Genomic DNA, 249947 nt, shown 5'->3' on the forward strand with positions numbered 1-249947 from the left:
GTATTCATCTGGTTCCATTGGTATTTGACAGTCAGGGCATTGGTCAGTTTGACCTGTTCGGTCAGTTTGACCTGTTCTTATATTGTATATGTCATTTTGCCATTTTTTATATTCCTCAGTATCTAAATAATTTTTATGCATTTCCAAAAAAACTTCAGCTAATCCCGCAGCTTGCATGTCATCCAATCCATAAATTCCTTGAAGGTCTTTAACAAAATTATCTGTACTCATTATATATACAAGCAATATCATGTCTTCAATAGAAAAAAAATTATCTAAAATTTATTACAGTCCTAAAGGATACTGGAGAGGCATATCTGCAATTGAAAAATTAGCCTCATCTGCAAAGGTCTCTGAAGAAGTAGCAAAAAATTGGCTAAAAAAACAAGCAATATGGCAGATTTATTTACCTGCTCCAAAATATATTCCTAGGCCAAAATTTAATATAACTATTCCCAACCAAGCGCATCAAGCAGACTTGTTATTTTTACCTCATGATCGCTGTGATCGCTTGCCAAGAGGGCGTAAATTATTTAAGTATGCACTAACTGTAGTGGATGTCGCTTCTCGTTATAAGGCTGCGGAACCCCTGACCTCAAAAGATTCTGGTGAAGTTGCAAAAGCGTTTTCAAATATATATAAGCGTGGACCTTTAACATGGCCTGAATTATTACAAGTTGATCCATGTCGTGAATTTATGGAAGAAGTTAGCAAATTAATGAAATCTAAACATGTTGCAATAAGAAGAGGTGAAACAGGTTTACATAGAGCACAGGGAATTGTTGAAAGGTTTAATCGCACACTGGCTGATAAATTATTTGGACATCAGTATGCTCAAGAAATTTTAATGGATACAAGAAGCGAAATAAATGTGCGATCCACAGAGTGGGTCGCTCGCCTGCCAGATGTAATCAAAGCATTAAATAATGAGACAACTAGATTAACAGGCAAAAAGCCATTAGAAGCCATAAAAAATAAAACTGTTGCAGTAAAATCTTCTGCACCAACAAAAGAAACAAATGAAGTACGTTTACCATCTACTGTAGGTGTACGGTATTTATATCAACCTGGTGAACGTGCGGGCGGTGAGCGCAGAAGAAGTACGGACCCTATATGGAGTTTAAATGTGTATCGGATAGAACGGAGTGTTATAAAGCCCGAAGAACCTATTCTGTATTATCTTAGTGAAGGGGCTCCGAAAAGAGGGTTTGTTCACGAGGAATTACTAGTTGTTCCTCCAGACACAGAACTACCTCCCAAAGGCTAATGATTCCATCATCAGCAATCCATCGTTTTGTATCCAAAGGAGAAAGTGAAATTTTATTTAAATGAACTCAATATATTTGGTGATTTTCACTTCTTAACATGTTCATTCCGTGTCGGAAGATTGTTTGATTAAGCAGCGCTTCTTTGTACTTTTCATGAATTATATCTTTTTTTACAACACATTTTTTAACGCCTTTTGCCTTCCGTATGTTTCCATCATCTTTTACGATAGAATACATCTTAGGTCTTAATCCAACATATTCAGTAATTGGTTTACCTGCACATTCGTCTTTCATTTTTCCAAGCACTTTTTTTTATTTTCAGTGATATGTAAATAATGATCTTGAGGATAGTCAGTCGTTAAGTGTCATTAAGATTCATTGTGTTGTGCCATATCTTTGTACACATCTTCGGTTTGTATGTGCATTAACAATGAATCGTATCGGTGTAAAGTAAATTGACTCTATTGCCATATTGTTTTTTTTATTTCATTGTAGTAGAAATCATACATTAATAATTTGCTCAAGTCAAGAATAGACATGCCTACGTATACAGGTCGATTGAGATACAATTTACTTTTATACATGTGCAGTGCTGCTAAATTATTGTCAAATATTTTTTGTCTTGCAAACGATGGTTGTGCAATTAATTTTCTTAGCTTTGTTTCCTCAGATGAGCGCACTAGTTTAACATCAACACTCGTTTGCGTAAGTTTTCCGTTGTTTTGCCAAACACAGAGTTGTTCATTAATTTATACAAATCTTTTTCAAAATCATTTTTCGCTTGTTTTCTTAGTTCAGTGTTCATTCGGATGTAAGGTTCCATCCATGGTTTTTGGTCAAATTGCAACACTCTATGTACATACTTTAATTTCATTCCTAACGATAAGTATACTTGTAAGTTTCTGTAGTGTACGATGTATTTTGTTTTGTTTCTTAGATTAGGCACAAGTTTTTTAATCTTTGTTAATTTTTGATTGCCTAACAAATTTTTCTGATAAGGAGATAGCCATTCATCTTGAACTTCTAAACTTTCTGGGGCCAGCGGATAATCATTATGCATGTCGTGTATTTCAGGCGAATATTCCAAATCAACTTCTAAGATATATCCTTTATCAGAATCTGGAGAATGATTTATTATCTCTTGAACTTGTGCCCAGTTTTGAAGTTGCACCCATTCAAACTTTCCTATGGACTCATTGCCCACCCATAAAGATTATTTCCATCCAAGTACATTATATGACTTGGTTTTTCATTAGGATTAAAATCCGGAGTAAGGATATTATTTGCCCTTGCACCACGCTTTGAAACCATACTAGTTCCTCCTCTTAAACCTTTTTCAATAAACAAATGCATGTCATAGTCTGTTAGTAATTCTAGTTGAATTTCAGTTTTCTTGAGTAATGCATCCCAGCTTAAACCTGGAGATGTGAAATAATGTGCAGGATCTAACTCGTATTGTCTGAGACATGTTGTTCTGAAATTCTCAAACACGTCAGCTAGAAGAAACACATCTGTCCTAAGATAAAGATCAAGGTAGTCGGCTAGCGTCTGACATCTAAAAGTACGCCATACATTCTGAGCATGCTCATAGTTATTTGCAGAAACACTTTCATCTGTCAGTGAACTGTAAAAATCATCAATAGCTGGCAGTTGTGTTTCTTGAAAGCGCTCCCAACTATCCATGTATTCATAAGGGTAAATTCCTTTTTTAAGAAGCAGTGCGCGTTTTGTTTGATTAGGTTCAAATTTAGTTGTAATGTGAAAGTCTTTTGGTTTGTTTGCTTTGACTAATTTATCAAGTGCTGCAAGGAGAAACTGGGCACTATCAATAAGCGTAGCTGACGTAATGAAAAAGAAATATAACGCTCTAAATTTTGAGGAATAATTTTAATGTTGCCATTCACTTTGCTTATGGCTTGCATGATTAAATGGGCGTCATATCATTCAAGATTGTGAAACACAACTGGAATAACAGTTGTTTCTGGTTTTAATCCTAATTTTAAATTACACACGTAATGTGCTGCACCTCGGAACTTGCCTGTCAGATGACAGTGATCTCGTACTTTATCCAAGTAAGGCTTGTTGGTTTTTTATTTTGTTTTATTGTCATACGGTTTTTGCAAATATAACAATGAGTTGAATTATTAAAAGTATTCCAGTCTTCTTCAGTCATGTTTGTAGTAAGTTGGGTTTTAAAAAATTCCTTTATTTCATTTTCTGTTTGCCCAAGACATTGCAAAAATATTTCAGCTGCATTAGGTCCTCTGTATGAAATTGGTTCCTACGTTTGTCCATCAGATCGTACAACGATGTAAGTGAAACCGCATGCTTCATGTATCTGTGTTTTTCGAGTGCTGCTTTTGTCAGGATTTAATGCAAGGCCTTCAATTTTATTAATAATAGATTCAAAGTCAGCATAGATTAGAAATGGTGCTTTCATTTGCTTGTGCCAGTTTTCAAATTTTAATATTGATTTTTCAGGTTTTGGCATTTCAATTCGAAGAGCCCTCTCTCCATTTCACTGACATTCGGGTTTATGATCTTCTAAAAGATCTGCACGTGTATAACCATGAAGACATCGTTCACAAAAGTATTTTCGATGCGAGTCTTTTGTTTGATCACTTAAAAGACGATAAAAGTCTTTTATCCAAGTGTAGTGTGTACGAACTCCATGCTTTTTCATTTTGCTCAATAATCATCAAATTAATACGGGGAATATGAGAAGGTTGTTTGCTTAACTGATGTACTATTACACATCCTTTACAACCAAAAACATTAATTGCAAGATTATTCATTTTTTCTACAAGATGTATTTGGCTAATAGGTGTTGGGGCGTCAATACCTGTAAAGTTTAAGCTGTCTTCAGTAGGGTATTTTCCAGGCCGGTCAGAATGATCTTGTGCAGGAAATAACGCACTACAAAGAGACCAGCGTAAACAGTTATCGTCTTTGTTCTTTACATTAATAATTGCATGTTTATTTTTTAAGGCTGGTGGTAAATCAATGTATGAACCACCCCGAAGAGGTTGGTAATTTGCAATATTGATCCACAAATTTTCAACACGCACAATAACCCAATTTGAACCATTTTTAACCCACTCTCAATTTTTTCTAAAATAGAAGCAAAAACATTATCCATGTTTATTTCATTTTCATTTATGATAGGAATTTGCTCATGATAAAATGTTGGGGTATCATATATTATTTCGCCGTAATTATATTTAGACATCATCTATAATAAATTACTGAGTTTGGCGAATTGGTAAGGCTAAAAACTTCTACGTTTTACATTATTTCGGAAAACGGATTTTTGCGTTGCGTAGAGTAAAGTTGTCCGCACCCCAATAAAACGTCCAATTTTGTTTTTGTTTACGTTAAGGGTGTCAAATTATGTTAATTAGTTTCAAAGGCAGGGCAAAGGCAGTGGCAGCGCACCTGCATGCTAAAATTTTTCACCCCAACACAATACACTAATGTTGACATAGCCTGCATGAATTAGGCCTTCTATCCTGTCATCGGTGTGAGGATATTATGCCTGTAGTCTCAACTATTACATGACACAGTAGAAGCAACTATTACATGACACAGTAGAAACTCAATTAACATCTATTGTTTATTCAACTAATTGGTCAACATTAGCATGTATTCTGTGTTTTTATGGAGAACCTATAGTTAAAGTGAAATTTTGAAGGACAAATTAATCAGGGTTGCCAAACCACACCATGAATGTTATCAGCATAATGTATGATCAGGTATGATCATAACTTTATATGAAATAGAGTGTAAGGAAATGTGAATAAAATTGTTTCAGCTGCACAGTGGTGTAGCCAGGACTTTTTCAGAGAGAGGGGGGAGGCAAGGCAAATTTCATGGGGGGGGTTGTCATAAATGGGCTAAAGAGTACGACAAATTTATCCAAAATGGGCTAACAAATAAAAAGTACAACAAATGCATAGAAATCTAAAATCAGCCAGCATGCCACAGGGGGCCAAGAGGGATGTGAATAAAATTGTGTTCATCTACTCAGTGTTGTAGCCAGGACTTTAGCAGGAGGCGGGGGCAGCAAGGTACATTTCAAGGTGGGGACAAACTTGGATGAAAATGATAAAAAATGAGCTAAAAGGTACAACAAATTTGTCCAAAATGGGCTAAAAAGTACTGTAGAAACAAATGCATAAAAATCTTAAATATCAGAGCGACCAGCATCCCACAGGGGCAAGACATGATCTAATTGCAATTTCAAGCCATTGATTTATATGGAAAAGATACTAAATATTAAACTATTAAGTTCTAAATGATCATCTCCTCTCATACCATTAATCACATTAAATAAAACATTTACATGTACACAAAATGTACAAAATTTACCAACCGCGAAAGACCCTGACCGCGAAAGACGGGTGACCGCTAGTTATTCTAAAGCCTAACTGAAATTTTAACGAACCTAAGGTTTTAACTTCATGTAATAATATATTTTGAATTTGTGGTTTAACATTTTGCAAAAATGTAAGTGGATCTTTTTCAGATGGTATTGATCAGAACATTCATTTCATATCCTTTTAAGAAATTTCCAATTGTAAAAGAAGTTTGCTTAAATTCTAAAGTCTTGGTAGTCATGGCTCTTTTGATTGGTTTTAAAGAAGTAGAAAGACTTTCAGGAACAGCTTGATCTAAGATATAATTTTGCATCATCTCATTTCTTAAATCAGCCATTGCTGGAGGGTGATATAAAGTAGGCTGTTCTGGTGGTTTAAGATTTAAAGCGCGCATGAATCCAACACCATGGTTTTGCAAACTAGATTTGGAATAAAAATTACTAGAATTTTTAACTTTGCTAAGCGGAAACCATTCATTGTTGTACTGAACAAATAATCTACCAGAATCGTCTAATGCAAATGTTTGGCTTATGTTTTCAGTAATGTTATGAAAGCTCATAAACTTTTAAACCTGAATATTAACAGCATCTTCCATATATTATATCTTATTTTTTTAAATCTTTAATTGCTTAAAAAAATGTTTGTATTAATATAAATATGATAATTACATTTTGGCTTTACGCGGCATATTTGCTAGATACGCCAGAAAGAAAATTACGCATAGAGATCCGTCGCATGGTTTGGGCTTTGAAAAAATATAATGCTATAAAATATATAGATGGATATAAATCAAAATGCAAATAATTTTTTAACTGATGTAATACAAACCATTCTAAAAAAATGGAAAGCAATGCCACTTGACATACAAAACAAAATAAGAACTGAGTTAATGTCTACTTTTATATCTTTTGTTAGAAAAGGCAAACAGCATGATAAAAAAATTATAGGCATTCATTTGTCTTAGTAATTTAAAAAAAAACATATTAAAGAAACAAATTTAATATAAAAACAATGACACAAACTGTACAAAATATTTTTCCTATTAACATAGACTGTAAGAATTTGCGTGTTGTTCGCCAAAAGGAAAACAACAAAATTATGTTTGAATTATTGAGAACAGGAAATACATATTTAATCAAACAGCTTTGTAATAACAGTGAGCTTAACCGCGTGCTAGAAGATCTTGAAATTAGTTTAAAAGACTTGCTAAATAAATGTTGTAATGATTATTTATTTGCAAAATTACTTGCCAGTAAAATTAGTAAAATGTCATCACGTCAAGCTACAAAAGATGAATTTTTTGTCTTAAACAAATGTAATGAGGTTGTAAGCCAGATAGGAATTCATGTTAAGAATTTAACAACTACGGAATATAGGCCTACAAAAGACGGACGAATACTTAACAAAACAGAATATAAAAATTCTGGTTTGAAAAAAAATGAGTGCCTTAAATCCTTTGATGCAAAAATATCAGGCCTTAGGCACTTGAAACTTGATTCTGAGTTTAGCGTCCACCGCCCGCGTTATGAATTTTGTGCCGCGTTTGAGATGTAAAATCTGAAAATAATTCATTATTTTGCAAATCAGAAAGAAAATTTGTTCTGCAAAATTTTTAAACCCCTTCAACAACTATAGAAAGCTTTGAGAACTATTAGATGAATCCATCTAAATATTAATTAGCATTAAAAATATACAGGTTTTTGACCCTTGCTCTATCCAATTATTTCAATTATACCTTTGGGATACCAGGATAGACTGGAAGAAATTTCAACCTAGCCAAAATGTTTTTACCAGATGGACATTGTTGATGTTGTAAATAATTTAACTAGGAAAGACCTAGTTTTGACAAATTGGTGCCAAAAATTTATCTCATACAATGTTCTGCATGATTGTTATTTTTGTATGATTTGACCCCCCCCCCCCATTTCCCCCATCCTCAAATGTATACGGAGAGGTTAGTACAAATTGGAGTGAAGAAGACTGGCATGGTATACTTTGGAATACATTTAGTTTGTTTTAAAACTTGAAAAACAAAAAGTAACATAATTATACTTTTATAAATGTTTATGTGTGTTTGTGACATTATATTGCGACTGGCGATACACAATAGAATGAACAAAAGCACATAAACATTGGTAAAAGGCCTCTGATAATGAAACCTTTGAAAATAATGAATAATGAAATAGTTGCCTCATTATGAGCTGAAAAAAATGGAACGCTAAACTCAACATCAAGTTTCAATAGCCTTATTGACGGTTGCGGTTGGCTGTTTGCCAAGGTTGCTTTTGGGAAAGGAGGTCATCAGGACAACGTATTTATTCGCTACTTGCACGGTTCCGCCATGTATGCTGCCAGTTCGAGGCTCTCCCCGCACATAGTGCATAATGGCGGAACCGTGCAAGTAGCGAATGGAGGCACATGAATTTGCAGAATGGGTGCAACATTATGGGGAGAAACATCCCTTATACGTTCTTCTTATTGACACAGATTTAACTCTTCAGTTTACTGAATTAAAAAATAAATTTCAAAAAGAAACTAATATTCTTGTTTATAATCATGTAGAATTTCAACTATATTGTTTTGACTTTTACAGAAACAACCCTGGCCCCTTAGCTAAAATGCAAAATCATATCTTAAACTGGCCTACCCCACAAGGTCTTCACAATCCTTTTTTTTTTATCCCGTTTTAGGTTTAAGAACAATATTGAGGAAAGTAAAAACAGAAACGTCCAAAAAGACATTTTAAGAAATATTGAAAGTTTTTTTTGGATCGAATCTCGAATTTAACCTTGTATTGAAAATGAGTATTTTTTTTACGTTATAGATACCTATAAAATAGAAAGTAGGGGGCGGGCTTCTGTAATATGTATACTACTAAACTAGTACGTTCTGGCTTGGACCTAAAGGCGGCTCCACAGAATCTTCAAAACACTGCCCCCTACCTTTGACCCGCTTGATGAATTCCGACAAACTTGAAACTTATTTTTACACCATGAATGCTGAAACACTTGTTCTACATCTCTACCCAATCTTAGCTAGTTACGAGGGGCGGTCAAAAAGTTCGTAGAACAAGGTATGCTACTTTGTCGCCCGGTAATTAATTTGGTCTCATTTGAAAGCTTGTTCTTTCAAAACATTATTACAAAAATATTCGATTTTTGCATCACTGTATATGGTTTGGACACCCTGCAGAAGACGCCTACTTCCTTGAATTTACGTGTACTACCAGAAGTGAACACAGGGTCATCATGTAATTTGCTCCCGACGGAGGTGAAAACTCTAATGAAATTTAACAATGCACAGTTGCTGTAAATGGTAATGAAGTCCCTGATATTCAACAGCAACGAAATGGTCTTTCGAGTTCGAAGATGGAATGAGTTTTCTTGAAGATCATTCAAGGTCCAAAAGACTTGCTGACGTCGCCACTAATGATATACATGCTGGTACAGTGGTATTGATAATGAATAAAGAACCAAACAAGAATGATGAGATAGCCACAAGATATAATAACTCTGATGAAAGTGTTTTCAATATAAATCCATTAACATTTGGGTATTCCAGGGTGTTTTCTAAATGGGGGTCCCAGAATCTTCATGCAAAAAATATATACCAGTTGACATAATCAGGTACACACCCCTATACACTTAGAATAATGATCGAGACAAGTTTCATCTGTATTTGGGAAAAGGTGATAAGACATACATTAATCATTGGAATTATGTGTCCAGTGGTAGCACCTGGATCTCCCACCCCTAAGAAGGGTCACTGTAGGTCAAGGTCTTCATCGCTGTTTTCTGAGATTCAGGGAGAGTCCTCATGACAGATCATTTGTCAAATGAAAGTACAACCATAGGCATATATCATACAATTTTGATAGCAAAATTGAGGCAAGCCATCAAGTACAGAAGGTTGGTGTTAGGAATGTGACTGTTCTCGGATTGAGTCATGTACACTATTCTCAGTTTGTCAAGCTGCCATTCACGGCAGAGGGGTCTGATAACTAAAACAACCAGATTGTGGTCTAGGCATGGTCTTCAGTTAGCGAAACCTATTTCAGAATTTTAAGTCCTACCTTCATAGTATCAGGTTTGCTGGTGATCAATGCTGGTGAGCCTTCACTGAAGAGTGGCTCATGGAGAAATCGGAAGACTTCCATTTTTGTTGACATAGAAGGTTTCAAGAAAAATTGAGACGGGTGCATTAAGGTATGCAGTAACCATGTTCAAGTTAAGATTTGGTACAGGTAAATATCAAGCGCTTAAGCATTCATGGTGTAAGTTTTAAGGGTGTCACAATTCAGCAACCGGGTCATTGGTAGGGGCAGTATTTTCAAGATTATATTCTGCGGAGCCACCTTTAGGTCCAAGCCACCACTTAATTAAAAGTTTTAATGGCCTGTTATTGTTTTCAAAGGAGAGACACTTGCTTTAATTATTAATCAATAATATGAAGTTTGAACATTTTCTGATATCTGTTTTAGGGGTATGAGGGGGTCTGAAAATCAAGCAAATTCAATTTTGACAAAACAAAACGAAGTTTTGAGAGACCCGTAACTTCTTTAGAAGATAAGATATGGCAAGATTCTGGTTCTCTGGGTAAAAATCGCCCTATAAACGTGGAGCCCAGGAGATTTATTCAGCTCAGAAGACACAAAAGGTTTGATGGCCTGGTTATGTTAGTATAGGGCCAAGATCCAATATTCCATATTGCTGCCGGGTCATAGCCTGTACGGGTAGCCAGGGGGTCACAAAATAGGATTTATTCAGCTCATAATTGATTTGATTTGATTTATTGATAATCCAGGCAACATGCATACAAAAGCAGAAAAAAGCCAAAAAAATAAATACAGATAGTCAACGGGGTCCCTGGCGGATTCCCTAATAGCGAACTAAATCACTTTAAAGTGGGTCTCCGATAACACCGTTGATGAAAAAGAAAACTATTTTATAAAAATAAAACGATTTAAAAAAAACCCACACACAACATACTACTGATAAAGGTACATTTGCGCGAAAAAGAAAACAAACTGAAAACAATTTCACTGGAGACATCATTTGGTAAGGTTGACCATATTAAACCTAGGGAAAGCGACTAAGAGGGAATTATGGAAAGCGTCAGTTCGGCTGCGATGGAAATGCCGGAAATCTATGTTGACTGCTTGTCTGGAGGAAAGAGTATTAAAGTCATAATGTACAATCTTAAAATATGAATTTGGATAATTTTTTCAAACCTGATTTTTGGCATATTTGTAATGTTTACACATGTCACAACTTGCACCTAAATGGAATCAGCCAAATTTGTTGTGTTTGGAGGTAAACAGAGCAAAGTTCGACATAAAGTCATAATTCAAAAAATTATGACTTTATGTCCTCCTATAGAACTGCGTGTTAAACGGCCAAAATAACAAGCAGTGTTTACCTCGTTATTTCAGCTCAAAATGGACAGAAACCATTCCCGATAATTATTACTAGTACTATTTCAGCATTTTGAGTATATAATGACAAATTTAAAATTTGAAGGAAATCGTACATTAAACCTTTAAGCTTTATATAGTCAGACTCAGTCCAGTTAATATTGTATTTATTCCACAGACATCCAACAGCAAACATAATGCGAAGATAATCAAAACGAGACATATGGACAAAACTTGTTGGATATCACTCCCAAGAGCATACTTTGCATGCCTATAGCAATGACAGGAATTTTGTCCTGTACAGGGGCCCAGACAGTAGCCCCAAAGGGGCCAACCAATATGGTGTTATTCAGCTCCAATAAAACAGCCATAGGTATCGCTTGTCTTTTGGAATAGGGCTCGTAATTGGTAAAAGTAATTTCTTGGTTATTTATATTGCACTAACACATAATTGACCCAAAAACAGTGTTCGCAGGTTTTTGCCGCAGGTGGGAAAACCGCGGTTTTAACCTCTTGGCAAAAACTGTTTTTGCCGGCAAAAATGGAAAGAACTAAAGAAGTGATTTAAAGTTCAGTTTTTTCATCTCAAAACAGTTCTTGATCCATGTTCTCACAAATCGATCCATCTGAATACCACAATATAAAGATTCATTACTACATCCAGTAATATACATCTGAACAAGCTTGTCACCAGTGGAACCCGCAATAACGAGTGAAAAATGGATGAAATATATAGATTAATGGGTATTTTTCCAGCTTTTGGCGGCCATTACGTCACAGTTGGACCCTTCGCCCAAGTTCAATTTTTGTAAACTTTTGATATGTTATTTATTAGACCTTATACTGCAAGAAAATACCAAAAAACCTTCTGTTGCAATTTTTGGGGGGTTAGGGTAGCTGTGTCATATTTTGATCCTACTATTAGAATTCCACATCCACCCGGGTATTGATTCCCATACATGTACCTAACATCTGATATCAGTGGCTTTCTTCTCCGCGATTATGTATACCTGCGCCTTAACTAGAGGCATTTTTCATATTAGCCCCCCCCTACTATAATGGGACATCGGGCTCTTTGAGGCTACTGTCTGGGACCCCGTACAGGAAAGAGTTGTTACCATTGGTATTTTTGTAAAGCCCAATATGCAATAGTTCCAATTCAAAAACATTTATCTGAATGACCTTTTTTTATTATTTTTTTAATGCTAGAGTGAACAATTAGACACGTCCATCCCAGGAAAAAACTAACACTTCTCCTTACCAGAATCATACTTGGCATATATATGTTGCTTGGGTTAAAAGGATCAAAAAAGCCCACGGACCACCTCGATTTTTTCCGGAATCCAAGATGGCGGCCAAAATCCCAAAATTCCACTAAAATCCTTTTATAACTCATGTTTACAGTCTCAGAATGTTATGGAACTATTTTATTTTACCTTCAAATTATATGCAGATATCGTTTAACAAATGTGCACAACAAAAAATTGGTAATACATTAAACCGATTAACCATGTGACCCAAAATGACCAAACTCCATGACTACGATTGAAAAAAATGATGAAATGACACAATGATTCCATGTGTCATTATGGTCATAGTATACAACTTCTAAAACTTCAAAAGTGCTTGTATGTTCATTGAAGCATGATGATCAAAATAGATCATAGGCATGATAGGGGCCACAGCGAAATTGTACTTGAGTTCAAAATGGCGGCCAAATTCGCAAACGGGTCAATCCATGATAATTTAATACTTACGCATTGTACACCCAACCTCTATGATGCTGTTCTACAATTGGTCGTGGGTACCGTTTGTGCTCCTCAAGGTGATATTACTCAACCGTCCCATAATAATAGATATGATCTCGCTAGAGTAGTAATGAAAGCGTCTCCTTTGGTGGTATTCGTCATAGAACTGATGATGTAACAGGATTAACTACCATAGCAATAGATGAATACAATTTTTGAATATATCGCCCTGCTCTACAACGTTCACGCGAACCGAAGGTTCTCGCAAAAGCCCTTTGCGAGAACCTAAACAGGTTCCCGCAATTGATTGCGAATTTGAACCCCTGTAAATGCCTTATATTTCGATCGCTCAACAGCCTCCATGACCTTGCTGATGATGCAGCGCGCTGAGAGCAGAGAGATGGGCGGTACATAGATGGATCAGACTTCGAATCTCTTGTAAATTGGGATGACAGATGCAGCCTTTCATTTGCTTGGGAAAACTCCCTTGGAGAAGCAAACAAAGCTCAAACAGCAGGCTGAGTGGTCTTGCAAGTTCTGCGCTGCATTCCTTCATGGCACTTGCAAGGATTTCAGGACCAGTAGCTTTAACTGGTTGCAGATTCCTGAGAAGCTTCCTAAAATCTTTGACCTTGAAAGCTATCTTTTCAATTGAGTATATTGCTGAATGCTGAACTTCAGGAGCAGATTCTTCTGTGCTGGGAAGCTGACATTTCGCTGTAAAGGTCTGGCAACATTTTTCAGCTTTATCTTTTGATGTAGTGTAGACTTAACGCCCATTCTGCAGCACTGGTATATCGACTCTGGTGAACTTACCGGACAGAGTGTTAATATTTATGGGACATCGGGCATTTTGAGGCTACTGTCTGGGCCCCCGTACAGGAAAAAGTTGCTGTCATTGGTATTTTTGTAAACCTTAATGTGCAATAGATTCAATTCAAAAAGATCCACCCATGTGTCTCTTTAGCTGAATAACCAGTTATGGGACATCGGGCCCTTTGAGGCTACTGTCTCGGCCCCCGTACAGGCAAAAGCTGTCATTGATATTTCTGTGCACCCCAATGTGTAATAGTTTCAAAAAATATTCACCCATGTATTTTTTCATCTGAATAACACCATATGGATGGCCCCTTTGGGGCTACTATCTGGGCCCCCGTATAGGCCAAAATTGCTGTCATTGCTATAGGCATGAAAAGTATCCTCGTGTGCGTGATATCCTATAAGTTTGAACCATGTTTCTCATGACCTGAATAAATGTATTTTGGCCCCTTATTTTATGACCCCCAGGCTGCCGTACAGGCTGTGACCCGGCAGCAATATGGAATATTGAATCTTGGTCCTATACTAACATAACCAGGCCATCAAACATTTTGTGTCGTAGCCATTTTCAGATTTATATCTTTTTTCTAAAGTCACAATATGAGTGTCCCAAAATGCGCCTAATTCCACAAATTTATGGTCAAATTTCTAAAAGCCATATTTCAAAAACCGCTTGGAATTCAACATTAATTTTTACCATGTGTTCATTATGCCCATAGAGATATGCTAAAAACGATTTTCAGCAAAATTTGAGGGGGTGACCAGCCAACCCATTTGTTGATTTGGCATGGAGTGACTCAAATGTACAACTCTCTTATGTATGGTGTACGCAAACCTAACTGATGTTTTTAAAGCAAAGCCATCAAGAGCCCAAGCCACTATCTCTCAGAAATGTTGCCCAAAGACATATTTTAAACATACCTGAATTTGATGGTGGGGCAAAATGTCTGACTTTTTTTGGCGGGGGAGGGTCAAAATGTACAAAAAATGTACAATTGTGATTTTGCATGGGTAATATCAGCTTAAAGTATTCTAATGGGCTCAAAAAGAGATAAGAGGAATGTACCAAGTACCAAGTACCAAGGGCTCTGACTGACAACAAAAATGGACCATAAAATTATGAAACCGGTACCAGGGCAGTATATAAATAGTAGACGTGGATTCTACAGGCCCGTAACCAAGGGGTGGGGGTGAGGGGGGGACGGACGCCCCCCCCCCCTTAAAAAAAATCACCAGAGGCCAAAAAGTCCCCTTCTTTGACCCAAAAAGTCCCATTTGCGAGCGCATCGAGCAAAAAAATTTAGATTTTTTATGCCTTTTTTGGTCAAAAAGATGTAAATTTTGAGAAAAAGTCCACCTTTTCCAAATTCGTCGCAGTCCATTTTTTCAAAATCTCCCATCAGTCCACTTTTTCAAAATCAGCCCCCCGCCCATAAATAAATCCGGGTTACGGGTCTGTGATTCTACCAAGTATCTGTGGTAGATATTGGTCGTAGGTACCAAGGCTAAGTCAGTCAGCCCTCTTGCAAAACACAAATCTTTTCATGTTTAGTAAACGGACCTTCGGTAGCCGCGGGGTAGTGCAACCAGGTACTTTTTGTATGGAAATTATTGGTTTACTTTATTACAGATGGATGATTTGACGATCACGGATAGAGATTTCTTGAATTTACTTTTAACATCGATGCGACATGTAGAACAAGATGAAACCTTATACCCAAGCGCAGGATTTTTGGAAGATTTCCGAGATATCATTACCCATCTTGAAACGTTATTGGAGCACCTTAATGCTTGGGTAAGAAATAGTATTTAGAAATGTTATTTATTGTTGATCTCAAATATATTTTTCCACACCAAGAAAGGAAACAAAAATGATTATGATTTGAACCTGGGACCTCATTGTGTGGATTTTTTGACACAGGATTCGTGTGAAAAAGAATAAAAAGATGCGTTTCAAGGTCACACGCATAGTTTAACATTTCTCTAAAAATGGAATCATATAATGTTTTCAACGTCTCTATCGTACTAATTTATGTTTTTAGTTTATTTGTTTTTCTTTCTGCAGATTGAATTAAATGGCATCGAAGGAACTAATCGCCTTACCATGGAAACAGAGTTGGCATGGCCCACTGTACATGTACAAGAATTTGAAAGAACATTACTCGCACTTTATATTTTACAAGAAATGAACCGATTTTTACCATATTTTAGACAGGATTTTGTTCGGTTATTTTACGACATTCCTCACCCATTATCATTATGAGTTGAGACCGCGTATCAATATAGGTAGTTGATATATTATCTCAAAAATAGACTTGATATCCATCTATTTATTAATAGGCCTATTAATATTATAAAGTACAGTATGGTTTTTATTAAATTTCCAACTTGTTTTTCGGTGCCTATTAACGTGCTTGTTTTGTTTGTTTGTTGTTGTTTTTTGTAGTTGTTGTTGTTGTTTTGGTGGGTTTTTTTTTATTTATTTATTTTGATCTGTTTGGCTGTTGTAATGTTTTCTTATCCATGTATTGTTTGCAGATATTATACAAATATTAAGTTTCTATGAGTGTGATGTTCGAATATAATCATAAGGTTAAAGATGGATATTCAGGCTCGTGGAATAGAACATTCCCAGTGGGCACAATCGGGAAAAACTACGTTGTATGGACGTTGTAATAAGATCAGACGTCGGGCTACCAAATTCCAACGTTAACGCAAGTACTAATCTAGGACGTCAGTACACCTATTAGTGATGACGTTGCACAAACGTTGAGGTATTGTCGGCCGTAAGACGGTCGTTGTACGACTTCAATACAATGTTGAGGCAACTGACAATAAATATGTTGCATTAACGTCACCTGTTCACTACCCTGCGACAGTTGTCGTATGACCAGAATACAACGTTGTGGCAACACTACGTTGACGACATCGGTACAACCGACGATAAAGACATTACATTAACGTCACCTATTGACTGTCATGTGACAGTTGTCGTACGGCTTCAATATAACGTTGAGGCAACAATTCATTGACGACATCGGTACACCGATGATTGAAGACGTCGCAACAACGTTTGCCTTACGATGGTTGTCGTATGACCTCAATACTAACGTTGAAGCAACACTTTATTGACGACATCGGTACAATCGCGATAAAGACGTTGTATTAAGGTCACATAATGACTGCCGTGCAACTGTTGTTGTACGATCTCAATATAACGTTGAGGCAACACTTCATTGACGACATCGGTACACCGATGATTGAAGACGTCGCAATACGTCTGCCATACGATGGTTGTCGTATGACCTCAATACTAACGTTAAAGTAACACTTCATTGACGACATCGGTACGACCGACGATAAATATGTTGGATTTGTCTTATTATTGTTTTCCGTATGACGATTGTCGTACGATCTCAACATATCACTTATTGACGCATTAGCGTTAGTGTCAAGTCATGTGAATTGAAATTAAATGTGTAATTTTTTTTAATGTTCTTGTCGGCCGGTCACATCCCTCACATGCATCGCTTAATCTAGACATTTGCCAACCTTAAAGTGATAGTCAGTATGCCAACGTTGAGCAAACATAGCCAGCCAGTCTTAAAATGACGGTTGTTACGCCGAGGTTGGGGCAATGTTGTCGCACAAACCCTAATATGACGTTCAGAATGCCGTCAACGGACCAACGTTGGTAAACAGCAGGCCTACTGTTGTCCAAGTCATGGGAATGGTCAAGTTGGTCCAAAATTGTCTATTTACTAGGCGTATTAAAGTGTGACATTAAATAAAGACTATAAAACCCACTAGACAAACTAATACTAATACTAACAATAATAATAATAATAATAATAATAATAATAATAATAATAATAATAATAATAATAATAATAATAATAATAATAATAATAACACTACTACTACTACTACTACTACTACTACTACTACTACTACTACTACTACTACTACTACTACTACTACTACTACTACTACTACTAGGCCTACTACTACTACTACTACTACTACTACTACTACTACTACTTGGGCTATTGCATTTGAAATCCATACACCCCCTATCTATTAAAAAAAATATAGAGTACATGACCTTAATCTCCCACACTACGGTGTAGATTTCTAATGGAGTGTCTCATTCGACATTAAGGTAACCCCATTTTGAAATTCAGACTCCCTGTGTGGAAGATTATTAGGTCATGTCTTCCATATAGGGGGTGTATGGAATTCAAGTGTAATAGCCCATTGATTTTAGAATCATTGGAACCAAAGGTACCCAACAAAATGCTAGGAACCCTCACTGGATAAAATCCATACCAGGTCAAAGGTCTTATTGTTAAGTGGCGTAGCGAGGGGGCAAGAGGGACACGTGCCCTGGGCGCCGAATTGCCAAATTCAGCATCTGCGCCCACTCAAAGCGTCAAAATTTTCGCGCGCTTCACGCACCTTTCAGCACAAATAGTCATTTGAAAGATCAATTTAATTAAAACCGAAATTCAGTTTCATTATACCCTAAATTTATTACTGGTATTTCTGCAAATTTTCATGCGCGACGCGCTCCGCACGCAAGTTGTTTCAAGAAGGGGAGGGGGAATCATGTATCCTCGGCCAGGACGCCATAACCCCTAGCTATGCCACTGTATTTCTTTACTTTAAAACACACACAGGAAAAGATGCAACATCACATTCTTTCCACGTTTATATTTGATTTTTCATTTTCATTTATTTTTCTCTCTTTCTCAAAATCAATATGAATTGTTAAGCACCCAAAAAAATTAGGTCTTTTTGGGAAAAAATCCATATCTTCAATATGAAAGGTCAAATTTTTCAATTGATCGTCGGCTTTTCCTCCCAGCTACATACACTTTAAGAATATATCATTAGATTTATAAAATTTACTTCGAGGACTGTTATATATCAAAAATTTGAAAAATATCAAATTTTTATAATTTGTCATGAAATTTGTATTATATCGTGATTTTCAAAAAATGAAAATTAGAAAGTCAGAAAACATGCTTCGTATTCAGAATGCAATTCGATACGTCTGAGGTGCTCTCATGTTCCATAAAAATACTGTCAAAACGCTCATTCCAGATCCCTTAATTGCTTTTAAAATAATGCCAGAAAATGAGAACAATCAAATAGCTACATATTGATACCAAAATGGAATTCATTTTCATCAATAAAACCTGTGTTTTGGTGATTTGTATGTCCCCTACCCATTAATATTGTCATATTTAATGCTGTTTTTTTTGTTAGCATGGTTAGACATGGATATTTTGTTAGCATGGTTAGACATGGAATATTAACATTTTTCTCATATTTTATGTTTAACTACCTGACAACTAATGGTTTAATTGCTTTTAAAATAATGCCAGAAAATGAGAACAATCAGATAGCTACATATTTATACCAAAACGGAATTCATTTGCATCAGTAAAACTTGTGTTTTGGTGATTTGTATGTCCCCTACCATATTTTACGCTGTTAGACATGGAATATTAAAATTTTTCTCATATTTTATGTTTAACTACCTGACAACTAATGGTTTAAATTGCTTTTAAAATAATGCCAGAAAATGAAAACAATCAAATAGCTACATATTGATACCAAAATGGAATTCATTTTCATCAGTAAAACTTGTGTTTTGGTGATTTGTATGTCCCCTACCCCTTAATAATTATTGTCATATTTTACGCTGTTAGACATTGAATATTAACATTTTCATACATTTTATGTCTATCTACCTGACAACTAATGGCTTAATTGCTTTTAAAATAATACTAGAAAGTTAGAACTATCAATTCTCGCTATTCGCAATAAGGGCGCCGCCAGCGGTTTGCGATGTAATCGTGATGTATCATGGGAAAAGGTCGACATCCAAGTCCGCGCAATACGAATATTACCATGCTATTACATAGGAACACGTAACAATATTTTTTAGTTTGTCAAAATAAAGGTGTTACACGCGAATCGATACTCAATAATACTTAATAATGTGATTTGAAATGTGCACAATTATTTTTTCTCTATCGATTTGCGTGTAATACCGTTATATTGACAAACTAAAAAATATTGTCACGTGTTCCTATGTAATAGCATGGTAATATTCGTATTGCGTTGACTTGGATGTCGACCTTTTCCCATGATACATCACGATTACATCGCAAACCGCTGGCGGCGCCCTTATTGCGAATAGCGAGAATTAGCTACATATTGATATCAAAATGAATTCATTTTCATCAGTAAAACTTGAGTTTTGGTGATTTGTATGCCCCCTACCCTTAATATTGTCATATTTTACGCTGTAAAATATGGTTAGACATGGAATATTAACATTTTTCTCATATTTTATGTTTAACTACCTGACAACTAATGTTTTAATTGCTTTTAAAATAATGCCAGAAAATGAGAACAATCAAATAGCTACATATTGATACCAAAACGGAATTCATTTGCATCAGTAAAACTTGTGTTTTGGTGATTTGTATGTCCCCTACCCCTTAATATTGTCATATTTTACGCTGTTAGACAGGGAATATTAACATTTTTCTCATATTTTATGTTTAACTACCTGACAACTAATGGTTTAATTGCTTTTAAAATAATGCCAGAAAATGAGGACAATCAAATAGCTACATATTGATACCAAAATGGAATTCATTTTCATCAGTAAAACTTGTGTTTTGGTGATTTGTATGTCCCCTTACCCCTTAATATTGTCATATTTTACGCTGTTAGACATTGAATATTAATATTTTCATACATTTTATGTCTATCTACCTGACAACTAATGGTTTAATTGCTTTTAAAATAATGTCAGAAAATGAGAACAATCAAATAGCTACATATTGATACCAAAATGGAATTCATTTGCATCAGTAAAACTCATGTTTTGGTGATTTGTATGTCCCCTACCCCTTAATATTGTCATATTTTACGCTGTTACACATTGGAAAATTAACATTTTTATCACATTTTAATATATTTAACTACCTGACAACTAATGGTTTAATTGCTTTTAAAATAATGCCAGAAAATGAGAACAATCAAATAGCTACATATTGATACCAAAATGGAATTCATTTTCATCAGTAAAACTTGTGTTTTGGTGATTTGTATGTCCCCTACCCCTTAATATTGTCATATTTTACGCTGTTAGACATTGAATATTAACATTTTCATACATTTTATGTCTATCTACCTGACAACTAATGGCTTAATTGCTTTTAAAATAATAATAGAAAGTTAGAACTATCAATTAGCTACATATTGATATCAAAATGAATTCATTTTCATCAGTAAAACTTGAGTTTTGGTGATTTGTATGCCCCCTACCCTTAATATTGTCATATTTTACGCTGTAAAATATGGTTAGACATGGAATATTAAAATTTTTCTCATATTTTATGTTTAACTACCTGACAACTAATGGTTTAATTGCTTTTAAAATAATGCCAGAAAATGAGAACAATCAAATAGCTACATATTGATACCAAAACGGAATTCATTTGCATCAGTAAAACTTGTGTTTAGGTGATTTGTATGTCCCCTACCCCTTAATATTGTCATATTTTACGCTGTTAGACAGGGAATATTAACATTTTTCTCATATTTTATGTTTAACTACCTGACAACTAATGGTTTAATTGCTTTTAAAATAATGCCAGAAAATGAGGACAATCAAATAGCTACATATTGATACCAAAATGGAATTCATTTTCATCAGTAAAACTTGTGTTTTGGTGATTTGTATGTCCCCTTACCCTTAATATTGTCATATTTTACGCTGTTAGACATTGAATATTAACATTTTCATACATTTTATGTCTATCTACCTGACAACTAATGGTTTAATTGCTTTTAAAATAATGCCAGAAAATGAGAACAATCAAATAGCTACATATTGATACCAAAACGGAATTCATTTGCATCAGTAAAACTTGTGTTTAGGTGATTTGTATGTCCCCTACCCTTAATATTGTCATATTTTACGCTGTTAGACAGGGAATATTAACATTTTTCTCATATTTTATGTTTAACTACCTGACAACTAATGGTTTAATTGCTTTTAAAATAATGCCAGAAAATGAGGACAATCAAATAGCTACATATTGATACCAAAATGGAATTCATTTTCATCAGTAAAACTTGTGTTTTGGTGATTTGTATGTCCCTTACCCCTTAATATTGTCATATTTTACGCTGTTAGACATTGAATATTAACATTTTCATACATTTTATGTCTATCTACCTGACAACTAATGGTTTAATTGCTTTTAAAATAATGTCAGAAAATGAGAACAATCAAATAGCTACATATTGATACCAAAATGGAATTCATTTGCATCAGTAAAACTTATGTTTTGGTGATTTGTATGTCCCCTACCCTTAATATTGTCATATTTTACGCTGTTACACATTGGAAAATTAACATTTTATCACATTTTAATATATTTAACTACCTGACAACTAATGGTTTAATTGCTTTTAAAATAATGCCAGAAAATGAGAACAATCAAATAGCTACATATTGATACCAAAATGGAATTCATTTTCATCAGTAAAACTTGTGTTTTGGTGATTTGTATGTCCCCTACCCTTAATATTGTCATATTTTACGCTGTTAGACATTGAATATTAACATTTTCATACATTTTATGTCTATCTACCTGACAACTAATGGCTTAATTGCTTTTAAAATAATAATAGAAAGTTAGAACTATCAATTAGCTACATATTAATATCAAAATGAATTCATTTTCATCAGTAAAACTTGAGTTTTGGTGATTTGTATGCCCCCTACCCCTTAATATTGTCATATTTTACGCTGTTAGACATGGAATATTAACATGTTCGTACATTTTATGTCTATCTACCTGACAACTAATGGTTTAATTGCTTTTAAAATAATACTAGAAAGTTAGAACTATCAATTAACTACATATTGTTACCAAAATGAATTAATTTTCATCGGTAAAACTTGAGTTTGGGTGATTTGAATGTCCCCTACACCTTAATATTGTCATATTTTACGGTGCTACACATGAAAAATTGACATTTTTTAACATTTTATGTCTATCCAGCAAAACAATTAATGGTTATTTTGCTTTAAAAGATTACAACAACCAAATAGCTATATATTGATGCCAAAATGAATAGATTATAATGAATAAATGTCGAGTTGGTTTGTACGTCCCCTAACCTTTAATATTGTCATATTTTACGCTGTTACACATTGGAAAATTAACATTTTTATCACATTTTATGTCTATCTTATGGTTTTTCTGTTAAAAATAATACTGGAAAGTTAGAACAATCAATTACCTACATGTTGATATCAAAATGAATTCATTATTATGAGTAAAGGTTGAGTTATGGTGGTTTTTATTTCCCCTACCTCTTAATAATACCTTATTTGACATGGTTATACATGGAAAAGTAACCTTTTCTCACAAATTATGTCTATCTACCTGACAATTAATGTTTGCTTTTCTTTAAAATAATACTAAAATGTTTGAACAATCAATTAGCTACATATTAATTCCAAAATGAATTCATTATCATGAGTTGAAGTTGAGTTATGATGGTTTATATTTCCCCTACCCCTTAATATCGTTACACACGCTGCTACATGTGGAAAAGTAACTATTTTTTACATTTTCAGTCTATTTTCCTGACAAACAGCGGTTGATCTCACCCCGCACATATAAATATTCAAAATATTACATGAATGGTAACTTACCAAACAAATTTTGTTAATAGAACTTATATAGTTCAGCCGAGTGACATATTAAGACAAGTAAAACACCCCAACCCCGAACCCTATACACACCCCACCCCCCCCCCACCCCCCCCCCCACCCCCAACCCACACAACACAAACCAACATGCAAGCAAACATGCACATACATATATATTTGAACCAGAACATCAAAGTTTGCCTAGATATGCTTGATATTAAAAACAAAATAAAAAAATGGAAACAAATTGGCACAATAGTAAAATTTGAAGCCAGTGTCACAAAATCACACGCATTGTTGTGAAAAATCTGATTTTTCACTAGTGTGTGGACTGGCCACTTCCAATCATGATCTAATGAAACCTAGGTTTGCTTTCAAATAATACTAGGAAGTCATAACAATCAATTAGCTACATATTCATACCAAAATAAATTCATTATTATGAGTAAAAGTTGAGTTATGGGAATTTATATCTCCCCTACCCCTTAATTTTGTCCTATTTTTTGTGATTTTATGTGATTATACGTCCATATATAAAATGACCTGTATAAAAATGTGATACCACAATTTGAGACCACTACCTACCTAGCAGTGATCTAGAGGGTCCATACTAACTACCTATGGTGTCAAACCTTGTATGTAGTGGGGGATGAACGAATTCCTTATTTCGGGCTCCTGTGAGATCTTGCTCCTGGACTTGGTTGTTCTAGTTCTTTACAGCTCAGCAGGAAATTACATTTTGTTTCCTCCTCTGACTTTCACAAGAGGCAGGTACCTTCAATGTAATTTTGCACGGTTGCTTTGTAGAACATAGGTGTCAGTAAGTAGTATATCTGGCCCTCTCAACTTCTCTTGGGTTAGTTGGTGGGGATGACCATACTTAATATGGTCGTCCTATCTGGAGATTAGACGTAATGAGAAGCTTTAAGGATTTGATTAAAAGGTTTGATTTTTGCATCATTGGTCAGCTCCTCATTCCAGTAAATTTTGATTGCCTTGGGATTTTTCCTCAAAGCCTTATGGAAGGAACATTTTATTTATTTATTTATTTATTTATTTATTTATTTATTTATTTATTTATTTGGCTTCATACACTGGTTACAATAACAAATAACAAAATTAGATAAGAAATGGATAAATATATTGCGCAAAGTAAAAGTATAAAAGACATATATATATACATGTGAATAAAACGCACCACGGATCCAGCACATGTAGGAGAGATACCAGTGTAGAGGATTGGGATGAACAGGTGCATATCACCTCTAAGACCATCCCACCTCAAGATCAAAAATTTAATTAAGACACCCTACAAATAGCACAGCTGCATACGGAGACCCACGTACAAATGTCAGCCGGCCGAAAATTTAACTCAAATTGAGAATGCAAAAAATTAACCACATTGCTTTTAAAAACAGAAAAAGATGAAGAGGACCTAACACTAAGGGGAAGCTGATTCCAAATTGGCACAATGCGGTTAAAAAAACTGGACTTAAAAGCTTCCGTTTTGCAGAAGGGGATCCTAAGGCGCAAGGTGTCACATGTTGATCTTGTGTTGGGACGGTCTTGCCCAATCTCTGACTTGACATACTTGTAGACATCCAGATCGTAATTGTCAGACAAGGACTTGTAAAATAAACAAATATCAAGTTGCTCTCTACGAAGCGTGAGGGGTAACATACCCAGATGGCACAACCGCTCCCGATAATCCAGATCAGGATAGTGCATGATGAACTTGGTAGCTCGCCTTTGAACACTTTCGAGAGACTGAATATTGTGTCTGGATGTACCACTCCAAAGGCAGCTACCAAATTCAAGATCACTCCTGATCAATGAATTATACAGGGCTTTGGTGATTTTTTCAGGTGCCTTAAAACCAACTGTGCGCATGATGAGACCCATTTTTTTTTTTTTTTTTACCAATCTGTTAATATGGTCGTTCCAATCAAGTTTGGATGTGACATCAACACCAAGGTCTCTGACAGATTTGATTGCACTAAGTTTTGTGTTATTCATAAAATAATCAAAATTCACTAACAAACGTTTCCTTGAAACAGTAATGACTTGGCATTTTGAGGGATGAAAATTTAATTCCCAAGTATTACTCCATTGAACAAGATGATGAAGATCTTCCTGAAGCAATTTGCAATCATTGACATTTTTTACATTAATGTAACATTTTGCGTCATCCGCAAAGAGTGCAACTTTTGCATGATGGACAATGCTAGGCAGGTTGTTGATATATAAAACAAAAAGCAAAGGGCCAAGGATGGACCCCTGTGGCACACCAGAAATAACAGGCAGCCAGTCAGAATAAACCCAATCAACAACGACCCTCTGCCGTCTGCCAGTTAAGTAAGCCCTAAGCCAATGCGAAAGATCTGAGTGGATACCAAATGAGCCAAGTTTATGAATAAGAAGCTCATGAGATACACTGTCAAAGGCTTTTGAAAAATCAAGATATCTCATATCAACCTGCCCAGCATTGTCCAGGATGGAATTAACTTCATGGAAAACTTTAACTAACTGTGTAGTGGCTGAGCGTCCTTTCATGAACCCATGTTGGAGAGGGTAGATTTGGTTTTTAATAACAGGAAAAATCATATTAAAAATAGCACGCTCCATGATCTTGCCACATATACAAAGTAGTGAAACAGGCCTGTAGTTGCTGGCAAGCTGCTTATCAGATTTCTTAAAAACAGGGACTACATTCGCGTCCAACCACTGGTTAGGTAATTTACCTTCAGTTAGAGAGACATTAAAAATATAGCACAAAGGAGCAGCAATTTGACAGCAACATTCTTTTTAAAACCTTAGGTGAAATACCATCAGGGCCAAGGGCCTTATTTACATTGAGATTTTTGAGAATTTTAATGACATCATCAACCTGAATGATTTGGTTACCAAGATTAGCATGTTGGAAATGAGAAATAGTGGGTAGTGATGGAGAAACCTTTGGTTGGGTAAAACAGAGAAGAAGTAATTATTGAAGAGGGTGGCTTTCTCTAAAGAAGTGGAAGCAGACATGTCATTGTAACTGATAAACTGGGGTAATGATTTCGTCCTAGTTTTAGATCGAAAAAAGGACCAGAACCGCTTCGGGTTATCAGAAAGTGTCGAACCAAACCCGGCAATATATTCATCATATTTGAATGAAATCAAATTTTTCAAGCGGTTCCTTAGTTTGCGAAACTTAGCCCAATGGTTTACCGAGTCGCTCTTTTTTGCCCGCTTCCATGCTGTATACTTCTTCTTCTGCAAATGCCGAACCTCTGAATCTATCCAACCAGGTGTTGAACTGTCTCTAATTTTAATCTTGGGTATATTCCTGTCAAGGATAGAAACAAAGATGTTAGTGAATGAAATCCAAGCATCATTTACATCAACAGCATTAAATACACAAGAAAAATCAGCACAACTCAGCTCAGTTCTAATTTGACTAAAGTTGGCTTTTTTGTACCGGCCAGCCACAGCTGGCCGGTACTTATTAATTGGCTCAAGTTTGTTGTTGTTTCTAACTTTCTATTAGATAGTGTATGAACAAAACAGAAAATATTGTCAAAAAATTATCAAGTTGTCAAGGCAAATAGAAGTACCAAAATTGGTGTGTGAAGACAACAGAAGTTTTGTGTTGATTTTGCATTACTAAGGTTAAATCAGTATATATTTTAGGAACTTTCTTTCTAAATTAAAAATTTGGCAAATTCGCTGGTCCTCTTACCATGCACGTTGACCTTATTAGAGTATAAAGCACAGGGGACAATATAATACTCAGTATAAGTTCCAATATCTGTGTGTCAGTCTGTGATCATAGTGCTTTTCAAGCAGGTCAAGGTTATCTAGCAGCGATCTTGCTATAAGTTAATGAAACTGTTTTGATGTCATTACACATCTATTCCAGAAAACTTACACATGAAAATTAATTGGTAATTGGTGGGAGAGAATAATTGGCAGGACAATTGGTTCTCACATTTTAATAGGAGTTTCACAGGATAATAATTAGATGTTATGATAGAAGAGGGTGTAATGTTATGCCCTTAATCAAAAGTCTGCTATCAAAACCTATTTGCACACATGATAAACAATTACCTTCTTTTGGATAAGTTGATTAACTTCATATATTTTGGTCTATAGTAATGATGATATAAATCAGAAAAATGGAGCTTTAATGCAGATGTAACGAATTATATTCCTATACGTATATCACTAGTCTTTAACCATGCTAACAAAATTAATAAAATAGCTTCGGGTTTCAGTATGTGTAGGCCTATAATATATTTGTTGTTTATATATATATATTCCAAAAATAATTATTCTTGATATAGTGTTTAATATTCTGTGTGTTTAAATTTTCAAAACTAGATTGTTATGAATTAATCTATACTAAAAGATGCGATGTTGTTTGCTTTGACAAGTTTCATTTGTGCAATCACAATTATACTATATAGACAGTTTTGACGTAAGTGAGAGAAGAATACATAAGCTATTGGGCAAAATTGCTAATGAATTAGCTTCCGAAATTCTTAAGGATGTAGAAGGGATCACATCAAACGATCACATTTGGTACCAAATGATCACAGTTGGTGCTAAATGTTATTAAATGTTTGGAATTTATTTCATCTTATTTCAAATTTATGTAACAACGTAAAGACTGATTTTGAGAGAATAGCAACAAATGGAATTTGGCTCAAAATACAACCATAATCTTTACACTTAAAAATTATTTTTACTGAATATTTATGTTTTAAAAACGAAATCTAATGTTACTCATTGTAATTCATCCTTTTGCCGGTACATCCCTTTTTAAAGGGATTTTTATTAAAATTATAAACATGTCTAGGAACTTGTTTGATACGTTCAACCTTGGTAGCAATACAGAATTGTAAAAGTTTGTGATCTGTTTGAAAAAATTCACTAGAAATTGATATATCAGAAAACATATCAGGAACATTTGTAAATATCAGATCAAGAATATTGTCACAATTTTCACGAGATGGAATAAAATTGAGTTGTGAGAGAAAATATGAATTCACGGAGTCAAGAAATTGACTCTCAGCATCAGATATATTCAAATTGTTTCTACAGCCATCTATCTTTGGCAAATTAAAATCACCAAAGACATGAACAATCAGAAACACGAGATAAAGTAAAATGGAATCTGTTTGCAAAAAGATCAAGTTTGTAGTCCTGTGAGCGATAACATAAAATCAAGGCCATCTTCTTTGATCTGTTAGGTCTTAATTCAACAACAATTATTTCAGCATCAGATGGCTCAAGATCAATCCTCCGAAGAGACATGACAGATTTGTTTACACTACAGATTACACCACCACCACGACATTTCTTTTTGTCAGGTATTCTATCCTTACGATACAGTATGTAGTCTGGGTGGGAAACCTCAGCGTCAAGAATATTATCATTCAGCCATGATTCTGTGACGAGGACAATATCAAAAATCTTTTTACACAGAATAAAACCATAATCTCTTAATTTATTGCACTTTTTGTTGACAGTCTTAAGGGCTGGGGTATGAACGTTTGGACAGTATTTATTTTGGGACATTTTTTAGCACATCAGACATATCGAATTGCATTCTGAATACGAAGAATGTCATTCTGATATCAAATAATTTTGATTTTTGAAATTCGCAATTTAATACACATTTTATGGCAAATCATTAAAAATGATATTTTTGATATTTAACAGTACTTGAAGTAAACTTTATAAATCTGATGTTTTATACTTAAAGTGTATGTAGGTGGGATGAAAAGCCGACGATCAATTGAAAATTTTGACCTTTCGTATTGAAGATATGGATTTTTTCCCAAAACACCAAAAAAAAATTAGGTCTTTTTGGGAAAAAATCCATATCTTCAATATGAAAGGTCAAAATTTTCAATTGACCGTCGGCTTTTTCCTCCTGCTACATACACTTTAAGAATATATCATTAGATTTATATAATTTACTTCGAGGACTGTTATATATCAAAAATTTGAAAAATATCAAATTTTTATAATTTGTCATAAAATTTGTATTATATTGTGATTTTCAAAAATGAAAATTATTTGATATCAGAAAGAGATGCTTCGTATTCAGAATGCAATTCGATAGGTCTGAGGTGCTCTCATGTCCCACAAAAAATACTGTCGAAACGCAATAAACGCTCATTTTAGATCCCTTAACACTCCTTGTGTTTATATACAGAGTTTTCAGTTCATTGTTTGAATCTGGACCAGGGTTTAGTTCAATATCACCACTGATTATGATCAAATTGATCCGAAAGGTTGCACAAGAATTTGATAAGAGTCTGAAAAGTCTGATAAGAGCGTTTGTAACCGGAAAAACCTCATGAACTGCAAGAAAATCATCAACATCACCACAATGAATGTGAGAACCATCCGAGAGAACAGATGTAGAGAAGAGCTAGTGTCAAACTTGATAGAATATAAGTGTAACCCTGTTAAATTTCTGTTAAATATTGCCCTCTAAAGTTTAAAATTTTCTTAACCTTTGCTGCCCTCGTGTGTGGCAACAAAGTTAGGATCTCCTGGTCACTCTGGCACTACCTGGCAAGCAGGTCACACACAACCCCAACTCAGCAGAACTTCAATTTATCTATTCATTTAAAACAAGTATAAACCCATGAGATGCAAAACTTAAAGGAAACTATGACAACTGTTAACTGTAAATTGGCTGAATCACCAAGGAACGTGAAACTGGCTCTTTTAGATACCGGCAACTCCAAGACGATGTGACAGTGTTATATTTAACCTTCCGTTATGTTATCCTGCTAATACTGTGAATCTGTGTGGATTGTGGAGTCTAATGGATCATCTTCCCAAGCGCTGTTCTTGGCATGCAGCAATGAAGCTGTTTCCTACTGATGGATCCCTACAGGCGTGGATACAGAGCAGATTTGAGACAGCATTGCACTGGATGATATTATTCTGGACATTTGCTAGTTCTGAATTCAGTAGCGCGGTTACCTTCAACGGCAAGGCTAACGTATTGTTTGACTTTTCATTCGCGAATCGCGGCTTAGTAATTCTAACGGACTTTATCCAAGCAGGGTTCTTGGTATCTCCGATTACGGAATCGGAAAGTCCCATGTTAAAGAGCGTCTCTTGTTTGATCATTCAAGTGATACATGTGTCAGATGACGATTTTATGCCCATTGATTATACTGTTTGATTAAATTACTTGATTTAGTCCCGTTAATTAATAATTATGTATTTTTGTTTGTTTTTAGGTTTAAATAAACAAGTTCAAGTATGCAAATATAACCATTCGTCAAGTTGTGTATTGTTTTATTAAGTTTTATGGTTTTTTTCACAGGCAAACCTGGGTTACACTAAGAACTTTGTCTACTACAGGCCTGATCCTGTTGAGAATCATTTTGTTGAATATCTTGGCTACAACTGAGCCTAAGCTTATCCCTCGATAGTTCCCTACTTGACTAAGATCTCCTGACTTAGCTTAGGAATTGGTACTATGTTGAGGATAGACCACTGGTCAGGCTTGCTTCCTTTAATCAGTGCATTGATGCAAAACTCCAACACTATGCCATCCAGATCACATCTTTTAAGTACCTCTGGTGTAATTCATCCTCTCCACAACTCTTCCTAGATCCTTGGCCACCGGTACAATATCCTCATCTTCTCCATCTATTTCTGGATTGCTACCTAGGAGATTTTTAAAGTGGGTGAACAAGTTGTTAATCCTTTCATTCTGTATGTCTCCCTTCAGCTGATTTTTCACTGATGATTTCCTTCCAGTTATTTCATTAATTAGCTTCCAACTTTGTCCATGCTTGCAGTTGTCATGCGCTTCCTCAACTGCTCTTAGCCTTTTACTTAGATCTTCTTCCGTAGCAGTATTATATGCTTCCTCTAAGTTTGTCTTGGCTTCCTTATATCTGTGTCCGTTTTTCTCAGTTGCATCCAATTGGTACGCATCATAGGTTTCTCTGGTGTCATCTCTTGCTCTCACCACTCTGATATCACTTGAAAGCCTCACCTTCCTATTCTTCTTTTCAATTGGAATAACCTTTTCTGCTGCTTCCCTGTTGGCTTTTATGAATCTTTCATATCTCTCAGTAGCTATTTCCTCCACTTCCTCCAAGAAATCTGTTGTGTACTTCAACAGCATATAGCTCCTGAAGCTTGGAGCCTGAGCAGAGTGTTTTCCAGTCATGGTTCTTCTCTCTAGGTCTTGTTCTTTCTCAGACTGATCCTTGATGTCACAATAATTCTATGATCTGATCCTACACTTGAGAAGGTATTGTATGCTTCTGCATTAGGCAGTAGGCAACAGTAGGCTGTTTCTCCACTTTTTGCGAAGCAGGATATAATCCAGTTGGTACTTGTTTCCTGCTGGGCTGCAGAAAGTTCACAGCTTTCCTTTCCTCTTCCTAAAATAAGTGTTAGCACAAATCAGGTTCTTTTCAATTTCAATTGCCAGATCAACCAATAACATCCCATTCCTATTAGTTATATCATGATAGGTGAACTTTGCATCCTCTGGTCCAATTCTGCCATTGAAATCTCCTATAACCATCATGACATTGATTGATTGAATCTATAGCTCTCCTCAAGTTGTCATAGTCATCTTCTATTTTGTCTTCGTCTTCCACATTGGTGGGACAGTAAGTAACAATAACAGTAGTTGCAGGGTTTCCTTGAAAGTTGGCAACCAATATTCTTTCTGTATGTGGTACCACACCAGCCAGTGAAGCCTTTGTATTTGCGCTTAGCACTCTTCCTACTCCGCCTATAGATGCACCTGCTATATTCCTGGTAGCTGATGTTGTGATAAGAGTCTGTCCCTGGATGTTTTCAAATTTGACGGGTTCTTTATGTACTATGCGGTGCTCCTGGATCCCCAGGATGTCGATGTTATGTAACCCTGTTAAATTATCTGTTAAATATTGCCCTCTAAAGTTTAAAATTTTATTAACCTTTGCTGCCCTCGTGTGTGGCAACAAAGTTAGGATCTCCTGGTCACTCTGGCACTACCTGGCAAGCAGGTCACACACATCCCCAACTCAGCAGAACTTCAATTTATCTATTCATTTAAAACAAGTATAAACCAATACAATAATCTTGGGAGAATAGTTAAAAACTACTCTTAACATGAGCACTATATCACATAATGACATAATCCAAACAGTTCATACAAAAACAGCTTAAGTTCAACATTAACCACTATGGTTAGTACACAAATTACTCGGCCTTAATCATGTATATAATATTAAAACCATAACGAGTGATGTATAATTTCAAAGTTAATAATTAATATCTGAATGTTTGTGGCAAGTTCATTTAAAGTAGTTTGAATCAAAAGGCCTATTTGATGTTACATGCAGAAATATTTAACATAATATACATGGCACTTCTTTCTCAATCTCATATTAAATGACAGTAATATAAATCCCTACATAGAGTTGTACAGGGAAGGCTAATATGCAAATCTTATTCCTTAAGTAAAATAACATCTTTACAACTATCTGCAGCCAATGTTTTGATAAAAATCCTCCTCAATAAAAGGAGAGGTATTTAGGCTTTGTGCCTCTGACAATAGAATGTCCTTGTGCATATATGAGGAAGTTTTGGGTGCATGCTAAATAACTTTTGGGTGATAATTTACAACAACACTTGTCACTTCAATGGTTTTGTTGAATTATGTTTGAATAAGTTTCAAAAGAAATTCTCTTGACACACCTAGTTTGGGTGCTAAAATACACCTAATAACATGACCAAGCACTTTACTATACTTTATATAGTGTTGTTGTGTTGAGCACACCCAAATTGGCACATTCCTTAACTTATAGAAAACTCATGTTTATCATGCATTATTTGATATTGACCAGGATATTGTTTTATTACTAATATTGTATCTTTTGCTTACATTACATAAAAGTTCACTTGAGGTCAGGTCAAGTGCAAGATCATCTTGAAAAATCCTTGGTTACTATGACAATTATAATAAATACAGGTGTTCAAGTAATCAAGTTGGTGAATTGAGCTCACTTTGATATTTTAAAGGCCTTCTTGTAAAGTTAATGTAATCTAAAACAACTTTAACTTTACTGAGATTGAATTTCCAAAACAACAAATACATAAAATCATTAATTCAACGTAATGAACGCTGTGCAAATGTGATTTGAGACATTTGGTATAATCAATAATTAGCTTACCAATGCCAAGAAATATCATAACTAACGAATCAGAATATATTTCAAGGGGTGATTGAAATATTATTTAGACAAAAATTTAAACCATGACATGATCATTATGAATAATAAAAGCACTAGAAAAATAAACAGTGAAACCAGTCTTACCTATAAAGAGCCAATAGATGGTGTGATCCAAGGGAGTGTCACAGATGGAGAAACAAATAGTAGGATGATCTTAAAATCACAGTCTAAGTTGACGAATACATGGAAATATCTGCATAATATATCTGCATACGAATATCCAATTTATCAAGTCCAACGTGGGCAATGATCTTAAATGATACGAATATCCAAGTTATCAAGTCCAGTGTGGGTAAATAAAAGAAGATGACTGTCCATGAGGGTTTTGGTTTGGTCCTCTTTCTATGATGGTATGTGGCACAGTGCTGGCTAGTGGTGTAGGTGGGTGTGACCTGGACCTGGTCACTTTGGAGAACTTTTTGTTATAGAGGGCAGTATTTCATGGGGTTACATTCTCCCCTCTCTAAATGCGACCGTCCTCGGTCGAGGTCTTATCTTTTGTTTACTCCAAATATTTTTGTTTTCAGATCATGGAAGAATCCTCGTCTAACTGGTGGGTTGGTATTAGTTTGCACTGAAATGGTGCTAGGCTGGCCTGGTTGGTCATAAGTGAATCGTTGCGGTGGATGAATAGTTCTTTTGGATCTTCTGGATGACTCTGGTTCCTCGGATGGCATATCTGCATCTATATTAGCAGAATCTGGTTCAGCCTGATCAGAACAAGAGGCTGGTTCACCCGGAGTAGAGATTGCTGCTGGCTCATCAACGGTACACGTTTCACCTGGTGCTGGTGGGTCTTCAGGAATTGGCTCTGATACAGATGACTTAGGTAGAAACTCTGCTGCCTCTGCTCGAAGCGGGATATCTGATGTTCCGGGTTGTGGAACAGCCGCTTCACTCGGAACAGAGTCAGTATGAGTTGATGGAGGATGCTTTGGCGTAGGGACTGGTGACGAGGGACAGCTGGGACCACTTGAAGAAATGTCCATAACACTTGGATCTGATGGAACACGATCTTCTGATTCTATTAGAGCAGGTGATACAGTACTGTTTTCGGTTGGTACTGGGATCCAAGCAAGATGCAAGGGATCACTCTCAGATTCATCTTCAGAAGATGACGTGGATGAGGCAGGTTGTTGTCTCTTCGTTTGTCTGGTCTTCCTTCTTTGAGGTAGTGGTGGTGGAGCGTCGGTGCTCTGGTCGTCTCCTGCATATCCCATAGGTAGAGGAAGCAAGTGATTCCTATGCAGGACTTTCACTGGACCATTCCCCTTCTGGGGCCTGACCTTATACACTGGCATATCAGGTCCTCTATCCTCTTCCACCAGGTATACCTGAGATTCCCATTTGTCAGCCAGTTTGTGAGGCCCTTTAAACCCAAGGTTTCTGATTAGCACCTTGTCTCCTACGTTAAGTCTATTTCCACGGATCTTTCGATCATGGCGTTGTTTGTTGAACCCGGCTCTCTTCGCTGATTCTTCCTCCGCCAATTTATAGGCTACATCAAGGCAGTGGCGAAGATCCTCAACATACTTGACATGATCTTTAGGCGTACGCTGGTCAGGAGTAACTCCAAAACGGAAGTCGATTGGAAGACGGGCTTCACGACCAAACATCAGGTAGTATGGTGAATATCCAGTGGAGTCGTGCTTGGTGCAGTTGTAAGCATGTACCAATGCACTCACATACTTACTCCACTGTTCCTTCCGTTCTGTCTCCAACGTTCCGAGCATGCTCAGCAGCGTTCGATTGAACCGCTCTGGTTGAGGATCACCCTGAGGATGGTATGGCGTTGTTCTCGTCTTCTTGATGCCTAGAAGACGGGTCAGTTCTTTGATGACCTTACCCTCAAACTCTCTGCCTTGATCGGAGTGCAATCTTTGAGGAAGCCCATAATGCACAAAGTATTTTTCCCAAAGTACTTTCGCTACTGTTTTAGCTGTCTGATCTTTTGTTGGGAAGGCCTGAGCATAGCGGGTGAAATGATCAGTGACCACAAGAATGTGCTTGGTGTTGCTCTTATCAGGCTCCAGACTCAAAAAGTCCATACAGACTAACTCCAGTGGGCTGCTTGTTGTGATGTTCACCAATGGCGCTGAATCGGGATAGGATTTCCGTCTAATACATGGACCACAGTTCTTGATATAGGTGTCTATATCATTGGCCATCCTGGGCCAGTAGAACCTCTGTCTGGCTGCGGTCACAGTCCGTTCTATGCCTAAATGTCCTAGGTTATTGTGTAAGGAGTGTATAGCAGTACTCCGGTGACTTTTCGGAAGGATCAGCTGATGACTCTTTTCTCCCTTCTACCCTGTGGTACTCCTATATAGAATTCCATCTCGAATACTGATTCTCCCGATTTCCCTGAAGAGAGACTTCAACTCTGGATTGCCACTGGTGACATCGTAAGCTGGACGGGTGTCATTGTGGATGTGATGCAGCAAGATCTTGAGGTTGGGATCCTCAGACTGCTGTTTGGCCCATTCTATCTGCGTTGAGGCTATATTATGAGGCTGGTCGTAACTTTCTGGTATTGCAGAAGCACCCATTGCAATACTGCAGATCAAGGGTTCTTCTGACTCAATCTGAGTCTTCGGTTCTTGGACATATGTTACTGAATGGCTCTGACATATGGCATGTATGGCTTCCCTCGAACAGACGTTGTCCTTCTCATCTACATTGCCCTTTAGTCGATGTTCAAGCAGTTGAATCTTCTGCAACTGATCTGCTCTATCATCAGTACTGGGGTCTGAAGTGTGTGGTCTCCTGGAGAGAGCATCGGCGTTGGCATTTGTCCTTCCTGGTCGGTAATGGATGGTGAAGTTAAAATTCGCTAATGCAGCCAACCATCTGTGTCCCACTGCATCCAGCTTGGCTGAAGTGAGTACATATGTTAAAGGATTATTATCGGTTAAGACTTTGGTATCTTGTGCCATATATAGGTAATCCTTAAACTTGTCTGTGATGGCCCACTTCAGTGCTAAGTACTCTAACTTATGAGCCGGGTATGAGTTGCGCTCACTTCTATTCAACCCTCGACTAGCATATGCCACCGGGCGGAGTTGTTCATCTTGCTCTTGTAGGAGCACCGCTCCTAGTCCATCTCTGCTGGCATCAACATGAACAACAAAAGGCTTATCCATGTCAGCAAATGCCAAAACTGGGGCAGTTATCAGCTTCTCCTTAAGAAGATTAAAGGCTTTGTCACATTCAGATGTCCACTTTTCACCAAAGGGTTCTCGGGGGTTGGTGACTGGTGATTGTGCGCTCTTTGTCTTGGAACCTCGTTTGTGGGTCGTAGAACCAGCAGTAAAAGCATGCAGGGGTGCAGCAATTCTAGAATAGCCTTCAATAAAACGGCGGTAATAACCGGCGAATCCTAAGAAGGAGCGTAGATCTTTGATGTTCTTAGGCTGTGGCCAGGTCTTGATGGTAGCGATCTTTTCTGGGTCTGTTGCCACGCCCTTGTCTGACACAATATGACCAAGGTAGGTGACACTCTGGCAGCATATTTGACACTTCTCAGGGGATATCTTCAACCCAAATGTTGCCAATCTATCAAGCACCTTTGAAAGTCGTTCTTCCATCTGTGGTAAGTCTTTTGCAAAAACTATCAGATCGTCCATGTAGACAAGGACTTCAAGAAGGTTGAGTCCGGTCAAGCATTTCTCCATCAGCCTCTGGAAGGTGGCAGGGGCTCCTTTGATCCCTTGCGGCATCCGCTGGAACTCGTAGAAACCAAGAGGACAAATAAATGCAGTCTTTTCCTTGTCAGACTCTCTCATAGGTATTTGATAGAAACCGGACTTCAAGTCAATCACCGTAAACCATTGGCTTCCAGAGAGGCTGTCGAGGGCTTCTTGGATAATGGGGACTGCATATTGGTCCGGAAGGGATCGATTGTTCAAAGTACGGTAGTCCACACACATTCTTAGCTCTCCGGACTTCTTTCGCACCAGCACAATGGGCGAAGCATATGGTGAATGTGACTCTGTGATGATTCCATTGTCCAAAAGGCTCTGCAAGTGTAGGCGTAAATCCTCGAGGTCAGCTGGAGGTACTCTTCGTGATCTCTCTCGAAAGGGTGTGTCATCTGTAAGATTGATGACATGCTCTGCTTGATTAGTAAGACCAAGATCCCATTCATGAGTTGAGATGACTTCTGAATTCTTCTTGAGGATGTTTAAAAATCTGGACTTCCAGTCTGCACTGATGGGTCCCCACTTGAAGGGAAGATCCTCCAAGTTTATATTCGAGTCCTTGGATGAACTTGGCTTTGAGTTTGGAGGACAGTCGTAGGTATTGGCTGATCCGGCATAGGCATTCTGCTTCAGGTTGGTCACACAGTGAGGGACGAAGACATTGGCAATTATTTGGTTTTGTGTTAATTCCACAGGATCATCAGATACATTAGTAATCTCGAGAGTGCACCTGCATCTATGGTGATCTGGTATATCCATGACTCCTGGAATGACTTCAAGACCCGTGGGCAGTTTGGAGTATGTAGGCGGCTCAATCAACACCTGCTGGGAGGTTCTTGTTGCATTTCGAAAGAATCCAGTGACCTTTCGTGTTCCTCCAGGTTGGATGAATAACTTCTTTCGAGCCCTAAATCGCACAGTGTCCATAAAACCATCACTTCCAATCTTGTCATTCACTTCAATGCTTCGGAATACTTTCTTACAAGAGGCATGGACTGACACAGTCCTCCAGTTAACTCCAGTAGTTTCTTTCAATTTCTGGAAGATTCGCTTGAAAAAGGCTGAATTGGTTCGTAATGTAACAGGAGGTGAGTCAAGGTGGTTGTTGTCAGGTACTATCAGTGCCAAAGTTGGAAGGGACTCTGATACACCACAGAATGTCTCATCTAAGTGTACGTCCATAAGTGTCCATCCCAAATACTTCATTTTGTCAGCTCCGGCGTGCCACAGGGTAAGATCCTTCAGTGAGTTCAGGGGCAAGTCCAACTCCTTGGCGAAAGAGTTGGTTATTAGAGTGACCTGTGACCCACTATCTACTAAGCACGTAGAAGGTCTGCTGTTGATGTGGCAACTTACTACAACAGCCTCTCCTATCAACTCCTGTGGTACATCGGTTCCGGCATGATACGTAACCTTATTAGAATGAGCTTGATGTGGATGTGGGCCTATTGAGCTTGATTTGACGCCGAGTTGCCCAGTTGTCGACGTCTTCTGTAGTTTCCCTGGTCCATGGACCTATTTCGTCTGGGAGGTGCGACGAAGGATATCAACTTCTGCTTCACTAAGTTATCATTGGCAGTGTTGGGGCAGTTCCTTTGCATATGTCCATCCTGACCACATTTAAAACAAAATCTAGGCCTATTTGTAGTGGTTGCAAATTGGGCATACTGTAGATCTTGATTGTGCTCGACTTCTGGAACTGTTGTACTCTTACTAGCAATACTGATTTTGGAAGCTGCCTCCTGCTTAGATTGCATTTCTAAAGCTTGCAGGCGCTGTAGGATTTCCGCACTGACATCTACTTGAAGGACCTGTTTGCTCTGCGCTTCTTTTCCTGTCTTCCGCTGCTCCTTCCGTCTCTTTAGTTCGTTTTCCTGCTTTCTTACCATATCCAACAGATCCATAAATTTGGGAGGATGGTCTGTTCTCTCCCTCAACCGCAGGTTTACCAGAAGGATGTCATCATAAATTAGTCCCTTGATGAATTGGCTTAATCTGATGGTGTCTGCAGCCTCTTCATCAATGGCGCCCTTTTTAAGTGCAGTTCGGATTGTTTTCTGGAGTCTTGTAAGAAAACCATTGCTGCATGCCAAGAACAGCGCTTGGGAAGATGATCCATTAGACTCCACAATCCACACAGATTCACAGTATTAGCAGGATAACATAACGGAAGGTTAAATATAACACTGCCACATCGTCTTGGAGTTGCCGGTATCTAAAAGAGCCTGTTTCACGTTCCTTGGTGATTCAGCCAATTTACAGTTAACAGTTGTCATAGTTTCCTTTAAGTTTTGCATCTCATGGGTTTATACTTGTTTTAAATGAATAGATAAATTGAAGTTCTGCTGAGTTGGGGTTGTGTGTGACCTGCTTGCCAGGTAGTGCCAGAGTGACCAGGAGATCCTAACTTTCACAGAAGATCAGAGAGAGGATAACTGGATGTTATGGATTTGGGAACGGCCATGCAGGACAGAAGGACTGTTGTAGTTCGAGGACACCGCTCATCTTAAGCAAGTAAGCAAGGACTTCTCTGACTTTCATAAACCAGGAGTTACTTATAAGGTTATACTGGACAGGACCATCAATCATCATCATCATCAATCGGCTGCGGAGCAGGCGACTACAAGCTTTCTCCAACTACTGCGATCTTGGGCAAGCCAAACAGTTTTGTTTGGCTGCAGCATCCCTTCAGTATGTCCCAGGAGGTGCAGGACATACTGTAAGTACAGTGTGCGCGGCTTTTTTGATGTCCACAAAAATGACTGTCAAGGGAAGTTTGTACTCCTTGAAGTCTTCCATGATCCTACTCAAAATGCGTATTTACTTGCTGAGCAAAGCTGCGACCTGATCTAAAGCCAGCCTGGTTGCTTCTCAGTAAAGGATCAATGTGAGGTCGGATCCTGTTCAAAAGGATCTTGTTGTACACTTTTGCGGCAATGGACACAAGCGAAATACCACGGTAGTCTGTCATGAGAGAGAGAGGTCGCCTTTCTTTGGTAGAGGAATGATTACATTTGTGACCCATTGGCGTGGCGGTGGCTGGATAGTTGAGAATACTTCCATACAGAATTCAAGAATCATATCAATCATGCTATCCCCTCCTCCCTGAAGTGCTTCAGCAGTTATAGCACAGTCCAATGCTGCTGCCTTGTTGGTCTTCATGGCTGCTATTGCTTCGATTACTTCTTCACGAGTTGGGGGCTCAGTGATGATAAGAAGATTTTCAACAGCTGGTGCAGAAGTTCTGAAGCTGGTTGGGGCTGTTCCATCCCTCTTTTTGACTTTCACCCCTTTCCTTGAGTTCTTCCCAGAAAGCGAGTGTCTTCCATCTGCTTATTGAGGGTAGCAAGCTCGTCAGATTTATAAGAGTTGTTAAGGCTGGTGTTCAAGTTCCTCCATCTTTCTCTAGCTTGACGAGACTTTGAAATGAAGTACCGCTTTTTGGTCTCATCCCTTTCAAGTTTAAGTCTGATGGTTGAATCTGATACCCAACTTAGCAGTCTGCATGGCTCTTGCTTTCCAATAACTTTCTCAGCATGCTGTTTCAAAGGTCTCATACCTATCAGATATGGGTGTGGCGTCATCCGTGCTCAAGACCTGGAATCTGTTTGATAGCTTCTTCCAGTTGAATTTTGTTCTCTTGCAGGGTTTCCTATGCTTGTTCGCAGACTGGCAGCTAGACGGACGCTCACAATATGATGATCGGAGTCCACTTCTACTGAGTTGTATGCTCCACAGTTGCGGAGAGAATTTACCCACTTGCTGTTTATTAGAATGTGATCTAACTGTGCATGGGTTGATCCTGCTGGATGGGTCCAAGTCCAGAGACGGTTCCTGGGTTGGGGGGAATCTCATCTGGGCCGGTCTGAGATTGTACTCCTGGCAAGTGTTGACCAGACGCTCACCATTGTCATTGGTTGAATCAATGACCCGAGGATGGCAAAGATGACTACCTGTCACATGATCAGGCGGTATAAATATCCAGACTTCCGGTTTACATCTCAACTTCTTACACACAAAACAACTGAGGGTGCAGAAAATCCAATAAAAAGGGGTGCGCAAATATACAGTGACTGGAGTGAAGTTTAGATGCTTGCAGAGGTGGGACGTCCGGCTGGCCTGTCCATGTACAGCTGTGCCTTGTGGTCGTTCATGTACTTCCATGCGTTTGTGTTGAATGATTTGGATGATGTTGATTGAGTGATGACACTGGCTGGGAGTAGACTCCACTGCCTTATGGTCCGGGGGTAGAAGCTGTTCTTGTAGAGCTCTGTTCTGGCTGGATAGTTGATGAATTGGTCAGGTCTATGGCTGCGAGTAACTGGTCTGTCTTTGTTCACTGGTTGGAACTTTCCTGGAACTGTGAGTGGTGAATCTCCAGAGTGGTACTTGTGGAGCATTGTGAGGCGTGAAATGGTTCTTCTGTCCTGAAGTGAAGGCTGTACTCCGGTAATTCTCTTCACAAAGCGAGCTGCCTTCCGCTGGACTGCTTCCAATGATTGAAATATGCTTCTGGTAGTGAGGATCCCAGATGGTGCTTGAGTATTCCAGAACTGGTCTAACTATGGAGATGTAGGCTTGTTGTTTGATCTGCTCAGGACACTTGTACAGGTTATGTTGTAAGTTGAGTGATCGCTGAGCTTTGCCTGCGATGAACTTTGTATGTAGTTCCCAGTCCAGATTAGATGTAAGTTCGACACCAAGATTTGAGTGGTTCTCAACTTGTTGAAGGTCAGTTCCCATCATGTTGTAAATTGAATTGATGCTTGAACGCTTTTTGGTGATCCGGAGAAGAGAGCACTTGGCAGGGTTGAATTTCATCTGCCAGTCTCAATTTGTCAAGGTGTCCAAATCCTCTTGCAGGAGTGCAGCATCACTCTCGGAATGTTTCTGGCAATATAACAGGCAATCGTCGACAAATAGTCTGATGGATGATGAGATGTTGTCAACAATGTCGTTAATAAACAAAATGAAGAGGAGTGGACCTAACACGGTGTCTTGAGGGACTTCAGAACACACGGAAGCATTGGACGAACTTCCCCATCAACAACTACGGCCTGGGATCGATTGATCAGCCAGTTTTCAATCCAGGTGTGGATTGTTCCTTGGATACCATACCATCCTAATATGTAAAGAAGTCTCCTATGTGCTACTACATCAAATGCTTTGGAGAAATCAAGTACAGGGGCAGTCGATCTGTTGTTTCTGATCAATACCGCTGGCAAGATCCTCCAAAGTCGCTAGAAGTTGTGTCTCGCAGCTATGTTTCCGGAAGCCATGTTGGAATTCATTCAGGATATGATGGTACTTGAGATAATGTGTTCCAACACCTTACACGCAATACTGTTCAGGGAGACAGGTCTATAATTGGACGGTTGGTTTCTATCTCCTTTCGTGATTGTTGGTAAATAATCTGCTGAGAACTAGCTCCTGTTCTCAGCAGATTATTTACCATAATAGCGTGGTCCTTCAAACTCTTGGTAGGTATCTGGTCTGGCCTAGTAGCTTTCCTAGGATTGAGTTAGGTAAGCAGTTTCTCTACCCCTGCTGTGGAGACTTGGATGTCTGACATTGCTGGAAAGGAGCTGGTGGCTTTTGATGGCAACGAACTAACATCTTCATTGGTGAAGACAGAGCTGCATTGCTTAAGTTTCAGCTTTCTCTTTAGCTGAGTTTACAACCTGCTTCCCAGAGACAAAGGACGATATATCCATTTCATCTCTCTTTCGGGACTTAACATACTTCCACAGTTTCTTGGAACCCTCTTTTTCAAACATGCCATGGATGTAGTTTGTATGTAACTCATCGAGCTGACGTTTGACTTGCTTTTGAAGCATGGTCTAGGCCTACTTTTCATAATTTTCTGTGTTTTGAACTTCTTGTATGTCTTGTACCTCCATTTTCTTCGTTTCATCAAGCGCCGGATACCAGGTGCCATCCAAGGTACATTCCAGCCACCTTTCAGACGTTTGATTTCTGTCCATGATGTCTTTGATTTGAGATTTGAAATGACTCCAATTTGAAGATAGTCAGGGGGACTGTGGTCAGCCATGGGATTTGAGTGATTAAAACATTCACCATATCTAGATACCTTATATAGGTCCCAAAGAGCAAGAAAATCTTAGGTGGACAAATCTGAGGTGTGGCAGTGGGCGGCCATCTTGAGTTTTAAAATGGCCGCCGTTTTGAGATTTATTTTTACTATAACCTGAGTTGCGACTATCCTATGAGGTATTTCCAATACCAACGAGTCCAAACAACATGGTGCCATATTGCTAGGGGATCGATAAGACTGGATTTTCAAAATGGCCGCCGTTGAAACATTTTTTACCATAACTTGAGTTATGAATATTCTATGAGTCTAATTTAAGTGGCAATACTCACATTGTCAACACCAACAAGTCTAAAAAACATGGTGCCAGATTGCTATGGGAACAATGAGATTAACAGTCATCTGTAATTTCAAAATGGAGGCCATTTATAGTTATTTTCAACAATGTTTGGCTTTTTGAATGTCGTATAAAGCTCCTCACCTTTCATGAGAAATGCTCAGATGCTTTTACTTTCACTTTGCAACTTTTAGTCATTTGACAAAGTTACTAGCACTTATACACTTCTCTAGACTAATACTGAACTTGCTTTTTATAATACATGAAGGAGTATAAAGTCTGTTAAAACAGAATTATGGTAACTCAATTCATATACATACATATCATTATGAATTCGGCAGACGGCCGAATCCGGATTCGGCTTTTGGTAAATTCATTTTGGCATGCATTACTTTTGAATTCGAGAACAAGGGATCAATGTGTTATCTATAGAGGGCAGCATATCGATTTTTTAACAGTTATCATCTTTGACCGTACTGACTCACAGTACGGTCTGGCATTCCTGTGAGTCACCGTTAGCTAACCCTGTATGCCGCCCTCTTTTGAATACCTACTATGCTGTTATCATCTGATCTCCGTTAAAAAATTGATATGATACCCTCTATTATGTATAGAATTGATCCCTTGTTCTCAAATTCAAAAGTAATGAATGCGTAAAATGAATTTACCAAAAACCGAATCCAGATTCGGCCGTCTGCCGAATTCATAACAATATTATAGTTCCTTATCACTATGGTCCTCATCATCTGATAGGGACACATTTTTTGTATTCTCATTATGTGCAGTCCATTCCTTCGGCAGTTGCAGCGATTGTTATCATATGGTGACTCGACACATCCATACTTCACCAAATGGATCACTGCAGCTGGAGCAGGAGGCAAAGTTGTCATCGCTGGTAGGAATTTCCCATCAAACATCCCAGCCATATTAATGCTGTAGTCGTTGAAACTCTGGATTTGGAACAGCATTATTGTTCCAAATCATCGTCTGGTAGTGCGATCTCATGATAGCAACAAGTGAAGCTGTAGTTGGCAGCAGACCCTCTGAGTGTGCCTGCATCTTCTTCAAGAGCCACCCCCTAATATCTGCTACATTTGTTGAATTCAATGGCATATATGACTGCATCAGATTGTCTATCTGCTACACTAAACTGTGAAAGTGCATACACTATGTCATCACATGAGTCAAGCTCTTTCAGTGCCTGCTAAAAATTCAGCTTTGCCTTGTCAGCAAATCGAGTGACGTCTGCCCCCGTTAGTGATTGGAATCCAGAAAGACACGCAGCCTTCCCAGCACCCAAGGCATTGTAGATGGGCACAAGCGGACTACCCTACGTTTCTTTGCAACATCTATCACACAAGATGTATCTTTACAGAGAGGTTTGGGTAAATGGCTAGGACGAGGACATCTGTATCTGCTGAATAAATCTTGACAGACATGGCACTATTTGCTGTGACAGACATTAACACAATGAAGAATTAGCTTTGTGTTTGCTTCTTCTTGGGAGCTTGAGAAACCTTTGTGTGGCTTTTGCTAGGTCTCACCAAGACACTTGTCATTTACATCAGTATGTTGGAAGGATTTTGTTAGCTATATAGGTATGTAGTTAATTCACCTTTAGTCTTCGCATGGGCATGCAGACTCTACATGCTTGTCTTGGTGAATGATGTATGGGTAAACTGGTTATTGGTTAGTCGCCCTATCACATGTTGATGTTTTCAGCGATAGCGATCAAACATCAAATGCACTTCTTCATAGTCACCATGCCTTTGCCAGTGCCGGTATTTCAACGCCTGCCTAAACTTCAGCCATACCATCGATGACTGCAACACATTTGGCAGCAGAGGTTTCAGCTTGTGCAGCAGTTCCACCATCTATTAACTCAGACCATTATTATAAACAAACATATTAAACCTCAAATCGTCGGCTGTATTCCATAGTGGCGTATAGTGATTTTTGGTCATTTTTTTGAAAATTGGCACATATGTTTTTAATTATGTTCTCTTTCATTTTTTTTTGTTTTTTCGCTGTTGCTTTGCTAATTAATTAGTAAATAATTAATTAAATGTGGCGTATAGTTACAAAGTGACATTTTTCAGTATTCCATAGTGGCGTATCGACCATACGCCACTTTTTATACACATTTTATAATTATGAAATATCGGCAAAAATGAAAAACATCGTATGTCATAGTGGCGTACCCGCATCGGAGCTCTACGCCACTATGGAATATGAACGACGAAACGTAACGCCATAGGGATTACATGGCGACCGAGGTGGCGTACGGTTAACGTTAGGTTAGGGTATTGCGTTTTGTTCGTTTTCCATAGTGACGTATAGTTTTATTTTCAGTTTGCCAGCAATAGTATGTATTTATTTCTTTTGAAAAATATATAACAATAAAATCTATTTAGTTTACTACAGAAATTTCACATCATTTACAAAATATAATGAATGTCTGATTTACACAACTCGATTTTAAATTGGCATTTCTTCAAACCCGATTTTCTCGAAAAGTTGTTTATTAGCGGCGCCCACTATACGCCACTATGGAATACGGACTGACGAAATGACCTTTGACCTCTGTCTATATGACCTTGGATACCACCAACATATGGTACCCAAATTTGGTTGCATTAGAATTCAAAGTGTTCATATAAGACCAGATTTTAACCAAGTCTTAAATAATGGTATTTTACAAATTGACCTTTGACCCTAGTATATGACCTTGAACACCACCAATAGATGAGGGTTCCCACAGTGCAGCTATGACCCAAGTTTGGTTGCAATAGGGTTTGAACTGTTCATATAAGAACCAAGTCTTAAATAATGTCATTTTACAAATTGACCTAAAATAACCTTTGATCTCAATATATATGACCTTGAACACCACCAATAGATGAGGGTTCCCATAGTGCAGCTATGACCCAAGTATCATAATGGTTGCAATAGGATTTAAACTGTTCATATGACACGAAATTTTAATTTACAAACTTGTTGATATCAAATGACCTTTGACCTCAGTATATGACCTTGAACATCACCAAAAAAAAGTAGTCCAGAGATCCTTGCCATGTCCCACCTATCCTGAAAATCTGAAGTCAATCCGCCCATCCATTCACAAGATACAGCGTCCGTAGGGATGGAAAGATTTGCTTTCATTATCTGTAAAGGACATGTTTTTCAGGTCACACACATGTACATTGTAAAACTTGAGTGGCCCCCCTGGGATTGACAACAAAATAAAACACACTTTTTCAAGTTATTAATTATTGCAAATTTATTAAGTTACATCATGATAATGAACTATTTATACACCTTTTTTGTCAAGTCTGATTCTGGGTAAATTAACATAATATGGTCAACAAATGAAAAAATTAAATACAGGGGAAAGATATTAAATTACAATTTTTTTTCATCGTGATCACCTCACATATTGCCAAATTGCAATACTGCTCAACAAACCATCCGTGCTTGTATCCCTTTGTATTATACAACTATAGAGGGCGATGCAAAGCCATTTGTGACCCGCTCTGACGAAACCCGCCATGAGTCGCACTCAGCCATTTCGAGATCTGGCAAGTCAAAGTTGGGAAAGGGGTAAAAAACCTTGCAGATTTTGTTTTTCAGTTTTTATTATTTTTGATTCCTTAATATGTTTACTTTAACCTACCAGTGACAACAAAATATCTTTTACGTCTAAAGCACCCAAATCTAGCATTTTCTGAGCCAAACCCAAGTCCATAAACATGTCATTTTACAACTTTAAAGCCATTTTTCTTGCATTTTCCTTTCCCTCTTCCCGTTGAAAGACCATAGAATGTCCTAGAAACATAATCTTGGTATTAAATTAAAGCTGACGACCTATACTAAATGATGACATCAAAAACTCAATTTTCAAAATTAGTGACTTATGTCTGGTTTTGTGGGAGTGGGTCACATTTGTTTTACCATGCAAAGCCATTTTTGCCTTAGCTGCTAGCCTGCTACTCACACTAACTTGCAAATTGCATTATAAGTACTTCACATGTTATGTTACATTTGCGGCCATGTCTTTTTATCCTATACTAGCTTTCAGAGAAGAACTGTACTTTCTTGTCGGTGGTGAGCTTAAACAGCGTAAACACAGAAGTGTGGTTCTGATGATTCGATCATTGGTCAATCCTGTAATTATTTCATGTAAGCTAATCCTAACCATAAGCCTATCCCTAATCCGAACTCGGTGTTTACTAAAATGACATGAAGGAATAACCCAATCATCTCACAATCATGACAGACCAGCAATCTCATTGGCTGATTATGCGTAAAAACTCATGATGTGAAAAAAAGCCCCGCGTATGTCGCTCATTAACAGGGTGCGTGTGTCATTCCGAGCAAGAGAGTGCCATTTTTTTCTGAAATCTAGTGTAGTGTGACACTTTTGTATCCTTTTTGATCCATCCCTGCTGATCAGTTGAAAGAGATTTTTATCAGGCAATTTATTAATATACGAGGGTCATTCAAAAAGTTCTACCTGTTGGGACATAACTTTTGTTTTGTTAAAGGTAGCTACTTTAAAATTTGCATACATCTAGTTCGTAATGTCACCTACAGGTGGTGAAAAAATCATGTCAAGACCATTTTCAGATTTTTGTTGGTGACCTGAAAACCACAGTAAGATATGGTTCACCGGAAACGGTCAAAATATGTACAATATTTACAAAGGCGTCTCAAGTACAGTGTGTTTAAGATCCCATAATTATTCCATTTGGTCATGTTATAGTAAAAACTTTATAAAACACAAGAATAATCATAAAATTATATGTACTGGTTAAAAGGTTGTCACAAACTGAAAATTATGGCCATTAATATGCACAAAACTAATAGAACTAATAGCCAATGTAATAAAATTAGTATAGATGACCACAAACTCAGTTTATGAAGCTATTGACTTTAATAAAACATGGTGTAAAATGGTGGCATTATGTCGCTTTCTTTGGAATAAAATACCACAATAGATCACAAAGGGAATTAAATTTACTTTTTTGGCTGAAAAATATCTTATAGTAGCTTTAACTTTTGCTTTTTATCTAAAAGCGCAGCTAGAAAAGTCACGCTGTAGGGATGGACACTATGCTGATTATCATTAACTGAGATGTTACAAGATATCCCTCCAAAAATTGGAATTCTGGGTAACTTCTGTCCATCAAAATTGTACTTTTTCAGTCACAGATGATGTTTTGGACTGTGAGATGTATATTCATTCAAAATTTATATTGTTACTAATATGATTTTTTTTGTATAAAGAGGAAGTTCGTTACATTGGCTGCACGCATGTTTTCAAGTGCAATATCCAAAGATGCGTCACCGCTTCCGTGTACCATATCTTACTGTGTTTTTCAGATCACCTACAAAAATCTGAAAATGGTCTTGACATGATATTTTCACCACCTGTAGGTGACATTACGAACTATATGTATGCACATTTTCAAGTAGCTACCTTTAACAAAACAAAAGTTATGACCCAACAGGTAGAACTTTTTGAATGACCCTCGTAAGTGATTATGTACTTTTTTATAAGGTGATAAGGAAGCAAATCTATGAAGATGAGATGAAGACCATGATTTGAAGACCAACTATCAAAAACTTACTTTTTGAAAGCAATATTGTAAGATTAGGCAAATGAAATATATCATTAGGCAAATGAAATATCACCTAAAAAACTCAATTTGCTCAAAATTCTTGATTCGTCACTCTGCCGAATTCATAACGATATGATGTGATCAAAACCGTTGAAATCTTAAAATATATTTCAAAAACATTTTAACACATTTACTTAACGGGGCATTTTGTGATCCACAGTGTCTCATCTTCCCACTTACTCCAAAACCAAAACAGTTTTTTTAATACCATAAGAAATCTAAGACTATATATAATGTTGACAAAGCCATCATCAAAAATATGTTTTCTGGCAATTGACCAAAATATCAAATTTTGGACAATGTTTGGGGACTGCATGTCCATATGGACACTTGTTGGTACATACAATTGAATGGAGCTTCCTAATTATCAACACACCTATTTTCAGCTGCCACTTTTTTTCATATGGAAAAAAAAGACCTCAGAATGATTTTATTGACTTATCTTTCACTTTTAAGCCAATCCAGCAAATAGTAATTTTTTAACACATTCGCTGGGATTATTGATTACTCTTGCCTCCCCTCCCCACCCCACCCGGCATATCTCACCCACCCTGACCCATAACCCCTCCCCATACTACCCAAAACTAAGAGGAAGAATAGATTATTCTGTAATTACATTTACATATCACATTTATTAGGCAAAAAAAAGGTTTGTCTCAAAGCTTACGAGTGGTTTGAAACAAATGCAATTTTTTTTTTAAAATTATTATTCCGTCTTGGTATTTTAAAGGTATTTTGAGAAAAAAAACCTGATTTTCGCCAAATTTTTCCAGAAAATGTTTTTTAATAAAAAAAATTCTGCATTTCTTTTTTTCAAATCATGCAATTTTACAAATGTGTGCGCGAGCTTTGAGACAAACCTTTTTTTTGGCCTTATTAACTAAGAACTGTAACCAGAGAGTACCAACATAAATAAACCATGCCAACATGTACAAAACATAGACAACATAATACACACACACACAGAATGACTGAATGTCACCCTCTATAGTAACAGCAAAGTTAAGATATACACAGAAGGGAAAGATACATGAGGGCCTCTTCCAAATGCAACATTGAATACTCTCAAAATGCCCAGAATGTATAGCCCAGACTTGTATACAATTATTCTACTAATTACTTGATCTTATTCTTAAGCTGAATTTTGACGTGTCAGACTCATCCATTATCAATGAAAACTGATCAGGCTACCAATTATTTTGATACAGCTTATACATCTCGCTATATCTGAAGCCATTATATTGACCAGAAGTTGCTAGCGCGCCTAGCGTCAAACCGCTACCACTTGCGGTAGTATTTGACTATTGCTACCAGTATTGGGCTATTCTATTTAAAAGATTTTTGAAATATCTGCCAACAAAAAGAGTGTGAATTTCAAATGGAATGAGCACATTATAGCCAGCTCCATTTGAATTTCATACATTCTATCAGAAAGATTCAACCTGAATCTTCCACAGAGGGAGGGTGAATTTCAAAAAGAATATGTTAATGTGCTCATTCCATTTGAAATTTGTACTCCCTCTGTGGAAGATAATTCCAATATCTTCCACAGGGGTAGTGTGGATTTTAAGTGGAATAGCCCATTTGATCCCCAGTGATTGATCACTTGATAACTGAGATTGCTCATTAGTATATGATAACAGGGGTGTGATTCAAAGCTTGTGAAATATCCAAATTGACCCAGGATTGGTTGTAATAGGGTTAGGATTAATAGGGTTAGAATTAAGGGTAGGATTTAGGATCAGAAGGTTTCGGGAAAATCCTGCAGCAATTTTTAGGTTGAATGATTAGATTTGTCCATATGCAATGGTTGGGCAATTAGGCCTATACCTATTAGTAGGTATATATTATAGTAGGGTCTTTCCTGTTCAAGATTTGCCTTGGACCAAAGCTAAGTAAATACAGCCCCAGAGGATTTCATGAAACTGGAAAAAAAATCATTAATTGTGTTTGCATTTACTCCTCTCTTTACACATACTTTAACAGTAATTTTGTTATCCTCTGATCCAAACTCTGAACTATGTCATACCAGATTGGCATTTACAGTCATTTCAATGCATGTCCATAGAGGAAACTTGCCCTGTAAATAATTTGGTGCGAAATAATTATGCATCATACACCTCATGCGATCGTCAAGATTGGTTTTCTTCTCCAATTGGTTTATCTTCCATTAATGACTTGAGTTGTTGTCGTGCACTCTCTAGAAATAAATCCAAACTGGCTAGGGAACGATGGCGTACTGCAGCATCCATCTAAAAACAACAAAAATGGAAAATATGACACAACATCCCATGGGCGAGTAACACAAAACATACAAACAAAGTTAAAAACCTGATGTTTCGAAAAGACAAAACTTTTCTTTTTCAAGGAGTAAAATTAGAGACCTACTCTCAATATAGTGGAGATCAGCTCTCATCACAAAAAGAAAAAGATAAAGATGCATTGACTGAAACATTGATCAAGCAGCAGAAAATAAAATAAATCTAAATAACAGTGGAGGCTTGAGTGGGTTAGGACAGGTGTGAAAAACCATAACAGCAAGCAAAGTATGGAGAGCCAAATGAGAAAAAATACCTCACAAAGAGGGGGAAATCTGAAAACAACAACATAATTATTATTAGATTGAAATTGATGAGGAGTTGTCAGATTTTTTTAATTAACCAGGAATCAGCATTAAAATTTCACTGTAGTGTTCACATTATGTGAACTTTTATGTATATAGTCTGTATATCTACCTCGAGTCACCGGCACTAGCTTTGAAGTCCAGCGTGTGCTGCGTTGACCTAACATGGCTTCTTGCATGTACATATGCGGCACATTGATCGCGAGCATAAAAGTATGTACACGCACCAAATAACGCTAAGCTAACGCAGAACACGCTGAAGTGTCAGTGACTCAAGGTAGATATATTGACTATAGTAGTAATTGATCGATCTTCTTTTAGTGTGTGTTTACATCAGCAACATACATAATTCTTTTGTAAATTTGCTGTAGCATCAATATTCCTGGATTGTGCATGCACTGTTTGCCGAAAAGAATAGCCTTTGTTGACATTTTTAGCATGTACACAATGTAAACACGAAGTGAGGTCCTGATTGGCTAATTCAATCGTCCCCACAATCATAACAGCAGACAGGTATTATGATTGGCTGATTACACATCAAAGGTTTGTTCTGCATTCATGAAGGGTCAAAAGGGAATACAAAGCTTCGCCTTTGTCACTCATAAACAAAAAAAAGTGATTTATAGTGCGCTACGCACAGGCACAACGCCTAGACGTTGATCCACAAGCCTCAGTACACTTTACAGGTTGACCACTACGGCCCCACATCATTCCATAAACCATTTAACAACAACTCAGGGACTTTTTTACTCACCCTTTTCTGTTCTTTAATGTATTCTTGCATTTCTTCTTTCGTTTTCTCTACAGATTGCTTAATCACTTCCTGTTGGTGCTTTCTCTCCTCCAGTAATGCTGTTTGAATTGCATCCTGCATTTCAGTGAAGAAAAACATTTAAGAAACTATAATTAGACAATAAAATAGTGGTAAAATATAAGTATATGTTCATCCAACAGTTGTAAACAGAAAGGTCCGGAATTAAATCTAATTCTGGAACTTACTTTTGTAAACTTGCTACGTTGCTTCTATCATACCAGTCCAGTAGGTCAGTTACCTGATGGAATTGGTACTTTGCAGATGCAACATAGCGACGTTGATTCCAAACTTTCTCAATAAATAGTGTTATTGTGATATATAGTCCACATATATGTCAACATAGCAAATGCATGGATAAGTGCAAGGTTGGATCTACATTTATAGCACTTTACAGGCACATTTTTTTGGTGGGGGTGGGTTGGAGAGGGGCAAAATCCAGAAGATTGTCCGATGTTTGACTTTTTAATATTTCACTGGGTTAGAGTAGAAGAGGATAATACCTCCATGCCCCTGAACCACCACTGGCAGGGTATATTAATACTGGTATCATATAGCAAAATGCTACACATTTTCAACAAAATACTGTACAAGTAGAGATTGTATAGCAGTAATTAGAGTATGCTCAGTTTATGGGATTGTCATCAGAGAACATTTACAACAAATTTGCTATAATGAAGTCAATTAATGAAATCTGTTCATGAATTTGTCAAAGCAAGTTCAGCAACTAAGACACAAAGTGACCTTTGTGCACAACACAGGGGCTGGAGGCATGATCCCACTTTGTCAATTGGAAAAAGCATTAAGTCAGTGGAATTTTAGAGTTTAAAACTTTGAAGATATTGAGAACCCCCTCATCCGATCTTTAATTAAGGGACGGCATCAAAACTCAACCCCCTATTGCCCGCTGGTTTTGCCTGGTTGGAGCCAGTTTCTATTGTTCTAAACAATGGAAAATGGTTCAACCACCTTAAACTGCCGGTCAAACAGCAGTCAAGTTTTGAAGCCACCCCTAAGCACATCTCAATTTGCACTATCAAAAATGAGCTACATGTATTCCAGTTGAAATCCATATACCACCTTAATCTTCCACACAGTGAGTATAATGAATTTCAAATGGGAGATTAAGGTCATGTCTTCCATAGTAGGTGTATGGATTTCAACAGGAATATCCCAATGTGCCAAGTGTAATACGACATACAATTTATTTCAGCAAAAGGAATAGGGGATATGCTATGACGTCACTTGTGACAGCGTCATCCTCGGTTAAATAAAACTCTCTCCTCCAAGAGGCCTCCAGGGGGAATTTTGTATCACACTTAAACAGGTGGCAAGTATGAATGTTTGTGGAATCGAACTAGAGACCTGACCCACTGTCATCTTAGAACTTGTCCTCTAAAATGGCTGCCATTTCAATTGTGTAATATACTATTTCAGTTGGTTTATTGCATAGGGTCTATACAACTTTCGATGTGTGTACAAAATACAACTTTTTAAAATAAAAACATTCTACTGCTCCACATACTCCCACTTTCAAACAACATTGTACCTCAACTTTACCCAAAGGATGCAATTTAGCAACAGAAGTTACAAAAGTTATTTTGAGGGCTAGCCCACACACACATATATATCAAATCCTGACACCAGTGAAGTTTGTTAAATATAAAATTACCAGTAATTTGACCATTTCTAATCTTGATCACTTTGTCAATTAACCAGATTAATCATGATATACCAAGCATAAAACCAATTACAATGTGAAATATTATTCAGCTAAATATAATCTGTTCTACCACAGGTCCCATGTGACTCTAGTTGCTTTAATAGGGCAATGATGTTGTACCGCCTAATAGAATATTTATATTTGAAGCATAAAACTCCAATTACAATGTGAAATATTATCCAGCTAAGTGTAATCTGTCTCAATTCTACCACGGGTTCCGAGCCAGCGTCAGGGGGGACGGACTCCATTTTCATAACGAAGAAGCATGTTTAGGGCAAAAAGAGGTGTTTTTGAAAATTGAACTGGTTTTAAAACAAAACATCATTACAATTATAATTTTATATCACATCAATTTGGACACCAATTCTTATTTTGATGGCTCCAATTTTTGATGGCTATCTCACAGTTTTGTGATATATTTGTAACTAGAACAATCAAACACCATCAAGTAGAAATAAATCAAGGCATACATACTGTCACCAAATTTGACTTTGGACATGCAGTTCTATACATTTTAGCTGGAGTGTGTGGAAAAAGAGGCCTCAGAATGAGGCTGTCTTGCTAAGACCTTCATGGACAATATTGCAACTCGAATTGGAAAAGTGCCCTTGCATAGTGTGATTTTTTAACACCAACAAATTACATTGTCAATATCAGGGAGTGTCCCCCTGCCTGAAGTTCCAGCTATCATGATCATCAATCATACAACTGACACTGGTCTCTTCCAATTGAAAATCACACCCCTTGATTTTGTAATTCCAACCAAATGCAATAGCTTAAGTTTTCATCACAAGACAGACAGTGGAAATGTGTTTTTGGAAGATTTCTCCATATAGGAGCCAACTTATAATTATGTCAAATCCAACTAACTTATGTCAAATCCAACTGGATCTCAACATTCTCCACAAAGTTTTCAGCTTTTTTTTAAAAGACAGGCAAAAATGTCAGTCCACTTGGGTTGCTTAGTTCAACTGCAATTGAGATAGCACATTCATCTTTCACAGGGGGGTGGATTTCAGATGGAATGTCTCATTTTAAGTGTGGGTGTAGTTTTCAGAAATCCAGGGTATGATTTGCGTACAACTGGTAGTGGTGACGGTGGTGCCATATAGCATCCAGTATCAGATGCCCTATAAATACCAGCGCTTGCAAGCGGTGTGATCAATCGCAGCTCTCTCTCTTCTTGAACACAAACCACCTGTTTTGTGTTTGTTGCATCAATTGGTTCAACTCAGCAGAGTCGTTTACAAGTTTAAAATAATAGTTTGGGAATGAAAGTATACGCATCTGCATCAGCCTATTCTATAAGGTTTATGTGATTGGTGACTTTGTTTCAGCAGATACCTGCATCTACAAGCGTTTGTGCGGAGCCATCTCAAGATATCCAGTGAGTCATCTTTTTCTTGTAGGATCCTGAAGCTATTTATCAGTCACCCAACTTGGTAAGTCCATTACTATTTATATGACTTCAGTGATCCTTGCACAAGTGTAAATTTTTTTTACTGATTTTTAGAAATAGTTTAAATGTAAAGGATATGTCTATACACTTATCTTTGTGTATTGACAAAAAGTTCCAAACACCAGTGTTAAGAAAAAGTCAAGCTCTATAGCATAATCAGTGATTTGCTCATCCGGAGGATCGTAAAAATCATCAAAATTCAGATTTTGGCACCTTTGTTAGTGTCATATAGATGTGCTAACATAGCCTGCTAGTGGTTAGCCTGAAAGTTCTGTATTATTATAAAAGACAAAATAAGACATTTTACATGAATCTGTACAATTTCTCTACTTAAGTAGAGAAATTAGCAACATGCATTTGAATGGGGCTTCAACTTTGTAAATCCTGCTGTTTTCCTTTTTTTACCTATGACAATTTTAATGAATTAACCTTCACTTTTAGGCAATTTGTAAACAACTTTAATTTTTTTACACTTTTGCTGGGATCAATGAATAAGCCTTAAAGTATGTGCTCTGAAATTGACTATTGCAAATATTATCCTGAATTACTTTAAAGTCATTTTCAGTCTTATAACATGTTACAAAATATATATTGTCTAACTGTACCACCAAACAACCGACAATTGTGATGCGAAGTGAAACCCTTCACATGGCAACATTTTACTTTTGAGTTTTGTAGATAAAAAACATGGACAATTAGAACTCTGTTTAGAACTGTTTTCATTTTGTACCTGTGACTTCAACATCAAAAGTTATGATCAAAGGATTGAAAAAAATAATTAAAAGTTTTAGCCTTTATCTTTATAAAACAAAACAGGATAATGTGACAATTATATACATTGTATAGGCCAATTTGATTACAATATAAGTTGTCTATTACATAAAATATAATAACTTGCTCTGAAAGTGAAAATGGCTATTGTCAGTGTCTACTGCTACTGTAGTGCCATACCGTGCCAAATTCAATAGCTCCCTCGTACGATAAGAAAAGAAACACAAGTAATAAGATTATATTACAAACATACTTTTATTTATTCTTCATTTTTATGTCCGATTTTGTCTTATCAGATTGACGTTCACGTTTGAAATTTTTCAGCTTCAGATGCATGTATCTATGCTTGTTCTAAAAATGCAAATATCTGAATTTTGATGAATTTTAGGGTGTTGTAGTTCTGCAATACTGGTAATCCCTTGATGTAATTTAATAGAAAATATATTGGTTCATGCGTCGATCCCGAATATTCCTGTAACTTTGGATTTTGATTTTATGTTATTACAAACAGAAATTGAGTATATTGAGTCAGGCACAGCTTATTCAATGCTGAGTTGTCAACCAGAATAGTTTACACATTGTACCACCCATGGTTCTCTGTAGACATTTTTATTTTTGTTTGTTCACTAGCACTAGGTTTGTTTGTTTGTTTGTTTGCTTGCTAGGTTGGTCTGTAAGGGACACACATATTTTTGCTGGCACTTGTATCAAATTTAAATCAATGGTTTTTGATAAACAATTATTATAGCATTCCTTAAACCGTAGAAAACAAAAGATGGATTTATCCAAGTTGTATTTCAATGTCAAATTTCCACAGCATTAATTGAATATATTGTTTCATTGTGTTACATGTTTATATATGATGTGCCGACTTCTTAAGCTGGACATGGTGTTGTTTCTTTCCTTCCTTCCTTTCTTTCGTTCTTTCATTTCTTTCTCTCATTGTTTCCATATCTGTTTGCTTGTTTCTTTGTCCATTTGTTTATTTCTTTCATCTTTATTTTTTTCTAAATCTTTCTTTTAATATTTCTTTCCTTCTTTATTTCTAATATTTCTGTTCTTTCTTCTATTCTTTAGTTTTAGTTTTTTATATATTTGCTCATTCTGTTAGTCCGTCTGTTTGCTGGTTTTCCTTTTTTTCTTTCACCTTTACTTTTTTCTAATCTTGTTTGTATTAATTTCCTTCCTTCTTTCCTTTCTTTTTCATATTACTGTTCTTCATTCCTTCTTTTCAATTTCTTTTTAATATTTTCTTTCTTTCCTTCTTTCTTTATTTCTTTCCGTCTTCTGTTTGCTTGTTTCTTTCTTTTTGTCCACATGTTTGCTTGTTTTTTCCTTTCTTTCTTCAACATTTGTGTTTTTTCTAGTCTTTCTTTTCAGTATTTACTTCCTTCTTTCTTTTTAATATTTCCATTCTTCCTTCCTTCCTTCTAGTCATGTTCTTTTTAATATTTTCTTTCTTTCTTCCCTCCTTCTGTTAGCTGGCTTTTATTTCTTTCTTTGTCCATTGGTTTATTTCTATCACATTTTTTTAATATTTCCATTCTTCCTTCCTTCTAGTCATGTTCTTTTTAATATTTTCTTTCTTTCTTCCCTCCTTCTGTTTGGCTTTTATTTCTTTCTTTGTCCATTGGTTTATTTCTATCACATTTTTTTAATATTTCCATTCTTCCTTCCTTCTAGTCATGTTCTTTTTAATATTTTCTTTTTTCTTCCCTCCTTCTGTTAGCTGGCTTTTATTTCTTTCTTTGTCCATTGGTTTATTTCTATCACATTTTTTTAATATTTCCATTCTTCCTTCCTTCTAGTCATGTTCTTTTTAATATTTTCTTTCTTTCTTCCCTCCTTCTGTTAGCTGGCTTTTATTTCTTTCTTTGTCCATTGGTTTATTTCTATCACATTTTTTTCTAATCTTTATTTCTAATAATTCCTTCTTTCTATTAAATATTTTTGTTCTTCCTTCCTTTTATTTTTCATATTTCTTTCTTTCTTTCTTTCTTTCTTTCTTTAACCCCTTTCTTTCCCTGGTTGTTTCTTTCTCTGTTAATTTCATTCTTTTCTTCTCTTGATTGTTTCTTGCCTTCTTTCTCTGGATGTTTCTTTCTCTGTTAATTTCATTCTTTTCTTCTCTTGATTGTTTCTTCTTGCCTTCTTTCTCTGGTTGTTTCTTTACTGGTATGTTTGTTGTTTCATTCTTTATCTTCCTCTGTTTTGTTGATGTGATATAATAGACAAAACATCAATAATTAGTTCTCACATCATATGAAGTTATCCTTTGCAATGGCATGTTTCTAACTTGTTCCCAGGCAAATTAAGAAGTCTGCAATAACCAAATTGAGCCTTTTATTTTATTTATATGTAATCATATTCAACTGTTAAACAAAAACCAGGGTTTACTCACATAGCAAAAGAGCTGGCACAGGCAATATTGTATTTGTTTGAGTATGTGCTTTCTTTCTTCTGATTTTTTCTTTCTTTCTTTCTTCCTTTCTTTCTTTCTTACTTAGTCTTTCTCTCTTTCTTTCTTAGTCTTTCTCTCTTTCTTTCTATTTGCCTTTCCTTTCTTTCTTCCTTCCTTTTAATTTATCTTATTTTCTTTCTTTCCTTTTTCCTTCCTTCCTTTCCTCCCTTCTTTCTTCATTTCTTTCCTTTTGTTCCTTTCTTCTTCCCATCATTTCTTTATTTCCTTTTTCTTATTTCTTTCTCTTCCTTTCTCTTCAATTCTATCTTTCACCCTTTCTACCATCTTTGTTTCTGTCTCTTTCTGTCAAACTTTATTCTGTTCTCTTTTCTTTTTTACTTTTCTTCCCTTTTTCGCTTCTTTCCATCCTTCATTTCTCATTTCTTTCATCCTGTCTTTCTTTCCTTTCTTACTTTTCTCTTCTCTTTCTTTCATTCTTGCTTTCTTTCTTATTTCTTTTCTATCAATCTTTTTCTTTACTTTTTCTTTCTCCCTTCCTTTCCTTTCTCTCTCTTTTGTTTCTTCATCCCTTTCTTCTTTCATGTTTCTTCCTTTCTTTCTTCCTTCTTTCCCCTGCCTTTCATACTTTCCTTTTTCCTTTAGTATCATCCTTCCTTTACTTTTCCCTTTCTTCATTCTTTCATTTTGTTATTGCCTTCTTTTTTGTCTTTTCCTTTCCTTGTCTGTTTGCTTCTTTTGTTTGCCTATCCCCATTTGAGTTTCTTTCTTTATCTTTCTAATATTTCTTTCTTTTTCTTTTCCTTTCCTTTCTTATTTCTTTTCCTTTTCTTTCTTTTTTCTCATTCATCCTCCTCTCCTCTCTTACTTACTTTCTTTCTTTCCATCTTATTTTCTTTCTTTCTTTCTTTCTTTCCTTCTTTACTCTCCTTTTTTCTCTTCATTCTTTCTATTTGTCTTTCACTTCTTTCTTCCTTTCATTTTCCTTCCTTTCCTTCTTTATTTCTTTTGCTTTCTTTCATTTATTTATGTCCTTCCTTTTAATCTATATTTCTTAATCATTCTTCCTTTCTTTCTTTCCTCTCTTCCACTTTCTGTTGTTTTGTTATTTCACTTTCTACACTTTGGTCCTGAGTTTCATGCCGAGTTTCATGTCCATCCTTTTTTCTACCAATTTCCTACCGATGCAAAATGAGCATACCCTTGTGGTACTAGCGTGACATTGAGAATTTGTCACCAAACTTGTAACCAATCAGATTTAAGAGAGGTAGGAGTTAAGTAATCATGATTTTTGGACTGGAATTATGTCTAGTGAAACAACCATCACAACCATTTTTTTCTTCTTTGTTCCTTCTTATAGGAAAGGAGTTGAGGTCATCCTAACACACACATTATTGCAGTTTGACTATCTGACGATTATTGGTGAGTAAATTATTGCTTATAGATTCTTACCAATGCAAAATGAGCATGTCCTCATGGTACTAGCGTGGCAATGAGAATGTGTCACCAAACTTGTAGCCGATCAGATTTAAGATTAAGACTTTGGTGAAACCTTGAAGACTATCTGAAGATTATTGGTGAGTAAATTATTTTGTAAAGATTCTTGGTTGTATTTAGTTTTGTCATTTTGTACGTTTTGGTCCTGAGTTTCATGTCCATCCTTTTTCTCCCAATTTCCTACCAATGCAAAATGAGCACGCCCTCGTGGTACTAGTGTGTCAATGAGAATGTGTCACCAAACTTGTAGCCAATAAGATTTAAGAGAAGGTGGAAATTTAACCAATCATGATTCAGGGACTGGAATTATGGCTAGTGAAACAACCATCACAAACAATTTTTTTCTTTCTTTTTTCCTTCTTATAGGAAAGGAGTTGAGGTCATCCTAACACACACATTATTGCAATTTGACTTTGGTGAAACCTGCTATCTGAAGATTAAATTATAGGTAAATTATTGTGTAATGATTCTTAGTTGAATTTAATTTTGTCTTGTTATTTTGTACGCTTTGGTCCTGAGTTTCATATCCATCCTTTTTTCTACCAATTTTGTACCAATGCAAAATGGGCATACCTTGCAGTACTAGTGTGGCATTGAGACTGAAACTTGTAGCCAATCAGATTTAAGAGACATAGAAATTTAATCAATCATGATTCAGGGACTGGAATTATGTCTAGTGAAACAACCATAACAAACAATTTTTTCTTTCTTTTTTCCCCTCTTATAGGAAAGAAACTCAGATCATCCTAACACCCACATTATTGCAGTTTGACTATCTGAAGATTACTGGTGAGTACATTATTGTGTAAAGATTCTTGGTTGTATTTTTTATTTTGTTTTGTTATTTTGTACGCTTTGGTCCGGAGTTTCATATCCATCCTTTTTCTCCCAATTTCCTACCAATGGAGAATGTGTCACCAAACTTGCAGCCAATAAGCTTTTAAAAGAGACAGAGAAATTTAACCAATCATGATTCTGGGACTGGAATTATTTCTAGTGAAACAACCATCACAAACAATTTTTTCCTTTCTTTTTTCCCCTCTTATAGGAAAGAAGTTGAGATTATCCTAACACCCACATTATTGCAGTTTGACTATATAACGATTATTTGTGAGTATATTATTGCATAAAGATTCTTGGTTGTAACTTGTATTTTACTTTTGTTTTGTTATTTTGTACGCTTTGGTCCCGAGTTTCATGTCCATCCTTTTTCTTCCAATTTCCTTCCAAATGCAAAATGAGCATGCCCTCGTGGTACTAGCATGGCAATGAGAATGTGTCACCAAACTTGTAGCCAATCAGATTTAAGAGAAGGTGAAATTTAACCAATCATGATTCAGGGACTGGAATTATATGTCGAGTGAAACAATCATCACAAAAAAAATTGTTCTTTCTTTTTTCCTTCTTATAGGAAAGGAGTTGAGGTCATCCTAACAAACACTTTATTGCAGTTTGACTTTGGTGAAACCTTGAAGACTATCTGAAGATTATTGGTAAGCACATTATTGTGTAATGATTCTTGGTTGTATTTTAATTTTTTTTATTAAATTTTGTATGCTTTGGTTTCATGTCCATCCTTTTTTCTTCCAATTTCCTACCAAATGCAAAATGAGCATGCCCTCGTGGTACTAGCGTGGCAATGAGAATGTGTCACCAAACTTGTAGCCAATGAGATTTAAGAGAGGGTGGAATTTAACCAATCATGATTCGGGACTGGAATTATCAACTGAAACAACCATCACAAACAAATTGCCTTTTTCTCTCTTATAGGAAAGAAAATCAAATCATCCCAACACACACATAATTGCAGTTTGACTTTGGTGAAACCTTGAAGATTATCTGAAGATTATTGGTGAGTACATTATTGTGTAATGATTCTTGGTTGAATTTAAATTTTTTTGTTATTTTGTACGCTTTGGTCCTGAGTTTCATGTCCATCCTTTTTTCTACCAATTTCCTACCAATGCAAAATGAGCATACCCTCGTGGTACTAGCGTGGCACTGAGAATGTATCACCAAACTTGCAGCCAATCAGATTTAAGAGAAGGTGGAATTTAACCAATCATGATTCTGGGACTGGAATTATGTCTAGTGAAACAACCATCACAAACAATTTTTTTCATTCTTTTTTTCCTTCTCATAGGAAAAGAGTTGAGATCATCCTAACACCCACATTATTGCAGTTTGACTATCTGACGATTATTGGTGAGTAAATTATTGCTTATAGATTCTTACCAATGCAAAATGAGCATGTCCTCATGGTACTAGCGTGGCAATGAGAATGTGTCACCAAACTTGTAGCCGATCAGATTTAAGAGAAAGAGAAATATAACCAATCATGATTCTGGGACTGGAATTATTTCTAGTGAAACAAGCATCACAAATAAATTTTTCTTTCTTTTTTCCCCTCTTATAGGAAAGAAGTTGAGATCATCCTAACACCCAAAGGATTGCAGTTTGACTATCTGAAGATTATTGGTGAGTAAATTATTGTGTAAAGATTCTTGGTTGTAACTTGTATTTTAATTTTGTTTTGTTATTTTGTACGCTTTGGTCCCGAGTTTCATGTCCATCCTTTTTCTCCCAATTTCCTACCGATGCAAAATGAGCATGCCCTCATGGTACTAGCGTGGCAATGAGAATGTGTCACCAAACTTGTAGCCAATCAGATTTAAGAGAAGGTGGAATTTAACCAATCATGATTCAGGGACTGGAATTATGTCTAGTGAAACAACCATCACAAATAAATTTCCTTTTTCCCTCTTAGGATCGCAGTTGAGGTCATCCTAACACTCACATGATTGCAGTTTGACTTCGGTGAAACCTTGAAGACTATCTGAAGATTATTAGTGAGTACAATTATGTAATGACCCTGGCTTGTATTTAATTTTGTTTTGATATCTTATTTTGTGTGATTTCGACCCATGTCCACCCTGTAGCATCCATGCTAGACATTTTTGCAGCGATTTCCCACCAGTGGAAAATAATTTGGCTCTCTTGAGACAGCAGATCAAAGGCAGTGTTAGATGCTGCTGTCTCAAGAAAGCCAAATGGACTATAATTATGACATGGAGAATGCATCACCAAACATTTGCTAAATCAGATTTACTCATGAATCACGGACAGGAATTATGTGGCAAATCAGTTTATGCTCCAATAAATATCTAGTATGATTTTAATCTAGTAACACCATCCATAAAGTGTGGACATCCGCAGTTCCTGTGTTTTGACTATTAAACATAGCCACAGCCACGGCCCATACTAGTACTGAATTAGCAAGTGTGTAGCGTGAGGCCAGCCCATAGGACTTGAACTAGAGTAAAGCCATCACAAACTTTTTTTCCTTATTAATTTTCAAAATCTAGATATAAATATCTCGCAAACATTGTTTTATTTTTGGAATTTTGACCAACTTCTCTAAAAATGGATAAAATTTAGGTAAAAATCACATTTTTTTTATTGATTTTAATTCTTTCTCAGATAGAATATTAAGAAAACAACCGACAGGTAGTAATTCATTTATTAATGTGACTCAGACTGGTAGTAATTAACTTATTAAGGCATCTCTAGCTTGTGTTAATCTATAGATTCATCCAAAAAGTTTACTACTTGAGAAATAACATTTCCTGTTTGCTTTTGTTTTCATTTACAGCTTGGTGGAGTCACCATTTTCAGGATTACAGACCACTACATCTGACATCAAGCACTGAAGCTAGCCCCAAACAAGTCCATGTACTGTTGTACGTAGTGTAGCATAACTTATAGAATAAGAACAAATATAACCATTTTGATTTTGTACTTTTTTCCAGCTTATAAAACAATTTCTACATTTTGTGTAAACAATAGTATAAAAAGTAACTAAATAATTGAAAAAACAGAGAATTTATAGGAAAATTGGAATCGATTGCAAATATTTGCTGTGGTAAAGTCACAACAAATACATTTTGTAAAACACATTTGTTGTAAATTCTCACATTACTAAATCACACTGCTGCTTCTCTTCATTCTGCAAACTCAATTTTACTCACTGTCTATCAAATCATCAAAAACTATGTTTCACAAACGAGTATTTTTTGTTATTGTTTTCATGATTTGTTGCAAACATGTCTATTGTGAAGAACCCTTTTATGAGTATGATGAAGTCAAAAGCTCTAGTATAACCAGCACCATACAAATGGAATATGTTACCGTAACTAGTTTAGTTCCTGTGACAGAAATAGAATATGAATCATCAAAATCTGATGCATCTTCTCCAAAACCAAACCCAACAAGTCTGCCTTCATCATATGCCACTGGCTATGGTGATTCTGTTTCCAATATCATTGGAAATGATAAAGGCATCCTGACCCAATCTACCACAATGAAGGCGGACATGTTGGACACTACTGTACAATCAGGCATTTCTGGTTTAGTTCCTGTAACTGATGCTACTCATGTAACAGAAATTGATCAATCATCAAAATCTGATGGTCATGATGCATCATCTTCAAAACAAATCCCAACAAGTCTGCCTTCATCATATGCTACTGGCTATGGTGATTCTGTTTCCAATATCATTGGAAATGATAAAGGTATTCTGACCCAATCTACCACAATGAAGGCTGACGTGTTGGAGACTACTGCACAAGCAGGTGTTTCTAGTTTTTCTCCCACTGCTATGAGTGCCATTGATGCATGTGATGTTAACCAGACATTAGTAGTTTCTCGCACTCCAATCACACTCCAAGCATTTACTGGTCAAAACAAATGTAGTGTGTTTGTTACTTCCGAAAATAGTACAGCTCTTTCTGTCAAATTGTTACATTCTGATGATTTTAAATCTGTATACTCTTATTTCTACATAGAATTAGTAGGAAATCAGACCCAACATTACGCAGACCGATATGTGTTAGTGTCAGATGACACTGTTCCTTGTATGACAGTAATTAGTGGAACCGAGTTCCAATTTCACTTTCTGGACACTGAGATATTACTTGAGATATGTTTTGAAGATGCAGAAATGTCCTCATGTTTTGAAAGATCAGACAGATGTGGTTTGACTTGGTATAAGAATCTTGTAAGACAAAAAGAACAAAACACAGAATATAGAATCAGAATAGATCCTTTATGGTACAGACCAAAAGACTTCATCATCTTCATAGTAACTACAAATGTAATTAAGTGTGAATGCAAGTGTCGCCTGCCATGCACATGTACATTGGGTTATAGAGAATGGCAGTATTCATGCAATACAGACAGCACAATTAAGATGAGTGCAGATTTGATAGTGTACAAGCCATCTTTCGTCGGTCTATCATTTGCTAACACCAGCTTATTCAACATTCAACCCCATGCATTTGCAGGTCTCAACACACTGAAGTATCTAATCTTAGACCACAACAATATGCAAGCACTCCCCGTATCGATGTTTCAGCACTTACCACAGTTAGAAGTGCTTAATTTAAGTTACAATAACTTAACTAACTTGACCTCTGATATGTTTCATTCACTGGCTATGCTACGTTACCTTGATCTGAGTCACAATAATATTTACTTACTACCATTAGATCTGTTTGACTCACTAGATAAGTTGAATTACCTTAGCCTGTGTAGCAATGACTTAACCACAATGCCACATACAATATTTGACTCTATAAACAAAGTAGACGGATCCTTTGACTTGAGTCATAATAACCTGACCTCACTGCCAAGTGGAATACTCACCTCTTTAGTGGAAATAGATGGTACTCTTGACTTCAGCCATAATAACTTGACCACATTGCCCAGTGGGATATTTGACACACTATATAGTACACTTACCCTTAACTTGAGTCACAATACCTTATCCACATTGCCAAGTGGAATATTTGCCTCCCTAGAAATAATATGGAAAACCCTTGACTTGAGTCATAATAATTTGAGCATATTGCCAAGTGGAATATTCCCATCACTGGAGATATTATCTGGAACCCTTGACTTGAGTCATAATAATATGACCACATTACCGCGTGGAATATTGCGCTCTCTGGAGATAATATCCGGAACCCTTGACTTAAGTTATGATAACATAACCACATTGCCAAGTGGAATATTTGCCTCACTAAATGAAATATATGAAACCCTTGACTTGAGTCATAATAAATTGACGACATTACCGGGTGGAATATTTGCATCCCTGTCAGGAATATGGGGCACCCTTGACTTGAGGTATAATACCCTGACCACACTACCAAGTGGAATATTTGCCTCACTAGTAGGAATATCTGGAACCCTTGACTTGAGTCATAATAACTTGGCAACATTGCCAAATGGAATATTTGCCTGCCTACGGAACATATTTGGAACCGGCATTGACTTGAGTTATAACAAATTGACCACATTGCCCGGTGGAATATTTGCCTCCCTATGGAAAATAGATGGAACAATTAACTTTAGTCATAATAACTTGACCACTTTGCCAAGTAACTTATCTGCCACCCTAGAGACGACAATACCTGGAACCCTTGACCCATGTCACAATAACTTGACCACATTGCCAAGTGCAATATTTGACTCACTTACGGAAATATCTGGAACACTTGACCTGAGTCATAATAACATGATCATATTGCCCGACGGAATATTTACCTCCCAAAAGACAATATCTGGAACCCTTGACATAAGTCATAATAACTTGACCAAACTACCAAGTGCAATATTTGACTCACTTACGGAAATATCTGGAACCCTTGACCTGAGTCATAATAACATGAGCATATTGCCCGACGGAATATTTACCTCCCAAAAGACAATATCTGGAACCCTTGACATAAGTCATAATAACTTGACCAAACTACCAAGTGGACTATTTGCCTCACTTACGGAATCTGGAACCCTTGACCTGAGTCATAATAACATGAGCATATTACCCGATGGAATATTTACCTCCCAAAAGACAATACCTGGAACCCTTGACATAAGTCATAATAACTTGACCACACTACCAAGTGGAATATTTGACTCACTGACGGAATCTGGAACCCTTGACTTGAGTCATAATATCATGACCACATTGCCCGTTGAAATATTTGCCTCCTTAGAGACAATACCTGGAGCCCTTGACCTGAGTCATAATAACCTGTCCAAATTGCCAAGTAGAATATTTGGCTCGCTTAAGGAAATATCTGGAACTCTTGACCAGAGTCATAATACGTTGACCACACTACCAAGTGGAATATTTGCCTCCGTATGGATAATAGATGGAACCATTGACTTCAGTCATAATAACCTGACGACATTACCAAGTGGAATATTTGCCTCCTTACAGATAATGTCTGGAACTCTTGACTTGAGTCATAATACCTTGGCCACACTTCCAGGTGGAATATTTGCCTCCCTATGGGAAATATGGGGAACCCTTGACTTGAGTCATAACAAGCTGACTGCATCAATATTCACTTCAATAAGAAACTTTAATCCCGCAGGTGGTAACCTTAACATGAGTCATAATGCTTTGGTGACGTTCTCAGCTACAGGCGACGTAATGCAACACCTAGCAGTCCTTGATCTGAGTCACAATGGCTTAGTCATATTGCCAAGTGATAGGTTTGAGACTTACCGTAAATTGATTTTCCTCAGCCTTAGAAGTAATCAGTTGAAAATCAAGTCATCCCTCATATTCCATTCATTCCCTGCATTACAAGTGCTTGATTTAAGCAAGAATACTATCAATCAATTTCCATCAGATGTATTTCAGGTTACTCCAAATTTGCTAAGTTTAGATCTGTCTGAAAATGGCTTGGAGACTATTGCTTCTAGAGCATTTACAAATCTTAGTGTTTTGATTTATTTGAATGCAAGTAAAAATGTTATTTCAACTCTACCTTCCTTACGATCACAAGTGGAGTTGAAAGCTTTGGATTTTAGTGACAACAGACTTCAAAACTTGTCATTTGAAATCTTCAGTGAACTGGAAAATTTACAATCACTTTTTCTTTCTGATAACCAAATTTTAGAACTACCACCTCATGTATTTTATCATTTACCTGGACTTGTATTTCTAGATATCTCTGATAATGGTATTCAAAAAATTGGTTATAAAGCATTTTCAACTAGTCTTGAAATTATAGACCTCAGAGGAAATAACATGTATAGGATAACTAAAAAATCATTCAATACTTTGAACAGTTCGTCTGTCAAGGTTTTGGTTGACAAATTTGCAACCTGTTGCTTTGTAAATGATGAAGAGAAATGTGTATCTCAAGAACCACGCCCAGAGTATCTAACATGCAATAGAATGTTACCACACAGTTCTATTCGGGTTTCAATATGGCTCATTGGACTATCTGCACTCATCTGCAATGGAATTGCATTTTACCTACGAACACACAAAAGACAAGCAAATAAAGTTCAAACTTTACTCATAACAAATCTATCAATGTCAGACCTCCTGATGGGCATTAACATGCTCATTTTAGTTATTGCTGATTTGTACTATGAGGAGGTCTTTTCATCATATGCCCATATATGGCGACTAGGGTTTGTTTGTAAACTTGCTGGTTTTTTTTCAATATTGGCTAGTGAGGGATCTGTATTTTTTATTACCTTGATAAGCATTGATCGGTTTTTAGCAATAAAATATACATTTGGTAGCTGTCGGTTAACAGTAAAACTGGCTCGAATTTGTGTAGCACTTGCTTGGCTAGCAGCTATATTGATAAGCATCATTTCAATGAGTTTAGCAAGTGAAGATGCTGGGGTATTTAGCATGTCTGAAGTGTGCATTGGCATCCCAATAGTCCGCCGACAAATAACCAATTACAATAATAGTCATATACCACTTAATAAGACAGAGTTTGATGTTAGAATTGAAAGAGTTGAAACCACAGACCTATATAAAGTACAACATGTCAGTCTACATCAACAACCATATCAAGAAAATGTAACGCAAACCATTGCTTATGTTAGCGGAAGCCAAATTTCCCCAATATATTCCATTGTGATATTCATTGGGCTTAACCTTTTTGTTTCATGGTAGTAGCAGCTTGTTATATAGGAATATTTAGAACGGCAAGAAAAACATCACAACAAGCAGCACAAACGCAAAGACGTGACGAAGAAATACGCATGGCTAGAAAAATGTTCGCACTTGTGTTCACTGATTTTTGTTGTTGGGTCCCTTTGTGTATCACTTGCCTCCTTGCACAATGCCAAGTCATCAAGATACCCCCTGATGGGTATGTATGGATAGCAGGGTTCATACTTCCTATTAATTCATCAATAAACCCATTCATATATGTAATTTATTGGGAGATATCAGATTATTGGAAGAAAAGAAAGGAAGCTAGAAATGTAAGAGAACAAAGAGAGTTGCAACGCCGATAAGCCAAGGGACGTTATAAAACATGACTGTGAATCTTAAAATATAGTTACATGAGCAACTGATTCTGTGTATTTCAGTACATGTGACATGGTACACAAAACATGTGTGTGTTTTCTACGCGTTTTCAATTCAAAGTCCTGGGTGGGAGGGGGGGGTGTATGTGTGGGTGTGTTTTCACCAAATATTCCCACCCCCCAAATCGTGTCATGTTGTCAACAGTTGCACTCATCTGCTAGTTGTGTATACATGTAGTGAAATTGCATATGTGACACAGTCTTATTGTGCATGTTTCAGTGCCAGTAACACATGTTTGTTGTGCATGTTTCATCTAGATGCTTAAAGCCACACATTGCAATTCACCATTTCCCAGGAAAATGGTGAGACAGTAACACAAGTAGGTGTAAATTTCACCTTGAGTGCATGGATAGTCTTACAATTAGGGTCTGATTTTCTCCTGTGCCACCCAATAGAGTACCGAAGTGTGACGTCATGAAATTTTCTTTTTTGCATTTCAGCATTTTCATGACCATATTTCAGTAGAACATGATGAAAAACATACAGTCAAATTTTGGGGAATAGGATCATGAGGGCCGAGACTATGGCCCGCATGATCCGATTAGCACATTGAAATCAGTGTAAAATGGCCTGGTTCATAATGGAACCAGGCCATTTCTACTGAAATATGGTCATGAAAATGCTGAAATGCAAAAAAAGTTTTTTGTGACGTCATCACTTCGGTACTCTATACACCCTACATAGGACTACAACTGGTCAGTTTGACTCTCACTTCCAAACCTGTTTTTTCAAGTGATAAGGGCCCATAGTGATGACACATGGGTAGAATAGTTGTGTATACATGTAGTGAAATAGTTACATGTGACACAGGCTTGTTGTGCATGTTTCATCTAGTTACATAAGGACCCATAGTGGGGGACCCAGGGGGTAGAATACACATAGCTGTGTAAACATGTAGTGCATTGCTACATGTGACACAGGTTTGTGCATGTTTCATCTAGAAGCATAAGGAGCCATTGTGTGGACTCAGGAAGAGTAAAGATTTAAGGCTTGTGGCCATTGATGGGGCTCCATTGAGCAATGCAAAAGGAACTATAGAATGATTTTATTTTAACTTTTCCAGATTTCAGGCCCCCAATATATTTAACATGTTTAGGGAACAGCAACAGCAGTGCTAGTAGCAGTATTCATGTTGGATGAGAAATGCCATTTTTAACCTCCATTATGACCTGACTGATCAACAAGATGCATAATTATGGGTACAATTGTTTGTAAATATAATGGTAATCAAATTTTTCATATACATGTAGATTTATAGGCTACACAGACTTAAAAGCTTATGTAGATTATAATAGTAGGGTGGTCACATGAAAATTTCAAACCCACCCCTGGAATTGCTTTTTCTGTCAGGATTGTTCCTGCTGCAAAATGATTTAAAAAAGCTCTTGAATCAACTCAATCGGACAATCCGTTGCGAAGATACAGCCTTTTAAAGATTCACAAAATTGGCCATTTTTACCCCATTTTGAGGAAAATCCTGATTTTGTCATAAATTTGCATATTCACGGAGCGATAATTGTGGGAATAAAGCCAAAGAAGGCACAAGATGTATTGTTTTTGTTTATTTAATGTTCATTTATGCAAATATTAAAAATCCAGGGTCATAATTGCTATATTTGCTTCTTTACAACATTTTTAAAATGGCTGAAATCACAAAAATAACTCTTTTACCAGGACTTTTAAGGTAAATATATGTGATTTTCACCGTTGAGGGCGCTATTATGTGCCAATTTTGACCTTCAAAGGCCTGTATTTCCTAAACTACACAACCAAATTGTCTGATTTTTGCACAGGATTTTGCTCTGAGGGTCTAGATTGTAAAACTGAATATAGCATAATTGTACATCTTTGGGAAAATAGTTTTATTTGATGACAAAAATTATTTTGTGCGTAACTTTTTATGCGTGACCGTACAAAATGCTATATTCACCTTCATTACGAGCAGAATATTTTCTATCTAATTAGGTAGTCGGGTTTGCACAGAAGTTACTTGGAGACAAATTATATGGAATTCAAAATGCCCAAAAGTTTTCCAACTGCTGCAGAATCTGTTACATTTTCACCATACATTTGTGTATGTAGGCAGAGGTACACACAATAGCTAGCATTGTGGCCACCCTAATAATAGAAAATGAATCACTTTATAATTTGTTTACTTGAATATTGTATAGATGAGATGACATGTGTTTACATTTGGTATGCCTTTTGTTCGTCGGAGATAACAACTGCCACACAAAAGACCCTATAGTCTAAATGGAGGAAGTCAGATTTTTTGCATTAACTTCGGTTTCAAAGCAAATAATACCAAACATGTTATCTAACTTGATTACAGGTGCTAAAAGCTACTTAATATCACAAAATTAGAACAACAAAGGATTTGCAAGTTGGTTTTGAAAAGATTTTATGTGGTCCGACATAGATACTACTGTATTATTTTGTCTTGTGTGAAACAACACTGGGTGTAGTGGATATAAACATGTGACATCATAGGTCAACTTTTCTATAAAAATAGTATGTAGTAACAACATAATGCAAGTGTAGTGGTGTAAATATTGGCAAAAAATCACTGCATTTTGATCACTGCATTTTGTCACCCTCCCCCCCCCCCCCGGACATTTTTGGCACTGGACTAAAAGACTAAGTCTTAGATTTGATTGTTGCTCATCGCATTCCACAGCAGATTGCATCAGAATGGTATTTTTTTAATATAAATATATACAAGTCACATTGGTTAGATAAAGACATAATATAGTACTCTGCATTATTGGGATTTACAAGTTTTTTTCTTCACCCAGAGTGGCCAGCGCAAATGTTGGAATAAATCCATGTGCACTTGGCCAGATTTGAACCGGCCCCTTCGGATCGACACTTTAACCACTAAGTCATGAGTACTGTGAACTACATATAGATCACATAACTCTTAGGTTCAATTTTTTTTTATCGCATTCCATAGAGGATTGCATCAGATCACTATTTATCTAGCGATCAGAAGGTTGCGGGTTCAAATCTGGACAAGTGCAAATGTATCTTTTCTTCTTTTTTCAACGTTTATGTGCACCATCCACTCTAAGGGAAGATAAAAACTTGTACAAATGCAAGCATTCTTTAATGCAGAGACAGTAGTGGTAACACTTTTTATTGCAATTGAATAAAAAGAAACTACTTGGCAGTATATTATTAATATATGCTAGAGAGAATTAAAAGAAAAAATATAAACAAAGAAAGAATGTGATGTTGCATCTTTTCTTGGGTTGTGTGTGTTTAAGTAAAAGAATAGGCCTATGGCCCAGAATGGATTTCATCCAGGGATGGTTCTCAGTATTTTTCTGGGTAATTTTGGTTCCTTGGTTCCAAGGATTGTAAATGGGCTATTCCAATTGAATTCCATACACCCCTATGGAAGATATACCTTAATCTTCCACACAGGGAGTGTGAATTTCAAATGGGTTTACCTGAATGGGACACTCCATTTGAAATCTACATCCCCTGTGTGGGAGATTAAGGTCATGTCTTCCACAGGGGGTGTATGGAATAGCTCAAAGGACCCCTTTTATGTGAACAAAAATATCCATAACAAGACCATTTTCAGTGCAATTGTGGTGAAACATATACCCCTAAGGTGACATAAAAAAAAAAAAAAAAAAAAACCCTGTTCTACGGGCCAGACAGAACCAGATTAAAAAGAATTAAAAAAAAAAAATTCCTGTAGACATGAAAGCCGACCCAAATTTCGAAAATGTTTTTTTTTGTATTTCCCCTATTACATATTTTGTTGATTTTTTGGGTCATTTGCGCAAAATAAAACCCTACTTGAAAGGTCTGTCTGCCCGTAGTACAGGGTTTTTTGTCTAAGGGACACACATTAAAGGGGTTGCTTTACAGGTGGTTAGTTAGTTGTTTGTCTGGAAGAGGATAAATTACCTTTCAAAATCTGAGAAATCCTTGAAAAATTTAAAAACAAATTTTTTTTTTTTTTTTTTGCAAACATACTTTTGCATCCAAAAAATCGCTGTTTTCAATTCCATACAATGTACAACTAAAAAAAACTTCTTTTGCTTATTTATTCATTTTTTTTTTTTTTCAAAACAGTTCCCCTGTCCTGGAAGACTAATGGTGCATCCCTAATAAATTAGTTTCTGTGAAAATATACCCCTAATGTGCCAATCGATACCGGGACATAACAATTTGGCCAGTTATTTGCTTCAATCCTACGTAGGATTGAAGCAAATATCTGGTCAAATTGTTGTGTATACTCCATCTACCACACTTTAACCAAAATGATACCTGTAGTGACTAGTGTGAATTTGATACTCTAGCGGGAGGCCCTGGACCATAGCTAGTGCCACATATTTTTCTTGGGTACCCAAACAAAATCCGAGATATCCCCTCCTTGGGGAGGTGGGTTGTCTTGGATGTTGTTTGGATACTCATTCTAGTGAAGGAAAATATTTTCATAGTGGATTTCACTATAATTAAAGAAAGAATTAAAAAGACTAGTTTGCATCTGATGTCACTGTCAATCAAACTCCCTACGACCTTTGATTGGTTAATAGGTCGTAAAAGGAAGGTGCCAATTGGAGAAAAGGAATCACAGAAAATGGCAAAACATGTACTTTACAAGGCAAAAAGCAAATTTTCTAGGCATTGTTGACATGGTGCCCCAAGTTTCCTACTATGAAGACCTAACTTTTGAGACGGTTTGTATATTTGAAGGCGCCCTGTTTTACTGCCGCGTTCAGCAACTCATCATCACAACACTTGTAAACAAACCGTGCCCAAGTTTGATTGACAGATGACATCAGACGAAAACTCAGACATCTTTTTAATTCTGTCTTTGATCATATGTTTTTTGTACGCAACTTTTGTAGCACAACTTGTAGCCCATGTCCTACCACGCCTTGGTGACAAGATCACGCACTGAAAGTTCTAAAAATACAAAAAACAAACACGGTAAAGACACAACTGCACCCAAATTCTTGGAAGAAGTCCGTCACAAAATGTACCCAAAAATTTCTCAGTCATCAGCCCCGAACGTTGACGACTGAGGGCGCCAGTCTAGATGCCCACCCTGTTTTGAACTTTGACCTTACCTTGCTTCTTTGCCTCTCTTCCTTGACGACTGAGGGCGTCATGCTAGATCCCCGCCCCCGTTTTGAACTTTGACCTTACCTTGCTTCTTTGCCTCTCTTCCTCTAGTGCTGTTGTCATGGTTTTTCTATGTTGTTCTCTCTCATCTTCTAATGCTTTAGCACCTTCTAACGTTTGTGCTTCTAGTTGACCTTTACCCTTTGACCTTTCTTCTTCCAATGCTTTCTGAAGAGTTTCATGACATGAGGATTGTGTGTCCTATCACCAGAAAAACAGACAAATACACATACAAAACTATATTTTTGCACAGTTTTTTCAACATAGGGGCGCAGTTCAAACCAGGCTCATAACTCCACTGTGTACCTCCACTTTAAAGACATAGGTCATATAAGATTGACACCGAGGATGCAGTGATTCTTGAAAGAAAGGGAGGACTGAGACACAACTTATCTCGCATGTGACCGGGCCATCAAGAAGATCCCTAGTTGTCTTGAAGTGTTCACATGACCAGCCCAGTGGGTCAGTTGCCTGATGAAGTCTGATAGTATATATAGCAAGTTGTAAAAGTAAGTTCCAGTAAAAGATATAATTAAAAACTTTGTGAGTTAGGAAGAGTATTGTTATTGAGTGGGTACATCCCACAGAGGAGAAAGAAAACAGAGAGTGTACAGAGATTGTTCCATGAAATGCGACAGGCGAGACTGCTACGCAATTACCGCGTATTTTCATGGTCTATCGCGTAATCGCGAAACCACGCAATGCTCTATCGCGTATACGCGATCTATCGCGTAAGGCACGCAGCTCTGGCGTGATTGTTAGACACGGCACGATCGAACATTCGCCCCTCATGAATATGCGAGAACGCACCGCATACAATACATGGGGACTTTGACTGTACGCTCTCTGTTTTCTTTCTCCTCTGTGGTACATCCACAGAGATTACTCCCCATTCCAGAAAAATACAGAACTAATTTTTTGGAATTAAATAAATTATTATCCTGTTTTGCCAAATGAAACATAGCTAAATTCTAATCCTTTAGTTAGTCCTAACTAGCAATAAAAGTTTTAATATTTTTGCAATTTGAGGGAAAATGGTCCAAAAACATGCAATTTTGCATGTTTTCTTTCAATTGTAGTCACAAAATTGTAAGACTTGGCACAAGTCTAAGTATTCAAAATCTTGAGTATAGGCTAAGGGTTAGCTCATAATTTTAATAGTATATGTTATTTTTGCTAATTGATTATGAAAAAGATTGGAAAATGTGTTTTCCAAAAATTAGAATGCATAACTTGAAATTAGTCTTTGTTCAAGTCTTTAGGCCTGATCGTCACAGAATACGAAAAAGGTCGAAAAACACCCTAAAAATGCATGTTTTTGGCCCTTAATTTCCAAAAATTGACCAAATATTAAAATTTGACTTTTATTGCCAGTTAGGACTACCTAAAGGATTAGGATTAAGCTATGATTCATTTGGCAAAACAGAATAATATTTTTTTAATCCAAAAAAATTAGTTCTGTATTTTTCTGGAATGGGGAGTAGACCAGAAAACCTGTCTCCACCATGCTTGTGTGTTCATGAGGGCAAAATAGTGCACCTCTGGCTTATTTTGCTATGTGCCACTAAACGTTTTGATTTAAAGTGTGTGCTTGATAGCACTCTGCATGTAAAGCGTTATGCTGAAAGCTATGAATGCATGTAAAGCGTTATGCTGAACGCTATAAATGCATTTAAAGCGTTATGCTGAACGCTATAAATGCATTTAAAGCGATAGCTGAACGCTATAAATGCATTTAAAGCGTTATGCTGAAAGCTATAAATGCAAGTAAAGCGTTAAGCTGAACGCTATAAATGCATTTAAAGCGTTATGCTGAACGCTATAAATGCAAGTAAAGCGTTAAGCTGAACGTTATAAATGCATTTAAAGCGTTAAGCTGAACGCTATAAATGCATGTAAAGCGTTATGCTGAGCGCTATAAATGCATGTAAAATGTTATGCTGAACGCTATAAATGCATGTAAAGCGTTATGCTGAACGCTATAAATGCATGTAAAGTGCCTGCTTGATAGCGCTCTGCATGTAAAGGGTTATGCTGAAAGCTATAAATGCATTTAAAGCATTATGCTGAATGCTATAAATGCATTTAAAGCGTTATGCTGAAAGCTATAAATGCATGTAAAGCGTTATGCTGAACGCTATAAATGCATTTAAAGCGATATGCTGAACGCTATAAATGCATTTAAAGTATTATGCTGAACGCTATAAATGCATTTAAAGCGTTATGTTGAACGCTATAAATGCATTTAAAGCGTTATGCTGAACGCTATAAATGCATGTAAAGCGTTATGCTGAACGTATGTGAAGCGTTATGCTGAGCGCTATAAATGCATGTAAAGTGTTATGCTGAACGCTATAAATGCATGTAAAGCGTTATGCTGAACGCTATATGCATTTAAAGCGTTATGCTGAACGCTATAAATGCATTTAAAGCGTTATGCTGAACGCTATAAATGTATTTAAAGCGTTATGCTGAACGCTATAAATGCATGTAAAGCGTTATGCTGAACGCTTTAAATGCATGTGAAGCGTTATGCTGAAGCGCTATAAATGCAAGTAAGCGTTATGCTGAGCGCTATAAATGCATGTAAAGTGTTATGCTGAACGCTATAAATGCATGTAAAGCGTTATGCTGAATGCTATAAATGCATGTAAAGTGTTATGCTGAACGCTATAAATGCATGTAAAGCGTTACGCTGAAAGCTATAAATGCATTTAAAGCGTTATGCTGAATGCTATAAATGCATTTAAAGCGTTATGCTGAACGCTATAAATGCATTTGAAGCGTTATGCTGAACGCTATAAATGCATGTAAAGCGTTATGCTGAACGCTTTAAATGCATGTGAAGCGTTATGCTGAACGCTATAAATGCAAGTAAGCGTTATGCTGAGCGCTATAAATGCATGTAAAGTGTTATGCTTAACGCTATAAATGCATGTAAAGCGTTATGCTGAACGCTATAAATGCATGTTAAGCGTCAGGCCCGTAGCCAGGGGGGGTTCGAGGGGTTCGATCGAACCCCCTAAAATTTTCACACAAAAGGAGAACATGAGAAATGTGGGTGAAATTGCCATTTTAGCATAAAATTGTTATTTTTAGGGCTGCAGCGCATTTGTCCCGCTTAATTTTAGGATCAGTATGTATGCGGAAAATAAATGATGACTTAATTAATGCAATAAATATAGCAGAGTAAATTGGCTCTGTGTCTCATCTAGATTTGAAGATTTTATTAAAAAACGATGACCGAGAAAGCTTAGTTCAGAGATGAAGGAAGTGATATAGGCCTAACATATGAAACTAAGAAAATAATTGATATTATTTGTGATGAAATAACGCACCTGATTTGCAACTTTTTCTTGTTGTAACCGCGCTAATTTGCCTATTTGCTATAGTATATTGAACCCATATATTCCTGATAATAATGTAAAAATAATGCACCAAATGCCTTCAATTGGGACTTTATATTTCAAAATTCGTCAAATTATGAGGGGGCACATCCCCTCACCCCCCGCGCCTGATAGGCAACTTTTTCTTGTTTTAAAGCAGCTAATTTGCCTCTGCTATAATATATTGATCCTATATATTCCTGATAATGTAAAAATGGTGCACCAAATGCCTTCATTTCAAGGGGACTACATTTTTCAAAAGTCTCAGGGGGGAATATCCCCCCTCAGACATCCCTGTGCCTGATTTGCAACTTTTTCTTGTTTAACCACGCTTCAATTTCTGAGGGGGCACATCCCCCCTCAGACACCCCCCGCGCCTGATTTGCAACTTTTTCTTGTTTTAACCACACTAATTTGCCTCTTTGCTACAATATATTGAACCCATATATTCCTGATAATAATGTAAAAATGGTGCACCAAATGCCTTCAATTGGGACTTCGTTTTTCAAAATTCTTCAATTTCTGAGGGGCCACATCCCCCTCAGACACCTCCCTGCGCCGCGCACTTGCGCGGCGCCATGGCCGCTATGCGGCCATTACTTCTATCATTTAATAATAATTAGGCCTACCATAAATCTGAAAAACGAACCCCCTAACTCAGAGGGCTGGCTACGGGCCTGAGCGTTATACTGAATGCTATAAATGCATTTAAAGCATTATGCTGAACGCTATAAATGCATTTAAAGCGTTATGCTGAACGCTATAAATGCATGTAAAGCATTATGCTGAACGCTTTAAATGCATGTGAAGCATTATGCTGAACGCTATAAATGCAAGTAAGCGTTATGCTGAGCGCTATAAATGCATGTAAAGTGTTATGCTAAACGCTATAAATGCATGTAAAGCGTTATGCTGAACGCTTTAAATGCATGTGAAGCGTTATGCTGAATGCTATAAATGCAAGTAAGCGTTATGCTGAGCGCTATAAATGCATGTAAAGTGTTATGCTGAACGCTATAAATGCATGTAAAGCGTTATGCTGAATGCTATAAATGCATGTAAAGTGTTATGCTGAACGCTATAAATGCATGTAAAGCGTTACGCTGAAAGCTATAAATGCATGTAAAGTGTTATGCTGAACGCTATAAATGCATGTAAAGCATTATGCTGAACGCTTTAAATGCATGTGAAGCATTATGCTGAACGCTATAAATGCAAGTAAGCGTTATGCTGAGCGCTATAAATGCATGTAAAGTGTTATGCTTAACGCTATAAATGCATGTAAAGCGTTATGCTGAACGCTATAAATGCATGTTAAGCGTTATACTGAATGCTATAAATGCATTTAAAGCGTTATGCTGAACGCTATAAATGCATTTAAAGCGTTATGCTGAATGCTATAAATGCATGTAAAGCATTATGCTGAACGCTTTAAATGCATGTGAAGCATTATGCTGAACGCTATAAATGCAAGTAAGCGTTATGCTGAGCGCTATAAATGCATGTAAAGTGTTAGCCTATGCTAAACGCTATAAATGCATGTAAAGCGTTATGCTGAACGCTATAAATGCATGTAAAGTGTTATGCTGAACGCTATAAATGCATGTAAAGCGTTATGCTGAATGCTATAAATGCATGTAAAGTGTTATGCTGAACGCTATAAATGCATGTAAAGCGTTACGCTGAAAGCTATAAATGCATTTAAAGCGTTATGCTGAATGCTATAAATGCATTTAAAGCGTTATGCTGAACGCTATAAATGCATTTGAAGCGTTATGCTGAACGCTATAAATGCAAGTAAGCGTTATGCTGAGCGCTATAAATGCATGTAAAGTGTTATGCTTAACGCTATAAATGCATGTAAAGCGTTATGCTGAACGCTATAAATGCATGTTAAGCGTTATACTGAATGCTATAAATGCATTTAAAGCGTTATGCTGAACGCTATAAATGCATTTAAAGCGTTATGCTGAACGCTATAAATGCATGTAAAGCATTATGCTGAACGCTTTAAATGCATGTGAAGCATTATGCTGAACGCTATAAATGCAAGTAAGCGTTATGCTGAGCGCTATAAATGCATGTAAAGTGTTATGCTAAACGCTATAAATGCATGTAAAGCGTTATGCTGAACGCTTTAAATGCATGTGAAGCGTTATGCTGAACGCTATAAATGCAAGTAAGCGTTATGCTGAGCGCTATAAATGCATGTAAAGTGTTATGCTGAACGCTATAAATGCATGTAAAGCGTTATGCTGAATGCTATAAATGCATGTAAAGTGTTATGCTGAACGCTATAAATGCATGTAAAGCGTTACGCTGAAAGCTATAAATGCATTTAAAGCGTTATGCTGAATGCTATAAATGCATGTAAAGCATTATGCTGAACGCTTTAAATGCATGTGAAGCATTATGCTGAACGCTATAAATGCAAGTAAGCGTTGTGCTGAGCGCTATAAATGCATGTAAAGTGTTATGCTTAACGCTATAAATGCATGTAAAGCGTTATGCTGAACGCTATAAATGCATGTTAAGCGTTATACTGAATGCTATAAATGCATTTAAAGCGTTATGCTGAACGCTATAAATGCATTTAAAGCGTTATGCTGAACGCTATAAATGCATGTAAAGCATTATGCTGAACGCTTTAAATGCATGTGAAGCATTATGCTGAACGCTATAAATGCATGTAAAGCGTTATGCTGAACGCTATAAATGCATGTAAAGTGTTATGCTGAACGCTATAAATGCCGGAGGTACACTCTGCATTACGCACAGGGCAATTCTGAGTCGGTTCTCCTTAGATCTAACCTCTTTGATTACACCATACTCACCTGTACTGCCTGATCTAATGCTTGTTTGTTTTTATTTCTCTCCTCCAGTAAACATTCTTCTAATGCAGCTTTTTGTGCCACCACCTGTTTGTCTAATGCCTGTTGAATTATTTCACTGCTCTTTTGTCTTTCCTCTTCAAGTACTTGTGTTAGTCTATCATGCTGGGGACAAAAGAAAAAAAAAGAGAAAATAGATTATCATCGAAAAAAACGGGAAAAACAAACAAACAGTCAAACTATCGGAGAGAAGTAATGGACAAAGTGATACAAGAAGGAGCTAAGATAATACATTACATACATGTAGTAAGCTCCAATTTTTCGCATAGCTCATTTTATAGTCTTATTTTCAAACTTTGTTTGGCAGGCAGGCAGGACAACAATGACATTCAAAATCTAAAAGGTCTGGCAGTTCGTGATTAACTGGTCAAAATAATGACAAAGAGAGAATTGACATTTTTTGACATTTCTCTATACCTCAAGAACCGTAAAACCAATGGAATTGTTTTATATCATCTTTGAGATTCTCTTTTTTTTAAGGTGGACGTTCCTCACTGGTAGGCCAACATCTCAAATTATATTTTTTTCCTGCTTCCCTGATGTATCTTATTCAACATCTTTTGCTTTGCTTGTAAGATTCCACATAGTTTTAAGGGCTCGCATAGGGATGTTTTCATATATTTTTTGTGGGACCTGAGAGCACATCAGACATATCAAATTCCATTTTGAAAACGAGGAATGATTAAAAATTGATATTTTTGAAATTTAACAGTCCTGAAAGTTAATTGTAAATCTAATGATATGTACTTAAAAGTGTATGAAGCTGGGATGAAAAAGCTGTCCATCATATGAACATTTTAATCTTTCGTATTTCAACTGTGATAACTGACCTCTTCCTGAAATCAGTATGATCAGCTTGTTTATCACCCTCCTCCTAAGACCCTGTAGTCCATTGTGACAAAGTGGGATAAATGGGGCAAATATCTAATCACTGCACTTTATTTGGATCAAACTCTACCCTTTTCTTCTCATCTTCTCTGTATTAGCTTAATATGTTGGGAAATTACAGAAAAATTCTCAATTTGAAAGTGGCATCTTATCTCTGATTTTTTACAATTTCAAATACTTTTTACATCAGATTGAAGTCACATGATGGCATGTTCACATGGGTGTGAGCATTCATCATGCTATTATCAATTATGATATATTATAATTCTAAGTAAATCCTCCTCCACATCTGTTTTTTCCAGGGTCTATGTGGGCAGCAAGTCCAACTAGAGCTACTGTGGCTCACGAGCCACGAATGTCAGGCGGTGATTGATTCTGATTAGCATCGTTTGACCTTAGACCTCGGGGAAACTCATGCTATACTCCCCAAGTGTCAAGGATCATTTTCTGCAAGTTACAGCTCGATTGGAGCAACTTTAAATTTGACCTGACCTTTGACCTTGGATGACCTTTGCGGTTTTATACTCCTGAGGTATTAGGGATTGTGTTCCCTGATTCACAGGCTGTTTGGAGCAACTTAATATTTGACCTGACCTTTGACCTCGGATGACCTTTGCGGTTTTACACTCCTGAAGTGTCGAGGATCATTTTTCCTGAGTTGCAGCTCAATCGGAGCAACTTAAAATTTGACCTGACCTTTGACCTCCGATGACCTTTATGGATTTATACTCCTTAAGTGTCAGGGATTGTTTTCCCTGAGTTACAGCCCCATCGGATTAACTTTGAATTTGACCTGACTCCCCCCTCCTCCCCTACCCACGCTGCCCTCCCGCACTTCCCCGTGTCTATTACTTGGTCCATATAGCAAATAACCCCCCCAAAAAAAAAAGAAAGAAAATCTTATGTGAGATCCACTGCTCTATCTTCCCAAAACCACACCACTGCCCCTACACTAGACAATCTCTGACATGTTCAGTTTGGTCTAGACTGTGGTTAAGATTTAATATGTTGAGACTTTCAAAATATTTACTATGCTTATCTCTCGTTATCAAAACAGCAGACAAACTGTCTCCCTGCCTAAGTTAACTGCCAAATTGCTGCCTCTAATGATAGCTGCTTCATTACATTTCACACAAATATTTTCACAAAATGACCCCTATCAAGCCTTACATGAACTTTGACCCCAATCTGTGGTACAACTTATTTGAAGCTTGCGCCAGCGGTTCTTGCTGACCATGTTTGGTGGTCATAGCATGTCATTTAAAGGAGCAGTAGCATTTTTAAGATTTTTACAAAATGACCCCTAATAACCCTTACGTGACCTTTGACCCCTATCCGTGTAGAAGTTATATTAAGCTTGGGTCAGTGCTTCTTGTGGCCAAGTTTGGTCAAAATTGGTGCAAGCGTCTGGCACTAGTAGCAATTTTTGGTTTTACTAAAGAAGAAAGAAGATTTGAGAGCTTCACAGTATATCAGGCGGATAAATCCGCCTGACATAATAAAGTGATTAATAACCATTTGTGTGGTGTTCAGTCAGGTGTATCTATAGCTTGGTCATTTTACACCACATTTGTGACATGATATGATCTAATTAGCCACATGTCAAAATGTTTGACAATTTAATTATCTCCCTCTTCATAGCTTGCAAACAAACTTTTTTTGTCAACTATTTGGTTTACCATACTAGCCATGATGGGACCAAGCATTGGTAGGATAAGTGAAAAATATGGATAAGTGAATTATATGTAATTCTGCATTGAATGTCTGAAGTGCTAACATTGAGACAGCAAAACGTTAAGGTCATGCGTGACTCGCCACCCAAAAAAGGGATTTTCCAAATTTGACTCAAATTAATTGATGATATCTCTGCCAAGCAAGATGGTATTGCCTGAATTAGTCTCATTTTATAGCTAATAAAATGCACTTTCAACACTGTAAAAAGAAATTCTTCAGCCTTTCTAATACTGACACTGTGCTTCATAGAATTCAGAATGGGCAGGGTGGCAGAGGTGGGGGATGTGTTACACACAAACTCTATGGGATTGATTTTCTTTGTGTATAATCTGCATAACAGTGCTTCTGTAAAGGCTGCAAATTGGATTTTGACCCTATTTAGCATCTAAAAGACTCATAACCTTACAGCAACAATTCTAATTTTACATACAAAACTACCTGTTTCCATAGTGAATTAGGGGTTCATTCATATATTTTCATGACTAAACGGTTGTTTATGCCCGAGGGCCGCTTGACCCCGTTCATACATACCAGAACATTTTGTGATTCTTATTTCATCAAAATAATAACAAAAAATTACGAGTAACATTATTAAAAAACATGATTTTCCTTGCATTTTCCCTACCCGGCGATATCACATCCGGGACACCGGGCATAAACGCCCGGCTCTCGACCAATCACGCGCGCTGTTATATAGCGTGTATGTATGAACACTGTAGTTTAGTAATATGGATGTCTTCAAAATCTAAATGTTACTGTAAAAGTTTAATTACTTATCCTATCAAAGTCAAAGTATAGACTTTCTGAAGGGAAATTTGATTTTTTTCTGTATGGGTTAGGGGCAAAATGTTTCAGTTCAAAATATGTTGAATTGTAAAAAATTCTAACATACTTTGGGACACCTTGTATTCCGAGATTACCAAACAGCTGTGATTTTGGTTTCTTCCAAAGTCAGTAGGCTCCCCATATCCTCTAACCAAATGAATGTTGTTTACTTCTAGTATATTACTGCAAGTTGGCAAAAAGCAATTCATTAACCCTAACCGCCTAAGGGCTTTTTGGCGAAGGGAAGGGAAAGAAGAAAAGAGAGAAAAGAAGGAAAGAAGTTGTTTGCTCTGGGTGGGATTCGAACCCGAGACCCCTCGCATGCCAGGCACTGGGTCAGCGACACTTTGCCCGCGGGTCTTGGGCTTCGCTGGCCAGCGAAACCGTGCCTATATATCACTTAGGGCGATTGCATCATCACACCACGTGGGATGCATGCACGAACAGCGCATATATCAAGTAGTATTTTGTAGTATACCGTCCTGTTAGGGTTAAGTAACCCATTTTTATCTTAATCTTTTTTATTCCACCCTGTATAACTTGAAGGTCACCCTGTATAATGAGATGAAATGTGTATATTTAAATTGCTAATGCCTTCAGCTTTCCAAAAATGTATACTTTTGCTAGTTTGGGGTTGATAATTGTAGAGATATTCTAATTTGAAACTCGATTGGTGTAAAAATTCATAATATTTGTGATGTAACGCTAAGGGTGGCGAGTTCAAGACACACGGCCTTACTCAAAATGGGGTAATAATGCTAAAATATGGTATTTGAATGCTTTATGCCACATAGTTGTAGCCTTCTAAATGCATGAAATCAACCTCTCAAGGCATTAAAAACATGTTTTTCTATGAGATCACATGTCCAGATATAATTGATAGATCCTTAAGAGAGGTCCGGATAAGGGAGGTTGGACTGTATCTGAAAGTAAAAACTTACATAACCATAGATGGGTCCAGGTTTATGATATCTAACCACAGTATATCTAAAATACCCCAATTTTTAACCCTAAACTATAAAGTTGCCTTTTTTGAAATTGGTCTATGGGAGCAATCAACAGTTTTTGCCCATTATCCCAAAAAGATCAATTTGTCATGGGGTGGCAGCATAGGATCCACAACTTTGAAGTTCCCCCTATTTGAACTAAATAAAAAAAAAATTACGAAATTTACGAGTACTTTCTAATGAATTACTTGCGTCATAATGTAACCTATATGACAATTTCTTGCTAAATTAAATTGCATGTTGGCTATTCAGTTACACAGGTTTTGATATCAAATATTCCTAATTATACTAATTTCCTGCTAAAGTTTTACATTTCAATGTGAAGCTGATATTTTTTGCAGATTATTAAAACAATGCTGAGCTTGATATGGCTTTGTAGGAAGTATATCATCCCACAAAGTAAGAATTAGAGAATAAGGCGCGTGAAAGTTGATTCCGAGTTTCTCGTCACCCGCCCGCATCACTTTTTGGAAACCAAAAACACCCGCGTCAAATTTTCAAAAATGCCAAAATAATTCATTATTTTCAAAGTATCAGTGTTTTCACCAGATTTAGCAATTGGAAACTTATATTTTTGATTGTAAAACATATAAATTCATAACTTGGAAGCAAAACCAGGCTCTTTTCTAACTTTTCTAGTCCCTACCCATATAAAAACATGTTTATAAATAACATGTATGAGTGTGGCTTTAAATCAACACGCATTTTAGGTCAATAATGAAATCTGATGAAAAATGAAAAATGAAAAATGAAAAAGTCACCTCACCAACCTGGAAAAAAAAGGGATGATAAACTCGGAATTGACTTTCATGGGCCTAAAAGATAGGAATTTTTGTTTTTACTATCCTCTACCATGTAATAGACAACAGGCAGGTCCAATATTTTGAATAGTGGATGCCAGGGCAGCCGGTATCCACTACGACAAAAATATTGGACCTGCCTGTCATCTTTCACACGGTAGAGGATAGTAAAAACAAAAATTCCTATCGTTTATTCTCATTCTTAGTCAGTACAATATTTTTTTAAAGTGGAAGCTCCACTTTTGGTTCAAGTTCCTTAGGGAATTAGTGAAGGTTAAAATGTATCCATGTAAATTCTGTTCTGTCTGTCATCAAAGTAACAGGTGTAAGAAAGTTCTTCTGTGGTGAACTGGCCAAGTGGGGCTTGGTGTTTAATAACTAAACCCTGTTTTATTTAGCAAAAATTAAGTTAAAATGAACAAAACTTGTTTACCGTTTTAGTTGCACGTACTGCGCCTCTCGTTCGCGCATCATTATAGAATGCACTACATACGCGCGCTTCCAAAAGCGTCTTCCGCAATGACGCGGTTACTGCTGTCTACCGTGTGATAGATGGCATGCAGAAACCAATGAAATTCAGCGTTAACAAGCTAGCCACAGCTATTGACTTAGAATTGTAAATTGCATTGTTCAGTATCATAATATCTTGCACAGTATTACTGTGCAGTATTAAAATTTTGTGGTATATAAAAGCTTCATATTTATATAATATTATATTTTTACTTTGGAAGCAAACAGATTCACAAACAACAACTTCTAAAGTGAGAAATAAGAGGCAGTATCTGCTATATGGTTTATCATTGAATACCTGAGTGGAAGAAGGGCCCAACTCCATCAAAACTGTTTTTGAGATATCAATAAAAAACCTAATATTTAGAAAAGTTTTATAGACAGAATCTTTTCATCTTCAGGGGACCATTAAGACATGAACATACAGTATTACATACATTCAAAATTATATATGATGATTCCATGGAAACGGTACAGGTCTTAATACAAGCTGGAGTTGGACCCTTCTTCCACTAATATACTGCAAGTGCCAGTTCCGTAAGCAGATGTGTTATAAATAGCTACAGAAATTTGGTAATTATCCATTACCTGCCTCCAAAGTAAACAAAATAAAATAAAATAAAACAAACAAACAAAATAAATTTTGCACCAAGCTAGTTGTCTTGTTTGCTACTGGGCTCAATTTGAGCCTGCCACTATTTTTTACTTGAATTTGATCTTGATACACTTCTGTTGGCTGTGGAATTTGTAACTTCTGGCTATCAAACTTTACATACATACATCATACATCATCATTTTATTTCATTCAAATCAACATACAAAATATATATAAAAGACACAAAAATTTGAATGAGGAGATGCTCAAAAGGCCCAAAGGCCTGAAGCGAGCACCCCCTTACACTACCCTAAGTTACAACATACAAGTACACAAACTTAACAACTAAAAAAAAAAAAAAGAAAGAGGAGAAGAACATGCAAAGAAAGAACCAATATAAATATTTATAACATTTCAATAAATAGACATTCCACAGTTCACACAAGAAATTGATAGTTGGGGTTGGGGAGGTCATTAAATAATGCCTAAATATTAGATGTAATTTTTATTAGACTTTTCTTTATTTGTAACTTAAACTGGTTTACTGATTTTGCCATCTTTATATATTTATCAGTAATATTCCATTTCCTAGGACCGGCAGCTCTTATTGTTTTGTGAGCAAATTCTGTTTTTGTATGACATATATTATAGTCATCGGCATTTCTTGTGTGATACTTATGTCGATTTATCTGCTGCATGAAATAGTTGTCGAATACTACAGGCAGCTGATTTGAAAAATGTTTATACATAAATATGCTTAATTCCATATGATATGTGTCATAAACATTAAGTAATTCATACTTTTTAAAAATAGGAGCAGAGTGACATAAATAATGACTATTTGAAATGATTCTAAGTGCCTTTTTTTTGCAGTACAAAAATCTTCTCTAAGTATTTCTTACATGTATTTCCCCATGCTAAAATAGCATAATTTATATAAGGAAGAATTAATGTGCAATATAGTGAAAATAAAACTTTCTCTGGTACAAAGTGCTTAATTTGGTTTATTACTCCAATACCTCTGGAAATATTCTTTGATATATTATCAATGTGAGTTTTCCATGTCAAATTTTAAATCAATTGTCACGCCTAGGAATTTGGTCTTGTCAACCCGATCTAGTGGAGTATCGTCCAATATGATATCTTTTTTACATTATTTGATATACGTGATGTTTTATGGTTAGTTCAAGTACCATATAATTTGTCTTACTTGCATTTACTGACAGCTTATTAGCCTTAAACCAATTATTGACTTCAAGTAATTCTTTATTAACTAGATCATACTTAGACAAAATGTCTGTATGTGAATAGGTGATGGTGGTATCGTCGGCAAACAATACAAATTCAAGAATCGATGAGGTGTTTGTGATATCGTTTACATACAGAAGAAATAATAATGGGCCCAGGATTGATCCTTGGGGTACTCCACATTGGATATTTTTATATTGAGATTTGCATGAATTATAATATACATACTGTTTTCGATTTGATAAATAATCTTCAAACCATTTTAAGACATTACCTCTAAATCCATAGTATTCCAATTTATATAATAATATGCTATGATCAATAGTATCAAAGGCTTTTGACAAGTCGAGGAATATTCCTAAGGTTGTTTCTTTTTTTTAACTGAATTACTGACTTTGTCAATAAATTCTAAAATTGCCATATATGTAGAATGTTTTGATCTAAATCCAAACTGTTTATCATTTAATATGTTATATTTGTCAATATAATTCATACATCTGTTAAATACAAGTCTTTCAAGTATTTTAGAAAAACATGGCAAAACTGAAACAGGACGATAATTAGAAAAACATTCAGGATTCTCCTTTTTATAGATAGGAATTACTTTTGCTATTTTTAATTCATCTGGAGCGACACCTTCCCTGAGAGAGAGATTACAAATTATTGTTAATGGATCTGAGATTTCTTTAGCAATTCTTTTAACAATGTAGTTACCAAAGTTGTCATGACCAGCACTCTTATTTTGATTGAACTTATGTATGATTTTTATAATTTCTTCACTTACGATTGGTTTCATATACATACTGCTGCTGAATGGGTTTTCTAAATAATCATGATAATTTTTCCCAGTACATTTGATATTGGAGGCTAATTTTGGTCCTATATTGACAAAAAAATCATTAAATTCATTTGAAATCTTCTCAGAATCAAGTATAATATCACCTTGAGTATTTTTAAATTGAGCTTGTACATTTCTATTTTTCTTACGTCCAATTATAGAATTAATTGTTTTCCATGTCTTTTGTAAATTGTGTTTAACTGACTCAAATTTCTTTTGATAATATTCTTTTTTTGATTTTCGTATTAAAGCATTCAACTTATTTCTATATTTTTTGAATGCTGCAAGCCTGTCATCACATGGTTTTTGAATATATCTTTTATATAACTTATTTTTAACATTAATACTTGTGAGAAGACCTTTACTTATCCACGGAGATTTCGGTTCTTTTTTGTTATTACACTTATGTTTCTTTAAAGGTATACATTCATCATATAATTTACTAAAGGTGTGTATAAATTTATTGTAACTATCGTTAACATCTTCGTTATCCAATTCTGCCTTCCAATCTACATTCGAAAGTTTTTGTCTTAAGTTGTTAATATTACTTTCATTGTGATTCCTCTTATAGAAATAGTTTCTCTTTTCAGTTGGCGTTTCTTTTGCTACCTGTTTTTGATCAATATAGTTGGTAAATGATCACTAATATCTGTAACAATTATTTCCGAGTCAATATCGTTATAGTTATTTGTAAGAATATTATCAATAATTGTAGCACTGTGTTCGGTTATTCTGGTTGGTTTGTAAATGGTTGGTAAAAATGAATATGAATAAACAAGATTTAGATATTCATGAGTTTGTTTGTGGCAATCATCCTTTAACAAGTCTATGTTAAAATCTCCCATTAGATAGCATTCCTTTTTTTCGTTCGTTATTTTGTCAAGTATTGGACTAATGTCATTAATAAAATGCTCTATGGCTGTATGGGCACGGTAAAAACGCCAACTAACATATTTCGTGTATCTTTGTTTTCTATTTCTATAAAACAGGATTCAAAGTTTGGATTTGAAATACAAAGATCAGTCCTTAACTTATATTTGATTGAACTGGCGATATACAAACATACACCTCCCTTATTTCTTCCTGTTCTATTTGTGTATTCTATATCATATCCATTTACTTACTTCTGTACAATAGTCTGCGGCTATACCAAATGGGCATGGAATACCCCACAAAGTCGCAAACTGGATCCTAAGCCAAACGCACGCAAGGATACTGCACCGCCCAAAGGACATATAACCTTACCATATGTTCAGGGAGTAACAGAACCCTTGAGCAGAAAAATTCGCAAGTCTGGTGTTGTGGTCCATGTACGCCCCACTAATACCATTCGCAGCATGTTAGTTGCACCAAAGGACAAGCCCAAGAAAGAAGACCGCTCAGGTGCAATCTATAACATCAAGTGTTCTGACTGCCCGTCCAACTATGTTGGCGAAACCGCTCGCCCCCTTCGATCAAGACTCACTGAACACAAAAGGGACACCTCCCCCGTGGGTGCCCATATGCGCCAACAAAGACATAGTTTCACATCTCAAAATGTGAAAATTATAGACTCTGAAAGTAGATGGTTTGAAAGAGGCGTTAAGGAGGCAATTTATATCCAAGCCACAGAACCGGACCTGAACAAGGACCAGGGAAGACACCATCTGCCAAACGTCTATCGGCCGCTCATCAGGTCACGTGATTCGGGTCTACTCCCTGGGTCACGTGACCGGTCAACCAACGTCTCCGATAACAACTGAAGAAGAGCTTCACGGATGTGACTCGAAAAAAAAATTTTGTGAGTAAAAATCTTTGCTTGTGTGAATCAGTTTAAACTTACCTGAAATCATGTACATTTGTTGTTTCTTGTCCCCTGCATTTTGTCTTTGTTTCCCAACATCAAGTTGATATACTTTGCTCCTTCATAATTTTCAGTTTTTTAACTAAATATATCAAATCAATCAACCAATCAACATATCAATCAATCAATTAATCAGTCAATCAGTCAAACAATCAATCAATCAATCAATCAACAGATCAATCAATCAATATAAAATACTCTGGTCTTACTTGCTCTTTAAGTAGTTGCTCACACCGTTGGGCTTCTTTAGTTATTGCTTCTTGTACATGTCGTTCGCTGGCTTCCTGTTGTTGAGCTACAGCACACTTACATAGCTCCTAGAAAGAAAATGTATTGGAACAATTAAGTCAACAATAATTTATTTGAAATGTTGATACATCTACACTTTTTATTAAAATTCCTTTACAATTTTTGCTGATGTTGCACCTACACTGCCTGAATACAGAATTGGGGTCCCAATAAGCCATATGGATCAGGTCTTGTTGAGCAAGTTGCATAGCATCACAGGACCTAGTTTTTTTGTTCACACAATAAAGACAAAGAGACCTTGCTGAGCAATGCAAGGCATTAAAGCCGGAATTAGTTGATCTCCAGTGGGACCAACTGTCACTGGGGCCAATTGTCACTGGGGCCAATTGAACTGCCCCTGATAGGTGACATCAACGTCATCCTAATGTGAATTGTCTGGTGTCAGCTTCCTAAGTCATCTGTTTCACATACATGTATTGTTATGCTATTTACAGAGGTATTTAAAAGGGCATTTCGTGATCCACAGCATCCGCCCCCTACTTTCCTCAAAAAAAGTTGAGATTTTTATACCACTGGAAACCTCTGGTTACATAATGTTTATGTACAGAAGATTTCTTGCAGATTAATTTGTTAAGCAAAAATACCACAAAATTTGAATTATGTTCTGGTGTAACATTATTCAACACAGTGGCCTATGGAGCAATATAAACATGCATAACTCGCAAAAGCAGAATCAGAATCAACTGCAATTTTGGGAATAAGCTCTTTTCATGGATATCTATTGAAAATGTCATAAAAGAGGATGCTAGGATCACGAAATCCTCCTTTAAGTCATTATGCGAAATTAATGATGACATACGACCCGTTCCTACAAATCGTGTACATGTTTTGAGTTAAAGACCTTTTGCATGTTTTAAAGCACACACATATTTATGACAAGGATTATTTAAGGTGGATAATTATGAATTTTCTGGAACTTAAAAATTATGCTTTGAGCATATTTGTAACATAATTATTATAGTGTAGGGCACAGTACACTGATCAAAATATCTCTTGCTTGAAACAAATCTGACGCACAGTTTTCAAAATACATCAATTTGTATTTTGTGTGTACATGAGAGATCATGGAATCGCCCCTTTAGTGCCATTGTTTCTGTGTTACTTAAAGCCTAGCAATCAAAGTGCCATTCTCTTGTATTCAGTACTGGTGCTCTCATGTTGGATGGGTTAATTGACAGATGTAAGCTAACAATTCATTAACAAAAAGCAGTATAACCCTATTTTTAACACCAATCCTATCTCTAGGATTGGTATTAAAAATCCCTTAACCTAACCCATCCTACACCAGTGATGCCATCGCCGCGCCTTAGGCGCACAACTGGGCTACTTGGCGATCACTTGCCGCTACTCAAAAAAGCATGCTGCTACTTGTCTAAAATTGGGCTACTTTTGACAGTCTCAGGCCGCGGCACTAATTTGATTTATTTTCCTTTCAATTTAGCCGATTTATAAAGGTTTTGAGTCTTTGAAGCTCCAAATTGAAATTACAATGGGTTTTGTGACCATTTATTGATCGGTCAGTAACTTCCCAGGAAGTACCGGAAGTTTCAAAGTCAAGTGTTTTTCCACCCAATTGGGTGTTTTGCGTTCTAAATTGGGTAAATCCGCCCAAATCGGCGGTATTAGGCGCTTTTTGGAAGCTTAGAAAATTGGGCTACTTGAGAATCCTTTACCGCGGCCTGGCGAGTCAATGCGCCGCGCCTTGAAGCTGAAAAGTTTTGGCAACACTGTCCTACACCAATACCATAACCTTACAAGTGCTTTGAGGCAAAGTCATAACGGGAAGGGGGTGGGGTTCTTAGCTGAAATGAGGGTAAGGGGATGTGCGGCAGATTCGGGGCACATTTTCACCATTTAGTTTAGACTTGGGGTGCATTTTCAGCCATTTTCATTTTTTGATGGCCCTAAATTTCATAAAAAATATAGTTTATAGGGTATTTTTTTTCCAAATTTTCATCATTTTTTAGCAAACTTTGCAAATTTTTTCAAAAATTTGTATAATTTTGGGTCTGTTTTTTTGTCAAATTTGATTTAAAGTTGGGTAGTTTTACGGCGTCCTAGATGCCAATCCCCACCCAAACCAAAGTTGAGAACCCCCAGGGGTCATACCAAGAGAGGCTGCGGTTTGGAGTAATTTGTATTTCTTTATAACATCATCCACAAACCTTTATTTTGGCTGTGCCAATTCTTACTGGCTATATCCACTGGCTTATACACAAATGCTTAATTATTTCCACTGGTCTTAAATTTACAAGTAAACACTACATGGTTTTTTTACCAGGAGCAGTGGCATAGTGTGGGTCATGGGGGGGCACCGACCATGAGTGTGTGTGGGGGGACACTGGGTCTGATTGGGGGACACAAGCCATTTTTTGGCAATTTTCCTATGGGATTTTCTAAATTTTGCAATTAATTGAGGGGGGGGCACATGCCCCCCTCCCGTGCCCCTATGATGCTACACCACTGACCAGGAGTATTAATTATTGGCATTTGAAATAACGGTAATCCAGGCATCTAAACTAACCAAAGCAACATGTAGTGCCAGATAAACTCCTTTCACAAAAAGTCTGGACACAAGAATTCAGCAAGGGTAAAAAAAATACCCACACATTTCATATTTTGTACTATAGTATTAAGGGCTCATATTGAAATTCCCTTACACAGGAAGGTGTGCACCATCCTGCAGCTTTCCTGTACTAGCCTTCTTTTGTTAAAATCCTGGGCAGGGTGTATCACTGATGCATATAATCCATCCGTTTTATGACCGAGCTTTTCTGAGGCTGGCGCTTAGCGGGGAATCCTGCCTTCTTTCTGTGTGAAAGCGTGGTAGGGTATTTCAATATGAGCCCTAACCAAATGTCAAACAAATTAAAGTACATTATAAGGGCATTTCGTGATCCACAGCATCATCCCCCCACTTTTCTCCAAAAAAGTTGAGATTTTTATATCACTGGCAACCTCTGGCTACATAATGTTTATGTACAAAAAAATTCTTTCAGATATATTCGTTTAGCAAAAATATCGTGAAATTTGAAAAAATTACGTTCTAATACACCAGAACGAAATTGCCACACATTGTCTATGGAGCAGTGTAAAACACATAATCATGTGTAACTCGCAAACGCAAAATAGGAATCAACTGGAATTTTGGGAACAAGCTTTTTTTGTGCATATCTACTGAAAAATGTTATAAAAAGAGGATGCTATGATCAAGAAATACTCCTGTAAGTTGTAACCCACTAGAAGTTGAGTGCAAACCATATTTAATCATAAACTAATACTTTATTATCCAGACTTATTCTGTGTAACAGATTAAATTGGATTAAAACTTTTGTTGAGTTTAAAACTTTAACTCGTATATGCAAAAAGACCAAAGTTGGATCCCTTCAGTTGTTGTAAATGTAAAATCTTGCACAGAAAGAAGTTCAATTTTTTTCAATTAGAGTGAAAAATATGGAAAACTGTTAAAAAACTGTTTGGCGCACAACCAAGTTTATTTTTCATATTGTGAACGCTGGTAATTACTATATAATTAAATGAAACATTATAAGGCTTGAAAACTGTCTTGATTAAAATTGGTTGAGCTACATTACATAGATCACATTATCAATTTTCAGAAACTCAAATCAACCAGAGCTAATCAAATTGAAAATTTGATACGAAAACAACAAACTTGTGTGGCGTGATGCTTTTCTAAATTACCTATAATACCAATCAAATGTTCAACCTGTAAATTAAAGGGAGATGAAGGGAGATTGTTTATAAAAATTGACTGCTTCATAGTTTCAAGAATTGAGAAATGAGCATAACAATGGCTCAGTAGCACAAAGACATATCTCCATTAGCTGTGTATGTTAAACTGATTGCATGTGATATGCAGCGAGTTCAGTTATACATGGCATAGGCGTTGATACGGGGGATGTGGGGGGAATAAATCCCCAATATTTTGCCAGGGGATGGTCCATACAATCATCCCCCAATGTTGATGCCTGAATATGAAATTCTGACCAAATTAACCTAATATTTGCCCATTTTAGGCCCCAAAGTGCAAATTTTTGCACACAATTCCACTTTTGCACCATATTTCGCCAATTTAGCTTCAAAATAGCAAAACTTTTCACGCATATTCATACCATTAACTTATTCTGTCGCCTAAAGGTGCTGGATTTACTATACTTCAAGAATTTTTTCCAACCCCATCCTACCCCAATGTCAAAAAGAAATCTACGCCACTGATACATGGGCATACACTCATGCACTTGTATAGGGAATACACTGTGTAATGTGACTCCTGCATATCAGCTATCAAATGTCTGTGCTGCTGGACCATTAAAGTCAATTTGATCATACCAGATGATTCCATCTGATATTTAAGTGATAAACACAGCACTAATGGAGATATGTCTTTGTGCCTCTAAGTCATCAATAAATAGGTCAATTTGATCATAACAGATTACACCTATCTTACTATAATTCACCAGAATCTGTTTGTTTGTGTGTCTGTTTGTCTGTCCGCCTCTTTTCTCGGAGACTGGGAGTCGCACGTTCCTCAAACTTGGTGGGTGGGTGCAGCTTGGTATGAGGAAGAACGAGTTTGTATTGGTTAGTGGGTCAAAGTCACCCAAGGTCATCCAGGGGTCAAATTAGTAAAAACTGTTTTTCTCGGAGACTGGGGGTTGCACGTTCCTCAAACTTGGTGGGTGGGTGCAGCTTGGTATGAGGAAGAACGAGTTTGTATTGGTTAGTGGGTCAAGGTCACCCAAGGTCATACAGGGTCAAATTAGTAAAAACTGTTTTTCTCGGAGACTGGGGTGCATACGTTCCTCAAACTTGATTGGTGGGTGCGTCTTGACCCGTGACAGAACATGTTTGTATTGGTTAGTGGGTCAAGGTCACCAGAGGTCATCTAGGGGTCAAATTAGTAAAAACTGTCATATGGGCATGAAACTTGGTGGGTAGGTGCATCTTGACCTAAGACAGAACAAGTTTGTATTGATTAGTGGGTCAAGGTCACCCAGGGGTCATCTGAGGTCAAATTAGTAAAAACTGTTTTCCGCCTATTTTCTCGGAGACTAGGGGTGCATACGTTCCTCAAACTTGGTGGGTGGGTGCATCTGGACCTCAGACAGAACAGATCACCCGAGGTCATCCAGGGGTCATCTGAGGTCAAATTAGTAAAAACTATTGTATGGGCATGAAACTTGGTGGGTACAGTCAACTTTTATAGTCAAATTTTTGGAAGGTCATTTTGGGGTCATCCGGGGTCACCCAGGGGTCATCTGAGGTCAAATTAGTAAAAAATGTCGTATCGCATGAAACTTGGTGGGTACAGTCACCTTTTAGAGTCAAATTTTTGGAAGGTCATTTTGGGGTCATCGAAGGTCAAATTACTATAAACTGTCATATGGGCATGAAACGTGGTGGGTACAATCAACATTTAGAGCCAAATTTTGGATGGTCATTTCGAGGTCACAAGGGGTCATCTGGGATCAAATTAGTACAAACTGTCCTATGGGCATAAAACTTGGTGAATACAGTCACCGTCAGCCAGGTAATCGCAACAGCCGAGAACCGCCAAATACGGGTAACCGCCTAGTTCAATACAATTCAAGTGATTTCATCTGATTCAAGTGATTGCATGACATAAACACATCACTAACGAAGATACGTTCTGCCTCTGAGTCATCAATAAATAAGTCAATTTGATCATAATAAATTACACTTAAATCAAGTGATTCCATCAGATTCAAGTGATTGGAGATATATCTTTGTGCCTCTGAGTCATCAATAAATCAGTCAATTTGATCATAACAGATAACACCTAATCAATACAATTCAAGTGATTCCATCAGATTCAAGTGATTGCATGACATAAACACATCACTAACGGAGATATGTCTTTGTGCCTCTGAGTCATCAATAAATAAGTCAATTTGATCATAATAAATTACACTTAAATCAAGTGATTCCATCAGATTCAAGTGATTGCATGACATAAACACAGCACTAATAAAGTTTATTGGCCAATGCACAATAAACAGATTTACCCCCTGCGAAATGGTTTAGGCCAATATTGTGGGCTGGGCTTCAATGCCTAGGTACAGCATTCTCAATGAACCAATTGGCATTAAGGCCTATTGTCTGCGACAGCCAATAGGATTTGCCTGAGCACAGCGATGCGGATCAAATTTCTGAGAAATAATCACATATCGTTCTGTCACGGAAGGAGTAAGAGGTGGTGTTATTCTTGGAAAAAAATTTCCCTCCCACCACACCCAAACAAAATTTTTTCTTAGCTTTTCTTGACCTTAAATTGGTTTCTGAAAGGTGTCCTTGGGTACGCAGCTTATGGGATACTGGTGGTAGGGGAATTATTTAGGACAAACAGTCACGGACCATGGGAAGGCATCAAGCAGGAAAAATTGATATAATGAAATTGTAAGGATACAATAAATGTACACCGCGTGTATAGGTAGGGCTCGGGGAAATTCCTGGAGGGGCCTCGTAACTTACGGGGAGTGAGTGTAGGGAAGGGCTCAGGAAATTCCCGGGAGGGGCTCCGTAACTTACGGGGAGTAAAATTAGGAAAGGGCTCAGGAAATTCCTGGGAGGGGCCCCGGAACTTACGGGGAGTAATTTTAAGAAAGGGTTCAGGAAATTCCTGGGAGTGGCCCCGGAAATAACCCGGGAAGTAATTTCAGGAAAACCAGAAGGTCGGTCTTTTGGCGGAAAAATAACGGACAGGGACAGAAATTCCATCAAAAATGGAATTATTTAAGTACTTGCCCCTATATGTATTTGCTTTTAAAGGGTTTTCAAATTGGAAAATTGATTTAAATAAAATCGTAAGGATACAATAAATTTACACTGTGTGTATAGGTAGGGCTCGGGAAATTCCCGGGAGGGGCCCCATAACTTATGGGGAGTAATTTTAGGAAAGGGCTCGGGAAATTCCCAGGAGGGCCCCGTAACTTACGGGGAGTAATTTTTGGAAAGGGCTTGGGAAATTTGCGGGAGTGGGCCCGTAACTTACGGGTTAATGAATATTATGTAAACTTCTCTTGCGAGAAGTTAGACTTCATTGTATCCAAATTCGGGCCCCGGAACTTACGGGGGAAAGAGATTCAGATTTCCAAGAAAACTTGATTATAAATAAAAGGAGATTACTCCAGACAGATGATTTGCAAAACTTTGAGTATAGTATGTGCTTTATTTTGTATGGGGGTAATGGAGATACGTCTTTGTGCCTCTGAGTCATCAATAAATAAGTCAATTAGATCATAACAGATTACACCTATTCAATACAATTCAAGTGATTCCACCTGATTCAAGTGATTGCATGATATAAACACAGGACTGATGGAGATATGTCTTTGTGCCTCTGAGTCATCAATAAATAAGTCAATTTGACCATAACAGATTATACCTATTCAATACAATTCAATTGCTTCCATCTGATTCAAGTGATTGCATGATATAAAACAGCACTGATGGAGATATGTCTTTGTGCCTCTCAGTCATCAATAAATAAGTCAATTTGATCATAACCGATTACACCTATTCACTACAATTCAAGTGATTCCATCTGAGTCAAGTGATTGCATGACATAAACACAGCACTAACGGAGATATGTCTTTGTGCCTCTGAGTCATCAATAAATAAGTCAATTTGACCATAACAGATTACATTTATTCAATACAATTCAAGTGATTCCATCTGAGTCAAGTGATCGCATGCCATAAACACAGCACTAATGGAGATATGTCTTTATGCCTCTGAGCTATCAATAAATAAGTCAATTTGATCATAACAGATTACACCTATTCAATACAATTCAAGTGATTCCATCTGATTCAAGTGATGAAATAAACACAGCACTGATGGAGATATGTCTTTGTGCCTCTGAGTCATCAATAAATAAGTCAATTTGATCAACACAGATTACATTTATTCAATACAATTGAAGTGATTCCATCAGATTCAAGTGATTGCATGCCATAAACACAGCACTAATGGAGATATGTCTTTGTGCTTCTGAGTCATCAATAAATCAGTCAATTTGATCATAACAGATAACACCTAATCAATACAATTCAAGTGATTCCATCTGAGTCAAGTGATTGCATGAAATAAACACAGCACTGATGAAGATATGCCTTTGTGCCTCTCAGTCATCAATAAATAAGTCAATTTGATCATAACAGATTACACCTATTCAATACAATTCAAGTGATTCCATCTGATTCAAGTGATTGCATGACATAAACACAGCACTAATGGAGATATATCTTTGTGCCTCTGAGTCATCAATAAATCAGTCAATTTGATCATAATAGATAACACCTAATCAATACAATTCAAGTGATTCCATCTGATTCAAGTGATTGCATGACATAAACACATCACTAACGGAGATATGTCTTTGTGCCTCTGAGTCATCAATAAATAAGTCAATTTGATCATGATAGATTACACTTAAATCAAGTGATTCCATCAGATTCAAGTGATTGCATGACATAAACACAGCACTAATGGAGATATGTCTTTGTGCCTCTGAGTCATCAATAAATAAATTTCCAAAATTAGGGTTGGTATTCATTTGTACAGTAAAACAAAAAAAAAACACCTTTTTTCCAGATTAGGGTCGGTCGGTGGAGGACAAGCAAACAATCTTTTATTTTTGGCCTCAAAGGTCTTTCAGCACTTTGTTTTGGTAAATTTCAGGGGTCTTTGGGAACTGTCCAAAAACTGGGGTCTTTCCAGGGGAGCATACCTGTATGGTCATTAGTGTTTAGTTAAGGTGGGAAACTCTCTGAGAAACCAACTATAAAATATGAAAATAGAGAGATGTCTTTCTATCCCTGTGCCTTCAAATAATTCGCTCCTAGCATGGTCATCAAGTTTTGGGTAGAGCCTCAAACTGGCAACATACATGAATGGGAATTGAATCAGTTATACAACAGTTATGTAACTTACAGTAAAGTTACATAATTCTTCCTTTCATGTCTGTTGCCAGTTTGAGGCTCTATACCCAACATGGTGGAACCATGCAAGGGGTGAATAAGTCAAAATAATACAATGGTTTTCTCATCTCGATATCTGACACCACTACTTTATGAAAGTGGGGAAAAAGTTTGAGTCTGATATGTCACAACTTCGATGATTTATTCAGATTATTCCCAGGGTTGAAACATCAAGTTAATAGCTTTACAACACACTGATTACAATTTTGTCAAAATGTCACTCGGATAAAATATTACTTGTCTTAAATTTCAATTAATCAACGCCTACATGAACTGAACGTGATATCTTAGTTATCTTTATCCTGTTAATGGAATATTGACACCCACACTTTCTTCTTTTCTTTTTGTTTGTCTGTTTGTTTGTTCGTGCTTACAATGATTACCCATTGCCATTTATGTGTTATTTTTTGTTTGTATGTTTTGCAAGGGGCTATTCCATTATATATATAGGAGGGAGTATGAGTTTTGAATAGAATAGACAATTGAGTAGCTTCCATTTGAAATACTCACTCCAGTTGTGGGAGATATAGGTAAAGCCTTAATATAGGGAGAGTATGGGTTTCAAAATGATTAACCCTGACCAATTACGATAGATGCAGGACAGCGGTTAAAAACAATACCTTTATTCTCATTCTTAAACACTTCAATTCAAATAAATACATTAATCAAAAGTATACCAAATTTTAATCAAATTAAATCAAGTTGATACACATGTGCGCTAAAGTGTGTGATATCGTGTCATATCACACGACTAAGAACCGATAAGATTGCAGGAGTTTTTAAAGTGTTCAACTATATAGATCTGACCACAGACCCTCTATGGCCTGATACACAATACAATGTACCAGGCACATTTGTTGTATGGCTTTATAATCATGCTACAAAGTGAGTGCTGAACTAGTTTGTTTGTTTGTTTATTTCTTCTAGTGGCAGGTATATGTGGGATAAATGAATCCCAGTGCACCATTCATCATACACCATAGGTTAATGGTTTAATGGTTTCTATGCAGTGTATTATATAAATTGTGCTAAATTACATAGAATCTTGTTATGCCTGTATGCAATTATTTTGTTAGCATCACAATGTTATCAGCAATGGGTTTCATACTGAGCCTCTACCTTTAATCGAGTAATTAAATGGCTTGTATAAAAAATTGGACTCCATTTTCACTTCTTCCGTTATTGTTTGTACTGATATAAACGAGTTTAAAGGGGCATTCCTCCTTCCACCTTTTTTTTCTTTCTTTATCTTTCTCAGTAGTAATCCAAGTTTTCATCTACTTATACATGAATATGTTGTTTTTATTGTTTATTTTGCTTGTTTGTGTATTTGGGGTTTTTATGTTTACAATATTTTCTTTATTTCTCTCTTTTCCACCACTTCTCCTTTGTTCCTTTCTTTCTATATTTCTTTTGTTTTGACACAGATGTTTAAAAACAATCTGATGATTTTAAACAGGGACCAATAGGAAGTAGTGTCAGCAAATCTTCTTTTTTGGAGAGGGAGGGTGACATGGTGATCAAGCCTCAAAATTCATGCACGCCACAAATGCCATGTCCTCTGTTGCCCTTAGAATTGGCCTTGGTGCCCTCAATGTCAAAGCATTCTTCAGTACATATTGGCCTTCGTACCCTTCGCTCACTGGCTTTGAAATGAGTGCCCTTAAAAATTTGAATTTCTTGGCCTGATGGTGATACATTATGCCAAAAAAAATAAAATGTTGTATTGCCCTCAAGTGGGAAAAATGGTAAGTTGGGTCAGATGGTCAATTATCCTTTTTTTCAAACCTTGTTAAATAATGTTTCTTCCATTAGGGACATATGGTCAATTCTGACTACTGGATACTTGTTAGATAATCAATTTAAGACAAGTCTTTCAATAAAATATTAATTTTAAGTGAAAAACATTGATTTTTTGAACATATCTGTAAAAATTAGCATTAAAAAAAATTGCGACCCTGATTTTCAGGATTTAGTGTCGGTCGCTGAGGACAACAGTGAGCACAACTATTTTTTTTGCCTTATAAAGGTTTGGTATATTTCATACTTGCAGCAATGCCAACATTTATATCCTGGAATCACAGAGATTTCCAATATCAATCAGGAAGATTTTCAGAAAATGTGTGCAACTTAATGGTTATAAAAAACAGGGAGATTGTTAAATATGGCTGTCAAAATGCATTTTCAGGGAACCCCTGCATAATCAGAGACTTGGCATCACTGCATGTGAATTGCACTGATTCTAATTCTATTTAGCATTAAAGATAAAGAACTGCTTCAAAATCATACAGAACCCCTAAAATCAACTACACATGTCACTGACATGACTGATGAAAGTTTTAAGCTTACTCACACGATATAGCATGGAAATTTTTGCATTTTTGTCAAAAGCCCAGGCAAGGTACCACAATATATAAATTATGTGTGTCAGGCCTGTTCTTATGAGGGCACTATACACTAACCAGACCAATGTCCTTCTGGTAAAATGTTATATATCCAACAATTACCAACAGATATGTAAATGGTGTAGATAGATTGCTGTTAGGATTGAGGGCGCTATATCATTATGTGGCCCAATATGGAAGGAAATGAGACTGATGGCAGCAATAAGAAAACTGAGGTTTGGGTATCACAGTAAAATTAAAAATTATTATATTAAAAGGACACCTATACATAGTAAATCACATCTGTAGAGTCTACAGGCACAAAGCATTTTAATTGTCTTAAATGTTAACCCTGTGAGCACTACCTGCCGACGTAACATTGCCTCTGATTGGTCGATTACATGATACCTTCAGTTTAATCACCAATCAGCATGGAGCATTGCAAATAATTCACCCCAATTTTTTTGCGTGGTGAAATTATTCTAACAATGTTGCTGATTGGTCGAATTGATAATGAATACTTCTTTTTGGCCAATCGGCACAGGCGACATAGGACACGCAATACAAGACGTACGAGGCTGGTGAAGATACAGGGCTGACAGCCCCATTCAAAAAACACGGTTAGCAATTACAAATGGAAAATTAACATACTTGCAGTGGGGTACTTTGTCGTACCCCGACAGTTTTAGAGTAAGATAATTTTGCTTTGACACCACATAACAAATTTAGAATTGTTTGTGAAGATTTCATAATTATGTGTTAATCCAAGACATCAAAAATGGCGATATCGCTTTCACCACCACCTGAATCGGCAGGTAGTTCCCATGGGGTTATAAGGTTTTTGATATCACAGTAATATCCAAATTATCATTCTAACCTTGTATTCTTCAACAATGACTGCCAAAGCATCATGACCAGCTTTTCTGATCTCTTCTAACTCAGCAGCATGTTTGGTTTGTATTTCATCATATCTTTGCTTCTGTTGAGCAACCTCTAACCTATGACCTTCAACCTCATTTTCCAAGTCTTGTAGCCTTTGCATGAGATCATCCCGATCCTGAAAAAAAAACCACTAGGCATGAAAATACATTTCAATGAAAAAAAGGGAAAAAAGTGTGTAAATATGGTGTTTAGGTTGTCTTTTTAATAGTTGTTTACAATTGGGAAGTGAATGGTAGGGCAGTATTAAGGTTCTTTTTTGTGACAGACTGGTAAAAAGCGTCCCATATTTCACATTGTCTGCATCACATACTGTTGTATCTCAAAAAGTTGCCGTGTGTGATTTTTATTATCATTGTTATATTTCATAGTGTTATTTTATATTTCAGCATCTTTTTTTTCTTTCATGAATAGACATGAGGTTGTAATATTGTGTTAATACCTCAAACTTTGTATATAAAGTTAATTTACAGTGTATCTCATCACAATTAGAAGACATATTAAATAAAATATACATTTGCACATTCATTGAATGACCTTTGAAAATTTGGGTACAAAAACCCATACTCTGAAACTAGAGGTCAAATTTTGCACTATGATTGTTTAATTGAGGATATTGAGCTATGCCATTGGGATGAGGCCATTGTGGTCCATAGCGATATGAGCATGGAGCTGCCCTTTCGTAGTTTTAAACATCAGAGACCCCCTGCAATGCATACACAAACTCTATGGAAGGTTTGCAGATAGCCCTCTGTTACACTAAACAAAATGGCACTTTTGCTCAGGAAGTCTGATTTTGAAATCCACGTAATTTAAATACAAATTTCAATGCAGATAGTCCTTTGTTGCAATATAAGCCCTTGTTATATTGGTTACTTTTGTGCAATCCATTGCTACATGGCAAAATGACCCAAATGGCTTACCATATTCGTCTGGCTAGCCATGATCATTATCAACATGGTGCTAGTCTAATGTTTTCAATATACCACACCCTTAACTTCTTACCTTTTGCAAGCGTAATTTCTCCCTATCTGCAGCTGATAACCTCTCTTCCAAATCAACTATTCTGTTGTTATTATCAGCAATAGGGGGTGCTGTTCTTGCTGGACTTTGTAAATCTGGAAGCACATCATTTCTATCTGGCATTTGTCTGGCTTCATTCTGTGCACCACCATTTGGACTTGCCGCTGTGGCACCCCCAGGTCTGTTAATGTTATTCTGTGGTGGAGCTGCTGCGGCCTGTTAACAAATCAGAATGTTGTGAAAGGAGAGGCCTTTCAAGTTAAAAAAGGATCACTTACAATTGATCATAAGTTCAATCTTAAACTTGAATTTTCTAAGATTGGTCTGTGGCTAAAATTATGTGTTAAGTTATATTTCACAAACCTACACTGACGCTACGATAAAAAAACCTTCAAAAATGATCAATTGTAAGCCTTTTGAAACAGTCTGAGGTTTATATACATGTATATCTTGTTGTGCTTGATCAGTCCAGTCATTCTTGATGTTATAATAAAAGTCGGACAATCAACTCCCCGCAGCCTGGAAGGAAGGTTGATTCACCTGGTGCCTTCATGGGAGAAAAGGAATAGCAGGAAATGGCGAACAAAAATTGGTTTGGGTACTTTTTGAAAGTACTACTTGTCCATGGTTGATATACAACTTGAAATACAAGTGCCCCCCATACATGTGCCGCTAAGGAGTATACCTAGTAAAACCTCAGACTTGGTACCAAGTATTTACCTCAAGAAGAACATCATCATCTAAACTAACATCTAACGCATCTAGGCTGCTCTTCACAGATGCTCCTTCTGCCTGTGCTTGTTGCTGGGCCTGCTGCTGAAGAGATGCTTCTGCTTGTGATGCTAGTTCCGGGGCCCCTCTTCCAGCACCTGGAAATGGATCTGCTAGAGGGTCTAGCTGAGGCAGGTTGTGTTGGTGAGATTGAGGCTGGCTTCTGGCCATTAATAAGTCTGGTTTGTCTGAGGCCGAATTACCAACTGGTGCTGTAATATTATCACACAAAAAACAAAAATCAAGATTTCAGTGCATGAAGGCCAGTGAGGTGGGTTCTCAACTTTGGTTTGGATGGGGAATGGATGTTCGTCTGCGACTCCGAAAAACTACCCAACTTTAAACCAAATTTGATGAAAACCACATCAGAAATTATACCAATTTTGGGGAAAATTAATAAATTTTGCTAAAAAACATTTGCACTTTTTCGAGAAAATTCGGAAAGAACACCTTTTATAACACCAAATTTTCATAAAACTGAGGGCTATTAATAAACCAAAATGGCTTATAGGTACTACACCCTGCCCAATTTTGTGCCTATTTTTGCATTTTCTCAAAAGTTATAGCATTGGGGACAAGTAAGATATGTATATTATAGGGCAAGGACTACAACTACTGCACTGGAAATTTTTATTTCAGCACAGACAACAGTTGTGGAGTTACAGTCAAAAATGAGGGAAACCAATATTTGATCAATAAATCAATAACTACTTGCTTTGAGTTGCTGAATTTTCAGTACAGTAATTGTAGTCCTTGCCCCTATAATATACATATCTTACTTGTCACCAATGTGCTATAATTTTGAGAAAAATGCAAAAATAGGCACAAAATTGGCCAGGGTGTAGTACCCCCTTAAGGCCAGAGTAATGGGAGAGAACATGGACCTTTTCGAGCATCATTATTTCTTAATTGTATGTCCAAAGTATATAATACTATACATTTTTGGAAAGGAAATGAGTCAAGGAAACCCATGGTGACGTCAGATTTTTCAAAAATCTCGAGTTTTTGAAAAAATTACAAAAATTCACTTTTTTACCCCAAAAAAAAAAAAAAAAAAATCCGTTAGTAAAAAAATTTCAGTTAGCTTTTTATGAAGAAGAGACATGAACTTAGGGAAGGTTTTTTTATTTTTTGAAATTTGTCTCTTTTTGAAATATTGAAAAAACATGTGAAGAAAGCAATTTTGTCACTCGATTCAGCTAAAAATTGCACATAATGGTGTATATTTTTGTTTAAAACAAATATTATGAAAAAATGAGAAAACCTTCCCTAGACTTTGATGTACTCTAAACGATAGTGCAAAAAGTGTTTTTTTTGCATATTTTTCGAGTTATCTTGTCACAAAAATCATGCAATATTGTCAAAAGTGAACTATGAGAAATCGACGTTTTAGTAAAAAATGTCAAAATTATGCACAAAATGTCCTTATATTTAAAAACGGCAAGACTTTCACGCTTGTAAAAGCTGTATCTGGTGCATGGTCTAAATAGGCATCTTTTTGCACCAATGAATTTATAATGTCTGCTTTTAGTGTGCCAAAATTCAAAATAATTAAAAAATCTAAGTGGCATTATGACTGCAAATTTTTGTTTTGTTTACACCACATTTGCTGGCGTTAACAACATACCGAATGCGCCTTACCTGCGTTGGACATACGCAAGAGAGTTGCGCCGCATCACGCTTGACATAAATCGCGCTGCAGTAATGACAATATTTCGCATTCAGCGCATTTCTGACTCATTATTTCCCGCCAATTTACTAAGCTGTATTGAGTCATGTGACTTTTTAGAGTTGAAAAGAGTGAAATAAATCAAGCAAAAATATGTGTAAATATTAAAAAGTTGTATTTTATCAGTTTCAAGTGAAAGAATACATCTTTGTGTTGATAAATATCAAGAAATCTCAAATTCAGGCGTGGACGAATGTGTCTTCCATTACTCTGGCCTTAAAATCCACCCGTGCAATCTATCGCAAGTGACGTCATGCCGACCGACAGAATAGACATAAATTAACAATTTCTGCATTCTACTAACATGTACTGTACACATCTAAACACCTGACACCTGGCAGCTATTGCAGATGAGGACTTCTTATCATCTGTAATTATTTAGACACTGTATCAAATAAGCCCAATCGCCATTCTAACTTCCGGTTTTTGAGAGCAGTTTTGGGACACTTTGACCTCTGACATATCGGGAAAATTTACGTAATTGTTATCATTTTCTTATTATTGTCACAATTTTGATCATTAAAAATACCAAATAATTAATTTTAAAACACTTGTATTTTTTATATTTGTTTTAAATATTGTAAAACATTTTAGATTATATTTTGTACGTACAAAAACCCAATATTTCTGAATTTTTTGAAAGGTCAAAGGACAAAGTGTCCTAAAACTGCAAAAACTGTCCTAGTGTCCTACAATGCATTGCAAACTTCCAATGCCGATTGGGCTTATTAGCAAAAACATGCAATATTATATGCATACTGTATCTTTCTAAATAATTAGCACCCCTCCCTTAATAAGTATCCCTGCAGAATTTTTAAGTGACCAATGTCTATTGTCTAAGTGCCCCCTTTTCAATGCAGTTTGCACCTGTACAAGTAAATGCCGTAAAATAACATTCCTCAGATCTCAAATACACTGTATTTTCCAATTTTGTCTATTTCCAAAAATACCCAGAGAAGATATCTCACGCTTCCCACAATTCTCCCATTTCAATTTTCTGTACTGATTTGTTATGTAGTGCAATATGGGTTGATAGCGACAAATGTACCGCAATGAACAGAGCACATCCAGATCTTTCAAAATATGTTTATTTCTTGACTATCGACCCATGTTTAGCCAGTCTAATCTCAAAATGAAAAGAAAGGGATGTACAATTGTAATATGGAGTGTCATTGATGAAAGGAGGTGATGCATTGTGTTGTAAAGGATTCTGGGAAGGGTAAGGGCTCATATTGTAATTCCCTTACACAGGAAGGTGTGCGCCATCCTGCAGCTTTCCTGTGCTAGCCTTCTTTTTGTTAAAATCCTGCGCAGGGTGTATCACTGATGCATATAAATATAATCCATCCGTTTTATGACCGAGCTTTCCTGAGGCGCCGGCTTAGCGAGGGGAATCCTGCCTTCTTTCTGTGTGAAAACGTGGTAGGGTATTTCAATATGAGCCCTGATATATCTTCTCTGTGAAATACCAGCGCTGGACCTTAATGCTGGTTTCATACTATTATGCCGCTTGCAGCTCAGTGGCGTGACACACACGCATTACAGACAAATGGACACAATCAAGGCTTGTTGTCATTGGCTTACATGTATACGTCATACTTCTTGTTGCAGCGGCATGAAAGTCTGACAGGTTACAAACATACTAAGTGTTCTTTATCTTATTGTCTTTTTCGATTATGACACATTTATAATTATTGAAAGAGGCACAAACATCTCCATAATTTCTTAGTCATTTCAGGTTGGTTCATTATTAAAACTTCATTGAGTAAATATTATAAAGCACAAAATGTGGACACATTGGGAATTATGCACTCAATTTACACCCTTGATCAGAGATCCTTCATACTTATTTGCTGATGTAGCATATGTACTGTGTAATGGAAGTGGGCTAATTGAATCGCATCATATGAAATATTGGCACTTTATTCATTGGACAAGCCACATAGCATTGCATGACCCTAGTATAACCTGACCAGTTCTTTTCACAAGACAAACATGTCATCCATGTTGCGTCGTCATGTATGGAAAACTGTACACTATCATGCTATGTACTGACCCAATGATGATTTTTGAATCACTCAACACTCTCATCAAACAAAGTGAAAAATTTGAAAAATCCCATTGGAAATTGCTGACATGCTGGTGCCCACATTTCAAGCTCAATGCTCAAATCAACTGACTGATGCAAGAGACTAAAAACTGACTAGAGATACAGACCATTCACCAACAAGCGAAGTCCCGTGCTTTGTATGCTGAAAATTCTCGCATATTCATGAGGGCCGATTGTTCGATCCTGTACATGTAAGTCTAACAAATCATGGCAGCATTATGTAACTTTGTGTTTACACAATTGAGAAATACGGGTCTTCACATTTATAAAAATATATGTGGTATGTCCGTAGCAGTCTTGTATGTCACACTCCTTGGGACTGGGACTTTGCCAGTTGGTGAACCAGGGTACAAACCTACCAATTGGAAACGAGGCCCATGGGGATGGGCTTGCTTCCAGCCCAGCTGGATGCACATCTGCCAGTTGTTGATTGACAGGTGGTGGTGGCGCTGTCTCAAAGCCACCAAAATCGCCCCAGTCATCGTCATTTTCTTCTTCTGCTGCTGCTCCTCCTCCATTTGCCTAATTGGAACAAATAAACAAATCAATTATATAATACTATTACATACATATCAGATATTTTCTGCAAAACACCTGTTGCCTAATCCTGCACCTGGTCACAGATCTGAGTATGCACGAGATCACCAGACTTTAACAGCAGTAGGATTTAGGACTCAGCTGATATGGCATTTGTCGACCAATCCGATATCCGATATGGATGTTGCAATATTGATATAAAATTGGATCGGTTGAGCCCATATTTATTGGTCGAGCTATGAGTTTTAAAATATTGGACGAGACGTAGTCGAGTCCAATATTTTACAACTCATAGCAACATCCAATTTTATCATTATTATGTTTTGGATCCAATATTATCACAACTTGGATCCATCAAAACATAATAATGGCCAATATCCGATCCGATCCGATATCGGTAAAAATAAAAAATAAATAAATCAGTTATTTAAAAAAAAAAAATTTCAAAGTTTATTCAACGTTTTTGGCAACTTTTCAGAACCACTGGACCTATTCTGAAGTGCTAGGATCAGTCACAGTTAATTTGAAAAAAAAAATATTGAAAAAAATTAAGAAAAAAATACAATTTGTTATTCTTAATATGTTTACCTCTTCATGTATCACATATTATAGATGCATTGTTTTTTCATGCATTTATAATATGTGCTACATGATACATGAAGAGGTACATATTCTTTTTTTTTCTTCCGATGCCGATATCAATATATCAGGCCGATACGATATCTGATCCGATAATCGGTTGAGCCCTACTAGGATTCTTTCATAATAATCACACACAGCCATCTTTCCATCTGTTGTTACAGCAATTTCTGTAGGTCCCCAACGTTTACAAGGTACTTTGATTTGACCTACTTGTTTCCACTGACACATTACACAAGTTATTACTTGGCCAACTCAAGCTGAGTTGGTCTATCAACCAATGTTTCATCTAATTTATTCAACTGATGAATTTGATTTGCTTCAGTAAAACTGTCTAACACACCATCACATTTAGCTACCAGATCATAGTTGGAGCCGGTAGTTGGAGCCTGATCGACTCAACGATTGTCCTTGTGCATTCTCCAGATGTTTCTTTGCATCCTGAAGACTTCTTTTGTCTCTGTCAAGTTCGCTTCTACTCCTTTCCTTTTCTAAATTATTTTACATAAGATATGCAGTGACTTTGACACAGGTCTATTTGAATGAATCAGTTATGGTACATGTTGTACCTGCTGTGTGTTTTTGATCAGGATGTGTTTCCCCATTACATGTAACCTACTGGTACCGTCGGCAGTGTCCGAAATAAGAAAAATATGAGGTTGTCCTGAGGACAACTAAAGCATAAATTCTGCTTGTCCTCAAAACATTTTGGTTGTCCCCAAAATGTGTCATATTTAAGAGGTAAAATATAGTGGTTGTCCAGAGGATAAGTACATATCTCAATATGGTTGTACCCAGTGATTTTTGGACAAGAGGAGAAGAGGATAAGTGCTTATTTCGAACACTGGCCGTACCGTAGTCGTTTTAATGGCTACAGTGTCATGAACAGATTTGCTTGAAAATCATACTGGATGTGTAGACTATGGGTGAGAAAAAGTCACCTGCCAATTTTTTTAATTTTTGCAAAAGAGCATTTTCCCTTTTTTACATAACTTTTTGTGATTGAAAACCCCCATACACTTTTTTACAATGTTTTTGCAAGTACATCAAATCAGCTTAACTTATGGAAACAGATAAATGTGATTTTCTCTCCTTACTACATAAATCTGGTTTTTGATTTAATTTATTGCAAAAATGCTACCTATCTTTTGGATTTGTTGTTCACTTTCGGTTATTCGGGTACACGGTACCAAAGACATGCAGAAATCCTGAATATTAGCACTTTTGCTCCATTTCCATGGCAACAGTGACCCACCAAAAATTTGGGGTTTACCACCAAATTCTGATCTGGGAACAATATTGGGTTTTCTGTAAGTTGTTTCTCGTACATTGTAGATAAAGGATCCATTACCAACTGCTTGGAATGGTCAAATTTTTTTGACACATAGACTTCTACAACCAAAGGGTTGGGATCACATTTTTAACTATCACATATGAATCATCGGAGCTGAGCTGACAAAGGTTGAGTTTCCTCAGAAAGCAGACCATTTTGGGGGGCTGAATTTGGTAATTGGTGTATGTTCTAGTTCCAGTTCTACTAGATTTATGGGTAGACAACTTACGTTGTATTGCGCCCATCTGTCCTCTTGAGGGTTGAGTACAGATATCAGAACCAGGGATGGTCCCCCTTCTATTTTCGAATAGCTCTGACACTTTAACGTGCACAGGGATGAATCCTCCTGAACATGGGACCAACGGCTTTACGTGACTTCCGAATCACGGACGTCGCACATACACTACCTACAATGTAGGCTTGTATTATCCCGTGCATTATCCCTTACGTGACACGCATCATACTACACGTTACACGAACGTGTACACGTATTATCATGACTCATCACACGTGAGTCAGTATTTCATTTTAGCCGAATTTTTATGAGCATAAAGCTCCATACTGACCCTGGGCCCTGTTTCTAAACACGTATCATTGCCATGGGCAGCGACATGCAGCCGATCAGTTATTCAGTTACCGATTGCAATTGTTCCTAGAGGGGTTCAGCAATTGACGATTGTGACGAAAATGATGTGAGTTTACGTCATTATTATCCATTATCCACAGTGGTGCATCTATCAAAAACGGGATCTATTACAATGGCGCTCCCCATTGACATTTTTCTTTAACTATCGGACATTTGGCACTAAATTTAGTGCATGGTTTGTTGGTTACTTGTTTTGTTTGACTTTTATATTCGGTTTGATGTGAATAAATAATGTTTATTTCATATTCTAGTCCAATTTAATTTTCCAAGTTCGTTTTTTTGTTGTAAAAGAAGAGGTTCAAGTTAAGCTTAATAAACGTTCGTGTACACTTATACCGCATGTTCCTTACGTTACACGACCTTTTCGTTCGTCTAACGGTCACTTTTGCTCCATTTCCATGGCAACAGTGACCCACCGAAAATTTGGGGTTTACCACCAAATTCTGATCTGGGAACAATATTGGGTTTTCTGTAAGTTGTTTCTCGTACATTGTAGATAAAGGATCCATTACCAACTGCTTGGAATGGTCAAATTTTTTTGACACATAGACTTCTACAACCAAAGGGTTGGGATCACATTTTTAACTATCACATATGAATCATCGGAGCTGAGCTGACAAAGGTTGAGTTTCCTCAGAAAGCAGACCATTTTGGGGGGCTGAATTTGGTAATTGGTGTATGTTCTAGTTCCAGTTCTACTAGATTTATGGGTAGACAACTTACGTTGTATTGCGCCCATCTGTCCTCTTGAGGGTTGAGTACAGATATCAGAACCAGGGATGGTCCCCCTTCTATTTTCGAATAGCTCTGACACTTTAACGTGCACAGGGATGAATCCTCCTGAACATGGGACCAACGGCTTTACGTGACTTCCGAATCACGGACGTCGCACATACACTACCTACAATGTAGGCTTGTATTATCCCGTGCATTATCCCTTACGTGACACGCATCATACTACACGTTACACGAACGTGTACACGTATTATCATGACTCATCACACGTGAGTCAGTATTTCATTTTTAGCCGGGAATTTTTATGAACGCAAAGCTCCATACGGCCCTGGGCCCTGTTTCTAAACACGTATCATTGCCATGGGCAGCGACATGCAGCCGATCAGTTATTCAGTTACCGATTGCAATTGTTCCTAGAGGGGTTCAGCAATTGACGATTGTGACGAAAATGACGTGAGTTTACGTCATTATTATCCATTATCCACAGTGGTGCATCTATCAAAAACGGGATCTATTACAATGGCGCTCCCCATTGACATTTTTCTTTAACTATCGGACATTTGGCACTAAATTTAGTGCATGGTTTGTTGGTTACTTGTTTTGTTTGACTTTATATTCGGTTTGATGTGAATAAATAATGTTTATTTCATATTCTAGTCCAATTTAATTTTCCAAGTTCGTTTTTTTGTTGTAAAAGAAGAGGTTCAAGTTAGGCTTAATAAACGTTCGTGTACACTTATACCGCATGTTCCTTACGTTACACGACCTTTTCGTTCGTGTAACGGTCATACCGTTACACGTTTACAAGCCTACTACAATGTATATCTGCACGTGCTAAGCAGTGTATGGGGGCGAGAAGAAATACTACAATTAAATCAATTCTGTGATGAAACTGGACTTCCCGACCATATAGGAACATTTTGGGAGGGAAGAGAATTTTCACCTAAGGCAAGCCCAAGGCTCGAACCCTCACCGATCGTATCTCCCGGCCGACAGCGCAACGCATTAACCACTCGGCCATCTCGCCCTCTTACATGTACATGTCACATTTTCGCGCTTTATAAAAAAACGGCCGCGCATTTTGCCGTTTTAAATCGCGCGAAACTCCGGTGCCTATGGTACATGTTGTACCTGCTGTGTGTTTTTGATCAGGATGTGTTTCCCCATTACATGTAACCTACTGGTACCGTAGTCGTTTTAATGGCTACAGTGTCATGCACAGATTTGCTTGAAAATCATACTGGATGTGTAGACTATGGGTGAGAAAAAGTCACCTGCCAATTTTTTAATTTTTGCAAAAGAGCATTTTCCTTTTTACATAACTTTTGTGATTGAAAACCCCATACACTTTTTTACAATGTTTTTGGCATGTTGCAAAGTACATCAAATCAGCTTAATTTATGGAAACAGATAAATGTGATTTTCTCTCCTTACTACATAAATCTGGTTTTTGATTTAATTTATTGCAAAAATGCTACCTATCTTTTGGATTATATGTTGTTCACTCGGTTATTCGGGTACACCGGTACCAAAGACATGCAGAAATCCTGAATATTAGCACTTTTGCTCCATTTCCATGGCAACAGTGACCCACCGAAAATTTGGGGTTTACCACCAAATTCTGATCTGGGAACAATATTGGGTTTTCTGTAAGTTGTTTCTCGTACATTGTAGATAAAGGATCCATTACCAACTGCTTGGAATGGTCAAATTTTTTTGACACATAGACTTCTACAACCAAAGGGTTGGGATCACATTTTTAACTATCACATATAATTATGAATCATCGGAGCTGAGCTGACAAAGGTTGAGTTTCCTCAGAAAGCAGACCATTTTGGGGGGCTGAATTTGGTAATTGGTGTATGTTCTAGTTCCAGTTCTACTAGATTTATGGGTAGACAACTTACGTTGTATTGTGCCCATCTGTCCTCTTGAGGGTTGAGTACAGATATCAGAACCAGGGATGGTCCCCCTTCTATTTTCGAATAGCTCTGACACTTTAACGTGCACAGGGATGAATCCTCCTGAACATGGGACCAAGCGGCTTTACGTGACTTCCGAATCACGGACGTCGCGACATACACTACCTACAATGTAGGCTTGTATTATCCCGTGCATTATCCCTTACGTGACACGCATCATACTACACGTTACACGAACGTGTACACGTATTATCATGACTCATCACACGTGAGTCAGTATTTCATTTTTAGCCGGGAATTTTTATGAACGCAAAGCTCCATACAGCCCTGGGCCCTGTTTATAAACACGTATCATTGCCATGGGCAGCGACATGCAGCCGATCAGTTATTCAGTTACCGATTGCAATTGTTCCTAGAGGGGTTCAGCAATTGACGATTGTGACGAAAATGACGTGAGTTTACGTCATTATTATCCATTATCCACAGTGGTGCATCTATCAAAAACGGGATCTATTACAATGGCGCTCCCCATTGACATTTTTCTTTAACTATCGGACATTTGGCACTAAATTTAGTGCATGGTTTGTTGGTTACTTGTTTTGTTTGACTTTTATGTTTTGTTTGACTTTTATATTCGGTTTGATGTGAATAAATAATGTTTATTTCATATTCTAGTCCAATTTAATTTTCCAAGTTCGTTTTTTTGTTGTAAAAGAAGAGGTTCAAGTTAAGCTTAATAAACGTTCGTGTACACTTATACCGCATGTTCCTTACGTTACACGACCTTTTCGTTCGTGTAACGGTCATACCGTTACATGTTTACAAGCCTACTACAATGTATATCTGCACGTGCTAAGCAGTGTATGGGGGCGAGAAGAAATACTACAATTAAATCAATTCTGTGATGAAACTGGACTTCCCGACCATATAGGAACATTTTGGGAGGGAAGAGAATTTTCACCTAAGGCAAGCCCAAGGCTCGAACCCTCACCGATCGTATCTCCCGGCCGACAGCGCAACGCATTAACCACTCGGCCATCTCGCCCTCTTACATGTACATGTCACATTTTGAATATTGAGTGGAAAGTAGTTGTCCACCACGTCCAACTTTACTGTAGCACAAACATAACAAACTGTTATCATACTGAATTTTTTTTAATGTAACACGACTCTCCACTAAGTTATTAGTTGGACAATAAATATGCCTGGTCGAGCACCCTCACAGACCCGAACGTAGTGAGGGTGCTTGGTATATCCGCCATGTTTCAAATACAATGGATGGCCAGCATAATGGCCCGCAAATTTAAGCTTTATGAGAAGCCTATTATAGTTGCAAAATGAGAACACAGAGCAGCCCTCGAATTAACCCACGGCACCCATGGCATTTTGCCGTGGGTGCCCATCCCCACTGCCGTAATGCCCTCAAAATATGTCCTTTACCCAAGGCAGTCACTTGCCGTGCCCTCTAATGAAGTTGCCGTCGGTGCCCCAGCCCTGCCTCTTCTTTATAAAATCATCTATCTATGTTTGTGTGTGTTTTCTTCACTTTTGAGAAATTGCCTTGGTGCCCTTCCCAAATTTTCAACTGTTGCCATGATGCCCTCTTGAAATATTACAAACTGCCGTGCTGCCTTGCCTTTTCAGTGAAAATCCAAGGCAATTATCAACTTGCCCTAAAAAAAGTTGCCGTGCCCCTTCAGATCCTTAATTCGAGGGATGACACAGAGTGGCTTATCTTTAACCCACATTCTCAATCTCTCATGCCAGAGGTTAAAATAAAACGATCCCCAACTAATTATCAAAAGATCGTAAATCTAATTTCTTGAAACGTGCCGGCGAAACGATTTGTTTACAAGTAACAATCCTTGTTCTGACACCGATACCGTTCATTCGGCTTCATTCGGCAAACCACATGATCATTCAGGTGAACTAGGATTGGACGATCGATTGCGTTAAATTTTATCCAGGTTCATGCCTAATGGCGATACTCGCGTCTTGGAAATATTTTTCAACCACGTTGCAAAATGATCGGAAATACACCATCAAGGCGACTCGATCGGAAGCATCATTGAAACTAAGCAATATTTAGTATTTCTTCTTTTGATTTTTTCGATCAAATTGTAGTTTACAGTTTTGATTAGTTTGATGAGAGTGGATTTAAAAACCAGTCCACTAGTAGACGTTGTAATTGACAGTTTGACAGTTCCGCCGGAGGATAATGTGAATCCATAAGATGTGGCGATCAATTTCACGATTAAAATCTTTCCTTTGGGGCGATTTCCATTTCTTGCTATCATTTAAAGCCTGAAAGCATCAATACTAAAGTTAGGCTATCAGTCGCTTGTGCAGATATATGTTAACATTGGATTCCATTTCTTGTTTATTGTTCACTGTATGTAGGTATGCCAGGCAAACCTTAGTTAAAACATTTGCCAGTCAGCCAAATTCGCTGATAATGTCAATGCATATTTACATAGAAATTTAAAACAACTGGCCGAAGAAGGAAACTACATAAATATGTTTTCTATACTTCACTTGACCCAAATATATGACTTTTTATGGTGATAAGACAATCGCACATGGAATTTTAGAGGGATTTTGATAGAAGTTCCATTAAAAAAAGCTGCTATCATAATGAGACTAAGATCTAGAAACACCCCGAAATGCCGTTTTGGGGAATTTTGCTAGCTGAATCTTTTTGATGAAAGTCAATCTTTGACAAGATGTAACTTTGCTACGGAAAGTGCTATGAAAAAAAGGTTTTCAGTTTTGGCTTTGTTTACTCAAGGGCTTTAATTTGATATATATAAAATGATGCAGTTTGATGGCAAATTTGAATTCACCTAGCATTTTTATTTATTTATTTATATTTATTTATAACATTCGGCGAAACGCCAGGCTAAACCCAATATTGACAAGCAATAAATTGAAGGGATGCCTATACATGAACAGTGTTCGATTTACCTGGATTCGCATCGCAAAATGCGAGTCATTTTTACAAACTGCTACTCAACTACACAGACCAGTAGCAAAAATGCGATCCCAAAAATTGGGGAAAAATGCCTACTTGCGATCGTGAACCACGCTGATATACCATCATTTGCAAGTTGCCATTTGTCGAAGTCAAAAATGTTTCCATAAATTCTATTTACAAGAAAATAATCCACAAAAATATGACCCAAAAGTCTCTAAATCGTGATGTTTACGCCATTAAACTAAATACAGTATCCTCCCTTGTATGCAAATTTTTTTGCATACCAAAACTTCCATGTATTACCAGATAACTAAAAATGTGCATATTAATTTTATGACGTCATAGAAGTTGCACTGTTTATATGGTCAGGACCGCGACACTCCGGCACTTGTTGGAAGACATCTAGTACAGCAGACAGTACATGTACAATGTGATTTTCTCATTTATAATTAGGATTACGTCATTGCCAGAGCTTGTTTATTTGTTCATTAGAATGATTGACAGCGGTGGGCGGACTTATACGCTTTGTACCGCTCACAAAACAAAGCTCTGGCAATGACGTAATCCTAATTATAAATGAGAGAATCACATTGTACATGCACTGTCTGCTCACTCTGCTGTATTAGATGTCTTCAACTGCGGTATAGCATGGTATAGGCAGTTTGTACAGAGTGTCGCTTCTCTATCTATTTTTCTCGGATATGGTGTATAGTTCAGTGGTGAGATGGAAATATCGTGTGTCCTTGGTGACAATCTTCCAAAATTATACAAGATTTTTAGGATTTCATAGATTCCTCACATTATTTTAATGCTTCAGGTAATAAATTAGTGAGTTTCTCTACTAAAAATGTAGGACTTCTCTTGATTACTGAAGGAAAAATTGCGTTTAGAAAGGGCACATGATAATCAGCTTAGGAAGTTTAGGTGCCGAATTTTGAACCACATTCGGTCTGCAACACTGCAGTTGCATAACATTTTTTAAGCATTGAGTACTGGGATTGAGTAATCTGTGAGAAGATAAGAAAATACAAAAAATCGATAAAATATGATGAAAACAAACTGCTACTCAAAATTTTGGAATTGCTACTCAAATCTGAAAGTGAGTAGCAATTTTTGCTACACAAAAAAATAGATGAAAATCGAACACTGTACATGATGAATAACATCAAAAACAAACATAGAGAATAAATAAAAACACAAAAAGGTACCAAAACATGCCAAACAGACAAAAGAAGCAAAAGGAAATAGCTGGGAAAATACACAAAGATACTGGCTAAAAGAGGTGGGATTGGACAGCCAATTTGAAGGCCTGAAGGGATGTGGACTTGATGATGGCTTCCGGGAGGTAATTCCAAAGCGAGGGAGCATATGGATAAAATGATCTCTTAGAAAGAGTCAGGCGGCAAAAAGGGGGATCAACAGCACAGGAATTTAAGTGACGCAGGGTAGGACGAAGATGGGGTCTGAAGGGGTTTGGAGACGAGCACAGACTGTGGAAGATTTTATATAGATGACAAACCTACTGTATGGAAAAGCCTGTTCTGTTGGATCTTGTATTGGTTGTATTTCCCACGCATAGATGCTCCTGTTGATACTCCGCGATAGCGCACCGCGAACGTGATAATGCACGGATGGACACGCCGTAATTAGTATTATGATTTATAAGCTTTAACATGTTAACAAATTGTTACGTGATGCACTCGCTAGGTATGCTAGGTGATTTCAAATTTGCCATCAAACTGCATCATTTTACATATCAAATTAAAGCCCTTGAGTAAAGAAAGCCAAAACTGAAAACATTTTTGTCATAGCTAGACATGATCACATTTTGAACATGTGAGGGCGGGCTTCGTTAAGCTTACTTGTGCACCAAGATCCTGTCTTAACTGTGTAATCCAATAGGAAAATGAAGAAAATTTGGATTTTGACCCTCAAAACTCCAACCTAGCATGATTTTAAAAAAATCTGCATTTGAATAATATTTGATGCTATCAAGTAATGAAAGCTACATTTCATGAAACATTAGCACATTTTTGTAAAATGGCCCATCGTGCTCAAAAATTTAGCCATAAAATACATGTACACATGTGTTAAGACATAGGAAGCCATTGATAATGCTGGGACACACAATTTGGCCCATTTTGGGACATTCAGGCGAGCATACTTTTCCTCATAACATTGCCAATTATAGGCCTTCATACATGATTGACCCCTCATTTTTTAAGTTAAACGATTCTCTTTTTAATGAAAGCAATTTTAGATGAATTTATTAAATTTCAAAATTTTATGAACATGCCTATCATAGCACTTTCCGTTACAAAGTTATATCTTGTCAAAGATTGACTTAAATCATCAAAAAGATTCTGCTAGCAAAATTCCCCAAAACGGCATTTAGGGTGTTTCTAGATCTTAGTCTCATGGCGATAGCAGCTTTTTTTAATGGAACTGCTATCAAAATCCTCTAAAATTCCATATGCGACTTGATTATCAGTCACCATAAAAAATCATATATTTGGGTCAAGTTAGTGCCGTACTATTACGCTGAATTTCGTATTCGGCGAGGAGGACGATTTCGACCTTCTGGTTTGTTTACAAACAGAGAGGTAGACAAAAACCGTTCCGCGTGTCCAAACACTCAAGTATCAGAAGGATGGTCCACAATAGCGTGATTCACGTAACCTGAATAGGGATTAAAAAGCTGTCACGTAGAACCATGTGCTTCTATTGTCCAATTTGCCATCAAGATTTCATATGGAAACAGTTCAGACCCAGTACAAGATCATGTCAGAAATTAATATTTTGTTCTGGGTCTGTATACCTGATCTCATGTACCAATACCTTGTGTATTGGTACATGATTCGGCGGGTATACTTCAGCAATAGCGAATAAGTGGTCGCTTTTTTACTCTTTTCAAAACGTCACATGTACACCAAATACAGCCCCCGAAATGGTCTACTTTTAGCGTGCCTTAACTCCGAAACAGCTTAGTCAAAGTTAAAAATGCGATCCCCAACCCTTTGCTTACCTTGGACGAATTTGCAGTATTTTCCGCTAGCTCCGTGTTGAAAAATGTCCGGTACTTGCCCGGTACAAACATAGAAATGGCCACATTTGCTTCAGTCCTGGTATGAATATTTCTTCCGTAATCCAATGGTTCCAACGTGGGCATCACGATGATAGTCTCCTACACAACCAGATTGTGTCGGCCTGATGCTCGTCGATCCTAAAAGTGAGGACAGCGTGAGCTCTTACCTGCGTAAAAGTCTGTTCGACAAAGGCAATAAGGATGATTGACAGCGCCGTTCATTGGGCGGAGCCATTATATTACGTCATGACAGCTGACAGGTTGCGCTGTTCTCTGACCTTGACTGTTCGTCACGTAGACATAGCGTGACCTGGGTACAGGTACAAAGCTGGGGGGATGCGACTGCGGCCGCCATTTTGACACGCGGTATCTACTCTTCAGAAAAATTACTTTTGGTGACGTTTTATATCAAACAATTTTCGATAACGGATTTCTACTAGGATTTCAATTTTTTATTAATGAAGGTGCATGTAGTTTTGAGGAATAACATGGGATGTTTCGAGTTTTATTTCAACTGGTGGTGTATAGAAGGTGAGTGAATTCGTGAATGAGGCCGGGGATTGAGGTTTCGTTGTCTCAACGATCCGATAGTAGGATACGAAACGTAGGCTAAAAATGTCTAATGACGCCATGTTTACATGAAAACATTAGCTGTTGCGAGGTCAGTGTCGTTGAATTTGTTACCTAAATTCCTTTCAGGATATTCTGATTTCACTTATTTATGATGTGTACGAAAATTCACCATATAAACTCAAAAGTGTGAATGCAAGCTGTTATTGCTGACAATAGAAACATTGTTGCAAAGTCATTAAAAACAGGTATGTATTACAGACGTACTTTGGCCGAAACGAGATACAGGCCAGTTAGGCAGTCTACTGGGTCTGATTATTCGGACTAGGGTCAAGTGAAGTATAGAAAACATATTTATGTAGGTTTCCTTCACCAGCCTTTTCTCGAAAAAAATTCAAATTTCTATGTAAATATGCATTGATTTGTGTTTGGGCCCCGGTATCGGCGAATTTCGCTGACTAGCAAATGTGTTAACTAAGGTTTGCCTGGGATACCTACACTCGCACTTACCCCGCCTGCATTGTTGGCGAAATTTGCCCAATCATCCGCCATACTTCTTCATTTATGAAGTGCACAGATAAATCAAAACGTCGGGTGAAGACTGGTTGCGTTATAAACATGCAATTGTGGAAATTAAGAGTAAAAATACTGATTATATTATAAGCTTACATGATATAGATCGTTCATTTTCTCTTCATGTAGGCAGCCATTTTTATTTGTGTTTCTAGAATTTATTCCAATAATTGCTTGTAAAAATGTTCTTTGAATCAATGTTAAGCTAATTTACAGACTTTAAATAAAGGGGTATTGTGTCAACATTTTTTGTTGAATTAATCTAAACTTGTCTTGAATATTTTACCAATATTTTTGTATTTCAATTTTCAAATCAAACACAGATATTTTCCGTTTTAAAAACTATTCAAACCTTTAGGGCTGACATTACTACCAGAATGTCCATTTCGCGAAATTTCGATGCATGCATGTGTACACATTCAGAATCAGGTAGAGATTGTTTTCCAGGGTTTTCCATCTATAGATCATCTGAGCGTCTGACTGATTATTTGATGTAAGTTCAGAACATAAAAACTTGAACTTGAAAAAGACACAATGTCATCATGATATGTTTTGTAAAATAAATTAACTTTTAAGCCATGTAAGCTTACTAAAACATTGCAAAGTTTTTCAGCGAAGACTGGCACTTGTTTACGTTTTGAGAGCGTGCAGAGCGTAAACAAACACAGAAGTGGGGTTCTGATTTGGTAAATCATTTGTCTGACAATCATAGCAACAGGCCGATTGTGCCTCAAATCGTTGGTCGGCGCAGATGATGGGCGCCTTGTCTTGAAGTGAACACAACAAAGCTTTTAAAGCTCCGCGTATGTCGCTCATTAACAGGGCGTTCGGCTCGCGTCAATCTGAGCAAGGGACTGCCATTCTTCTCTGAAACCCAGTGTAGTCTAACTATTAATAAAGGGCTAAGTTTTAAACAAACTAAGAAGACTAGACTTTCGCTGTTCGTACATGCTTGTTGAGAAAATTAACATTGTCAAGATTAGGACATCCCGGGTCTACTCTAGCTGCTACACGTATGTTTGGCTGAGTAACGGTACATGAACACAGCCTTTTGTGCCTATGTAAATTAATCATTGTGTAAAGCTGAGTTTGTATGTACAATATATGGGTTACTCATCATCAGACTATGGGTTACTCATCATCAGACTGAATCATTGATATTGTCGTTTACCATGTTTACAACAACTGCACAAGTGTACATGTACGTTGAATGACAGGGTGTCAGGACGTCAGATATAGGCCTACAATTACATGTTGCTTTTGAAAAACGGCAAATCATGCGCATGCTCAGCATGCAAATAGGACAGCGATTTAGTACACTGATCATTCAGTTTTCTGTAATTTAAAGGCGATTGAGTATATGCATCTTTTGAAATAACCGACGATTGTGTGTTCTCAAAGTGGGTTTTATTTAGCGACCTGACACACATTTGTATTCACAGGTTCAATCAAGCATTAAAATGCTTTCAACTTTTGTACTGGATCGTTCAAGCATTCTGTTACGCCCTTGACCCTTGTCATGCCAGTTGATTGAAGTTGGTTATTATATTATATGATTGTGCAAGGAAAACTTATATAAAAGTAATCATAAAGAAAGAATGATCTTAATTGGTGCCAAGGTGATAACTTAGTAGTACACCCTCTATATGGATAATTTACAACAACCAGAGGGCAGCAGATATTCTCTATGGATGAGTTACAGCAACCAGAGGGCAGCAGACTCTTACTTTGCATATCAATGAGAAGTAGACTCTAATTTGCATATTCATAAGGAGATATGACGTCATGATACAAAACTCTGGAATAGGAGGACTGACAAAATGGATGTCATCGTGTGATAGGTGACATAATTTACGGGAGACAAATGTCTCCAGATTTGGCAGTGAATGCCATCCTAATGGACATCAAGAGTTTGTCATGTTAACCACAAACTCTCCTGGACTCTCTTCTGTGTGCTTGAATGGTAGGATGACTTTATTATAATGCAGATTTAAGAAGATATTGAATCACAGTTCCAGCGTCAAGAAGCTTAACATGAACAGCAAGTAATGTGGTAACTACAATTCAAGCTTCAATGAGCGCTCCACCGTGATCACTTTAAAGTACTCTGGAACTCTGAATATTCACTAAAACCTTGCACCATCAAAGCTATAAAGATTTATTAAGTAACTAAATCAGTAATTGCATTGTTTTATTGTTTATGTAACAACTTTGATCTGTTACGTTAATACAACGTTTGGTGATATTAAACACCATAGAATATATATATTGGTCACAGATACTTCAATTAATGTGTCGTTTTGGGTGGTTTTGTTTCAATTGATTACAAGTCAGTGAGCCAGGCTTATAACATGGGGGCTCGTCCGGGAGATATTCTCAAATGCAAATTCATCTTGGGAATAGAAAATGAAAATCAAAATTAGTGAAATCAAAAGGTCAATCAGCTGGCATGGTAAATTTTCACCCCACTTGAAAAGTGTTATGAATATTGTAATGCCTATGTAAAGTATATCAAAAGTGTACATGAACTACTTGTTTGATATTGACCCTGTTTGTGAGCAAAAATTTATTGTAGGCCTACAAGTTTAATTGGGCCTATTATATCTTGTGGTTAGTTACAAGTTTACAAGAGATCTACAAATAGTGATTTGTGCAGTGTATGTCAAATTAAAAACTAAACATGGCTTTTAATCCAGAAAGCGTTTCTTGAAGAAGGTACATTTGAAGTGTTTGATACACTAAAGAAGTCTCATCTTCAAGTTTTGGCAGAGCATGTAGGGCTAAAATGAGCTCAAATGAGAAAAAACAGGCTTTCAAAAACAAACTGATAGACCATTTTGTGAAGTCAAAGAAATTTGATGTGGCATATTTGGACAAAAAGGTGGAAATACAAGAATCACAAATGAGTGAAATGGAAATGAAACTTCAGGTCACTTTGAAACAAATGGAGTTGGAACATGAAATAAAAATGAAAGAATTAGAAAACCAAAAGGCTGTTGAAATGAAACATCTAGAGGTACAAATTAAAGAATTGGAAAAGAAAACCAAAACTGAGGCAAAACCAGAATCAAAATTTGATGTAGCCAAGCACCTAAAAATGGTGCCTGAATTTAGGGAGACTGAAGTCGATCAGTTCTTTCAACACTTTGAGAAGACTGCTGGCCTACATCAGTGGCCTAAAGAGGACTGGACGTTGTTGGTCCAACACAAATTTATTGGAAAAGCGCGAGAGATATACGCCAGTCTAAAGGCGGACCAAATTAACAACTATGAAATTGTGAAACAACAAATTCTAAAAGGGTACCAATTTATTCCAGAATATTATAGACAGAAATTCAGATCAGAAAGAAAGTCTGGGGAACAAACCCACGTGGAATTTGCGAGAAAACAAGAACAGTTGTTTGACCAGTGGCTCTCAGCCAAGGATGTTGGAGACAGCTTCGAAAAGTTTAGAGAACTGATTCTGATAGAGCAATTTAAAACCTGCATATATGATAATGTAAAAACGTATCTAGAGGAAAAACAAGTGGCAACTATACAAGAGGCAGCTGTAAAAGCTGACGAGTATCAGATGACTCACAAGTTGTATAAAGTCAAAGAAAAGAGTTCTGGTTACAGTAATTATAGTCACACACAGAGTCACAGTTATACTCAAGCACAAAAGGGGAGTAGTGGTACCAATGCTGGTAATAACAAGAGCACCACTGGGGTTGCTAAAGATGACAAATCAAAGATGAAATGTTTTCATTGTGAAAAAGTTGGGCACAAGAAAAGGGATTGTTGGAGTTTGCATGGCAAACCTTCAAATCAAAGCTCGAAAGGAGTGGGTTGTGTCACAGCTATTTCAGGTCAACGTAAAAGGTGTGGGAGGGGAAGGACCTCCAAAAATAGAGTCAAAACATGACTATAATGAAGTCAGGGAGGAATTTAGACCATTTGTTAGTAATGGCACTGTGTCCCTGGATGCAAACGGTGAGGAAATCTCAGTCAAAATAATGAGAGATACTTGTTCTGGACAAAGTGTGATATTGGAGGGGGCTCTTGATTTTGATGAAAATAGTGCTACTGGAAACCATGTGCTATTACAAGGTATAGGCATGGAGGTACTGAGTGTGCCCCTTCATAGAGTCAATTTGAAGTCAAGTCTGGTGTCAGGGTCAGTCCAGATAGGAGTTCGGAAGGAGCTGCCTATTGAAGGAGTTGATATGCTTCTTGGAAATGACTTGGCTAGTGATAAAGTTCATGCAGAACCAATAGTATCTGATAAACCATGTCTTGAAGACAGTGGGGATTACAATGGTGTAATATTTCCGTCATGTGCAGTCACGCGTGCTATGCATAAAAAGGCAGTTGAGGCTGAAGAGTTGATCAAGTCACAGGGTCCCAGGTTGGACAAAGAGCCAAGTTTAGACAAAGGGTCAAAATTGGATTCAAGTTATAGTGACATTGACACAGAGCCAAATTTGCATGATGTGATTAGCAGGGAAGAGCTGATAAAACAGCAAAATGTGGATCCAGATGTGTTACAAGCTGCGGAAAAAGCAGTCAGTACTGAAGAAATGCAGTGTGAAGCTGTATGTTTCTACAGGAGACATGGGGTGTTGATGAGGAAATATAGACCCCCAGAGTCAAAGGTAGATGAGGACTTTAATGTAGTCCATCAAATAGTTGTACCTAGAGTGTACAGGTCTGAAGTGTTGTCTTTAGGTCATGACAGTCCTATGGCTGGACATCTTGGTGTTAGGAAGACCAAGGATCGTATATTACAGAATTTTTGGTGGCCTTCCTTGAGTAAGGATGTGGCCCTTTATTGTAGGTCTTGTACTAGTACCTGTCAAATTGTGGGGAAGCCAAACCAAAGGGTGCCCCAAGCCCCGTTGCAGCCTATTCCTGCTTTTGTTGAACCATTCAGTCAGGTGATAATAGATTGTGTAGGCCCCTTGCCCAAAACACGTTCAGGTAATCAGTACCTCCTCACCATAATGTGTGCAGCAACAAGGTTTCCAGAAGCCATCCCACTTAGGAATATTAGAGCTCAAACAATAGTCAAGGCACTGGTGAAGTTTTTCACACTTGTTGGATTGCCCCAAACCATTCAGTCAGATCAAGGTAGCAATTTTACATCAGGATTGTTCAAGCAAATTCTCAAAGAATTAGGCATAGAGCAAAATTTAGCAACTGCTTATCATGCGCAGAGTCAGGGAGCTTTGGAACGGTTCCATCAAACATTGAAGAATATGGCCAAATGCTACTGCCTTGAAAATGAAAAGGATTGGGATGAGGGAATTCATTTGCTCTTGTTTGCAGTCAGAGATTCAGTGCAAGAAACTTTGGGATTCACACCATTTGAGCTCGTGTTTGGTCACAGTGTGAGAGGTCCACTGAAGTTGCTCAAAGAGAAGTGGTTGGGTGAAGACATGGATGTCAATTTGCTAGACTATGTGTCGAAGTTTAAAACTAGACTAAAGGGGGCATCAAAAATGGCAAAACAAAACTTGAAACAGGGCCAACAAAGAATGAAGGTTTGGTATGACAAACATGCAAAATCCAGACAATTTGATCCAGGTGACAAGGTGCTTGTGTTATTTCCAGTTCTGGGAAATCCCTTGCAGGCTAGGTTTTCAGGACCTTATGTGGTGAAAACAAGGGAGGGAGATTTGAATTACATTGTGAAAACCCCAGATCGTAGGAAGAAAACACAATTATGTCATGTGAACATGTTAAAGAAGTATGTGAGAGAGAAGAATCTCCAAATTGTAATCCTGTGTGTGTGGCTGTGAATTCTGACACCAGAGAAACTATAAACAGTGAGTCTGAAATTGCACATAATTCAACTGTGCAAAGCTTGCACACAGGTACATGTAGTCAACCACCTGACGTGGAATTGAATGACTATAATGTGAAATTGAAGAATTCAGATGTTTTGGCAAACATTGATGACAAAGTTTCCCATCTGCCACCAGATCATCAAGAGCAAATCAAAGCTTTGATTCAGAGAGATGAGAGTTTATTCCCAGATACACCATCAGTAACTTGTGCTGCTATGCATGATATTGATGTGAGTGACACTCCACCCATCAAGCAACATCCCTATAGGCTCAATCCTCAGAAAATGAAATGTCTCAAACAGGAGATTGATTACATGCTTGAAAATGGGATAATTGAACCGAGCAAAAGTGAGTGGTCATCACCATGCATAATGGTCCCAAAACCTGATGGCTCATTTAGAGTTGTGGCAGACATGAGACAAGTCAACAAGTGTTCCAAAACAGACTCATATCCAATCCCTAGGATAGACGATTGTATAGATAGGGTTGGAAACGCCAAATATGTCAGTAAGTTTGATTTACTCAAGGGATATTGGCAGGTGCCTTTAACAGACAGAGCAAAAGAGATATCTGCCTTTTGCACACCATTTTCGTTGTATCAGTATCGAGTCATGCCATTTGGGTTAAAAATGCGCCTGCCACATTCCAAAGAATGGTCAACAATCTAGTATCAGACATTGACAATTGCGAAGCCTACGTAGATGATTTGATTATTCACACGGAAACATGGCCAGAGCATTTGGCAGCACTCGATATGCTATTCAGAAGGTTATCAGAGGCAAACCTGACCATAAATCTCCTCAAGAGTGAATTTTGTCATGCAACAGTGAAGTATCTAGGTCATGAAGTTGGTATGGGTAAAGTGAGGCCATTGCAGGCAAAGGTAGAAGCCATTGAGAAATATCCCCACCAAAAGGGAAGAAAGACTTGATGCGGTTTCTTGGCATGGTGGGCTACTACAGGAAGTTTTGCTCAAATTTCTCCACCATAGCCAGCCCCTTGACCAATCTTTTCAAGAAAGATACAAGATTCGTGTGGTCTGATGAATGCAACGATGCATTTCAAAAGATTAAGGCAATCATGATCAGTTCACCTGTTTTGCTTGCCCCTGATTTTGACAAACAATTCAAATTGGCTGTGGATGCTAGTGATGTGGGATGTGGTGCTATGCTGTTTCAAGAAGGTCCTGATAGTATTGACCACCCTGTGTGCTATTACTCCAAAAAGTTCAACAAGCACCAGCGAAATTACAGCACTGTAGAAAAGGAGTGCCTTGGGTTGATTCTGGCGGTTCAGCATTTTGAAGTGTACCTTAGCGCCGCTGCATTCCCCATCCTGGTATTCACTGACCACAACCCACTGACCTTCTTACACAAATTAAAGAACAAAAACAGACGCATCATGAGATGGTCCATTTTCCTCCAGGAATTTGACCTCCACATTCAGCATATTGCTGGGAAGGACAATGTCATCCCAGATGCTCTTTCAAGAGCATATTAAGTGTACATACTTTGTGTACCTTCAATAAAAGGACACAGGATTTTCTGATGTTAAAATGTATGTACATCAATATTGAATATAATAGTGCCTGGTTGAATTATGTCACAATGTTAGTTAAAATGTGACTTATGAAAACATTGTGTGGTGAAAAAAGTGTGTTTGAAATATTGTTTTGAAAGTGTAATAATCACCAGTTCAGGAAATGGTGATTCATTTAATTCAAAAAACTTAATTTCCATGAAAATTAAGAAAAGGTTATTTCGACACCACAGAATTTATGTATGGAAATTTTGATCAGTATATTTTTGGTTGAAAATTTTGGGTGTTATGAAAAACTTGTGAAAAATGAGTTGGTTACAATTTAACTAGTTCTTACACTGTAAAACTTGTAGTGTAAATTACTTTGAAGTAACTTTAGATGATTTAAAAATTTCAGTAAAAAGTATGTAAAGAAATCTTTTGAGAAGATTTCTTTCCTTTAAGGGGGGTGGTGTTACGCCCTTGACCCTTGTCATGCCAGTTGATTGAAGTTGGTTATTATATTATATGATTGTGCAAGGAAAACTTATATAAAAGTAATCATAAAGAAAGAATGATCTTAATTGGTGCCAAGGTGATAACTTAGTAGTACACCCTCTATATGGATAATTTACAACAACCAGAGGGCAGCAGATATTCTCTATGGATGAGTTACAGCAACCAGAGGGCAGCAGACTCTTACTTTGCATATCAATGAGAAGTAGACTCTAATTTGCATATTCATAAGGAGATATGACGTCATGATACAAAAAACTCTGGAATAGGAGGACTGACAAAATGGATGTCATCGTGTGATAGGTGACATAATTTACGGGAGACAAATGTCTCCAGATTTGGCAGTGAATGCCATCCTAATGGACATCAAGAGTTTGTCATGTTAACCACAAACTCTCCTGGACTCACTTCTGTGTGCTTGAATGGTAGGATGACTTTATTATAATGCAGATTTAAGAAGATATTGAATCACAGTTCCAGCGTCAAGAAGCTTAACATGAACAGCAAGTAATGTGGTAACTACAATTCAAGCTTCAATGAGCGCTCCACCGTGATCACTTTAAAGTACTCTGGAACTCTGAATATTCACTAAAACCTTGCACCATCAAAGCTATAAAGATTTATTAAGTAACTAAATCAGTAATTGCATTGTTTTATTGTTTATGTAACAACTTTGATCTGTTACGTTAATACAACGTTTGGTGATATTAAACACCATAGAATATATATATTGGTCACAGATACTTCAATTAATGTGTCGTTTTGGGTGGTTTTGTTTCAATTGATTACAAGTCAGTGAGCCAGGCTTATAACAATTCTCAACAAGTTTTTCCATGAAAGTACCTCTGGCCCTAGTAGAAGTAAAAACGGATAATATGGCCAGAGTTCTAGGATTAACTAAGACTAAGTCAGTACAAGTTTATCTTTTGCAAAATTCATTTGACGATTTTATTTTAGCGCAGTTTATTGTGTAAACATGAAGTCAGGTTCTGATCAGTTAGTAACTACAAATTTCGAACGTTTGATGAGTTGTAGAAGGTGCCATAGGGTGTCTTCAGTGTTAATTATTTTCATTATAAATGTCGCAAAATATTAATATTGACAATAATTAACAACCTGTTTGACCTCTCCATATTCATACATTGCTCACCTGTGTTTTCATATCATATTTTACTCGAGAACTCTAGCTTCGAATTTGCACACGATAGTTACGCATTCGATGCTAGAGTACTTTACTATGGTTTTTCGGTCGGACAGCGGTGCAATTTTTGACACCGGAGGTTATTTATTCTGTTAATGTTGAAATTTGGATGAAAGTTATTTCGATGAGTCAACTGTATCTTTTGAGCAAGATTTGCATATTTTGGATAGTCTAAAATTTTGCTGAAGTGTAATTTTAGCAACATTTTTGATGCAATCGTCTGTCGTGATCGGCTGTGTTTACTTCTGAACTTCCATTGCTTTACACAGTGTCATGCTTCAGCGAATCCGACTAGATTTTGAATACAACGGTCTCTAGCCTAGAATGTGAAGCTATCGGTGAGCAAATTCTTGGCTAGAGTTCTCGAGCAAATCATATTTTGTGGTAAAAAATGATTACAAATGTGTAATTTTCAATCATTTTTGGAGCAACAATTTCTTCGAACCGACGGCTAAGTGTGTATGTCAATGCACATTAAACGCATGTAAACACATACACAGCACCTGTTGGAACTCCTGGTCGGAGCCGGGAGTTTCAATTATTGGAACTGGGTTCTGATTGGCTAGTTGAAACATGTCATCATCAACACATCAGCATCTCATTTGCCAATCAATCACGTGACGCAGGTTTAGAGTGTCTTCAGGCTGGCCGGTGGCAACATAGCACTGATTGAATTCAGTGCCATGGGCTTAAAGCACAGATGGAGGGCACACATGCAGCTGATTCAGGGAGATTGTTCCACACACAAATTGTCCTTGGAAAGAATGAATAGTTGTACATGTACATGTAGACATCTATAGTTTCACTGGGCTGGCGATAACACAGGGGATGGTTATGCCAGATGGAGGATGTGATGCACTGGTAACATGGAGGCAGGTGAATTCAACATTTTCAGCTAACTGTAACACAAATTGTCTTAGCTTTCTCAAATTTTTGGGAAATTTTCAAAATTTTGGCTACAGTGAGGCAAAATTGAGCTATTTCCCAAATAAAATTTTGAAAAAGGACCCATCCGTATACCAAAATTGGCCTAGGGAAGAGGTCCTTGATATACCAAAAGCCTGAAAATGCTATTCACGTTTGTGGCATGTCTCTGTTAATGTTATATGGTCATTTGTAGGCCTACTGAGTACCCCAGGACAAAAGACCACCAAGAAATCATCTCATTTTATGTTCTCAAGTTTAACATGTGACATGATCAAGGGGAATGAGTCGCATGTCGACCCTGGTCGAAAAAATGTTTTACATATGTTTCTAAAGAGGACATTTAGAGCTTTCAGAAACTGAAAACCCCATGTTGATATGACCGTTCTTTGTGAAGTTACATCAATTTATCAATCGCTGAAAACAACATAAAACAAAAGAATTTTTACACTTTCTTTGCCAATATCTCAAAATCAATATTAGCAACATCCGACTCATTTCCCTTGATCATGTCACATATATGCATACGACACACACCTACCAGTATTGGAATTTAGCATTTTTTTATGTGTAGCAAAATTTGCTTTCATTACTTTTCTCTTGGTACATTCACATACTTCAGTGTGTACATGTAAGTCTATGTGGCATAAAAATGCTACTCAACTCCAAAATTGTGTAGCAAATTGATAAAATTGTGTAGCATTTCGCTAAGCAATTTCAGCTATTTCCAACGCTGACACCTACCACCCCCTCTAAAAATGTCGAAAGAATTGATGACCTTTGCAGCTTTGCATGGTATCATGTTTATCTTTTGCAGATGGCAAGCACAGGAGGACACGGTTCTGGTGATGATCCAGGTGATAAAAGACCACCAAGAAATCTTCAAGATGTTCTCAAGTATGCGATAGAACACACACCAACCACACAGGATGAGGAGGGAGGCGAGTCAGAAGGGGGTAACCATGGTAATCAGGAATCTGCAGCTGAGGTAAGCCAACAATCCTAGAATTACACCCATTTGCAAGAACCTTTTCGCAGTGCCCAATTTGGCACAGTTTACAACGTAAATATAAAGTCGGGGTGTGATTGGCTAATTGTATCACATCATCACATCAGCACCTGCGTAATATTGCTTAAGGCAGGTGTGACGTAGTTCCTTTTACGCTATCAGTCAGCAGCCGTGCAAAATATCTTTGCAAAAACCTGTAAGAGAGTTTGTCATTGGGCTATTCCAGAAATTAATGGTAACCCATGTCAATTTATACCATTAAAAAATTGGAATCCCATGTCTTCTTTAGGTTTTAAAAAGAACATGATTTTGTGGAAGAATAAGGTCATGTGTTCCTTGGGGATGTATTGTATGGATTTCTGCTGGAAGAACCCATTTAGGATTGACCAATGCATCTTGAACTGCAAGGATGGTGGAATTTAAAGACATTTATGATTTTGGTCAAATTTATATTTTGTTATTTTTTCCCAAATATAATTACCGGTACATAATATTAGTAGTAACAACTGTCAATGAGGTTGTCTGATCATTTTATGCCAAAATAGTGAGGTACTGTAAAAGTAGAAATTTTCGCGAGGTTTTTATTTTTGCGAATTTCTCGAGTGGACATAAAATCGCGAAAATAACCTTTTGCATTAGGTTTCTATTTTTATCAATATCAAAACCGCAAAATTTAATTCTCGCGCAATTGACAAAATCTTCAAAATTGCAAAAATATCTTCTCGCAAAAATATAGACTTTTACAGTAACATGAAAGAAAACCACTTACCCACTTATTGTAATTGTGGATCTCGTTGGGGGAATTGGGAATGAAACCGAGGATCCTCGGTAAATACTCTAGATTTTACTGTCATTAAAACACTTAGGCTTAGTCTTTCACATGGTATTTTAGTACACCATTGAGCATTATAATCATGCAAAAGTAGAAATTCAAAAAGCCACATTATGGCTTTAAGTTATCAAAGGTTTAATTACAAAATGTACATGCATGCATGACCCGATCATTAATGTGACAGATATCTGGACATTCCTCTGAAGAAGACTGATAGCAACAGCAACAGATGACAAATTTGGGAATAAACATTTTGTATTGAGATCAAGTTTAATTTTCTAAAAATATCATCTTCATAGCCAGTTCTACAGATATTTATGTGGCTCAAAATAAGCTAAGGTGTCATAAAAGTGTAACACACAATTATTTTTCCAGCTCTTTTCTTTTGGTCTCCAACCAGGTTTAAATTATAGTATGCACATATATCGTTCATAATACACTAAAAGAAAGATAAGTTATAGACCATTTACTTCACAAATTTAATTTTCTAGCCCTTTACATGCGACGTTATATTTGACAGACACAATTTTGATGATTTTCTGCAATCAAATAAAAATTTATAAAGTATTACATAAGGTATTTTGTGGTTATTTAGGTGTAGGACCTACAGCAACTGATTGTGGAAAAAAATGTGTCCAAATATTACAATAAGGAGGATAAATTGTTATAAATAAAATATGTGTGTCTGTCAAGCCATAACATACATAAGATGTCTGTCAAATGTAACATACAGAATAATAATTTGGCAAAACAGTAGTTCAAGATGGGAAATTGAATAAAGATCACATGCAGTTTATAAATCACATGTTTTAAAACACTTTTATAAACTCTAAACTATCATCATAATGTAAACATCAAGTGATTTTTAATTTTTTTAAACGTTTGCGTATGTTACTTTTGACAGACACACACAAATCTTGCGTACAAACTTGCGTACAAATGTTTGACAGACAACACTTAACAATGGATTGTGTCATCAAAAAGCTTCTCCTCACAAAGTGATAGTGCCACAAAGCTAGGTGGAGCTAAATGCTATGTCATGTAGCATAATTAGCTGTATCACCCTAGTTTAGCAGGAATTACAGCACCGTCTTGCGTATGTTACTATTTGACAGACATTTCAAGAAAAATTTTAAAATTGTTATATGTTCAAAAAGATGGCAGCCACTTACAAATTGATTATAATATGGAGAAATGAAGTTATTTACAATAGATTTACCCTTTAGTTTATGCTTCAAGTCTTTGTTTATAAAAAACTGAGGGACTTCAAAATCAATCAAAAGTTTGACAGACAATAGTAACATACGCAAGGCAAACTTTTAAATCCTTTTTTTGATCTGTTAAGGGCTGGGGTATGAGCGTTTGGACAGTATTTATTTTGGGACATTAGAGCACATCAGACATATCGAATTGCATTCTGAATACTGAAGAATGTCATTCTGATATCAAATAATTTTGATTTTTGAAATTCGCAATTTAATACACATTTTATGGCAAATCATTAAAATTGATATTTTTGATATTTAACAGTACTTGAAGTAAACTTTATAAATCTGATGATTTATACTTAAAGTGCATGTAGGTGGGATGAAAAAGCCCGACGATCAATTGAAAATTTTGACCTTCAGTATTGAAGATATGGATTTTTTCCCCAAAACACCAAAAAAAAATTAGGTCTTTTGGGAAAAAATCCATATCTTCAATATGAAAGGTCAAAATTTTCAATTGACCGTCGGCTTTTCCTCCCTGCTACATACACTTTAAGAATATATCATTAGATTTATATAATTTACTTCAAGGACTGTTTTATATCAAAAATGTGGAAAATATCAAATTTTTATAATTTGTCATAAAATTTGTATTATATTGTGATTTTCAAAAATGAAAATTATTTGATATCAGAAAGACATGCTTCAGATTCAGAATGCAATTCGACAGGTCTGAGGTGCTCTCATGTCCCACAAAAAATACTGTAAACGTTAATAACGCTCATTTTGGATCCCTTAACTTATAATTCATAATGCCTCTTTCTGTTTTTTTGATTGGTTTACTGCACCATTTTGGGAAACAGGTCACATGAATTTCTATAAGGATCCATAAAAAAAATTAAAAGCTGTTGAAAAAGGCGTCTCTTGGCATGTTACAAATAAAAGTGTAAAAATAGCCATTTTTACAGCTATTTTTTTTTCTTTATTATTATTTAGAGTGAAAGGATTTTACTTAAATTGTGTATGCTATGTCTTTACTACCTAAACTTGCCACTAAACTAGCAAATATTCCATTTCTATAATTATTATTTTTAAAAAAAGATGTCAAAATATATGGCTATAATATGACACCTTAGCATATTTTGAGCCATATACATTAAACAGGGTTGTTTGATTTAAATCACACCGATTTATTGATTTAAATCGCGATTTAAATCACTTGATTTAAATCACTGACTTAAATCAACTTTTTCCATTTCTTACCATTTTTGATTAATGTAAGTTAATTTCTTTGTTAAATTGACTTTATTGAATTTATTTCATTCCTAATGTTTCTACAACGTTTGGATACAATTAAAATACCTCTATGAATATTTATTGCTAAAAAATTCATCTTCAAGGTACAGAATTCAACAGGTTTTTTCCCATGATTTTACCAAATTTTTTCGTTGAAATTTTCACATGTAAAAACATGGTTTGATTTTGTTTGTAAATACCTGGTAGGATTGTGCATATATGACTAGCATTCCACTGGTACTCTTTTGACTTTATCATGGGGTATAGCAGTTCTTGAAATATAAAAAAATCCGATTTAAATAAAAAAATCTGATTTTTAAATTCTTTTTTTTTAATAAATCAAAAAAAAAAATCAATAAATCAACAACCCTGACATTAAACTTATTTGCATCTGGACCACCATTAGGCTATTCAGTGTCGGACTTATTTTGAAACATTTGCAATTTTTACCGAAAACTTTATTTAGATGATGTTCTTATATGATGTTAGCATATGTTTACATTGTAAGAATTGCTATACACACTGAAATTTGTGTAGCAGGTTGTCCAAAATAGGGAGCATTTTGCTTCACTACACCAGGTAAATCCAAAGCTGAGACTATTCCAGCTGAAATCTGTACAGTATACCCCCTATGGAGACATTACCTTAATCTCCCACACTGGGGGTGTAGATTTCAAATGAAGGTACCCATTCAGGTAACCCCATTTGAAATTCACACTCTCTGTGTGGGAGATTAAGGTCACATCTTCTTTAGGGGGTGTATGGATTTCAACTGGTCTGCAATAGCCCATTTTAGTACGGCCGGCGTCGACCCGACATGTCAACATCAAAAAAAAAATTCTAAAAAAATAAAAAAAAATTTCAATTTTCAAAAAATATTTTTGGCCAGAAAAGCAAGTTATAGGCCCAAAATTACTTGTTATTCAAGGTTGGAAACCAGAGAAATACTGCTACTAAAAAAAAAAAGCCAATTTTTTTTACAAAGTTGGGTAACGTTGTACATTTTGATTACCTTTGCTTCTATTGAACAGTCAGGGACACATTGAATTAGTATGCATTGCTAGTTGTTCAATAGAAGCAAAAGTAATTAACTTTATCCAACTTTGAAAAAAAAATGGCATTTTTTTTGGAGTAACACTAACAGTATTTCTCTGGTTTCCTACCATGAATAACAAGTCATTTTGGGCCTATAACTTGCTTTTTCTGGCCAAAAATATTTTTTGAAAATTAAAAAAAAATTTTTTTTTTTATTTATTTATTTTTTTTATTGTCGACACACTGTCTACGTTGGTATACAAATTATATCGACATGTCAACATTAAAAAACGGTGCCGACGCCAGCCCTACATTTTAGTAATCCACATTACATGCCAGGTTACTAATATTTTACTTGTAGTTCACCTCATCTGTTGCAAAAGCTGCATTTTAATGGCTGGGTTGAAAATTGCATATATTCAAACATACAAGTTGTATACGCTGACCAAAGTAAATCATTTTACATTTTGTGGTGTGATCAAGCAAAATCAGTCTGAAGTCAGACATATTCAATTTTCGGTGTCTTATAGGATTATAAACAGCATTTACAAAGCTACATTTTGCAGAAAACCCCATAGAATTTGTACAACCTGTTCAAAAGATGTGAGCAGTTTTAGAGTTTCCAAAACAATAGGAAACAAAAGAAAATACTTCCATGTTTGGCTATATTCTCAAAATCATTATTTCTGACTTCCGACTGATTTTGCTTTTTAAAGATCACATCACATATATGACAAATGCAGATCAGCCTTTGCCTAAGACACTTGCTACAGGAGAACATTATTTTTAAAACATTACATTTTCAAATAGAAAGTCAAATTCTTACTTAGAATTTAGGCATTTTCGTATCCTTTCTTTTGATGGAATTTTTTATTTACGTACACCACAAATGTTTGTGGCACATCTATTCAAAGTGCAGGAGCAATTATTTTAATAACCAGAATTCTGTAGAACCCACACAGCCACGGTTGCAATGTTATATCAGATAGCATATTACTATCCAGTATACACCAGCATCAAATGCTGTGGATATTAGCTTTATCATTCTGGAGAGGATTGGTTGATTGATCGGTCGATGATTGATTGCTTGCCCATTTAGCAATTAAACAATGTGGCTAGTGTTTCCTCATCTTTGTCCACGATGTCCATCGGACACCGAACATAGAGAGGCTGAAAGCTTCTGATGACGGGCATCCTATGAATCTTCCCGATTGTAACTCTGGAACAACGGCATATGTCACGCTTATCTATGTTAAGCACCCAACGCAACTCATTGTTGAACTCCGGAACAGTCTCTCTGTTCAGATAACACAGAATCTTTGTTGTGTTGGTCAGAAGAGCTATGAAGTAAGAATTGAAGAATAAAACAATGAATTTGCATTTATCCAAAACAACCTCTATTCATCCCAGGGTTCGCAGGTTTTGCCACAGGTGGAGAAAAACCGTAGTTGGCAAAAACAGTTTTGGCCGGCAAAAATTGCAAAAACTAAACAAGTGACAAATAGTTCATTTTTTTTTCATCTCAAAACAAATGATTGAGTTACAAAAATACTTTCCTGAGTGTATTAAAGGTCCGTAACCCGATCGACAGCATCATCCCCGATTTTTTTCATTGTTGATGAGGTTTTGGTATCACATAATAGATACTATTTTTTCTCATTACGGCCACGCTGCGTTTTGAACTCGCCACCCAAAAATGGTGGTGTTGTTACGCTTTTCCAAATCGAGACTCGTTCAAATTGTTATATCTCTGCTTAAACAAAAGGTATTGAAGTGTGTTTGGTGTCATGTTGTAGCTAAATGTGTGCCCTAAAAGACCTCCAAAGGAGAATTGTTTATCTGCTAAGATAGTGGAGTTAGAGTTGTTTGAGTTCAGAATGACCGAGGTGGGGGATGAGGCGGTGGCGGATGAGGCGGTGGCGGTATGTGCAAAGTCTATGGGAAATAAAGATTTTGTGTGTGCGCGTTGAATCAACTGATCATATCTTTGCATCCATATGGGCTACAGACATGGTTAAGAGCTCTTTTGAAAGATTATTTATTCTGCTAATTGTTTTTAATCATTTTGAACTCTTTATGATTGGTTTAGTCTATGAAATGCAAACTTTTATGTGCAAAACTACCTGTTTTCATATTAAACACTGTAGTAAGCAATGCGGATGTCTTCAAAATCTAAAAGTTGCCCTAAATTTTTAATTACTTATCCTATCATAGTCAAAGTTTACATTTTCTGAGAGGAAATTTGATGAGGAATCTAAATATGGACTTACTTTTTTTTGTATGGGTTAGGCGTAAAATGTTTCAGTTCAAAATATGTTGAATTGTAAAAAAATTTGAACATATTTTGGGACACCCTGTATTCGAGATTACCAAACAGCTGTGATTTTTTTCTTCCAAAATCAGTGGGCTCCCCCTAACCTCTAACCAAATCAATGTTGTTTACTTTCAGTTTATAACTGCAAGTTAGTAATAAGCAATGCATCAAGTGACCCATTTTTTATTTGGATTTTTTTTATTCCACCCTGTATAACTTCAAGGTCACCCTGTACAATGAGTTGAAATGTGTATATTTAAATTGCTTATGCCTTCAGCTTTCCAAAAATGTATACTTTTGCTAATTTAGGGTTGATAGTTGTGGAGATATTCTAATTTGAAACTTGATCGGTGTAAAAATTCATAATATTTGTGATGTAACGCCAAGGGTGGCGAGTTCAAAACACGTGGCCTTACTATCCTGAAATTTGACGCTCCAAGTCGATGTATTTCCGGAGAAATCATGAATCACAGCGGTTTTTACAGGTATACCAGTTTGTAAACAATGGTAAATACTTTGGAATTCTGGGAGGGAATTATGAAGCGAAATATCAGTCACCGCAAGGCGGTAAAGCGCCGTATATAGTTATGAAAACGGCAACGGAAAGCGTGGTGTGCTAAATAGCTCAATTGACTAGCGCGTTTGTTTTTACCGAGAGGTACCGGTTCAAAACCCGGTCTCGGAAGGGTTTTTTTCCTCTCCATTTTACCCAAACTTTTTTTATATTCATTTGAAATGTACATATTGCAAGGGGAAATATATTTTGTTTCCTTTTTTTTTGAAATGTTTACGAAAAAAAACACATTTTCCGTTCAATACGGGCCGGGCATTGTACAGCATGTCAGCATTCGTCATTGCCTGCCCAGAATGCAATTCACGTATACCAAGGTATTGGATTGCAAATTTGGATATTTATTCACATTTACGCTGAAAATGCTCTCGTTTTTTCACAAAGCAGCATAAAGGAGGCGATATTTGATATTATTATGTAATTTTAAAGACAATCCATATCCAAAACCAATAGGGTTACCCCCCTTTAAACAAAGCCCGATTTTGTAATAATAAGTAAAATGTTAAGAAATAAAAGGCATGGGTTTTCGTTGCTAACTATATGCATTTAACTGAAAAGTGGCATATTAAATTCAAAACTTTTTTATTTTAAGGACTTGATGAGACAAAAAAATATGTTGTATGATTCATTGAAAGCTGTGTGTTACAGTTTATGAGCTTTTCTGTGTTCCTTTTTAATATTTGACCAATGACCAACTATGTGAATTTTTGCTAGTTTTTGCCACTTTGCCGTCAAAAATCAATCTTAGATTTGCTGTGTAGTGTGTTTTAGCCCCGGAGGGGGTACTCAAGTTTGATTTTGGTAGGGGTGTGTCGCTGAGAATTTGAAAGTGGACCCATAGATATACCAAATTTTCAATAAATTTGGACCCATAGATATACCAAAATTCTAAATTTATTCCATATTGTCTTAGTTTTTACAAATTTTCCCAAATTGTTTTGGACAATTTCAAAATTTTGGCTAGATTGAGGCAAAATTGGGCTATTTTTCGAGGAAATTTAAAAAATTTTGAAAAAAGGACCCATTTATATACCAAACTTGGCTTAGAAAAAGGGGTCATTGATATACCAAAAGGCTGAAAATGCTACCCATATTTGCGGTACGTCCCCGTATGGTCATTTGTACTAAGTACCCCCTGGGGTTTTAGCATCCTATGACATACCCCAACTTTCCCACTCGTTAAAATATTTACCATTTGCGTCATTGGTAGACGATGCCATTGTGGTGGCGGAATCCATCTCTGTGGTCATCATTTGGTGGTTTGTTAACTCAGAATCTACAGACAATGAAATATTGTAAGAGGTGGGCTATTCCAGTTGTAATCCATACACCCCTTGCTGAAGGAAGACATGGACTAATCCAGACCTGCCAACTTGCATGTTTTTTCCCGTATTTCATATGGGAATTCCTATTCGTGTGTTCTACGCATTTTGACCATTGATTTAAAAAAAATCCCAAATGTTTCAAAACGGCTGCAAGTGTAGAATATAAAACACAAACCCCGATCTCGTAAGCTAGCGCATCCATGATGATTGGTGCATGGGTTTGTAAACAAATGCATTTTAACCAATCAGAACATTGCATACAAAAGCACTAGGTACCCTGCGAGAATCGTCAATGGCCACCATGAGCAGCGAGTACCAGCCCCGGGTGCCAGCAAAGACGATACATGTAGTTTTATGATCAGTTTGTGCATGGAATTTTCAAATATATGGCTTTGACTTCAAATGTCAACTCAAAGTTCCAAAAAAGATCAAAGGAAGCAATCCTTCAAACCAGAGTATTCGGTGAAATGGAAATTCATGCACAATATGTGCAATTTGTAGCGTGGATTTTCAGCATTCCTTGCACTTACAGCGGATCGTATAATTGTACATCAGCTCGTCAACGCTTGATATTTTGGAATATGCGTTTTTTCAATGAAACATACGACTTTTGGGGTTTCAGAAAACAGTTTTGTGATCTCAAAGGTTGGCAGCCGGGGTTGGCAGGTCTGTTAATTTCCCACACAGTGGGTGTAGATTTTAAATGGAGTCACCCATTCAGATAAACCCATTTGAAATTCACACCCCCTGTGTGGGAGATTATGGTCATGTCTGCCAAAGGGGGTGTATTGAATTCAACTGGAATAGCCCATTTTCACACCAGTAGACTATCTCTGCCTTCCCATCATGCCTTGTTTCAGACACCAGCACCAGAGCAGATATCTGGCACTTCCCATAATGCATTTCTCCCATTTCTATTTGATATAGTAGTGCAACATGGGTTGATAGTGACAAAATGTACCTCAATGAACAGAGCATTATCCAGATTTTGGTTGGTTTAATGTGGTCAAAAGAAAGACATTTTATTTTAGGCCTTCATTTTTCAAAATTGCAGGAGCTCTGTTAATCGCTCTCCTGAGTTTACTAAGGTGCTCAACATGGAGCTCAATCGTTTAATATCTGTATTAAAACATAGGGATTCAAGTAGTGAGGTGCTCAGTAAATCATACGCCTGGAATGTTGTTAAGGAGAGCTGTAGGAGCTCTGGTGCAATCGAGCTCCTCAAAAATGAAGGTCTGTTATTACAAGAAAGGATCAAATTTGACTGGGAAAACATGGGAAAAAAGTAAGAAAAGTAACTATTGAACGTAATTGAGAAGCTCCATGCTTAAAACTTGTGGTCCTGAAGTCAGTTCCGTAAAATGAAATCCCTAAAAATAAAAGGATGAAAATTAGAGCTCAACCAATTAAGCAGTGTCGCCGAGAGCCATTACAGGCCTGGTGGTAAAATGAACGCACCCGCACCTTTTATCAGCAATGTCGGTGCAGGACTTCATAAGTGTGTGTGGTAGGTGGGGGTTGGGGACAGCAGTGGTGTAAATTTCTTTGTGACATGAGGGAGGTTGGTGTAAAATCCTTGAACACATGTTGAAGCGGAGCAAAAGTAGCCTGTTTAGCACCAAATCAAATATGAACATTGAACTTGAAGGAGACAAATGAAAATTTACAATTTGTTCGCTAAAATATTAGCCTAAATTTGGTCAGAAACACTCATTTGCATAACATTGGCTGATGACTGCATGGACTAGGCCTACCCCAGGATTTATGCTAGGCAGGTGCTTAATTCCTCGACTAACTTTTTACTGTCTAATTGCTTCCATGAAGAAATGTGCCTGATAGAAGGGTAAAATTTTGAAAAAACTTTACACTGCATGAGTAGCTATAATCAAGATATATTTTCATCATGGTTTCCGGGTGTGGGCGTATCGTGGGGAAATGCTTTTCAAGCCTAATCTCATCGTAACATGGTAAGTGGCAAAATTCATCTCCCCCCTAAAAGAGTGTTCCCAAAATTAAGCTGCACTCCCCTAGTTTCTCGAAGTCTTCATTATATCGAGGATGATCATTGTGGCAAAAGCAGACAGTAACATAAATCCAGGGGAATATTTATTCAAAAGTGCAGGTCAAAGGATACCATCTTGTATCTTGTTAATGCACAACTCTTTTCTTTGTTTTTTACAGGCCTGCTACTCTCTTTTGTTTGCTTTTTATGGGTCGTAAAAGAGCAAAGAAAAGAGACCTTATAATGGACCCGTAAAGGCAAAGAACAGAGAATAGTGGCCGGGCCCTTAATAAGCTTGAAGTAAAGATACCATGGGCCTGTAAATGGAAGAAAAGATACCTTAGTGGGCAAAGGGCATGTAAAAAGCTAAAGTAAGTTTTCTATACTTTTTAATGGGCCCTTGAGGTCCCTTTTCTACGGGCCCATAGTAAAATATGTTTTCTTTACTTTTACGGGGGCCCTGGGTAACTCACCCCTTACCCCACCCCCTTGTCGGCGGCACTGGGCCTAATTATCCAATTAGGCATGTACTCAACCTACTATTCATAATCGCATGAATGCTTTGGTAGTTATCACAATCCAAACCAGTAATATTGAGAGGTAGTAGTGAACTTCCATTCTTGTTTATGGCCTTGACGCCATTGGCCTTATCCACAAATATGAGCTGGTCACCAAGGATCGTGATGTCGTTTATATGTACATGTATACTCGCATTGTATATATCATACTGGGTGTTTGTTTCCAGATCGTATCGTATAATGCGGGCATCCTTAGTAGGGCCCACAAAATTTGCTGCGTAAAGGACTCCTTCTATAATAATAAGAAGAAGAATGACAATAATGATCAGAATAATAATCAGAATAATTTGCATAATATTATAATGATAATTATAATATTTTAAATGGAGCTATGCCAGGCCCGTAGCCAGGATTAATTTGAGGGGTGTATGGGACCTCAAAAAGTGGACCTTTTTTGGACCTAATCCCCCTAACCCTCCTACAAAAACCTCATTATTGGCCCACTTTATGACAAAAAGTGGACCTTTTTAGCACTTTTGGTAAATTTGGGTGGGTGCATCGCACCCCCGCACCCCCCTTGGCTACGGGCCTGAGCTATGCATCCTGCACAAGAACATATACACAGTGGGGCATGATTACTCACTGCAAGAAGTAACAGAATATAATTTATATGAAAGAATAGTTAATCAACCCAAATACAATTACATTAGACTGTTTAACATAAAATTCTGGCCAGCACACACAACCCAACTAAAAAACAAAACAGTAAGAGGTAAATATGTGCCCAGCCCTCGAATTAAGGATCTGAAGGGGCACGGCAACTTTTTTAGGGCAAGTAGAAAATTGCCTTGGATTTTCACTGAAAAGGCAAGGCAGCACGGCAGTTTGTAATATTTGAAGAGGGCATCATGGCAACTGTTGAAAATTTGAGAAGGGCACCAAGGCAATTTCTCAAAAGTGAAGAAAACACACACAAACATAGATAGATGATTTTATAATGAAGGGGCAGGGCTGGGGCACCAACGGCAACTTCATAAGAGGGCATGGCAAGTGACTGCCTTGGGTAAAGGACATTTTTTGAGGGCATTACGGCAGTAGGGGTGGGCACCCACAGCAAAATGCCATGGGTGCCGACTGCCGTGGGTTAATTCGAGGGCTGTATGTGCCAGTGTGGTGTGGGACTCGAACCCACAACTTTCCCTTTACTAGTTTGATGCCCTAATATAAGAGACACTTTTCGGATAAAACTGGGGAGTAGGAATGTAAACGTTACATGGTCATAACTTAAACTTAGCTTACTTTATTTATTATAATGCGCCTTTTCCTTTTTCCTGTGGCTACAAAGCGCAACAACAACAACAACAAAAACAGAACAGCAAACATGATCAAATACAGAAAACAAAGCCAACAATATTATGGAAAAAGATATGTCTTGATGATAAGAGTAGCAGCATAGAGGCCTTGCATGTGACGTATCATCCCGTAAATATGGCGGACTACCGTACTCAAATGCATTCAACAAAAGCATGATTGCAATCTACCGTGACAGTTAAGTCTCACACACATAACCCTGCACTACGATCAAATAGGTTGATGACAACATTTGATTGAATGGACTGCACTCCGCCATAACTACGGTGAAGGACACCGGCTCAAATCCTTTGTTTGGAGCCAATCGATAATTTCATGCAGGGCCTCTATTTCTGATATGAACCAGTAAGGTGTTCCACAAACATGGAGCTGCCAATAAAAAGGCTCTACAATGTAGGTGTCATACCGTGACACAAATGCAAGACTTGTGTAACATAAGGTTGAAAACACGAACTGGTAAAAAAAAATTAAAAAAATAGCTCTGTACAATTAACCAAGCTGAAACTCGCAAACACTTTGGCAGCCCCAATAACTCTTTATTTGTTTCTACTGTAGTCCACAAACATTCCAACTTTCATGCTACACAATTGTAATTAATTCTCCAATGAATCATTGCTTGCTAGACGCGGCCGACTATCTCACTGTGGATGATCATGATGATGCCAACAACACTGTTTATCTCAATCTCAATTCTGTTTCCTTTCATTATCATGGTCAAGTAGCATGTGACTCACCAGTACTATCAGTGCTTACGGAGCGAGCACCGCTTAATCCAGATATGACGGTTTTAACACCACTGCCATTAATTGCTGCCATTTTAACTGCATTACTACCTGCCCAAAAGATAGAGCTGTTAAGAAAATCATACAATCATATATACCTTAAGATCACAAAAAGAAAATTGTTTGATTGGCGTAACATAAAAAAACTTAGGTAGGTCGGGATTTTTTTCTACTTTTAAAGCTGTAAATTGTGTTTGATAAAGGCCTTGGAACTTTTTTTCTTCATTTTTTAAAAATTTAATCAATAAATTAATTAGTTAATTAATATTTTTTTGCAAAAAAATTTGTCAACAAAACACTTTTTGTTGTGGCCTAACCTGGATTCGGCTTTTGGTAAATTCATGTTACACATGCATTATTTTTTAATTAGAGAACAAGGGATCAATACTTTACCTAGATGGAGGGCAGCATATATCAATTTTTCAATGGTTATCATTATCAATTAACCGTACTGCGATGCACCGTTAGCTAACCCTGTATGCCACCCTCTTTTGATTGTTGTTTATTACACTGTTATCATCTTATTTATCTCCGTTAAAAATTGATATGCTGCCCTCTATTATGTAAAGCATTGATCCCTTGTTCTCTAATTCAAAAATAATGCATGAGTAACATGCATTTTCCAAAAGCCAAATCCAGATTCAACTGTCTGCCTAATTCATAATGATGTATGTGGAGACTTAAAAAATCTTTCTCATTTTATAAGCAAATGCACCTTGTTTTTCTCTATTAATCGAGCTGTGCACATTAAGTGTCAAAGCTATTCGAAAAGAGAAGGGGGAACCATTCCCGGTCCTGATATCTGCATTGAAGTGCATTCCAGGATCATGCGGTAAACTTTGCTCTTGCCTTTGAGTTAATACTCAAACATTTGAGGTACAACACATTGGAAGGAAGGGCCAAACACATTTGTGACCGTACCGACGAATGAGCCATAAATACATGTACCTCCCCCGGTCAATTTTGTTTTATTTTGTGTTTAGAAAATATATATCACTAGATTTCGCGGATCTCGGATTGGGCGGATCTCGTGATAGGCCTATCTCTATTTTACCCAACACCCGTTACCCCTGACCTTTTAAACTACTACGATATACATCTCTCAATGATCAAGACCCAACTTGACACAACTTAATCAACTCTGTTTTGTAGCTAGTGTGATGCTTACTTCGGTACCCATAATCTGGAAACCCATCGTTTGCCTCTTCCAAGTCCTGTCCTGCTACCACATTGGAGGACCCCGAAATTGGTATCTGAATGTAGGCTGTTAGTAAGGGGTACTACAATGTACACCCCTGCCCAATTTTGTGCCTATTTTTGCATTTTTCTCAAAAATTATAGTGCATTTTTGGTGACAAGTAAGATATGTATATTATAGGGGCAAGGACTACAACTACTGCACTGGAAATAAATTTCAGCACAGACAACAGTTGTGGAGTTACAGTCAAAAATGAGGGAAAACCAATATTTGATCAATGAATCAATAACTACTTGCCTTGAGGTGCTGAATTTTCAGTGCAGTAGTTGTAGTCCTTGCCCCTATATTATACATATCTTACTTGTCACTAATGCGCTATAATTTTGGAGAAAAATGCAAAATTGGCACAAATTTGGCCAGGGGTGTAGTACCCCCTTAAAGTAGGCACCGGAGTTTCGCGCAATTTAAAACGGCAAAATGCGCGGCCGGTTTTTTATAAAGCGAAAATCTTGTGAAAATTCAAGTCAAAAAGCGAAAATCGTTTTCCACCACTTTTGTATCCATTGATGAACATGTGAAGTCACACGCTATTCGAAGACGAAGTAAATCAAGTATGCCGAATTCTGCACCTATTTCACACGTGCTAGTCCGATGTTTTTCTCTCCATGAAGTTGATACATTATGTGAACAATGCAAATTTTATGTGAAAAGCTACTACTGTACTGTACAATAAACATTTTAATGCATAACTGTACTTTTTGGCGTCCAAATGTTGTTTTTGTCATGAACTGATTCGTATCTCGCGTGCGTTCTGTGACTTATATCCTACCCTTCTTCGCTCAATCAATTATGCATATGATTAATGACGTCACTCATGCATACGATCGATGTAAAGAATTAACTACCACACATGGAACAAATCGGACATTTGCATATCACGGAAGGGCTTCCGGGGAGGATATTGTGCTGGCCTGGACTCACGTAAACAGTAAATATTGGTGAATTTACGTTGAAAAGTAGTGTGTTTGGCAAAATTCTCAAAATTCACGATGGACCACCAAAATCGCGATGGACCCCCAAAATCGTGATTTTTTGCGCTTTTTGCGCGATCGCGCGAAACTCCGGTGCCTACCCTTAAAGTAATGAAATCAATCTGGAGAAATGTGAACGCAATAAGGCCAAATATAACGGATTATAGCATAGGACTTGCCATTATAACTGATTATTTTTATGTTAACCATTCTGGCGGACCCAGAAATAGTCTTGCTCTGCTGAAATAGGCCTACAATGTATGTTTCGTATTGAAATATGTGTTGAATATATAATAGGCCAATTTGTCCAATGAAATGCACCTCCTATTCACACTGTAATGCGTTCCAATGTGCGCACTGCCTCCATCGCGACGCGTCGGTACTCCACGCACACGCCAGTTGATACTCCGCGATAGTGCACCTCGCGCATGCAACAGTGCAAATCGCACCGTGCGCACGCAATAGCGCGTGGACAGACACTCTGTAATTAGTATTAAGATAAGGGCATTTAGTAACACAATATCTCCCTTAAAATGGGAGAGGTGGGTGGGAAATAAATTTTTCGTCCACCCGAATGCTGGTCAACAAATGCAATGACAAAATCTGCGACCTCCGTGACCTGGCCCGCTGAAAGGGCTGGTCTCATTGGCCAAATAACGATGCCAATCGAGCTGCCTTGGAAACTCCCAGGAAAATACCATCTGACAAAGCATGACACTGAAGTGTGTCTGCTTGAGGTCAACTGTTTCACATTAGAAAACTTTACTTCAAACGATATCCAGAAGCCGGGTTATGGTTTGTTGAACTTTGCTCCTTCAACAAAATGGTAGCTTTTTTCGTTTCTACATGTGTCTCTTTTTCCACATTGCCATGTTGCTGGTCATAAATATCAAACAGTCATAATTGGCGGTCATTTCAAATCATCCCCAAGTCAATGAGGTTCAGGATTGTCCTCTCATTGTTAATTGTTGGTTATACATACCTAGACAAAATACAATGCCTTGTAACCCACCACTTGAACAGGATTTAGCCAAAGCAAACAAAGACCGGAGCTATTAAGAATTCTATAGACATCTAAGGTAGAAGCTTATTGTCATCTTCAACAATAGATTATTGATTGGTTTAAAAGTGTTTGACTATCAAAATGAGATACATGTCGCGCCAACTTGAGGTATCGATGAATACGACCTTCATGCACATTTTACACTGTAACTCAGAATACAATTTAGGATATTTACGGCTCATTCGTGCTGCACGGTCACATTTGGTTTGCGGGCTGCATCTGGCCCGCAGGCCACCTGTGGAGAATATTAATAATACATTTTGGATTTATATAGTGCCTCTTTCCAGATCTTAGTAGGACCAGTTCCCTCGGATCGCGATGTGCGCCGACACCGAGGCGTGCAGCGCCGAGACGTGAAGAGGCGCATTAGCGCCGAGGCCCAGTGCATCAGAGAAGTAAGAATATCTTGCTTGTGGATATGGTAGTATAACAGACCTCATAATTGCTGGTGTATTAATGGGTAGTGGCAGAGGCTCTATACTAGAGCTAGATCTTAGAGGACTCAAAGCGCTGTAATTTCGCTGTCATGGTGAATCATCACAATCAGATTGCAGCGCTAACATATTTGTACTTCGATTGTAACATCCACCAATTTTCTATGCAGTTCCCCAATCCCATTGGGTGAAGGAAGCAGGAGGAAACCGGAGATCCCGGAGAAAACTGGCGAGAGCCAAGTGCACATACAGGCCTTGGGCACGGCCGGGGCTAGAACCCGGGACTTCAGTGGTGCAAGGCGAGGGAACTACCGCTGCGCCAACTCGCTCTCCCTGGTTTATGTCATTTTGTATTGCCTGGGAAGGCAGGAGACTTTCTTATGTCAGGGTGAACATATGTGTGTATGTGACAAATTTGGTAAAAGTTTTGATGAAATGCTCTCAGGGGTACAGTTCAAATCCTATTGCAAGCAAACATGGACCATTGGTGAAGTATGCGGGTCTTCATGTTATAATGTGGAATCACATAAATTCAAGGTCATTTCAAGGTCACCATTGGTCATCTGAGGTCAAATTTTTTGTTGAAATTTGGATTAAGTTGCTCTCAAGCTATGCATGATAAAATGAGCATTGAATCTGTTCATCTGTACTTAGGGCTCATATTGAAATACCCTACCACGCTTTCACACAGAAAGAAGGCAGGATTCCCCTCGCTAAGCGTGCGCCTCAGGAAAGCTCGGTCATAAAACGGATTATAAAGATGGATTGTATGCATCAGTGATACACCCTGCCTTTTGAAGTGGTCCATGACGAATGGGAAGAAAACAAACTGACTATGGCTCATTGCACAACCCAGGAAAGCGCGCTCCTAATTTAAGTGGCTAATTGCAGTGTTATAATCACACAGGATTTTAACAAAAGAAGGCTAGCATAGGAAAGCTGCAGGATGGCGCACACCTTCCTGTGTAAGGGAATTTCAATATGAGCCCGTACTATTTTTGATAGCGACAGTATCACGTCTCATCCAAGACACATCATCAGGCTGACTGATCAGATGATGAACTATTGACCTGTGACACACTTGATGGTATGACGTCACAGAGAGTCGCCAGGATAGCTTCCTGATTGCTGTGTCGAAAAGTTGTGGCGAAGTGCCCCTCCTCTGTTGAGCGAAGGTTCCTTCCGCTGGACATGTATGGCCTCCTTTACCCCTCTTTTAAACCACTTATGTTCTTTATCAGGAAGCTACCCAGCGACTCTCCTGTGATGTCATACCATCAAGTGTGTCACAGGTCAATAGTTCATCATCTGATCAGTCAGCCGGAGGTTGCGTCTTGGATGAGACATGATGCTGTCGCTATCAAAAATAGTAAATCCAGATGAACAGATACAGTTATCATATTATGTTTATCTACCTGGATGACTGAGAATATTGAGGCCTATTGATCTTGACCTATTTTGCTGTGTTACCTAGGTAACGAAACATCCAAGATGGTGCAATCCTATCCTTATTTGAATTGATTTATCAAAGCGAACACCTCTTTTGGTAAAATCCGAGCACTTTGATGTTTTAGACCCCCATGGAGCCAAAAATTTCGGTTATAACTCAAGAACAGTACGTCCTAGATAAGTCAAACTATACATTTTCTGAATCCTTGTGACTAGAAGAATACATTGGAATGGTTTGTATCACAATTTGAACAACTTTGAAATTTGACCCTGTGTAAAGTTCGATGACCTTTTCCCGCCAAAAGCTACCCCGGTTCAATGATGTCAACTACCTATGGTAAAAGTGGTACCGTCCAATCAAGCTCCCCCCCAGCTCACACACTATGAGGTCACCTGATGTCAAAGGTCAATTGACGTGAAATGTTTAAATGTGTTCGGTTGAGCTTAAACTTGGTGCAAATCATCCTTGATGTGAGGTAAACATGAAAAGAGTCAAGCTGATGTCATTTGATGGCAAAGGTCAAATGGGTTAAATGTTAAAATTTGCCTGATTGAGCTTAAATTTGGTACAAATCATCCTTGATATGAAAAGAACATGAAATAAGTCACCAGAGGTCAAAGGTTATTTCAGGGTCATCCGAAGTCATTTTACTGTATATGTGTTCACTACACTTATTTTTAGATGCCCTATAATTACTTCTGTTACCAAAAGCAATCGCAAAAGCAGGCAGTCGCGAAAACAGACGAGACTCTTGGTTCGAGAACCGCCTTGTATTATCAGCAATCCCGGGGGGGCACTTCAATTTGAAATGGATATAATTGCAGGGCTGGCACTTTCACACTAAGGGGCATTCGGTGAGAGCAAAATGTAAAAAAAATATGGGGTCATTGGGTGAGAGCATGATTTTGGGCATTCGGTGAGAGCAAAATGTAAAAAATATGGGGTCATTGGGTGAGAACATAACCTTTTTTAAATGGAATTTTGGATGAGAGCCGAAACAGCGCCACATAAACCTCGAAAATCGAATTTCTAGTTCTAAATGGCTTCAAATTTCCTTGTTTTTTTTTCAAAATAAGTGACAAAATCAGTGATAAATGAAAGTTGTTGTTAAAATTGAACTTGTTAAGGGTCTTTGGGTGACAGATCAAATGAAAAAAATAGGGGGCCTTTGGGTGACAGAACATGTGTTCGTAAAAAAATATGGGGTCATTGGGTGACAGCGACGCTGAAAAGGGGTCTTAACAGCCCCCCCGGTCAGCAATCAATAAGTCAATAAATAAATACTTTCATACCTGTCATGTCCTGTAATTCTCCTGACGCCAACATTGCTAAGTATATTAACCGGGCTGCCTAAACCGTCAACACCAGTACGGTTAATTATGCGTGCAACTCTGTCTGTCCAGAAGATCATGTGTTCTTGGATGTATATTCCAACTGAATCTGAATTTTGAAACAGAACATCATCACCAAATACAAAGGGTTTGACTCGAACGATATCGTCTGCCCTCTTCCCCAATTGTTCTTCATCAAAACTGAGATGTTAGTATAGAAGAAAGCTTTCATTTTTCTCATTACCAGGGGTGTGAGAGTTCAGCTTTTAAGCCGGGGGGGTTACTCAGAATAAAAGTGTTGTCATCCTCTAGCAGAAATCTGCGGGAAAGGGTACCTTTTTCATGCATCTTCGCGGACCGCGTTTAGGGTAGCAATTTCATGCTATTTTGGGAAAAGGGTATACATTTCAGCACAGGTCAGTGTTTAGTGTATGGATTTGGAGGACATGAAGGGCCTTTTTATTTACCACTTTTTCTGGCATTTCTGGTCAGTGAAAAGGGTACCTTTTTTATGGTGGTAAGTGATAAAGGTGCCTAAATATTAAGCTTTTAAGATTTCACCTCTTTTTATTGCCAAAATTTATGTGTTTTCTTTTGTTTTTCAGCTTTTTTGATTAATTTTCCTCATTGTTTTTGTCTGAGGCCTCTCACACTCGTGGATTACCCCACTAAAATTTATAGGTTTCATTTAGAATACCGGTAACACTGAAAAATTATGCCACTGGAAAGAGTTCTTCTGTTATTCAGGTATGCATATATTACCACTGTCCAATCATACTTTTTAAACTAATAATGATAATGATAATGATAAATGATAAATGATAACGATAATGATAACAATAATTAATAAAAATTAAGAATAATTATAAATTGCTCCCAGAAAGCAAAATAAACAAGTAAATGTAGTGTATGAATTAAATTCAAAATTATTCTCATTTTGTTAACTTACTATACAGTAGTATACATTATTCTAAATCATAATATGTGACGTGTCATGTCAAAAGGAGATACGTTTGGGCAGATTATCAATTTTGAGGTTTATACATATCTTAAATATAGAGATATGTTGCTTCACAACGCCGTTTTCCCCAATGAAATCTGACATTCCTAAGCGAAGATATTGAGTTCGTAAGTTATGGTATTATAAAATTAGAAATTGAGATATCGGCCTCTAAAAATATTGACAATGTTGAGAGTAGGAATAACCTTGAAAAATGCCTCAAAAAATACGCCAGTTATATTCCGGTCTGAAACTATCAGACAATATTTTTAACACTAATAACATCACAAATTCGCAACAAGTCCAAATTGTAAAAAAATCACCCCGGGCAGATTTTTGGCTATTTCTCCATTTACGATCCTGCCCAAAAGTGTCTCCTTTTGACATGACACGTCACATATAAAAAGTTCCAAGAAGAAGATGACACAGAAATATGGGATATATTACTCACTTGTTCCTGGGAAGTCGAGGACAGTTTCCACTCTACTACCGTTATGGTGTGCTTTCAGGATCTCCTTTCCTAACACTAATATGTAAATGTACCCTGTATGTGGGTCATGTGAGATGCCTGTGGGCCAGCCGCTCAAACTGATAATTTGATGGAAATCCAGGTGATCCGAGTTAGAATCAGTCTCAGCAGAGTAGATAGCATTGGGTCCGTGGCACCCCACAAAAACTGAAATAATCAAAATAATGTTTTGAACCCCTCGGTTAAAAACCAGATTTTGGCCCCTGTGGAAATAATGGTTTGGGCCCAGTAGAATATTACAGTAAAAGTGGTAATTTTCGTGTGTGTAATTTTTCACGGTTTACCGATTTTGAACTACATATACTAGTTTTTCATTTTTGCGATTTTGAGTTTTCTTACATAGACCTATACATTAAAAGAACATATTCGCATGTTTTTATTTTCGTGGTAGCTGTGTTGCGCGCAAAAAAACACGAAAATTAATGTACCGCTAAAATTTCCACTTTTACAGTATACAACATGTTTTGAGGGGAAGTAGTCAAATCATCCAAAACCGAGGGACCGGAAGTTTAATACTTCCCCGAAATTTGTTTTACTATTATACCTCATAAATATTTTCACTATCACGGTAAAAAATAAACGTCAAAACCCAAACACACTGTAGGTAGCTTAGATACGGTAGGCCTACCGGTCAGCGTGCCGGCCGGCATGGTAAATAAGCTTAATATTTTGCTTACCTGATTTTATTGGAGTTTTTCTGTTCGATCAATTTAGATTTATATTATTATAATTTTCTTTTTAAATGACACACCATAGCATTTTGTATCATAAAAAATCAAATTTGTGTGTTATTTATTGTCCATCGTCATCTTGGCAAAATAACTGCAGCAGACATCATTTTCACGATAAGGCCAAAAAAAAAAAAGGTTTGTTTGTCCATAGAGGCTTATGAAACAGTTGGGTCGGTAGGTCGGATTTTTTTTTTTTTTGTACAGATATTGCACTTGAAACTGACAATTTGAAGACTGGTAAATAAGTCAAAACACATAGCACTTTACTGGTTTAACTCTTGAGATGGTTCTGCATGTTATACTGTTCATTTTCTTTACATTTTCTCTCTTTAAATTTATACTAACCACTGTTTTACTAGCACATTCAACGTAAATAAAAAAAAAGAAAAAAGACACGATCGGGACCTGGGTACACGGTCGGTCGGACGTGGACAAACAAACAATTTTTTTTTGGCCTAAGTGCATAGACTTGCAGAATCGTTGTGCTGTTATCTAGCATAACACTATGTGTGAATGAACGGTGATGCGTGGGTCGAAATAACATGTGGTAGTGGGGGTACAGAAGTTTTTACTACTTCTCCGCATGCGCGTAATTGTACAGGTGCATAGTCAAAATACCGTATTCGGATACTGGTTTCAGCCCACTATCCACTATATTCATTTGTTCTCTTATGACATGATCAGCTCTCAGGTTCATTGCTAGATGAAACTTGGACAACACCTACTGATAAATATTATGACCATGTCGTGCATTTTGTTGATGATGTATATAGCTAGCTAGGCCTATTGAAGTTGAATCCCTGCGCACGTTGTTGTTGTGATGATTATTAAAACTTGAAGTGTTGAAAGAAAAGAGATATTAAAATTGTCTCTAGAATTAAGTTATTCACCCCCCACCACCACCTTTGCAGCAAATAGAAGATACTTTCAAAAGAAAAATTGCTTTAAAAAATGGAAAATTGAAATTGAAATCGTGTCAGACACTGTCTGACTTTGTTTCAACTCACAGGGAGGCAAAGGGCCGGAAGTGTAATGCCACTATAGATCTTTAAAACCTAAAATTTGAGCATAATATGCGTGCATTTTCACCCAAATATTTGTATTACATCAATTTAGGATAGTATATAAAAGTTGAAATATCCTAAGGCAGTCGGCCATGATATATCGTGCATAAACTTGGCGCATTGTTTCAATAACAAATGGTATTGTGAGCGACTTGCGGCGTCCTGTTTACCCCCCTTTAAAAAAAAAAATCTGACTTGCCTTTGTTTTGTATTTTGTTTGCTTAAATATGGATAAAGTTTGATTTCTGTTGTTAATCATGCAAATAAAATACAGATGAGAGATATCAATTAGTTTTATAAACGATTTTGACTTCTTTTTCATTAAGTGTATCGTTTTACCTCAAATTTATATCTTTGGCTTCGTGGCACAATCAGTTAGCGGCTGTAACGTTGTTTTTTTAAGTCACGCAGCGTATATCATATGCGGCGCTTGTCCCAGGTTGAACCCCAGCCAAGCCTTTTCTCACGCTTTTTTTTTTCTTTTCTGTTCTTTTGTACATTTCCCAGCTTGTGTTTTTGAATCATATTAAACTGGTCAAAAACCCGTATTTCATTATTTTTTTTATATGATTGGAGGATATGGGGGAGAGATTATGCAATTTTGTCGGTTTGTTAGGCCTTCATGCTCTCAGTCATTCCTAATTAGAGTTTTTAAAGCACAAAATTCAAGTTTCAAACGTTTTCTGATTTGCTCCGGGATTTGCTATGTTGAGAAAAACACGTCTGAAAGATATAGGCCTACGTGATCCTAGATGATCATATTTTGGGAAAAAGCTTCCTTCCCAACCCCAACCCCTCCTCCATTACCAAACACCCCCCCCCCCTCATCATCACTACCCCTCTTCATATATATAGCCTATACACAAGCAGTCATAGTTTAATGATGACTTGTTTTTCACCAAAAGACCGAAAACAAATCTGATCATGGACGCGAGATTTAAATGTTAACCAGCCAACCGTCCTGCCAGCGAGATTTAAATATTAACCAAAGGCAAAACTGTGCGAGGAGTAAAGGTTCAAAAAAGAAATATGAGGCAGTGGACAGAGGTGAAAACGGCCTATATCATTGCATCTATGTGGGGAGCAAGGAGTAATCGTTGTTCCACACGTAAAAATATTTATTGGTAGGTGTTGTCCAAGTTTCATATGCTATGTGTTCACTGAGGCGGTACCATCAACTATTTATTCATTAGTTTTGTTATGACATTATCAGCTCCCAGGTAGGTTGTTCACTGGGGTCATCTAGGTCCTGATTTATGATCATGACGTAAACCTAGATGAGATGACTTAGGTAGGTTGTTCATCTGGGTCAAAAATTTTGAATCATTCTAATAAGTTCATTTGAGTCGTATCACTGGGGAAGTGTTTAAAGCCTTAATGTACGATCTTTTTTCAGAATATACCTTTATTTTTTTTCAAAACCGATTTTTTTTTTGTATTTGTAATACTTACACATGTTCCAACTTAAATCTATGAGCAAACTGTCAAATTCACCCTATTTGTATTAAAACGGGATGATTTTCTTTTGGTCCGACATATTATCATAATTTTTCAAATTATGATAATATATCGGAACGGTCGCAAGTCGTAATCTCCTACGAAACCATTCGCCGTCCTAATCCAAAAAGTGCGAGATATTTCGAGGTGAAGTTTATGATGTTGTTTCTTTGCAAATTTCCAATGTTTTTTGTGTCCAAATGTATTGGGAACTTTCATAATGATTGCATATTAACTATTTTATCATTTTGGAAGAAAAAAGAAAAATCTAAAAATTTAAAAAGATCGTACATTAAGGCTTTAAAGGTAGGTTGTTCATCTGGGTCCCAATGTTGTGATTCATCAGTAAGCTCCCTTAGGCAGTATCGTTGGGGAGGTGGCTTAGGTAGTTAGGTAGGTTCATCTGGGTCCTTAATTTTCAAAAACTAGATAAGAATATCTAGGACCCTTTTTTTTTAATTAAAAAAAAAATTATTTTTTTATTTTTTTTACTTTCGACCACCTTGTCAAAAATGCTCATTTTCAAAAAATAATAAAAAGCCTGATTTTTGCCCAAATTTCAAATATTTTTTTCTCTGTTTGGTTTTGTTTGTCTGCTTATGTGCACAGTGATTTTCATCACTTCAAGTGTACTTTTGTACTGTTTTCCTGACACTTCTGTGAGCTCCAGAATTTTGGGACATCAAACTTTGTCTGTTTTTGTGCCTACATTGGTTGTTTGATTCATTACATGTATATGGTCAATTCCAGCGAAAGCGAAAACAGGACAAAATTCTCTCTATGTTAACTTTCCACTTTAAAATGTCATTAATAAAGGAAATCATGTTATTGATGGAGCATATCATGTCACATCCAATGTGCTCTCTTTGAGCATATAAGCCTTTACTAGCAAGTCATACCAGGGGACAAGTTATGATGGCTTAAATGAATTGGCATTACCCACGAATTCAAAGATAAAGCACCATATATGTTATTGAATGTCCTTCAATCAAAATGAAATTATTACCGTTAGAAAGACGTTTGCATGATCTCTCATTATAATAATTTTTTATATGTAAAATGATTGAATTCCACCAAAGTTTGTGGACTCTAGAGGCCATTATTCAATTTGGCTAATAATTTTGTTACCCGCGTGTCAAAAATAAAATGATCGTTCTGAAAAATGTTAAGTGAATATGCCATAAATGACTATATCATGAAACAAAGTTTCGTTCTATAATTCTGAGGTCCAAGTGATTATTTTATGCAAATTATACATTTTACCCATAAAATTCCATAAAATCAAATTTGACGTTACCCACGTATCAACTGTTACCCACGAGTCCAGCAAATATAATTGCCATAACTTAAATTAACATTTAATGACTTTGGACACTGAATTTAGTTTGACAAGCGCTTAAAATTGTCAATCGTAAAAATACGTTCACCGCTTTAAAAAAGAATCTACAACGGTTTAAACTTTTGATACCCACGAATCCCGAATAGAATCTAACCTTTAAAAACAAGGAGATTGTTTATTTTAAGTTTAAATCAGCACATATTCAAGCCATGGGTATGCTATAATTTGTACAGTACTTACAGTTTATGCACCTAAGAAGCATAAACCCCAAAGCGGTACTATAATACTTATAGCTTTACCCACGAATTCGGCTTTACCCACGAATCCAAGGATTTACTCGTAAATTATATGTTTCTTATTCATCTTAACATTTGGAAAACATGCGAAATAGGTTCCAAAACAGTCCTGTTTAATAGCGTCCTCTTGAAGGTATACTGAAGCTGTATCATGAAGTTTTGATTGATTATCCTAAATTACCATTTTTGGGTGAATGCAATTGGTTAGAGAAAGCGGGAATCATTGAAACACAATGGAGGAATAACCGCATGATGGTTTCCAACCTTCTGTAATATTTTCTATTTTGCAGCTTACCAATACATACCTTCAAATATGTGTTACCCACGAACATTTTGGTTACCCACGAATCCCTACTTAAATTATAGTTAACAATGTGTTGATAGTGCAGGCAAACTAGATTTAAACTGTCATTCAACAGTGATAATGTATTGATAGTGTTTTTAGGCCAGTAAAAATCAGCCCCAAAATCTCCAAAGGTCAAAATAATTGCAACATGAATTCTATTTTCGGAAAATGTTGCTCTTAAGTCTCTATTTTAACATACTCAAAGTCTACCAAAATCAACCTCTGCGAAAGATGTGTAAAGTTGACTTTTTCAAAATGGCAGCCAAAATGTCGTAAAAAATAGACAGTTGTGATTTCAATATTATATGAGTGTCCATGTGGGAATTGGGTGACATTTTGACCTATAAATGCTCTTATGCCCTAACCATTTCATAAATATTTATTTGTCTGCGTAGTTTTTGTTCAAAATTTCAAAATGGCCGTAAATCGTTCATTATGGGTTGTGAATACAGAGAGGGCAATCAACTTTTCACCATAGAAGCTGAATCAGTATTAAAATAGTACATGTTAGTTATGAAAATGTTGCTCTTAAGTCTCTATGTTAACATACTCAAAGTCTACCAAAATCAACCTCTCACGAAAGATGTGTAAAATTGACTTTTTCAAAATGGCAGCCAAAATGTCGTAAATAATAGACAGTTGTGATATCAATATTATATGAGTGTCCATGTGGGAATTGGGTGACATTTTGACCTACAAATGCTCTTATGCCCTTACCGTTTCATAAATATTTATTTGTCTGCGTAGTTTTTGTTCAACATTTCAAAATGGCCGCCAAATCGTTCATTATGAGTTGTGAATACAGACAGGGCAATCAACTTTTCACCATAGAAGCTGAATCAGTATTAAAATAGTACATGTAAGTTATGATCCACATATTATGTCAATCGGATACTTCAGAGTAAATATTTGAATGGTAATTGGATGGACGGTCCTAATATAACATTCAATACAGCGTCGTCAAACATTTCTCCCACAAAGAGCTACAGGGTCGATTCTAAAGACCTATAAATCAGGGGTGATTCGAAAAGGTGACTTAATTGTCAGCATGACTGCAATATGACTGTAACTTAGTTTACTGTTCCACTTGAATACTTCTGGGGCGACGATATACTTCACCAGGGTCCGGGTCTCTCCCATAGGCATGAGGATCGCTGATGTTTGATTATGCGCTCTGATTATCAGGCAGGCGGCATCGGTCCAAGCTCGGGTGTGGCTTCGCCTATGGGCTGGTGGCCAGCGTTCGGAGCTGCCACTTGCGTGCGTGGGAAATACAGCTATACTTCCTCGGGCAGTTGCAAGCGTGGCGGCATCCTCAGAGCCTCATAATTCCGGTCCTCGGCAGCTCCACTCCTGCCTCTCCTGGTGGATAAATCAACTCAGTATGACAGCATGGCCGTTGCGTTTTACATCAACAGGGAGGGGGCACCAAAACAAGTCCCAGCTATCAGCATTTGCAGGGAGACAGTGTCCCTTCTTCTGTAGTGTCAGTGGAGGTGGTGCGGAGCTTGAGCGGGGTTGACTAGCTGATTGCTTGTCGAGGTGGGTCAGTCCTCATCTCTCTTGTCTAATTGAGTGGCACCTCACTCAGTAGTATGCATGTCACGGTCCATCTTTCAGAGGTTAGATCGTCCCATCAGAACCCTTAGCTTCCGCCTTACTTCACCCGGGATTAAGGGCGGTAGGCGGGACACCATGCAGGAGAGTTGGGAGGGCATATTCGGTATAATGCCTTCCCTCCCATTGCCATGATCCTTCTGGTTCTGCTGAAGGTAGACAATTCTTGGAACTGATTACTCCTTTTAGCCGCTTTCTCGGGCCCAAGCAGTGGAGTGTTCTCCGCCTCCTGGATCTTCTCGTGGGAGAACCAGTCACTGCGTCTATGCCGCTTAGATCTTCTCACAGTTCCGCCACGCCACGGCACCAGGTACAGATGGAGGTGATTAACAACCTCCACCTGAGTGTTTGGCGTACTTTCGCCAGTCCGTCCAGACAGCGGGCCATTAATATTCGGTTGCTGCGCTTGCTGAAAGGCAAGGCAACAGTCAACAAGACAGAATTACGATTCGCGACTTCGCCAATTCTACAAGTCACAGATTTCAATTTCCTTACCACGGGGACCGTGTGCCTCGTACCGCTTAAGCATACAATATACTGCCATTTTAGCGATTCATCATGACTTTGGGGGGGGGGGGGTTATGACGGTCTTATCGAGTCCAGCACTTGCGGACCTCATTAAGAGCATGGTGACAGAAAGACCTCCAGTTCGCTCCCTGGTTCCGGAATGGGACTTCATGTTGGTGTTACAGTATCTACCCAAGGCCTTGAACCCACGGAGGACCTCTCTCGTTAAGACTTGACACTCAAGACTGTGTTCTTGATGGCAGTGGCCTCTGCGGTCGACATTGTTCAGTTATGTGCATGTTCTGGCTATAGAGGAGCAACACCTACGCTTCACCACTGTGGTAGTCTCTATCCTTCGCCGGGCTAACTGGGTTCCTGGACAAGAACCAGACCATGCCCTGTCCTTTACTCGTTACCCGATGTACCTCCCTGATCTGGTTCTCATTGCGGGGTATATGCGATGAAACCGTCACGCCCGTCACGCCTCTGAGAGGGTACATTGTGCGTATCAAAGAGATCGTGGGAGGTAAGTAGAGTTGCTCAGTGCTCAGGGAGATACGCAAGCGCATAATACTTACCTCTCACGAACTGAGACTGACCAGCGTTTTAGGCGTTCCGCCCCTCAAGATTGTCATACGTTCATACGTGAGGGTCACAAGAAAGCGTGCGTTGGTGGGGGGCGATATGTCGTTAGGGTTTGGTGATACCGGGCATCCCGTTCCTCTGGGGGTGTCAAAACCTTTTCTGTGGTACAGAGGGTTTCTTGTGGTCTTAAACTATCAGTTTGTGTTTACAAGTGCTAATTACTTAATTCCATATTTAGTGATGGAATAATGACCGTTCCAGCTATTTTGGCGGCCATTTTGAAAACTTACAAGTGAGAAAAAGTGATTAATCTTATTTCAGACCCTCGAAGCATGGCTTGAAACATATGAATCGTGTTACTATTACTAATAAGTGACATAGTGAGTCTGTTTTGTATATTTTGTCCACCACTTTAATCATTTTGGAGGCCATTTTGAACAAAATCGATTTATCCATATTTCGCAGAGGTTGATTTTGGTAGACTTTTAGTATATTGATAAGGGCACCTAATAGAAATGTTTTCCGCAAAAAAATTCCATGTTGCAATTTGTTTGACCTTTTCAGCTGATTTTACTGGCCTATTTAGTTCATACATGTAGGAACTGTCAAACACGATTTAATAGAATATTGCTGCATGAAAATATGGAATGATTGTACTTAAAATAATAATGTTTTTGCTCTGTCTATTTGAATTTGGCAACTTCATTATTCTCAAAATGTTTATACCCAAAATGCCATAATGATCAATTCTAAATATTCCATGTAGTTTGTATTTTGATTAAAATTCATTTTAGTGCCATTGCAGTCTGAATTATTGACATACGGAAAAGTAGTTTTTATTTTTATTAAAAAAATTAATAGGAATTGCTATTTTTCAGACGCTGTTACCCCATGAATCCATCCGAGATCCTCATCCTGCGACGAGATACAAAATCTAACTTTATATTTCTATGAAGCATTTATTCTAATCTTTCGAAATAATACAGTAATGTTAAATGACAGCCACTTTGGGAAGAGTTCGAAGAATTGACTGAATCTTAACTGTACACCTGGTTCTTTCTTAAAATTTGTAATAACCAAAATATTTCTTTGTAGATATATGTAATAAAATTCTATTTTACATTCAAAATCTTCACCGATTTCTAGTGTATATGGGTCACACATAAAATATTGAAAGATATTAAAGAAAGTGAAATTTTATGGCGTACCAGAGGTGAAAAAGGCTTGAATTCGTGGGTAACATGCATATGCGCATTTAACACTTTGTTTGGTCTAGCAAGAAAAGTTATTTTTCAATCGGATGGCACTTCCACCTGATGAATCACTAGATATGATCGTCTCATTTGATAAGTCTAGATTTGAAAAGGAAAACATTTTTTAAATGGCCCCCAGAGAGAATTTTGTCCTGCTTTGGCTGGAATTGACCATATACATGTCTGTTTATGTGCACAGTGGTTTTCATCACTTGTTCTTGGGCACTTTAGTATTCGCATTGATCCCTATTATTTTTGCAGGTTTAACACTTCTGTGGGCCTTGGAATTCGTAATTTTTGGCTATCGAACTTTACCTAACTATGCCTACATTTTTTTTGTCCCCCTCTGCGTACTGTCTAGTCTGTATTTTACTTGTTTCCCCATGTCATTAACTGTAACTGCCTTGGAAAATACTACAAAAAGAGTGGAAAATGTTGTCAAACACTTTTCTTTGAACAAATTTACATTGTAGATTTAGGAAAATTTACTGGAAATCTTTTAGCCAATACACCCCGCTGTATCAACATGTATGTACAAGTACATAATGAATTACTGGGCATATTTGATGATTTCTTTACACTAAGTTCCATAATTACCAAACGAGAAATGCTAGTAAACTCAACTTGATGAAGAACAATAAAACATTTATCGACCATACCATTCGTACTGCAGGTTTAATATTATGGAATTCATTGCCACACTCAATAAAAAACGGTGAATTCAGTGATACATTACCGAAAAATATATAAACATGACTTGATTTCAAAATATGATTAATTCTTGAGCATTGTGTTTCTCGCTTTCTTTTGTTGATAAAGGTGTTGACTTCCTCCCGAAGGGGGTTTCCTAGTTGAAGGAATACGGGGATGTGCCACGGTTTTGGGGTACCTTTTCAGCGATTTTGGTATATCGATGGGTGGGTTTTCAGTGGAGACCAATGTTGCCAAAAGTGCCCTTAAAGCGCCCAATTATGGCAAATTTGGGTGCTTTTTGGGTGCTTTTTCTTGAAAATTGGTATACTGATGGGTAGCAAAAACAGCAAAAAGTAGGTATAGAGAAAGTCAGCATCCGAAAGTCTGCATGGCACATCCCCGTACAAAATTTTTCGAAGACCCCCCCCCCCCGGACTTCCTCTGGCCGTCTGGTCATCTCCTCCATGATTCGTTTGTTTGATATTGCTTTTGTTTATTTGTTTTTAAACATTTATACTGGTGTGATTTGATTTGTTGTGAATTATGGAAAAAATGAATTAGCTTGTATCTTTGGAATTTGCTAGCCACTTAAGCCTTCCCCCTCCCTTTCACAAATATCTACCCTTTTATCACAACATTACGGAAAGGCCCCTTCTTCCAGATGGTATACCCTTCTCCTCATTTGTGTTGTAACTTATGAATAACCATTATACCATGCTTTTCTGAACATATAGAGCTTTCAAACACTGTAATCTTCAAAACCTGAGTGTTTTTATGTTGACAGCCACCATAATGGGATCTATGACCATTCACATTTGATATTGGTTGTCTTCTAGAGTGTAGCATGTATGTTTTTATTTGCCATAATGTGTGATTTCTTCCACAGCAATGCCCTCAATTTTTCTTGAATTTCTACTTTTTTGGCCCCCACATATACAGTGTATGTGGGGCAATATGTTATCGCCCAGATGGTTGTTTGTTGCCGGTTTGTTTCTTTCTTTCTTTGTATCTTTATTTGTCCGGGCAGAAGCAAATTCATTAACCCACTCTGCAGCTCCAACGCAATGGCCGATCAACTTCATTATTATGTTTTCAGGGTTATTAGGAGTTAAGAAAACCTAATATGATAATATTGGATGGCTTATTTGCATGATACCATAACATATCGGATTCGTCATACAAATATCGAACTGCGCCGTTGGCTCGTGTCCGATATTTTTATGACTCATCCGATATGTTATGGTATCATGCTCAGCCATCAATATTATATCAAACTTAATACGGGATAGGGTATGGTGGCCTCATGTGCTGTATAATTTTGTGTTGCATTATTTGCATATTTATGAATATTAATGAGCTCATTAGCATATTTGCCTACATTGTCATTAATCCACTCTGCAGCACAAACGCAATCACCGATCAATTTCAAACTTGGTACGGTGATAGTATATGGTGGCCTCATGTGCTGTATACTTTTGTGTTGCATTATTTGCATATTTATGAATATTAATGAGCTTATTAGCATATTTTGCCTACATTGTCATTAATCTACTCTGCAGCTTAAACGCACCCACTGATCAACTTCAAACTTGGTACGATGATAGGATATGGTGGCCTGATGTGCTGAATAGTTATGTGTCATTTTATTTGTATATTTATGAATATTAATGAGCTCATTTGCATATTTTGCCTTCATTTCCATTAATCCATTCTCCAGCTTAAACGCAATCACCAATCAACTTCATTATTATGTTTTCAGGGTTATTAAGAGTTAAGAAAGCCTAATAATGATAATATTGGATGGCTTATTTCGCATGATACCATAACATATCGGATTCGTCATGCAAATATCGAACTCGCCGTTGGCTCGTCCGATATTTTTACGACTCATCCGATATGTTATGGTATCATGCTCAGCCATCCAATATTATATCAAACTTGGTATTGTGATAGTATATGGTGGCCTGATGTGGTGAATAGTTTTGTAGGGGCCACCTTAATTACAAACCGCGTAATTCTAGTTGTATGATTGTACATGTATTGGTACACAGAAAAACCATGTGAAAGAATAAGCTTGAAATTAAGATTTGACTGAGATCGCACTTTATGAAGTACTGTAATGAATACTTAATTCTTTATAGAATTAAACTTTAATATAGTTCTGGAATGGTATGCTTAAAAGATACCATGGTACTTGCAAAGTTCTACTACCTGGATTGGAGAACAAGAAGATGAAAGGGGAAAGAGGAAGGAGGAGGAGAAGATGTTAGATGACATGGTGATGCTATAGTACTTACCCTTTGCTCCATTGATAAGTGTAATACATGAGAGTATCATCATCATCAACAGTCCTACAACGATCATGATGATCTGCACCCAACTGCCGCTAGCCTTTGATTTATCCATCCCCTTTGTTATTTTCCTCTTCACAAGTGTCTTCTTATATCACCAGAAAATGAATTAGCAAATCCGTGTTAATTACTTCTTTAATTAACAGATGAAAAAAGTTTTTGTGAATATTCTAAGTCCTTTAGTAAATATTACTACCATGTAGCAGTAGATGAAAATGTGTGTGAATTCCAACAGCATTATCAGATTTGATGCCCAGATACTCTTAATGCAGGGACTGAATTCTTTTTTGTTTCCTTGGTGATGAAATACAAATTAAAAAAGATCATCATCTCCATGTCAACACATGAATAAATTTTGTTTGTTACCATCAACACCACTGTCCCTCTAATGAAAAGAAGATGCAACTGAAGCATTATTGAAAAACAATCATCTTTAGTCTTTTTCATTTAAAATTTTTATTTGAAGATGGAAGATACTGTATTAGTACCATATGCACTACCTAATCATGTTAAGTGGTTATGCGACACAAGTTTTAATTTGAAAATGGAAGCAGCAGGCACAGATCCGGTTAAACACGGGTGGCTGCTCAACAAATTTTGGCTTGCTTTCGCTAACCAAATAAAACCATTACTTTTCTTTATTGCAATACAGTTGTAGTCTTTCTTTTTTCAAATCAAGTACTTTACGCTACTCTTTAATTTGAAGACATAAGATACTATGCATTAGACCAAATCCTCTGTCCTCTATGTATGATGCTTGTTATACGACTGAAAAACTTAGCGTTCGTATATGTGTCAGAGTCAGACTCATGAATATATTCCAGCGCAACTTTGGTTGTGCGTCTTATATGATTTCCTATCGCAGGCGCATATAACCACAAATTTTTTATTGGTCGGATCAGCAATGTATGAAATCATGGCCGCGACACAGGTTGGTAACAGGTGTCAAATATTTGGTCTGATTGAAGCCATTTGGTGGACCTTTTTTACACTATTTAGTGTACACAAAGTCACAAATTAGTTGGTAAAAAACAACCATTAACTATTATTAGGTTTACTTTGGAAAAAAAAACCAAAGCAAAAACACAGCCACTTTTTTTTAAAAATCCATATGGAGGGGTGTCTGAGGGGCTATTATTGGTTAAAGCAAAAACTATGCGGGTGTCCAAAAATGATTTCAAAATGTACAATAAGACTAGACATGGGGCGGCAGCCATTGAGGCGCCAATCGTCTGATATCGCCTTTCATGCCAGAGAAGTTGCACCACGTATATACTCATGCATTGTGTAGATTTATATCACCATATGCATGGCTATCCATCAACACAGAAGCCCAGTGCTTGATTGACAGCCAATTCATCCTAGTCCGTCAAGAATGACCATGCTATTGTTATAACAATAATAGCGTAATCCTTCTTAACACTGTTGTGGTGCTTCTTGTCAGACTAATTCATCACAGTTTTATTTCTGTTCTTTTACCCCAAAATAGTGTGATTTAAAGAGAAACTAGACATAGCTGTGGTCTAATTCCACGAATACAGCCGTGTTGTGACCCTGGCTTGTGACCCCTTAATGACCTTTGCCCCCAAATGCAAATCCCCTAGACATTGGCAGAAGGGGCATTTTGAAGGGTTTTTTGTCTCGGACGAAAGTAAACACAATTTATGTGTGAACATATCGTCACTATCCTATGTTTTTCTTAGCTAATACAGTTTTTAGAATACAGGCCAACCTCCCTTATCCGGACCTCTCTCTGTTATCCGAATGTTTGAATTCACAGGAAAACATGTTTTTAATGCTTTGACACTTCAATTTCTTGTTCTGAAGCATTCAGAATGACATCTATGTGATATGTCACTCAACTGTTAGTCTTTCAGTATTATTACCCTATGTTGAATAATCTTTTGCCCCAGTTTTGGCACTTGGTCATGGAGAATTACACATAATTCACTTATCCAGCCCATGCTTGGTCCCATCATGGCCAGCTAAAAAAAAGTTGGACTGTATTTGGTTTTACACAGGAAGTAACCCCTTTTGACCTTTGACCTCAAATATGTGTATGATTTACAGACACTGGGTAATAACAATGCATGTGTGCAAGTGGTGTTACTGTCCACGAAATTTGTGGGAGCAAATGCGTAGCATTTTGAGTTGAAATCACGTTTATGACCCCTGTGACCCCCAAGTGACCTTTCACCCCATGTGGTCTATAGTTTTGTGGGGCCACCTTAATTACGATCCGTGTAATTCTAGTTAATAATGGGTCGTAAGGGTAATAGAATATTGGCAAAAGGCGACAAAAACCCCGTTCTCACGTTTGCAAAAAATCTTGCAGGAAAAAAAATGCCTGACCGACTGACCCTACCTAAAAGGTCTGCCTGCCCATTGCACAGGGTTTTTTTTTTGTTGCCTAATGGAAAGAATAGCAATAGTAATAAAATAATGTATTAGAATCACCGTCAAAGGGTGGCATATAATTAAAACATTAACATGTTTAAGATGTATGAATGACATAGGCATATAAAGTAGACAGGAATAGTAGAAATGATCAAATATTGTATTATATAACACTAGGCGGTCACCCATATTTTCATATTCACGGCTATCGCGATTACTTAACTGTTGCAAACTGCATAAGACGCAATTACCCACATACAGTTTATACTAATTTGACCTCAGATGACCCCATGGTGACTGTACATACCAAGTTTCATGCCCATACAACAATTTATAATACTAATTTGACCTCAGATGACCCCTTGTGACCCCGAAATGACCTTCCCAAAATTAGCCTCGAAAGGTTGACTGTAGCGACCAAGTTTCATGCCCATCTGACAGTTTTACTAATTTGACCTTGGATGACCCCTAGTGATCCCAAAATGACTTTCCTAAAATTTGGCTCTAAATGTTGACTCTGTACCCACCAAGTTTCATGCCCATCTGACAGTTTTTACTAATTTGACCCTATATGACCTCTGGAATGCTTCTGGTCAAGATGCACCCACCCACCAAGTTTGAGGAACGTGTGACCCCTAGTGTCCTAGAAAATAGGCAGACAGACCAGAGTCTATGGACAGACACACACACACAGACGATGCGTATTATTATCATTATATAGATATTTATTGAAGTTAATATTAGAGATAAAGTAAAATACAATGAGGTAAAATTTCAATGGAATACATTGCTGGTGTTAACCAAAAGTTTTCTTTTATCTACGGAATTGATTCATCCTCAGAATATGTGAAACAGAATTCTTGTTTGTAATACTGTATACGCCAATATTTTCGCGTACAGATATTTTTGCGGTTTCAAGTATCACTGACAGTTTCGCGAGGTGCTAATTTCGCGGTTGTTGGCAACTTATATAATAAAATACTTATTCACGGGTTATTATTTTCGCGAGCACATATTAATCCGCGATTCGCAAAAATAAAACCACCGTGAAAATTTCAGCATATACAGTATAGTAATGGGCTATTCCAGTCGAAATCCATACACCCCTCCATGGGAGACATGACTTGAATCTCCTACACAAGGGGTATAGATTTCAAATGGAGTCACTCATTATAAAGCCATAATATGTAATTTACTCCACAGCAATGCCCTCAATTTTTCTCAAGTACTTTAATTACAGTAAAATTTAAGTTTTTATATTAAATCTGGAGATCTTGGTTTTATTCGAGTTTCTCGATCAGTGATGGCTAACAGAACATGTCTTGTGCATGTGTTATCATTGAATCCACTGTGCATTGAATCAGTGTGCATATCGCTATTCATCTTATTTATATGTCCCAGCTGCATGAAGCTCCACTCAATGATGGGCGAGCTAAATACACACTTTGTAGGCACTGTAATGAAATAGCAATTTTTTTGTTTTATCTCATTTGTTTGGCTCAAATTAAGGGATCTAAAATGGCGTTTATTGCTTTTCGACAGTATTTTTTGTGGGACATGAGAGCACCTCAGACCTATCGAATTGCATTCTGAATCTGAAGCATGTCTTTCTGATATCAAATAATTTTCATTTTTGAAAATCATAATATAATACAAATTTTATGACAAATTATAAAAAATTGATATTTTTTCAAATTTTTGATATATAACAGTCCTCGAAGTAAATTATATAAATCTAATGATATATTCTTAAAGTGTATGTAGCAGGGAGGAAAAGCCGACGGTCAATTGAAAATTTTTACCTTTCATATTGAAGATATGGATTTTTTTCCCAAAAAGACCTAATTTTTTTTGGTGTTTTGGGAAAAAAAATCCATATCTTCTATCTAAAGGTCAAAATTTTCAATTGATCGTCGGCTTTAATCCACTACATACACTTTAAGTATAAATCATCAGATTTATAAAGTTTACTTCAAGTACTGATAAATATCAAAAATATCAATTTTTAATGATTTGCCATAAAATGTGTATTAAATAGCGAATTTCAAAAAATGAAAATTATTTGATATCAGAAATGACATTCTTCGTATTCAGAATGCAATTCGATATGTCTGATGTGCTCTAATGTCCAAAAATAAATACTGTCCAAACGTTCATACCCCAGCCCTTAAAAGGGGACAATGTGATCAGTGAAAGCTAACATTTTTAATAGGAATCTAGTACTCGGGGAGCTAGGACCACTTTCTGTGCACCCCCCACAGGACCAAACCAAACCAACTTTTTTAGGTTCCTGAGATGACCCTAAAACATAATCAGGATGTTCCCAAAAATATAAACTGGCCCCAAAAGGGGGGTAAAAGGTCATCGAACTTTGCATAGGGTCAAAATTTCAAACTTGCTCAATTTGTGTTGAAAACCATTCCAATGTATTCCCCTAGTCACAAGGATTCAGAAAATGTATAGTTTGACATATCTAGGATGTACCGTTCTTGAGTTATAACCAAAAAGGTCAAAGGTCACGATTTTTCCTTTTTGAACCCCATAAAGGCAAAAATGTGACCTTTGACCTTTTTGGTTATAACTCAAGAACAATACGTCCTAGATAGGTCAAACTACATTTTCTGAATCCTTGTGACTAGGGGAATACATTGGAATGGTTTTTAACACAATTGAAGCAAGTTTAAAATTTGGACCCTATGCAAAGTTTGATGACCTTTTACCCCTTTGGGCCAGTTTATATTTTTGGGAACATCCTGATTATGTTTTGGGGTCATCTCAGAACCTAAATAAAAATTCCTTTAAAAAGGAATGTGGGCCCAATGTGAACTTGAGCGTGATATGGTGAATTCCATGGTGTGTAGATTTGGTATTATAATGATTTTTCTAGGGAAGTCTACAGTGGTAGGGTATTCTAAAAGAAATCCAAGAGTAGAAGATGATCAAATGCAAGAGAAATGTGTTTGATTGGGGAAGGTGTTCTGACAATCCAAATATAAACTTAGTCCACCTCAAATGACCTGTAACAATTTGTGATTGACATTACTTAATTCACCTCGGATGACTTTGATCTGACATTCAACATTTTCGCGATTACACCAATCATATCCATAACAATTTAACTCTTACAACTTCCTGTCAACTCTCTAATTTAAAATTCTAAATTTCTGTCTGTTTGCCTTTTCTGTCTTGTACCATTTAGTACACTACAGTTTGTTACAATTATTAAGATAAGCAAACATTGCTGGGTAGATAACAGGATTTAGTTATTTACTTAATCCAATCATGGAGGTAGTAGCTAGTACTACCTCCATGAGTTTGGTCTTGCCCTTGGTCTTCAGTGTTTTAAAATACAACAATGTAGAACATGTATAATTAGTATGCCGTGTTGTTCGCCGCCCAATTGTGCCATCATATTGCAACTTTGGCAATAACCGCTATATACTATAACTATTCTATGGTAATTAGCAAACAAAAGCCATCAGTTTAAGAGGCCTCGTTAATTGATCTTATCACTATGGACCACAAGAGTCTCATCCCAATGGCATAGTCCAATAACCTCAATTACATAATCATAGTGCAAAATTTGACTTCAAGTTGCAGAGTATGAGTTTGTGTACAAAGGATGAATGTACAAATGTATTAGGGTTTAAGAACTGTTCCCATGATAGATGAGCATGTTGTGGATCCTAGTGTATGGTCAAATGTCACCGTCTATCGGGTTCTAAGGCACACGGTAAACTGGTTGAACGCTTACAAAGGTCAGGATTTATTTGGTGTTTTTATAAATCCTAATTTTGTATTTTAAACAAAGAATATAAGCTCACCATTTTATCCCGTGCATATCAGAAAACAATCAAATAAAATCCAAGCAAATTGTGGTTTTATTTCTGAGCTGGGCATAATTTTAGCAAAACAATTGCGAAGTCAATCTAGCAAGAGTGAAATTAGAAGCTTTTCACAAAGTCATGCCTATATTGTGGCGCCTCCGTGAGGCGCCACAATTGAATTTAGTTTGGTCCTGTGGGGGTGCACAGAAAGTGGTCCTAGCTCCCCGAGTATATTCTTTATGCTAATCACATATTTGTTGGTTTACTAATCTCAGCTTTAAGATAACCCCATTTGAAATTCCATAGGGGGTGTATGGATTTCAACTGGAATAACCCGATGAGACTATTGGGAGTCTTGCATATCACATGATACGGTAAAAGTGACAATTTATCAAAAAAATGGGCATCAGGAAAACGTTGAGTAGGTACTGTATAAATGGTAATTTTCGCGAGGGTTTTATTTTCGCGAATTTCGTGATTAGCGCTCCAACCGTGAAAAGAACACCTCACGAATGTATGCAGTAATGTATTATAAGTATAAGAAAAGACTGGGCATTTATATAGCAAAAATAACATTTGCAAAATGTGTCTCTCACTCCAAATCGCGAAAATAACTGTATCTGAAAATTACCACTCACACAGTAAATTGTATTGGGCATAGATTATAAACTTGCCATGTTCAGCAATTCATGTGTCTATTAAAAGTTGACCCTTGAAAGATATTTTAAAACGTTAAAATGTAGTAAAATCGTACATCTCACATTATGTAATTGCCAAAGTTATCCGTCACTATGTCTTTTACCCAATTATTTTGAAAGCTCAACATCCGTCACTATGGACTTTGCCGTAAAGTGCAGATCTGTCACTAAGTAATGCACCCGATGAATTGATTGATTGATTGATTGATTGCCCATTTTAGCAATTAAACAATTTGGACAATTGATTGATTCCTTGATTGATTGATGCCAATTTTAGCAATTAAATAATTTGGATAGTGTTTCCTCATCTTTGTGGAGGATGTCCATCGGACACTGAACATAGAGAGGCTGAAAGCTTCTGATGACTGGCACCCTATGAATCTTTCCAATTGCAACTCTGGAACAACGGCAAATGTCACACTTATCAATGTTAAGCACCAACGTAACTCATTGTTGAACTCCGGAACAGTCTCTCTGTTCAGGTAACAGAGAATCTTTGTTGTGTCGGTCGGAAGAGCTATGAAATAAGAATTGAAGAATAAAACATAAAATTAACATAACATTATTAAAGGAGGATGGCCTGCAGCCCGTATTCATCCCCACTGTTCGAAATCTAAAATGAGATTGAGGTGAAGTGGACCGACAGGTAATAGCTGAACGATTTATTAATTGACAAGGCCATACTACTTCTATAAAAGTGGGTTAATTATTATTAATATTTTTGCTGTTGTGTCAGTTGGACAACTGCTTGGTTACTGACATGTGTTTAGAGTAGAGTATTGAAGTAATCATGTGTGTAATTTTGGTTCATTTTGATGGACAGGATTTTAAGATATGACCTTGTGAAAAATTGAAGTTTCTTTTTAAGTTCAGTTTATATGGCATTCCCCAACTATCCCACTTCTTAAAATAATACCATTTGCGTCAGTGGTAGATGATGTCATTGTGGTGGTGGTGGGGTCCATCTCTGTGGTTGGCATTTGTTGGTTTGTTGTTATCTCAGAATCTGTCAATGATAGGATAATGAAATAATATTTTAAGTGATATCAATACAATATCATCATGTTTGGTCACATCAAATGTAAGTGCATACGGTTCAATTGACATATATGATACCAATTAGTTCTGAATTATACCTAGTGTCCCAAAAGAGGTTACATGTAGAAAATGAACCACACTATATCATTTTGTCAGATATTATTTATTCATCCCTTTTGTAATTGTCTGTAAAGTTTCAAAGCTGTATCTAAAAGCAACTTATGAGCGCAAGACCAGTGGCGTAGCCAGTTGGGGGCAGTGCCCCTCCTCCCCGCTCATCCGGTGCGTTGGTACATTGAGGGCCGTCGGTACATCACGGCCATGAGGGAGAAAGGAGGGAGAAGGAAGAAGAGAGAGGAAGGGGAGGAGAGAGAGCGAGAGAGAAAGAAGAGAGGGAGAAAAGAGGGCCTATTGACATATACTTTGTGACGGTGCCCTCCCCCTGAGATCAAGAGAGTGAGGTTCTCATAGAAAAAAGTGGGATTTAGAATGACTTAGAATGGCTAACATTGCAAGCAAGTCCGGGGGAGCACTCAACTTTTGATGTGAGGGTATGTGCCTGTCAATATGCCCCCTTTTTGAAGTCGAATATATACCCGATGACCCACTTTTTAAAGTCATACCTGATAAATCCTCCCCCCATATTTTGCCATGGAGGATACTCCATACAATCACCCCCCCAAATGTTGCGCCTGTATGTGGGTTTCTGACCAAATTAACCTCATATTTGGCCATTTTAGCCCCAAAAGTGCCAATTTTTGCACACTTCACGCAATTTGTTCAACTTTTGCACCATATTTCACCAGTTTAACTTCAATAACCATGGCTGCCACATTGAATGATATTGATGTATACGGTACAATGTAAAAGCGTGTTGAAATTACGGAAAAAAATTGTGTTCAGCCCCCCCTCTCTTTATATACTGCGCCAATAAAGTATCCTTACACTTGGAAAAATAATCACAATTTCAAAACTGGACAATATTGGTTTAAATTTGTTTTTTTTTAATAGATGCACTATCTAATCCTGCACATTATGACACCACATTGAATCCAATGTGACCTCAGGAAGTAAAGTTACAAGCAATTGAATAGACGAAGGTCCAGTTTTAAAACTGACAAACTGGCCTATACAAGGCGCAAAAAGATTCCAACAAGCAAAACAAAGAGACAACACAGTTTCTTCAATAAAGCGGTATTTAAAGCAGTTTTTATTTCAGTTTTTACTTCTTTGTACTTTTCATAACTTTCATGTTATTTGTCAGTTCTTTTGTTTCCGTTTTCTTTTGTTCCTTTTGTTTTAAATTAAAGCCAAACGCATAAATTAGCCATTCACCACTCTCAAACCACATGTCTAGTCTGTGGAGTTTTGAATAGGCCAGTTTGTCACTTTCAAAACTGGACCTTCGTCTAATCAAATGCTTGTAACTTTGCTTCTTGAAGTCACATTGGATTCAATGTGGTGTCATAATGTGCAGGATTAGCTCTCTCTCTGTGTCAGGTGGCGCTGTGTAGCGCTGCTGTAGTCTTCACAAAAGTCACGCCATCTCACTCGATCTGATGCCAAGTGCGTTGCACCTTGCATTCCCTAGTTAGAAACCAGCTTCACGTCATTTGTCCAAGATGTTGGTGGACGTCCTCTTCCTCGTTTGCCTTCCATAGCCCCTTGCAAAATCTGTTTTCTACACCTCCATGTTTCCTGACAATATGGCCAAAGTACTTCAGCTTTCTCTCCATTATGCCGCTTCTGATGGTTAGACTTGTACCAATCTTGTCGAGGATCCAGGAATTTGTTCTCCTGTCTTTCCATGTCACTCGTAGAAGCCTCCTGTAACACCACATCTCAAAAGCATCTACTCTTTTCCTATCATTCTTGGTCATAGCCCAAGACTCGCATCCATAAGTGGCAATGGAAAACACAGTTGCACGAAGTAGGCGTACCTTGAGGTCAATGGATAGGCCTCTGCTTTTCCATATGCTTGACATGCCCTGCACAGTTGTCCTTGCAATAGCCAGTCTTCTCTTAATTTCAGTTGTGCTGTCACCACTGTTGTTAATCATTGAACCCAGATATTCAAATTGCTTCACCTCCTCAATCTGCTGTCCATCTATCACAAACTCATCACTTTTCCGCTCTCTGTCTACAACCATTATTTTTGTCTTCTTTGTGTTCAGGAGAAGGTGTTTTTCTTCGCTGGCCTCTTTGATGCGCTTCAAAAGATCAATCAGCTCTACTCTGCTGCTACAAATAAGAGTGGTATCATCGGCGTACCTCAGGTTAGTAATTCTTGTACCGCCAAACTTCACTCCACCTTCAAACCCCTCCAAAGCTGTTCTCATTATGTCTTCAGAGTAGATGTTAAATAGGTTTGGTGATAGCACACAACCCTGTCGTAAGCCTCTTCCAATCTTGAACCAATCTGTGTCTCCACTACTTGTTCTGACTGCCGATTCTTGGTCTTCATATAAGCAGCTGATCAGATCCACAAGATGACTTGGGAAACCCATCTTTTTCATAGTTTCCCACATCTGAGGGTGGCTAACACAGTCAAAAGCTTTACTGTAATCTATGAAGCACATGTAAAGAGGAAGTCTATGCTCTCTGCATTTCTCAATCACATTCCTGATATTGACAATTTGGTCCCTAGTACCCCTTCCTTCACGAAATCCTGCCTGCTCATCAGATATTTCTTGCTCCATTTTGTTCTTCATTCTCTTGATGATGATCTTCAGAAGCACTTTACTTGCATGACAAATCAGGCTGATGGTCCGGTGATTGGCACACTCTTTCAAATTTCCCTTCTTTGGCAATGGAATAAATACTGCCCTGCACCAGTCTCGTGGCCATTTCTTCTTTTTCCAGATGATACCACATAGGCGCCACATTAGGTCTATCCCTTCTTTCCCAGTTGCCTTCCACAACTCAGAAGCTACATTATCAATGCCAGGTGACTTAGCATTTTTCATTTGTTCCATGGCAAGCTCAACTTCAGATCTCAATGGTGGAGGTTCTTCCTCACTCGTTTCACACTGTACATACACCTTGTCATCTTGTGCCTCAAACAGCTGGGAACTATACTGAACCCATCGCCTTTTGATGTCTACACTTTCGGTAAGAGTGTTACCTTTCTCATCATTTATAACATCCATCCTGGGGTCCACTTCTTGGTAAGTTCTTTGGCAATACCAAAAGCTATTTTTGAGTCACCCTTACATCTTTCCATTTCCACACATTTCCTTTCGATGTAGTTTCTTTTGTCCTCCTTAACACTTTTGGAGACCTCTTTGTTTAAGCGTGCCCATTCTTCCTTTCCTCCATCTGCCTTTGCTCTCTTCCTGTCATCAGCTAGGTTTAAGGTCTGCTGAGAGATCCACTGTTTCGTTTCATCTTTCTAGGGATGTACTTCTTTGCTGTGCTCTGGACTGTTTCTTTCATGTCTTCCCACAATTCATTTGGGGTCTGCTCTTCTTCATTAACTTTCAGTAACTCGTCAAACCTGTTCTTCACATCCACTGAATATTGAGTGGGAATGTTGTCAACATCATACCTGGTAGGTGGTGCATTTCCTCTCTTAGCTCTCAGTTTTAGTTTTACTTTGGCAACAAGTAGCTGATGGTCACTACCACAGTCAGCGCCTGGTCGTGTCCTGACATTTTGGAGTGATGTTCTCCACCTCTTCCTGACCATGATGTAATCGATCTGGTTTCTTGTTCTATCTCCTGGGCTCATCCAAGTCCACAGTCTCCGTGGATGATGCTGAAATAACGTGTTCCCAATGACTAGGTTATTAGCTTCACAAAATTCCTCCAGTCTGTCTCCACGTTCATTTCTGATCCCAAGTCCATATTGGCCTATACACCCAGTTTTCTCCTTCATTTTGCCAATCTTAGCATTCCAATCCCCCAGTCACGATGAGTAAGTCTCTTCTAGGTATACTATCCATAACTCCTTGTACCATCTCATAGAAGTCTGTCATCTCGCTCTCTGATGCATCTGATGTTGGTGCATACACTTGTATGATAGATACATTTAAAGGATCTAGTGCATCTATTACAAAAACAAATTTACCCCAATATTGTTCAGTTTGGGAATTGTGATTATTTTTCCAACTGTAAGGATACTTTATTGGCGCAATATAGATTCCTGAGCGCACGGGGCAAAAATCAAAAGTTGAACACAAGTGCGCCATTATGTTGTCACATTTTTTCTTTATTACATTTTATTTTTCTCTTATTTTTTCATTGTTGAAATGGTTGCACATATTAGTCTTGTAGACAAATTAAATATTACACATCTGAGGCTGAAATTAAATAAGATTGAGTGCTATCTTGACTCTAGGCGGAAGATGGTTATGTAGAGAGGAGTACACATGTGACACAATCTGGTCCATGGAGACCCAAAGGCGGCAATTTTGAAATTGAGGTAAAGGCAAAAAAAAATGAAAAAAAATTTTTGACCCTTTTGTCAGATTTTAGGGCCGGTCGATAAGGGCAATACAAATCCGTTTTTAGGCCTAACGTTATAAAAGAGGCAATTTGCCATTCTGACTCGTGTATAGCTTTGAGACCATTTACACTCTAGTCTCGACTAGGTGAGATCTATACCCGAGTACCATAAATGAACTCGGGTAGTCTATTCGACCATCAAATGATCAGGGGTCAATTCCTGCTGAGTTCTGATTTTTTTGCTCTCGCAATATATATATGTTTGCCCAAGCTTAAGTCATTTAAGTTTAACACTCAACAAAGAGTAGCCATTTGCTATTTCAGTTGAAATGCATACCCTGGCTGAAATTTGATACACTTTTGATACACCACTTTTGATACGTATGAAAAATGTATGAAATAAAAGGCTTTGAATTGGAACCCTCATTTCATACACTTTTATGTATCAAAACTGTATCAAATTAACATTGCATACACATTTTATACATATCAAAAGTGTATCAAATGCCAAGATAATGTATCAAAAAAGTATCAAATGAAATGTATCCTTTCATTTCATACATATTTGATACATAATTATATCAAAAGTGTATCAAATAAGTAACTGTATCAAATCAGGGTTCCAATTTAAACTGTATCAAATTAGCGTTCAAATTTTATCCTTTCATTTCATACACATTTCATACATAATTTATATCAAAAGTGTATCGAATATGTTACTGTATCAAATGAGGGTTCCAATTTAAACTGTATCAAATTAGCATTGAAATTTTTATCCTTTCATTTCATACACATTTCATTCATAATTTATATCAAAAGTGTATTGAATATGTTACTGTATCAAATCAGGGTTCCAATTTAAACTGTATCAAATTAGTGTTCAAATTTTTATCCTTTCATTTCATACACATTTCATACATCATTTATATCAAAAGTGTATCGAATATGTTACTGTATCAAATGAGGGTTCCAATTTAAACTGTATCAAATTAGCATTGAAATTTTTATCCTTTCATTTCACACACATTTCATACATAATTTATATTTTAATTGTATCGAATATGTTACTGTATCAATTTAGAGTTCCAATTTAAACTGTTTCAAATTTTCGTTGAAATTTTTATCCTTTCATTTCATACACATTTCATACATAATTTATATCAAAAGTGTATTGAATATGTTACTGTATCAAATGAGGGTTCCAATTTAAACTGTATCAAATTTGCGTTCAAATTTTTATCCTTTCATTTCATACACATTTCATACATAATTTATATCAAAAGTGTATCGAATATGTTACTGTATCAAATCAGGGTTCCAATTTAAACTGTATCAAATTTGCGTTCAAATTTTTATCCTTTCATTTCATACACATTTCATACATCATTTATATCAAAAGTGTATCGAATATGTTACTGTATCAAATGAGGGTTCCAATTTAAACTGTATCAAATTTGCGTTCAAATTTTTATCCTTTCATTTCATACACATTTCATACATAATTTATATCAAAAGTGTATCGAATATGTTACTGTATCAAATGAGGGTTCCAATTTAAACTGTATCAAATTTGCGTTCAAATTTTTATCCTTTCATTTCATACATATTTCATACATAATTATATCAAAAGTGTATGAAATATGTAACTGTATCAAATCAGCGTTCCAATTTAAACTGTATCAAATTAGCGTTCAAATTTTATCCTTTCATTTCATACACATTTCATACATAATTATATCAAAAGTGTATGAAATATGTAACTGTATCAAATCAGGGTTCCAATTTAAACTGTATCAAATTAGCGTTGAAATTTTTATCCTTTCATTTCATACACATTTCATACATAATTTATATCAAAAGTGTATCGAATATGTTACTGTATCAAATCAGGGTTCCAATTTAAACTGTATCAAATTAGCGTTCAAATTTTTATCCTTTCATTTCATACACATTTCATACATAATTTATATCAAAAGTGTATCGAATATGTTACTGTATCAAATGATGGTTCCAATTTAAACTGTATCAAATTTGCGTTCAAATTTTATCCTTTCATTTCATACACATTTCATACATAATTTATATCAAAAGTGTATCGAATATGTTACTGTATCAAATGAGGGTTCCAATTTAAACTGTATCAAATTTGCGTTCAAATTTTTATCCTTTCATTTCATACATATTTCATACATAATTATATCAAAAGTGTATGAAATATGTAACTGTATCAAATCAGCGTTCCAATTTAAACTATCAAATTAACATTCAAATTTTTATCCTTTCATTTCATACACATTTCATACATAATTTATATCAAAAGTGTATCGAATATGTTACTGTATCAAATGAGGGTTCCAATTTAAACTGTATCAAATTTACGTTCAAATTTTTATCCTTTCATTTCATACACATTTCATACATCATTTATATCAAAAGTGTATCGAATATGTTACTGTATCAAATGAGGGTTCCAATTTAAACTGTATCAAATTTGCGTTCAAATTTTTATCCTTTCATTTCATACACATTTCATACATAATTTATATCAAAAGTGTATCGAATATGTTACTGTATCAAATGAGGGTTCCAATTTAAACTGTATCAAATTTATGTTCAAATTTTTATCCTTTCATTTCATACATATTTGAAACATAATTATATCAAAAGTGTATGAAATATGTAACTGTATCAAATCAGCGTTCCAATTTAAACTGTATCAAATTAGCGTTCAAATTTTATCCTTTCATTTCATACACATTTCATACATAATTATATCAAAAGTGTATGAAATATGTAACTATCAAATCAGGGTTCCAATTTAAACTGTATCAAATTAGCGTTGAAATTTTTATCCTTTCATTTCATACACATTTCATACATAATTTATATCAAAAGTGTATCGAATATGTTACTGTATCAAATCAGGGTTCCAATTTAAACTGTATCAAATTAGCGTTCAAATTTTTATCCTTTCATTTCATACACATTTCATACATAATTTATATCAAAAGTGTATCAAATATGTCACTGTATGAAATCAGCGTGCCAATTTAAACTGTATCAAATTAGCATTGAAATTCTTATCCTTTCATTTTATACACATTTTATACATAATTATATCAAAAGTGTATCAAATATGTCACTGTATCAAATCAGCGTTCCAATTCTAATGCTGGCCAGCTGGACCGCCCTATTTTTGATACATGCCATTTGATACACCTTTGATATAGTTTTTTGATACACTTTTGATACAGTTTTTTATACACTTTTGATAGTTTTTTTATATACTTTTGATAGTTTTTTGATACACTTTTGATACAGTTTTTTATACACTTTTGATACAGTTTTGATACACTTTTGATACAGTTTTTTATGCACTTTTGATACAGTTTTTCAAATTTCAAAATTGGTCCAATCAAGCTCAAATTCAACAAGAATTATCCGTACATGATCTAAACATATTTGCAAACATTAATGACCCCAAAGTGAAGGGGTCAAAGGTCAAATTTTGAAATTAGTCTAATCAAGCTCAAATTCAACATTGCCCTCTACTGCTAATGCTGACCTCTAGCACTTTCCCCCATCACGGAGCAGCTCAATGCACTTTCCCCTATCAACGTTCAAAATTACAACGCAATACGATAAATGTGTGAGAAAGTCTTGCAAAAAAGAAGCAAAACCCAACCAAAATGGAACATACATACATCAGAAGGCCTGCTTGGAATGCAGTGCTTGTCACTGAAGTTGTTACCCTCAATAAAGAGACAAAAAGGCTACCAATAACATCTACTATACAGGCATGTGCTATATTCATGCTTAATACATATACATTGAGGCCCTATATATAATATATAGTAAGCTTACCTTATCAGAACAAAGTCAGATATTTCCTCTTTAATCACAGTCCCTGATTACAACTACATTGTAACCTAATGTGCAGTCTACAAGCATGTTTGTATCGTCATCATGATAAATAAAACACCATAATTTGCTCTAAAATACAGTACATTTCCAAATGCAAATCCTGGTGTTAACTGCATACATGCCACATGGGCAAATTTGAAAATGATGAGTCATTATCTAGACATGTGATCAGTTATTGATACAGTTTTGATACACTACAAAAGGTCAGTTTATGAAAGCCCAATTTGATACACTTTTGATATACCTCCAGCCACCCAAAATAAACTAAGTCCAATTTAATACGCTTTTGATACACTAAAAAACAGGCAAAGTCCAATTTAATACACTTTTGATACACTGTATGCAGCCAGAATTTGACTAAGTCCAATTTGATACACTTTTGATATACCTCTAGACACCAAAAATTAACTAAGTTCAATTTGATACACTTTACATACACTAAAAAACAGGCAAAGTCCAATTTAATACACTTTTGATACACTGTATGCAGCCAGAATTTGACTAAGTCCAATTTGATACACTTTTGATATACATCTAGCACCAAAAAGTTCACTTTGATACACTTTACATACACTGAAAAACTGCAAAGTTCAATTTGATACACTTTTGATACATTTTTGATACAGTTAGGTGGCATTTGATACAGTTTTGATACCTTATATTTTCAGTTGATACATTTTCAATACACCCTTTGTATATCAAAACTGTATTAAATTGCTGTTTGATACAGTTTTAATACACTTTGATACACTTTTGATACACTTCTTGCTGTATAGAATTTCTGCTAGGGTACACTCCCTTAGACTAATTCCAATCAGCCGTCTACACTTCGCATGTACTTTGTTATGCTTCGTAGTGACGACTGATAATCTTCCAGTCCATATCATGACGGACTTCTGAAAAATATTCAATGCGACTTTGGTTGTGCGCCGTAGCGCGACTGACTAGCGGCGCCCATGTACCACGTCGCTGTACCGCGCCGCTGTGATAAGATCGCGCTCTGAACTTCTAAAAACAACAAACTCGGTCAAAAGATCAATTTGGACACAACTGCGCATGCTCTATGCCACAGGAATCCTGTTGCAAAATCCGTCACTTTTTTTCCACATAGTTTTCTCAGTCGTCAATCCAGACGGTTGACGACTGAGGGCAGCATCTAACACTCCTATGGAAGGCACAGGGGTGAAGATTACAAATGGAGTCACCTATTCAGGTAACCCCATTTGAAAATCACACCCCATGTGTGGAAGATTAAGGTCATGTCTTCCACAGGGGGTGTATGGATTTCAACTGGAATAACCCGATGCAGTCACTAAAGATCGAGACATATATCTACACTGAATATGTGTCTGAAGCAGGGTCTTAGCTAGGATTTTTCAAGCACCTGTCATTTTCACCCAAAACTACCTGTCCAAAATTTGACCATGAAAACATAAACCAGACCTCTGCCCTTCTGGGGGTTCAGTCATTGCTTTTGTTATATAGCCTTGATTTATTAGTCTGGTCTTGTTTTGAGTTCACAGAACTTATTGAAGAATTACTTTTAGAATTATCATATGTCACAGGCATAGAGGCCATCAGCGTGGCGTCATATGCCGCCATCTTGTGGGTACAAGCTGTGATGGTCGATCGATCTCCATGCGTGAACAGCAAAATCACTGCGTTGATGCGCGATAACAGCTGCGTGGCAAGCTGCGCCCTGCGCGTAGTGTCCGACGCATGAACACACAGATCATTTGTACCCACTAGATGGCGAAAGGCTGACGGGCCTCTATTGATTTTGCCTGTCCCAGGATCTAAAATGATGGGTGGGTGGGTGGGTAGTTTGCTACATATGCAACACTATGGTGTGATGTAGACTTATCTAATAACATATAATCAATCACTTACTGTTAAGCACATGGACGCTTAAGTATCCAGTACAGTCCAAACCAGTAACATTGAGGGGTACAAGTGAACTTCCATTCTTGTTTGTGGCATTAAGGCTGCTGTCATCCACAAAGAGCAACAAGTCGCCAAGGATTGTGATGTCAGATATTTTTATACCAGCATTGTATATATCTGACTGGTCGTTGGTGTCCAGATCATATCTCATAATGCGGGCATTTTCAGTCTCAGTTTCTCCCACATAATTTGCAGCGTAAAGTACTCTCTCTATAATAATGATAATAATAATGATAATGATAATAATAATAATAATAATTACGTAAAAACTTGATAGTTAGCATATGTGCTTACTATCGAGTGCTTTTGAAAACATGCAAACATGAAGAGCCCATCCACAAAAGTGTAAAGGGTTTTGAGCAAATCATCGATACACATAGTATACGAACAAGTAAACCTGCAAATTTGTGTCTCAACCCCATTAGCTCAATTGGTAAAGTGCCAGACTTTGGTACAATTTCATGTTTTCAAAAGCACTCGATAGTAAGCACATATGCTAACTATCGAGTGTTTACGGTAGTAATAATAATAATAATAATGATAATAATGATAATAATGATAATAAATTTGTATAATTTATGTGTATGGTCAGGTTTTTCCTTTTCCTCCCAAACTGGAGGTACTTGGTACAGGCGGTTGAGGGCTAAGATCCAACCTGACTAGATTTTCAGCACAAAATATGGTAATTAAGAAGATGATTTGTGTATATGGTTAGGTTTTTCTTTTTCCCAAAAACTGGAGATCCATTATGGTACAGTAACTTGGTAGGGGGCAGCAGAGCCAGAGGTTCTCAACCTGATTAGATTTTCAGCGCAAAATATGCTAATTATGAAGCTGATTTGCATAATTTATGTGTATAGTTAGGTTTTTCTTTTTCCCTGAAAACTGGAGATCTGTATGAGGTACAGTGACAATCCTGGGGACAAAGCTTGGTATGGGGTAGCAGAGCCAGAGGTTCTCAACCTGATTAGATTTTCAGTGCAAAATATGCTAATTATGAAGCTGATTTGCATAATTTATGTGTATAGTTAGGTTTTTCTTTTTCCCTGAAAACTGGAGATCTGTATGGGGTACAGTGACAAAGCCTGGGGACAAAGCTTGGTATGGGGTAGCAGAGCCAGAGGTTCTCAACCTGATTAGATTTTCAGCGCAAAATATGGTAATTACAAAGCTGATTTGCATAATTTATGTGTATGGTTAAGTTTATCTTTTTCTCAAAAAAACAGGAGATCTGTATGGGGTACAGTGACTGAACTTGGTAAGGGCTAACAGGGCCAGAGGTTCTCTACCTGCATGATTAGAATTTCAGTGCAAAATAAGTCAATTAATCATTCTACTCACCATTTTCGTCGATCGTTATAGCTCTCACTTTATGTAGTCCAGATATGACTGTACTCACACCGCTGCCATCAATTGCCGCCTTTTTAACCGAATTAGTGTCATGTTCCGCCCAGTATATAAAACTGAAACAATTCAATCATTAGTTTAGAAAGTTATCATTTCAGAGTCTGTACATTGAACAGTGACGCAGCTTATGACACCATCAAGTGATCTGCTGTCAGATTGTATTTTCTTGTTATTTGCATATTCATGAATAGCTTTTTTGCTTATTTTGTATCAAATTCCATTCATACAGGGTGAGTCAAAAAAAACTGCAATAGAGCAAGGAATCAATATTTATGTAAGAACAAAGTCGAACTTTCCCAATATTGAAATTTATATTCTATAAATGCCACACTCAATGGCCACTTTCTGTGAAAATATGAAGTGAATCGCGAAAAGGTTCAACTCGGTTCTTAAATAAAAATGGATTCTTTTCTCTATTGCACTTTTTTTTACTCACCCTGTATCTGTGGTTGTGTAAACTACAATCAAGTGCAAATTTCCTGGGACACTTGTTCATATTTCGCCCTCTGTTCAATAAAACCGGTCATATGAAGTTCACCATGTGATATTTTATTTGTATAGTTTCCAGCCTATTTCGAATCCCCTCCCTCCCCCACCAACCAATGTTTGAGCAAAAATATAGGCCATTTAAAAATGAGGCGTTTGGTATACAACATTGAATAAGGAGTGCGGGGAGGTTCATTGAACTATGAAAGTGTCCCAGCAAATTTGCACTTGATTGTATAGGGGATGCGAAAAAATAATCTATTAATATCAATAAAATCGCCATAACTCTCGAACACGTTGCTCGATTTTCATAATTTTTTCAGTGATGTCAAGATAATTTCAGTATGCATTACATGATTAGCCAATTTTAAAAAATGTATTAAAATAAACATTTTTTTGAATATCTAACCCTGCAATGCATGCATTTTTCAAGGAATATTTGACACATTGATTGCTTATATTAGAGTGGACATATAAATTCTCCTTTGGTAGAATTTACAAACATAATAAAAGCAAACCAAATAAGAAATTAAGAAAATATAGAAATAAATAGAACAGAATCATGATGTTTGTCTCATCATTGATCTTTCAAACTCATTACCCTATTTCAAATGCTATTATCGGAATGCACGTTAAACTCTTTAATATAGGCCTTCAACTACCCATCACAGACACGCTAATTCAACGTAACAATGGCATGCCAAAAATTGTATATACAATTATATACAATTACACATTTTAAATGTGCTTATTATTGGTATTCAAAAATAAAAAAAAGAGATAAAGAGCAGGATTTAAAAGTAAACATATCGGCGACAATGAGCTCGAACCGTAGCCCTCATGATCAGAAGGCAGTAAGCAAACCACTACACTATGGTTGAGCTGTTGTTATTCATGCGAATTTATTTATAACAAGGATAACAAGAATTAATGACTTAATAACGGTCTACCAGAATAATATAACTTAAAAAGTAATATATATTTATTTAACATTATGGTAGACCGTGCTCATTTGGCTTAAGTGGGGAATAATTACCAATAAACATATCAAAGTTAGGAAGGTATGTATAATGTGACCGTGTATATTCAAAATATACGTTAGATAAATGCTGAATACGACCAAAACATGAGTTTTAATGAATGATTCCATTCGATCGAAGCTCGATAACACAATACAGTAGCATTGCAATGATAGGATTAAATACGCTGAAATCGAGTGCAATTGTCATCAGTCTCCCGGTGGCATATAGTTACTGGCTTTCCTTCTCGACCCGAGATCTCGAGTTGAATGCATGTAATGCTATTTTTCTTTCTTTCTTTTTTTATTCTTTTTGTCTTTCTTTCTTTCTTTCTTTTTTCTTTTTTTTTTTTTCTTTCTTTCTTTCTTTCTTTTTTTTTTTTTTCTTTTTCCTTTATGTTGCCAATTTACATTTACATTTATCAATGAACTAAAGGGAAACAATTGTTTTGTTTTATGATTTTTTTGTTATTTCAGTAGGTATTTTTAACTGATTGTACTCTATATTTCCAATATGATTTAATTTTGATTAGTTTTAAATTGTTTTAAAAGTGAATTTTGAGATAATGCGCTTATAATAGCAATCATGTGTCAAATATGCCTTAAATAATGCATATATTACAGCGTTTTGATACCTAAAAATATTTAGTTTGACAAAAATGACAATTAAAGTAACCAAAATATGCATAATGTTATTTTTTTTAAATTAGTGAAAAATCATGTCAATCGAACAACGCGTTTACGAAGTTATGGTAATTTTACTGAAAGTAATAGATTATTTTTGTCTTCTTCAATACAATCAAGTGCAAATTTCCCTGGGACACTTGTTCATATTTCGCGCCCTCTGTTCAATAAAACCGGTCATATGAAGTTCACCATGTGATATTTTATTTGTATAGTTTCCAGCCTATTTCGAATCCCCTCCCTCCCCCACCAACCAATGTTGGAGCAAAAATATAGGCCATTTAAAAAATGAGGCGTTTGGTATACAACATTGAATAAGGGGTGCGGGGAGGTCATTGAACTATGAAAGTGTCCCAGCAAATTTGCACTTGATTGTAGCTAATGAACTTCAAACTTGGTGGAGTGATAGAGTATGATGACCTCAGGGGCGTAGCCAGCTTTCTTGGTCGGGGGATGGGAAAAATATAATTCTTTGAGGAGGGGGGCAAAGAAGAATGAAGAAAATATATTTCCTGGATGTATCATTTTGATCCGGTATTATCGTTGAGACATATGCCTTTTTTTTAAGAGAGACTGTGCATGTAAAATTTTGGCTTCCAAAAAAAGTGATATGTTGGGCAATGTACATGCATATATAGCATTCAAAAATATTGGTATTTTATTGGTATTTTACTCCAATTAGGTCCATATGATCAGGGTGAATTTTTGTGCGAAACAGGCTCCTTTCCCCTTATCTTTTCCTTTCCCTTCCCGCTTTTCTCTTCCATTGTCAGGGGGCACTTTTCTCTTTCATATTTTGTCAGGGGCCCTCTGCTTTTCTGCCCCCCTGGTGGCTATGCTACGGGCTGACCTCTTGTGCTGTATTGTTTTGTGTCATGTTCTTTGCATGATCACCTTTATATCATATAATTGCCTCAGTCATAATGACTTGGACAATTATTTTAGTAAGGTGACTTAAAATATGAATACTAAGGAACTTTACATATTTTGCTTTAAATTCCCTCACCCACAGTGGTGGCGCCAGGAATTTTTTTTGGGGTGGCAGGGGGGGAAAGTGAATTTCAGGGGGTAAAATCAACAAATTTTGCATAAAATTGCCGCAAAAAGTGGAAAGTTTTGGGTTTTTACTGGGGGGCAATAGAGGGGCAAGAATTCTGACATCCAAATGGTCTGTCTCACCCAATGACCCCATATTTTGTACATTTTGCTCTCACTAAAGGCCAAAAATCATGCTCTTACCCAATGATCCCATATTTTTTATATTTTGCTCCCACCGAATGCCCCTTACTGTGAAAGTGCCAACCCTACACCTAGATCCATTTCATAATTATTGAAGTGTTCCCTCCCGGGCTGAGCACTCGACTGCATCATGAGTTTCACTGGCATCTTTGATAGTTTCTCTGATTGGTTTCAGCACTCGCTACAACTGTATGTCCATCTAAGCTTTCAATGCATGATGAAAAATTAAATAAATCACACCTATATTATTTTGTTCAGTGTGCATCGGACAATATGTTGACGCCAATATGCTTAACCCAAACTGGGACTGGCAAATAAGCATAAAGGTTGGGCAGAGGTCATCCAACAAATATCATCTCTGTAATGTAAATGACTTTAATATGAGTCTGCCGACTTACGCTGCTGCTCATTTTCCTTTGCTAATGTAGAAAATAATGCAAAGCGACCAAAAGCTGATAATAAATGCACAGTATCGGTGTTTATATTCAAATCAATTATCATGCAACATTTGAAGGCGTACATTTTCAAGATTTTATACGCATTAGACTTTGGATTTGAAAGTGCGGGAACAAGTAATGCATGATTTGTGTATTAAAGTAAACCCTGATTTAATAAAGTCAAATAAATAAGTACCTGTCATGTCCTGTAATCTTCCTGGCATCAGTATCGGTAACAATAGCATTGCTGCCCAAACCGTTAATATCAGTACGATTGATTGTGCGGTCCAGCTTTTCGGTCCAGAAGATCTTCTGTTGTTTGATGTATATTCCGACTGGGTCTGAAGTTTGAAATAAAACATCATTAAATAGGTATGGGATTGGCAACTTATTTTATACAAACATGGTAGGAACTTATATCATAGGGGTAATAAAAAGTATTCAAAAAATATGACAACTTCAAATTTTATGCATATTAATGACCTAATTTACATATTTAATTAGCGCAAATACGGCAAATCATGAATTTTGTTTTTAATGTAGCTCCGCATCACAGAAAGTTGGTTGAGGTGTAATATTAAAGCTTTTGAAAAGATCTATACATTGGTCTTACTTGGTCTTACTTTGGGAAATATTCAACCTAAAAGGAACATCCAAGGCGATAGAGACGTGATTAAATGGAAAGATACAGACTCGAATAAATCTATGTTACAAAAATATAATTTTGGGACTGGAAGGACATACAAGGTTCAGAGTGCTAAACTATATTATTCTGAGTGCTAAGTATTACTTATTTAGGAACAGGTTTTCAAATGAGAAACCATATATCGCGTTTTCACATTTTTAAGTAAAAAATTGAAGAAGAAAAAGCTTGTTTTCAGAGAATAAATAAATTGAATATCTTTAGTATGAAATGGGAAGGTTTTGTGTAAGAAAATAATGTAACAACAAAGTAATTATATATAAGGGCTCATATTGAAATACCCTACCACGTTTTCACAGAGAAAGAAGGCAGGATTCCTCTCGCTAAGCGCGCGCCTCAGGAAAGCTCGGTCATAAAGCGGATGGATTATATGCATCAGTGATACACCCTGCCCAGGATTTAACAAAAGAAGGCTAGCACAGGAAAGCTGCAGGATGGCGCACACCTTCCTGTGTAAGGGAATTTCAATATGAGCCCTAAATATAACATATTAGTGTCTTTCTCGTGTGCCCACGGACAAACAAAGTATTTAAACGAATTTAAAAATATGCATAATATTGTACTAGTCATATATTATAATGTAAGAGATGCTTTTGTATTTGTGTTGTGTATGTTGCTTTTATTCTTTCTATCTTTTTTTCCCTTTTTTTTTAGTTATTTGTCTTTTGTCCTGTGAAAAAAAAAAAAAAAAAAAAATCAACCTATAGAGGGGGTGTAATACCTCAAAATGTGATTTGTCCTTCATCAATTTTAGGGAAATTGACCAGTTATAATAAAAAAAACCCTTTTAAAGGGTTAAGCAGCGCCAAGGATTTATCATTTAAATATTGGTGCAATGCACTTAAAACCCACCCATAATCATATACCAAAATCGCTGAAAAGGTACGGTACCCTAAAACCGTGGCACATCCCCGTATACCTCCAACCAGGGAGACCCCCTCCCCACGTGTATTTTGTATCGTGTATGATCATGAGAATTGAATATTTCGGATAACCTTGCTTTTCCTTGTGTTTATAACACTTTTTAATCAAAGTTTTTACTCCCGTCCTCTATCAAAGTAAGTTGACAGCCCTGTTGTCGGCTCCGTGAATTCGTTTATTTCACTGAATACTGTGTGAACCACATCTAGGCCTATACTCACACGCAAAATACGGGAGTTGTGAAAGATAAGACTAATTACATCAACTGACCATGCTGAGTGACGACCAACATCAAAATGATGACGTAACAGCTGTTGATCAGTCGCTAGTATCCTTGACTCGCAATGCATTATGGGGGTTTCACTCTCATGTAATCTCTTTCTCAGTCAATTACTGACATATGTAAAACAAACCCATGACAAATGACTGTTAAAAAGACCAATATGTTTAATCTCTTTCTCAGTCATGTACTGCCATACAAAACAAACTCATAGCAAATACAGAATCATGCGCTTAACCTACATTTTCGATCTCATTTGAGCTCGATTATCGTATGTATTTTGAATGGTGTATCAACAAAAGTTGAGGCATATCACCTATCGTATGCAAGCCATTTCGGTGAAATTAAATAGGGAAGCATCGCCTGCGGGCGCTGCTTCAAAAAAGTGTGTACTCAGGTATTTAGTGTGTATTTAGTGTGTATTTAGTGTGTACTCAAGTAAGACGAATGTACAGCTATGGCTTTAAAGAAGATTTGTGCCAAATTTCAGCTCTAAAGGGGGTGTAGTTTTGCTTCCACATTTTTTTCCAGATGACAAATCTGTGAAAAAATGAATTAGGAGAAAAATGAGCTTAAAGATTGAATAGTTGTTTTTCGATGTTTTAGAGGTTTTTCTAATTTGGAGCCCATAGGCAAGGAACATTAAATGCTGCATCAAAATTGAGGGCAGCATTCAACTCAACACCATGGAAAACCCTTACATGTATGTAGCAAGTTTGGTTGAACTAGGGGTAGGGTAAAGGCTTCAAAAGGTGATTTTATTATTCAGTTGCCATGGCAACGGCTTTATAAACAAACCCAAAATTGTCAAATTATTCATTTTTGATCGATTTTTCACAATTTTGCTATCATTAAAAAAAAATTCTCTTTAATAGTTTCTGAAAGTACATACATAAACCTACTGATGTAAAAAAACACATGATGTAAAAAAACCTTCATTTTTGAGGGTCCAATCCCATCCCTTAAATACCTTTTTTACACTATCAGTGTTTTATCATGCATGTGAATAAAATGTGCCCAGATCTTGTTTTAAATCCTCCGGGCACGTGCCATTACCATTTAACTACCCTTACAATAAATGAAGGCCTTCAATTAGCTGTTTGAAAGCCTTCACTGAACAGGTAATTTAGCCTTCAGATAGTAGCTGTTATTTAGCATGTACTAAGCCTTCAAAATGATGAATTATGTAAATTAGGTACAGCTAGTGCCAGCCTTCAGCCCTTCACTAGCTGTTCAATAATAACCTTCACTAGCTGTTCAATAATAGCCTTCACTACCTGTTCAATAATAGCCTTCACTAGCTGTTCAATAATAGCCTTCACTACCTGTTCAATAATAGCCTTCACTTATCTGTTCAATAATAGCCTTCACTAGCTGTTCAATAATAGCCTTCAATACCTGTTCAATAATAGCCTTCACTACCTGTTCAATAATAGCCTTCACTAGCTGTTCAATAATAGCCTTCACTACCTGTTCAATAATAGCCTTCACTACCTGTTCAATAATAGCCTTCACTACCTGTTCAATAATAGCCTTCACTAGCTGTTCAATAATAGCCTTCACTACCTATTCAATAATAGCCTTCACTACCTGTTCGAAGATTATAACCTTCACTTATCATGTACTAAGCCTGCAAAATGATGAATTATGTAAATTAGGTACAGCTAGTGACAGCCTTCACTAGCTTTCACTAGCTGTTCAATAATAGCCTTCACTAGCTGTTCGATGATTATAGCCTTCACTACCTGTTCAATAATAGCCTTCACTACCTGTTCAATAATAGCCTTCACTACCTGTTCAATAACAGCCTTCACTAGCTGTTCAATAATAACCTTCACTAGCTGTTCAATAATAGCCTTCACTACCTGTTCAATAATAGCCTTCACTACCTGTTCGAAGATTATAACCTTCACTTATCATGTACTAAGCCTGCAAAATGATGAATTATGTAAATTAGGTACAGCTAGTGACAGCCTTCACTAGCTTTCACTAGCTGTTCAATAATAGCCTTCACTAGCTGTTCGATGATTATAGCCTTCACTACCTGTTCAATAATAGCCTTCACTACCTGTTCAATAATAGCCTTCACTACCTGTTCAATAATAGCCTTCACTACCTGTTCAATAATAGCCTTCACTAGCTGTTCAATAATAGCCTTCACTTATCTGTTCAATAATAGCCTTCACTAGCTGTTCAATAATAACCTTCACTACTACCTGTTCAATAATAGCCTTCACTACCTGTTCAATAATAGCCTTCACTACCTGTTCAATAATAGCCTTCACTTATCTGTTCAATAATAGCCTTCACTACCTGTTCAATAATAGCCTTCACTACCTGTTCAATAATAGCCATCACTACCTGTTCAATAATAGCCTTCACTACCTGTTCAATAATAGCCTTCACTACCTGTTCAATAATAGCCTTCACTACCTGTTCAATAATAGCCTTCACTACCTGTTCAATAATAGCCTTCACTAGCTGTTCAATAATAGCCTTCACTTATCTGTTCAATAATAGCCTTCACTACCTGTTCAATAATAGCCTTCACTACCTGTTCAATAATAGCCTTCACTACCTGTTCAATAATAGCCTTCACTACCTGTTCAATAATAGCCTTCACTACCTGTTCAATAATAGCCTTCACTACCTGTTCAATAATAGCCTTCACTACCTGTTCAATAATAATAGCCTTCACTACCTGTTCAATAATAGCCTTCACTAGCTGTTCAATAATAGCCTTCACTACCTGTTCAATAATAGCCTTCACTAGCTGTTCAATAATAACCTTCACTAGCTGTTCAATAATAGCCTTCACTACCTGTTCGAAGATTATAACCTTCACTTATCATGTACTAAGCCTGCAAAATGATGAATTATGTAAATTAGGTACAGCTAGTGACAGCCTTCACTAGCTTTCACTAGCTGTTCAATAATAGCCTTCACTAGCTCTTCGATGATTATAGCCTTCACTTAGCATGTACAAAGCCTGCAAAATTTAAGCTATACTTACATTATCCATGATGCGGCATATATTATTGCACACAAAGATAACTACATGCATTATATATGATATTGTCCACATAACATGCATCCCAAATGTAAAAAGTGAAAAACAAGGCCTATAAATAAAGCTTGAAACATATCCGAAGGATTAAGATTCCATCTGCATTCATCCACACCAGCTCAAAATGGCAGTTAGAAATATATTCCCATCATGCACCTATTTGACCCTTGGGTCAACCACTGAGGAAGTGAAGGCTAGTGAAGGCTATAACTGGCTAACACCTATAAGGCCACTAACAGTCAATTTTGAGTTTCCCGTCACATAATTTCTGAAAACAAGTGAGGTAACTTTTTCATTATTCATTATTTTTCTGCCTTTCATTTTATATGACCAACACATTATGTAAAATGTGTTGTTATTTGCCGCTCACTCACTTGAAGATGGTTTAGCCTAAATGAGATTCAAAAGTATATTAAAAAGAGTCTGCAAGGTTGACAGCAAAATGTATGTTTTGATTTTGATTTTTCCACAAAAAATAAAGGGATATTCATAATATTTTTTGCAAATATAACCAGTTTTTATCGGTATTTTTGGAAAATCACAATAATGAATTCAAGTGAGGGTCAGGAAATGAAGTGAGTGGGCGGGTGACGGAAACTCAAAATCAACTTTCCTTGGCCAGAAAAAAGTTCAAAAATCGAACAGCTATAGCTAAACTAGATGTTCAAAAATGTGAAGGCTAAATTATAGCTGTTCAAAAATGTGAAGGCTATAATTGTAGCTGTTCAAAAATGTGAAGGCTAAATTATAGCTGTTCCAAGCATGTAGCAGCTAAGGTACTGGCTGTTCAAACTTACAACTGCTGAGTAACAACCTATTGAAGGCTTAATTAGCTGTTCACTTTGGTAAGGGATACATGGTACACAACTATCTATGGAATGCCAATATTGCAACATTGAAACAAACAACTATACAAACATCCAATCCAACCCAACCACATCCCCCCAGTAGGCAATGAGGATAAAGTGCCTTGCCCAAGGACACAACACGTTGGCACGGCGGGGCTCGAACTCACAACCTATGTATTATGAGTCGGGCGCCTTATCCACTCGCCCACACGTGCTCACACAAGCGCACTATAATTTTGAGTTCCAACAGGATGCGTTCATCATGATTAATAATAACATATTTTTATTCGACTATGGCATAGTCTATAGTATACAGAGCTATACAGATATATATCGCATAATATTAGCTTTCATTATCATTGAGGTATAGGACATTGGTGCCAAACAAAGCGGACTAAATTTGACTAAGCGCTGAATATTGACTAAGCACTGCATGTGAAACCTTTGACCCCGTTTACACAGAGAGAAGTCAACTTGAATTGTGACATCGAATAATTATATGTTGACAGGGTGTTTACATGGTAATGGACTTCACTGTAAAGAAGAAGTTTAACCAGTTGGTCCCGGTGGACACACACATGGGTCCTGATGGGACTAGACTCAATCAAAATGCTCAAGCCAAACTTAGTATGATCGATGGCCTGTATGAAGAGAAAGAAAGAAATAGAGTGAAGAAAAAGAGCAAGGAAAAGAAAGGCCACTTCCAACAAATCAATTTCATACAATTCTGTTCTTAGCCTTCCCTTGGGTCCAGAAATTAGAAATTGGGAATTATTATTCCGTGCCCAAGAATGTGTGGAAAAGGGATTACTAGCAGTGGTAAAGCCATACCGGAAGCCATATTATAACATTTACTGAGGAGAACGCCCTCAGTTTACACGGTTGTAATGTACTTTAGTAGACAAAGATACTCTGCAAAAATCAAGACTTTAGGTGCTGTAGGTTTGTCAAAATCCGAGATTTTGAATAAAACGCAGGAAGGCGTTGTTTTATTATTACGATGGAAATATTAGTCGAACACGTATGCAATGTTTCACATAACACAATGCATTACACGGCGTCATGGGACACACATACACATCAGAGGATCGTGCGGTATTACAACCTTGGGAATAACATGCATTGGCGCTAGTAGTAAATTCCAATTTTCTTTGCTTTACCTCACTTGTTCGGCTCAAAATTAAAAGGGAAAATAAATACTAATATATTTTTACAGAAATGTTATAATATGGCTTTAATTTTACAGTGCCAAAAAAAAAACCCAAAAAAAAAACTCTTGCTCGTCAATCACATGAAAAATCCTGCGGACATGAACCAAAATTAGTAATTTTATGTGACCTAATATAATTTTGATGATAAAATTCCTAATCATGGCTAGTGTGTCCCAACCTGTCCTAAGAAGATGACAACAAAAATATTGGTTATCAATTGTACTCACGTGATGTTGCTGGTAAGTCAAGGACTGTTTCCACTCCAGAACCATTCTGGTGTGCTGTCAGGATCCTCTCTTGTAGCTCCGATATGTAAAGTTTCCCTGTGTCTGGGTCGTGTGTACCTATGCGAAAAAAGCATGGTTGAACTATGGTTAACCATGGTCAACCATGGTTCAACCATGGGTTTTGACCATGGTCAAACCATGGTCAACCATGCTTTGAAAAATGGCACCACGGCCAGAGACCATGGTCAACCATGGTTAACCTTTTGACCATGGTCTATCTAAAGTGACCATGGTCAACCATGGTTAAAACTTAGCATGTTTGACCATGGTTGAACCATTGTCAACCATAGTTCAACAACCAGGGTTTTGACCATGGTCAACCATGTTTTTGACCATGGTCAACCATGATTTTGACCATGGTCAACCCTGGTTTTGACCATGGTCAACCATGGTCAACCATGTTTTTGAAAAATGGCACCACGGCCAGAGACCATGGTCAACCATGGTCTATCTAAAGTGACCATGGTCAACCATGGTCAAAAATTTGCATGTTTGACCATGGTTAACCATGGTCAACCATGGTTCAACAACCGTGGTCAACCATGGTCAACCATGTTTTTGACCATGGTCAACTATGGTCAACCATGTTTTTGAAAAATGGCACCACGGCCAGAGACCATGGTCAACCATGGTTAACCTTTTGACCATGGTCTATCAAAATGACCATGGTCAACCATGGTCAAAACTTTGCATGTTTGACCATGGTCTACCATGGTTGGCAGTGGTGCCATTTTTCAAAAACACGGTCAACCATAGTCAATATGATCATGTTTAACCATGGTTGACCATGGTCAAATTGTCCATATTTGACCATGGTCAATCATGGTTAACTTTTGACCATGGTCAACCATGGTCAAAACTGTTCATGTTTAACCATGGTTGGCAGTGGTGCCATTTTTCAAAAACATGGTCAACCATGGTCAAATTGTCCATGGTCAACCATGGATGACAATGGGGCCATTTCTCCCCCCCCCCCCCCCAAAAAAAATATGGTCAACCATGGTCATATGATCATGTTTAACCATGGTTGACCATGGTCAAATTGTCCATGGTCAAAACTGTTCATGTTTGACCATGGTCATCCATGGATGGCAATGGTGCCATATTCCAAAAACATGTTAAACCATGGTCAAATTGTCCATGATCAATCCTGGATGGCAGTGGTATCATTAATCCTGGCAAACAGTGTCAAGAAATAGTTGCGTTAAGTATTTGTATGAAATCTATCCTACAAAAGCCTTTGAAGATCTTGGAAGACAATAAACAGCCAATACCAGAAAGTTGATATCTCTTAACTTTCGTGTTTTCTTTAAGTCTTAATATCTAACACAAAACAACAACATCAGGTAAGTTACACTAACATCCTTGAATAAGGCCCTGCAGACCTAACCCTAATAGCAGACCACAGAGTTTGAAAGTTGCTTTGTTTCTAAAAATGTAGAGCCCATTTCCAAAACCTCTTACATCCATTCTGACATGTTACTCATTTGCAGCTAAGGTCACAGTAAAGAAACCAATTTTCAAAATTCCCTTTAAATGGAAAATGTTCATGCTAAATGAAATTTGGAATAGAATTATCAACAAATTCAAATTCTACAATTGTTAGAACTGCTTTCTGGCCCTGTCATACTATATATATACACATAAAGAAAAAAAGAAAAACAAAGAAATAAATTCTTCTTTGATTCCAAAACCTCTTCCGTCCACTTCTGCATGTCACTCATTCCCACTTTTAATCACTTTGTACACATTGTGGAATACGTCAAATGAAAGTAACCGACAATGGAACATATTTTATGAGACTTGAATATTTTTAATCTATATTAACTGCAAGAGGAAGTCATGTTGGGGTGGATATAAGAGGTTTTGGAAATAAACTCTTCAAATACAACTTTTTTTGAAAAAAATGGTCTCTTTACTTTGGTAATAAGCAAAACACAATGTCACTATCTAAGTTAATATCCAATTCTAACCCCAAAAAAAAAATAATATAAGTTTGGTTGTGCTCCACAAGTTTCCTTTAGTAGATGCAAGCGGGCAGATTTTTTCTTTTCAAATCAAAGCAATTTAGCTACACAGAATTATGGCATTTGTAACTCCCAATGTAGGTCTCAATAAGTCTACTTCCTTTTATTAAAAAAAAACATTTTTATACAAGTTTTAAACAATATGACAAATATTTTTGAAAAAAAAAAATCTAAAAAAAAACAAGGTGGTTCTCTGAACCAGGAGTGTTGCCTGCTCTCCCAATCACACATCAGGCTCCATGCGCGGTATTTATTCAGTAAGCTAGGGGGGTCAAATTGGCGAACAGGAAATGTAATGAGTCCAATCGCGGTACCAGGAAAATGATCATGGGGTCATCGATTTGAACATTTTCCTAGCATATTGAGCTAACACCTTAGGTTTTTCACAATATAATACTAAAATGAATAAATGTCTGTCATTTTTCGGAGTAACAAAATAATTTTAGAAATTATTTCAATGAATCGGTTTGAAAAGGTCTATAAAAGGTAGCTCACTGTCAATGTGATTAAATGATGATCCATGTACAGGTATTTTTTGATATGTTAATGTATTGCCCTTTTTTAAATAAAGCTCTCAAGGTCGGTCGGACATGAAAACTTGTGTATACATTTTGCCACATGCAGGTTCACCACAACATACAATGTAGAATGGCAAACAACAGGTTTTTTTTTAAACTGATCAAGAGTTGTGTGTTAAAATAACAAACCTGTAAAACATTTTATGAGTGTGATACCAAATGAAAATTCAAATGTAAAAACAAACACATGTGACCTTAATACAGATTATTTCACATAAAGTTGTTGATCGGTCAGAAAGGGCAATTTGACTTTTTTGGGGGCCAATAGTGAGAAAAATATTCTTAAGTTTGCCACTCATGTATTCTAAACAATAATTAGTACGACACACATACTAATTGCCACAATGTGAAGTTTTGACGGATCCATTTGAAATCATGAATCAGAAAAATGGTCTTTTAAAGTTAAGTTTTATGTCCATGATCCAGATCTGCATGATCTTTAACAGTCCAAGTCAAAATTAGCAAGGTTCTTTTTTCACATTCTTCTTTGCGTAAAATCTGAATTCTGAACTCCTCATTTGCATGACGTACAGCATTTTCTTCTTGATGAGTTGCCATTGATGAGTTGCTACATGTATTCCTGCCGCATTTGGATCACTTTTCAGCAGCATCTGAAAGCAAATTGTACATAAAGTTACAAATTAATTAAACTTCAAATCAGCAAAATAAATATTCCCGCTTACACATTTGGTAGTTTTCTGAAACAACTGACAAAAATATTTGGTGTCATCGAGAAATCCAGGATCATCAAGAGTACATGTATTATATGGTTGGGCAGGTATTTCCACATTACTTTTTAGAAATTAGAATCCATCAGGGAAGAACCATCACCTGGGATTTTTTTTTTCCCAGGTTGACCCAAAATACGTTTTCGAAGCTCTCGAGCATGCCAAGTTCTCAAGTAACTATTTCTATGATAGGCAAACCTTAGTTTTACACATTTGCTGTAATTATACTCAGCCAAATTAGTCCAAAAAAAAAAAAATACAAATTTACATTCAATTGACCGAAATATAATTGATTAAATTGTGATGAGATATAATATCGCACATGGAGTTTTAGAGGATATTAATAGCAGTTCCATACATAGTATAGAAAAGCTGCTCTATCATGAGACTACGCCATTGTCTTTAGAAATTGATTCATTAAATATCAGGGCTGTCAACTCTTATGCATTGGTCGTGAGTCTCTCATTGGGTCATTTTCTCACGGTCTCACGCTAAGGTACTAGTATTATAATCTCAAGCCTAGGTAGTACATTGTGTAAATCTCACACAAAAAGCTGGAAAATGAGTAAAATCTCACGCATCGTCATGAATAATTTATTTCCCCCGCTTTTCACATTCCCGAGCGCCGTGGCTCAAATAATCATGGTACAAAATGAACATTGAGTCGGCAAATCCGATGCACGCCTCTGTCTCACGCCAAGCAATTTCAAAAGTTGACAGCCCTGCAAATATTGGCTGGATGCTGAATGTTTTGGATGAAAGTCAATCTTGTAACTTTCCGGGTAACTTTGTTATTTAAGAAACAAACTACCCCCATTCACGCTGTAAAGTTAGAATTAAAGGAGCCAGTTAGCACGCCAGGCACCACTAAGCATGCAAAGTCCATAGCATCGGACTTTTGGTGATCCCCGTTATCTTTATTTACCGTGTCAGGCTGCTCATTAAATATTCATGAACCCCACACGTCACAAGCATGTGGTTTTATTCGGCCGATCAGAATCATTACAATTGACCCGACATGGTTTTATGAATGAATTTTTGACCTTACATGCATAATTCAGTGATTTTGTATTCAAGATGGCTGCTCGATCGGCTATGGCGAAAACAGAATTAAAATCAATGGTTCCGTTAGGAAAATATTGCCGTTTGAAAATTGACTTTTTCTGGCGTCAAGCGAGCAAACAATTCGATGACTGAAGATATTCAATTTTCATTTATCTGTAATTTTGGTTATAATTTTTTGTTGGACATGGAATATTTTTTCTGACTTGGCTGGAAGCTTATTTCAAGTGGTCATGATGGATTTTACCGCGGAGGTTGCAGTTTTTCAACAGAGACGGACAATATGCACAAGCTGTTTTTTACCAAATTTTACAAAAATTTCACCGATCCTGCTCACACGATTCGTCAGTTCTGTGCACGTGATGTCATGCAGTGGGTGCGTGGGGCAGTGCTAGGAAATTTGCATAATTCTAACTTGGTAAGAAGTTTGATTGTGTTATGGAAAGTGGCAAAATGGTTTTCAGTTTTGGGTTTCTTTACTCAAGGGCATTAATTTGATATATAAAATCATATGGTTTGATGACCAATTTGATTTTGCCTTTCATACCTATGGTAGGCCTACAGTGATCGGGACAGTGATACATTGACTGTAATAATATGGAATACTGGACACTTCATCCCCTGGACATTTCATCCCTGGACACTTCATCCCTGGACATTTCATCCCTCGTGTTAAAACGCTATTGTAGCGTTCTTTGAGCGTGACAGTGAATCAAGAATGCATATGAATATAATAATTGTTTAGAATCTTGAACTTAGAAGGAACTAATATAAGGAAATTAATAATCTTATTTATCCAATGTACATGATCATGTATGCACCGTGTTCTGTATATGAGCTATCACCAGCTGATCACACGTATAATAATCGATCAATGTTGAATGGCATCAGCAGGGCCTATAATAGACTAATAGTTACGGTAATAATAGTTTATACATTCAATGAATTTACCTAAATTGAACAGTGCATACGCGCATATCTTTTGTTATTACTGAGTATTGTTATCATTATATTATTACTATTATTGTTAATATTATTAGGCATATTACCCGGTATTATTAAAATCATTTTTTTAGGCCTACTGTGGGTTATTTTTGTAATTAATTAATTAATTAATTAATTAATTAATTAATTAATTAATTAATTAATTTATTTATTTATTTATTTATTTATTTATTTATTTATTTATTTATTTATTTATTTATTTATTTATTTATTTATTTATTTATTTATTTATTTATTTATTTATTTATTTATATTTATTTATTTTATTATTATTTACTTAAAGTTGTTCGTCTAACAAAATTAGTACATTTTTAATACTATTTATCTGTTTATTGTATATTGATAAATATGTCTGCATATGGAAGGATCATGGCAATATTTTTGTATTGTCCACTTGATGAGGTGATTAGCGCAATGTCATGTTATACAATAGGAACAATAGCCGAATGGTTACAGGAAGTTGAATTCTTTCAATCATTGACTAGTGTGCTATTAATCAATGGAATCTATAACTCTACAGTATAATCATTCGGGAATCTGTAATATAACCAGAGGTGCGATTAAAAGGTTCTAAAAGTAGTAAAGTACAAGGATAGTTAGAACTTATACTTGTAAGAGAATTAAATTAATACTAAACGGTAAAGACTAAGGAGTACTATACGGTCATGTGTCTTATGGTGGGACTGCAAAATACCTGGTCTCCTCTTTCTGATTGAACTTGCTGTCTCAAAGCTGTTCTTGGTCCAATTGCATTAAGTTTGGGCTCATTATATAGCTTGATTATTCTAATTTTCAAATATGTTTCACAGTTTGGAATTTTAATTTGTTTAACTAGCGGTCACCCGTCTTTCGCGGTCAGGGTCTTTCGCGGTTGGTAAATTTTGTACATTTTGTGTACATGTAAATGTTTTATTTAATGTGATTAATGGTATATGAGAGGAGATGATCATTTAGAACTTAGAAGTATAATATTTAGTATCTTTTCCATATAAATCAATGGCTTGAAATTGCAATTAGATCATGTCTTGCCCCTGTGGGATGCGGGTCGCTCTGATATTTAAGATTTTTATGCATTTGTTTCTACAGTACTTTTTAGCCCATTTTGCCCATTTTTATCATTTTCATCCAAGTTTGTCCCCCACCTTGAAATGTACCTTGCTGCCCCCGCCTCTTGCAAAAGTCCTGGCTACATCACTGAGCAGATGAACACAATTTTATTCACATCCCTCTTGGCCCCTGTGGCCTGCTGGCTGATCTGATATTTTAGATTTCTATGCATTTGTTGTACTTTTTATTTGTTTGCTGGTGTGAGATGTATAGTTTTAGATTTGTATAAGTGAAAAGGAAGACAAATGATCAAAATCAGTGCTTGTAACGCAAGTGTGCCCCACCATATGACACATGACCATACGCAAAATACTGGAATTCCATCAGTTCAACTGATAATAAATATCTGCATTATATTTTTTCTTTTTCTCCTGTTTTTTTTGTCCCCAAAAGACCCTACCATGCATAATCTGAGACGAAAATACCTAGTCTCAGACCACCATGACCATCTTATCTAGCTGTATCCCCATCATCACCATGCACTACATAATAATATTCGTAAATGAATGAAAGAAAGAAACTTGAGAAAAAAAGGACTCTGGCGGTGAAGGACTCAAAGACTGAGCTTTTCACCAAAAGACTGACCCTTAAATACCATATAGAGCTGTAACCCGTGCCCAAGGAACCCATGTACAGTATGTCAGCACTGATAGGCCTACTACATAAGGAGGAGATATGATAACTTGAACAATGTTAGTAGGAATGACCTTGAAAAGTGTCTGAAAAATACAAGATGACAGTTATTCCGGTCTGAAACTATCAGACAATATTTTAAAAACATTATTAACATCAACAATTTGCAACAAACCCAAATTATGAAAAAATCACCACAGGGTAGTTTTATCCATTTACGATCCTGCCCAAAAGTGTCTCCTTTTCACGGTCAACTTTCAATTGACCCAGAACACCCTCCCGGGTCCGTGGATAACGACTGGTAATGAAGTCTAAGCTATTTTCTATTTTCATCCCCCCGTGCCCACCCCTCCGTGCCAATGTATAATGTCATGTAGTTAGTGATATTTTTAATTAACCCCAAAACAACCTCTTTTTTTTCGTAGGCCTACATCATGCATTTTTGTAAAATTAGTTGATTTTCGAAAAAAAAAAAAAAAAAAAAAAAAGATAACGACTGGTAATGTAGACTAACCTATTTTCAGCCACTGCCCCACTCCCCAGAGCCATGGAACGACATACATGTAGTGATGTAGTTATGTTATTAATTTTTAATAAACCCAAGTGAACCTATATAAAAAGAGAAACTTGGCCCCCGCTTGGCACTTTTGTCGTCTTAAGCCACTTGTGAGAATTGATATGGGAATATTCTAAGGATAATCCTGGGGATTAAGCCCTTATATCAGTTATCTCCCTGTGCGTGTATCGACTTTAATTTGTTTCCCATTGTCATACTTGGATGCACACTGACCACAGAATGTTTTCTTTGAGGTTTTGTTTTGAAGGACCATTGACTATGACAGAATATCCAATTTAACAATTTTGAAGTCGGCTTTTCAAAAATCGCCCAATATTTAATGGATTTCGCGGGTGAGATTTTCAAAGTACCGGTAGCCACAATGTCGCGAAATCGCGGGAGCACTTTGTTTGTCGGGACGGAAGTCAAAAGTCGCCCAATTGGGCAACTAAAACTGGCAATATAGTTATATGTATTATTCCACTGATTCCACCTTAATTCCTATTGTATAACATGACATTGCACTAAATCTAATCACCTCATCAAGTGGACAAAACAAAAATATTGCCATGATCCTTCCCTAGGGCCTATATGCAGACATAGGCCCTATTTGATGCTATTATCTTTTATCACTATCTTATTATTTATTAATAATATAACATACTATCCACATAACAGATACATGGTTCCCATAAAAAATGTACTAATTTTGTTAGATGAACAACTAAGTAAATAATAATAAATAAATAAACAAACAAAATAAATAATAAATACATAAATTATAATAATTATAAATAAATAAACAGCCTATAGATACATAAACAATACACAATATATAAATACATAAATAACAGGAAGAAAGAGAAGAAATACACTTTAGCTTAAATAGTCCAGGCTAATATCAACAACAACAAAAAACAAAGTAGGCCTATAATAATATAAATAATAATAATAAAAATATTAATAATAATATAATGATAACGATAGGCCTAACCCGGTAAAATAACAAAATAATAATACTGAATTAGAATCATCTGTGTAGGGGCCTACACGCACTGTTCAATAGGTAAATTCATTGCACTATTGCCATTCAACATCGATCGATTATACTGGCGTGATCAGCTGGTGATAGCTCATACAGAACATGGTGCATACATTGGATAAATAAGACTAATTTTAAATAAAGATTAATTTCCTTATATTATTTCCTTCTAGATCCTAAACAATTATTATAATTCATATGCAATCTTTTTACTGTCACGCTCAAAGAACGCTACAATAGCGTTTTAACATGAGGGGATGAAATGTCACTCCAGGGGATGAAAATGCGAGGGGATGAAATGTCCAGGGGATGAAAATGCGAGGGGATGAAATGTCCAGTTACCATAATATGTATGCGCCATAATGAATAGGTAAGCTTAAAATACATTTTTTTAATTTTCAAAAATGTTGACTGTATACTTACCATGTGCTTTATCCAGTACATACAGCATGCGATGATGTAGTACTCTTGATTGGTAGTCAGTAGCAGCATGAACAGCTAAAACTAAAAGCTTTATACTCCATGCATTGTCCATGCATTCATGATTCACGTCACACTGCAGTGCAGTACAGTCTGAGTCACAAGATTTGTTGACCATGTATACTATAATAATAGCTCAAGCCTGTCCGCCGAATCACACATTTGTATAATGTTCATGACTAGCTGATATTGATGCATTCCTCAGCTCCGTTGGCGTGACAGACTGTCTTTAAGCTTTAAATTTGATGAAAATTGAACTGTTAAAATTCAAATCCACTAGTACAAGCTGACATTTTGTTTTTCTTCTGATAGGAAATTCCTCCTTTCTGGAGGAGAGCACCGAAATTTTACAAAAATTCCCTTTTAAAGGGGATGGTTAGCTGCATTAGCCCAGTGCCTTAGATGCCCTTTTAGTAATAGGGGACTGTCATTTTTCCCGAATGGGAGGGAGGTGGGGGGGTCGTGAATATACTGGGGGGGTCATAATGTTTATGCCATATTATGCTATAATTTATTTACAAAAAAAATAGGGAGTTAATTAAAATAATTCATAGTATTATGAAGGGCGAAAAATTTTGTCCATGTTCCGCTCCCTTTCCTGACACTTACAATAAAAAATTTTGCATGCTTCACCCCTTAGTTCAAACAATGGATTGAGTCTGCATGGGCAGAAGGGGGGTCATGATAAATTTTCACCACAAGATTGTAAAAATTCTGATAGCACACCAACAAGACGGCTGATCCGTTTTTTTTTTCGCCTGAACTTTGTTCAGGAGTGGACTTAGGTGTCACTATTTCTGTCTGTCCGTGCGTGGGGGGGGGGGTGGGGGGGTGTGTGTGTGGATGTCGGTGTGTGTGGATGGATGTATGTGTGTCCGTCCGGAGCTGTATCTGGGGAACCGTAAGACCTACTGCGACGCTACTTGGTGGGAGGAAGGGTATCCGAGTTTGCTCGTAACCGTATGTTTTCGGTGAAAAATATGCAAATTAACATAGCTAATTTGCATAATTTATCTGAAAAATCAGCGCAAATTGATAGCGGAGTTTGTGGACAGACTATCTCAAGATCCGTCGGGCGATGGTAACGAAACCTGGTGACAGGAATGATACACACCTGCTGACCACCTGATTAGTTTTTCGTGAAAAGTATGCGCATTTAGTTGTTAATTTGCATAATTTATGCGGAACGATTCTACAAATATGGTTGGAAACTGAAGAAATCCGCCTTGTGGAGCTGTATCTGGGGATTAAGTAAGATCCCTAAGCCCTATGATGATGAAACGTGGTAGGGGGTAGTATGACCAGAGGATCTCAACCCGATTCGATTTTCAGCGCAAAATATGGTAATTAAGTACCTAATTTGCATAATTTATGCATAAAATGCAAAACCTATTTTCTCGGAGACTAGGGGTCTCACGTTCTTCAAACTTGGTGGGTGGGTGCATCTTCACCCCAGACAGAACAAGTTTGTATTGGTCAGTGTGTCAAGGTCACCCAAGGTCATCCAGGGGTCATCTGAGGTCAAATGACTAAAAACTGTCGTCTGGGAACGAAACTTGGTGGGTACGGTCAACATAACGTGGCAGGGGGTAGTATGACCAGAGGATGCACACTAGTACCCCCCCCCCCCCATGTGGCCCATCCCACACACTCAAAGTTGAGGGGGGTCAAAAATTTAATGAAATATTGTTTTTATATTGTGCATTACATATATCAATTTCGGTCATGTAGGCCAAGTTATTAGGCCAAAAAAAGACTTTGAAGAATGTCTCTCATGTACAAAAGTATAGGAAACTGAATATTTCAAACTACCTTTTTAGGGTGAAGGAAGCATTTTTCAAAAAAATGTCTAAAACACGTTCTTATGTCAAAAATGGTCTATCATACAATTTAGTCTTCATGGGGGTTTACCCCCCCCCCCCATGTGGCCCCCTCCCACACACTCGAAGTTGAGGGGGGCTCAAAAATTTAATGAAATATTGTTTTTATATTGGGCATTATATATATATATCAATTTAGGTCATGTAGGCCAAGTTATTAGGCCAAAAAAGACTTTGAAGAATGTCTCTCATGTACAAAAGGATAGGAAACTGAATATTTAAAACCAGCTTTTTAGGGTGAAGGAATCATTTTTTTAAAAATATTTCTAAAACGGGTTTTTATGTCAAAAATGGTTTCTTTTGGGGTGCTACATCGAGTCAAATGTTCAGAAGATTATTTCGGGGTCATCCAAGGTCACCCAGTGGTCATCTAAGGTCAAATTACTAAAAACTGTCGTATGGGCATGAAACTTGGTGGGTACAATCAACATTTAGAGTCAAATGTTAGGAAGATTATATAGAGTCAAATGTTAGGAAGATTATTTCGGGTCATCCGAGGTCACCCAGGGGTCATCTGAGGTCAAATTACTAAAAACTGTCGTATGGGCATGAAACTTGGTGGGTACAGTCAACATTTCGAGTCAAATTTTCGGAAGGTTATTTCGGGTTCATCCGAGGTCACCCAAGGGTCATCTGAGGTCAAATTACTCAAAACTGTCATATGGGCATGAAACTTGGTGGGTACAGTCAACATTTAGAGTCAAAGTTTTGGAAAGTAATTTAGGGGTCATCCAAGGTCACCCAGGGGTCATCTGAGGTCAAATTACTAAAAACTGTCGTATGGGCATGACACTTAGTGGTTACAGTCAACATTAAGAGTCAAATATATCGGGTCACCTTCCTTTAATAAAAAACTTTCATGGTACCCCTGATATCTAACAGTGAATCCCTTATGGGAAACAGTACATTACATGTAGTGACTCTCAAGTGATTCCAGCAATTTTTAGCATGGATGTTTCTAAATGAAAATAAATGTTAGTCATTAAAATAACTTTCTGTTAACATAATGTATGATATTGTGTCTACCATTGAGACAGTGCACGGACAGCCGGAATTGCCATACACTTTTACCAATTCCATTACACTGTCAACTGTGGCCATCATTCAACTCATGAACTTTCTTAGCTCTGGTTCAGAGCTGAATATTAGTGGACAAGTGTAATAAATATCATTACTCCCTGGTTCTTCTACCTAATTTACATATCCCTTAGCTCCCTTTGATTTTGAATTATATTTTTTCTTGGAGGAGATCAATTCTTGGGCCATAGGACACCTGCTTGATAGAATCATAGATCCTGATAGAATTCACTGCCAAGGATCTTTGGTTCAAATAGTACAAACTTATTGGATTCAAGTTTGCAATATGAATAAAATAAGTCTCTTCAGCCCAGAGCTAGATCTTTCTTTCTGGATTATGCATTCACTAAAAAACATCCATCAGGCCACATGAAAAAGAAAATCTGTCTCAGACACATTTGGTAGAAAAGCTAAGTGCTATGCTTTTTTTTTGGAAAATGAGTAAAGTAAATCCGATCTTCTTTTTTTTTTTAACAGTCAAAGCTCAATGTTTACATACTTTATGATATGCAGCAAACAGAAACAATAAATATATACATACACCACTTATAAAAGTTATATCTTTGTTTCCTCATTCTAGTAATCTTGAAGTAACCATGGTCAACTGTTGTCAGACAATTATAGAGCCCAGTCTTATAGTGACCATGGTCAACCATGGTCAGACATGTCACTTACATGTAGTGAACATGGTCAGACATAATGGGCTACTTGAAGTTACCATGGGACTTAACTTATAGTGACCATGTTCAACCATGGTCAGACTTGAGTTTCCTCAGGAAGTGACCATGGTCATGAGGTGATGACCATGGCTTTTTGTAAAGCATGGTTGTCCATGGTTATACTTGAAGTGACCATGGTCAACCATGGTCAAGTGAGGCAATGCCCATGGCTGACCATGCTACAGCATGGTGGACCATGGAATACTTGAAGTGACCATGGTCAACCATGGTCAGGTGAGGTGATGACCATGGCTGACAATGCTCAGCCATGCTAAAGCATGGTCGACCATGGTATACTTAAAAGTGACCATGGTCAACCATGGTCAGGTGAGGTGATGACCATGGCTGACCATGCTCAGCCATGCTAAAGCATGGTTGACCATGGTATACTTGAAGTGACCATGGTCAACCATGGTCAAGTGAGGTGATGAACATGGCTGACCATGCTCACCCATGATAAAGCATGGTTGACCATGGTATACTTAAAAGTGACCATGGTCAACCATGGTCAAGTGAGGTGAAGACCATGGCTGACCATGCTCGGCCATGCTAAAGCATGGTCGACCATGGTATACCATGGTGACCATGGCAACCATGGTTGACCATGGTCAAGCCACCATGGCTGATCATCGCTGACCATAGTTAACCATGGTCAACCATGTTTTGACCATGGTTGACCATGGTTGACCATGCTAGCACGGTTGACATTTCGCCTAGGTAATGTCATTAGGCCAGTTGGTCAATTTAATAATTTGTTTGAAATTCAGGTGATTCGGATTGGTAGGATCAGTCTCAGCAGAATAGACGGCTTTGGGTCTGGAGCATCCCACAAAAACTGAAATAATCAAATCAATTGGTTCCTTGTTATAAAGGGCTCGGATAGCAACATTTTCACATATTTTTTCGTGGGATCTGAGTGCACATCAAACATATCGAATTGCATTTTTAAAATGATGAATGCCCTTGATTTTTTTAATTCACAATATGATACCCATTTAATCTGGCAAATGATTAAAAATTTATATTTTTGAAATTTAACAGTTCTCGAAGTAAATTGTATAAATCTAATGATATGTACTTTAAGTGTATGTAGCTGGGAGAAAAAGCCTACGATCAATTGAAAAATTTGATCTTTCATATTGAAGATATAAACTTTTGCCCAAAGGACCTAAATTTCTTTCAGGAACTTACTCGGGCAGTTTACTCCTAGGACGGGCAAATGTATGCCTCCAGCAGATGATAATTTCTAAAAAATAATGCTTGCTCAAGTTTTGTGAACTCAAAACAAGACCAGCCTAATAAATCAAGACTATCAAAATAGCTATTTGAACTGACTGACTCCCCCCCCCGGGGGGGGGCACTCCCTATCTGAAATGGCAGGGATGTGCCTCGCCATGTTAAAAGTAGGGGGGCATCCAGGTCAAATGTACAATTACAAAAATATGGGGTCATTCAGTACACAACCTGAATAAAAATGGGGTCATTCGGTATGAAACTTTGAAAAAGGATGGTCATTGGGGTAACAAAAAGTAAAATGGGAGTCATTGAGTACAGGATTGCCAAAAGAGTATCATTAAGTACACATAAATAAGTGCCAAACTGCGTAAAAACAACTTGGCCACCTTGGAAATGTGAAAAATCTCATTATTTCTGGAGGAGAACACAAATACCACCTAAATTTGGGAATTAAAAGGGGGTCATTGGGTATAGCAGGAAATAGAAAAAGGGGTCATTGAGTACATGGATTTTTTTAAAAGGGGTCATTGGGTAATAGGTAGGACCATAACACAAAAAAGGGGGTCATTGGGTACAAGCCGGTTTGAAAAAGGGGGTCATTCCCGAGGCACATGATGCATATCCACTATGGAAGTGCCCCCCCCCGGGCCCCCCCCCCCTAAGCTGTGTAGATGTCTGGTTTATGTTTTCAGGGTCACATTTTGGACGGGCTGTTTTGGTGAAAATCATGGGCACTTGTACAATTTTGCTAAGACCCTGGACCTTCAATCTATATACTCCTACTCTAAATTACACCCGATGACCACCTTTATCTTGGAAAACGGAAAAAAATCACGGAATCGGAGGTACAACACGGAAAATTACATTTTTGTATGACGTGACAAAAATTGTTAAAAGATAAGAGATATAAATGTTTAAAACAATCATGAGTTGTGTGTGTCAATTTTTATGATAAAAAAATACTGTTTAATAATACCGAAATAAAGGTATATTACCAAGGCATGAATTCCCATCCAAACATTGTAGGCCTAACAGTCGGCCGACTATCTTGAGAATATTCCAATCAGAGAATATATTGATCGCGATATTGAACACTTTACATTACATTAATATCACTCATAATCATTGTTTATACATTTTAAGCTTTATTCATAAAACATGGATTTACAAATTTTACAACACGGATTACAACACGGAAAATGGATTTTAGAAAACGGTAAACTTTGGACTCTACCTAGACTTCTCCGTAGTCCACTTGCCAATTGTGCACTACTCTGGCTATTACATTTAAGCTTAAAACTCTGATTTAATTAATGAGTGCACAATTGATAGATTTTCACAACTGATCTTTTCAGTCACCGACGCCCGCTGTTTGTTAGCTTCCCAAGTGGACTACTGACTTTGCCTTGAGAGTTAGGCCAATTTCTGGCCTAACTAAAATTGGTGATGATGTAATGCATCTTTAAAAATGAATCTGGCTTGTGATTGGTCGCCCAGATCTCGTTATTGTTTAAATCCTCCCGACGCTGCACTGGTACCATTATAACTATACATGGTACACAACTATCTAGGGAATGCGGCGCTTTTGTGCTGGTGGATGAACGTATGCATCTAGCGTGTTATTGTACCACCATGCTCAGTCTTGTGGTTAGATTTTATTGATAAACAAGTATGATTCCCGGGGTAAAGTTCTGCTTAAAAGTGAAAGTCCATAGTCGGTTTTTCGGATAATAAACTGGCAGATTCTAAAATTAGAATTGTTCAGTATTGAAGTGTCATTATAATTATGCCATTATGATATGTTGCATTCAATAATATAAGCCTCACGTAGGGCCTATACTTTACTTTTACTGTCACAAATATAATTATATAGCCTAAACTTTTCATAACCATTTTATACTAGTATTTTGATGTACTAAATATCAGTATAATTTCGAGTTCAACTGAATGCGTTCATCATGATTAATAACATTTTTATTTATCAAAAATCGACTATGGCATAGTCTAGACTCTACCTTATCCCCATGTCAGCACCAAATTCATATAAGGGCTCATATTGAAATACCCTACCACGCTTTCACACAGAAAGAAGGCAGGATTCCCCTCGCTAAGCGCGCGCCTCAGGAAAGCTCGGTCATAAAACGTATGGATTATATGCATCAGTGATACACCCTGCCTTTTGAAGTGGTCTGGTGACAAGGATTATATAATAAAAGTTTATCACAGACTGGCAATTTTATTGATTGTTGAATTAATTGAACTAATTGGCTCATCGCACAACCCAGGAAAGCGCGCTCCTAATTTAAGTGGCTAATTGCAGTGTTATAATCACACAGGATTTTAACAAAAGAAGGCTAGCACAGGAAAGCTGCAGGATGGCGCACACCTTCCTGTGTAAGGGAATTTCAATATGAGCCCTAATAGAAGCTTTGCCCTCAAATGAAAACAAGATGAAACTAAAAGCGTAATAAAAAGCAAAAAAAAAAAAAAAAGCAATTACTTGTCATTATGCAAATTATAGGAGTATTTTTTCCAATTTTTGTTAAGTGGTTTTATGCTTCTCTTTGAAATTTTATTTGAAGACAGAGGATGTGCACTAGACTAAATCCTCATCATCTACAATGCTTCTTAGATGACTGAAAAAAAATTGGCGCTAAAATTTCGGGCAGGACCTATAAAAATATTCCGGCATGACTTTGGTTGTGCGCCAGAGCACAATTTCCTATTGGTGCCCGTGTTCTACCGCGCCATTGTGACAGGATCGCACATATTCAAATAATTATGTAATCAGAAACAATGTCAAAAGGTTAATTTGGACACCAGTGAACAATCTCTACCACCAGATTTGGTGGTAAGTAAGTCCACAATTTTGGCCCCCACTTGGTTTGGTGATTTGTCGTGGTACCTTGATGTGCTGTATAGTTTTGTGTCATGTTATTTGCATATTTATGAATATTAATGAGCTTATTTGCATATTTTGCCTACATTTCCTTCATTAATCCACTCTGCAGCTTAAACGCAATAACCGATCAACTTCATATTTGGTTTGGTGATTGGATATGTTAGCCTGATGTGCTGTATAGTTTTGTGTCATGTTATTTGCATATTCATGAATATTAATGAGCTGATTTGCATTTTTTGGCGTATATTTTCATTAATCCACTCTGCAGCTTGAACACAATAACCAATCAACTTCAAACTTGGTATGTGGATTGGAAATGGTGGCCTGATGTGCTGTATAGTTTTGTGTCATGTTATGAATATTAATGCGCTTATTTGCATATTGCATATTATTTGTATTTACACACCCCTATGTGTGGGGGCCACCTTAATTACGAACCGCGTAATTCTATTTTAACACCTAAGTTCCTCAGTCGTCAAATATGCACTACCTACATGTAGGGCAAAGGCCACAAAAAACTGGTTTATAGGCCCAAATGACCTAGATTTTGCATGTTGGAAGATTTTGCTAAAATCATGTAAAATCAGCCATTTTGGAGCCACAATTGATTAATTTTGACTGAAAAATTTTGAAAACAATTCAGAACATTTTCAAAATATGTATGATTATCAAATTTTCAAGCTTTTTGTTTACTAAATGGGCTGTGCAATAATTGTGAGCCCCCTTGTAAAATTTTCAAATGGTGTGTCAAAAATTGCTTGCCCCCCCCCCCCTCTTAGCTTTCCAAAAAATCTTTGCCGTCCTCTTCTGCACATGCCAAATCTTTGGGTTCCCAATTTGCAAACTTTAAATGGTCCAGATGTGAGTGTAGCGAACAGTAAATGTTGCATATTTGAACGTTTCTGTAGTGTTTTCCGAGGCCTTTATTTAGAAGCAGCCCCTTAGATGTGAGCCCATCACGTGCTCCCCTCCCCCTTGGCATGCCAGAAATTGCTTACCCCTCCCCCCATCTTGGCCTGCCAAAAAATCTCCCCCCCCCCCAATTTTAACTCCTTGCCACTATTGATGAAATGCATCCTTGACCTTGTCAAATTGGAAACTAATAACGATCCTTTTCCATTACCCTAATCATGTTATTAAAGTGATTTGATGCTACACACAATTTATTTAAAGATAGATGGAAGCAGCAGTCACAGATGCCAACACGACAATCTTAGAAATAATATTGTTTGAACACTTTAAAGGCCTTATTGGAAATTGTCCCCCTTCTACATGCGCATATTTTGGGGGTGGCTTTGGGGGTGTGAGCCTCCCGGGGTAATAACAGGGGGCGGCAAAAAAGAAGGGGCGGCGGAAGATGAAGTGACGGCGAAAAAGAATTATTAAAGAAAAAGGTGGGACAGAAGGGCGCAACAATAATTATCAATGACAAAGGGCGGAAAATGATGGAAAGCGAATGAAACTAACTTTTTTACCGCCAACAGGGCCACAGCTCAAGACGGTGGGATAATCAAGAAGGTGGTGTAACACATCTAATTCTTTCATAAAAACGTTCTAAAAGTAAACATATCTAGTTAAGTTTCATAGCCGACCCCCTCCATCCACCTCTGTATTGCACCAGACGTGGGCCAAAATAAAATTGATTATTTAAGAGTATATGTGTAGGGGAAATGTAATGATTATTTTAAGTCCCTCTCTCCCAAATAAAACAAGTTTAGAATTTCATCGGTCTTTTAGTTTATCCTTGTACATGTACATGTAACTTGTAAGCTCAACAATATGTGTTTGCAAAACTTGCATTTTGCCAGCCTGAGGTACCCTTTCTTTGGCTTCCATCAAGAAATTGATGATGAAGAATTGAAGATGATGATGCTACAGTACTTACCCTTTTCTCCATTGATAAGTGTAATACATGAGAGTATCATCATCATCATCAGTCCGACAATGATCATGATGATCCACACCCAGCTGCAGCGAACCTTTGATTTATCCATCTTTGTTATTTTCCTGTTCACAAGTTTTCTTCTTAATTCAGCAGAAACAGAATTAGCAAATCATTCTTTTAAAATTACTTCTTTAATTAACAGATGCAAAAGTGTTTGTGTATATTCCAACAGCCGCGACCTTTAGTAGATATTACACCAGTATCGTCTTCAATTAGCAGAAGATGAAAATTTGTATGTCAATTCCAACAGCTTTATTAGAAGTGACGCCCTAATTGAAACTACTTTTATTAGGGACTTAATTTTTTTTTTGTTTCCTTGGTGATAAAAACACAAATGATATTAAAAGAGATGTACCTAATTAGTTTTTTGTTGCCTTCAACACCATTGTTTTGTCACTAATGGAACTTGTCCCTCAAATGAAAAGAAGATGCAACTGAAGCATGATTTAAAATAAAAACAACCATCTTACAGTACAGTTGGTTGGTTTCAAATCATGGTAAGTGTTGTTATACTACTGTTAATTGTTATTTGAAGATGGACAAATGCCATACTGACTATACCGAGTACCTAATCATGTTAAGTGGTTTTATGCTGCTCAAGTTGTAATTTAAAATTTGGAAGCAACAGGTATGGACCTAGGTTTTTGAAACGGGTGCCTGATCAACAAATTTTGGTTTGCTTCGCTCACCAATTTTAAGCAATTACTTACCTTTATGACAAAAAAATGAAATTTTTGAATTTGAAAATGAATTCTGAAAATTTTCTGAAGATGAATTCTGAGAGTGAATTCTGAAATTTTTCTGAAAATGAATTCTGAAAATGAATTTCTGAAAATGAATTTGAAAATTCATTCTGAAATGAATTTTGAAAATTTTTGAAAATGAATTCTGTTATTACAAGACGGCATTCTCAAATGCCGTCTTGTCCTGTTTCATTGGCGTTCTTCTTTCTTCTGTCGACCGTGACTTTTTTTGCGTGATTTGCCACGTTTCGCCCTAGCTCTGCTATGCTTTGACCGATTTTGATCATACTTGTTCACAAACACCACTGACCATGTCCCCACATGTTACATGACATTGAACTCCATTTGACCTTTGACCTGCTCACAATGGCTAAAATGCGATTTTTACTATAAAATGTATCTTCTTCCACAAATAACATGTGATGGTGACATGCTTAGGTTATGTGACTTGACTTTGGTCGGTGTCTATAGGGTGTTCACAGATAAGGGGTCAAAGGTCATTAAGGGGTCATTTCGGTCTGAAAGCTAAAATATTCAAAAATCACTGTTTTTACAAATTACATAGCAGAGTGTTGCCATCAGCACACATGCATTGCTACCAACCAGGGTCTTTAAGGTGTCTACAGTTTTGGGGTCAAAGGTCATTAAGGGGTCGCTTCCGGTCAAAAACCAAAAATCATCAAATATTTTTATTTTTTTCTATCACAAAACGTAGAGTGACATAAACTTCATATGCATTAGTGTTACCCGATGTATGCACGGTATTTTTATTTTTTTGGTCAAAGGTCATTTAGACGTCATTTCCGGTTTTAAGCTAAATAACTTCAAGAATTTTTATCTCCATAACTAAGCATAGTAGATTTTTTAAATTTAAACTGTAACAAAGCATTTTCTCGGTGTATATGAGGTTTTTTTTATATTGGGGTCAAAGGTCATTAAGGGGGTCAAAACGTCAAATTTGCCAAAAAAAAAATTTAAATTACGGAAAAGTGGCTATATCTCAGCCTATGGAAGACGGATTAAGCCCCTATATGCTACAGTGATGCACCATTAATGGTGGCGATGACCAAAATAATACCACAGAATATATATCCAATATAAACAGCAAGTGTCAATTCAGTGTCATATATTCGAAGTTTACGTTTGTTACCGCTTAAACCGGTGTGGGTTAAAAGATCAAGTACATTCGTGTCCCACGGATCAAAGGTCAAAAATGTTATAGTCGACATGTCAAGCCTCAGACCAAGCCGTCTTGGCCCATTCCATGTCAACTCCAGGGATGTGCACCGCAGCACCTCTTCAATTTTTTTTCTTTTTCTGTGTGGTGGTAGATATTGATGAGAAAGTAAAATCCCGAAAATTTGAGCTTCATACTCCATTTCGTTTTCCCGTGGCATCAATTTGAAATTTAGAGGGTCAGCGTAAAAATGTGCATACGCGAAAAGACGATGTTTGGAGGTCCATGAATGTATAAAGGAACCATTTACAACTTTGAAAAGTATGTATCCTGGGGTACTTATTTGTGTAGAATTCAAATCTGGCATCAGAAAACTTGTAACTCCTTTACTTTAAAAGATATAGGGCCCTCAAAATGCAACTTCGTCCATCCGGGACCAACTTTGGGGGGTCAAAACTCCAAAAGTAAAAATAATTTTATTGTCCATTTTTTTAATTGCTAGTCAGAGCCCTTTGGTAGGACATTACTCTTAACCAATATTGAGCCTATTAGAATATTTTTAGCTGAGATATTACCCATGCAAAACCCCAATTATACATTTTTTGTACATTTTGATCCCCCTGAAAACCAATGTCAGGCATTTTGATCCACCATCAACTTCAGGTATGTTGAAAATATGTCCTTGGACAACATTTCTGAGAGATATTGGCTTTGGGACTCGATGGCTTCAACACATCAGTAAGGTTTGCATTCTCCATAGAGTTGTACATAAGCCATTATACATGCGAAATCAAAAATGCGACACATTTTTTTCTGATGCCAGATTTGAATTCTACACAAATAAGTACCCCAGAATACATACTTTACAAAGTTGTAAATGGTTCCCTTTATACATATATATGACTTGTAGCTCTTGTAGTTTCTTTTTTTCAAGTCATGGTAAGGTTGGTCAGCGTTTGAAGAATAATTTCTAATTCTGGCAACTCATTATTTCCTCCCACCTTTGTACGGTTTTATGGACCTTTTAATGGGGTAAAAGTCACATGGCCCAAGAGAGCTGGAGCGAATGGCAAGAAATTAAGTGTCCAGAATGCAGTGTCCAGAGGCGCTGACACGCTCGCTGTTTGGACATAGCGATTTTCATTAAACTTGCAATTGGTACTTCTACTTGAAAATAAATATGGAAATTGTTTTCTGCCAGAGTTCATCACATACACTATGAACCACAATGGCCTCATCCTAGTACCATAGTTCAGTAACCTCAATTAAACAATCATAAAGCAAACTTTGACCTTAAATTGTGGTGTATGCGTTTGTGTGCGAATTTTCCAAAGGTCATTCAATGAATGTGCAACTGTATTGGGGTTAAAGAAATGTGCCCTAAACTTGTGGCTTTCATAGATGGGCATTAAAGGTCCGTAACCCGATCAACAGCATCATCCCCGATTTTTTCTCATTGTTGTTGAGTTATTGATATCATAAAATGAATGAAAACAAAAAACAAAAATAAAGAAATACATAAGAGGCGAAATAAATAAGGAAACATGACCTATATTGTCAAGCATGATACGAGGAATATGAAAAAAATTATGAGAGCACCTCCCCCCCATTAAAAAATTAGTTAACAAATAAAACAAAGAAAAATCATAAATATGTGAAAATGTGCATGATATAGCTAAAAATAAAGAAGTAAATACAGCATGGGCTATCTTGTCAAGAATGATAATGAGCGCAGTGATATGTAATGTTTTTTAAGATTAATCAGTATGAATAGAGGGTATAAAAGTGTACAGGGGTGAGCCGGTTTTCAGTGCCAAGGCGAACACTTCCTGTTTCCACCGGGACATGCACTCGGTCGTTGTTTCGGGATGCCTGACCAGAATGCAATTCACGCGTACCAGTGTATTGGCTTGCTAATATGTTAATTATTCACATTTATGCTGAAATTGTTCCCGTTTGCTCACATAGATGGATCAAGGGGACAATATTTGACATTGTATGTAAGTTTGAAGAGAATCCATATCCTAAACCGATAGGGTTACCCCCCTTTAATACCAATAATGTTATAAATTATTTAGTGTTTGTGGTTGTATTAGAGTTATAAAGATAAGCTCAGATAGCTAATAATAAACAAAAATAATAATAAACTTAGTCATGTTGAACATTTTGATGATTTATTAGTAATTAACTCAACCATGTTGAACATGTTGACGATAATTTAGACATTTTTTTTAGCAATAATAAATTCATTATAATAATAATAGCTTTATTTATACACGGTAAAAAACATGTTCAATACAGTATTGTTCTTCCACATGTCCGTGTGGATATTAAAAGTATTACTAACAAACACAAGTTAAAATTAAAAATATAATATATTAGTGTACATAGACTAAAAACTAAAATTAATACGATCTTTTACTAAAAGACAAAATATATATAATAAATAAAATAGTTACCCTGCATTCTTCCTCATACAGTCACACTCACACATGCACTCCTCTCTCACCCTCTCAACACACATCCTCCATACATCTTTCACAATAAAACGTTATAATATGATTTATGTACAAGTTATATTTAAATTATTAAAACACATCAAGACCACTATTGCACAAAAACATACAAAATGATAAATTATTCAAAAATATTATTAGGAAATAAATTATTAAAACACATCGTGATAATTTGTAGGTCCACTATTGCACAAATACAGAAATTTCATATTAATATAAAATACTATAAAAGTAGCACCTACGTTCATCTTCATACAAGCACACCCCTTCCCACCATGAAACAACATACACTCCACTCCACTCACCCCTCACTTACATACACGCACACCCCAACTCACCAAGCATATTGTTAAACCCTTTCATCCCCTCAACACGCATCATTCATACCCAAGATCCATACATCAGATAATGATTTATATACAAATTAAATTTAACTTATTAAACACATCATCAAGATCACTATTACATAAATAATACAGATATTAAACAATATAAAATATACAAAATGATAAATTATTCACAAATATTAAAAAATAAGTTGTTTAAAATGTTTCACATTGCACATGCTTCTAGCATTGTCATCAATCGAGTTCCACAGTTGAGCACCTCTATAACTAAAGCTACGCTTCTTATATTCAGTATTTGGCTTATCCATGATAAAAACATCTTTATTTCTGGTGTTATAGCAAGTTTCTTTTTTAACAAATCTATTGCACAGATATTTTGGTGCTTGATTGTTTACAATTATATGCATTGTAACTGCTTCGTTTATGTATAACTTTTCTTCAAGATTTTTCCACTTTAAAACATTTAAAGCTTCTGTACTTGACTCATATCTACTTACACCTGTAATAATTTTTGCTGCTCTGTTTTGTAAGACTTGAAGTTTACTACTAGGGTTTTGTTACATCTTCCCCAAACAACATTGCAATTAGTCAAAGTGAGTTGATGTTGAACATTTTGGTGATTTAATATGCACTACTGGCTCCACTTGTCATACTTCATTGTATTTTTAATATTTTAATACACTTACATTAAAAGCCCATTCAGTGAGTTGCTCACCTCGACAATCGAAAAAATCATCAAAATTCAGATTTTGGTACCATTGTCATTGTCATTGTCATAGCTGTGCTAACATAGCCTGCTAGTGGTTCAGCCGAAAGCTGTGTATTTAAGACAAAATAAGGCATTTACATGAATCTGTAATTTATATACTGACAGTACCGGTATATAAATTAGCTACACATATTTGAATGGGGCCTCAACTTTGTCAATACTGCAGTTTTCCTCATTTTGCCATTTTTTCCATTTCAAGAATAAATGACAATTTTAATGACTTATCCTACACTTTCAGACAATTTGTAAACAATTATTTTGCATGTTTTTGCATTTTCACTGAAAGATGCTCATTTGAAAATTTGATCTTTCATATTGAAGATATGAACTTTTATATTTATTGTTAAAGCCATAATGTATGTTCTTTTAAAATGAATTTGGTCAATTTTGTTTAAATCTGATTTTTTTTTGTGGCATTTTTACACACATCCCAACTTGGATTCAGCCAAATTCATAGTGATTTTAGAACAAAATAGCAAGTTTGAATGAAAGTCATAATTATAGAAGATCACAGTTAAGCGGCTATAAGATAGTATGCAAGTTTTCATTTATTTTACCTACCGTATTTCGTCAAATAGTCGCCCCCCTCAAATAAACGCCCCCCACCACTTTTTTCAACCAAGATGTTTCAAAAATACCGATATGTGACCCCTCGGCACAACTGAGCCCTGAAGTCACCAATCATCATTTTTGAGATATTCAACCAAAATATTCTGCTTAAAATTACCTTTAAAATGATGTATATCATGTCTATAGTACTTGACATTTAAGTAGTGAAAAATCAATAAAACAGTCAATAAATCCTTTGTTTCCTATTGTTTATTGTTAAGTTCAATGGAGCATATCTCAATAGTGGCACTGGCGACATCCGGGCTCAGTTGTGCCGAGGGGTCACATATTTCCATGCTTGTGTAGTAAGCTTACCAAGTTGCGCACATGGTCGATAATAGTGTCAATAATTGGCGAAAATCTGGATCAGAAACCGAAGTGAGCCAGAAGTCAGTGTTTCTAGTTCATCATTTTAGCGTGTGTTTTACTTTACCTAATGATTTTAACGGGAATTATCGTTCTAAAATTGACCTTATTTGACGAAATACGGTAAATACTTTGGCTTTAAAAAAAGCTTTCCTGGCAGTAGTTACTTAGAATATTGTATAATATTTAGCAAAGATTAACCAAATTAAAAATTTGACCAAAATCATTACAGCTTTAACTTGCCTGTAGCTCTGTGGTAAGAATTCTTGCTTCTGGTGCATGAGATTCCGGTCATTTGGAAAAACTTGCTGAAATTTTGACCTGGGAAAAATATCAAGCAAAATCAGTCGGAAGTCAGAAATATTGATACAAAGGAAACATTTCCTTTTGTTTCCTATTGTTTTGGAAACTCTTTAACTGCTCATAACTTTTGAACTGGTTGTCCAAATTCATTGGGGTTTTCTGCACAATGTAGCTTTGCAAATGCTGTGTACAATGCTATAAGAAACTGAAAATTGAATATGTCCGACTTTAGACTGATTTTGCTTAATCACACCACATATTGTCTGAATAAATTGGCACATCTGAGATGATATAACATTGAAAAACATGTTTCCTTTATAAGATCATTTTTAGCTCATTTGCTCGCAAATGTAGCTATAGGTGTAGTCCATTTTTCTGTATGTTTTTTACTTTCTCTTGCTACATCGTTTGACCAATGGAGCTGCTAATTTGAGGGAGCAATCTTTGCATGATCGTTCATGATTGTTACTTAATTAGCTAGGAAAATTCGGACGGAAAGTGTGATTTTTGGAGCATTTTCTTACGAAACTTTTTACCAGATTTCATAGAAAAGTCTCCTTTACAGACTGTTTGTGGTGCTGATCATATTACAAACACTGTTCTAACTCCTTGATCTGGCGATTTTGTAAAAGAGATGTTGAATTTTAATTGCTTCTGTGCGGCTCCAATGTTTGCTTTTCAGTGTTGCTTGCCATACATTTTGCAAGTCCATAGATATTGCACCAAGGCTAACTAATAACTCAATGGTGCTGCTATGTGCTAATAATGTGTAATTTTTCCAATTGGGAGGTTTTTGGGGGACCAGTAAACAACTATAAAGGTTTAGCAGTCATAAAATACTGAGCAAATAAACTGAGAGCTAATTAAATACACTTAATTAGACCAGGCAAACATGTTGTGAAAGTAATTATATCGAGAAGGTCGTATCTGCAATAGCTACCCTATACATAATCTTAAAAATAAAGCACTTGACAGCTATTGCATAAACCCTACCTAGATGTGTTTTTACAATTTTGTATATAAGAGATAAAGTACACATAGGGGTTTAGGGCAAGAAAACCCTACCTGCAATAGCTGCCAGGTGTAAAATGTGTACAATATAGAATGCAGAAATTACCCAAATGTCTATGGAGCAGCTATCACTGCAAACCCAGAATGTCTAAATTCAGCAAAACTTCTAGTATTGGAGATTAGATATGAATCTAGAGTATTACTATTAGCCTTTGTTAAACTGATACTGGACAAAATTACTTATGGAAACAATTATTATAGACACATTCATGGTCTGCTAGCTCCCTCCCAATTGGTTTGATATACACTTTTTCTGAAGATCACTAACTATTATTCAATGTTGATTGTTGTACAACTATATGTAAAATTACTGCTCAAATAATACTATTAATAACATCACCATTGAAATCCATGCTTATTGTTTGCTAGCAATTCACTGAACTGGAAATTGCTCCTTTGCAATGATTTATAAGAGCCCATAATGTTACCCATGTTTGCTTCTTATTCCAGAACCACCCATGTGTAAAATGCACCCTATGCTGTTTTGGGCTTATTTTGAGTCTATTTATCAGACTACATTTGAGGTCTGATCTTCTGGATTGTATACTCCCCAAATAGTGGTCTAAATTTGTGCCTATATTTAGTAATTAATCCCTCATTGTTACTGCCAACCCAATTTTAGAGGATCTGCTGAAATACAGGGTGGTGCGTTTAAACATGGCCTATCTCCCATCATGTTCAGTATACTCTAGCATTATACGTGAAGGCAACAGACTATGGGCAATTATGTTGTGCATAGACAAGGTGACAGCCTCCACAGTGCAAGTTGAATCATGAATATTGGTTATGTTTTTCAGATTTTACAGCGATTTTAGTGAATTGTGATACCGGAAGTAACTGCTGCATGTTGTAGGGTTTTATAGGGATAGGATTTTATGTAAACAATGAAAAAAAAAAAAGGAAAACAAGCTGAGCGTAATCGGGTAATTAAGTTACGTATGAAAGGCTACAGTATTACTGAAGTGGCTAAAAGCTAAAAATCGTTCAACATGTGGGTAAAGAACATTGGCCAACTTTGAAGAATAAAAAACGCAACAAAAATTTTTTTAACATGGCAGCCTCCACAGTGCAAGTTGAATCATGAAAATTGGTGACATTTTTCAGATTTCACAGCAAATTTAGGGAATTGTGATAAGTTTATAAGTAGTTAAATAAAACTAAATGAAATAATTATGCTTGGATGGTTATTATTGTTTATTATTGTTTATTATTGTTTACAATATACAATATACAAAATAAAATATGGTGGGCCATGTTTCAACGCACCACCCTATATAGGCACTTTGAGTTTGCAGTGTATTGTCCTAAACCCTCAATATAATTGTTTCTTGTTTTTCTTCTCACCCAGTTGTTTGTCTCCAAGATAAGTACTTAGTGGTCCAATTAACATTATTGTTATCTTATTGACTATGCAGCTCGTAAAAATTTGGCCCTGCTTTATATTAAGGTGAGACAGGTGTAATCGGTTTAAAAAAAAAAAAAAAAAGGAAGGTTTTTATTTCAAACTCTAATCGTGACCATGGGTCAAATTGCTAGAATTGTACATTAAACACAGCTAAACAGACACAATGCAATTTGCAGGCAGCAGCTTAATCAGCGCCAATATTGCAACATTGAAACAAACAACTATTCAAACATCCAATCCAACCCAACCACATTCCCCCAAGTAGGCAATGAGGATGAAGTGCCTTGCCCAAGGACACAACTCGTTGGCACGAGCGGGGCTCGAACTCACAACCTATGTATTATGAGTCGGGCGCCTTATCCACTCGGCCACACGTGCTCCCGTCAAAATACTTCATGAGATACCACTATTTTGAAATATGAAGTCTTCATATGAGATACAATGATTTATTTCACATAAATTTGTTGGTTTTTGTGTGAAGATCATAGAAATTTAAAACTTGGTACAAAGTAATTGATATAAACAAAAAATACTCAAATGTTAAGCATATTAATTAACTAATTTGCATATTTAATTAGGGAAAATGAGCTACAGCACCATTGGTGCTCTTGTATTTTATTACATTTATTACCCAAAAACATAAAAATATGATGTCTGCAGCAAAAGGGTAACTCCGAACAAGCACAAGGCCCAAAAACTGGAGCCCTTATACACACATCAACTACAAAAACCAAAATCTGAACATTATACAGAACATTGGCCAAGTGTATAGATACATTTAGGAGAATATTAATATGATTAAAATGTAATAAAACATGTTAGGTCAAAATACTTCATGAGATACCACTATTTTGAAATATGAAGTCTTCATATGAGATACAATGATTTATTTCACATAAATTTGTTGATTTAAGGTTGAAATACATGTAGTACACAAATACCACATTTTCACTATGAAAATGGGAAAAATTGGTTCAAGAAAAAAAAAAGGCAGTTGATTTTCAAAAAAATTTGGGTTGGTCAAATGAGGCCACACATATGCGCTTATTTTGCCTTGCATAGAATTCATTGAGCAGCTGGATAACTGAGAGGACCATAATGAAGTCTGAATAATGGAGTTTGGACGATCATAGTCTGAATTACACTTTTGTAGGCTCTCTGTTATGTCACTCGTTTCAATCTTATGCACAGTTAGAGAAAAGAAAACTTTTTGAATCTGAATAACAGAGGGAACCATTATAAAACAGGTCTGGAGAATAGAGTCTAAATTACACTTTTTGCAGGCGTTCTGTTGCATCCATAGATTAAAACGATAACAGACCGCGTACATCCAGTCAAAGTCTCAGTATCACCCGATAATGAGGGCCGATTGTTCCATGAAATGGGACACACCGACATCGCCTGGCTAATTATTACTTGGTACACCAGAGATACTAAAATAAATACCCGGGGGCGATACACGTGATGTGCTATGCACGATTTTGATATTCAGACAAAAATCTTTGGATACCGGGGTAGAAATATCTCCGTAAATGATTTTGTCTAAAGAAACCAGATGTGGTTCCTTGCACTTGAATATATATGTTGAACAGATATGACAGTCGTTAGCTTGCGTATTGAGAAAGAAGCTTGCGTGTTGAACTCAAAAACTAACCATAATTCTGATTTTATGATGTGCCGAATTATATAGCGCAGTGTATAGGCCAATCGTGGGTAGTCTAAAAGCATATGACCTATGGCGTACCATGCTCGACTCACGCACAGCGAGTTCAGTCACCGTGCAATTGTCAGTAGCCTTAGTCAGATGTCCTTCGGCCCGTTTAATGCGCCTCAAAACTATTAAACAGGTCGGATGTCTTTTTGTATTTGTTTTAATCAACCTACCATGGCGATTTCTGCCATGAAGATATCGGGGCGATGACACTGTGTGGGATAGGCAAGACTGCACTAACGGCATATTTTTATGGTCTATCGCGTAATCGCAAAGGCACGCAACACTCTATTGTGTATGAAGGCGCACAAGCTGGCGTGATTGTCAGACACGGCACGATTAAACAATCGGCCCTCATGAATATGCGAGAACTGACAGCATACAATGCACGGGGACTTTGACTAGTTGTATGCGGTCTGTTACTCTTTCGTCCATGGTTGCATCACTCCTTCAAATGTTATACACAGTTAGATAAAATGAAAGCTATTTCAATTATCTGTAAAATCTTGTTATTTTCAGCGTGCAGAATGGCTGAGCAATGCGCTGTCTGGGATGTACAAAGATGAGGTGAAAGAAATGGCTGAGCAGGTTGCCTTCTTGAAGGAAAGTTCAAAGGTTACTGAAGCAGTGGAAGGTCATGAGGTCGAAGGTCGTGAAGATTTGGAGGAGAAAAAGACAGAAGCTCTGGAGTATCTATTTGATCTTGTTCAAGGCATAGACAATGCCAAAGGTAGGTTGGGGTTCCGTTAGACTGAATTTGAAATCTTTTGGTATGTGTAATAAAATTGTGGCAAACACCATATTTGACCAATTTTTGCAGATTATGTGATAATAATTTGAGCTTTAGAATTTGATACTAAAGGTAGTCATAACTTGGGGAGGGGAGAGGGTAATTAACACATAATGTTCCCCAGAGAGGCCCCTCTTTTGGATTTCGCAGCTCTGAAAGACCTCTAAATTTGACCAAAGAGACCCTTGATATTGATAATTCGGCTCTAAAAGAACCCTAAATTGTTCATTCTTCACATTTCTGAGTTTTTTCTGGTAATTTTCTACTAAAAAGTCAAGAAAGACCCTTGATTTGGACTGTTTTTAGCTTCAGAAGACCCCCCTTTTACTTGTTCGCAGCTCCCAAAGACCCACCACCTCAAAATTCTGGGGGAACATACAAGGTTATTTTGGACATATTTTATCTGCCTCTGTGTCATTTTCTTTTGTATTTTCTGGGTTTTTCCCCACAAGGCTGATTTTTTCCTTCATGGTAGTGCACAGAATTGCCTGTTTGGGGAACCCACAGAATTAGAGAAAGAGAACCGGGACCTGACCGCGATCTTGATACAGGCATGGAGCAAAAATTGGGGGTATTCGGTTTCCCTCGGAATGCGTGCGAGGCATTCGTTGTCATGCAAGGGGGACATGGATGATAGGCGCATTTGAGAAACGCACTTGATGTGACCCGCACGGGAGTGCCATGATGCTTCAGATGAAACACAGAATTGTTTTCATTCGTCTCTGCACCGCGTCGGCAAGGACCCAAATACCCCTGATTTTCTCTCCATAGCTGACAGCATGATTGTATGTGGCAGTATAGGGAGTCACGGTTCTCCTTCTCAAATTCTGTGGGGGGAACCTCATAATTTTATGTTATTGAGCTTTTATAATGCCAATAGTCTTTTTGTATTTGTTTTAATCAATAAAATACAGATTTCTTAAAAGTTGGTGGTGGTGATATCCTACAACTATGCTTCAGTGACCCAAGTTCAGAGGTCAGATGGCGAACTCTTGACCTTCTAGCAGCATTGTCACAAAATCACCCTAGTAACCAGGCAGAATTTCATTCCATGGGGTTGATAAAGAGATTACTGGAGGTATTGGATAGTAGTAGTGAGGTGGATATGGTGAGAATTAAGGCTCTCTATGCTTTATCATGTAAGTATGGGCTGCCCAGGGGGGCCACTCAGAATAATACTTGTAAGCATCCGCGTGAAAGAAAAGACAGATTTAGAGTGGTTTTGAAAAGCAAAATGAGGATCTGTGCAGATCCGCGATTAGGGTTTCAAAACACTGATTTTACTAGAAAAAGGGTGTTTTTTTAAGGACGATCCGCGCTTAGGGTATTTTTTTTTAATTACCCAATTATCAAGTTATTTTGGACAAGTGTGTGGCCATTTTAATTTTAAGCTTGCCAATGAATGACACTCATACCGACACACGCAATGTCTTTCCTTGGTTTAGGGCAAATTTCAAACAAATTCTTCGCTTAGGCTGTTTTTATAATGTCTGTCCTTGTTTAGGGGCAAATTTCAAACCAATTCAATTCAATTCAATTCAATTTTATTTGGTTTCTTCTCACGTACAAAATATTAGTATAATACAGAAACAATCAAATACATTTTAAGGTATATGAGATGTGGATGCCATCAAGAACGCTGGGCGTGTGGCTGATGGCACCCAAGGTTACACCACAATATGTTTACATCCATCTCAGAACGATGCACTTGTCGGCTGCTACATGTGTCTCATTTCACATAATTGCTAGGAATAAATACCAGACTCATCTCCAAAGTGGAGGTCACTTCAAATCATCCCAAGTCACATGGTTTAGAAATACAGGTAACATTTCTTATACAATTTGACTTGGGGATGATTTGAGGTGACCTACACTTGATTTGAGTCTGGTATTTATTCCTAGTTATTATGTGAAATGAGACACATGTAGCAGCCGACAAGTGCATCGTTTTGATATGGATGTACACATATTACAATGAAAAGCACAGATGCCAGAGATTCCTCGCTTAGGTGTTTTTATTTGAGTAAAATCCTCTTTTAGGGTTAGTTTGATACATTTTCAACATCTTAGCTTAGGGTCATTTTTGAAAGTCAATTCACACGTATGCTTACAACTTTTATACATGAGTGCCCCCCCCCCCTGATGGGCTGTTCCTGTTGAAATCCATACACCCTCTATTGAAGACATGACCTTAATCTTCCACACAAAGAGAGTGAATTTCAAATGGGGATACCTCCATTTGAAATCTATACCCCCTGTGTGGGATATTAATGTCATGTCTTCCATAAAAGTGTATGGATTTCATCTGAATAGCCCAAATATTACTAATTAAATTCTAAACAGCACAAAAAATAGGTATAAATACCTAAAATGCCCAAAATATGCGGTTTTTTGTGTTAGATGGTTCTGTGTTTGATGCATGTGTTGTTGGATCCTGCATGTAATGATGGAGGACCGTGTGAAGTAAAGGTGCTGGGTGGGCGCTTATAGGGGTATGGGCGGTTAATGGAATGAATACGGTAATCAATATTTTTAAAGAATTAATTACATATGGTGAGATTTAGAAAGTTACATTGTTTGTTACTGTATAAAAAGATATTCTTTAATGGGTACCAACTATGCACAATACTCAACAAATTGAAAAGGCTGGTCAATGTATAGACCGCTTGATATGTGATGTCATTGCCCAGCAGTATGTGCATGAATCCTTATGGCAATTTCCATTGTGCTTTGCCCTGCAGTATGCGTACGCATCGTAGTTTGCTCAGGGCACATGCATTTTAAATCGCCCACCACATTTCATATAGTACAAGAAAGCAATTGAACAGTGTAGCGGTTCAATCAAGCATATCGATAGACCAGTCCCTCGCCTTCGTTGATAAACAATGATGTCAAGTGGTCTATAGGTTCCTATTATACAAAAGCACCTGTTATAGTTATCTGAGATTCATTAGTATTCATCATGAAGATATAATTGTGAATTTTCTTTTCAGGTTTATGTCGGGACAATGACGCATGCCTAAGCAACTTTGTCAAACATGACGGTTTCTCCGTACTGATGAGAGCCATGCAAAGTGACATTGAAAAGCTTCAAATAAAGGCCACATTCATGCTTCAAGCTATCCTCATTAGTTTCCCACAACACAAAGGTAGGTAGCTTAACCCTATGAGTACTATCTGCTGATTGGCTACAAGAAGGTTATATGTGATTTATTGAGCCAATCAGAAACGTGGCAAGAATCTTTTGTACAGATGAAATCGATGAGTTAAAATATTTAGAAGCTGTCTTTTTATTCATCACTCAGATAATATATCGTACAATTAACGATTCAGAAAATTAGATGTTTTGAGATTCTGGAATATACAGAGCATTATGCTGGTTTCAAACATTCTGCCTCTTGCCACTGAGTGGCGTGACGCTTCATCATGACGCTTGCACTTATCTGCTAGTGGAGTGCCACACCACTGAGCGGCAGCAGCATGACTCTGAAAGCCACTGTTGCCGCTCAGCACCACTCCAAATTCATATTCTTTCTCATACTTCAGAGCGGCACTGCTTCGAGTTGACTTTAATTCAACTCCCAGCGACGCTGCCGCTTTGGGCAAAGCGCAAAGAGGTGGAGTGTTCGATATATTGGCTTGCTGCTGGTCACGGTGGTTTCTGGTGCGACTCGTAGTGAAGCAAAATCATCTTCAAAGCGGCAGGAAATTTTGAAACCAGCATTATACTTATATTATAATGTGATACAATAATCCAACCAGACCAAAGTTGCCATTGATTAAATTGAAATGTATAGTAAAATAAAGCAAACACGAGAAAATAAATTTTACTTAACATAAAAAATGTCATGGACATGAGTATTTCAACGTCAGTAAGCTTAAGGTACTGCTTAAGCTAGTAATCATAATAACTCAGTTATCAAAATGTCAATTTTTGATCTGAGTGGATCAGATTGTCTCACGCATAGGGTTTAACCAACCAAACCTATTCTCAAAACTGGTCCTTGGACAACTTATATTTTTAATTTTTATTGTGTTTTTATTATTTTGTCCTAATTTTTTCACAGATACACTTCACAATATGGGAATGGTTCATCAATTAGTCTCACTCCTACAACAAGAACATGCTATAACACATGAACAATTTATTCTAGCACTACTGAACTTAGTCTCTGGGCATTCTGGTTGTATATCAGATTGCTGTCAACCAGAACTACAGTTTGAAGAGTTACTCAAAAGTCGAGTTGAATTTTTAAAAGACAAGGAAGAGTTCATGGTAAGTGTAGTACACTGTAAAATGTTGATTTTATAGTGAATACCGTAGCATTCCAGCATAATATGCCTCTAAATGAGTTTTTTGTTTGACGAAAGACACCCTCCACAAAAACATTACTTGGTCTTACAATTATACGTCTGTAACAATCGGATAGTTGCTGAAACTCCAAATAATATTTTTGTGGAGGGTGTCTGCCTTTCGTCTCTTTTGTCAAAATAACACTAGTTAAAGGCACATATGCTTGTAAATGGAGTTCTGCGGTATGGCACCTATTTGTCAACCAGTCGCCTATCATTTTTCGGTTACAGGTCAACTAGTCCGAAAGGTCATTTGTTTGAAATCCCAATAACTTAATTATAAACCCTAATCATTAACCTAACCCTAAACTTTACCCTAACCATAACCCTTATCCCAACCCTTAAGGCCCGAAAAAAATTGCTCACAGCGATGTCCTCAATTTTTCTCCAATTTCTACTTTTTGCACGATTGTAATCCCCAATTATGTACTTTAAATACTGAGCTGGAAATGCTTTAATTACAGTAAAATTAGGAGTTTTTATAATAAAACCAGATCCTGTTTTTATTCCCCAACATGTGGATACACACAGTAGACGATGTAGCCACTGGAGTACCTCATTTGGTCAGTCCGAAATTAAAAAAGGACAACTGATAATGAAAATGAACAATATTTGGAAATCAACTAGCCCGACTTAATATTTTATTTGCCCTGCTCTGTGCGCACATTTATTCACCTTAAACCTTATGGAGAACGATACAGTAGTCAGTCACCATCAGAGGCATTTCTTTTTTGAGGAGCGGGGATTTTACCTCAATGATATAATATAAAATATTTTGAGAAAAGTAAATTTTATTCAAAATAATTTATTTTTATCAAACTATTGGTAAATTTTGTTTTACAAACAAAATTTAACAATAGTTTGATACCTAACAGTCCTGATGATATTATTCAAAGTAAAAAAAGGTTTTAATTTGTATGTTTCTTGTTTTCCCCTCTCTACAGGAGGAATTGGAGTACTGTCAAAAACTGATGGCTATTTGCTTTACAAAGAATACCAGCTCACAAGGAATGGATAGATGACATGAAAAATAACAAACAGGCAACAGATCAACTATAGAGGGTGTCCCAGCAAGTATACTTCTGGAGGGGGGGGGTTGTAAGATGGATTATTGTGCTTGTGATGGCAGTTTGTTTTTCTAAAAATACCAGCTTAGAATGAATGGATGAATGACAGGACCATGGACAAAAAAGATAACATACCGCGTACAAGCAGTCAAAGTCTCAGCATCATCCGATAATGAGGACCGATTGTTCCATGACAGGCAAAACTGCTACGCACTTTTATTTTTACGGTCTATCGCGTAATCACGAAGGCACACAACGCTCTATCGCAGATACGTATAAGGCACGCATAATACTGGTGTGATTGTTAGACACGGCTTGGCACGATCGGACAATTGGCCCTCATGAATATGCAAGAATTCACAGCATATAATACATGGGGACTTTAACTGTTGATACATGGTCTGTAATAGTCTGTGGACAGGACAAATAACAAGCAAGCAACAGATCAATTATAAAGGGTGTCCCAGCAATCCTTACACTACTGGGTAGGGGGTGCACATATCTCTATATAATCCATGGCAGATTTTTCTGATTTTTCTTTGATGGCAATCGCTAGCAATACTGACATCATCCATTGATTTTGTGTGTGAAATTTGGTCTTCAGTGTATTTTATGGAGTGTTTGATTTACATTTTTTTGAATGTGGACATATTTATTTTCTGGATGAATTTTTTAAATTTTAATGGTCAACTCATCCCAAGATTCATGTAATAGAACATTGAAGAGACCAAATTTTAAACACTGCAGCTTGTATAGGAATGATGTTACTGGGTAATTTCTGATGACCGCTTGCTAAAAAGTAGCTAAAAATATGGGCTATTACAGCTGTAATCAATACACATGTTAGAGAGAGAGATAACAGTTTTTATTCAGGGTATTTCATTCAGTTTATAAAAACTGGTGTCCCATGAGACATTAATAATGATAAGATTTTAACAAGTTTTACCATAGACTCTGAACACTTCAGAGTCTATGGTTTACATATCAAAAGATAAATGCATCATCAGTCTGCTGCGGAGCAGGCGACTATCAGCTTCCTCCAACTGTTGCGATCTTGGGCAAGCGAAACAGTTTTGTTTGGCTGTAGCATCCCTTCAGTATCTCCCAGGAGGTGCTTTACATACTGTAAGTATAGTGTGCGCAACCATCCCGGTTTCCTCTTCCCATGTGGTGGAATATAAAGGGCATATTCTTTCACAAGCTCATCGTCTATAAGACACAGTGTATGGCCAAGAAATTTGAGTTGATGACTCTTGACACAATTCAATAAAAAAGAGCAAAATTGAAAAATGTTTACATACAGTAATATTTACAAGCAATGAAATAATGTATTTATAAAACATGAATTTTAACCAACCAGAAGTGGAATTTAGTACATATAGATGTGGAAAGGTATGAATCATGTGATTATGCTGGATTTTAACATATTCACATTCATTGAGGTAAGATTACTGCGAACATCAGACGAAAATCTGTTCTACACCGAGGCACCTCTGTAAGAAAAAGTTTGCCTGAATTATTATTCCAAGATAGTAAGACAAGTGGATTACAAAATTGACTTCTGGTACATTTCGAGTGAATTGAAGAAGTAAAAATAAATTGTCATGAGAGGTAAAGATGGAGCAGCTTGATGAAGACATTTAGAAGCTGTTTATCCAATTTTTATTTAATCTGCCCCAGGAAAGAGTATTCATCATGTCAGCAATGGGTGTTAATGTCTACAGACAAAATAACAAGCATGTACACCTCCTATGTAAGACATGACATCAATCTTCCACACAGGGAGTGTTAATTTCAAATGGGGTTACCTGAATGGGTGATTCAGGTCATTTTGATCTGAGACCATAATACCTATGGTCTCAGATTTTGATCATATCTCATGTCTTTTTCATAAGCATTTCAAATAACTTGTTCTGTAAGTGTAATCTTCAGTGTCATATGCTAGTGTAAATTAATCATGGTGTCTGAATTTGACAGTCTCACTTGTGCAAAACAGTTCAATAATAAAATTTACAGAGGAAATTTTATTCTACCTTCATTTTGATGTCAGATTTGTCTTTATCAGATTGCTTTCACATTCGACATACCGTAAAACCTCGTTTACAAGCATATAGAGTGCTTTTGATGAAAGCTAAATTAATCCAGACGCCATCCATCAACAAAATTATTATGATTGAGTTTGAGCAAATTAATTGCCGATACAAACAAGTACTATTGAAAGACCAATCTATATTGGCATATTTACGTCTGTCTCGTTTTAATTTAGCTTTCATCAAAAACACACTATATGCTTGTAGACGAGGTTTTATGGTATATGTCTGCTTTTAGCACATCTTTCTTCCAAAAATGCAAAAATCTAAAGACTATGTCTGATAGTCACTTTGTTCATCATTGAATCATCATCATCATCATCAAGTGAAGCCATTTCCATAGTGTAAACTGGGTCTGTGTGAAGAAAAAAAAAACAAAAACCGAAAACTGATGAAATGCAAAGAAAATAATCAGCAAATAATGTGCTTCTTTTGATCTCATTTTCACAAATTTACCGTGGAATTTCTAAAGTAGTGTGTCAGTTGAAAGCCATTATTATAAGGCAGATGTTGTGGCCTGAACTAAAAAAGTTTGACGCTGTTTATCGTTTTTTGCATCTGAACTCTTGGGTCCAATTTCTCGAAGCTTGGCTAGTGGTCAGGCTTCCAAAGCCAGCAGGCTAGCCCAACCAATGTGGATCCATTTTATTGATTTATCTTTATAGGTGATGTACAATGTGAAATTGTAAGCACTGGTATATAGGACTAATTGGGCTTAAGCCTGATGACAAAAGAAACCTGGCCACTAGCCTGCTTCGAGAAACCGGCCCTTCATGTCTTCAATGCATGTAGTCCTAAGGCTATTTTTGAACATTCAGTATTTAACACATATCAGGCTTTATAATGATAACCAACCAAATATAAAAGGCAAGAACATGTCAGGTCATATTTCAATGTATTTAGTATATTGACCTCTATATGCACTATTTGCAGTGGGTATTTATTTACACAATTTTGTTTGGAGTCTAGTATGCTGCACACATTGTCAAAAGTAGTTTCTTGGGAACTGATTTGTTTCCATTTTTATTCAAAAACAAAATTGTTTTTGCACTGATTTACTTATTTTGAAGAAAACAATATGTTGAACCATGACTGGCATGTGTTCAATTAAATTAATTAAGTTTTAAATCACTTTTGTTTTTTGGAAAAGTTGACATGTTTTCAAGATATCATGTTTACCAGCTAATGCGGACGTTTTTATGAAACTTTTAAATTCCAACCGTGGACGTCACTGCAACCGGGGACCATCTTAACCGAGATGTGCAACTGATTGAGAGTGCATCCCCTATTGTTGATATAAAATCAGTACCCGGTTGATAGGTTAAAATCCAAAATTGTTTGTATAATTTGTGTAAAACGGGTCAACGTCAGCTGTTAGGCGCAGAAAATCAGAAAAAACACATCCATGTTTTGCTAAACACAAAGTCAGGCGCCACTCTGCAAAAATAAATAAAGTCAGGCGCCGCTCTGCATAAAATAGAGGGGGCGCGTTCCGGTGCGCCCCCCCCCCTAAATTCGCCCCTGAAATACCTGTAGGGGTGAATTGAATACATAATTAATCGTATCATGCTGTGTAAATGTACTGATGTATCATGTTGGCCGATTCATGTTTGGTTTTTTACTTTTTTGTATAAAAATGTATATCCATTATCAAAAACAATAAATACGGCTTAGCATATTATGTAGTATTTTAAACCAAAGGTGTTTCAGTGTTTCAATCTGTTGTATTGTTGCCATTATATTCAGTAAGCTTCCACTATGACTATTTATAACTTTTTAATTTATTAATACACACATGACCCATGGCGCCACCATACCAAGACCACCAAGTGTGACCAAATCCTCACGTGATGACCACTATACAGAAAAGGATAGGTACTTTATGGACATATATCATCAAAGTTAGTAATAACTTAAATAGCAAAATTATTACACATTGGGAGAATCTGAATTTTTGCTTTGTTATAAAAAACAACCGTTTGGAAGTATTTGCCGACAGGAAAAAATATTTATAGACACAAGCGCTCACAATAATATGACAAAGTTGAAAAATAGATACTTTTACTGCACAATCTGGTGTTGCTTTACCACCTTTGAATTCAAATGTACAGGAAGACCACTGCCATGCTAAAGGTCAATCTTCCTGTTAACAAGCTGTTATGGCAGCACAGAGGTGGTTATGTGTATAATGTATAAATTTGTATTTATAAATGTAGTCAAAGCTAACTGATATACCATTATGCCTGGGGAGCACTTAACTTAAATTTGGTTTGGGTGTGTGGCACGCTGCAGCATCAAACTTTGGAAACTTAAAACTGATTTTCATGTGAGAGTCCCACCCCCCCCATTATTCTGCCAATGTTTATAGACCCTGACCCTGATGTTTGGGGGTCGCCATTCAAATCTACACACAATGATTATATCCAGTACTTGAAAGAAGCCAAAATCGTCAAGGGCCATTTGAACCCTTCGGTTTGAAATCTACAGGCACTCACAAGTTTTTAATGTTACTCTGGTCCACATTTTGTGACAAAAAAAAAAAAAAAGCGCAGTGATTTATAGTGCGCTACGCTTTGACAGACACTAGCAACGCCTAGACATTGATCTAGACATTCCACAAATAACCTTCGCAACCAGGATCAGCTCCCCGAGTTTCGTACGGGTTACAACAAGACAAATTAGCAGTAAGTTCCTTTTCCAGGGAAATTCAAGCCAATTCAATTTTTTCCACGAGAGCGTACTAGGCACCGTCAGGGTTCGAACTCGCAACCTCTTGCACAATATTTACCACCTTTGCATTCAAATGTACAGGACGACCACTGCCATGCTAAAGGTCAATCTTCCTGTTAACAAGCTGTTATGGCAGCACAGAGGTGGTTATGTGTATAATGTATAAATTTGTATTTATAAATGTAGTCAAAGCTAACTGATATACCATTATGCCTGGGGAGCACTTAACTTAAATTTGGTTTGGGTGTGTGGCACGCTGCAGCGCCAAACTTTGGAAACTTAAAACCTGATTTTCATGTGAGAGTCCCTCCCCCCCCCATTATTCTGCCAATGTTTATAGACCTTGTTTTTTTAATGATGCGGCGACCATTCAAATCTACACACAATGATTATATCCAGTACTTGAAAGAAGCCAAAATCGTCAAGGGCCATTTGAACCCTTCGGTTTGAAATCTACAGGCACTCACAAGTTTTTAATGTTACTCTGGTCCACATTTTGTGACACTTTATAAAAAAAAAGCGCAGTGATTTATAGTGCGCTACGCACAGACACAACGCCTAGACATTGATCTAGACATTCCACAAATAACCTTCGCAACCAGGATCAGCTCCCCGAGTTTCGTACGGGTTACAACAAGACAAATTAGCAGTAAGTTCCTTTTCCAGGGAAATTCAAGCCAATTCAATTTTTTCCACGAGAGCGTACTAGGCACCGTCAGGGTTCGAACTCGCAACCTCTTGCACAATATTCGAACGCCTTATCGATTGAGTTGACTTGATTCAGCCTTAAGGGATCCCACCACTAAATCAAGTTCCTATTCTTTTATGTGTTAAAAGGTACGCAAGAAATCATCATTTTATCATGGTTATAAATAACGTCATTGTTCATTCAAAACATCATTTATTTTTCCAAAAGTTTATGATATATTCTACCCTAGAAGCAGCATTTTTTTGGTAGTTGAGCAGCTCGATTTTTCGCAGCGGTGCTTCGAACATGAGGTAAACCATACCAAACTCTACAGCTCAGCGCCTCTATGTTGTGACATAGGTTGGTCCATTGAACCAAAAAAACGTCATAAAATTTCAGAATTGTAGTATTTTTGCTCAGATGATTAGAAAAACATCCACAGAGCACAACTATCACCAAAAAATTGGCATATCAGCCTTCATTTCAAACTTTTTTTTCCATTTTAATGTACCTGGTATGGTCAGCGAATTAAACACTGGTTCATATTTCTTCAGTCAGATAGGGTTGGACCCGATTTAGTGGTGTGATCTCTTAACATGTAATGTCGGGGATTGATGATGAGGTCGGCCGATTGATTATGTCTTGCTCACTTTGACAAAAATTCATGAGTCAAGTAGGCATAGGCAAACGTCCTGGGAGGGGTCATCGCCATTTAGGGGTCCATTTTGGCTATGCATGTTGCAGTTAAGTGCCAATTTGGCTGAATCAACACATGGGTCTCTTTTTTTAACTTCAAAATTGCCAATTTGGGTTACATTTTCTGGAAGAATTACAAGTGTGATTAACACTTCATATTAATGAAAATAATTTTCTAAATCCGACATACCTGGTTTTAAAATAGTCTTTTAAACCATCATTTAAAACGTGATATTAGACCATTTAGGAGTGAAAATGGGGTGGTTAAGGGTATTCAATGTTGACACCATTTAGGGTAGCAAATCGGATTTTAAAAAATGATAAATTTACAGATCTGGACAGATTGGGGGAATATATCAACATGTTAGGCCTGATTAGTGTGAATTCCCACCAAGTTGAAACGGATCAGGTGGTTCTTTCATCTGGGTTGGCATAATGTACAAACATACATTATAATGCATGTACGGTCATCATAATTTTGCGAGCTTGGCATATTTTATCAGGCATGTTTGCTTTGTGATCCTCGCATTTTATTAATCTTAGTTTTTAATTAACATTGATCGGATCGGATCAACAAAAGGTAAAAGGGATCAGGATGAGGCTAGCGAAGTTCAGACCGGACAGTCCAGTGCGCAAAAAAAGAAGGTCCAAATAGGGTTGGATCATTCCAAATTGTTTGGGACTGGTCACGTTGGTATCATTGAGGGAATGCCAGGATCGGAGTGGATTAGTTAACAGTGCAGTGCCACACAGTTGATGCCCTGTTCTAATAACCAAGAGAATTCATGCAAGACATGAATTTAAGGCCCAGTCCACACTAGTAAAGTAGTATATTTATGTCATCATGTTGTTATTACACAATTATAATAAATGAATGATGAGAGCGTCCACACGGTCAGCACCTCGTCATTATGTCATAATAAATTCTGATTACACACACGCCACAACAATTACGAAGTCCATTGAGTAAACATATAGGCCTATACAATGTCACAAAATGCGTACACACTGGTAATTTTCATCGGCACTTACGACACGATCGTGCTACAAACCGGCCCAATAGAAATTTTCATCATTCGCAAATGATGAAACGACTGTAGTATGCCGACGACATTGAGTGGACACACTGTACTAATATCATGATACGGTTATGACACAATCGTAATTCATAACCTCATTAATATATGCGATACAATCATTTTAATTTATTTGCCAAAACGTAAACACTGAACGCGGTTACTAATGTTCGACAGTGGACCTGCGCGCCATCAGCGTAAATAGTAGTAACCTCCACGCGCGCCGTGTTATGTGTCGAACAAATTGCGAGAGCGCTGACCACCATAATTGGAATGCGCGCTACCATATTTGCACAGATGGTGATTCGCACTGTTATTGGTCATCCTGTTTTAGCCTGATCGATTTTTGGAAAGGCAAAACGTAAAAATTGTTTATTTTTGAGAAAAATTGTGTGAAGAGGTGAAAGTAATAGTTATGAATGAGGTTAATAACTTTGCATCGGTAATATGTCAGGTATTGTGAAAAATCTAAACATTTTGCTTCGAACCTCGGAATATTTCGGCATTTCCAAAGGCAAAATGTTTAGATTTTTCACAATACCCTCCAAATACCCGAAGCGCAGTTATTAACCTCTAATCGACAGGGAAAATCATACTCGTGGACCGGGTCTAAGAAAAAGGCAAATCGATATTCAGCATTCTGCCAAACTCATAACAATGTGAAAGAAAAATATGCACTAGGACATCCATCATTTAACAACATCAAGAAAAGACACAAAAGATACCAACAATTCCAATAATTTTCCAATTTATTTGTACAATCATTCAACCCAAACTACAGTTTATACCTACACTTAATCAACTACAAACCCAAATTTGTAATATTCTAACGATAATATTAATTAAAAAAAATAATGGAGAGCATAGTGAGTCATATACACAGAATAAAACAGAAACCTTACTTAATTCATATAAACATAATGTTTGCTCACAACTTAAATGGAAATGCATCATAACATCATAAGTTTGTGAATGTTTAAAGCCCGTGTTTTATATATAACCCACATAATCATATATCACCATGATCATAATATTTGCAATATCGATCCAATATATCGTATATTTTGATTTATTGTATAGTTATAAATTAACATAAGACAAAATACCTGTTAGGGTGATGTCTGTAATTTACTATTTACTGGCCAAAACAAAACATAATATGCATTTTCATATCACCAATACATTGTTTTAATATTCAAATCATTTTGTTAAATTCCCAATCACTGTTTTTGAATAACAGATTAAAGCCTCATTCCTAGACTTCAGTTCATTAATATACACATATTACTGTACATCATTGAATATTCATTTGAAATCTGGGTAGCCTAACCTTTTTATTACCTCTGCTATGGCAGAGTTCTTATCATTATTCTGTAGGTACAAGAATTATTTGCTTCTTTTGTTAACCCCATGAGAACTACCTGCCTATTGGTCAAAAAAGAAGTTTTCATTATCAATTGCACCAATCAGCAACATTATTAGAATAATTTCACCATACAAAATAATTGAGGTGAATTATTTGCAAAGCTCCATTCTGATTGGTGATTAAAGTGAAGATATCACATAATTGACCAATCAGAGGCAATGTTAGATCGGCAGGTAGTGCTCAGGGGGTTAAACCAGTTTATATCATCATTACATAACAAAATGCGAAATAATTGGAAACCATGAATTCACAATGATACATAAATAGCACAGCTTGATCATACAATATCCACGATTGTAAATAGTCATTATTATTAAAACCTATTTTAATATGTGACCGTACACCACGAATGAGCCGTAAATGTCCTCAATTGTATTCTGAGTTACAGTGTAAAATGGACATGAAGGTCATATTCATAGTATTTCAATTTGGTGCTACGTGTATCTCATTAAATGAGGTACACGTAGCACCAAATTGAGGTACCTATGAATACGACCTTCATGCCCATTTACACTGTAACTCAGAACACAATTGAGGACATTTACGGCTCATTCGTGGTGTACGGTCACATATATTATAGCCTCTTGCAATAATTCCGACAAATATTTGCTTCAAGTTTATAACACTAAATTTGTAAAAATAAGCTTACAGGTTTATTACAATCAGATGGAGGGTAAAAATAGATCTCTCTCTGTAGAAAAATATTTTATCTTATAATTATCCTCCAATCTGGTCATAACACTGCTCGTTTTTATCACAATTAATGTTGCTATAAAAATGGATGGTAATATACAGTTTTTCCATTGCACCTATAAGCTCCAAACTGTATGTTACAATAATATGGCACATGCCTTATCAAAAAACACATTTTCTTGGCACTGATCAGTTGTTTTTAAAATATTATTTGCAATTTCTTGTTGATAAAAGAACATTAAGAACACAGTTATTGCTTGTATTATGAAAGGTAACAGGGAACTGGTAAATTTAAATCTAAATTTAAGTAAAAACATTTTAGAAGTGCAAAAAAACTACTAAAAAACTTTTTAGTGTATTCATGATCTCAAACCTGTGAAAGAAAACAAATTTTGCAAATTTTCAAAATTAAGATCAGCACAAACTTGTTCTGATTTTCAAGATAAGGGTCGATTGGGAATGGACAAACAAACAACCAACTTGTTTTGGGTCCTAATAGTTCATTGCACTTTCAGTGGCCCAAAGTGGCTAGTTTGATCAAAATGTTACTTTTCATAACACATCTGTGCACTTCAAGAATATGCAAATAAACACACTGATCAATGTCAATCATCTGTGCCATGTTCCTTCAAAGTCAGTCAGAACTGGAAAAATGAGGTCAAAGGTCAGGAACATTACATGAGATTGACCTATGACCCTTTTGAATGATACACTGCTCAGTTTGACCTTGATGGAACACAATAGTATTTGTCACTTTGTTCTTCAATGATTCCCTAATGTATGTTAATTTATGCACATATTTGCATGAGTACGTATCCAGCCAATTACAGTTTGTGACATATATTTATAATTTTGCATAAAAAATAAAATCAAACCTAAAAGTAACAATTCTACATTGTTAAACCTTCATTCTATTTACTCTACTCATAAAATTATTAATAACAAAAAATGTTGAAAACAAAAGGTAAAGTATATGGTTTCTATGGCTACTTTATACACATTCTATACCATTGCCATGGAAACAGTTGTGCCAGTCTCTATGGTAACGGTGCATGGCAAGTTTTTACTTTTTATCCATGATCAACATCTACATGTACACAAAAAAGCGACTAATTCCGAACAAATGACACTATATTAAACAGTGAGGTAGATATACATGACAATGCTTGCTTTATAAAACATTGCCTGGAATTAGCCAATCACATTTGACACACACAATCAAACCATGAGACTATTTGACCTGCAGGTCAATGCTAGGTCAAAGGTCATCACTAGGGGCACTTACTTTTTATGGTAGTTAGTTATCACAATTCAGAGCCCATCAATATATATTTTAAATGGATTGACAATTTTTTTTCTTTTAGTGTTGGAATGATCATGTAAATGTAAATTTGAAAAAACATACATATTTTTTTTGGAAAATTAACATAAATTTCATATTTTTGCACAAATTGTAATAGTTACTCTTCGAAATTCTTTTGAACCCAATATTTCCACCAATACATGTTAAGTTAATCAGAAGGAAAAAAATTATGGCACTCACTATCACCAGTAATAATGTATTATTCAGAATACACCAACTCAAAAATGCACCTGAATGTATTTGGAATACGCATACCAGCAATAATAAAATGGTTGCAATTGCCTCATCTTAGCTATCGATTCATATCCATTATGTGCCATGTTAGAAGTATAGCACTGCATGATTTATAACTTGCTATTCCAGATGAAATTCATTCACCCCTGTGGAAGACATGACCTTAAACTCCCACACAGGGAAGCTTTCAAACGGAGTCACCCATTCTGGTATTCCCATTTGAAATTCACACTCCCTGTGTGGAAGATTAAGGTCATGTCTTCTATATAGTTTGATTTAAAACTTGATGTGTATTATTACTATGTATTATATGGTATAATCAACTCTTTTTTTAGAGTTTTCGTTAATCTTGCCATACATGTAAACCCCCATTCCAGTAAATAAACATGATAAATTTAATTAATTTATGTTAATTAACCATTCACATGATCATCCATTGATTATCGTCAAATATACAATTTACAATCATATTTCAATGTGTACATGTATTATAATGATGCAGGTTACAGCCTATGAAAGGATGATATAAAACCAATGTATATGTGTGAATGGTATACCAAATACTATAATAAATTCCAATCATATGGTAGCAGAATTCAACAGCCATTGCAATAACTCTTAAACAGCCATTGCAATAGCTATTAAGTAGCAGAATTCAGCCGATTTCCATCATATACATTGATTTAAATCACAATTATCTCACACACTCCATGAACACTGTGCATGGGAATCAAACATAAGTCAAGCACCGCTTTTTTTTTCAGGGGTAGAATTTCCTCACATTGTCGATTTCCTATGACAGATATGTCAGATAATCATTTGATTCATGCACATTACACCAAAAAAGATGACAAATCAAATTTGATTCTACACAGTTTATCAATAATCATAATTAAGCTGTGTCTCCGATTGGCTGCTCATGTGATCTGCCAATCATTGGTAATAGCATTGGGACACACCCACTTGACAAACATCAATATGTGGCTTTTGGGTTTCTCTGTTGGAAGTCAAAGTGTATCAAAATTCCTTCCCAAATGATACTGGGAGTAGTGCATAACAATAAATACATTTTGGAGGCTAATCCATCTACTTTGTTATGCATTACAAATTTTACATTGTGGGAAGGAATTTTGGTACAAATTCACTTCCTACGGATAAACCCAATAAACCATTGTATTGTACACATGTACAAGGAGTCTATATGACGTTGTTGGGCAGAAAAACCTCATGTGTCATTGGCCCCTGAGCATGCTTAAAGCAAAACCTACTATGTAACAGGTTGGCAGTTTTGTTTTAAACATGTTCAGGGGCCACAAACACATAGGAGGTTTTTCCTGCCCAATGACGATGAGTAAGTGTCTTGTCCAAGTGCTGTGTAAACCCAAAATATATATGGACTATTACAGTTGAAATCCATACACTACCTCCCTGTATGGAATACATGACCTTAATCTCCCACACAGGGGTGTATACTTCAAATGGAGTCACCCATTCAGGTAACCCTATTTTGAAATTCACTCCCTCTGTAGGAGCTTAAGGTCATATCTTCCATACGGGGTGTATGGATTTCAATTGGAATAGCCCTGAGAACCAACTGTTGATTCTCACAATTCTGTTCACAAGAATCAGTGCATGGAATTGTTTCGCTCATTCGCAACGAAATTCTACCCCTGATTTTATGCACAATATATACTCACAGGAAGCTGTCACCCCTGAGAAGATACTGGTTTTTACAAAATAATCCAGTATTTTAAATTATTTAACAACTTCCTCCAAATAATTTGTGCAAAAAATAATGGAAAACTCAGAGTTTCCATTTTAAACTATCAAAATAAAACAACTTGTTTTTATTTTTTCACATGCTTGTTTTTGTACATACTCTGTTGTACGTTCCTCCTCCGTGTTCTTTGCATATTGACTACATAAGGTTTACATGTACTATAGTACAATACAATCCAACACCAACCAAATTTTTTTGACTTTTTTCCGATTTTTGTCCTATTTTACTTACATACTAAATACATCCAACATGACAAAACATGCATGCTTCTTTGTTGAAGCAAATTCTTCTTAATCTTTATTTATAAGATTGACAAAAAAAGATAATTCACAGACAGTGCACAGCACTAAATGGTTTCATATATACAAGAATGTCAAGGTCTGGTTTCAGTGCATGCTTAGGCAATAACCTGCATCTTTTCCCAGTCCCTTAAATAGCTAAATCCATATCATGTGAACAAGTACGGAATAAATTGCAAATTTTAGGGGACTTGGAAAAGATCCATGTTATTGCCATGCTTAGGGTACTGGTATGGAGGTATTCACATTGGGTCAAACAAATTGAGCACAGTACATCACAATATCACACAAGTTTTTTGCTTCTTACAATAAACCTCTCTGATTTCTCACACTATGGACCACAATAGCCTAATCCCAATAGCATAGTTCAATAACCTCAATTAAACAATCATAGCGCAAAATTTGACCTCATGTTGCAGAATATGAGTTTTTGTACTCAAATTTTCAAAGTTCATTCAATGAATGTGTAAATGTATTGGGGTTATAGAACAGAGCCATGATAGATGAGCATATTGTGGATCCTAGTGTCAGTGTTACCTGTATTTCTCACCACCATGGTGATTATGTAACAAACCGGCCAATCAAAACAAACCACTGACCATTTATATAGTCTTTAAAAAAAATCCCCAGTGGTGCACCATTTTACGCAGCCAATTTTTCCCTCATCCAACATCAACGCTCATGTCAAACAATCACTTTATGTGCGACAAAACACAGCCAAAAAAGCGTGATACTTTTCTCATGTAACTACAAAATCAAACTAAAGTAGCTATGGGGGAGAAACACATCAATTTGTATTTGGGCCAAAACTTTTATCAAGTCTACCCTGGATGTAATGTTTCTTAAAACATCTACAATACTCATTACTTTCTTAGACTAGTAACAAGTCACAAAAATCACTCAAGGGTATGGTTGGATATGGGTCTATTTTTAACATTGCAAATTTTAACATTATTACATCGATCATAAAGACTTATACAAAGTGCTTATTGCCATCAACGTTTCTGATCACATGGGCGACATCCTCACATTTGTAGGTCATCAGGCTGAATTTACTTCCTAAAGACATGACCTTTGACACTGCTATGAGTATGACTTCATCATGTAATATACATGTTATGTGTCCTGCCCTATGCAGTGCACTGACATCCCATGACATACACAATTTTAACATAGTCAACGTTTGTTTCCTAATCATAAAAAGTAACAATTCGTCCACTTTTGTGACAAAAAAAAGGTCATCTTTCCACTTTTCAGTCACATATTTTTTATTTTTATTTTACAGCATCCTTTTTGTGTTACACACAATCTTAACCTACAACAGTCTACAGTGTATGCCCATTGTTTTCAAAAAAACAAAGCAAAGGAAAAAATAACATTTATAATGATCTTACTGTACAAAGCCTACTTGTACATTTACAATGATATAAATCTCATCTTATCAACTAGTTCTAATGTATTATCACAGATTTATCAACAAATTATAACGATTCAAAGACAAAAAAGAAGATAGATATAAGGAAAAATTATACAATTTAGGCTCTTTTCTTTCAAAATTTGCCTCTTTATATAAACAACACACACATACACATTATCCAGGAATGTCTGGGATGTATAGACCTCTATATATACCCAAACTATTACAAACCCCATGCCTAAATACACAGTTTACTGGCTTAGATAAGCATATTAGGGATATATGAACTTGCTATTCTAATGGTGAGAGTGCAAAATGCATTTGTATCAACCGACTCATTCTTAGGGAATGAAGTTCATGAGTAATAGTGCAAAAGTATGCAAGTTTCTTAGTGCAAAAAAATCCACTCTGTGTGTTGTGTGGTTTAAGTATTCTATGTATACACTGAGCATTCGCTTTCATTTCACCCCACTAAAACTTGTTAACAATATTACTTTATTAGCCTTTTCAATGTATGGCGTGCACAAAAGGAGCGCAGAAAGTGAGTAAATTACAGCAAATTCATTGTGCAGCACCATCCTACTGCACCCGCAATACCTCTACGACTATCAATAGTTTTTAAGTACCGTATATAAAAACCCAACTTGAGTACAGTTACAAATTATTTAAAAATACTTTTTTATTCAAAT

The 249947-nt window shown here is 36.7% G+C and overlaps 6 protein-coding genes across 7 annotated transcripts; 1 reads left to right on the forward strand and 5 right to left on the reverse strand.

The window, feature by feature from the left end:
- Positions 1 to 31873: 31873 nt before the first annotated feature.
- On the reverse strand, positions 31874 to 33593 carry LOC140167453 (uncharacterized). The gene is made up of 2 exons (XM_072190760.1): positions 33575 to 33593; positions 31874 to 32295 (listed from the first exon to the last, which is right to left on the reverse strand). The coding sequence occupies exons 1-2, from the start codon at positions 33591 to 33593 to the stop codon at positions 31874 to 31876; spliced, it is 441 nt and encodes a 146-aa protein (XP_072046861.1).
- A 4712-nt stretch (positions 33594 to 38305) lies between these two features.
- LOC140167454 (paraneoplastic antigen Ma3 homolog) lies at positions 38306 to 40134 on the reverse strand. The gene is made up of 2 exons (XM_072190761.1): positions 40054 to 40134; positions 38306 to 39458 (listed from the first exon to the last, which is right to left on the reverse strand). Exons 1-2 carry the CDS (start codon positions 40132 to 40134, stop codon positions 38781 to 38783), a joined length of 759 nt encoding a protein of 252 aa, XP_072046862.1. The 3' UTR covers positions 38306 to 38780.
- Positions 40135 to 50073: 9939 nt separating this feature from the next.
- LOC140168059 (uncharacterized) lies at positions 50074 to 123268 on the reverse strand. Of its 2 annotated transcripts, none has more exons than XM_072191363.1 (10): positions 123233 to 123258; positions 110482 to 110644; positions 106233 to 106495; positions 105495 to 105728; positions 104428 to 104607; positions 92043 to 92150; positions 81489 to 81650; positions 75293 to 75469; positions 52783 to 52896; positions 50074 to 51657 (listed from the first exon to the last, which is right to left on the reverse strand). In XM_072191363.1, exons 1-10 carry the CDS (start codon positions 123248 to 123250, stop codon positions 51538 to 51540), a joined length of 1539 nt encoding a protein of 512 aa, XP_072047464.1. In that variant the 5' UTR covers positions 123251 to 123258; the 3' UTR covers positions 50074 to 51537. The 2 variants fall into 2 exon arrangements, with proteins under 2 accessions (XP_072047464.1, XP_072047463.1); XM_072191362.1 differs by having other exon boundaries at positions 50077 to 51657; positions 123074 to 123268.
- A 262-nt stretch (positions 123269 to 123530) lies between these two features.
- LOC140168061 (hsp70-binding protein 1-like) lies at positions 123531 to 238520 on the forward strand. The gene is made up of 7 exons (XM_072191364.1): positions 123531 to 123629; positions 133941 to 134111; positions 229076 to 229286; positions 230261 to 230485; positions 232340 to 232495; positions 233414 to 233622; positions 234644 to 238520. Exons 2-7 carry the CDS (start codon positions 133941 to 133943, stop codon positions 234719 to 234721), a joined length of 1050 nt encoding a protein of 349 aa, XP_072047465.1. The 5' UTR covers positions 123531 to 123629; the 3' UTR covers positions 234722 to 238520.
- Positions 139377 to 168072, reverse strand: LOC140167207 (uncharacterized). Its single transcript, XM_072190559.1, has 7 exons — positions 167648 to 168072; positions 155345 to 155569; positions 153855 to 154002; positions 147339 to 147454; positions 145256 to 145525; positions 142581 to 142664; positions 139377 to 139843 (listed from the first exon to the last, which is right to left on the reverse strand). Exons 1-7 carry the CDS (start codon positions 167754 to 167756, stop codon positions 139599 to 139601), a joined length of 1197 nt encoding a protein of 398 aa, XP_072046660.1. The 5' UTR covers positions 167757 to 168072; the 3' UTR covers positions 139377 to 139598.
- On the reverse strand, positions 185913 to 199293 carry LOC140168688 (uncharacterized). Its single transcript, XM_072192099.1, has 5 exons — positions 199263 to 199293; positions 198503 to 198619; positions 191442 to 191586; positions 187316 to 187437; positions 185913 to 186184 (listed from the first exon to the last, which is right to left on the reverse strand). Exons 1-5 carry the CDS (start codon positions 199291 to 199293, stop codon positions 185913 to 185915), a joined length of 687 nt encoding a protein of 228 aa, XP_072048200.1.
- Positions 238521 to 249947: the final 11427 nt, after the last annotated feature.

This window comes from Amphiura filiformis, chromosome 13 (assembly GCF_039555335.1).
Source record: "Amphiura filiformis chromosome 13, Afil_fr2py, whole genome shotgun sequence".
In the NCBI taxonomy this organism is placed as follows: domain Eukaryota; kingdom Metazoa; phylum Echinodermata; class Ophiuroidea; order Amphilepidida; family Amphiuridae; genus Amphiura; species Amphiura filiformis.

What these genes read in the sequence shown, in the direction of transcription:
- LOC140168688 (XM_072192099.1), bottom strand. Translation starts at nt 199,293, where the DNA reads ATGGCACCACTGCCAACCATGGTAGACCATG. An exon ending in TGACTTACCAGCAACATCAC is followed by an intron (nt 191,587 to 198,502) that starts GTGAGTACAATT and finishes TTCAAACTTCAG; the next exon opens with ACCCAGTCGGAATATACATC. An exon ending in AAGATTACAGGACATGACAG is followed by an intron (nt 187,438 to 191,441) that starts GTACTTATTTAT and finishes GAATTGTTTCAG; the next exon opens with TTTTATATACTGGGCGGAAC.
- LOC140168059 (XM_072191362.1), bottom strand. Translation starts at nt 123,115, where the DNA reads ATGGCGGATGATTGGGCAAATTTCGCCAACAATGCAGGCGGG. An exon ending in TCGCCAACAATGCAGGCGGG is followed by an intron (nt 110,645 to 123,073) that starts GTAAGTGCGAGT and finishes TGTTCCAATTAG; the next exon opens with GCAAATGGAGGAGGAGCAGC. An exon ending in TCATTGTTGAAGAATACAAG is followed by an intron (nt 92,151 to 104,427) that starts GTTAGAATGATA and finishes TTTTCTTTCTAG; the next exon opens with GAGCTATGTAAGTGTGCTGT.
- LOC140168061 (XM_072191364.1), top strand. Translation starts at nt 133,941, where the DNA reads ATGGCAAGCACAGGAGGACACGGTTCTGGTGATGATCCAGGTGATAAA. An exon ending in ATCAGGAATCTGCAGCTGAG is followed by an intron (nt 134,112 to 229,075) that starts GTAAGCCAACAA and finishes TGTTATTTTCAG; the next exon opens with CGTGCAGAATGGCTGAGCAA. An exon ending in AAGACAAGGAAGAGTTCATG is followed by an intron (nt 233,623 to 234,643) that starts GTAAGTGTAGTA and finishes CCCTCTCTACAG; the next exon opens with GAGGAATTGGAGTACTGTCA.
- LOC140167454 (XM_072190761.1), bottom strand. Translation starts at nt 40,134, where the DNA reads ATGGAAGACTTCAAGGAGTACAAACTTCCCTTGACAGTCATTTTTGTG. An exon ending in CCGCGCACACTGTACTTACA is followed by an intron (nt 39,459 to 40,053) that starts GTATGTCCTGCA and finishes TGGATTGTGGAG; the next exon opens with TCTAATGGATCATCTTCCCA.
- LOC140167207 (XM_072190559.1), bottom strand. Translation starts at nt 167,756, where the DNA reads ATGGATAAATCAAAGGCTAGCGGCAGTTGGGTGCAGATCATCATGATC. An exon ending in ACTTATCAATGGAGCAAAGG is followed by an intron (nt 155,570 to 167,647) that starts GTAAGTACTATA and finishes TGATTATTTCAG; the next exon opens with TTTTTGTGGGGTGCCACGGA. An exon ending in GTCTACCAATGACGCAAATG is followed by an intron (nt 139,844 to 142,580) that starts GTAAATATTTTA and finishes CTTACTTCATAG; the next exon opens with CTCTTCTGACCAACACAACA.